The 283243-nt window shown below is 47.4% G+C and overlaps 8 protein-coding genes, 1 long non-coding RNA gene and 1 pseudogene across 19 annotated transcripts; 6 read left to right on the top strand and 4 right to left on the bottom strand.

Annotated features, from left to right (window-relative positions):
- The first annotated feature begins 1985 nt into the window (after positions 1–1985).
- LOC309328844 (uncharacterized protein) lies at positions 1986–12740 on the top strand. 2 transcript variants are annotated; one of them, XM_081839295.1, is made up of 5 exons: positions 1986–2117; positions 4976–5138; positions 6182–6291; positions 7781–7831; positions 11023–12740. In XM_081839295.1, exons 2-5 carry the CDS (start codon positions 5014–5016, stop codon positions 12660–12662), a joined length of 1926 nt encoding a protein of 641 aa, XP_081695421.1. In that variant the 5' UTR covers positions 1986–2117; positions 4976–5013; the 3' UTR covers positions 12663–12740. The 2 variants fall into 2 exon arrangements, with proteins under 2 accessions (XP_081695421.1, XP_081695422.1); XM_081839296.1 differs by lacking the exon at positions 7781–7831.
- Positions 12741–15818: 3078 nt separating this feature from the next.
- On the top strand, positions 15819–51346 carry LOC309331340 (uncharacterized protein). Its single transcript, XM_081843436.1, has 22 exons — positions 15819–15942; positions 17505–17597; positions 19040–19149; positions 19946–20005; positions 21974–22090; positions 24099–24203; positions 24536–24638; positions 25812–25882; positions 26458–26997; positions 30196–30383; positions 30494–30598; positions 32159–32224; positions 36806–36897; positions 38656–38765; positions 40430–40483; positions 41574–41690; positions 42626–42706; positions 43023–43128; positions 44258–44328; positions 45363–45599; positions 47427–47481; positions 50103–51346. The coding sequence occupies exons 2-21, from the start codon at positions 17533–17535 to the stop codon at positions 47453–47455; spliced, it is 2427 nt and encodes an 808-aa protein (XP_081699562.1). The 5' UTR covers positions 15819–15942; positions 17505–17532; the 3' UTR covers positions 47456–47481; positions 50103–51346.
- On the bottom strand, positions 35659–36568 carry LOC309328997 (large ribosomal subunit protein eL20 pseudogene; annotated as a pseudogene). The gene has a single exon. The product of its transcript is annotated as a large ribosomal subunit protein eL20 pseudogene (transcript).
- A 401-nt stretch (positions 51347–51747) lies between the features above and the next one.
- Positions 51748–85669, bottom strand: PTPRN (protein tyrosine phosphatase receptor type N). 2 transcript variants are annotated; one of them, XM_081839249.1, is made up of 23 exons: positions 85445–85669; positions 76253–76303; positions 75459–75572; positions 74408–74513; positions 73361–73544; positions 72450–72765; positions 72066–72182; positions 71558–71595; positions 70811–71136; positions 69853–69939; positions 68962–69041; positions 67983–68047; positions 66812–67024; positions 66381–66596; positions 65188–65335; positions 64525–64598; positions 63046–63123; positions 61619–61738; positions 59849–60015; positions 55073–55126; positions 54727–54791; positions 54382–54455; positions 51748–53009 (listed from the first exon to the last, which is right to left on the bottom strand). In XM_081839249.1, exons 1-23 carry the CDS (start codon positions 85551–85553, stop codon positions 52938–52940), a joined length of 2874 nt encoding a protein of 957 aa, XP_081695375.1. In that variant the 5' UTR covers positions 85554–85669; the 3' UTR covers positions 51748–52937. The 2 variants fall into 2 exon arrangements, with proteins under 2 accessions (XP_081695375.1, XP_081695376.1); XM_081839250.1 differs by having other exon boundaries at positions 72567–72765; positions 85445–85667.
- Positions 85670–89570: 3901 nt separating this feature from the next.
- Positions 89571–106996, bottom strand: DNPEP (aspartyl aminopeptidase). Its single transcript, XM_081843910.1, has 15 exons — positions 106859–106996; positions 106645–106711; positions 103705–103793; positions 103419–103532; positions 102563–102688; positions 99712–99842; positions 98359–98443; positions 98108–98212; positions 97567–97644; positions 95000–95083; positions 93769–93929; positions 92585–92624; positions 91405–91506; positions 90663–90830; positions 89571–89988 (listed from the first exon to the last, which is right to left on the bottom strand). Exons 1-15 carry the CDS (start codon positions 106862–106864, stop codon positions 89938–89940), a joined length of 1407 nt encoding a protein of 468 aa, XP_081700036.1. The 5' UTR covers positions 106865–106996; the 3' UTR covers positions 89571–89937.
- Positions 106997–126188: 19192 nt separating this feature from the next.
- DES (desmin) lies at positions 126189–138758 on the top strand. The gene is made up of 9 exons (XM_081839376.1): positions 126189–126854; positions 131083–131143; positions 132432–132527; positions 132782–132943; positions 133095–133220; positions 134012–134232; positions 134999–135042; positions 137148–137230; positions 137395–138758. The coding sequence occupies exons 1-9, from the start codon at positions 126304–126306 to the stop codon at positions 137434–137436; spliced, it is 1386 nt and encodes a 461-aa protein (XP_081695502.1). The 5' UTR covers positions 126189–126303; the 3' UTR covers positions 137437–138758.
- Positions 138759–139696: 938 nt separating this feature from the next.
- Positions 139697–148853, bottom strand: LOC309329028. The gene is made up of 2 exons (XR_014151031.1): positions 148689–148853; positions 139697–141153 (listed from the first exon to the last, which is right to left on the bottom strand). It is a non-coding gene; the product is annotated as an uncharacterized lncRNA (long non-coding RNA).
- Positions 145432–254652, top strand: SPEG (striated muscle enriched protein kinase). Of its 6 annotated transcripts, XM_081839087.1 has the most exons (43): positions 179164–179354; positions 182386–182425; positions 184206–184235; positions 186774–186863; positions 188801–188975; positions 192557–193950; positions 195618–195761; positions 196817–196999; positions 200727–200935; positions 201226–201314; positions 201972–202147; positions 208119–208379; positions 212641–212799; positions 213634–213823; positions 215932–216161; positions 217600–217719; positions 218743–218847; positions 220039–220245; positions 221217–221340; positions 223429–223601; positions 224007–224119; positions 224761–224929; positions 226185–226278; positions 229380–229580; positions 229768–229828; positions 230243–230320; positions 232822–232994; positions 234357–234383; positions 234738–234890; positions 236234–236276; positions 236571–236639; positions 237081–239304; positions 240114–240269; positions 241047–241163; positions 241717–241884; positions 242415–242537; positions 243480–243644; positions 244182–244953; positions 246078–246317; positions 249114–249337; positions 250553–250628; positions 250911–251060; positions 252638–254652. In XM_081839087.1, exons 1-43 carry the CDS (start codon positions 179322–179324, stop codon positions 252840–252842), a joined length of 9933 nt encoding a protein of 3310 aa, XP_081695213.1. In that variant the 5' UTR covers positions 179164–179321; the 3' UTR covers positions 252843–254652. The 6 variants fall into 6 exon arrangements, with proteins under 6 accessions (XP_081695210.1, XP_081695211.1, XP_081695215.1 ...); XM_081839088.1 differs by lacking the exon at positions 184206–184235; XM_081839084.1 differs by lacking the exons at positions 179164–179354; positions 182386–182425; positions 184206–184235 and adding an exon at positions 145432–147383 and having other exon boundaries at positions 188801–189143.
- A 1909-nt stretch (positions 254653–256561) lies between these two features.
- SPEGNB (SPEG neighbor) lies at positions 256562–268172 on the top strand. Of its 2 annotated transcripts, none has more exons than XM_081839416.1 (5): positions 256562–256702; positions 261729–261862; positions 265163–265470; positions 266463–266604; positions 267539–268172. In XM_081839416.1, exons 2-5 carry the CDS (start codon positions 261729–261731, stop codon positions 267675–267677), a joined length of 723 nt encoding a protein of 240 aa, XP_081695542.1. In that variant the 5' UTR covers positions 256562–256702; the 3' UTR covers positions 267678–268172. The 2 variants fall into 2 exon arrangements, with proteins under 2 accessions (XP_081695542.1, XP_081695541.1); XM_081839415.1 differs by lacking the exon at positions 256562–256702 and adding an exon at positions 260916–261027.
- Positions 268173–270497: 2325 nt separating this feature from the next.
- GMPPA (GDP-mannose pyrophosphorylase A) lies at positions 270498–281453 on the top strand. 2 transcript variants are annotated; one of them, XM_081839410.1, is made up of 12 exons: positions 270501–270660; positions 271446–271543; positions 272379–272482; positions 273180–273372; positions 274366–274425; positions 274755–274885; positions 275421–275555; positions 276465–276562; positions 278145–278191; positions 278380–278472; positions 280699–280867; positions 281016–281453. In XM_081839410.1, the coding sequence occupies exons 1-12, from the start codon at positions 270621–270623 to the stop codon at positions 281114–281116; spliced, it is 1269 nt and encodes a 422-aa protein (XP_081695536.1). In that variant the 5' UTR covers positions 270501–270620; the 3' UTR covers positions 281117–281453. The 2 variants fall into 2 exon arrangements, with proteins under 2 accessions (XP_081695537.1, XP_081695536.1); XM_081839411.1 differs by lacking the exon at positions 278380–278472 and having other exon boundaries at positions 270498–270660.
- The last annotated feature ends 1790 nt before the right edge of the window (positions 281454–283243 follow it).

The following is a 283243-nucleotide window of genomic DNA, read 5'->3' as shown; positions in this document are numbered from 1 at the left end:
TGTTTACTATGGTCCACAAAAATGTGTAGAGAAAGAGTGGCTAACCTGTGGGCTTCTATATGATATTGGACTCCAACAGCCCCAGCCAGCATGGCCCATGGGTCAAGGATAGGAATGGGAAGAAATTGGATTTAGTTCTCATTTAAAGCCAAATTTATCAATTTTACACTTTCTGAAACAATATCAGAAACAAAACACAACCACCCTTCAAAATTTGCTCATATCAAAATTGAGTGATTCACTTCTCCCACCAAACATTGTTTACAAAAATGCATATATTAGATAAAAAGTGTGCATGAAAAAGAATATATTAGGGAAAATAACATGCAGAAATGCATTGTACTGGGAGAAACTGCATACAAAAATGTGTTCATTGAAATTTAAAAATCCTGAATTTTTATGAGGATTTTCAAAAGTTAAAATTAAAGATTGCTGCAGAAATGTGCAAAACCAAATTTAAGATTGGAAAAAAGGAGAAACTGAAAAAAAAATTGACAGATCCATCCATCCATAATCAAGGATGATTGAGGTTGGAGTTCAAGAGTGTTTGGAGGGGCTGAGTTTGGTCCTTGTGGCTCCCTTCTGGAATTCCTGGTTTAGCAGGATCACCTGTATCTTAAGGAAATGGATTAGTATCAGAGCGGAAATAGCTCGTTTGTTAGGAACACTCCTGTCTTGAGTGTCAGTTGTTCAGTTTGGGGGGCTGCGCAGAAAGCGGGGTTTGCGGCACACCACTTTGATACCAGTGTAGAGTCTATAGGACGTGGTTGGGTTTTGGGGTGTCCTTGTGGCCCCCGGATTTTGGTACTGGTTTGGAGTTGATTGGACAAGGTTGGATTTTTTGGCATCCACTTGTGACCCCAATTTGCTTTGTCAGTTACGGTACTTGTTTGGGGGTGGCAGCACAAAATGTGGGGCTCGCAGAACAAAACAGCACAAAACTTTGGCATCAGTTTGAGGGCATCTGGAATTTTGGGGTCACATGTTAATGAAGCTCTCTCAAACCACTGTTGGAGGTTACGGTGAAATATGAGTCACCTCCTAGCTAGCAACTCCATTACAATCAGCAGAGCTACTGTGTTTTAAGGTCGTTGTGCAACTGTCATAGGTACCTATCAGCACCAGTGACATCATGGATTACAAGGGACACACTTCCCACCTCTGTGTCCAGGTAGTTTGAGGCATTTTTAGTGGGGGTTGTCTTTTTTTTTTTAAAGACTATTTTAGGCTAGATCAGAGTGGTCTAACCTCTCAGACTAAATGGGCTGCAAGAGTGATACAGAACCTGGGGGCCAAACAGTGAATTAAAATTCCATATCATAAAGTGTTCACAATATAGTTAATATTATCTTAATATGCACTATTAATGAATTTAATTAAATATATCTATTTAAATATAAACTTAATATATTTAATTAAATACACAATATTATTCACAACATGAATTTATTAAACAGATTTAATACACAAACACATGTATGCACTTTCACTAACAACGCAGACATCTGAGCTAGAGAATTCTTTGCAAATTGATTGATGTCTGCTGTGGTTGGTTTTTGACATCTGCAGGCACCTCTCAAGTGAATTGTCTGCCAAGTTGCTTTGAGTTTTGGAATTTAATGAAGTTTATGTTTGAAAATGCTTGAAGCTAAGCCCCATCACATTTCTGAATCACTATTTTGGTGAATCAACCAAATGAATCAACCAATGAATGCTGCTTCTCGCCATCTTTGCCATGGCATCTTGCTACTTGGAACTGGTCCATGGATAGACAGCAAACAGAGTTATTGACAAATTAATTACAGGCTTAAGTGTGGAGACTACACCATTTCATTTATGGGCTGTGGCATGTCTATTTGGGTTGTTACAGCTGGTGCGTATTTCTGAGGTTCTGCCTAAGAGCCAGGATGCCCTGGAGCTTACACCATACTTCCTACTGCCTGTTGCCAGCCAACCGCAAATCATGAGTGCAAGTTGCAGAGCCCCTGACATCACAATCAAGCTCCTCTTTTCTTACCCCGGGCAGCAGCTTTGAGTAACTAGGGCTCTGCCTACATGGAAAATGAATATACCAAAGGATGTGTCAATCATCAGGAAAAATCCATTGAGACTGTGAGGTAGGGCTTGGGTTTCAGCTATTCAGATACTTAGTGGAACTGCCCACCAAGCCTTCATCCTGGGTTGACTAGCTCATTTTATGCCACCTGAAAACAATTGCCTTTGATACACAAGGCCAGGGTCACTGCTATGCTAAGTATTGTTGGTTCAAGAGGAAAAATAGGTATAAAAGGATAATTTCTGGATGCCAAGCTCTACATTTGGGGCAAATACTCTTTGGTGATAGAACCACAGCAGAGATTTAAAATCACAAAATATGCAGCAAAGTGAAATGTGGATGTATAGCCTGTCAGACCTTTAAAATATGCCCTTGTGAGTTCCAAAACTTCCAAAGACCACATGTTTGGTAAGTTAAGATTGGTTTACTTACAAATTCTTCAAAGATCTGGTTCATGTACTTTTTTCCCTTTTTTTTTTATTAATTTTTTAGAAAAGTTTTTCTTTTACAAATTTAAATAACACATACTTTCCAATATAATACATAAATTCTTTTAGACTTCCCCCAGCTCCCTCCACAATCCTCATGATTTTAAAATTTAATTCACATTTCCTTTATAATTGTATTGCTAGTTAGTGAATCTTTACAGCTCTTTCCCCTCTTACAACACCCTTTCTCCTCACAAAGCCTCTTTAAAACCGACTAGCGTTGTCTGTTCATCACATATATTTTCCAGATGAATCGTAAACTTTCTCCAGTCCTGTATGAACTTGTGATCCTTTTGGTATCTGATTTTTCCTGTCAGTTTATCTAATTCAGCAAAATCCATCAATTTCCGTCTCCATTCTTCCAATGTTGGTAAATCTTCTTGTTTCCATTTTTGAGCCATTAAAATTCTTGCCGCAGTCACTGCATATTGAAAAAGTTTATAATCACTTCTATTGATCTCACTTCCTGTAATTCCTAACAAAAAGGCTTCTGGTTTCTTCACAAACGTATATTTAAACATCTTTTTCAACTCATTATATATCATTTCCCAGAAGCCTTTTACTTTCTTACACTCCCACCACATATGATAAAACGACCCTTCCTTCTCCTTACATTTCCAACATTTATTACATGTCTTATACATTTTTGCAAGTTTAACGGGAGTGATATACCATCTATATACCATTTTCATGATATTTTCCTTTATCGTCATACATGCAGTGAATTTCATATTTTCCTTCCATACCTTCTCCCAATCTGTCAGCTGTATATTATAACCAAAATCCTTGGCCCAATGTATCATAACCGATTTAACTTCTTCGTCTTTTGTTTGCCATTCCAATAGCATTTTATACATTTTTGACAAAACCTTATAATCATTATTTATTATCTCTTTCTGAAATCTAGACTCTCCTTCAATATATTTCCTCTCTTTACAATCCTTTTTAAACATTTCATTTGTTTGGAAGTAGTGCAACCAATCATATACATATTTTTTAACTTGTTCATATGGTTCATGTACTTTTTTCCATCCAGCATTCAGAAAAAAGTTGCACTGGCAGTAAAACTTGTCAGTTACAGAGGTGAAAGTTCCTAAATAATTGGTATAGGAACTCAAAGAGTGGCTTGTGAGAGCTATGCAGCTAAGCTGTAGCAACCAGGTTAGCCTTTTCACTCACTGAGCTTCTCAGAAACACTGAAGGGGAACAAAGGATTGATTACCTAGTCCCTCCCACAGTGAACTAAACTTGGCAGGACAGCTTACTCTATGGTCTTAACTCCTTCATGCATTAATTAGACTTATGTATGTTGGTTATAATAGGCTGGCTATCCCACAAGTAGATCATAGACTTGGGCTCTAATCATGTCAAAGGGTCGATTTAAGGCAGCCTTCCACCAGCTAGTGCTCTCCAGAGGTTGCTGGACTCTAGTATTTCCCATCCCTGACCACTCAGTTGGAACTCATCAGCATTTGGAGGGCATCAGCTAGAGAACTCTGTTTTAAAGCAACATTTCAGTTCAGTGAAGTGTAAGCATATTGTTGCTTGCTCTGCTGGCATAAAAGAAATATTCACTGCATATAAACGTGCGGCTACTTTGACAGTGAAGAAAACTATAGCACAGCACTTACCCTCTGAGGGACTATGTCATTTCTTAGGCCACATCCATACCATACATTTACAGAACTAATATACCACTTTAACATTATGGCTTCCCCCAAAGAATCCTGGGAACTGTAGTTTGTTAAGGGTGCTGAGAGTAATTAGGAGACCTCTATTGCCTTCCCTTTGGCCCCATATCTCCTGTATCAGAGTTTGGTCACATCTGCACTATAGTTTTAAGGCACTATGACCCAACTTTAAGTTATGACTTCCCCCAAAGAATCCTGGGAATTGTAGTTTGTTAAGGGTGCTGAGAGTAATTAGGAGACCTCTATTCCCTTCACAGAGCTTCAATTACTAGAGTGGTTTTACAACCAATTCTTCTTCCCCGGGAACTCTATGAATTGTAGCTATGAAGTGGTATGATACCGCTTGAAATGTATACTCTGTTTATACTCTGTTTCCTGTAGTGATGCATGTGGCCCTGAAAGGCAAAGACTAATTCTCAGATGCACCCAGTTGAGGTTTAAACCAATGGCTTTTTAATTTTTCATTTGTATACCGCTTTTCTACTTTGGTATACACAAAGCAGTTTAAAACCATAGATGTGAGAGTATACACAGCAAAGATCACACATCCTATAACAGTCCGATCTAATGCAAATAATTCTTACCGGTAATTAAAAACACAAGTATAAAAACAAACTTAAACCAATTAAAATAATTGGCATTGATCCAAGATCCAAGCTAGTTTTATAATTTATAGACTAATGTCAAGACAGCGAGCCCGCTCTTTCTGCTTAGTTCTCCTTCTGCTTTCTATTCTGCAGGGCCAGGTACTTACGGCATCTCCTTGTCTCTGCCCTGCATGGGTCAGCCAAGACACCCCAGTGTCCCTCCAAGTCTCTCAACAGGACAGACAAAAGATGAGAAGGACTATTATGAAGTCCTGGGCATTCCCCAGGGGGCAACGCATCACGACATTAAAATGGCGTAAGTCAGCCTTCAGAGCATTCAGTTCACCCGAGGAACCGCCAGCCTTGAGGCAGCTCTGTCTGGCTCACAGCCTCCATTCTTCCCTCCTCATCCCCAGCATCACATTTAAGCTTCAAAAGACTTTCCTACTGAAGCCAATAGGATTTGTTTCCAAGCCTAATTGATTTCTTTTCAAGCCAGAGTCTCAGCTAGGGAGGGAAAAGTTAACCTTCCCCCTTGCCAAAAATGCCTTTGCGCCATTACTTATTTAGGCTGGAGAAACTCTTCTGTTGGCTTCAGTAGGAAGGTTTTGTGAGGCCTAAATGCAGCTAGGGAAGGGGGAGGCTACATTGTGTGTATAGGACAGAGAGGAGGGGAGAATGATTGAATGAATGAATGGGTTGTGTGGATGAGATAACAAGAGAGTATGTGCTGTTTTCAAAAGAGAAGACAGCATTGAATCCTGAGTCACCTATTATGAAATGCACAAGTATACTTATATATACTTTTAATGGCTAGGAATGGGGATTTGTTATGTTGGGGCAATGAGGAAGCACTGAATTCTAATACCTTCAGAAGTCAATGAAGTAAGCATTTTCCTTCTTTAGGGTTGGCAAAGTGTTTGATTTTGAGTTGCAGAAATAGATTCAAAAATATATATATTTGCCCAGGTGGTTAACGGGTGGTCCCAAACAGACTAAGTTGTTTCCAGAGGGTCAGGAGGTTTGCACAGATCTCTCACCCATTCAGGTAGATGCCATCTTATGTCCTTTGTGCAATAAATAGCACCTACATAACCCACCTGTGAGGAAGGGGTACAGGGTGTTAAGAAGCAAGGAGCACTACAGTACTCTTGTACAACAAACCTGGTTCTATTTGTAGAATTTTGCGGTTAAAAAAAAGTGATGGGGAAAGCACTGGAAAGTGGGAGATAATTACCAATTGGCAGAGTGGTATAACCTCTGCACAAATTTTGTGCAAACAAATCAGGATGAATTGCTCAAAAAATAAACAGGCCACCTGGAACCTAATTCTTTACATCCTTTCCTTTAACTGAACAGGTACAGAGAGAAACTGAAGAAGTGGCATCCTGACAAAAACCCAGATAACAAAAAGGAAGCTGAAGAGAAGTCCAAGGAGATAATGGAAGCATACAAAGTGCTGTCAAACTGTAAGGGCTCAGACTCCTAGACCCTTCTGGGGCCTTGGTTTCCCAATGAGACACAAGTTGACCCTGGTTGCTGATCAGCAAGAGAGTGAGGGAGAGTGTCTTTTCAACCAGTGCTATGCACTGAAGCAATCCTGGTTAGAAATCCACACCAGTAATCTCCAATCTTTTCCCACCTGAGAAGCATCCTTAACCCCAACCTGCAGCATGGGACCCACATTTATTTTATTTTCTAACATACATATTCCCCTTCTCCTTCTCTCTCCAGATCTATTGACACTGCTTTAGGAGTCTACGGGCTTAACCGTCTTCTCCCTATGGAACGCTGGGAAATGCAGTTTGGGGTGGGAACCAGCCAGTGGTAGATCTCTCTTAGCACCTGTGCCAAACTGCAATTCCCAGGCTTGCAGGGGGAGAGGCTAACAAGTTATAACTAGTACAGAAATGACACCAATATTTAGAGTGGATATATATCCACACTTTTTTCTCTGCCTGCTCCCGAGCCCCTATCTTTCTACTTTTCTTTTTCTTTTAAAGTAAACGTTGTGATGCCATTGCTGCGACCCACCTTATGTCAGACTGGTCCAAACCCAATAGATAAAGAGCAGCAGTCTACACACATCTCCTGACTGCCTGGAGGCATCACCCTCTTTGTTTATATGCACAGGAGGCTGATGTCCCCTTCGTGCCTCAATGTTTCCATCTTCCTTTTGGGGAATTGCTTTGGGGTGCTCATCTGAAGTAGTAGAGCTGCGGGAAAACATGCAGTTTCGCCATCAGTCCACTTCCTATTAGTAGGTGCCTAGAGCTTCTCTCCTGCAATATGCCACCTTCTTTAGATGGCTGCCAGCATCTCTGCAGCTTTTCATGGCTCCCTATGCTGCTGCAATTGACTATAACTAGGGACAGGGACATAAATTTGCTTCAGCTTGCATTTTCATGCTACTCTACCTTATTTGCGCTTCCCAAACCAAAACACAAGCCAAAATGCAGCTATCCTTCAAAATTCACACTTACCTTAATTTTGCAAAGCAGTTCTTAATAAAAAACAAGAACCCCAAACACCTCTGTATACATTAGAGGAAAGTAAAAATGCATATAGCGAAAACAACACACAAAAATGATTCATGTTAGGAGAAAATAGCTTGCAAAAACTAGGCAAAATTGCAAACAGATATTAGAAGAAATGTTGATGAATTTTCACATGGACTTAAAAAAAATGCAAACTAGTGCAGGAATGTGGTGGATTGAATTTAAAGATGGAAAAACTAAAAAAAAGGGAGAGAAACTGAAACTGGCAGGTTTGTTTATCCCTAACTGTAAGCTTCTTAAAAAGCTGGTTTGTCACCGGGGGGAGGGGGAATACAATAAGTTTCAGTTTTATGGATGCCTTGTGCCTAGAGGGGTGGTAGTTTTCCAAATCCTGAGCCAAGTGCTTGCAGCTGGCTGCAGCAGGGCTGGAGAACTTTCAGGTATATCTTCTGCCTTTCAGCAAACAAGCGTAACCTGGATTGCTCCCTCCAGAACAGACAGAATGAAAAAGGTGAGTGATTTCACAATTCAGTCTCACGCTCCTAAGAGGAAATGGAGAAAGCCACAATTAGGAGTGTCTTTGTGAAGCTCTTCTTGATCCACAGAGCTGCAAGCATTGGCCAAATAACATGCGATGAGGAATGTGTGGCAGCCAGTGACCTGCCTTTCCTATCTTGCCCCGATAATATTTAGCTAAAGTAGAGCTCCAGTGCCATGTCATTGGGCGCTGCTTGCAGGGGTGAAGAAATTCAGAGTGTGATGATGCCACATGGCACTTCTTCTTTAATTACATGTTACCAGGGAGACCGAGATCAGCAACAGCCACTTGTTCTTTGTAACATGTGTTTGGGACTCAAGGCAGCGGAAGAGAAAGAGTGAAACATCTTTCTAATTGGATCCAGCTTTGACTTAATCCCACTGAGGTTGTCAGCTCAGCTGACCTGCACTGAATCCTGGGTCAGCCAGCCAGAGGCCACACAATTAATATAAGAATGCTGTTTGCCTCTGGTTGACCTGGCAGACAGAGATCAGATCGAGCATAATCAAAATCATTATCTGATGCATGACAGAAAGTGCTGTATTGACATGCTGGGTGTTAGCTGGCTAGCTCAGTTGTGGGTGCCTTATTCCTGCCCACCACTCTGTTACAGGTTTATAACCTATTTCAAAGCATGTCATGTACTTTTTAATTTTCATAGCTTTTCAGCTCTCAATAACCTGCACTGCACAGCCTTTTGCGCTTAGCTACTCCAAGTGGAACTTCCCTTGACGACTGTTCCAAAGCTGTAGCTTGTGCAGAATGTGTTGGCTGACTTTTTATAACCTTGGAGCCATGATTCAAGTGCTGGTTCGACCTATAGAAGAGCTAAAAAGCTGGTATCTGGCATATCTAATAAACAGTTTCCACCCCTTCCTTTGCATAGTTATTGTTGGCTGTCTTCCCAGCAGTGTCCTCCATCCAACAATAGGCCAGACGGACACAGCGCCATTTGTGGTTGCTGCTCCCCAGAATCTCTCCCTCTGGGATTTGAACATTTAAAGATGGGAAGCGCTATTTTGAGTGAAGCAGGCATCAGCAGCTAGGAGATGTTAATGAGTAGTGTCAGGTTTATCTGCATATATTAGTTAGAATTTAGTTTTAGTTTTAAAATATGTACAATGGATGTTTCCAAGCATGTTTGAAGTCTAAAATAAAAGGGGCAAAAACCCGTTGGCTAATGACACACTTTCTCAGTCAGCTCCTTATGCTTGAAATTTCAACTCCTTCATGGAGAACCAATTACTTAGCTGGCCAGAAGGTTGCTTAAGCAGGTGTTTGCCCAGCCGAGCCCAAGCTTGCTTTCCAATTAAGGGTATAACATGCTGTTGAGAACTAGCATTGCTGCAGCTCGTCTGCCTGCCCTGCAGCCTGACAGTCTGGCTGGCAGGTGAGTCAGGCAGAGCAAGGTAGCATCACTAAAGCTGTAGGGATGCCTGGACTGCCAGAGAATAAAGGCAGGACTGATGGTGCATCCGAAGCAGGTTAAAGAGACTGGAAGCTAGCAGAGGAGGATAATGGAGGCAACTCGGGAGCTAAAGTAGGAGGCAAGGGAGAGGAGGAAGATGAGGAAGACAGAGAAGGTGGAGAAAGCACAGGCAGTATAGAAATAGAGGAGAATGAAAGGGTCAAAGGGGGACAGGGCTCCCTTAGAGGAGCAGGATACAAGTGGGTAGAAGTGGGTGGAGTTATAGAGCAGAATGCCCCAGTAGGGAGTCAGAAAACAGGAGAAGGCAGTGTAGAGGTTGATAAGATCCCACCACTACAGATACCATTGGGATTAGTAGGAAAAGTTAACTATTAGAATAAAATTTAACCACCACGATATATTAATTGATGAGTCATCCATTGCTATTTAATCTTTCTTGTCTTCTGTTGCTTGTATTGTCATATATGTTAATTCAATGATCCATCTATCTATGAATGAACAGAGAACAACTTGGGTCTAATGATGCTAAGAGCCCTGACCACTTCAGAATAATGGGCTCACCAGGTGGTCTCTAAGAGGCACACTGGGGCTCTGAAGACCCTTGGGATCTTATAGGAAATATGGTGTTGTTCACACATGAGCTTTGCTGACTTTTGCCTTCAAGTAAGATGGAAGTGCTGAGCATCCCAGGCCACTAACTGAACTATCCTTTAAATAAACTGTGGCAAATAGTCCCACTTCCGAACTCATTTTTGCATCCATTTTGATTGGTCCTGGAAACACTAGAACAAGCCCTATAAGCTAATTTACCTTGCCCCAAAGCATCACAATTAAAGTTGTTAACATGGAAATCAAAGACATCTTCCTGATTTTGTAACATCCTTCAAAGGTAGCCCAGACCTGTATGTCAAACTAGCACATCACTATTCCCCATTTCCTATCTTGCAACAAAATGCTTTTGTCTCCTTTTAGGAGAAAATATTGAATTAGCCTGACTTAATCAAAACAGCTGTATAGATTATTTGAACAAGTTGTGTTCACAGCAATGCTATTTTTATAACTTATACTTTTATTATGCTCAGGTGTGAGCCAAACACATTTTTGTACGTTAGGTTTTTATAATACAATATATCTATGTAACTTCCATCCAGATACACTTAAAAAACCCGAAAGAAACTGTATTTGATGTAGTTCTATTAAATGTTGCTAAAATTATTTTGCTTTGATGATAGTAAGCTATGTTTAATCAAAATTTTTGCAGAAGTTGCATTGTATGTACTTCGGGCATATAATTATCAGATCCTTTCAAGAAGCATATTTTGTGGAATGCAGTCTTGTTTTTCTTTGATAATCGAGAAAGATTAGAAAAATGCATCTCCTTCAAAGGAAGTTGGGTATAAGTATCTTTCTGATATATTAAATTGTGACTTATGCTTTTAATTTCACTTATCTTCTTTTCTGAAATGCTTAAGTTCTACTAACTAAAGGAAATGTATTTGTTATGCGCCTGAAGATTCATCCTTGAACATTAAATTTTCTGTGTGCTTATAAGAAAGGGGACTTATCCCCCTGTTAACATGGCGGTTGTTGCAGAGGGAACCAAGGTGAAAAACCTGTCAGACTACAGTAGACTACAGACTGTAAACAACTGTTTCCACTGCATAGAAATCAGGTTTAGATTTGTCCTGTGAACAGAGCAAAATTGTCACAAGACTAAAAACTTGGTTTATTGCAGGTGTGATGCCTGCCTATGAGAAACACAAGAGTAATACGGTAGACAAGAAAGACCACACCAAGCCAGACAAACCAGGTTCTCAGGATGACGAGTTGAGTGTGGAGAATGACAAGAGCTCTTGTTCTGAGTATGATGACTCAACATTTGAGTCTGATGATGAGTCGTCGAGTTCAGAGCATTATTCCACCTTGAACTCTGATGAGTCTAATGAATCCAGTTCTGAGTCTGGTTCTGAGTGTAGCAGGTCAAGCTCCAAATCCAGTGAACCAAATTCAGAGTCAGATTCCGAGTCCAGCGATCCAAGTCAGAAGTCTAGCAAGCCCCTTCCTTTGCATCCACATAGAAAGCCTCACAAAAAACACCGGGCAAAGCATAACCAATTGTCTCCTGAGAAAAAGGATTTTCCATTCAGGAAGGGTAAGCAGACCCAGGATGGGAGAAAGAGATTGCAGACTAGGGAGAAAAACCTGCCTGTTGAGAACAGTGCATTGCACACTAGGAGCAGCAAGTCCGGTAAAGAACCTCTCGTGGAGAATAGTGAGAGCAACAATGGGAAGAGGAAAGCCCCAACTGAGAAGAATGGGGCCTATGCAGAAAAGGCCAGGCAACAGAGCAAAGATTGGGAGACCCATACGGCGAAGGCTAAGCTTCCCAAGCTAAAAACTGAGCTGCATGGTGAGAATAAGCTTCATACAGGGAAGACGAAACAGCGGCATGGGAAGTCAGAGTCAAGCACCAAGAACAAGCTTCGGAATGCGGAAGCTGATGCCGCCCCTGGAAAGCATGAGATGCAAACTGAGAAATTTTCAGCACAGAAACGTAGATCCCATCCAGGACGTGAACCTGATCATGGGACAGAGCAGTGTGCTGGGCAGAAGGAACGATCTGACAAGCAGGAGCCACGTATTGGACACCTGAGGTACACTAGGAGGAAAACCTCACCAATCAAAAGTAAGGAGATGTCAGGGAGGATGACTAAGTTGATATCGCCAAAGTTGAAAGATGGAAAAGCAATATGTTCCCAAAAGGGTGAGCTGCAGGCTGGGGAAAACAAGACGCACGCCGGGAAGAGCAAGGCAAATGTCCAAAAGAGGGCACTGAATGATGAGAAGAGTAGGATGAAAGTCCAGAAAAATGAGTTGCATCCTGTGAAGAACAACATGGCAGTCCAGAAGAAGCAGCTGAATGCTGGGAAGAGCAAGGTGCAGGTCCAAAACAGTGATGGGAGAGGTAACAAAGCAGATCCCCAGCACACTGAGAGCACTATGCCTGCTTATACATGGAAGGTGCCAGCTACCGTCTGGCTTGGTCCAGCAGAAAATACAGCAAGGTTTCTCTTTGGTGGGGCCCCCGAGTTCTCTGGTGCTGGCCAAGCACCACTTCCGGCTAAAAGAAAACCACGTGGAACGAATCAGGCCATGCAAGTAAACCAGTGGGAAAATATCCAAGCCTGGAATAGAATAAACCAGTTAAATCCAAGGAAGAGCATGCTTCTTCCACATATTGACACTCCAGCTCATAATGGAAAGACTTGGTCTCCATATTTAAGTAGCCAAGGGGAAATGTTTGACCCAAATGCCCCGTCTTCCTGTCTGCGATGCTCCCAATGCTGGTGCAAGCTCTTTCATGACAACCTGTGAGTGTGGATGAGTGCTGGGCACCTCCAGGAGTGAGTGTTTGAGAGTACAATAAAGGAAGGGTCAGGAACCCAAATTTTATTTGTTCATACTTGGTGCTTGCTCTTACTCAACAAGATACATGGGAATTATTATGAGGCTACCCAGATGCTGGACTCCCAGAATCCCTCAGCCCCAGCCAGCAAGGGATGATGGGGGTTGTAATCCAGTAACATCGAGAGAGTCACAGATTTTCCATCCCTGAACTACCCTAACAGATGCAGCAATGGGAACACTGAGTATCCAGGGGCTGATGTGGAGAGGAACAACGGTGCTTTGGCCCAGGGATCCTTTTGCTGAAATAGTTGTCTGTCCCCAATATCCATGACACTTAAGCCACTTGCTGCTTTGTCTGAATTTATCCCCACAGCATTTACTTTTCCTCCTCGACACTCTGATAATTTCTGCCCCGATTGCCCATGCCTACATAAGATGCCAACATATGAACATCCAAAGACCTCAGCTGGATGAAACCACTGGACAACCTAGTTCAGCACTTGGCTTTCCAAAGTGGCTAACCAGATGTCTTCAGTAAGTTCAAAAACAGGGTATGAAGGCAACAGGCCCAGTGCTATTTTTCAAGGAAAAGAGATGTTGGAACTCACCATGAACACCTTATATTGGCAATGGCGCCCACCTGAGAGGTGCCAGAACTGAGTTCTGGTGAGTTCCAGCTGGGGGAAAAGCCCTGAGAAGGCCTCTAATGGCATGCACCTCCCAGCCTCAATCAACTGGTATTCAGTTGAATATTGCTCTTGAACATGGAAGCTCTGCTCATCCAGAATTTGTCACAGTGAGTTCACTGGAACTTACTTCCCAAGTAAGTGTTTAGAACAACAGAAGTTTTGTTCCCTCCCTGCATATAAATAAAATGTCCATGACAGGAAGTGAACAATGTAACACCAATTTTTGAGATAGGGATCCAGTGGGGGCCCAGGAAATTATATGATGGTTAGCTTAACATCTATTCTGGGAAAACTAGTGGGAAGCATTATTAAAGACTTAATTACAAAGTATACAGGCGGGTGATTCCACTATCTCTGGCACCACATTAAGGGGCTATTATCCAGGTTTTATTCAGGTTTCATTATTGAAGAGATAGGGGATCAGCCATTAGGAATGCTTCTTTTTCCCCAGGATATCTTAGTGTAACCTGATACCTGACTAGTACATAACTAGCCTGTTTTGAATGTCTACTGCCACCTCCCCCACTCCATCTTGAGACTGTAATCAGATGCAGGTCACATGGCTTTTTCCTCCCCTTACTCTGCTTTCTGTCTGCCGTCTAGCCAGATGTAGTTCTGGAGAAGTCAAATGGTTGTACACTATTTTGGTTGACCTGCTAAAGGTATTTTCCCTAATATGGATTGTGACTGCCGTGAGTTGTAACTGAGTGCATGGACATATTTCAATAGGTTTGTTTTTGTTGTTGCATAATTCCCCCCCCCCATTTATCACTCTGAAAACAGGAGCAGAGCAGGACAAATCCCTTAGGAGATGTATGTCAATCATGATCATTACTGTTTTATGGCCTGTCTGAAGCTTCCTACCTCAGGAATCACTGAGACACTCTATGCACTATCTATCAGTTATATGCACCTATTCATTACATGACATGCATCACTTATTAACAACCATGCCGGCAGTTTGGCTTGAGAAAATTCATGGATTACAGTATTTCCCCTTTGGATGAGCCAGAATGAAAAACACAACAGGAGGGTACCAAGGCACTCATTGCAGTGTGAACTTTTATAAGCACAAATAGGAACAACTGGTTAGGTTGTTATCCAAAGCAACTTGTCCAACACTCACAGATTTAGCTTTCTATTGCATTGAAAAAAAATGAGATTGTGACAGACTGGGGGGGCACCTCTGTAATATCAGTTGCTGGCACCACCTCAGCTTTTCCCTAGCTTTGAAGCCCAAAGGCACCTCAAAACTATGGGCTTTCTCGTGATCAGGGAAATAACACTCCTCAGCCAACTGATCATCATAATTGGACCAACCTCTGATTCCCATACACCTAACTAAGCAGGCATTTACTGCAGACCCTCAAAGTGTCCCTATTTTCCAGGGTCATTCCTGGATTTACAGAAGCTGTCCCAGTTTCTGATTTGATCCTGGAATGTCCTGCTTTTCCTTAGGGCATCCTTATTTTCACTGGAAAAATGTTGGAGGATGTGGAGTTATGCGACCCTGAGCCAAGGAGACAAGTACAGTGGTACCTCTGGTTACGAACTTAATTTGTTCTGGAGGTCTGTTCTTAACCTGAAACCGTTCTTAACCTGAGGTACCACTTTAGCTAATGGGGCCTCCCACCTCCGCCGTGCAATTTCTGTTCTCATCCTGAGGTAAAGTTCTTAACCCGAGGTACTACTTCCGGGTTAGTGGAGTCTGTAACCCGAAGAGTTTGTAACCTGAGGTGTTTGTAACCTGAGGTACCACTGTAGCTGTAGTGTCTTAGAAGACACCTGAAGTCAGCCCTGTATCGGGAAGTTTTTCTAATGTTTTATGTTTTATCATGTTTTTATATATGTTGGAAGTCGTGCAGAGTGCCTGGGGTAACCACGTGTAAAGAAAAGGTTTCTTTCTAAATCCCCATGATGCAACTCAGACTAGCTTGGAAGCCATGTGCTCTGACACATTTATGCCCATTCATCCCAGACACATGGAGATTGATGGTAGTTCCTCGGGGTGAGCAAAAGAATACTTGACACACGCTCAGACGCACACTCTTCTTTATTATTCCTTTGCATGTTCTAGAACTGAGCCCTGTCATGTCTGGCTGCAGGTGGATCCTAGCCAATCCTACACACAATGGAAGCCAATGACAAAACAGTGTTATTCAGGGACCCACAGATATGCTGCATGACTTTGTGTTACAGAGATGTTATTTCACAGTTTCATGCGTTCATTTCGTACAACAGATCACACACAGTGCCATATATTCCTTACCATTTCCTCTCCATGTCTGTGATGAATCCCAGCCTCTAGTTGTCACATGGTGATGCCCTGGCTTGGAGTCCCCCTCCCTCAATTACTAACCCTTCCCAAGTACCATACACCTGGGCCATGACCAAGAGCTTGCAGCCTCACCCCCCTGACATCACAATCTGCAGAAGATTGTCATTGGTTGCAGTATATGCTCATCAAGAGAGGGTAGATGCAAAAGGATGATGGAGAGGTCCTGCTGTCCTTTCCTATGTCCAAGGCAGCCAGAGGCAGAAACAGAGGCTTTGGGCAGGTATGAAGAGCCAGAGGTAATGAGTTCATGATGCAGATAGCATGCACCTTCTCCCTCCCTCCTGAAACAATAAGATGAATTCAGAACTCCACAGCAAGAGGGTGGAAGAAGCCAAATAAGGTCTATGTCTCCAGGGATGCAGATGGAGAAGAGTAAAGTCTAGAGAGACCCTGGAATGCAGAGATCAGAATCGGGAGGTTAGACCCTTAAGCACAAAAATGGAAGATGAGCCTGCTGGATCAGGCCAATGGCTCACCTAGTCCAGCATCCTGTTCTCAAAGCGGCCTTCCTGCTATTTTATATCTGCATTCTTGAACTACAAGCCCAGATGGCAACTCAGTGGTGGGTGGCTGTGGGTAACCAGTCCAGATATCCGCAAAGCAATTGCACATATCCATAAAGCATATCCTTGGCATTGCTTAAAAATACATAAAAATATGTAGGTGGAAGGAAACTTAATGGAATTCCCTTCAGAATATAGATCAATTTATTAGTTTTCCTAATAATCTCTACCTGGCCTTGCAGGGATTTGAACCTGTCGCTATTATACCAAATGACCTTCTCAAAAGCAAAGCCCCCTTTTGGCCATCTCATGTCCTAGTGATCATGTGTGCATAACATGGATTAGTGCAGGGGTGCCCAAACTTTTTTCAAAGAGGGCCAGTTTTGATGCGTGAGGGCCGACCAAAGTTGTTGAGCTTCTTATAGGATTGAAGTTGCTGAGTGAATATGTGTTGCAGTGCAAATCTTGTAATATTGTCTGCAGTCTGCGCTAAATGAAGGAGAGATGTTGCCACTGTTTCCACTTGTAAAGATCCAGGGCAATTTACTGCAGGTTTATATACTTAATGATTTACATCTTGGTTATCAACACAGGCCAAAGACCTTTTTATTTTACTTAAGTGCAATAATTTGTGCCTTTGTGATGCTTAGCCAGGACCTAGGGCCACTTTTTCATTTATAATACTGTATAGTGCAGTGGCTGGCACTGTGGGTTAAACCACAGAGCCTAGAGCTTGCCAATCAGAAGGTCGGTGGTTTGAATCCCAGTCTCTGCTCCTGCCAACCTAGCAGTTCGAAAGCACATCAAAGTACAAATAGATAAATAGGTACCGCTCCGGCAGGAAGGTAAACGGTGTTTCCGTGCGCTGCTCTGGTTTGCCAGAAGTGGCTTAGTCATGCTAGCCACATGACCCAGAAGCTGTACACTGGCTCCCTCGGCCAATAAAGCGAGATGAGCACCACAACCCCAGAGTCATCCGAGACTGGACCTAATGGTCAGGGGTCCCTTTACCCTTTTATAGTGTAGAACAAGGGAGTTGGTCAGCAATGTCCTCCTGAGGTGGAAGCACATGCCACCTGCAACTTATGAGAGGATGGGATAGTGGTGGCTGCACATAAAGCTAAACTGTGTTTTGAACAGACATCTTGTATTAGGTACTTTCAGCAGAAGATGTTTTGCATCTGGCATCAGTTGAGTCTTCTGAGAGCTGGAGTGGGTGAGTGTGGAAGCCTGGCTGGAGGATGATCAATGTCCTACCATGTTCTCTCCTAATTTACAGCTGGCCTGTGCGCTAAACAAGCTGCATCATGGTTGATTACTACCAAACACTGGACATCCCTCAAACGGCCTCCTCAGATGACATTAAGAAGGCGTAAGTAGCACAGTGTGCACCAACCACAAGATGTTATATGAACCTGAATTTGGCACTTCATAAAATATCCCAGTTTGGCTCAGATCAGTTTGGAGCCTGCCCAGTTCAACTTGGGAAGGTCTATCTTACCTGCTTCCTTCTCCTCACCTTTATTCACTATTGGGATTTTTTAAAATGACTATGACTTTTTTCACCTTTGACAGAAGTGGATACATAGCAGCCCTTCCAGAGTAGATAAACTGCCAAATTGCAGGTATATAGGTCCAGGGGCTTTTGTGCTGGGCACATCTAAACTGTGATTCACCCCTACCCCTTTAGGAATATCTGTGCAATCTGCCCTTTAATTATGTTGTTTAGTGCATTCAATTTCTATCCTACCTTTTCCCAAGGATTCCAGGTAGATTATGGTATTGCACTTCAAAGCAATCATACGATAACATAGCTAAATAAATTAAAATCACCCCATGCTTTTAAAAAATATCATTTATTGAAAAATAAAAAGGACATAATTACAAGTGCACAGAGTAATATGACACACACAAACAAAAAGAAGATGAAATAGTAGTCATGTAGAAAGCAAAACAAAAAAAATCACCCCATGCGTGATTAACCCTGCCACAGAATGCCAGACAAAAGAAAAAAAAGTTCTGCAACCATTCTGGAGAGCTTACAGACCCAGACTTTGATTGAACAAAGGACTCTAGGACAAAGGAGTTGTTGAACTATAGGTCAGCCACCAAACTCACCTATCTACAGTACATGCCCTCACTATTTGAATTTGATGCATGGACAATGAATTCAAGGCGGCACTCAGTAATAATAATGGCCAAAGGGGCTTAAGAGGTCAGATTTAGCACCTTGCATTGTGAATGGAATGCAACAGGGCAGGGAGCCAATGCAGATGCTACATCACAGGTGTCATTAATCTTTTGAAGCATACCCCAGCATGGAAGCAGGATCCCACACTGTCTACTAGCTGAACGCACCAGTTAGTAACTGAATGCAACCAAACAGAGTGCATCATAGTAGCCTATCCTCGAGGTTACAAAGGTATTCCTACAAATTGGTTGTACGCTGGCTACATGGAGGTCCTTTCTGTAATATCTTGGGAATGCAGAAATTAAATAATTGCCAATACTAGGGTTGCCATATTAAAAAAGTAAAAACTAGGACACCCCAAATTTTGTTGAGCTTTTTTGGAACCCCCACCGCAGATGTCAATTCCGCCTTTGAAATCCCAAACACTGCAGCCCTAGTCAATATTGCTTCCTATGTGAAGACTTCTAGAAATCAACAGATTATGTAGTTTAGGCATGCACCACGGCATGTACTGCTGGTATTGGGGAAGAAATGACACCTCTCCTCTTGACATAATATTGAGATGTGACGGTTTCTCTTAATGGTAATCCTACAGTTCAGTCTCTCCTTTTGGACTGCTGTAGGTACAGGAAGAATGCACTGAAATGGCACCCAGACAAAAACCCAGGGAACAAGGAATATGCGGAGAAGAAATTCAAGGAGATAGCAGAAGCATATGAAGTGCTATCAGACAGTAAGACATTGGACCATTCTCGCCATTCCCCATCCCAGGGGTCTCCCATCTCTGAGCTGTTCCCTATGTGCTCCTATATGCCCCCTGCCTTGTTGTGATCTTTTAGAGACCTTCCCTATAATGCACACATGCCTCTTTCTGAGCTGCTGCTGGCTCCCAGTTCTCACTCCCTGCAGGCCACAGAGATGAGAGCTCAGCCCAATCACAGTCCACCCAGCATGAGTTTCCTGGCATCCCCTTTGGTTCATTGCTATACCTGCCAGCCAGCCTGCCTTCCATCCATCTCTTCAAAAGGAAGAACCAGGGGCACTTTTAGCAACTATATTTTCTGCTACTCAGTACTTTGCTGTTGTTTGGGGCCACAGTGCTTAGTGTTGGAGGAAGAGCTTGTGGTGTCTCAGGGCAGCGGTGGAGCAAGCCAATCGGGCACCTGGGGTGGCATGCGTGCCCTGCGTCCGGGAGTGGGGCCAGCTGGGGCAGGACGCTCCGCAGGGCCTCCAAGGAGTCTGCCTGCCTCCTCCCACTCAGCCGCCCTACAGCTGAGGTGTAGTGGGAGGTGGTGGGCAGACTGTTTGGGGAGAGACGTGTGGCACGGGTATGCTGCAGACCCCGCGGTGAGTGCCGCCTGGCATTTTGTCACCCCCCACTTAGTGGTGACACCCGGGATGGACTGCCACCACTTTGCTCTGCTGCTGTCTCAGCAGTCTTGTAGCTAAAGAATATGCACAGAATTGTAGCAAAAGTTGAATGGGCTTCAAGATGGGACTGGCCTCCTCTTGTTCCTTATTTCTGGCAGGTTATAAGCGGGACCTTTATGATCTCTACGGACTCGAGGGGCTGATAGGACTAAGCACAGGTGAGTGGAGGTCAGCGGCGTAGCGTGGGTTGTCAGCACCCGGGGCAAGGCAAGTAATTTGCGCCCCCTAACCCAGGGCAAGGGAAGTAATTTGCGCCCCCTAACCCGGGGCAAGGAAAGTAATTTGCGCCCCACGCCGTGGCGCCCTCCCCCTACCAAGCCTCTATATTCTGCGCTTGTCAGGCTTGGCTGCTGGCCCTCCGTGGCCTGGCAACGGACTCAAGAGACCGGCCGTGGCGGCGCTGGAGGGCTGGTCTGGGGCCCGAGAGAAGCCTCGGAGAGTTCTCACTGGGTTGACCTCGCAGCCTGGGCTACCCTGCGGGGCTGTTGTGAAAGGCGAAGGCGAGCGGCAGCGTGGCTCGCAGCGGAGCAAAGGGCACGACCACGGCGCCGGGACGTGCCCTTTGCTTGTGCCCCTTTGCTGGGGAGGCTGAGAAGGGCGCCCTTTGCTGCGCTCCCCCGGGAGGTCCCCCGGAAGCAGAGCCCGCTTCCTGCACTGGCAAGGAGGATGAGCCCAGCTGGCAGGCCGGCCAGAGAGGAGCCTCGCGGGCAGCGAGTGGCTGGCTCCTTGCGGGCGGCGGCGGCGGCAGCGGCAGCGCAACTCCCTCCCGCCACGAGAGGCGGGCAGCAGCCAGGCCTCGGACCTGCAGCCAGGAGCGCTGCCTCTTCCCGCGCCCCGAGGGCTCCCCGCGCCCAGCAACCCGGGGAAAGCACCGCACTTCCACCACTGGCCCTGCTTCCACCACTGGCCCCTGAACTCCAAGGCTGAGGCTCATGGCGCGCACCCCAGCTTGCAGCTCCTCCGCCGCCCTTCCAATGGGGCAGCGGCGCGCAGGGAAGAGCAGGCGCGCTCTCTGTCCCCAGCCGAAGCCGGGGGGGGGCTTCTGGTAGCCCCAGGGTGGGAGGCGGAGGGTGGTCGCTGGCTGCAGCCGCCTCCCCTCGCCTCTGTTCTCCTCTCAAATCAGACACAGACGGCTGCTGACAATGAGGAGAAGGGGCGGGGGCGGAGAAGTGCGGCGGGGGCAGCGGGAGGCGGCTGGGGGGGGGCTCGCAAGAGAAGCGCGCCCCGCGGGACTGAACCAGGTGCCTCTCCTCGGCTCCCGCAAAGCGACGTGCCCGTCTTGTGCTCTCCGCAAAAGGCGCCAGATCAAAGCGGCAAACGGTACAGATCCACGCCACGCCCCCTGCGGAACAGTCGTGCCCTCCACATCACAGGCAGCTCAGAGTTAAACTCTGTGCCCGAGGCTCTTCGGCAACTCTGGAGGTGGCGAGCGCCCCCCCCCCATGTTGCGCCCGGTGCGGCCGGCCCCCCTTGCACCCCCCACGCTACGCCACTGGTGGAGGTTGGTGTGTAGACATACAGGACATATTATCCATACGCACCTCTGTTCTGGGCTCAGTCCTCACCACAAGCACTTCCTGGTGCTCTCACCAACTGGTGCTCCTCCCTGCTACCCTGAAAGCATAGAGTTTGTTTAGTACCGGAGGGCAGGAACCTAACCTGTGCAGGCTGTCCCAGGCTTGCACTTGGAAATTTTCTTCCCTACTGGAAATCTCACAGGGAGAAAAAAATCCCGATGAAAATCTGGGTTGCTCAAAACACATTGTTGCTTCACTGTATCCTTTACCCCCTGCCCCCTATCTCTCTATCTTTCTGTGTTTTTATTTTGGGAGCTGTCTTCTTGCTTGACCACTGTTTGCAAAGGGGTGCATGCATGGAGACCCCTCTTGCATCAAGTGGGAATAATGAACCCTGAGAACTGAATTGTTTTCTTTTGTGGTTTGGGCTGCTTCCTGCTCTGCGTTTCTTCCTTTCTGGCTCTGCATCTTGCTTTGGGCCAAGATATCATGCCTAGATTTAGCTGTCCTCAGCATATCATCCCCTTTCCCTTCTTCCTCCACTCCCTGAAAGACATCCACGGTGTGCTGAGAAGTGATGGTGACAGGTATCTGGTTTGTTTTCTTAAGGTGCTGGGTTTTATCCAAGCGCCACTGAGACTCCGGACTTCATGTTCACCTTCCGTGATGCAGATGAGGTCTTCAGAGAGTTTTTCGAAGGACAAGATCCCTTCAGTGAACTCTGTGGTATGTGCTGGCATGAGGGAAACAAGGGGTAGGCAACATAAAGCTGCCTTATAATGGTGTCTCTGGCTCACAGCTGTCTCCTCTGGTGGGCAACAGCTCAGGCCTCAGGCAGAGGGGTCTTCATCAGCCTTTGCACCTGAGACTTCTCTTCATTTAACCTGGAGATGCCAGAGACTAAACTCAATGTGTTCTGCCAAGAGAGGTTTATTTTAAAACAGCAGTGCTACACCCCCGATTCCCCAGGCTGCATCCCTTACTGGCCCTCCCTTGCACCATCCTTCTTGAGTACTTTATTCTGGTGGGAAAGTGTCTTTGAACCTTGGTAGTCGCTTTGGCTTGCCGTGACAGAGAGATGTGGAAAGGAGGAGATGCAGAAGCTTCTGAGATTTGCATGGCTGGGCTGCCGCTTACTATACAAAGTTACAGATAGGTAGCCGTGTTGGTCTGCCATGGTCAAAACAAAATAAAAAAAATTCCTTCCAGTAGCACCTTAAAGACCAACTGAGTTAGTTCTAGGTATGAGCTTTCGTGTGCATGCACACTTCTTCAGATACACTGAAACAGAAGTCACCGGACCTTTCTATATAGTGAGAAGGTGGGGAGGGGTATTACTCAGAAGGGTGGTGGGAATGGGTGATTGGCAGATAGCTGCGATGAGCCTGTTGACGACTCTTAACGACTGCAATAGGTCTAACAGGAAAAAGCAAGGGGTGAGAAGGTGAAAAATGGTTTTGTCATGTATAATGAGATAAGAATCCAATGTCTTTGTTCAAACCAGGTCTCTCTATAGTTTTAAGTTTAGTGATCTTAGACTGGAAAGAGAAGCTGCTGAATTGCAACTTATCACCAAACTTAAAACTATAGAGAGAGTCGTCAACAGAGAGTCGTTAAGAGTCGTCAACAGGCTCATCGCAGCTATCTGCCAATCACCCATTCCCACCACCCTTCTGAGTAATACCCCTCCCCACCTTCTCACTATATAGAAAGGTCCGGTGACTTCTGTTTCAGTGTATCTGAAGAAGTGTGCATGCACACGGAAGCTCATACCTAGAACTAACTCAGTTGGTCTTTAAGGTGCTACTGGAAGGAATTTTTTTTATTTTGTTTTTACTATACAAAGGTGAGAGCCACATTTGTGTCCCTGCCCACTTTGCACCTGGTCCCACCCACCAGTAGCATGCAGCCGCTAGAAGTCTGCCTGGGAGGGAATGTGGTCCTTGGGCTGCAAAAGTTTCACCACCCTGCTTAAAAATGTCTATAACTTGCTTCTTCTGCTAAAAAATAAAGGCACTAACACCCTAGATGCAGGACCTTTCTCAGAGACAAAGGAGCTAGATGTTATTATAGCTTTCAGGACCAAGGTTACAAGACAACGGCCTCACTCACATTTTTCTTATTTGCATTCTTTTTCAACAGTGAAAACAACTAAAATGTTTCCTCCCCTCTCCAACGGTTCACCCCTGTGCAAGTTTGCTCAGATAGCGGTCGCACTGTCTTCAGAGGGTCTTGTGCCCAGATAAGTGTGTGTCGGATTGCTGTGTCACCAGGCTGCTGAAACAGAGCCATTTGGAGAGGAAGAGGAGTGGACTTTTGAGAGAGAGGATTGTATGAGCTCTGTCCTCCCAGCCTGAGCCTGAGCTCAGAGCAGTGTTCTGTTCACCCTAATGAATCAGCCACCACAGCAGTGGATTATATTCACTACCATGATCCACAGGGCTTTTCTTCTTTGTGCTTTGACAGAGACAAGGACAGGGGGAAGGTTCCAGGTCTAGCTTGGCTGCAATCTTTCTGCTCTGTCCTCGCCCTTACTGAAGGGGTGCATGTCACATAAGACATCCTCTCTGTGTCTTGGGGTATGATATAATCATGGATTTGTATTGCATTATATTACCTGATCTGCTTAGGCTCATTGCACCAAGCAACGAAACCGAACATGTCCCTGCATTATCTGGGTTCTAATGTGTAACTGGAAAGTCTTCCACTTATCAGCCTCTTCCTTCCTTTCCAGAGGAGTTGTCCCCATATACAGATCTTCAAGGAGGAATACCCCAGTGGGTCGTGCCAGGCTGTACTACCTACTCCTATTGCTCCTACAGCTCTCCATTCCAGACAGGTAAGGCAAGGATGCATCACCTTGCAGCCTTGAGCCGCTCAGTGGGCAATTGCAGGGCTTGCCCCTGTGCTTCTTCAATACACATTGCCTCTTCCATATCTGCTTCTCTACCTCATTCTGGCTCTGTCATCTCACAAGGACCCAATTCACCCCTGCTTTTAAATGTCCGAGGAACAATTCTCCTGTTAAGTGTTGGTGCCTCCTTTGTCCCACCCCTTCATTCCCACTGACATTTGCAGTATGGGAAGGCCTCTGCCATTTGGCTGGTATTGAGGCCTGCGCTAGCTGCCTCCCTCCCTCTCAGCAGTGATGTTGTCACTTTCCCCTCCTAGATTTCTTCACTACGTTTGGGCCTGGTGCTGAATTAGGAATAGGCTTCTGCTCTGTCTCCACATCCACTAAGTACATCAATGGCAAACGGATAACCACCAGGAGGTGAGGTGACAAGGAGGGGTCAGGTGCACGAGAGTTAACCTGCCTCCTAATCAGATGTAATGGCAAACTACCATTTTCTGCAAGAGCAGAAACAACTCACTATAGCAAATTGTGCAAAAGGAGAATGGAGAGCGAAGGGGGAAGAGGGAGTTTGGGACTTTGGGACTTTGCCAAACCATCATTTGGCATTTTGTTTGAACTTAGAATATATGTTCCTTTTCTATTACCTGTCCTCCATCAACCCAAATTCATGTGTTGTGCAAATAATACAATAGAAGAGACCTTCAAAAGCACTTCATGTGTGATGAAATGCTCTTACAAATGGGAAATTCTTCCTTATGTTTAAACTAAAGCTTCTTCCCTTCAATTACTTTTGCCCTGTCCACCAACCTTCTGAGATTTTTTTTAATACTATTAAAAACGACCAGTATCATTGTCCTTCCTTAATCTGTAGGCTGATCCTTTGCTCAGATTGTTTAACCTTTTATCTTCTTACAGTTCATTTATGAACTGGTGTGGGTTTAAAAACCTTTAGTGTCCAGGCCTCAACACAGTACTGCAAATAATGAATTATCCTTGCTGTAATGTTTCAGATTTGCCCTTGCTTAATTTCATTTTGTTCCTCTTGACCAGTTCTCGTTATTATTGAGATAATTTTGAATGTGTAGCTTGTCCTTTGGATTCCTTGAAATTCCACTCCATCCCCTGTACATCCTACTCTTCTGGCTCTTGCATAGCAATACCGGTAACTAATAACTCCCACCCCTGTGGAGTAGATCTTGACAATTGTTTCCTGCTTACTATCAGTGGTTTCCCAATTAATCAGTTTATTTGTTTAGATATATAACTAGCCTCCATGCTGTGCTTGTGTTAGTTAAAAACTGTTAAGGCAGAAAAAAATGAAGCGAAACATTCTCAGTGTTGACGATAAAAATAGCCACTCTGTATTAACTTTGTCCTAAGTCTTACAGTGCTTCTGAGCAATGCTCAGGTTTGGATTGTGCTGAGCTTCTAGAAGGGAGTTTTTAGGGAAGAAGTCACCGAGAATGCCTCTGTTGTGTGGCTGTTGGGGTGTGGGTGTGGGTGTGGGGTGCGGTGTGGCGGCAGCACACGCTTGACCAGAATGCAATGTGGCAAGTGCTGCAATGCAATGTGGCAAGGCCTCTTTTGCAGGATCCTTGAGAATGGGCAGGAGAGAATGGAGATTGACGCAGATGGGGAGCTCAAAGTGGCAGAAGTGAATGGTAAGAAATCAAACTCGGAGGGCACTAGAGTTGGGCACACATCTAGAAGGGAAGATGGGGGTCTTGGCCTGCATCTTGGTCGGTGGTGACTGGTGTTTACTGTGACTGCCAGAGCCAATGGGTGACACTGAGCCTAAGTTGAGGAGGAGCAGGAGCAGCTCTATGGCTCACTCTAGGCTGGGCAGTCCCTGGAATAATAAGGGCATCCACTGTATCTCATCGCCCATTAGCAACTGTGCAAGGATTAAGACTATTTGGGTCCAGGCTTGAATTGGTCCATGTTTCTCCCACATTAAAATAAGCAGAGAAATCCACTGAGGTCAGGATATTCTTTTCATGTTGGCAATGGGTCCTCCTTGTTTGAGGGCTGCTGAAGGGGCACTGGGAAGGCTTCCCATTCTATGTTGCTATCTCAGGTGCTAAAGAACCCTGCCCCTGCTCCCATTGTCTCTCATTCCTATCCAAATGACACTGCTGCATGCTGGGGCAGAACGCAAAGCCCCTTTGAGCCTCAGGGATGCTGGGCCCACAGAGTGAGCTGCTTCCCCTCCCCTTGCTTTGTTCACCTCCTCCAGACCTCACCAACGACGACTTGAAGGCCACAGTGGAGCTCATCCAGCCGGAGCAACACGAGATCCTGCGCTCATCTGCTACGGACATCCCGACTCCGCCACGCCCACAGAGCACAGGGTTTTCTTTCGCCCACCCTGAAGATGAAGACAAGGAGCTGCACCGGGCCACCCTGGCCTACAGCCTATCTGAGATGGAGACCGTGGGGCAGCAGCACCTGGCAGGCGCCCCCCGAGACAGCTCCAGGAAGAGGCGAGGCAGTGCTCGGAGGGCCCACAAAAGGATGCCTGGGCCCAGTGAGGAAGTGGCGGGTGCTCCCTTTCCCATTAGAGCCAGGAGCCCGGGCGCAGGAGACAACACAAAGGAGGACAAGCCAGCAGAAGACCCAAAGGGCAGAGGCTGCGCTGAAGAGCCGGAGAGGCAGCAGCTCGCCTTGCCGGCAGCCCCTGAGGAGAACGACTCGGTCCTCAGTGACATGCGGTATGTCTTCCCCGACATTATCCCTTCCCACAGGGAGAGGGAATCCATCATGTGCACTGTCCTCTGAGCCTCACCGACAAGCAAGAGAAGAACGCTCCCGTGTCCAATAAAGGTCACAGCCTGGCTGTTGGTCTCCACAGTGGCATTATTCCCCTGAGAGGGGGGCATGCAGGGTACCCCAGCCCAGGAACCGTCTGGCTCTGCCTGAACTGCCAAGCTCAGAGGTGTGCACTTATTTGTGCACTTATTTTATTTAAAACCGTTTATGTATCACATATTTTTTTTAAAAAAATCTCTTAAGAAAGTAATGTATCATGAAAACATTAATGATTTCACTATGTGCACATCATTTGCATAATTCAGGCATAGGGAATTAGTTCTAGCTGGTAGAATGGATCCTTACTTCCCCGACAGACCAGCTTTGAGCCCTGGGCTCCTTGGGAATGGGGTACAAATTCAATAAATAACTGAGTCAGTTATTATGATGTCAAGTGACCACTTTCAGGCATCCTACGAGCGCCAAATAATTTATTCTGATGTCGGAATTTGGTTTTTCTGGGTGCAGCCTAATTGAAAGTGTGTTGGTGAGAACCAGTCAAACCAGAAAAGAATGGAGAAGCTTCAAACAGCTGTGGTTGCCTGATAAATGGATCATCTCTAGGATTTGTCCTCTTCCCCTGCCACCATATTACTGGCTTGTAAAATTACGAAGAGCGAGAAGGGACCAAAATCCTGTCTTGTTGAAGAAAGGGCAGCCTTCAACCCTACAGCTCACTTACTATTAAGTGTTCTTAGTGAGGAAGGGAGATGTTCAAGTCTAGCTGAAAGCCGCACCCTCTAGTCCAGATGCACGGGAGCAGGTTACAAAGATTCAGTAGCAAGGCAGGTGCTTTGCACATGTAGAAATGCCAGTCACCTTTCCATCACTGCCTGCAGACACTGGGAAAGGCTGTCCCAGCAGATGCATACAAGATGGATGGTGCATCATGTCAGCAAAAGATCAACCTGTTGAACGAGTTGTGGTTAACACCTGCTCTGCATCATACCCTTGAGTGAAGTTAATGGCACCTGGAAAAGGTGTATGCTAACAGGGTGAGGAACCTGGAGGCAGTTCTTAGAAGCAGGACGCCCACACAGATTAATATCCCACTGCATAGGCCCTGATGGGGCGCAGCTTTTATAAATATATAAACTGTTAGGATCTCACCACAAAGTTAGAAACATGGCTCCAAGAGAAGACCCTGGTCTCTCCCATTGCACCTTAAGACACCCTGTCATCCCCTGCCCCCCATTTCATTTGTTTTAAAATAAGCAAGTTTCTACCCTTTGCAAAAACATATGCAGACTTGCCAGGTAATGACACTGTTACAGTCTCTCTACATTGACCACTATTCTCTCTCACATAGAGAAAGACAACAACCTATTAGCATATGCAAATTTTTAAAATATAAACCAATTAAGCATAAGCAATAAAAAAAACAGGTCAGAATGATTTAAGCCTCTACCCTGACACTGTCCTATTGATTTGATGCACAGCCTTACCAATTTTTCTGGATTACTGTAAGAACATGGAATTCCCCATGCATCCAGTAATTCCTTATGACTTTGGGTGTTCACCAGGAAAGCACTCCTTTTTGTGGCTTCCATCCACTGGGGGTGAGTAACACACACTGGGGAATTGGCATCAAGGCTTTCTGCCAGGGTGGTTTCTTCTTTGTGTGTTAACTAGCTGGCAAATGCCTGTCTGTGGTAACTGTTACTCATGTGATTTGTGTATCTAGCACCACCAGTTACAAACAGCGCACAGGACTAGCTGAGAAGCATATGGAATTGAGGGATAGTGTTATAAAAGGTCTCTTACTCATCATTCATAAGAGGTTTTCCATTCTCTCTCTCTCATCCCTCATTGCAAAACAAAGTGTTTCCTTATTCGCCTGCCCCCCTTTTTTTGATCTGTCACTTCTCTAGCTCCTTTGCTGCCAAATTCCACCCTTTCATTCTGGGGCCATGCACCCAGGCCCAAGCCAATTATCAGATTCTTATTGTTGTTTTTGAAGACTAGGTAACCCTGTGACATTACCAAGACCCACCTCTTGAGTCTCAGGCCTTAGGATCCTGGTGGAGACCTGGCTGACAAGTTTCTATATAGCAGCAATATTCCCCTAATGCTGAGTCACTGCAGCTGGCTTCTGCCATCCACCCTGCCTGTTCTAAATTGCTACATCATGTCTCAGTTGTGCTACCGCTCCCACCCACCAGTTTATAACAACAATCTATGTTCTGGTATTTTCTCAGCTGACCTGCTGCCTCCATGTTGTGCTCATGTTGGCAGAGCTTGCGGCCAACTACTCATCTCACCTCCCTCACACACCATTTCACACAAGTCCTTACTTTCTAAAACAAGAAATTTATAGTGTAAGACACATATGGAGATTATCATCCCCCCCATGGAACATCCATATAAGGGCAATTACCTTTACTAGGCTCTTTATGAGGCTGCCTTGTGGGACATCTTTGGGAGAAGAAAAGGCTAAGGGGTAAACCCTACACAAATCCGGAGTAGAGTCCCTAAGGCTGTTGGATGGTGTTTTGTACACCTCCTCCTGGCAACTCCTGCAGCCAAGCTGGTGCCAAACATATTGCTTTCCTCTCCTTTGGAAAAGGAAAACTTTGTGTTTGCAGGTGTCTGTAAACAGGCAAGACCCCCCCCCATTTCCTTTGTTGTGTGAGGTAACTTATGTTTTTATACATCATTTATAATTTTACAATTCTATAATTTCAGAACTGCACCCAGTTCATTTACTCATGAGTTGTTTTTAATCTTTTGACTTGATCATTGAAAGCTCCTTGTGTCGTATTTATATTATTTTGCTGTTAAATCCGTTTTTCCTTTTATGGGTATTTTTGTTGTTTAGAAAAATAAAATACTTAACAGTCTGATACCCTTTATGCAGAGAGGGATGGTAATGTGGCACTAGTACAGAAGGGTTTTAATAATATATTAATAATAATAATAATAATAATAATAATAATAATAATAATAATAACCGAACACTAGTGGGAATGAAATCCATGTAGCACTGAGCATCAGGTTCAGAGAGAAAAGCTGCAACCTGAGACCCAGGGCTTCCTGACAGTGTAACCCTAGACGTGTCTACTCTGAAGTCAGCCCCAGGGAGTTCGACGAGCCTTACTCCCAGGTAAGGGTGCGTCCTGCACGCGTGGCAGCCTGAGATGCTGCGAGATGTTTCCACTCACAAAAGGGGGGCGGCTTCCCCGGCTGCGCAAGGGGTTCCGCCGGCGTACCGGAGTCGTAGCGCACATCCGCGTGGGGCCGGGAGGGGGCTCCACGCGCCGCCCGTCGCAAGCGCGCTCCAGAGAATTCCACCGGAGCCCCGAGCAGCTGTCGGCCGCGGCCTGCTCGCCTTACCTCACCGGTTCAGAGTGCAGGGTTCGACGTCACAATGGAGGCGCGCGTTCCATTGGCCGGCGCCGGCGCCAGTCCCCGGGGCCGAGCTGGGGCTTGCAGGCCGGGGCCGCCCTCCGCTCTTCCCTTGACAGCCGCAGCAGGAGGCGAGAGCGGCGAAAAACTCGCGTCCCAAGCGAGCGGGGCTGCGGAGCTGCGGAGCATGGTGCAGTCCGGACGGAGCCTCCTCCAGCGCTGAGGTACGGTTGCTTGCTGGCTTGCCTGCTGCCCGCTTGTTTCTCGGAGCATCGGGTGCCATTGCAATAAAACAAAAGCGAGGCAGATGACGGCCAGGGGAGAGCGGCTGCATGAAGAGATCTGGAGATGCAGATCTCTTCTAGGATCCCCGGGATAGGAATGTGGAGCAGCTGGCAGATCCCCTGAGAGAGGCTGTCTGCCGACCCACCGACGAGGCTCTAGCAGCTCTGACAGGCAGAAGTGTTTAGAAGTTGCGCTTGCTGTCAATACGATTTAAAAACTGCTTTACCCCTATAGAGGGGAGGGAGGGTATTGTTTTTCCTATTTCGTGTCTTTGCACTGTAAACCGCACTTGTGATCGTCGGGCGAAGGGCGGTATATAAATTCAGCGAATAATAAATAAAAACAACAATTTCGGTCCTTTGCTATCGCCCTGTCGTCCCCGCATCTAGCAGGACTGAAGGGTCGAAGGGTGGCATCCACCCCTGGTCTCCCCGCTTCCAAGTCACGCTCTTGTGTCGGGTGGGCGTTGCGTGTGTGTGTACGTACGTTACGCGGAGAGAGCAGCTGAGTTGCGTTCCGCAGTAACTAACGCGCTGTCCAAAAATAGGGTTTAAGATCCGGGAGGCTGTGGGTAGTTTTAGGCATGCCCGTTTCTTCCCCACCCAAAATGCCATCAGAAAAAGAGGCGTTTGCAACCCGCCGGTGCTGCCCTGCACGGAATGCGTGTTGGTTGTTTTTTTCCTGCCGGCAGGAAAATGGGTGCTATGGGGAAAGGCGCTGTTAGAACAGTCGAGAAGCTGAAACGCGATCGGTCCCTCGCACCGGCCGGATGTTGTGCTTGTTGTTGATCCGGTGGCGCACCGCAAAACAAAGGGAGAGGCGAGGGCCCAGAGCCAGCCCCGAGAGGGACAAATAAGCATTTTCGCCGGGAAACGGCAACAAAAGCACTCACGCTTTCTAGGAGAACTCGGGAGAAGGCTTGCCCCTGATTGCAGGCTGCTGCAAACAAAATTGTAGGATTCTGCCAGCGGATTGAGATAAATGGGAAGGGGCGGTGGAAGCTCCTTAGAGGAAGAGTTGTTGTTTTAAAAGATCAGTTTGATGGGATGAGCAAAGGCAGGGAGTTGGTGACGATTTTATTCAGATTTAATTTGATTCAAACACAAATGTGCACTAGGCGAGGCGGGAAAGAGAATATTACGTTCGGGCAACTTTCGAAGAAGTGAGCTGGTGCCATAAAAAAGCCAAATGAAATGAAAGGTGTAGGAGGGTGCCCTTTTTTTCCCTGAGGAAGGGAACTTGATGAGGTTCTGAAGAGTGTCTCAAGTCAAATATTTTGACCTAGAAACCCATCTCCCTGATCTCGGAGTCCTTAATATTACTTAGTATTGGTTTGCATATTTTAGGGTGGTGTTGGAAAGTCATTCTTGACAGAGGGTGACCTCAAATGGAATGTCTCTGCATAACTTGGGGGAGGGGCAGAAGGGAAATATTTTTAATGTGGAAATGGGGTTAGTGTAACAATGTTAAGGTGGAGTCTTTCTGCTTCTTTCCCAGAGGAGGAGAAAAGAAAACCACCCTATTGCAAAAGCCTTCTCTGCCTCTTCTACTCCAGCAAAGTAGAGGTAAGGAAGGTACCCCTGTCAGAGAGTTTAGGCAGAACCCAGCTCAGAGGAGGATAGCAAGTGAAGGAGCACCCTGTCATCTCCACACCAGCTTCCAATTTTGTTTACATTTTGGAGGACACGTTGACAGAAGAGTGGATGATCCACAAAGGAAATGGCAACAGGAAGTGGTGTATCATGAATCTGATAAATTGAAAACCCGAGACTGAAGAGCTCAAAGGAGTCAGCGCTGATGAGTATCAGCATTAAAAAACAAACAACCCCACAGAGTCAACATCTTTGCATTGTAACTGCAAAGAGCATGGGGTTGTGATTTCATTTCTTATCATTCATATAGCAACTAGCCTGCAGGAGTTCTCCTTGTGAGTTAAATGCCCGAGCATCCATTTGTATGATCCAAGCAGGTAAGGAATGATCTGCAGGTCAGCAGGCAAAGCTGAGCTTCAGAACTGGGCTGCAACACTGAGACAGAAAACCATCCTTGGTCGTTTTCCTGCCTTAGTGTTGTCGCAGTAGCTATTCTTGCTCCTCCCGCAGCCTCCTAATCTCTTAAAAACTTAATGGCCACTAAACCGCTTAATGCATAAAGATACTTAATGAGGAAGGCAATGGGCCGGTCGTATCCTTTTGGGTGCACTGGGCCTGGGTCAGCTCAGGTGCTTGTTCAGTGTTGCCTTTGGGTAGGAGAGATTCCCCATGGATCCCGGATCCATAGGTTCCATAGCAAGGGATGGTCAGGGATGACAGACATTGGGGGTATCTGGAGGCTCACAGATTCCTCCCCCCCCACACACACTTTGCTTGATGATCCAAAACCATGGTGCAAGCAGCAGTGTGGTGTTGTGCATGCATCTCCACACCATGGGTCCTTTAGGTTGCAAAGCAGCTCTTTGCTGGCTGGAGGCAATTTCATCCACAGTCTGTGGTTGACATAACCCAAGCATCTTCCTATATGGAGACAAGCAACATTTCTTGTGTTTTAAGCAGTACTCTTCATATATGAATCTGGCCTAAGGCTCCAGCCAGCAGACAGTTTAGTAGCATGGGCTGCTAAACCTGTCTGGCTTCAGGAGGCATGGGCCAGGACTGCTATGAACTTGAAGTTTTGTAGGAGGAGTTTTGGAATTGGAACAGCTTCCCTTAAATCCTGATGCAACCAAGCAGGGGCCATTCAGAAGCTTTCTTTCAAGCACCACCCTATTCTACTTGCATGCGTGAATGGGTTTAGTAATAAGCATCCTAAGGTGATTCCTGATAACCATATGTCTTTCCGTCTATCCATCCTGGAAGAAGAGACTTTTCAGTGAGAGGGAGTGTCACCCATCTAACTAATGTTTATGCAGAGTAGTTGTTTCAAAAGCAGCAGCACCAGGTCATGGCAATTATAGATCCAAGCTGGGAAATGTGTGGAACCTGTCTGCTGAAGTCAGGCTTCTTTAGTCAGAGAACAGGAGGCTTGTACCTCCCACGTTATTCTCTGCCCCTTCATAAGGCCATCAGTCCCTGTTAGCAGCACCTTGGGACACTGTGATAAGCATAGAGGTGGCACCCCATACAGCTCAGATCTAGGCAGATAGTCTAGGAAGATGCATGAGATTGGGACCTGCCTGATTTATCCTTGTGGTGACTTAGAGTTTTCTGCAGATAGTTTCATAAGATATAAACTTGCAGCATAAGTTTCCATGGAAGTAAGATCTTCCGTGGTACTCTCATGTGAGCATATATATAAGATTGCAGCTGCAATCCATTTATTTTGGAGTAAGTTCCACTGAACTCAGTGCTTAACAGGCATGCGTAGGATTGCATATTCAAAGAGCAATCTTAAACCTGTTTCTCAGAACTGCCACTGTGTCAGGCAGGGATTACTCCCAGGGAAGTTGTGCATAGGATTGCAGTTGTAATCTCTTAACTGGGCACTGCTGAATACAGCCCATAATGTGTGCTCTGGTTATTTGAGCTATTTTATTTAAAAATAAATAAATAAATCCTTATGAAGAACTTCATGGGCTGGGAAAAAAGCTAACTGTATGCACATCTAAAGCTGTTCAGAGCTTTGAGTGGAAGTCATCGTAGTGCTACATCGCTCATTCTGTAAGTGCAAGGATTTCTCTTCACTTAGCAGATGTCCCCCATCTTCTCCCTGCCCCTACATGCCCTCTAAATCTCTTTTAGGGGTTCCCTCAATGCTCTGGAGCAGATTAAAAGAGGACACAGGGCAGGAGGAATCATGGTGCTGACAGGATCCACTGGTTGAATACCACCCCTAATCTAGTAAGATGATAAAAAAAAATTGCAGCTACAACCCTAAATGAACTTACTAAGAAGTAACCCTTATTGAACCCAGTGGGACTGACCTCTGAGTTCACACTGCATTTCAAACTACCCAGGTTGCAACTCTAAGCAACAAAGAGCAGTTTCCTTTGTGACCATTAAGCTTCTCTTACAGTTTTTGTTGGAAATGTGAAAGATAAAGAGAGGCATTTGGTATGAGAATAAGTCTTCCAGACAATCTAGTTTTTACTTCCACTTTCAGGGAAAATATGCAATACCTTCTCAAGCTGAAATGTGTTTTACTGCTTTTGCAACATAAAATACGTGATTTAATAACTTTGCATACAAAATTTCACTATTTGACATATTTATGAAATATACAGAGGAATCTTATGCATATTTCGTAATGCCTTCTCTAGTTTAGTCTAGTTTATTCCCACACTTAGGATTGCAGCTTCAGGCTGATTCCTGTTTGCATTTACCTGGAAGTAAGTCTCCTTAAACAATGGTACTTATGTCTGAGTAGATATGCAAAGGTTTGCATTGTTATATTTGTAGCTGGAAGTCTGTGGCACAGTTAGAAGATTGGGACCAGGTCAAAAGGACAGTACACATAGGCTAGTTGCTTCTAGTTTCTCCAAACTAGATCAGATGTCACCAAAAGATTAGCAGCAATTCACCAGCAGGGAAGGCCCTTTCATAAAAGATGACAGCACCCTCTAGGTGTGGAAATGCAGCTTGTATCTGAGTGTTGTATACATTCAAAGCATACACTTCATTCTCTAATGATGTAGATTATCCTACATAGATATCTTTGCAATACACATTTTGAGTGGGTAGAAACTTATGCATTTCACTCATTCAATAGGAGCTTCCCTGCCCACACCCCAGTGTTAGAGAGAGAGAGAGAGAGAGAGAGAGAGAGATGAGAAGGCATTCCCACCCTTCCTGGATGTTCACATCTCTATCTATTCACTTTTTAGATCTCTCTTCCTTCTCTTTAAATGACTGGACATTTATTTACAGTACAAACATAGCAAGCGCATAAGTGGATCTTTCACTATTACTATTTTCCTTAGAATGTGTGAATGCCACACCTGTTGCTTTTTATCATTTGTCTAGGCTGGGTGGTTGTTTTTTTGGGGGGGGGTTAATAAGCACTGATTTCTTATGGTGTGTATAGTCAAGGTGTGTGTAGGAGAATAAAGTATGGTTCTTGTGGCATTGGGAACATCACGGTTAGACATGATCAAAATTGCTATGAATCAACTAATGTCCATTGTGTGTGTAGCAGCTTGGAAAGGAGGAGGACACTGTTGGGATGTGGTGTTTTCTGGCAGCTCACAGAAGTCCCTTTTCCAGACATACCTGACTTTGCCAGAGCAGCTGATGGCCAATCCTTGGTTGGCTACGCCTGATGGATTTGGTTTTTCTCACATTAGAGTTGTGCACCCTTCCCTGCTGCAGCATTTTTTTTCCCTCTCAAAAAGAACTTTATTGAAACTCAGAGCAAATGAACCAAGTCTGCATTTAGAAGAATGTGTTTGGTCTCTTGGTGGTGAAGCGTGGCTTATGTTGATGACACAGAACTCTATGTAGCAGAGGGAACTTGATTTTGGAATCATGGAACTGCTTGATAGCTGGTCTGTGGCACTTGCTAGCAGCAATCACTTCCACCTTCACGATCTGAATTGAGTGAGCACAAGCTCTAGGACTGGCTCCCATATCGCGACAGCTCCAGCAGTTGTCAAAGCTCCAGCAGTTGTCAAATCCCTGTATTCCCTGTACATGTTATGAGTTCCACTACGAGAATCATAGCACAGCCAGATATCGAAATTTTTCACCTTCAACGGAAACTTCTCAAAAACCTGTCCACAGAACACAATTTCCCCAGAAGATTTATTCATCTTCTTCAGCTGAGAGACAAAGTACCAGAAATGGGACTTTGCAACAACATGATTAGGAGCAAAGATGCGCATACGATAGAGAGGTGGTGTTGGGCACTTAGGAGTGGGGGGCATCTCTCAACAACTTCCTCAGGGTGCCTGACGCCTTCATGGTGCTGCCTCTTTCCTTGCCTGCTGCAGTTGTACCAGTTGTTTTAAGGACTCAGGAACGGTAAAGATCTTGGTCTGGTTGTATCCATGAACCCTTTTCATGTGTTACTACAAGACTCTTGACACAACCATTCCATTGTGGTTTCTGACCGGCGATAAAGGGTGGGTGGGAGGGCTATTTTAATTCGAATGGTGTTAGCTTGGGTAATGCCCAACAGAGGTGTGCTATGCTAACCTTTCCCTCTTACTCTAGGTTTGCAGCATAGCACATTTGGGCACAATGGTGGATTACTATGAAGTGCTGGGGGTGCCCCATGGCGCCTCACCGGATGACATCAAAAAGGCGTAAGTTGCATTCTCTCCATTTCTGACTAAGGCTACTGACTGCTAGTCCTGGTGTGGTGGTTATGAGTGTGACTGTGAGATGTGGAAGTGGTGGCATAGTGTACCTGGCCACAGTTTAGTGGAGGGCAGCCTGTTTAAGTTTGTGACAAGAATAATGAACACTCAGAACACTGTGTTTCCCAGTGTTAGGGGACACAGGGTGGTTTTGTGGCTGCAAGTTTTATTGCCAACTTTGCCTTGGACTCTGATTAGCCTTGGACACTGCATTTCCCCAGTGCTTTGGGTTTTTTCCTTTCTGCTTCCATCTTTTGGTTCCACTCAAGTTCCTAGTTTTCCTGTGGAGAACCTGGTAGCTACTAGTTTCAGGTCTAATGTACTTGCTCTGAGAATCTGTTCTAGCTCTTGGGGCTGTTATGCAGGTACTTAGTTGCCAAATACTGAAAATTCACTTTTCTTGCTACTCCTCAATTGAGGGCTGACTTATATTATGTTTGTCTGATTTCCCTCCACTGCCTAATTAACGTTCACAAACTTTCTGCCTGCAGGAATACTATAGCATATAAAAAGGAGGCTTTAGATTGCCAGGAGAACAGATCAACATAAGTATTTAAATTCAGTTTCCAAACTACATTTTGTATATTTTCCAAAAACCAAAGCACATGCTGATTGGTTGCCATATCTGTTAAAGCGTGTTGATGTGCTATTAAATAGTGCCTTGGAGATTGATCCAAGGAGGCTGATTCAAAACCTTTGCTTGTGCAGCTTGTGTGAAGATTCAGATTTGATTTGATTTTTAAATGAGAAATCTACTAGAAGTAAAACTTTTAAAAAACCAGAATAGCCTTTTTCATGCAAAATTATTGTTTTTAACCCCCCTTACAGAAAGATAATTGAATAGGAGAAGGATGGGCTGTTTGTAGGGCTGCTTTTGTTTTTGGAAGGGGCACAGGGAGGTCTGCACTCCAGAGGTGGACAACTTGGGTTGCACAAGAACGAACAGAGGGAGAACGTGTTGACACTTAGTGCTGTGCCAGGAGATCTTTGTAGCACTGCAGTATAATGAGAGCTGTAGGATCCAAGAGCCTTTTGGCCCAAAATTTCCCCTTAGGGGAATGCCTCCACTCTGCTCCTTGTGTTAGCGCAGGCTGGAGCTGCCCTAAGGTAGCAGCACACCTGTAACAGGAGAGAGGTATTGTAGAAACCCTTGTTCCTCAGCCTCCCATGAAGCAAATTATCAGGTGAGCAAATCTCCAGGCTTGTTGTCTGCTCTTCCTGTGTGAAAAAAAACTCTGTGGATCCTGTTTTGGAAGTGCAGCAATCTACTTGCCTTTGAAAAGCCAAGGAACGGTAAATTGGCTTTCAGTTTTAATTTTGTGGGTTTTGTGCTACTGTGGGAGTGAAGTGCCCCCTCGTGGAGGACAGATGGCAGAACAATGACCGATGACCACTCTTGGTTGAGCTGGAGCTTCATCTGCTGTGGCCATCAGCTGCTATCAGCTCCTGTGGGAAGAGAGGAGTCTAGTTTCACCTGGAAGCAAACAAGGATCATTTAGTCCCACGTGTTGAAACTCCCTTCCCACAGAAGCAGAAAGGGGTGTGTGTAGGGTTGCTGCTAAAAGGGGGTGAATGTGTAGGCCAGTATGTGACCATAGTGGGGCAGGCAAGGGGAGAGAGAAGTTGTCTGTGGGCTTGGTTCTTGTCAGGGCCTATAAGAATATACACCAACCAAGCTATCATGGTTGTCTTGTTGTCAAACAGGTACAGGAAGAAAGCCTTGCAGTGGCATCCGGATAAAAACCCAGATAACAAGGAACATGCTGAACAGAAGTTCAAGGAGATAGCAGAAGCCTACGAAGTGCTATCGGACAGTAAGAATCGACTCTCTCCTCCCCCTTTCTTTTCCTCAGGCTGTTTCGGTTCATGTAGGGTCTTGGCCCTGGTTGTGGGGTGTTTCTGGAGACTGAGGAGATTTCCTGTTCCTTGTAAGAGAAGGGAAAAGAGTTTTATTCACAGGGTTAAGGTGCAGATGTGGGACCTGTGGCCATCAAGATATGGTTGGGCAACAGCTCCTGTAAGCCCAGACCATTGGCCATACTGGCTGGGGCTGGTGGGAGGTTCCTCCCTCCCCCCAGCCCCCATTTTTATTCACCAAAATAAAACGAAGCAGAGAAGGGAGAAAAAGAGGCATGTTTTTCAAGCAGAGGCAGAGCATGAGCAAGCGAAGGCATATAAAAGCACGTAGCAAAAGTGCCCTTTGGAGACGCCTTTAAATGAGTGGGTAGAGGCTGCTTCGAAGGGTGCGTTGCATGTCTCTTCATGTTCCTGTATCCTTGGAGCTTTTTAAGCAGAGGTTGGATGGCCATCTGTCATGGATGCTTCAGCTGAGATTCCTGCATTGCAGGGGGTTGGACTAGATGACCCTCGTGGTCCCTTCCAACACCTCAATTCTACGATTCCTCTTTTAAACCTCCCACATTGTGTTTAAAGGGGAAGTGCGTAATGACTTTCCCAAAGCTCTGGGAAGAATTTTGACAGGTGTCAGCCCCACCCTCCTGTCAGACATGTGATGCCATCATTATGTCATGTGATTGGCTGGCCAGTTGTTCTGTCCACCTGTCCAATTGGGCCCTGTGGCCAAACCTCCAGTGTCTGGCCTCTGGAGCCAAAAAGGTTTCCCATTCCTGCAATAGTGGAACTAGAAACCGAGAGGTAAAGTTGAGAGCACCCACCTAAGCCTTGTGGGACAATTGGCCATTGGGATAGGCTACTTGAGGAAGATTGGGCTTCCTTTGAAATGAGAGCTTTTTAAGCTAGACTAAATGGAAGATGCGTTTCATTAACTGTTCTCTCTCTCAGCCCCTAGCTGTAGTATGATTCCAATTTTGCTGGCTGACTTTTCACAGTTATTGCAAGTTTTTCTGAAATAATTCAATGTTTTCTGAGCATGCTATGCAAATTACTACTAATTAACCCAAGCAGAACTAGCTTTGGGTAGTCAAGGCAAAGGACTCAGTAACATTCCCTGCCCCGCAGTCCATGTGTGTGTGGGGGGGGGGGTAACTGTTTCCCAACTAAGTCAATGGCAGACACGTCTGCTTGAGCCTCACCTCTTTTTTGTGGGCAGCTATCTAACCCAGAGGGACGCGGGTGGCGCTGTGGGTTAAAGCCTCAGCACCTAGGGCTTGCCGATCGCATGGTCGGCGGTTCGAATCCCTGCGGTGGGGTGAGCTCCCGTCGTTCGGTCCCAGCGCCTGCCAACCTAGCAGTTCGAAAGCACCTTCGGGTGCAAGTAGATAAATAGGTACCGCTCCGGTGGGAAGGTAAACGGCGTTCCATGTGCTGCTCTGGTGCCGGTTCGCCGGAGCAGCTTCGTCACGCTGGCCACGTGACCTGGAAGTGTCTTCGGACAGCGCTGGCTCCTGGCCTCTAGAGTGAGATGAGGGCACAACCCTACAGTCTGGCAAGACTGGCCCGTACGGGCAGGGGTACCTTTACCTTTTTTTTATCTAACCCAGGTGCTTTCTGATTTCAGAGAGCAAGCGTGAAGTCTATGACCGATATGGCAAAGATGGGCTCATGGGTCAAGGTAAGGAGCTTGGTCAAGATCTGGGTTATCCTGACAAATATCATCAAAAACCAGGATCAGTTTCAAAGCAGATTTCTGCATTGCCAAGAGGGCGAGAACAAAGACAGCAACAGATAGCTTATGTGCAGCTCAGAAACATACAGGCCTTCTGCATTAGCTACTTTAGCTGTTATCATAGTAGTGTGATTGAGCAGCTTTCACAGGGAGCAATTTCCTGGGAGAAATTTGCACAGTTGGGTAACTTCTTTGGGAGCAGAATATTACTAAGGTCTTGGCTGCCTTGTCAGTTCCAAACCAAAGCAGCTGTGGCGCAGTTAGGCCTTTCACGGCCCAAACAGCCATTTTTTGTTATTCTTAACAGTTTTGTTTTTCTGTTCTGTAAAATGGGTTTGTCTAGCTCTGTAGCCCTTTTGTGGCTTTTGACCCATGAATCAGTGCTTGATTAAACTATTTCCAGGGGCTGCAGGCATAACAAGGCATGGCTGGCTGGCAGGCTGCAGGTTTGCTGGGCCTTGGATGTAAATGATTTTAGTTATCCAGTACCCCTAAGCCAGAGGTTTTTAACCTTTGTGAATCCACGGCTCCCTTGACCAGCTACATTCTTTCTGCGGCACCCCTGTGGGGCTCAGGAGCCCAGTTATGTCACCCCTTGCCAACAGAACTGACAGCTTCTCACCCCTTTTCAAACACCCTCCCTTGTGGAGTGTTCCCTCCTCTCCCTTCTCTTTGGGAGCCCTCTGGGCAGCTGCAGCTGCTGCCCCTGCCCCAAAGAGAGGTGCCTTCTCACATTGTCCCACAGGGGCCTGGGAAGCACCCCCTGGCCAGCCCCAGAGGCACCATTCGCCTTGGGAGCTTGTCACCAGGGCTGCTGCAAGGAACAGCTGTGCAGTCCTTTGGGAGGCAGAGACACAAGAGGGCATCAGAGGAGGGAAAGAAGAAAAGAGGGACAGAAACCAACGTTGTCCGCGGTACCCCTGTCCATCATTCAAGGCACTCCAGGGTGCCACAGCCTTAACCTTGGTAAACGGTAAGCCAGTGTCTTGGTGTGAGGAAAATAAAGGTTCACATTTGGTCTCTGCTTCCTCCACAGGTGGGCCCTCTGGGTCAAGACCACACCCAGGACCCGAATTCACCTTCACTTTCCGCAGCGCCCACGATGTCTTCCGGGATTTCTTTGGCGGGCACGATCCATTTGCTGACTTTTTTGGTGTGCATTGGGTTTGATCCTCATTTGTTTTGCAAGGGGATTTTACCATATAGGACACTTCTGTGGAGAGTGCAGTAGGGTTTTGTCACTCATTCCGCGCTCCACCCTGCCCCAATCCTACAGGAAATTCTGTGACCTACATGCTACTGTTGTGGTTTGGGTTATGCCAGGTCTGTTGGTGTTTTCTTGTGTGAACATGGTGTTACTTTATTCTACTTGCATCTAAGTTCCTTTGTGATGAAGCCCAGAGTGATTAAGCAGTGCAGTCTCCCATCCAAGATTCATGAGGCTGAGACCCGCTTAGCTTTGACAATGTAACCCTGTTGTTCTCTTGGCATTTCTGGACTGCAATTCCCATCATTCTTCCCTCACCATTGGACATGGTGCCTGGTGCTGATGGGAGTTGGAGTCCAACAGCATCTGGAAGACCCACAGCCTTAAAGCCACACCAGAACATTCTCCAGAACTCCTTATGCAGCTGAGGAGAGTAAATGGAGAGGAGGGGGTCTTAGACAGTGAACAGTCCCTCCTTTTTGGATCATTTCCAGATTACAAGAAACCAGATCCTTTCTGGGAAACCAGATCCCTCCTAGTTAGAGATGGGCCAAATGTTGGCACTGGCTTTAGTACAGACCTCGTTCTTACCCAGAACTTCTGTGTTAGGGAAGGGAAATGCTTCCCTCTGTGTGATGCAATTGGATCAGCTCAGTGGCTGTCCACACCTACTCCTGGCACTGGGTGGTTTCTTGCAGCTCAGGGAGGCTCTGACAAGGCAATAAAACTTTTGTGTGGAAGGAAGCAGCAGCAATGTGGTGTAAGATGCATGAATCAGAACTGTGGGCAGATAATAGGCCAGAAAACAAAGGGTATGGATCTGCATGCTTCTGAGTAGAGGAATGTAGTGGTTGACGATCTCTTTTTTGACCTCTCTCCAGACGATCCATTTGCAGACCTTCGACCTGGACCACGACACCCTGGGGGAGGGCCATTTTTCTCTCCCTTTGCAGCATCGCCAGGTAAGGAAGGAACAGTTGGAAGGACTTGCCTGCCCACCTGCTCCTCGCTGTGGCCTCCAGTTCCCCACCCTGGTTCCAACTGCACTTGGACCCTTGCTGTAGGGTTGATTTCTCCCTTGGACTGTGTGCTTTGCACACTGTGACCTGGTGTCCACTTTTGCAAGGCCACATTTTTTCTCCTATTTGCCCCTCCTTGGAAGCTCAAAGGAAAGTTTTCCTGCCTGGTATCTCTTTTCCTTTGCTGGTTCATCTCCCCTGGCCTTGGTGCCAGCTGCACCCTTCCTTCTCAGTTATTCTGGCGCACTCTCTCTTTCAGACTTCTTCTCCCCAGGGCTGGGTCCTGCTATGAATGCAGGAATGGGCTTCCGCTCTGTCTCCACCTCCACCAGATTCATCAATGGCAAGCGGATCACTACCAAGAGGTAAGCTTAGGAGGACGTTTTAATCCATTTGCCTCCTGTCTTCTGGCCTTGTCACGCAGATTTTGGGCCCTCTTGGGGAACGACCGAGCCCATTCTTTCTGTTCTCCCTGGCCCTCGTCCCCTTCTCATTTCTGCTATCTTGTATCTGTATGAGGCAGAGGATATCTAGAAGTTTTATATTTACTCAGGTCACTGGTCCATCTAAGTGAAAGGAGGGGAAAGGCACACAATCTGTACCAGATTGGGGATGCATTCCTTATTTACGTGTGTGTGTGTGTGAGAGAGAGAGAGAGAGAGAGAGAGAGAGAGAGAGAGAGAGAAGAGAGAGAGAGAGAGAGAGAGAGAGAGAGAAAGAGAGAGAGAGAGAGAGCGCACACACATTAGCTCTTTTTTGTTACTGGTCATCTTATCAGCAGCAAGTTGGGGAAATCCCATGGCCCCTGGTATTTTAGACCTTTTAGCAGCTTGCTCACATGTTGCTGTCCCAGAGAGTTAGAGGTTTCCTTGCCTTGTAGCCTTGTAACTTTTATAAACTGCAGTCCCTCTGGTGATCATGTCTTTGAGGTGGATTGTACAGGGTAACACCTCTCTCTCCCCCCCCCCCACTGTCCTACAGCATAACTGAAAAGGTTAAAGTGTACAGGAGAAGTCAAATTTGTGAACTGATGCTGACCTTTCTACACCCCAAACCTCAAATCTAGTGGAATGAGGCTGGCCTCATAAAAAATATGAAAGACATAATACATTAAAAAATGAGATTCTAAGTTGATGCTTTTGTGCAAAAACCCTCATCTGTAGAACAAAATATATTTATTGGTCTCTCTTCTTCAAAAATAAATTTTAAGAGCAGCTTCAAATAAATTTTTGGTGTTTGTCTTTGAAAAATATAATGAAGGCGAGCAGGTGCATAATTACAGGTATGGTAGTAACAGAACTGTGGTTGCTATTATGGGATTAATCATGCACCCAAAATGTAAGCAAAGGCTAAACAATAAATATGTTTGTAGCCATGCGACTTAATGTTTTCTCCAGTTCAACATTGCTGGCGGAGGGTTTTGCATGCTTTTATGTGTTCTTCACAAAGTTTCACTTTTCTATCCCCTCCCCCCTCCCCCCCCCCGTTCTCCAGGATCATCGAAAATGGGCAAGAGAGGGTAGAAGTGGAAGAAAACGGGGAGCTGAAATCCATCCAAATTAATGGTGAGGAACTAAAAGGGGAGAGGTATCCCGAGTTTCTTTTCTCTGTAGTCAGCTGTGCACAGCTCTCTCCAGCTGAGAGCAGAAATGTGAGCTTCTCTGGATGCCTGCTGCCTTCTGTGTGATCTCAACCTGTCTCCTGGGAGACGGAGAAAGTAATGGACCCTCATCCCCATGGAGTGCCTCTGACATTTAATCTACAACTTGTAAAAAGCTTTGTGAAAAATGTGCCCTCCCACCAAGCGGTAGGATGCCTGTGTGCCAACCTCTGAGACATTTGGGGGTTGGAAGGATCTCCCCAGCACTCCTGGCCTCTTTCAGAAACACAGGCAGAAGGAAGGAGGGGGGCTTTTCAGACTTGTGGTGGAACGGCTTAGAGAGGTAAAATAAGAGATGAATGTGATAATAGCATATGCCAGGCTGGTGGCTGAGGAACGGAAGAGAGCAGTGGGAGAGCTAGGAAAGTTTTCACCTGGGCCTTAAGACATCCATTACCCACAAAGTGTGGTGCATATACTGGAGAAGGGAAGCAGCCTAGGGTAGTCACCTTCAACTTTTTCAGACCCAGATCTTGCCTTTAATTTCAAAAATGTATTCAGGGATCAACAACTTCATTATTATTATTTTCTAACCATATATTTATTTGGTGGTAGTGTTGCTGTTGCAACTGTCTTTAGGCCAGGCTGCAAATCCTTACCCACCAGCTGAAGATCCTGGGGCAGGAGTCCTCAACCATTTTGGGTGGTTTTGGAAATCTCAAAAACCGTTGTGAGCACCACAACAACTGGCAGTACTCGAGCATAATAGCTGCATGCCCCCCCCAAGTCAATTAAAAATATTGTTTGGAAATAGCAGGCCTCTTGTTAGGTCCCAAGGAGGTGTCTGAGGATGCTGTTGTGTCAGCCGGCACCATGTTGGGGACCCCACATCTAGGGTGCTTGGCCTTTCTGGGCCAGGCCATAGCAATGACAGGAGGGGGAAAGTATACTTGGGGTGCCTTCTTTGGACCATTGTTGGCTCAACCCCTTCCCTTTCAGGTGTTCAAGACGACTTGGCCCTCGGCCTGGAGCTGAGCCGGCGGGACCAGCAAGCTGTGCAAAGCCGCAAGCCAGCGCCTTCCTCGCCGGCACCGCAGCATCCGCCCCCCAAGCGCCCCTCCCCCAGTTCGTCCCCTGTGATCTTGTACACCGACAGCGACGAGGACGATGAGGACCTGCAGCTGGCGATGGCCTACAGCCTGTCTGAAATGGAGGCCAAGGGCCAGCACAGAGCAGGTGCGAGAGGCCCCTCAAAAAAGCAGCCCCCTGGAAAAGCGCAGTTGCCACAGGGGAGCCACGCCACAAACAGCCAGGTGGACAGGCTGTCCAAGCCTCCCTCTGAATCCCCCTCGGGGGCCGTGGGAGGGAGCGGACGGGGAAAGGGCAGAGGCAAAGACTCCTCCCCTAAGAAGAAGAAAGATGCGCAGTGCAGCCTCCTCTGAGCCGGCCTGAGACGGGGCTTTCATTGGTTGGTGCGCTTGGGACCCTGGCCAATGGAGGAGCGGGGGGTTGTTCCATTAGGACCGGCTGCCGTGATGTGTCACTGGCAGAATCGCCCGAAGGCCCAACCGGTCAGAAGAGGAGGTGCTACTGCTGCTGCTGCTGCTACTGAGTAAAGGGCAGGAGCAAATTCTGTTAGCTCTGTGTGTGTGTGTAATTTGGCATGGAGAGGCATTGGCCCAGGCAGCTCCTGCACAGCAAAGCCCTGGTGCCTTCAGCAAGTTCAGGCTGTGCTGTCTGCCTTGCTGCTGTAGTGCATGGCTTGGCTGTATGTCCCTGTCGTTCTCCTGTACTGCATAGATCCACGGGGGGTGGGGGGTGGGGTGGGGTCTTGGCTGCCACTGCTTGCCCTGGGCACTAAAGGAAGCGAATGCATTGCTTCCACCCCCCAGGGTTTTGTATCAGCAATTTGGGGAAGCTGATATATTTATTATTATTATTATTATTATTATTATTATTATTATTATTATTAATTTTTATTATTGTTGCTTCCCAAATAACAGAATTTGATGGCCTATGTTGAGGGCCATCCTCTAAATTTGCTCTGGATCTGAGTGCCTTTTCTGCACTAACATCCCCTCCCGTCTCCATGAATGGTACCAAATCCTGTGCCTTTATCCCCCGACCACTGCTACTGGGGGGAGGGGGTGGGCAACGAAACAACCCCCATATGTGAAGGGCTAGTGAGAACTCAACCTGCGCTGAAGGTGGTGGCCGTCCTACAGTGGCTAGCAGCAGAGTGGTCTGTTGATGGGCTGAGGTGTCAGAGAAGCCACAGCTCTGAGAGAGGACTCTGCTCTCTTCCGCTTACTTGGCAGCGCTGCCCTTTTTCAGCCTTTGGGGGGGGCAGCCTAGGCATGGAGACACACGTAGGAACTGCCTTAGGCCCTAACGCTTAAGCACTCAATTTCCTTTGCAGAGGAAGAGAGGGGAGGCACCACAGGGGGGCAGGGAGGTCTGAACACGGACCAGGCTACATTAGTTGTGTCTGTCATGACAATGTAGTTGAAAGGCACTTCCTGCTTTTGGAACTTCCTGGGGACTGAGGAATATGTGAGACATAATGCATGTAGGTTTATACCTCTGTGGAGAACCTGTGGCTCCTCCAGATGGTGCTGGAACGCAACTCCCAGTATCCCTGACTTTTGGCTGAAGCTGATGGGAGCAACATCTGGATGGCCGCAGAGGTTCCCCTTGCCTGCCCTGTAGTTTGCAAGTGCATGCCATCTTCCCTTGCAGCTTTTGCCTGCCCCTAAACCAGCGGTTCTCAACCCTGCTTGCTGGCATCTTGCACCACTCCCTGCAGCTGTGACCTCCTCCTTTCCCCCTCCCCTGCTTCCCAGGGCCTTTGCACCCTCCTCTTTCTCTCCCTGATCCCTTTTGTGTCTAATGTAACCCCCAGTGGCAGGCCCTGGATAAGGCTTCGGTGGATGCTCGATGTAGGAATGTAACTTGTTGGTGCCCTTTCTCTCTCTCTCTGCTGTTGTTGCTGCTGCTGCCGCTGCCGCCACTGCTTGTCTCCTCACCTGCCCATCCCTCCCTCCTGTGCTTCCCATGCCACAGACCCTGATGGACAGGCATACTCTGTCTGATGCCCCTCCATGCTGCCTCTCTGCAGGTAACCCTCAAGTGTTCATTTTGTCCAGTTGGTTAAAATGGCAAAAGATCTGCAGGGTGGTTCTGTTGTTGGTGGTGGTTTAAAAAAATAATAATAATAGCAGAGCTGTGTATATTTCCTACACAGCCTGGCATTTTGCCATACAAGGCTGCCTATCTTTTAAAGTGAGTTTCTGGCTGTTGAGATGCAGCCACTTCCATGTGCTTTCCCTTCATCTCTTCTTATCTGTCACCTTTTCCTGGATTCCAAAATTCCAGAGGTTGGGGGTTTTTTGGGGGGGGGGGTAGGGGGTATTAATTGGCTTGTAGAGCCACGGGGCAAAATGCATTTTTGAAAATGCTTAAATATTTGTTGATAGGAAAGTGCAGTTTAAGTATATATTAGATTTGTTGGTTGCAGTGTTTTATTCTGGGTTTGGAGCAGAATGCATGAACCTCAGGCCCATTAGACCGCTTCCCCCCAAACCATGCTCCTATCAATCTGCTGACATCAGCTGATGAGCAGGGGATGATGTTTTGTTTTGTGTTGGCTGCACATGTCAGTTCCCCACAATGCAGCCAAAGTGCACCCAAAGCAGCAGGATGCAACTCCCTCCCCCAATCAGCTGATGAGAGAGAGGATAAATCTTGTTCAGAATTCTTCAGTCCCGCTGGGTGCTGCTTTGCCAGTCTATTTCCTGAGGCGAACATGTTGGCAAAGCAGACCACCCCCATGGGTCAACTTTGACAGGTGAGTGGAATCATCAGATGATTGACTGGTGGTCAAAGTTGGCTTGTGGGGTGTGAGGAGATAAAGACCTGGCTGATGGGGCCCAAAGGGTTGTCCACTCCTAGTTTGGCAGTACAGAATATACACAGCCCTAGTGATTTTGATTGTGGGAATTGATCTGCCCCAAATCTCTCTTGCCTTTGTGTGCACATCCCACACTACAAGATTCCTCATTAGTCCTTGCCCTGATACATCCCTGCACTGGGTATTGTTTGAGGGAGGGTGATAGATCCCCTCACAGCTATATCAGCTAGGGGCACCCGAGTTTCTTGGGCAGATTCACATAATTCAGTTGGCAAGGTGAGGACATGGTTTCAGCGTGTGGCTGTGGCCAAGTGGGGCCTAGAAACTGCTTCAATTCATATGCCTCAGCTGCAGTGCTCTCCCTAATTCATCACATCATTATAGAAGCACCGCATAGCTCAGTTGGTAGAGCAGGAGACTCATAGGTTTGAGCCCCATGTTGGGTAAAGGAGTCCTGCATTGCAGGGAGTTGGAGTAGATGACCCTTTGGTCCCTCCCAACTCTACATTTCTATTATTCTGTGTGAAGGTCTCTAAGAGCTCCACTGGTTAATATAGAATTGGGTCTTGAACATTGCCCATATGTGAGGCTACCAAGAGAACACATTTAATCTGCTCTGAGCTCCTTTTATAGGAAAGATTGCCTATAAATAACAAAAACAGGTGAGTTTGCCTTTCCTCTGTGTACAACCTGGGGCTCCACTTCTCCATAAGCACAGCTTGAACCTAGTGCTCTTCAGCTTTGGAGCCCAAGGTAATGTTGGACTACAACTCCCAACATGCCTGATCATTGGCTAAGCTGGCTGGGGATGATGGGAGTTGTAGTTCAACAACATCCAAGGCCCTAAAGTTGAACAACACTGTGTCTAACCCACGTTCTCCCTGTGCCTACTTAGATCCTCTCATAGACGAAAGCAGCAGCCTCTCACTCAGGAGGGGCTCACCTGTGGCCCTCCAGATGCTGCTGAATCACAACGCCACATCACCCCTGACCATCCTGGGTGTGAGGCTGATGAGAGTTGGAGTCCAGCAAGTTTTGGAGGGTCACAGCTTAGTCACCCACCTTCAGCCTCTTGCTCCAGAAGAGTTTTCTGGAACTGAGTGTTGCATATGACTGCAGTATCCACAGGAATGGTCATTCTCTGAAGCTCTAGGTCGTTTTACATTTAAAAAATCTTCCAACCACACATTTTGAGCAACTAAAATCAGGTCTTAAAAAAGAATTTCACTCTTTCCAAATATTTCATAGAAGGTACATGTGCACCTGCCGCACCCCCAAGTTCCCCCAATTTTGTACACTGGAAAAAATGTATTCCCTTGTCCCCCCCCCCTCCCCAGGACTTCATACCTCTGGTTCCCTTTTCCCTCCCTTAGGAGCAATTTGCAACCAAGCCTTTGCAGGATGAATATTTTCATGTAATGTTTAACACTTTAACTGGCAGGGGACCGTGGATGGGTGGGAAGGTGATGGTTCTGCAGAGCAACCGGCTACAGTTCCTTATTTTGCATGCTCGGATGCACCCTTTCACCCCCTGATTTGTTAAAAGGGCAGTGGCTCTTTCTTGACCTTATAGTCCACAGCAGCTGTGCCTTGATGCTAGAGCCCCTCACCAGCCCCTCCACAACACTCCCTCTTAGTACTGCAAGTCTTACTCCTGCTTGGTGAAGCCTGACCTTCTGGGGGGTGGGGGTGGGGAATGATGTAGTGCACAGCCCAGGCTCTGCTTGCTGTCACATCACTTTTCACTGCTGTCTGATTCACTCGGTGTCTGTTTTTCTCCCTCCTCTTCCCCCCTCCCTCCTGTCCTGTCTCCTTGCTTGTTTCCCCAGGTGTGTTCTGAGTCTGGAAGAGCCATGGGAGAATTGCCTCTCTAGCACTCTGTGCTCCCAGAAGGCTACTCAAGCCTGGACTTCGCTTTCTGTTCCCTCCCTGAGCCCTGCCTGGGGGAACGATTGATGGGCAGGTGCCAAGTGTGTGACTTCCTCCCCACTAGTTCTCTCTCTGCTGCGTGTCCTGTAGCACTCAGTAGCTCCAGAGGGTCGGGCTCGGCGCAGCCCATCTTTTTTTAACACAACAACAATGTACTTGTAGCTATGCTGCTGCTGCTCCTCCTGAGTTAACAGCACCTATTGGTGGGGTTGGGCGGAGGTATCCCCAAGCCCCCTGCTGCCTGTAGCTCCCTTTTCACCGGTGCCCTGTTCCCTTGCAAGAGAGGACCGTGGCTAAAGGAGTGCGATGGACTTTTTTCGCTGGACCATTTTATGAGTAAGTTATGAAGGAGACGGCGGTGCTGTGTGAACTGTGGTGGGCACAGGAAGTGATAAGCCTTTCCGATGCAGGTTGGCCTTCTGGTCCTCTTTAGCTCCTGCAAGGACTCTCTGGGCCGCAGCACAACAACACTCTTCCTGTTTATAGTGTTGACTGACTGCTTGGGTGTGGGTAAGTGTGGAGGTGTTGGGACAGAAACCGTGGGATAAGGGCTTCCGGTTTTAGCATAGAAGACTTAGTGCTCGACAGCAGCTGTGGGCAACTTTTGGCCCTCCAGATATTGCTGGACCACAGTTCTCCTCAGCCCTGGCCACTGGCCCTGATGGGAACTACTGTAGTTCAGCAGCACCTAGAGAGCCAAAGATTCCCCCTCACCTCCACAGCGGCATTTCTCAGCCTGGTAGTCCATCCACATATGGGGCGCAACGGGGGTTGGTCTCCCAGCAGCCACCTGCAGACACAAGGCTGGGGGAGGCTGCTCTAGGGTCAAAGGGCTATAAACCAAATTTTCCCTCAGAGCGGCAGGGATGTCACTTTTCCAGACCAGGCCTTGCAGAGAGAGTGGGCGTGTAGTATAGGCCTCTCATGCCAGGAAGGAGAGGGCTGGGGCTGTCTCTCTCTCTCTCCCCCTTTCCTTTCTCTCTGATCCCTTGGAGGAAATCCTCTCCCAGAAGGTAACAGGGCTGGAGTTAACTTGCTCAGTGTATCTCTTGACTCGGGAGTGAGATTGATCTGTTTTGTAATTCAAAGCACTGGCCTGGTATACAGAGTGGAAAACATTGTCAATAAATTTATTTGCAATGAATGCTGTGTCAGAATTTCATCGCTGGTATCAAGTACTTCAACTCACAAATACTGACACATGCCAGCTAGGAAAGGAGATAAATGGGCCCCCTAGGGGTGGGGCTGTTGTCTGCCTTGACTCAAGCCAGCCCCCAGATGCTGAGGATTGAACCTAGAACCTTGTTCATGCAATGCAAATGCTCTACCATGGACTTAAGGCCTCCCGTGTTCAGGCTGAGCAGCTGAAGGCAAGCAGTCCCTTTTGTATTCCTACCCTTTCAAGGAAGCGGCTCAGGGCAGTGGACGGGTTGTGTGCCTGGCATGCATTGGGACACTTGGCCACAGCTTTTGCAGCCCACAATGCGAATAGCGCAGCCCCACCCCCACCCCTTCTGGATGACACACAACATGAGTAGGCTGGGCTGCAGCTGCACAAACGCGACACAAAAACTTTATTCACATCAAATACAAAATTAGATTCTCTAGAAATGTCTCTTGGTGTACGTAACATCACAGAGAGAGAGTGGATGGGGCAACATAGTGGGGAGGAGCAGGCATAGGTCCATCTCTCCCAGAGCGACACCCCGCCCCCTTTTTTGGAAAAGGCTGCTAGGCTATAAGTAAAGGGGAGTAGACATAGGGCAGGCATGGCCAAACTTGGGCCTCCATTTGTTTTGGGACTACATTTCCCATCATCCCTGACCACTGGTCCTGTTAGCTAGGGATGATGGGAGTTGTAGTCCCAAAACAGCTGGAGGGCCAAGTTGCCTGACATAGGGGAAAGGAGCGATGGGGTTAGAAGCCTTGTTACGCTTTCCCCACTCTCACCTGTATAGACCTAGGGACCATTTGGGGGCTGCTCCAAATTGAAGGTGAGGAGATGATTGGAGGAGGAAGAAATGGAAGGGGCATGATGACCACATGGTTGAATTAGATAGACTTCCCTAGCAGTGCCTTGTCGTGGATATTACCCCCGATTATGGCACAGGGACAAAGCAGCATTCTGTATAGATGAGTAGCCCACATGCACCCACAAAGTCTACACCTCTCTCCTTTGTAGAAGCAGGCACATCTACAGTGGCTGGACACACAAAGGAGGCTCCTTGGAAAACTTGCCTTGAAAAGTGTCTTAACACAGTGTCTGAGCGCAGAGCCCCTTGTATTGCTCTGGCACATCTAGCCATGTTTATTAGGGCACAGACTAACCTCCAAGGTGTGTCAAAGTACCCACTTCCCACTAATTAAGGGCTGCGTCCAGAGCAAGGGCAGTCAACCTCCAGAAGTTGTTAGACGACAAACTGGCTATTTGCAATGCTAGCTAGGGCTCCTGGGAGTTGTAGATGCCCAGCAGCATGTGGAGGGCACAACACTGGCAACCCCTGTTCCAGGAGAACATGGGCAGGGTAGCACCCAACAGTATGAGGAGGGTTAGGGGCTGAGGAGTGGGGCAGGCAGGTGAGGGGCCACCACCCATAGCTTAAATTCAGTCATGGTCGATAACATGGAAATAGACTTTATGAAGGAAGAACATCCCAGGCAAGGACACGGCACAGCAGAGGCAAAAGGGATCGAGTTGGGGGGAGTCACAAAGCTGGGGTACGCCGAGTGGGGCATCACTGTGGCAGGGCCTTCAGGATGGCATTCACCTCCTCCGCCACGGCTGTCAGTGCAAACTCAAACTGGTCCTGGGGATACATAAAATCAGTCTGGGTTTCGGCATCCCCCACATCATGTTCTTAATCCCCCTCACCTCAAAATTAGAAAAAAAGGCAGCAAAGATGGGGAACCTGTTGACTCCAACTCCCATCAGCTGCTGCCAGTCCTGGATGCTGGGAGTTGGAGTCCAGCAACATCTTCTCAACAAAAGGGGGTGGGGAATGTGTGGCACTACGGCTGGTGCTGCACTCCCATCAGTCCTAGCCAGCATGGTCAATGGGCAGGGATTTGAGAAGTTGCAGATTGGCAACATCAGAGGGACCTCACTTTCCTACCACTGCAGGTGTAAAGAGCTTTAGGGACGGGGAATGGGGGGGTGTACCTGGCCCTGCTTCACAGAAGGGGCTTTTGCCTGTTCTTGTTTTGACAATGCTTCTTGCTTGCCCAGATGGAGAATAAAGAGGTAGAGGGTGTGTGTGTGTGTGTGTGTGTGTGTGTGTGTGTGTGTGTAGAAGCTATCCTACTGTACAAAGGTAGACTTGAGCATCCTCACTGCCCACTTTTGTAAGCTTGGCCAGGAAGGAACACAGTGTCAGCCTGCTCTAGATAGGGTTTGACAACCCAAAAGTCCTTAGTTTCGTCCTTTTTTCTTTTTTTTTACTTCAGTCCTCCTTATTCCAAACCTAGGCACTCTTATCTCCTGGGTAAAAACCCCCTGACCTTTAGTATGCTACCAAGCACCATGTCTGACCCCCCCCAAATAGGCAGGGACAGAGAGAACAATGGTTGCTTGACTTAGGCCTCATCTGCACTACACATACAAAGCCACATCAGACCACTTTAAACCACCACAACTTCCCTCACAGAATCCTGGGATCTGTAGCTTGTTAAGAATGCTGAGAGCTGTAAAGAAGAAAGAACCCCTATTCCCCTCAAAGAGCTATAATTCTCAAAGTGGTTGAACATTCAATCCCTCTTCAAAGGGGACTCTGAGAATTACAGCTCTGTGAGGGGAATAGTGATCTCCGAACAATTCTCGGCACCCTTAACAAACTACATCTCCCAGGATTCTTTGGGGGTTCGTGGCTGCTTGAAGTGATGTGATGCCACTTTAAATGCATAGTGCAGGTGGGGCCTACACTTCCTTTCCACCCTGTCACTGCCACAAGGACCCAATGCATTCTTATTCCATGCCCTCCAGGAACCAAGTTATGCCACCAGCGTCCACCCACAGCAGGTGTTTCAGGTTTTGTCCACAAGTAGTGGGCACAGGGCAGGGATAGCTCAGGTGATGCCTGCCAGATGTTGGCCTACGATTCCCATCATCCCTGACCATTGATGATGCTGGCTGGGGCTGCAGAGCATTACATTGGCTACCTGAAAGCAAGCATCCCAACATACCTTTGTCTGCACCATGCCAGGTCGCTGATCTCGCACGTGCTCCAGGGTGGCTGCTATGTCAATCTCCTTCACACCTAGCAGGCAGGAGGAGAGGTAAAGTCAGAATTGAGTGAAGGGGTAAGAAACAGTGAAGAGGGAAACTCCATACCCCCATGAACAAAATGGTGGCTGTGGAATCTGAAGATAATCAGGGGTAAATGCACAAGAGACAGGAGGAGGTGGTGGGTTGGAGGCCTTCAGACAGCAGGGGCCTGTCTTTGTGCAGTAGTTTGTGCACCTGGAGGCTTGGCCAAGACCAGGTTGTGTGCATGGAAAAGACCTGCCTTCCCTCCCATCCCTTCTCACCTTTGGCCATTCGGTTCAGAACCATGTCGATAAGGATATACGTCCCGGTCCTTCCTGCGCCATCACTGCAAAAAGATAAGAGGTTTGGCACTGCTGCTGAGAACAACACAACAAAAGAGGTGATCCAACTCTGCTGTTTCCCTTAGAAGGGGACCCTTTGACCTGACAGTACAATTTAGTTCTATGACATGAGATGCTTCTGATGGGCAAATCCCCCGCCCAGCCCGGCAAAATCCATCACACTTTGCTGTGTGCTTCTGAAAAGAACTGTTCTCTGTACCTCAGCAGGGTGGTGTTTCCACGGCAACACCACAACCAATTAGACTCAGCCTTCCCAGGGCATTACCTGCAGTGGATGACGATTGGGCATGAGCGGCCGCGGTAGCACTTGTTCACCTTCCTGCCGGAACAAGGAGAGGTTAGGATCAGAGAGCAGCCCTGCTTTGGGTTTCAACTGATTGCAGGGCAGCTGCACAGATTAAGGCAATACCCTCCCCACCTCACTTACCAAGCCAAGGAGAACTAGGAATGGGTGCAAGGATGGTTCTCAGCGAGCTCTTGACAGCAGGAGCTCAGCACCAAGTGGGACCAAAACACTTTACTCCCAACTATCAGCAGTATACAGGAAGGAGGACACTGTGTACAGATGGAACTTTGCAAAGTCAACTGGCAGAGATTCTCCTACGTGGCCCATGGGACATTTTCCAAAACGTCAAAAAAAGGTGAAAGTGCAGAAGCCTCCAAGAGGCATGGAGCCTAAAATGCTACTTTGCAGAACAAGTGTTCCTTTTCAAAGCCCGTTCCAAGTGTCTCCCAGTAATCCCCCAAATGGATTTTTAAAATTTGGTTCATCACATTGGATTTTCAATCCTCTTCACCCACCAAAAATGGTATTTTAAAAATCACATACTAACTGATCCACTGGAGAGCAAAATGTCATTCTATTTAATCCGCCCCCTGCAACACACCATTAAATAACCCAAGTATTACCTTCATGAGTGCATTAAACCAATGTGATTACTATAGTGCACATGGTAAAATGCAGTGAACAAGTGATTGAGATTGCTTGCACCAGTCCATATATTTTTCCTAACAAAAACATTTATTTCACATTTACATATCCAATATGAAATGCGTATCCTTCACATGACCAGTGTTCCACTGTAGCAACATGAGAGTCCTTTGTTTTGTTATTTGGGGTCCTTTTCACAGCTACACATCTGATCCCACAAAGTGAGTGATGCTGCTTTCATCACTTCACCTTGATTGCTCTTCTTGAGGTGAAGAGCCTTGCTTTCTTGCTAGTTACAGAATTTTTGCTGGCAAGGGGGAAATTTCTTTATTTTTGAGAGAGGAATTTCTTGTATCCACACCATGGGGTGTCACAGATCAGCTAGTCAAATTGTGTGAACAATGAGAAGGAATTATGTCAAAGGAATCTAATATATAAGAAAGATGATATTCTGGTTATTTGATTGCTGCACATGTTGAAGGGGCTGGATCTGGATCAAAAAGGACACATTACTCTGCAGAGCATCAGTCAGGCAGTCTGACATTTTGGAGCACTTTGATATATATAAGGTTCCAAAAAGCAGGTGCAGTATGCTAAAATATCTCAGAGGTGGGGAAGAAAGCATATTATTGAAGATGTCTGCAGGCTGATTTGCAAAACTTCTGCCTATAGCATTCAGCTGTGAAAAATACGATCTTATAGCAGGAAAAGGGAACCTGTGACCTTCCAGATGTTGTTGGACTCCAACTCTCATCAGCCCCACCCAGCAAAGCCAATGGCCAGGAATGATGAGAGCCAGAGGCACTGCATCCACTGCCTGCAAACTGCAGGTTTAACTGGCAGGCTATGAGCAAGGGACCTGCTCCGTATCAAAGTGCCATTTCCATTTCCATGTGCTCATGGTGGCGGAGAGTCATGGGCTCTTCACCCTCGTGGATCAAATCCCCTCTCTTGCCTTATGGCACAGACCCTCCATCCACTCACAACCGCCACGCACAGCTTCCTTGTTCTCCAATGGAAATCTGCACGTAAGAGACTGGATCTAGTTTTGGGCCTCTTTTGCTCTGGTGAACGAGGGCAGAGCAGGGAGGGAGGGCAGAAGGTGGAGCACAACAGCAGCTGAGGCCCTGTCTCGTTCCATGCAGCCAGCACGGCGGCCAATGATCACTTTTGTGACTATGCAACTGGGCCAGGATTACTAGCTGCAAATCACAAAAATGACACTGGCGGCTGTGAGAGAAAAAAGAGAGAGGAAAAAGGAAGGAAGGAAGGAAGAAGAAGAGGAGGAGGAGAGGTGGTGGTGGTGGTGGTGAAGGAGAGAGAGAGAGAGCGCACGCAGTGGTGTAATGCAGGCAGAGGAAAGAGCTAAGCGATTTCCATAGGGAACTAGAGAGGCAAAGAGCCTCATAAAGCAGCACCAACAGGACACAGATGGGAGAGAAAGGCAGAGCTGAGAGCAAGCTGGGATCCTCTTGTATTTCAGCTTGCTTAGGTTGCACATGTGCCCTGGGCCCCCAAATGCTGCCCATTGGTGGGGGAAGCTGAGAAGGCCACAGGAACCGTTGAACCCCAAGCCGTGACACCGGCATCCTTTCCTCTCTGTCATCTTCCAAGCCTGAAGCCACACAGAGAGTTTTCCTAATGGATCTGGAAATGCACAGAGATGCCTCTTTTTGCAATGGCTGCCGGGGAAGCTAAGCAACCCCATGTCCACGCCCACCGCCAGCACAGATGTCAAGGCAGCAGGAGTCCCCTTGCACAAGGAGGATGGGTGAATGCAGAGAGAGAGAGAGAGGCAGGCTTATTGGAGCACGCGGGAGGGACAAGACAGAGGGGATAAAACAGGTTAGAAATAATTTGGAAGCAGGTTGCGCAAGATGGGCCAATCGCTCCAGACACAAACTCACTATAAGGGGGGAAAGGACCCAATTTTGCAGTCTCCCTCTGCTCCTTTACAGTGTTTTCTCCACTTTTTTTGCCCCATGCAGTGTTTTTATCCATTGGATCTCATCTCATTGTGAGGCTGGGTGGTGGGGAGAACCCATACAACATAGACCATAGCTGAATTTGGGGCCCTCACAAATGTTGATCCTTGGCTGCTGTCAGAAAACATGCAGAATAATGACACATATTTGCATAGTTACCTTCATTAGACTAAGATAAGAGTGGGGACCCCTTTGGCCCTCCAGTTAATGCTGAACAAACAGTTCACATCAACCCCGGCCACTGGCCATGCTTGCTGGGACTGATGGGAGCTGTATTTCAGCAACATTTGGAGGGCCAAATGGTCCTCACAGCTGGCGTAAGACATCCCACTTGGTTTTCCCCATATGGAAACTGGACTGGGGAGGGAGGCAGCACAGGGGGGCATTTCCAGATCTTGGTAGGAGGTGGGGAGGAAGATGCCCAGCAAAGTCCAATAGCCCCATTCTTTCAACCCTGCTGTAACTAAAGCAAACATTCATTGCCTTTCAAAAATGCGTATCTCCATAACATTTCTTGTGATTCTGTGTTCATACTTCACAATAATCAGGGGAAATGGCCAGTCCTGAAGAATAAATTGTATCTGGTGTGAACTGTGTTTCATACTGCTCCTCAATGGCACCCTTTTGAGTGAGGTGTGTGGAATTCAAAGGGTCCAGCTGCGCACAACTCCCCTGTCTATATCTGAAGTGTGTTTTCCAGTCACGAAACTTTTCTCACTTAATTAGAGGCATTCGGAGTCAGCCCCCCCCCCATCCTTGCCTGTTTTGAAGTCCGCATCTCCCAAAACGCATTATTCCAGTTAAAGCATTCACAGGACTGCGGTGACGGTGCAGAGAGGCAATATCGCTACTACATGTAATTCCTGATTCATTCGTGACCTTGCAGGGCCTTCGTCATTTGCACTGCAAGTGTGGGCGCATGTGCGCGCACACCCGAAGTATCGAGCATCCTATACTAAATGCCAAATTATGCTTCCCCCACATCAGTACCTTCTGAGGTTACCTTTCTCTAAGGCTGATACTAAAGCTGAAAGGCAAAGGGTTCGTCATCTACTTTAAGCGTCACAACCAGCCCACACGCCACACTCTGACCCACACAAATAATGCAGCACAGTGAGTAATTATGTTACTTCCAGGTAGCCCCTCAGCACTGCAGCCTCTATAGTCAGAGCGGATGCTCCACAGAGCTAAAGCCCAGAGGCACACTATTTCCCAACCATTACAGGGACTCCCAGCATGACTCATGCGCCAGAACATTCCTTCCTGCACAAAGTTAACACCATCGGGCTAAACGACACAGTCGGCATCAATGCAATTTACTTTTGAGTGACACTTCCAGTTCCTAAGTCTGGAGTGATGCAGGTAATTGGTTCTGGAAATGGGGGGGTGGGGGGAAGGCTGCTGAAGAGGACTTTGATGGCTCCCTTAGAGCCTTTGGGATGCAAGAAAAATGGAGTGCCTCAACACACAAAAACCAGCCTTCTCATCGGTATTGCAAAGGGTGGGGAAGGAGATAGTACTGTAAGGCAGTGTTTCCCAACCTTGGGTCTCCAGCTGTTTTTGGACTACAACTCCCATCATCCCTAGATATCAAGACCAGTGGTCAGGGATGATGGGAAATGTAGTCCAAAAACAGCTGGAGACCCAAGGTTGGGAAACACTGCTGTAAGGGTCATCAGCACACATTATGAGGATCCAAAAGGGCACTTGACTCCATTTCCACCGATCCTAACTGTGACCTGCCTGTGACACCCATTCTGAGGGGATATCAAGCTCGTGAAAAAACCCCGCAGAGCTTTTGCCTTGGGTGCCTTCATATGGCTCCAAGGGGCACAAGTAATGTAGTAGGTTAACTTGTGCCTTCTTTCTATGGTACTCAAGTCTTCCTCCCTTTCCCCTGAAAGCTTCCTAACACTGGTCCTGAAGACCTTCCTCTGGACCAGAATAGCTAAGAAAGATTTGAAACATGGCCTAGCCCATTTCCAGGAACTCAGCTACATAAGCTCTGACTCCTAACCCTCCTCTTTGCTCAGTGCTATCACAGACACCATGTGCCAGAGACCCCCCCCCCCCGCAACATCTCATCCTAGTTGACCACTGAGGGGGGAGGCATGAAATCCCACACCTGCGGAAGTCAAGGAGAGGCCGTGTAGTGGTGGGGATGCCCTCTGCAGGCCAGCTCAGGAAGTGAAACTGTGTCAGAGTTCGTGTCTCCTGAGACTGGACGTTCTTCAGGTAGAAGCTGCGCACCAGGAAATCCTCACACCAGATGTGTTCAGAGACCAGGTTCACCTGTAAGGTGAGGACAGGGGGAGAGAGGGGAAAAAATAGCATATTAACTAAGAGGCCTTACCCTTCCCTAGCCAACTACACATAAGCCAACCATCCCCCAGTTTCCCCTGCTGCTATTCCCCAGCCCAGCCCAGCCCCAATGCTTTATTCTGCTCAGTCAATTGTAATTCCTTTCCTACCATTCCCCCAAGTGGCTAGAGCGGGAGTAGCTTGCGTGGTTCCTCTCCAGAAGTTGCAGGACTCCAACTCCCATCAGTCCCAGCCAGCGTGGCCAGCAGTCAGGGACCATGGGAGCTGAAGTCCAACAACATCTAGAGATTACCACATTGGCTCTCCCTGGACCAGGGGAAGTGGGACTCTGTTCACCCCTGCAGTTGTCAGGCCCACGTAGGACTTGTCTTGAGAGCCAGTGTGGTGTACTCGTTAAGAGCGGTAGTCTCATAATCCTGGGGAACCAGGTTCGCGTCTCCGCTCCTCCACATGCAGCTGCTGGGTGACCTTGGGCCAGTCACACTTCTTTGAAGTCTCTCAGCTCCACTCACCTCACAGAGTGTTTGTTGTGGGGGAGGAAGGGAAAGGAGAATGTTAGCCGCTTTGAGACTCCTTAAAGGGAGTGAAAGGCGGGATTACAAATCCAAACTCTTCTTCCCTCGTGAGCACTGTGTCCATACAGCCAGCTGACTTGGGGTTTGTCTGCACCATTTGGTTTTCACAGGCAGTTCCTCTCAGGGCTGCGGACCCAGTGAGTGTATCAACCAGGCAGCCCTTGCAGAAGTTACCTTGGGCCAATCACATCACTTCCTGGCCCTTTGCAGGGTTACAGAATTGTGCAAAGCAGTAAGAGTTTGGGTCAGGGATGGCCAACGGTGTTACCTTGCGAGGCCACAAAGCAGTTTAGCACTCCGTGATTCAAGGAGTTTGTTTCCTTATGCTCTTTGTACATAGAAGATGGCTTTTGCGTTGCCCAAGAGGGCTTAAGAACCAAGGATTTGGTGGGCGGTAGGCAGCTAGCTATCCAGGGTCAGGGAAGAGATTGTGGCAGGAGGAGGAGGAGGAGGAGGAGGAGGAGGAGGAGGAGGAGGAACTGGCTCCATAGCAGGTAGTTCTCTCTGACATGCTCCCAACTGGGGGAGGGGAGAGGTGCATGTAAATGGTGTGCCCATGTGGGTGGGGCAGATGTCACAAGCCTTTCCCACAGAGCCAGCATCTCTGTGCTTCTCAGTACGGCTGTGCTCAGCTCAGTCACACAGCAGGGAGCTGAATGAAAAGGATGTCACTGCCACTTTGTGAGACAAGAGGAAGCTAGGGAAGGGGCGCAGCTCAGTGGCAGAGCATCCACCTTGAATGCAGAAGGTCCCCAGTTCAGTTCCCAACATCTCCAGGTAGGACTAGGAGACAGCCACTGCCAGTCAGTGTAGTCAGTACTGAGCTAGATGGACGACTGTGCCAACTCAGTATGTTCCCTAGATGCTCATAAAAAGAGTGGCAACTTGGGATTCCTTTTCCTTGAATCACGTAAATAGGAGACTGGGACAAGTTCAGGGATGCTGATCACAAAATAACTGTGTCCACAAGCCCTTGGGCCACCGCTCACCAGACTCACCTCATAGATGTGGTACAGGGAGGAGCCCTCATCAGGCCAGTAGCGGTCACACTGCTTGACGCCGTCCTCCACTAGAGGGCTCAGCATGACAATGACAGTGCAGCCGTTCTCCCACACCATCTATGCACAAGCAACAGACACTTAATTCCCAGCCCTCAAAATGCAAACACCCTTCTTCTCTAGACCAGAAGAAGGCGGAGTCCACAGCAGGTACTAAGGGGCAGGTGTGGGTCGAGGGAATGGGCCCAGGTTGTATGTTCTCATAGGACAGAGTCACAGAGGATAAAGCTACTAATGGCTGCTAGTTACAAGGGCTTTGTTCCAAACACTGTTGGAGGCAGCGTGCCTCTGAATGCCAGACGCAAGCTGAGAGCTATTGTGCTTAGGTCCTGCTCACAGGCTTCCCAGAGGCATCTGGTAGGCCATTGTGAGAAGAGGATGCTAGACTAGGAGGGCCTTTGGCCTGACCCAGCAGTGCTTATATTCTTACAGGGCAAGTCAGAGACCAAAACCATCTAGCACACAGGAATGAAAAGCTTGTTCCTCTCCCTTCTGTCCAGGATGGGACCCACCTCTACTTCATTTCCAGGTAGGATGTGAACCAGAGTGGCCTGAAAGCTACCTCAGGGCTGTGGGTAGGGCCAGACATCCATAGCCACCCCATGAAACTTGGCACTGTGTCGGGCACAGAATTTAGTAAATCTTAGCTACAGTTTAAAAACAAAGCAAAAGGACAAGTTTCATTCCCTCATGACTGCAGAGGTAAGCTTGGAAACGTACAAGCCATGGTCTAGCCAAATTAAGAATTTAGAGGGGAGCCAAGGAGGACTGTTACAGACTGAGCTCCAATGCTTTGTGTACCTCCTTCTTCTGGCTAGCAAAAGTAACATAAAATCACACAAAGGGCAAAGCTAATCATGCAAAAACAAACCAATATTCAGGACCTTTGCCAATTCACAAAATGTATTCATGGCAGTGCCTCAGTGTGGAGCATGCAGAGCTTCATCCATGGCCAGGATTGAAGGTGCCTCTACAGCAGGGATGGGGAATCCATGAGCCCCTAGAGGAGGTGGCAACCATGAATAGCCTGAAGGGCAAGGACGTAGCTACTCCTGTTGTTGGACTACAACTCCCATCATCCCTGACCATTAGCCATGGTGGTTGGGGCTGATGGAGTCCCAACAACATCTGAAAGGCCACAGGTTCCCGATCTTTGCCTGCCCTTTCCTATTCATTGCCACCACCTCATCTAAGGGCGCCGTACAGCATATTAATGCAGACAGCGTGAATCTCTGCCAAACAAGGGCCAGCCAGCTTTCTCACACAGTGCAGGAGTAAGGGCCACATCCTAAATGCCTCTTTGCCCCCACACCACCCTTGAGGAAGATCTTCCCTGAATAGGCTACCATGAGCCATGCTTGCCTCACCTGCCAGAAGTCAGCGATAGTGTGGGACGGTGGCCCCTGTGTAGCAATGTATGCTGGCATCCGTGGATCATGGTCAATCTGCAGAGAAAATAATATGTGTTATACTCATCTTGGAGGGAAGGGGAAGAGTGGAACTAGGGGCAAAAGAGGTCAAGGGCCAGGACTGCCTGAACTTTGCTAACTGCGATAAATCTGGATGGAAATCTTGTGCCAAGACAGCAATCATGCTTAGCTGTACCCTAAACATTAGAAATTAATTCTTCTCCCATGACTTGTCATTGTCCAGGCTCACAAATCCATAAGAAGCAAACTACCCCACCCTCCCATATGAATTATTAGTTAGGAGGATAAGTCACCGTGCCTGGGTGGGTATCGGGGCAAGGGGGAGAAGAGAAAAATTAAACCCAATCTCAACTATATAGGGTTGTACTCAACTAGCTTTTGTTTAGAGCAGACCAGTCAAAATGAATGAACATTACTAACTTAGGTCCATTCATTCCAATGGGTCTACAGTGGTACCTCAGTTTACAGACACTTCAGGTTACAGACGCTTCAGGTTACAGACTCCACTAACCCAGAAATAGTACCTCAGGTTAAGAACTTTGCTTCAGGACGAGAACAGAAATCGTGTGGCAGCAGCGGGAGGCCCCATTAGCTAAAGTGGTACCTCAGGTTAAGAACAGTTTCAGATTAAGAACGGACCTTCAGAACGAATTAAGTTCTTAACCCGAGGTACCACTGTACTCTGAGTAAAAGTTAGTTGAATACAATTCATATTGTCCATTCTGCTGCACTTAAGTCATACACGTTGCTATTCAAGATAGATTTCCTTTAAGCATCCACGATAGAAGGTTGAATGGCTAAATGACTTTCTCTAAAGGGGTTATAGTCAGTAGAGCATGAGACCCTTAATTTCATGGTTAGTGGTTTGAGCCCCATGTTGGGCAAAAGTTTCCTGCATTGCAGGGAGTTGGACTAGATGATCCACATGGTCCCTTCCAACTCTACGATTCTATGAGTCCCCTATGATACACAGACAGTCTGAAAGGGGAGAGTTTAGGTTAGTGGAAGGGTATTTGCTTAGTTTCAACACTAGGAGGAGCAGGGCTGCATGACAAGAGAGCAAGAAAGTTTTCCTGATTCTGGAAGGCAGGTAAGATAGCACTTGGGAAAGCATCCAGCATTTCCCTCCAGTTTGGCAGCACTGGGAGGGCGCATTCAGAAAAACGAGTTTGTTGGACTCAGGGAAGAGCTTATGGCCAGGGAAGGGTGGGGGAGTCTGTGCTTTCATTTATGATGGGTCTGTCGCATTTTAGTGAAGGGACCTGGTGGCTTTGAGGACATCACTTAAAAATGAGCCACAGATGATAGACTTGACGGAGCAAAAGGTTGCCTCTTACATGAGGGCAGTGTGACAGATTCAGTGGAATCAAGGAGGCAGTTGAGTGGGGAGTGTGAATCTGAGTTTGTGGCACTCACAATAGGGCTGGCATTGATGAAGTCACTGCGGGAAGGATTGCTCTCTGCCTTCAGCTTGATGCGGGCATGATCGTCTGGAAACAGCAAAAAAGTGCAATGAGTCAATGTAACAGGACCCAACTGAGTAGCCAGGGACCCCTGGAGGGTTCTGGGCCTCAGTCCTAGAGTTCTCAGAGAACATGAGCTATCACTAAGGACGGATGAATCCTTCCATTCCAGTTTCTCTCAGTTTCTCATTTTTCCATTCTTAAGTTCAACTCTCCACATTGCCACATCAGTTTGCTTTTACAAAAAACAACAACAAACAAACAAACAAAAATCCTTCAAGTCACCAGCATTTTAGTGAAAATTTATCCTAATATACACATTCCCCCTAATACCATTTTAGTATCTTATTTTCAGAAATATATGCATAGAAACTCCCCCGGAAACTTTGGAGAAGTCCGAATTTCAAAGAATGGCTGTGCTTCCTTTTGCACATTGTTTTAGAAAGTGCAAACTAGACAAATTTGCTTTTAAATGCAAATTAAAACTGGAAAAAAGCAAGTCATTGGTCATGCAATCATTCAACAATCTCCTTGCAGAAGAGCCTCAGAACTGGCATGCCAGCAGTGGCCCTGGAAACAGGGATACCAGGAAGAAGCACCGTTCTGTGCTACTCACAGGGCACATAATCAGGGTTGCGGTTTTTCTTGATGTTTGCTTCACGCTGCGCAGCCTCACAGGCATTAGGCTCAGCCTGGTATGCACACAGCGCCTGCCACTCCTTGGCTAACCGGTCACGGTTGCGCAGGTGGTCCTCCATGTATGCCTACAGGTGACGGGGGGGACGGGGACGGACAGCATCATTACCATCTCCTAAACATGTCCACTTGCACAAGCACATCTGCACATACACTACCCCAGACAAGTAATTTTAAACATGCAATTTTATTACACAGATGTTGTTTGAAACTGCTGGTTTTATTTATATTATAAAAAAAATTATTTTTAATGTTCGCTCTTACCAGTGTTCTTTATTTATATTTTTGTTAATATTTATTTTATTAACTTTTCAAATTTTTCAAATTCTTTTAAACAACCATCAGAGCAAATCTCTCATTTCCATTGACTTTCTATCCACCTTCCCACAGCAGTTCTTTTCTGACCTTCTAAAGCTGCTATATTACTTATATTTTACCCATTATATATATTAAATTATTAAACTACAATTCTCATTTGCTGCTATACTTCAAATCCTGCATGCGTTTTAACATAACCATGGTATTTATTTTCCAAATGTTTCTTTATATTTCATATTGTTTTATGTAAACCACTTAAGAGGTTCTTGTTGATTAAGCAGAATATCAGTTCTGCCAAATAAAGAAATAAAAGGTCCAGGGGTAGCCAATATGGTGCTGCCCAGATGTTCTGGTCTGAAGCTGTGGCCCTAAACATTTAGACGACACTGTGTTGGCTGCCCCAGAAATAGCCAACCATCAAAAAGGAGACTGCTGATATCTATAGGCCAAGATCCATGGGGAGCAAAAGACAGCAGGAGCACTATCTGAAATCAGAAATCTTGTCATTTCATCTACTATCATTTTGCCCACACATAATAATTGCATGTCTAAAGATGGGAACCTGTGTTGCTTCAGATATGGTTGAACTCCACTGTCCCTTTGCCTCAGCCAGTGTGGCCAATGTCCGGGGATGATGGGAGTTGGGGTCCAATGTCACTTTTAAGACCACAGGTTCCCCGCCACTAGTCCATAGCACCTCTGGTTGTTGCAAAGCTGTTATCTGGCGACTTTGCACCTCAATAAAGCCTGTACCTCCACACACACACACACACACACGATGCAAACACGCCTCACCAGAATCATGTGCCCAGTAGAGATGTCCATGTTGGATTGCACAGGCTCCTCGCACCAGGATGGTGTGCTGCTATGGGAGCTGGGGCTGGCCTGGGGCGCATCGCTGAACTGTGAGGAGACACTGCTGACGCGGGAATTCTCCGCCGGAGCGGAGGGCGAGGGAGCTTCGGCACGGCCAAACAGTGATTTGGCAGCCATGTGCTGCCGACACAACTCCTGTGGGAAAGACACAGCTGCAGCTGCTAATGCACTAAAGATCTGCCACAGGCAGGGCGAACGACAGGTGGGAGCTTGCCAGAACGTCAGAGGCAACAAAGCAGTGTCCTTGCACACAAAGCCCCTCTTCCAGGGCAGAAGCTTTGTGGCTCCTCCCAAACTTTGGGGAAACAATTTGCAGCTCTTTGCAAAGGGCAAAATGGGCCACACCGTACCTGGTATTCAAAGGTGCTGTCAGCCGCTCCCTCAGGCCCCAGCCCTGCCAACCGCTCCTTCTCTCGCTGCTTGGCATGCTGGCGCAGACAGAAGACCACTGCGGCGGCTATCACAATGCCAGCCACACAGGCCAGCAAGACAAAGGTGAGCAGCACCGAGCGGAAGGTGTCGCCAAAGTGTGTGGGGTGCGGGTAGGTCGCAGCCTCGTTGCGCTGTGGGGAAGCAGACAGGAGTCAAGAGCAGCACAGTGGGATAGGAAGGAGCTCCTGGGACAAGCAAAGGCGGAAGAGAAAGTCAAAATTGGCATGTGGCAGTCGGTGGCTGCTGCCGCTCCCACGATCTTTGTATCATGGAAACCAACCAGGATTTCCTCTGGCTCCTTGAAGAGAAAAGTTCTCATTTCCTTGATCCACTGTGAAAACCCCAGCAGTCCATGGGAGTCCCTGCCAAACTCTTCTTCCCTACATTACGTAACCTGCAGCCAGTACATTTCCTTCCACTCTGAACCTGCATGCTGGAAGCCCCACCCTCGGTTGGTTTCTTGCTGCCAGGGCACTGCAGGGCTGGGGAGCTCCAGGAGCTGTTGGACTACAACTCCCAGCATCCCTGATTACTGGCCACACTGGCTGATGCAAGCTGCTGTCCAATAGCATCTGGAGGGCCCCTGCCCCACTCACTTTCAAATTTGACTTGGGCGATGCTGGGCTGGTGATCCAGGATTCTCCAAGCCCCACTTCTTGAGTAATCCCTGGCCGTATTCAGGTACTCGGCCTGCTCACATGTAGATAAACATGCTAGGAAGAGCAGGTCCATGTGGCTAAGCTCCACCCCATTATCTCTACACAGTTTAGAGCCTTCCATGAGTTTTGAAGGTAAATGTCAGAAGCAAGGAGCCTCTTCCACTCATACAGGCCTCTTGTAAGGATTTGAAGCCAAGCACATCCAGGGATTCAAACTGCACTGGGTGCTTCCATCAAGTTGGGGGCAGATCTCTGCTTTAGAGCTGTGAAGGGCTCTGAACTGTGTAGAGGTGGGTGTGCTTCAGAGGGCAGGTCTGAGCAGCACAACCAACCCTGCTTCTCCGTTATGTTGCTCAAACTCTTAAATAGGGCTATGGTCAAAACCCAAAGACCACTGCAAATCCCAAGGCCTATGACCCCCCAGCTTTACCTGCCCAACACCTGTCTGTAGGATCTTCACTCCCACCTCCGTCTCCAGCTGTGGCTTCACCAGTGCTAGATGGGAAAAGGGGACAAAAAAGGAGGGACAGCTGGCAAAAGGGCAAAGGCAGGCAGACAGTTGCTGGGGGAGTGAAGCCTTTTGAGTGGCCGAGGGAGTGGTGTGCTAATTGCTATCTCTGGATCACTGCCATGTTGCATGATAGCCTTCCTTACTTTGTTTACTAAAGGCAGCTGCCTTCACTGATGTTTGCCTATTGCATCTGAAGGAAGAAATGGATACTCTGCACATGGACATTAACTGGGCAGGTGGACAGCAGGATAAAGGGTGGCCAAGCACCAAGTCAGGAGGGAGTACAATGTTGTAGGGCAGGAGTGGGGAAGCTGTACTCCTCCCAGCCTTGCTGGTCTACCTCCTCCCTGACTACTGAATATGCTGGCTCCAACTAATGGGATTTGGAGTCCATCTGGAGTATTCTCCAGCCCTCCTGTTCCATATCTAATTGAGAAGAACCACTAGAGTCCTTCTAGATCCAGGATGGCGAAATGAGTCTGTAACCAGATGCATTATAGAATCATAGAATCATAGAATCATAGAATCATAGAGTTGGAAGAGACAACAAGAGCCATCGAGTCCAACCCCCTGCCAAGCAGGAAACACCATCAGAGCACTCCTGACATATGGTTGTCAAGCCTCTGCTTAAAGACCTCCAAAGAAGGAGACTCCACCCCACTCCTTGGCAGCAAATTCCACTGTCAAACAGCTCTTACTGTCAGGAAGTTCTTCCTAATGTTTAGGTGGAATCTTCTTTCTTGTAGTTTGGAACCATTGCTCCGTGTCCGCTTCTCTGGAGCAGCAGAAAACAACCTTTCTCCCTCCTCTATGTGACATCCTTTGATATATTTGAACATGGCTATCATATCACCCCTTAACCTCATGTGTTGCAACTATCGTTTCAGAGTCAACTTACCAGCCCTGTTGGCCACATCACCCAGAGACAGGTTTTGGTGGTTTTGACGGATGCGGAAGGTGAGAGCTGGGCCCACAACACTGCAAGGTGAAAGGTTTGAGGTTACAAGGTGTCCTGATTCCATCATAGCACAATATACACCCACAAAGCAGGTTGCCTCTGCTGCTTTGTGTATCACCATGTTCAACAATATCCAGTGCTATTTTTCTAGAAAAAGAGGTGCCAGGACTCAACCTTGTTCTCTTATATTAGCAATGGCACCCACCTGAGGTGCCGGAACTGAGTTTCACTGATTTCTGGCTTTAAAAAAAGCCCAGGCAATATCTAACCTTCTAATCTCATGACACCTCCTTTATTTACCAATTAGGAGCTTGGAGTCAGGCACTGTAAAGGCCACCTGTGTTTTGTCTCAGGCCAAGAAGCGATATCACAATCATAATGTTGGGTATGCAGAAGGGTTGGGGGCCTAGTTCCAATTTCAATGCAAGCATGCAACAATATGAGAAAGGGAAGGAAAGAGAGACTGTGGCCACAATGTCCTCCAGTTCCTTGCCCACTTTTAATAAAAGTTGTGTCTTCGGTATAAGCCAGCTGACGCAACAACTTCCAATGCCACTTCAGGTAACCGTATTTATATAAATAGGCAAGCGCCTTGTGACCATCCAGCAATGGGAACCTGCCAGGACAGGATACATTAGCTACTTGAAAAGCATTGCGGAGATCCCAAAAGACCCCTCAGTCTTGGGAAAGGCATCTTCCTCAGGATATGCTTCCAGAACCCTCTCCAGCCTGCCTCACCGGGCTCCTCCCCTTCCTGAGGTGTCAGAGGCAGCAACACACTCCTGTTCCTTATGGATCCCCACCTCTCAGTTAAGTCCCAGTAGCACTTGCCTGATGTTGATGAAACTGGCAGTGGACAAGTGCACGTGCTCAGCCAGGATCTCCAGGAGCCGGATGCCAGCAGCAAGACCCAGTGGCCTGCAGGTGGTGGAGACAGAGGAGAGGCCAGGAGCCAATGGGAAAAGCATGCATGGGAGAAACATTGGGAGGCAGAAAGCGGGAGGGCAACACTTTCCTTGTACTGGTATACAACAAGCGAATGCCAACAACCTCCTGCCACCCACTCTAAGGAAACACCTAAGCAATGTAGCCCATGAGAGCTGTCAAGACAACCCAACAATCTGAACAAGATGGCAAATATGTGTTGGGATTAAAGTCCAGCTTTGCCCAAGTGCAACAGCAAGAAGCCATAGGATTTGAGGGAACAGGTGTTGAGAGAAGAACATTCCTTGTTCTCCCTCACTGAAACTTCATTTCCCCACATGCCTGATGCCCTTCTTCATGTGCCCGCTCCTCCACAAGAGGTCCAGAGGGTGGCAACACAAGAAGAGGCCTTTTCTGTAGTGGCTGCCCACTTGTGGAATGCTCTCCCCAGGGAGGCTAGCCTAGCGCCTTCATTACGTATCTTCAGGTGCCATACGAAAACGTTTCTCTCTAACTAGGCCTTTGGCTGATTAATCATTCTATGGCTTTTTAAATGTGCTTATGGGAGCAGGGTTCTTTTTAAATATATTTTGTGTTATCATTTTGTGCTTTTAAGTTGTGAACTGCCCTGTAATCTTCAGCTGAAGGGCGGAATACAAATTTAATGAATAATAATAATAATAATAACAACAACAATAATAGTGTGTCTTGATCTCGTGCCTGTGTTAGACAAGCACATGCATTTTTACCTCTCAAATAGTACCCTATCTCCCAAATGTTAGAGAGCACACACCTCGCCCCCACTGGCCTAACTCCTATTTCCTTGGCCCTCCTCCTTCCCCCCATGTCCCGCCCCTTCCCTCACTTTTGGTCAGTGACAATGTAGCCATATTCCTCAGCAGCCAGCGCTGTCTCTGGCCGGTCCTCATCCTTGCCAGGTCCCCCTACTGATGTGTGGCTCTTCTTCATCACTGCCACCTGCCTCTTGAGGCCAGCTGCTTCTCCCTCACCAGCACGGAGGGGCTCAGGTTGTTCTGGGGAAGCTGTCGTCATGGTTATTTTGGCCTTAGTTGGGCTAAGCGTCTCCCTCTGTGCCTGCACCTGCCCCTCTGTGGGCACAGCACTGACGTAGCTCTCTTGAGAGGGGGGTGGCTCCAGCTCCTCTCCATGTTGCATTTCAGCTTCTGTCACCTGAGGAGAAAGAGGCACATCACTCACCAGCACCTCAACACTTCCAACCTGCAACAACCAGCGATTGGGTGATCCCTCCTGCCCTCTACTCCAACCAAAGCCCCTGAATCGTTAACTGTGCCTGTTCATTATCAGCCTCAGGCTGGCCAACTCTGCCTTCGGGTCTCAGAGGCACACACCAAATCTTCTCCACAGGCTGTCCATCTAGAAACTAGCTGTGGAGGATTGTACTATAGGGGCTGGAAGAGGTTAGGTACAGGCCAAGTCTACTCCTCAGGGTAAGACGTTGGTTCATCAACTCAGGCTTCCCATACCGTTTGCCCCCTGTAAACTGTGTGAAAGCGAATTCCAACAATCTTAAGAGGGCCTTAGGAACTCTGGGCTGGAGACTGCCCTTTGCCTCTAGAAGGAGCTGCCTTACCCGCTTAGATTCTGGAGTGTCTGGTCCAAGCTTACCAGCTGGGGAGAGAATTAGAAGAGTATTTAGTTTCTAAGGTATGAGATCTTAAATCCTCAAGCCAACCTGGAAATCAAACTACCCACTTTGGAACCTCTGCCCAGTGTTCCCAGATGTGCAGGAGGGGGTAGGGTTGGCGTTTTGATTACATAGCAGTAAAGGTATTCTGTACAGCAAGTACACGCTCCCTTTCATTACTACTTCATGGGCTCCACAGCTAAGCACCAACACAGAAAAACAGGTTCTGGATAGAGCTCCAACTCAGATTTATCCCCAGATTGTGAGGAGCAGGGCTAGATCAGCACAGTAATAGCACAGCTCGGCCCTTGTCAATGCAGACATAGTCCGGATATTGTTCTATGTTATCCCCAGACACACACAACCCTCTCTCCATCTCCTCTCCTTCAGCTATAGACATCCCAGCTGCCTCTTCTCCCAGATCCTCTTACATATACCATCTTGCCGATCTTACCTGGACTCCTGAGGAGCCGGAGAAGACCAGCAAGGGAGCTGAGATGCTGGGGAGTGAGATCCTGGGGCCTGATGCCATAGCTGGCAAGCACTGCTGCCAGCCTCTCTAGTGCTCTATCTGTGGAAGGGAAATTGGGGAAAGAGGGAAGGTGTTGCAACAGCAGCCCCACCAGCACCAAGGCTTCTAGGCTGAGATAACAAGCTACAACAGGGGTGGGGATCCTGCGGCCTCCATAGGCCTCCCATTAATCTTGACCGTTGGCCAAGACTGACTGGAGCAGATGGGAGGAGTCCAACAGCATCCACAAGAGCACAGATTCCTCACCCCTGAGCTACAAAGTGCTTGAGGAACCCCTTAGTGAAACACAGGTAGGAACAGTCTCACCTGGCTCTGCCAGGAGTGCCCGGGGCTCCCCTCTGTATTCAGAGCTGTCGCCATAGTCCGGAAAGGGGCCATCCATCCTGGAATCGTGCTTCTGCTGCGCCATAGTTCTCGATTTACCTGTCTGCTCCTGTGTTAGGTAAAGTGCTCCCAGGTCCTGGAAAAGTTGACCTCCATCCAGTCCCTGCTGCCCCCTATAGGAGGGAGCAGTGCTGGCACCAAACAGGGCCTTAGAAGCAGCAGCTCGGTCCAGCAGAACAGGGTGCTCAGCGCTGTGAGCATTGGGGTTGTCCCGGAAGGTACCATCTGGGTAGCTGAACTGAACACAGGGAAACAGAAAGGCAATCTTGAAGTGTTCACGGCAGAGGGCAGCAGAGTGTGTCCTAACATGCAGCTAGACCCATTTTGTGCAATGTAAAAAAAACAAAAGTACAGTGCAAAATAAGCTTTTGTGCAGTTAGGCATATGGGGTTTAATAAGGAGTTGGTGGGTTTCTAAAAAAGAAATAGATGATAAAAGGAACTTTTAGGTTGAAAGAATATAGTAAAAAATTAGCAACTGAAGTGACTGATTGGAACTTATGGGTTAAAATAAAACACTATAAGCATCCCACCCCCTCTAAATATCCTTCATCCTAGCCAGCAAGAAACTTTTTCCAAAGGCAAAGTGGTGCAGTTTAGTATTCAGTGGCCTGCAGTCCAAGATCTATCATCAGCAGTCACAGTTCTGCTCAGGCTTTGAAGTGACTCCTTCCTACTCAACGCTTCAGTAAAACTTAGGCCTCCTAAGCACATTCAGTTCTCTCCGTTTGAACAGGCCACCTTGCAAATCACAGGACAGGCCCCTGACTCTCCTTCCAGCTCTTCGTGAAGACTCCTTGCCCTTACTCTGTATGCAGCACTGCTGAGACACACCTGGTGATGTGGATATGAAGATAAGAAGGGCTCCTTGTAGCCTAGCTCAGGCTGAGAAGCCAACAGCAGCTCCAGGTACCGCTGCAAGAGGACTGGAGGGAGAGGAGGCTGATGAGCTGTCTGGAGGGAGGCAGGCTCTGGTGGCGAAGAGGATTTCCTTGGAGACAGGTGACTAGGTGGGAACCTGAAAAGAGAACAGTCATGGACAATATATTATGCTATCAATATGAAGCTTGGCATCTAGAAGCTCCCATTTCCCAGTCCAACAAGATGTGTTTTTTGCCTGCTACAGTATTATCAGGGGCAGCGCCTCTAACTCTCTGTAGGGAAGTTTTCCCATCCTGATACAGTTAAGTGTTCTTGCATCGATGGCCACTGCTTGGACATCTTGTGGACATCATCATGGGGAGTTTCCAAACCTCATAGTGGGCTGTCTCTGTTTATTTTTAAGTCCTGCCATTTCCAGTTCTCTTCCTGGCACTTTTTGAGTTTGTCTCCACAATGATTTGCTGCCTTATTTCTTGGGCTCTCAAGAGTCTTTGCCTTCAAAACAGTTGTGTACAGAAAGAGGGGGGAAAGTGCCATAAAGAAGCAAGAGAAAGAAATTTTATAGACGTGGAGAGAATAAAATGTTGCCTTAAGATTTGTTCAAAGGTGGTTCTTACGTTGAGAGCTTAAGAACAAGACATTTCTAAATGTCTTGCAAGCTTTACAAGCTCCTGGAAGAGGAGTGTTCTGCTCTGAAATTAGTGTTGTACTAGAGCACTGGAGTCGCATGTCAAACCACCTACAACAGCTTCCTTTGCCTTGAATGTGGATAAGAGACAACAGACTTCTCTGTGCTTGTTTTTGTGTTTGAGTTGTCCCTTCTTAAAAACTGTCATTCTGAGGCACAGACAGATGACTATCAGCTAGGAGACAAGGGAGTTCCCATTTATTCTCCAAGAGACATTTCCCTCTCTCAGTTGTGATAAGCAGATATTGGATGAAAATTAATGGCAGCAACTCAAGTAAAAGCTCACATTCCAAATGAACTGTTCCCCTTACCTGTTCTCAGCTACAGACTCCCAGGGAGGTGGAAGGTGAAGTCTGGGGATGCGTTCCATCTCCCGGGAGATCACGTGTTGGGTAAGGTCATCCTGCCACGATAAACCTGCCATGAAGATGGAGAGCTAAGTCAAAGCATGGCCACAATAGCTAAGCATTGAATCCAGCGCTGAAACTATGAATATCATCAAATCCTTGGGAAGCAGCTGTACTCCAAAGAATGACCAACTGCAGAAACTAAGACTAAAGATTTTAGCACAGCATCTCCAAAATATAGGGACAGGTATTTGCCAGTAAAATACAGGGCCCCATCCATTTTATTGTGAATTGTATTGTGGCTGTTATATATGCTTCTCCTTTCAATACTGTTTGCACTTGCAAATTTTTTGGGGAAGATACACTGCTTTGTTTCTAAGTCCCACAACTTCCTGCTGAAATGCTGCACCTATTTATACCATAAATGTTCCCATTTACTTTTTGTCCTGCTTTTGTTGTGCAATAATGCAGCAATCTTGGGGAAGCATCACAGAACAACTAATAACGTGGATTGAGGCGTGGTTGGTCCACTTCTAATGCACTATTATTGCCACAATATATTGCAAAATACACACACCAAAAACAACAACAACATCCAGCTTGGAGGGCCCCATAGTCTGAGCATATGTTAGATGTGCCTGATTATCGTATGCATTTATAGCATGATGTCATAGCTCACTGCTAAAGCATCTGATTTGCATGCAGAAGATCTCAAGTTCAATGCCCAGCATTTCCAGGTGGGGCTGGGAGAGAATTTCGTCTGAAACCCTGAGAGCTGCTGCCACTGCCAGTCAGTTCACACAATATTGCACTAAATGGACAATACTGCACTAAATGGTCTCACTTGGTAGAGGGTTCAGTGGTACTTGGGGGTTGGACAGACTCCCAAGTAATGTTGCCAGGACTAGAAGAAGGGGCATGGAGTGCTCTTAATTCCCTCTCCTGGTTTGTGCAGAGCTGGCTCATTTCCCTCATCTTACGTTAATTCTCCTCCTCCTCAAGCACGGACACTTACCTTGTGCCATGAGATGCCGTAGCACATCCTGCAAACGCTGGAGCACAGAGGCTGTAACCTGGAAGTACGGCTTATCTCGAAGGGAACCTTCCTGGCACTGACCAAACAATCCATCTGCAAAGATAACATGACTATGAGACAGTGGTCATGCAACTCAGGGTGGAAAGATCGGTGAAAGGAGGGGGAAGAAAAAAGTAGGGTGAGAGAATAACACAGCTAGGCAGATGAGATGGTGGTTAGTAGGCTGCTGCACAGCTTATGGGGAGCTTCAATATAGGGTGTGAATACAATATGTCTCCAATGAATTTCACGAAAGTCCATCCTAAGATCATTAGATATGCAAAAGCTTGAAGCTGAAATACACTTTCCTGGAAGTAAGCCTCATTGAATTCAGTGGGATTTAGCCCAAGGCAAACCTGGATAGGATTGCACTAAGAGACAGGGAAAGTGAAATAATTTTGTCTTGTGAGCTTAAGCATGCAATCACACCTTTTACCATTAGATGCCCAAATGGACCAATATCACAACAAGGCTATAATTCATATGAGAAGCATCAAGGAGTATCTCAAGGAAACATGCCAACATGGAAAAGAGGCAAGCACTTGTCCCATTCTTGGGGCAGAAAGGCTTCCAGATTCTGTTGCACATGTGGTCCTCTCCCCCCCCCCAACAAATGCAGAAAGTCTATTTTAACACAGCAGGGGAAATAAGTGTACATCACTCTGCAGTAACAGGTGCTTTTCCTCCCTATGGTCTTAATGCCCTTAATTCCAATCCATCCCAAGCTGATTTACCTTGCACACAGACTTCCTGTTGGGAGCAGAGTCTCCTGTCAAATAGGCAGCCTGGAAAGAGAGTGACAGAGACACACCAGAGTTTTCCAGAGAGACAGTATTATAATTCATATAAGAGATGCTCCAGCTTGACTGCTTCGCAGGGGTTCAAATCTACTTGGCTACTGCAAATAGTATGTATTTCGAGACCATTGTAATTATATTACAATGTTTCAAATGAATAGAACTCATTTCTTTCTACCTTCAGGATGTCCTTACGTACGTATGATCTTGTTGGACTCAATTGCCACAGTGCAGTCACTGATGCATGAGTCGTATCCACAAAGAGCAGTGTGCTCCATATTGCGGGCCCAATTTTATGGAATGCCCTTCCAGTAGAGGTCAGAACAGGCCTCCTCCCTGTTGGACTTCCAGCACCTACTGATGACTGTTTAAATTATTACTCCAGCAGGCACTTAAACTGAAGTCTGATTTTATACTTTTAATAAGTGTTTACTTTTTTATACAAGGTATTTCTTTTACCCTGCTTAGACGTGACTGTTGTCAAGTGGTAAACAATAATAACAAGTTAAATAATAATCTAATCACACAGATCTATAGCTAACCCAGCAATAACCATCACCTTCAAGGACAATTCAGGAATACCATAAGCAATAGTCACCATGACTGAATAAAGAAGCTAGTGATTAACCTTTTTTTTTAAAAAAAAAAAAAAAAGGAGGGTTGACAGAAAATACAGGAATCCAACCGTTTGATAATGACATCGCCTGGATTCCTTTCTAAACCCTGATTGAATGAAGGATGCAAAAACAACTTTTAAACTTGTCAACGGTGCTTTATTGCTGAGCAAAAAGTCTGACTCAAGCTGTCTGCAAGGAGCTAACCATGGTGCTGAAACTTATCAGCCCCAATCTTTGCCACAACTGAGGCAAGGAAATTAAGTCCACTTGAAGAACAGGCACATATTCCCTATTCCCCCAAATATTAGAATGGCTTTGCTACAGGGGGCAGTGGTGGAGCAGCTCTTACTCTCATTAGCTGGGCCTTATCACTTAAAATAGTAAATAAACAGAGGAAAAGAATCAGGCAAAGTATCTGTGCAGCAAAGTTTCAATTAAAAAATCTCAATTAAAAATATCTGGGAGAACTGTTTCAGGAATTACCAGATACTGTGTATGGGTGTTAGGATATACCTTTCTGGAGGCAAAACCAACACAAAAAGGGCATTGCTGTGTTTTTTCCTTTGTTAAGTTTTCAGTATTTCCCACTCTTCCCCAACCCGCCCGCCCCAAATGGTGGCACAGCTTTCAAACATTTAGAAAATGACATTTAATAGCAAACAAGAGGGAGATGTAGAATGAAGTATATAAACTAAGAACGTTCCCTAAGGGTAGATTCATATTTTATGGAGCAGATGCCTGACATGTGTGTGTTTGTGTCTTTCAGCGACTACCATGAAACATGAAGAGCAGACTCTCTCTAAAGGCACAGGGACACACAGTATGTGCAACAAGGCTTAAATTGGACATTGCTCCCTCCCAGATATCTATCACCTGTGTGTGTGTGCGCGCACACACACACACACACACACACACACTTCATTTTATGGCAATCATCAAGGCAAACACTGCTATATAAGCCGTAGACATGATTGCCGTGTAAAATGTGAAAATCCCCAGAAGCTTCCAGGTGTGGCACTGATTCTCTGGGAGGAGAAAATACTGTTATACAACGTAGCTCACCCATCCAATATGGATACAGATACTGCTAGACTATACCAATAGCCCTGAGCCTACAATATCTATCCAGCCAAGCTAGGCTTGGTATTGGCAACTGACTGAGAACCATCCTTCCTGCCCCTTTGCCCAAGTGTTTATTATCCTCCTTTTTGAACCAAAAGGACAGGGCTTTCCAGTTACTGCAGTCACAGTTCTGGAGCTCTCTTCCTTGGAAAGCTCACTTAGCTATTTGCTTTTGGTGACTTGTGAATATATCCTTATTTCAGAAGGCATTGAGGGGTGTGTTTTAAGCATAAACAACTGCTGCTTGCATTTCTTCTCTTTTCAGTTTTTGTACTGAAGATCTTACTGCTGTTTTTAGTTACAGTTTTATTGTTAGTTTTATGTACATGTGTCTTCTAAAAATTTAAGAGCTGCCTTCAGTGATTTGTTAAAGCAGAAAGGCATAATAAAAATGTATTTTTAAAATGAATAGAGAAGGTGGCTAACAAGGACAAAATCCAAAGTGGTAATAAATTTTTAAAAACACACCTCAACAATTAAAAGGTCATATACAAGATAATGAAAGAAGTGGCAGAACGAATCATTCCCTGGAAGGCTAGACAGTTATGTTGACCAGGTGCCTCACCAAAGACTCCTTAGTAAGGTTAGCAACAGGAAAAACTAAAAAGTGATGTTAATTGCATGAAGGCAGCCAATGTGTTTTTGCTATATAAAAAGCAGCAGAGAGGGAAATTGAGCTACTGGGGGACAGCGAAGGTGAGGAGGAAACTAGTATGGCTCATAAGCTCCCATTGGCAGCAGTGGATGTTCCCTTGAAATGCAGGTATAGCAGTTTGAGCAGCATCGAGACCTTGGCAGGGAGAGAAGAGAATTAACCCTCCCCAGGCCCTAAATGTTTACCCAGCAGCATAGGCTTCACTCAGCTATTGGTCTAACAAAACCCATGCACATTAACAGCACTCACACAATTAAGGTTGATTCTAGTTTGGCCCTAACAAGTTGGGGGCCTGATTCAGAATTCCCTCCCTCCCTTGAACTGTGTGCACCAATTATAATTTCTTATTGTAAGCATCCTTGTGTGGGCTTGCCCTAAAAGATGGGATACAAACAGCTAAAATAAAACAATAAAATTATTGTCCCAGGGGCCCACCTCACAAGTGGAAAACCCAGGGGTTAACCTATTCCTATTCTTACTAAAAGCTACCCAGAGCGGTTCTGAAAATGACGAGCAGTGGGAGGGGGGCACTACTCCCCCCCCCCGAGATCTTCTATCAGGAGATAATCAGAGAGGCTATGAATCACACAGAGAAGTCTCTGGAACTGTGACGGATCGTTTGGCATTCCTGGAGTTCCAGTGCATCAGAACTGCACGGATTAATGCTACAGGTATCAAGACTGGAGAGAAACCTATGGGGGTCATCTTATTCAAAAGTGTGTAATTATAGTTTACACAGATGGGGGACGTGGGCATACAATAACCAACTCTGGCAAATGCTGGGTGCAAGGGACAGCCCATGAAGGCAGGTTGCTAGAAGGCGGTTTCACATCCACAGGGAGAAACGGTCTCAAAAGTAGATACGTAGTTTGTGTCTCTCTCTCTCTTCTTCATTTATAATGCCATGAAATGTAGAAGAAAGCAGTATAGGCTGCAGAGCACCAAAGCACAAAAATAGTAGGTCTCTTTGCCCATCAGCCACATCCACAATGAATATCACAGCTGCCCAGCCAGTGAGTCAGAGCAGGCCGCGGAAACACACTTGCGTTGCACTACCACTGACGTCTTTGTCGGTGTGAGTCAGAGGCCTCTAGAGGAATGGGATTCTGCAGCCAAGCACAGCAAGGATGGCTCTGGCTCTGTCAGCACACCTGTCCTAGGCAAATTCTAGTTACATGTTCAGCAGAGTCCAATATGGACCTTTCAAAATGAGATTTGAGCAAAAATGTCAAAAGATGCTGGCTGGGAATAGGTCTCAATCTCTACAGACGGCAGGTGGCAGCTCCTTAGAATCTGTCTACACCACCACCAAGGTGCTAGGCAGCATTGTTCCCCACAAGGGGGAGGAGGAGCACACTCTTGGATGAGGCAGAGCTCCTAATTAGGAAAGGAAGTCCCTTCCACAATCCTCTCTCTGCACATCCTTTCCTATTTATCCCAGTAGAACATTATTTATATTAACCAAGGGAGTATGCTGCTCCTACGTAGCTAACAGGGCTCAAGATCAGGGTAGTCCAAAAAGACAATGACAGGTTCTGCAAGCCCCTACAATGAAGCAATTTCCAAGTTTCATGGTTTCACCTTAATACCCCTCATTGGTCCAAGGTACTTCCTTTTTTCCTTTTCATCTGCTACAGCACAACCCATTCTTCCTCCTCTTGAGATCCTACACACAAATAACATGCCAGGGGAAATCCCAGCATGTTTCTTGGCACCTCCAAATGTCCACAGAGAATATCTTTAATCAAGAAGGGCTGTGCACTGCAAACCCCAAATACAACCAGGCCGGGTTGTGGCAAGTTTTCAGCTAGTGGCTCTTCCATCATACCAATATTTTTTGGTTGTTTGTTAACATAACAATTGGCATCTTGGATTAATTTGTCCAGCCTTTGCAACTAACTGCCCCTTGATATTTCTGAAAGGAAGAAATGGGCTAATAGCTTTAGGAAATAGTCACTTGTCATGTTGGGTGGGGTGGGGAAGATGGACAGGAAGAACAGCCTGGTTTTAGGGAAGTTTTTAATATTTAATGCTGTATTGTTTTTAACACTCGACTGGGAGCCACCCAGAGTGGCTGGGGAAAACTCAGCCAGATGGGTGGGGTATAAATAATAATTTTTATTAATATTATTATTATTATTATTATTTCCAAGAATTAAGAAGGGGAGCCAAAAACTTTCCCCATCTGCATTGAGAGGGAGATCCCAGGATAGACTGCTTGATCATTCTTCCCCAGTTCTGAAATCCATAGACATGGAGAAGAACTCTCAAAATGGTTGAAGACAAGAAGTTCCATCTGTGTTGCAGCCAGAGTTGATGTGGTGCAAGCAGTTGTTTAAAATGCCCCTGGCCTTCCTCAGTGCTTGGAGCCTTCAGGAAGCTACAGACCAAAATATTTATACATTGCAAGGCTGTTCTCAAGCCATGAACTGCTGCCTCATTCCTGCACTGTAGCTCGAGTATTCCCTATGAATGTGTGCAAGCCAGGATGTGTGCAAGGCCTGCAGAAGTCTTTCAGTGGGTCTCCTGGTATCACAAAGCCAGATTTCTTACCCAACCCCACACACTCCAAACAGATTGAGAAGACTTTGAAGTATTTTTAAAGCCCAGCTTTTCCACTTGACAGACATAGAAGTAAAAGAACAACATGATGGGAGATAGGACACTCCAGAACCTGACTGAAAAACAAGTTTATAACAAAGCCACAATATACACATTGTGTACACCCAGTATGTATGCCCAACATGCAGAGCTATTTTTAAAATGTATTTCATTAAACCTTGATATATTTTTAATGCTACATTAAAAATACATTCTCTCTCTCTCATACACACACACACATGCATACACAGAGAGATTAATATCACTGCAGATGCTGTACTGGCAATAGGATTTGGCTTCTAGTCAAAATGTGGAAGGCCGTGAGAAACTTGCTGTTTACAAATGCTTGCTGAAGCTGCAATTGCCTTCCCCCTGTAAACAGTACTTGGTGTTCAATTCCTAGCAGCTAATAAAGAACAGGGAAACAATTCTGCCACATTAGGATTCTCAAAGGGCAAGAAATGGGTTTTAGAAAGTGAATGAGGGAGAAATAGGCTCATGTGCAATATTTTGATTTTTGACCAGGGAAGAGTTCTTTGTCTGCTGCAGGGTTTCTTTAGTGTGTAGATGGACACAAAATGTGCAGCTGGAAAGCTAAGGGGGAAACTAGACACACTAGGTGTTATGTGTTATTCAAGCACTTAAATAACAGGCAATGTCAGGGACACCATGTACACAAACAATGTACAGGCAGAATATGCTCAGATTCCATTTCTGAGCTGCCCAAACCTCATTAAAATACCTTCACATTTTGGTCACAACCTCTCGTACTTCAGATCCATTTTCAGGCAGGTAATGTTGCATAGGTTTTCCTTTTCCACAGACAGCCAGGTCTTTCTTTTACTTCTGAGCACAATGTTTGCGCTCAAAATCAACTGCCCATCAGAACTATGGAGTCTGGTAGAGAGTATGCTGGCAAGGATCAAAGAGACGTTCTTGCAAATTGGTGACCAAACAAATAATTTTACCTTTCCATATTTTGGTCTCACTCTTGTGCAGCCACAGCTCAGTGCCTCTACAATCCTTTTCTTCTCCTCAGTTACTGCACAATTTTGCAAGTAGGGCGACAGAATGTCAAATCTAACCTGGAAAGCACTGCCTCAAACTCTTTACCATATACGCCAGTGCTGAATGGAGTCTGAGTTACATAAATCCGGTGCTATTGTTTTGCTGAGTGAATGAACAAGGCTGACTAAGTTTACAAATAACAACTTGCCACTATATTTAGGAAGCTGGTTGTCTATTGACCTGTTATGTGACAAGAAGAACCTTTCCACTTCCCCTCCTCTTCCCTGGATTTCAGATGATGTGCAGAAGTGTGGAAAGATTTTCCTCAACAGTTGGCACAACAATATAGGTGGGTAGCTTGCCATGTGGTTACATGCACATCATGGTAGCTAACCACTGGGTAACTGGTTATCAGTAGCCACCCTTTTTTCTTTATTTCAGGAGTGAAGAATCTGTGGCCTTCCAGCTGTTAGACTCCAACTCCCATTAGCTCCAGCTAGCATGGTCAATGGTCAAGGGTGATGGGAGTTGTAGTCCAACAGCATCCAAAGGGCTACCCCTGCTATATGAGTTGTGCAAATAAGTTCAGAAGAATAGGAAATGCTTCTGCCATCTTCATCCACGGCAATATGAATGCTGACATGTGGATTTTGGGCAGGAAAGAAAGGTACATATCTACCATACTCTGACACATTATTGCAGGTTGCCAAAAAGCATCCTATTCATTGACACTGATCTAGACTTCTAACATGTCATAGGAGGTAGAAGGAGTGGGACTTTGGTTGAACAACAAACATCAAGCTCAATATTTTTGCCTTCAAGCCTTCTATGTCTATAAACACACCAGGCAGAATTTTCTAAATGTGGTGGAAATCTCTTAATTTTATTAACCAATATTACCCCATGCTCATTACTGTCTAGTCTCAGACAGCTTTACCAGCATCCCCACAGGTCAAGGGAAAGCACAGGTCAAGTTTTAGATACAAAAAGCCAGCAAAGTATCCACACAGAAATTACCAACATGCCCTGGGGCTAGTGATAAGACCTATCCAACCCTTCCCTTAAATGAGCCAGTTCAGCTCTTTGATTTTATACCATCTGGCCACAACTCAAGCCTCCATGCCACCACAAGTGTCCTTCATGGTTCCTGTGCATTAAAGGCCCATGGCCCAAGCAATGCACTCATATTCCATGGCCATCACTGGGTTCGGTGTGAGGGATTTATCTCTCTCCCCCCCCCCCCATTCCAGCATTCCCATCTCCCACCACACAGTCTCTAATGCACCCTTACTGCCAAGCAGGGCAGGAAACTGATCAGCAAAGGAGTCCATTCTCAGCACCTAACCTATAATAGGTGAAAAGCTTCCAGTAATCATTCTACGTCAAAATTCATCAACATGGCAGATCAATTCATTCACTTCCCTCCTTGAGCATGGAATAAAGAGTTGCAGCTCCCTACGTTAACAGTTTCTCTCAAAACTAACAAGCAACAACCTTGGCCTCTTGAATGCCCCCCACTCAAGAGAGGCATCTAATAAAAGACAGCCTGCGAAGGAGGGTGGTCCAAGAGCAAACATCCAAAAGGTTCATGAACCTTCACATTTGTTCAGTGCATGGCTGAGTAGTGGTTCTGGAAGGCGTTGCTGTACATCCAACCTATTCAGCCAAGTGCACTGAAGCACTGAACCAAGATGCAGATTTGCCCAAGTTTGAGAGCTGCAAGGAAAAAGGAACACTGACCTTCCTGCACCATTTCCTGATGCAACCTCATTAAAAAGAAAAAGTGACCTATGGATTCATTTTGCAAATAAGGAACTGCCAAGAAGGAAGCCGAAATCAATAACCAGGCCCAGAGAGGGTACCAAGCTAAGCTTATTCCTCTGCACTTTTATAGCACTTGATGGAGAGAGCTCTGCTGTTTCCTAGAAGGAATCCCTCTCAGCATCCCAGCTTTCTTCAGCCAGTGAGAGGAAGGGAGGAAGGAAGGAAGGAAGGAAGGAAGGAAGGAAGGAAGGAAATTTCTAAAGGGGCACAGTGGATGTTTGCAACAGGCAGCTGGGTCAGGCTGGAAAAGGGGAGGGGGTGAAGAGAAAGGCCCAGCGAGAGAGAATGACGTCAGTGACTGAATTGAGGAGGAAAACACGGTGAGGGGGTGGGGAGAGAAGCGGTCTACTCTGGAGCTGAACAGAGAAAGGGGAGGCAAAGCCAGCCAAGGCTAACAACGCTGTGACGTGCACATGACAGGCTGCCACGCAAAATGGTGACAATCTCCCTTTGGCGGGGGCTGAAGCCGCACCAGGGAAAAGGAGGAAAACATCCCATGGGAGAGTGGGGTGCGTGTGGGTAGAGAAATACATCGACAGCTGTGCAAGGAAAAGGGGGCAACGGGGGCCGGTGGGGGGAGGGGGTAACCAGCACCAACACCCAGCCAGGACCCTAAAGCCCGAGGGAAAATTCTGGAGGATTCAGTAGGAGAAGCAAAATAGGGAAAGGGGGTGGGGAGACAGCATGGGGGGGGGGAGACGCTCCACTCCATGTTTCCAGCGGAACTGATGCAGACGTGTTACATGGGCTGTTTAAAGAAAACAACAACAACCAAGGGATCCCCACTTCTCACCGCCTCCCACTGGAAAAGAGCAACCTGCGGGAAGGGTAAGAGCGAAGGGGCCGGCATCTCCCTTCGTTCCCCCCACCTTTCCGTCTCCAAGAGCGACCTCCCCCCCCAAAACCCCCACCATATTTAATAGTCGAAACCCAACCCTCCTCCAAGGATACTTTTCCAATCCTCAGGGCGGAAATAAATTCGGATTTATTCGGGGGCGGGGGGAGATCAAGACTAGGGAACTCCAGTGTGCACGAAAAATAGGAAGCGGAGCTCCAGGCTGCCATATGGAAGCGAAGGGGCTGCCCCTAATCTCTGCCAGCCGGGAAGCAAGGAGCTCCTTGGCTCCTCCAAGACCCCCCCCCCTCCGCTCACCCCGCCCACTCCAGTTTCGAGCATCCCAAGCGAAGAAGCCTTCCCCTTCCCTCTCCGGCGTCCAGAGTCCTACCCTTCTGGCCACCCTCCCTCATTCCCGCCCGCTTGCATCCTCCTCCTCCTCGCCACCCCCAGGTGATCCATCTCACCGTGCAGCACTTGCAGCGGGCGATCCGCGGCAGCGCCGGCCCCGAGGAGCGGCAGCAGCGAGAGGAGGAAGCAGCCGAGCGCCCGGAGCAGGTTCCGCCACCGCCCCATGCCGGCCGGTGCCCCCGCGCTCACAGCCCAGGCAGCCGCCGCCTCCACGGCCGCTGCACCATCCTTAACCCGGCAATCAGCGCCCCCTCCAGGCCGAGACCAGGACGCGCACCTCCAACCAGCCAATCTCAATGAGCATGCAAAGCACACTCTGGGGCCCCAGTGACCTATCGCAACGCAGGGAAAGGACACGCCTCCACAGGGAAAGCCAATAATAAAAAAGCCACGGCCACACCCTGCTTGGGGAAAAAAAGTTACGCCTCCCTATTACACGAGAGGCCACGCCCCTCTCGCCTCGTATTATACTCGCCGCATTCTCAAATCCATGTTCCGCCTCCGACCAGTCGCACCGACTTCGCCAGGCGAGGCTGGCACACACCCCTCGCTGCTGATGCATTAAGTTACACCAATCGTTCCGTTAGCGGAGGCTGTTGAATTACACCTCCTGCAGGCAGGCGCAGCCACAGTCTAGGGTTTGGCCACATTCCACTGAAATCTCCACCACGATCCCCCCAAAGAGCGCAGCAACCAGAAATAGCTCTGTGTGACGCGCTCGGTTATAAATCGGCAGTGCCTCTTTTTCTACCTGAATGGGGAAGGGAGGTTAAGCAAACTGAATCCATTGGGGGGGGGGTTCCCTATATGTCCTATTTTTCCTATAGGTCCAAAGCTCCCGCTCTTCGTTCAAAAGGAATGATACAGGGGACTCCGCAAGGCAGTATTATGTCATTCCACTCTCACGTGATCCACAGACTTCTGCATATATCCTTGAGGATTCCTGCCAGATGGATTGTGCAGAATCGACCCTCTCTCCGTTGGTAGGGTAAAGCAGAACTCTAGATGATTTGCAAGCCAGCAAGGTGGTCTGGCTCCCAACTACTTAATAGCAGCTCAGGGCAATGAGGGTGTGAGTCTCTCTCTCTCTCTCCCCCTCTCTCTCTCTCTCTCTGTGTGTGAGTGAGTGTGTGACAGACAGAGAGAGAGAGAGAGAGAGCGCGCGAGCGAGCGTGCGCAGGTGCATTCACGTTCTTCCAGCAAGACTCTTCTTAATATGCTCTCTGGCTTCTAGAGGCCTGCACAATCATAGTAAACACATTTCCCCTAAAAATGGCCAGTAGTAAAATGGCTTTTAATAGACCTATTTGCCACTTTCTGAAGGAATGCCACCAACAAAAGTGAGTGCCCCCTTGCCTTCCTGATGCAACCTCATTAAAAAGAAAAAGTGACCTATGGATTCATTTTGCAAATAAAAGACTGCACCAGAAACAAGAGCACTTCTCAAAAGCAGAGCACGTGCACTTGATTCAAGGCCAGTCATCGCACACTCTCCTCACCAGTTCCAATAAAACAGGAAAGGCCCAATACACTCACTAGAGGGGCTAAGCCAGAACAACAGCCATTGTATTGAAGAGCCAATGTTAAGTGCTCCCAGCGGCGTAGCGTGGGGGGTGCAGGGGGGGGCGGCCGCACCGGGCGCAACATCTGGGGGGGGCGCGCTCGCCGCCTCCGGAGTCTCCGAAGAGCCTCGGGCGCAGGCTGTAGCACGCCCCCATGTCTCGCGGAACCGACGAGCTGTGCGTGCGTCCGGGCTGAAGGCATCCGGCAGGCAGCGGCTCTCAGGCGCTCCCCGCGCGTCAGGGCCGCGGAGGGCGCACCAGGCAGCCCCTCCTCACAGCCCCCCCCCCCCCCCCGCCGCTGCAGCTGCTGGGCCATGTTGCATTTTCCTCGCCTCTCTGCCCTCCTCCTCCACCAGGCAAGTGGCGTCGTTTGGCCGGCAGCGCCAGCGGCAACTTGCCTCAGATCACCTGACATGGACCCGCCGCCGTGGCTACCTTACCGTAAATACCCCAGCCCAGGCAGCAGCAAGAAGAAGCTGGCAGCGGCGGCAGGTTAGGGGCGCAAATTACTTGCCTTGCCCCGGTTAGGGGGCGCAAATTACTTGCCTTGCCCCGGGTTAGGGGGCGCAAATTACTTGCCTTGCTCCGGGTGCTAACAACCCACGCTACGCCGCTGAGTGCTCCTGCCAATTTTCAATGCAGAGCAGCTCCAACCCAAAAGATGCAAGTTTAGGCTCTTGTGACAAAATACCCTTAAGCAAATTCCCACGGTTCTGCCATTTTTTTTTTGGCATTCCACAACAGCAACTTTCATAGGTTAATTTAGTGGTTAATTTAGTGGCAGGAAGAGGGAAATGCTATTTGCTCATTTCAGCTGGTACCTCCTCACACACTGTAGGAATAAAGCTGTTTACTTTTTCAAACTCCCTGTCTCTTTCTATAGAACTAGAAACTTATATAACTTGCTAGGGGGTCAGGGCAGCATACAACAAGGCTGCCTCTCTTTTTTTGTTTCCCTACAATTTTGTTATAGTTGGAAGAACATGTTTCACCATCAACTGGAGGACTATATAGCAGGCAAGAGATTGCTTGTGTGCCATCTAGAAAACAGGGATATGGAAACAGAAGTTAGGGGCACAACAATAAAGCATGAAGTTTTTGCAAATGGAAATATTTGATTTTGCCTTGGAAGACAGCGTGTCGACTGTTTGGGTCAAAGGATCAGACAAGAGACTCAGTTCTTGCCCAGGGGCTCCCATTGCTGGCTTTTGCCATTGGAAAAAGATGCCTTCCACATAGAGCAGTGATAGGTAGGAACCTCAGATCTGGGGGCTGAATGCAGCCCTCCAAGCTTCCTGATTATTCTCATGCCGCATCGCTCAATGGCTCTGCTCTTTCCTGGCAGCAATGTGTCCCTGACCTGTGACCATGCCCCTGGCTTGTCTGGATGAAGGATACAGATGCGGGATGGGTGGAAGGTGTATGTAAACACTTCCGATTTCACTGTACAAAGGTTAAAAATCACATCTGTTGCTCCCCACACTTTTGCCTCTGACGCCACCCATCACTGACACGCAGCATCCACAGGTGGCTGCCATTGAGCAAACAGAGGCCTCCAGCTGAAAAGGTTCCTCACTACACCATGCATGGTGACACTGCAGTCAGCTTCTTGTGTTATTCCCTTCCAACAGAATATCTGAAGGAGAAACTATGGGGGTATTAAGCAAATGGTATAAGACTGGAGGAAGGTGACCACGTTGACAAGGCTGTCTGTGTCTTTTCTGTCCACTTTTCATTAACACCACTTGCCCAGATTAGAGCTAAAACCAGAGGCTCTGCTAAAGATAGGCATGTATTGTCTGATGATGCTTTGACACTATTTTAGATTAGAACGGTCAATCCTCCGCCCTGATACGGAGAGCTGGGAAACCCATATTCCTACTTCCCAGGACCAGGCCTGCATAGGGGCTGAGGGCACTTTCAGACTATCAGTATTTTCAGATTGGATTCAACCACATAGTGGCAAACTCTGGCTGCACAATTACAGTGGACCAGGACATCCTGCGTCACAAACCTTCTCCTAAAGGCTATGCTCTTTGCAATAAGGAAAGTGATGGGAAAATGCACAGGAAAGTGTGGGATAACACTTGAATTGATGCAATGTCATCTAACCTCCTTGCCAACAATTCAGGAGGAATGCTCAGTAAACAAGTCTTCTGGAGCTCCCTGGGTAAGGAGATTCCATTCATTGGTATCTTAGGGCTGCCATACATCCAAAATTTCCTGGAAATTGCCAGAACTTGGCTGTCAAAAACAGTGTCCAGGTGAAATTATCTGGGAAAATCAGAACGTACGTCAACCCATTTTTTGTGTCTGGATTTTCACTTTTGAAATATGGCAACTCTATGGTATCTAGGCAGCCAAGTTTCTGGGGATCCCCCCCCCCCAGCTACTAGAATTATGGATAGAAAATGGTGCTGAACAGTGCATTCCCACAAACGTAATCTACCTGGTGTGATCTTGTGTACTTGCCTGTGTATATAATACCTTTCAGACATTGCTTGCTTGGCAGCCAGTATCTCTCATTGACATTTTGAGAGAGGCACTTCACACAGGGCGGTAGCTAATTTAGAACCCAACCAAGTGAATGAGCAAAGGATGTGGGAGTGGGATGATCCAATTAAAAGTATGCATCACTTGGCATTTATTCAATGCTAGAATTTCACCCATAATTTCAGTGCCCACTTAAAGCACCAAGATGACTGTAGATAGCCCTTTAACATGTCATTATCTTGAATAAAGTTTTCTATCAGCTATGAAGGAGCGAGGATGAGCTGTTCTATGGCACTGGCTCTCTGGATCAGGCCCTCCTGGCTGTATGCAAGCCTCAAATGCCCAGCCTCTTTTGGAAAATGACTGTAGAAAGGGGGGAAAAGATGCAACTCTCCAGAAGCAGTCGCTCCATGAGCCGCTGTACAACATGTGCCTTAATTGCTATCTGGCCAGGGAGAGGGGGCGTTAGCCGCTTCCTGTGCTTGAGATGCTCTTCAGTTGCTCAGCAGTCCCTGATCCAGCACTGGGAACAGCTCAAAGAAGGCCTGGGAAAGAAGAAAAGAAGGAAGGAAGGAAGGAAGGAAAGAAAGAAAGAGGAGGAAGAGTCAGGTTTGGTGGGGGAAGAACAACCCGGGGGGGGGGGGAACGGGGCAGCTGTCAAACACACACATATGATGGCGTCACCATGGCAGCAGGAGAATCGTGAGGCACCATGTTGCCACAGAAACCGATCACCGACTGGAGGGCACCATCGTTGCCATGGTAACATACAGACAAGATTACAAGGAAGAGATAGGGAGTGGGCGGCAGCAGGGCTCAACCTGCAACCCGGGGCGGGGAGGATGGTGACCTCGATACGTATGGAAACCTTGTTCCTGTCTGCCAAGCTCTTTTCACACTTTGTGCCCCCCTCCTCCCCAAACAATACATAGGGCCAGAGGGAAAGCTCTCTGTTTACATTGCCCTTCCCTCTTTCCTGGCCTGCTCCCAACCGTACAGCCAAGGCCCATGACAAGTGTGTTTCTTTGCGAACGGGATACTCCTCTCTCATGCCATTCAGGCTTCCTCAGTCTAGCCTAACTCACAGGGTTGTTGTGAGGACAACCTGGGAAAGGGTGGGTGGGAGACCTGGGCACACACCCACACCCTTGGAGGCAGCAGAAGACAGCTCCGCTCAAGGCAAACGCTTTCCCTCTGCCCCACCTGAGCTGCCACCCACCTTGAAGAGAGTGATGGACTGCAGGACGCTGGAAGTGCAGCACATCTCGCGGATGGAGTGCATGGCCAGCTGCGGGGAGCCCATGTCCAGGACGCGCAAGCCAAGGCGGGAGGCCAAGATGGGCCCAATGGTGCTGCCGCAGGGAGAGTCATTCCGAACCATGAATTCCTGCAATAGGCAAATGAATTGCTTTCTCTTAAGGCTCCTGAGCAGCTGATTTGGCCTTGACACTGCCCACGGGTTAGGGACTCCCTTTAGCTGTTGGACCAGGCCATTAAGAAAGGCGGCCAGATATGGATCTACTGAGCGTCGATGATGGGAGTGGAGGAGGTCTTTGGGGAGAAGGTTCTGGGCACCTATGTGCACAACCCCAGCATCAAGAGACAGCCATGGGGTGGAAATGCTGTCAACACTCCACAGACCTTAAAACCCAAGAAGGAACAGCCAAGGGTTGGAGAGAGAAGGAAGCGGGAAAAACCCATCTTCAGACAAGGGGTAAGGTCTTCTCCATAGCATTTCATCCTGAAGGCCCACCATTTCTGGTCCCATCTCCCGTCCCCCAACGGCAGATGGGGCATCTTGCCCCATTGGTCCCTGGCTGCAGAATCTACAGTACAGGGACATAGCACTTGTGTATTTCCCTACGCTGGCCGATCCAAACTCACCCTCTAGTGGCCGCAGTCATTAAGTGCAAGGGGAAAGCTTGGGAATAGCTCTTGAGGTAGAAAGGAACGATGCTTACTTGCAGGGGGACGTCCACACGGCTGGCAATTTCTCGGATCAGGGCCTCGGTGACAGCAGTAGAGGCATAGCGCTGGTTGCTGTTCACTTTTATTATAGGGCCCTGCACAAGAAACCAGAGGATTCAGAACAAAAAGATGAACTAAGAAAGGAGATGTGGTCTGCACACATCAAGAACATAAAGCTTTGCTTCCCGAAACATGAGCTGCAACAGAAGGAAGGCGGTGTGGAAGCCAAAAGGAACCACTGGAAAGCAGAGACCTACCCTATGGCAATCTTGCCCCAGAATAATGCAGTAGTTCTATGTATCCCACACAGAAAACAAGCATAGAAATGTGTCTTTCTTTGGGTTTTCAGACATTCTTCCCTCTGCTCTTCTAGCTTGTGGGATCAGGAGACGAGCAACCGCCTTGAGCCCCCCAGCCATGGGATGGGACCAATGCTTGCCACCAGACATCCAAAGTCCCAGAACAAGCCTCCTGCCCCACTAAATACAACAACAGAAAAATCCACTGGCATAATCATTCCTTCCATCTACTGTAGCTAGGTGTGTCATTGCTTATGTAGGCAAAACAGCACCACTACCCCAATACAAAATCTTAAGGGGCTTAGGCAAGCTCCTAAAGTTTGCAGAAGTGCTACAATATTTTTATTTTGGGGGAGGAATACCCAAAAGCCAAAGGAGGATTGAGCCTGCTCAGTGGGCACACAATACTGAATAATGGGCAAGGGGGAATGAAATGAAACACCCTATCAGAATGGCAGGGGCAGTTGGCTGAATCCAGAACAAGAGCACTGCACACTACAATATTCTGTTGCAGTTCCAGCCTGTAAGGTATACATCACAAATATTGAAAAGGACAGGACTGTAACTAACATGTTGTTTCCAGCAATTGAATAACCTTTGGCATACTTCCCAACATCTAGGCTACGGGAGCAAAAGCAAATCCCCCACACACCCCACCAGCATCTCCAAAAGCTCATTCTTACATTCAGAGGCAAAGTTTTGTGTATTAAAAACCAATGTTATCAGGTCTTAAAGAAGAATTAACTTCAGTTTCAGGAGTAAGTTTTGCTATCTCCCCCGTTCAACTTGCGCTGAGGACGACTCTGCTACTGCTTGCAGAGAGTCTGCCTTAGTTTTCCACATTTTATTGTTGCCTCGTGGCCCCGTCACCTACCTTGTGGAACTCTGGACGGTGGTTCTTATCGTGCTTGTCGCTGCAAAAGGGAGCATCAAATTAGACCCTGGCCAAGTAGATCCAAACTCTTAGAAACATGAGGCTGAATTTCGAAGAAGAGACAATGGAATTAAACTAAGAAGAGATGTGGTGTTATTTCAATGCCTGGGAGCAATTTCAAAAGAAGCAGGGTTTTTTTGCGGGGGGGGGGGGGGGGTAGAGTGGCACTCCTGATGTGTCAGTGAGAACACCTGTACACAGATTTATGCACAAAGGACTTTTATTAGAGCGGAGACAGGCATTCTGGGGAAGAGGAGCACTGCCATATGCCAGTGGCAGGATGAGAAAGACTCTCTTGACAGTGATGCCTAAGAGCTGCATCTAGCCCAAGGGCACCATTTGCCAGGGGGCAGATTCAGCGCTGGGTACATCATCTGGAACAAGTACAAGCCAAACTCGGAAGGCAGAAGAGCACCTCCATTTTCTGACTTTCAGCATATGCTGCCTTTGACACTGCCAAACTGTTTTCTAGGACCATGAGGCCTGGGAGAGAGAAAGTGCATTTGTCGGGGAAGGCTGAACATAACTACTGGTTCTGCCTCAATCCGTGTCCTTTGCCAAAACGCTACCCCTGAGGGTGGTTCCAAATGCTGCAGGACAACAACTCCCGTCATCCCTGACCACCAGCCATGCTGGCTGGGGCTAATGGGATTTGGAGTCCAACAATGTCTGCGGGGGGGGGGGGGCAGATTCCCCAGTTCTGCTCTGGAGGGGTCCAAGGCCCAGGACTTATGCTCAACAGTTTAGGGAGCCTTACTCCCTTGTTATAATGGAGGGAAGGGCCCTTAAATAGATGACTTGGATTTTGCAGATTAGCCTAAACTGATAAAGAGATGTTTCTGACCTCAGGATTTTCAAGTTTGAGAGTTGGTAAGTCAGACAGCTTGCATTTCTATCCTACAGTTTTAAGTATCAAACAATTTCGTTTATAAAACCATGGGACTAGATTTTGTTTTATTTTTTAATGAAAGCAGAGCCTCTTTGAAAGCCGAATTCCACAACAGATGCCAACTTTTCAGCTTGTACCGCAAGCCAGCAAATTCACAGCAGAATGCCTAATATTTAGTAAAATACTTGCTAAACCCTCGTGCATTTCTTCCTGCTGGGCACAGCAACATACTCACGCATAATTGGGGTGCACGGCATGGGCCATGTCAGCACTGATCATGCAGGACTTTGGCACGGCTTCCTCAAAGGCTGTCAAGTTCTGGGGCGAAGCAGAGATGCGCCGAAGGACAAGTTCAGTGAGGAGCGAGCCAGCCCCCTGTGCACTCTGGGAACCAACCTGCCAGATAAGTCAAGTCAAGTCAGTAAAGGAGCCAGCAAGAAGAGTCTTTTTAACCCAAAAATATTCCACCTCCCATCTCAGTATGATGCAGCAGTTAGGAATACTGGCTTATGATGGGTGTGGGGAACCTTTGCCCCTCTAGATGCTGCTGATATACAGCCCCCATCAAGCAGGGCCAATGGTCAAGGACAACAGGAGTCAGCAACATCTGGAGAAGCAAACATTTCCCACCCCTGGACTAGGACCTGGAAGACGAGGGCTCAAATCACCGCTCAACCAGCAAGGTTGATGGGTGAGCTTGGGCCAGTCCCTCTCAGCTGAGCCTACTTCACAGGGATGTTCTGAGGATAAAATGGAGACAGGGAGAAGCAGGAATGCCATCCTTGAGCTCCTTAGAAGAAAGGTGTTTCATAAATGAATTAATGTTTCAGAGAGCAGACGTGTTTCTGCCGCTTAATTTCTCATAACATTTCCCCCCATCATCTATCAAACCATCAGGTGGAGCCACTCTCCAAATAATAATATTCATCTAATGCTCAGAACGGCGGGGTGAGCTCCCGTCTTTCAGTCCCAGCTCCTGCCCACCTAGCAGTTCAAAAGCACCCCCGGGTGCAAGTAGATAAATAGGGAGCACTTACTGGCGGGAAGGTAAACGGCGTTTCCGTGTGCTGTGCTGGCTCACCAGAGCAGCTTCGTCACGCTGGCCACGTGACCCGAAAGTGTCTCTGGACAGCGCTGGCCCCCGGCCTCTTAAGTGAGATGGGCGCACAACCCTAGAGTCGGACACGACTGGCCCGTACGGGCAGGGGTACCTAATGCTCAGAACAGGATTTCACTTTCCACTTCTGCAGCAACATAGGAGGCTGCCTTATACCGAGTCAGACCACTGATCCATCTAGCTCAGTATTGTCTACACTGATTAGGAGCAGTTCTCCTACCTGGAGATGCCGGGGATTGAACCTGGGACCTTCTGCATGAAAAGCAGATGCTCTACCCCTGGGCTATGGTCCTTCCCTCTTTTCTACCCAGAATGTAGCCTTGCCCATCCACAACTGTCTCGTACTGACCTCTTCATTGTCATAAAGTGCAACCAGGCGCACATTTGGTTCTTTGGCAAGAGCTCCAGGCTCTTTGCTGGATTCAATCAGCGCCTGTAGAAAAACATAAGGGGAAAAGGTTAGGGAGTGCCTAATGGGGCAGGATAGGGAGTGCCCTGGGACAAAAATATTTGCTACTAGTCTATGCGTTGCTATCTTGTGAGCTGACTTCTTAAAGAAACCATGTCAGCGTCTCCCTTCATGTTCTCAGTACGTTAAATTCTGTACTTACAATTAAACTATTTTTCTTTAGTCTGTAGGTTAGACTGGCCTCCGTGGCCTGAACATTTGCAAAGGTTCTCTACTGAGCCGACTTCTTAAACAGTACCGGTTTCTCTGCAATGCTAGATCCCTTCTGGCACCACAGGAAAGACTACTTAAGGCCTTTTGGGAGACGATATACAATGAACTAAAAAAGGTACTCAAGTACACTTTTCCTAAGAAACCAGAGGCCTTTCTCCTGGGCATAGTCGGCCAATTGGTGTTAAAGAAGGATAGAATTTTTTTTTATGTACGCAACAACAGCAGCAAGAATACTCATTGCAAAGCATTGGAAGACACAAGATCTACCCACTCTGGAAGAATGGCAGATGCAAGTAATAGAATATATGGAGATGGCGGAAATGACTGGCAGAATCCGAGACCAGGGAGAAGAGTCGGTGGAAGAAGATTGGAAGAAATTTAAAATTTATTTACAGAAATATTGTAAAATTTTTGAAAGTTAATGGCATTGAAATGAACTGAAGGGATTCTAGCAACGAGGTTAAAAATAAGATTGGATGGATAATTAGACAAATAAATTGGATATGAATTTGCTGAATTAATTTTTAACAGGGATACAAAAAAGGGAGATGTGAGGAAGTCAAGAAAATAAGTGAATCAAAGATGAGAAGTAAAAGAGGGATTTTTGTGTTTTTTCTTCTTTTTTCTTAAAATGTGTTTTTTCTTTTCTTTTTTGAAACTATTTTTTCTTTTTTCTTATGTATTTTGTATTTTTGTGTATCTGTTCTTGTTTTTTTCTTATGTTTGTTGTTTTTTCTGAAACTTAATAAAATATTTATTAAAAAAAAAAAAGGAAAGACTACTTATGGTTTCTGACTAGATGTCTGTCCCCCCCCCCCACCTGTGCCCATCCTAGGTATCTGGGAAAGTATACAAGCTCAGGGACTGTGAGTTTTGTGCTTCCAGTTGTCTTGGGCCTCTAACTACAGCAAATGGAAGGACTCCCTTGGGCTCAACTCTTAAGCTGCAGTCCCATGTCAGAAAGCTGGTGTACTGGGGAGAAGAGTGTCACCAGGGTAGATAACTGGTGCCTTTAGTCATTTCACAAAAAGGAGAATTTAAAATCACATGCTGCTTCCGCTGTAGTGCAACAGTTCTGGAAAAAGCTGTACCTGGGCTTCTGGGAATTGATATATAATGAGTTGAAAAAGATGTTGAAATATACATTTGTTAAGAAACCAGAGGCTTTTCTTTTAGGAATAGTAGGAAATGATATAAATAGAAAGGACTGCAAACTTTTCCAATACGCAGTAACTGCAGCGAGAATACTACTGGCCCAAAGATGGAAACAGGAACAACTACCGACGTTAGAAGAATGGAGAATGAAACTGATGGACTATGCAGAACTAGATAAACTAACGGGGAAGATCAGATATCTACGAGACCAAAAGTTCATCGAAGATTGGGGAAAATTTTCAGATTATTTGAAATGTATTTGTGATGAGCAAATAACGCTAGTGGGATTTCAAGAAGTTCTGTGAATGTTTGAGTAATATTGTGTTGAAGAAAAATAAGAAAGTGAAGGTATATAAAATGCAATATAAAAAATAGGAAAGTGTAATTAAAAAATTGAATAATGGATGATTGTTAGAGAGGCTGAAGGAAGTCCAAAAGAGAAAATATGTGATATATTTAGGTTGGATATTATAAATGTATGTTGGAAAATTAATAAAAATTATTTATAAAAAAAGGAAAAAGCTGTACCTGTCAATGCCCTACCTTTTGACAAAACTTTACAAAAGACCCAAGGCCCATGCCTGATGCTACATAGATAAACATTGCACATGGCTGCTTCTGACTTTCTCCTCACCTCCCCCCCGCCCCCCGCTTGTCTGGTTTACTTCCATGTAAACCACAGTATTCCATTTCATCTGAGCTGGAACCCTTGTGGTTCTGCATAACCCCTCCATGATTTGAAATGTTTCTCTACCTGTTGCTACACACAGAGAGATATATTTCTGCACACAGCCATTCCCACAAACATAGGAATAGTTTCACCATGCAAAGTGGTTAAATGGGTCACCCCACCTTTTGACTGCAAGAGTAACAGGTGATTTTAGTACATGGGGTGGGGTGGGGATGAAATGTGAAACAATAGAGCAAGGGTTAGAAGTAGTTTCTAGGTGACTTCTGGGGGAAACACAAGTTATTAGAGCAGATTAGAGGATGGCTCCTTTCCATGGCACTGATGGATCACAGAAGAGGATTCATCTCTGACCCGACCCCCCCCCCCCACCACCACACAAAGTACTCACCTGCAGGGCACAGTAGCTGCTGTGGAGGTTGTCCAGGCGAGGGGAGAAAATGAACTCACTGAAGGCGCCACCTAGTGTCTGGAGGAGGATTCACCAGAAAGAAAAAATCCTGAGCTGGGACCAACCTTTCCCTGGTTCAGTCTGTCTGCCACACCACACATTCTCCCTGCAGGTTTTGCAAACGGGTTGGAGAGTAGCAGCTGGGATCTTTCCCCAGGAGATGAATGAGAATCTGGAATAAGCATCTCTCTCTACGCCTCCCTCTCTCAGACCAAAGGGTGGGGGACCTGTGGTTCTCCTGATGTTGCTAGACTACAACCCCCACCACTGACCATGCTGGCTGGTAGGAAGCTTGCAGGTTCCCCATTGCTGTGCTAAAAGAAAGTTGCATGGAGCTAGAAAATGTAATGAGTTCAACCATGTGAACCTTAGAAAGCTAGCTCTGTCCAAAACCAAAACCCCACTGCCAACCCCAATGCACTATCTGTCTATCTATCTGTCTGTCTGTCTGTCTATTTATTTAATAAAAAAGGGCACTCACAGGAGGCTGCGTATCCACCAGGCACAACTCCATCTCCACCACCTGCTCCGGTTTCACCTTCAGCTGGGAGCAGAGGAGGGCCAGCAGGGCTGGAGAGTGACGACTCTGTGAGAAAGAAAAGTTGTGAGAAGGTAAAAGAGACATACTCCACTCTGGAAAGCTGTCAATTCTCCCCTTTGTTTTGGACTTGCCTACTGCACCTCTCCAGCCAATTCAACAGCATCCTTGTGTCCCCCGCCTCCCGCCCTTACCTGGAGAGATGAGGTACAAGCTGTGTCTGTCTTGGACGTCTTCTTTTCCAGGGCCTCCTGGACTTCTGTGGCCAGAATCGGGACCCTGGGAACGGCAGGTGTGTTGGCTGTTTAACTGGCTTACTCATTATTGCTGCTTTCTGGGAAATTTGGCTCCAAGAAGCAACTGGAGCCCACGGAGCCACCAAGACCCAACAGCACAAAACACTTCCAAAGAAGCCACTTGGTGAAAGTCAGCCCCCCAGGCAGAGCAAGAAACTAACTACGCCTCACCTTTTTTTCTTAGGGAACATCCCCTCCCATTGCTATCACATCCCCTGCCATCATATTGGGAGCATGGTCCTGGTACCCAACAGCCAAGTGCTGGGGAACCTGTGGACCTCTAGACCAGGGGTGGAGAACTGGATCCAGCCAGCAGCCTGGATCCTTATCATCTCCATGGGCCAAGTTAGACATGCTGGCAGGGCTGCCCCATTGTCAACCACCTGGTGTCACAACCATGTCAGGTGGGCCACTTTCTTGCTTGTACAGTACATGAAGCTTTGAAGTCCTGAGAATCAGCTGAGTGTCAGGGTTCCAGCACACTATGCACAGCTCAGTGCAAGCACCACCTGATTGTTGGGGCTGGCACAGAGCCATGCAAGGAGCTATGCACAAGGCTTGGCAGGCGATGCAGATCACACAGGCCAGGTGTAGGGCAGGTGGGTATGGCTTGGTTTAAACTTAGACAGGCACGTGACAAAGACCATCATTTCAGCAGGCATTTTCCATTGGCTTTCTGCTTTTACAATGAATTTTAATTATTCTTTTTCTCTATAAGGTGTAGTTTTCTTTAAAAAATTATGTACGCTGCTTAGGAATTCTGAACGTTAAGTGGTCTATAAATATTGGAAGTAAAAAAACAAAACAAAATAAAGATGGGGTGCCAGTAAGCCCTCCAGTCCCAGCCAGTCTTATACGATTTATACACAGAATCCAGAGCAGGGCCTCTCTAGGCAATCCTAAAGCACAGAGTATTGTAGCAACATAGAAAGCTGTCATATATACCAAGTCAGGTCCACCTAGCTTCGTGCTGTTTAGACTTGCAGTGGCTCTCCAGGGCTTCAGACAGGGACCATTCCCAGCCCCCAGCCCTGGAGATGCTGGGGGGCTTGAGCCCGGAACCTTCTGCATGCCAAGCAGATGGTCTTCCTCTGAGCTAAGGTCATTCCCCATCACCCAAGGGGATCAAACTCTGCAGCTGACTCTCTTCCTGAAAGGCCAATGACAGGAGTGCCTGCCAGGCCTGCTGCCCCTCGCCCCAACCCACCATGGAATATATGAGCACAGAGGAACAGCAGTTTACACACTCACAGGTGCTGCTCTGTGTTTGGCCCAAAGCTCTCATTCACATTGCGCTGGAGGTGGATGGCCAGGTGTGGGATGCGGAGGATGGGCTGCTCCACCCTCACCAGCTGCTGCTCCAGGCGCCCTGTGGACAGGTCCTGAAATGGAAAACAGAAGGGGGACATCAGTGTAGGGTGTGGGTCATTCTGCCACTTTCACCCACTGGCATAATGTGGAGAAGGGAGGAACAGGAGAGCGGGATTAAGGCAGCAGCTGGGAGCTAAAGGCTCTCATTGAACCACTAGCACACCCAGCCTAGTGTTGTCTATAGCAGCAGCTCTTTGCGGTATCGGGCAGGCCTCCTTCGCTGCCCGACTTGCAGAATCCAGAGATCAGACCAGGGATCAAATTGCAAAGCAGGTGATCTTCCACCAAGATATGGCCCTTCTGGAAAATAGAGCTATCATGAACAATCTAAGAAAAGTGCCCATGTGGGGGGGGGGAGGCAGCTTAGCAGGGGGGAGAGACTGGAAAAGATTGGACCAATAGTTTAGTTTAACTTTGCTCATGGTTTCACCAATATTGACAATTAGCACTTTCAGAGGTAGTGGGGTGGGGGGGGAGAGAATACTTCCCACCCCCTATGCTGCTGGCTTGGATGAAAATGGGAGACCCTCCCTCCTTTAAAGTTGTTCAAAAACAACAACAAAAAGAAGAAGAGATCTGTTTCAGCCCTGAGCGTCTGTATTTAAGCAAATCAGAAAGAATGCAAAAAAGAGACCCTTGTTCTCAAAATATGCCAACTAAGAGCATTTATGACAGCTCAAGGCATTTTAGAACATGAGTTTGGAGGAAGGTTTAGAAAGTTTCACATTTCAATTTGGTAAGAGTGTCACCATAACTATGCACCCTTCCATTTCCACTTAATAAATCTTCTGGCCCACACAGACCATGCACTTATGCTTGCAGGAACCTCATCTCCACTTGGTTTAAATTAATGTTTAATTTTACTCTCAGGTAGGTGTGTGAACAGAATTGCAGAATGGAACAAAGCCCCAAACATCTTTTTGATCAGAACTTTCATCTCTTCATCGCTTTTGGTTTCAGTCATATTCAGACAAGTACTTTAAAGTATGCAAAGTATGGCACACTTTGAACTAGACTCCAGTCCTACTCAAGTGTAGCTAGGCAACCAGCTCCACTGAACACACTCATGTTTACCAGGGCAGAAAGCACTGATCGGGTAATTCATTAAACAGAAGATTAAAATTGCTGGTTTTTAATAACACTTTTATGGACTTTGTCTCCAGGGAAGGATATTCGCTGTTGGCACCTTTGTTGTATCTCAGTCTCAATCAAAACAATGCAATGCATGAAGCTTGATTATTCCACATGATAAACACTTCAGTTTCCTTCATCAAGCACCCTCAGAATATGTCAATTCATGTTAGCATTTAACAAACTACTTAAAAAAAACCCAAGACAACCAACTAAAATCTTCAGTTTAACAGCATATAATAGCAAGAACCCCAAACGAAAAAAGCAACAACTGGGCAATAGAGCTATCTGGAGTTTGAACTTGTGGAAACTGAGCTATTTCTCACACCTAACCCAGGGCAGTGGTGGAGAGGAAGTAGCCACATTCAAATTTCAGTCATGTGACCCCAAGGTTCTCACATTACTGGAGTGGCAATCGAAGACGTCATGCTGTAGGACAGAACAACATCTGGCCCTCAGATGTTTCTGGGAGTCTCCCAACTTCTGTCAGCCCCAACCAGTGTGGCCAATGATCAGGAATGATGCATGGTGGGAATCCAATGTCATCTAGAAGGCCAAGTTCACCAGTCCTACTGCAGCAGCTCCCAGGCTGCAAAGCAAATATAAGAATAGGCCTTGATGTGCAGGTGATGGAAACTTCAGGCCTGGATTTCAGGCCAATGCAGCCCACCAATGCTGCCATATGTCTGGATTTTCCCGGACATTATCTGGATTTCAAAGGGGGGAGATATTTCCGAAAGGTGGCGCTTTGTCCTGGATCTTAGGCAAGTTTTTTTGGCTCAACAATTTTGGAGGTGTCCTGGTTTTTGAAATATGGCAACCCTACCCACCAAGTCTCTCTATCTGGCCCTTGGTACTCTTCCCTCCTCAGCCATACCCTTTAGTAGGTCTACTTCCTGCCCTCCTTGAGTGTTTCTTCCTAACTGGAATATGTCCTTGTCCTTGTCAGTGTTTGTAAAAAAACAAAAAGAAAGGGTTCTGACCTCCCTTTGTTGCCTCAGCCTGATCCTCGGACCCTTGTCGGCATAAAAGAGTCCACGAGAAAAGTATCCTTGCAGAGCTTTATTCTTAAAAGTCTTTCTGCAAAAGCGACTGACCAACTGTACACACATCAACACTACCAGCTTTCACTAACCAACTAACCAACCAAGCCAACCAACTAACATTTCTCACTCTATATATACGGTGCAGGCCGCTGACTCATGCTGACCCAGCTTTTTAAGCATTAAAGAAACTGCGGCCAATTTTCAGCTGTGACAGTCCTCTGATAATACCTTGTGGGTGTCTGGATAGAAGATAGAGAGGACTGTGTGTGTGTGTAGAAATTACTCAGTTGCCCAAAGATAAAAACTGCATTAGCTTCTTTGTGCACTTTTTGTCTCTGGCCCTCCCCACCCCCACTGGCATGTGCCCCTGGAAGGCTGTCCAGAAATGAATTTGGCTCTTAGGCTGGCAAGTGTTCCTCACCCCTGCCCTAATGTGACATGGCTGCAATACGGAGGTAAAGTCAGGTCTCTTCCAGTTGGAAAAACCTAAGCATTGAAGAGCTCCTAAAGTCACATAGTATACACCACAGTGCAGGGCCCCAGCCAGGACTAACCTTGACGATGACTCTTCCTGCAACAGAGAGGTCACGGTCGAACCAGGTGCTCCAGATGCCCCCTCCATATGTCTCCACAGCCACCTGGACTGTGCCCTCCTGGCTACGTTTTGAGCAGCGTTTCACCTGGATGACACACAAGGACATTCATACGTATACGTATAACAGCACACACTGAATTAGCTCCTCAAATTGTAAGGAACTGACCCAACATCGAGAAATAGGGCCAGAGTTATTGTCATAAGAGTGGGTGGCAGCTTTGGATTTTTTGCAGTTACATTCATTGTATACATATATACCAAGTTATGCACTCAATTGGTTGGTATTCTGTATGCATTTATTTGGTCCATTGCTTTCTCTTTAGTGTTAAAAGATGCATTTCAGTAAGTCCAGTTAAAAAATCCTAACCAACAGTTGTTGTTTTTTAAAAAAAGGAGTGGAAGGTGGCAAATCCAAAGGGATGTTGTCCAGACTGCTGCCAGGAGGAGGAAGCAAGTTTATCACAATTCTGCAAACACTGGCAATCCAATAACATAGGCAAAAGGAACGGCCGAAAACAGTATTTGCAGGAATGGGGAACCTGTGGCCCTCCAGTTTTTGTTGGGAGTCCTACCTCTCACCACGACTACTGGGCATGCTGGTGGGAGTTGGAATTCAACAGCATCTGGGGGGGGGGCATAGGCTCCCCACACCATCCATATTGGGTATCGGGACAGGCCTGTTCACAGAAAGTCAATGCAAAGGGGGAGACGACAAATAACGCAGGACTGAGACAACAGAGGGCTGCAGGAAGGAAGGAATGCTAAAGAGTACCTAGGGGCATGCTAGGCAGTATGGGGGGGGGGTTGCTGCTTACCCGCAGACATGGACTGTCTGTGTGGGCTCCGATCAAGCTGAAGCCATTGCCTGGCTGGTACTGTCCCCCAACAGCAAAGGCGATCAATGTCGAGAGGTTTCTGGTCACAAAATACTAATATGGCGGAGGGAGAGGGGTTAAAGAAAGAGTTGGAGACATCAGTGTTTTACCCAGTTCCATAGATGGGGTGCCTGGGAGAGGCCTCATCTGGAGCACCCCACTCCTTCTCCCACCACCCCAATTCCCAAATGAGAAAGGGAAGGAAGAAGCCGCTCTATTTCCTCACCTTTCGGTCAGGCTGGATATCCCAGTGTTCAGTTTCTTTCAGCTCCTGGAAACCAGCCTGAAGCAGGCGGCTCCGACATTCGGCCACCACTGCAGAAGAGGAAAACACAAGCAGTCATGAAGGGGGCATGAAGACACTCACCCCCAGCTGGCCAAGCTGCATGCAGAAGCAGGCTTCAAAGAGCTATTTGGTTGCCCTGAATAAGGTGGAAGTTTGGGGGACTGCTTCCCCCTCCCTCAATTTTGGGACAACTGTAATGCTTTTCACTTGGGGATAGCCTAAAGCTTCAGCTGATGCAGAATTCTCCTCCCAGAAATTTAACTGGGGACAAGTGCTGGGATCCTGGGATCTCCTTTATCATACGAGCTGCATTGGCTGCTGGTCCATCCCCAAGTTCAATTCAAGGTGCTGGCTATTCTTCAAAGCCCTTTATGGCTTGGGAACATACACCTCCAGGTCTCGCCTCTTCCCAATACGTCTGAGTCCTAAGGTCAGCTGGTAGGTGGTCTTTCACTGGGTGCATTTGTCTTGGTTTTGGGGTTCACAAGGTCTTTCTCTGCGGCAGCCTCCCTACTTGGAATTCACTGTCCCACAAGTTTTGATGGCAGAGCTTTGAAAGGCTGGGGTATAGGTAGGTAATGAATGATACCCCACATCCCTGCCAAAAAACCAAAATCAGCATGATGCAGCTTAAATTGCACTCACAGGCCTATTTGTACTCTTGAACTCAAGTGTGAGAGTCATATTGTAATGTTATCATCCTGACTTGCTTACCCTACCCTAGCAGCAAGCATAGCCTCAGCTACAAAGCCTTTTGTGGCTTCCCAGCCTCTGCAGGCTAACATCCATGTTACCGCACCCTTCACAGAAACGATTAGGATTTGCTGCCGCCCCTACACACGGAAGGATAGGCAACTGCTCAGAACACCCTCTGGGTTCAGATGTCCACAGAGCAAACAAGAAATGTATTAAGGAAAGCAAGATAAACACGTGAGGAAAGGCGAGGCCAGACAGAGCCAAAGAGGGTGCAGAGAAAAAGCACTTGTGGTTCTCATCTGCACAGGGCTCAAGCATTTGCCCTTCTAAAGCTCCTTCCCTAGAAATGTTTCTTGTGACATCACCATGCAACAATAAAAATTAAGTGTGAAAATTAACAAAGAATGGTGGGTAACTTGGATTCATTTATTTCAGTGGGTTTACTCTGAGCAGAATTTAGCTGAATACAAGCCTGAGCTTGTACTTCTGCCCACTGAGCATCCAACACAGTGGAGAAGATAAACCACCCTCCTTGTATTTTAAAATGATCCAATGAACCACCTTGAATCAAGCAGAACCTGTTTGAGCCTCTACAAGGGAAATGAAACAGATGATTCAATGAATGGCACATTATGCTCACCAAGACTTGCAGATAAGGAACATGTTGCATGCATTAAAGTTCTGCAGAAAATTATGAAAGTGGAATGAAAAGCATCCCACAATATTCCAAAAGTTTAATTATTAAAAGCATTTAAATACCAACTTATCCAGAATTTCAGGTAGTGAACAACCAACTGTATCACAGTACAAATACAGTAAGATGGATGAAAATCCTTAAAAGCTACTCAAGTTACAAGGTAGAAATGACTGGACAAATAACATTTTTTTCCCTGCCTGGTGCCAAAAAGAGAGCCTAAGTACCAGGCAAGGCAATTTAGGAAGGTTGCTCCGAGGGGGACTATAGGCTGATAAAAGCCCTTTATTTTGTTGCTGGATGCCAAACATCTGACATAGTAGTCACCTGGAGAGGAGGTTACATCTACACCATACATTTAAAACATTCATACCACTTTTGTCATTGTAACTCCCCTAGGAATCCTGGGAACTGCAATTTGTTAAGGGTGCTGATCTCACAGAACTACAATTCCCAGCACCCATAAACTATAGTTTCCAGGATTCTCCATGAATGTTAAACTGCTATAAGAGTGCTTAATGGTGCAAGTGTGACCACAGTCTCAGCAGAAGATCTTAAAGGTGGGCGCCCTCAGGCTTAAGGGCTGAATGGAGCCCTTTACCCACTCCACAGCCCTAATGGCTCTGCTTTTTCCTGACTAGAATGCAGACACCTCACATTTATTTATTTCTAATATAATTTTATTTTTTATTTTGACAAAGTAATAAGAATAAATAAATAAGAATAAAAATGTGCACCCCATGCCCAAGACCATTCCATGGTAACTATCCAACCTCCCAAAATTTCAACACCTCTTTGTGATGGTTTGACCCCTTTCCGTTTTAACAGTACAAATTCTACAAACACCTTCCGTAGCTCCTCAAAATCACTTTTCTTGCATACAACCGGTCTTACCTTAATAGCACATATTAGTATATCATTAATAGCTATATCCCACCTGCACCACTTCATACCATTTTCCCATTTTATATCCACCATGCCCCTTTCCACTTCCTAGCCATAGCTGGCAACTTTCCCCCTTTTTTAAGGGAAATTCCCTTATTCCGAATAGGATTCCTCGCAAGAAAAGGGGAAAGTTGACAGCTATGTTCCTAGCTATAATAACTCGTGCAGCTGTCAATAAATTTGTGAGCAAGTCCTTCCCAGCCTATGAACCTTCCACACCATCATATATTGATAATAATAGTACCGCTGGACTTTCGGCCAGCTTTAACCCAGTGATTTCTGTTATCTCCTTAAGCACCCTCCGCCCCCCCCCCCAATTGTGCATATCTACACCCCTCACACCGCGCATTTAAAGCACACTGCTTACGCCGCCGCCCCACAGAATCCTGGGAACTGTAGTTTACTCCTTCGCAAGAGCTACAATTCCCAACACCCAGTTCCTGGGATTCTTCAGGGGGAAAACATATGCTTTAAATGCATGGCAGACCTCCTGTTGGAGAAGTGCTTCCCGGGCGTGAAGCCCCCGGTCCCGGGCTCCGTCTTACCGTGATAAGGGGAGGGGCTCCGGCTGATAAACTTGAGCAGCTCCTGCGCCGCCTGCTTGGAGCTCGCCTGGGGAAGGAAAGGGAGCGAGTCACGAGGGGGCACCGGAGCAACCCGGCTTCGCCTCTGCGCGGACGCCACGAGGCCTCCCGAGAGACCCTCCGCGCTCCTGCCACCCCCGTCCCTCTCAGCAAAGCCCCCTCAAGCTTACACTACCTGCATGGCTGCCCAGCTCCGGCCCGGCCAAAGAACGAAGCCCGCGCCGCTTCCCTCTCTAGCGAGAACCTGCCCCGCCCCGCCCGGCTGCGCTGGGCCTGCTGGGCCTCGGGAAGGGAAGTGGCGGGCGGAGCCCCCTCTGCAGGCAGCTCTCGGTAGGGCTTCAGAGGTCCGCCACCGGGCGTGGAGGGCTGGCCGTACGTTGCCAACGCGATGCTTGCCATAATAAGCCACCTTTTCATAGAATCGCTGAACTACAGTTGGAAGGGACCCGAGAGTCATCTAGTCCAACCCCCTGCAGTTGGCATAAGTGTGTTCCTGCTGTGTGCAACCAAAGTCCTACCAAGTGCTTTTTTCTAGGGAGACGCATAATCCTAAACATTTTGTGACTCAGTTTGGCCTCATTGAGGGGCAGTATTTCAATATCAGTAGGAAAATGAGAGCACCCCTAAACAATTAAAAAACCAAAAAACACTGGTCCTATCCATGACTTTTAAGGCTCCGTTTTCAGCGCATCGAGTGTTCCACCACTGTAACGTGTGTTGCCGTCGGCATGGCCAGAGTAAGAAGTCTTGCACCCAGCGGCGTAGCGTGGGTTGTCAGCACCCAAGGCAAGTAATTTGCGCCCCCTAACCCGGGGCAAGGCAAGTAATTTGCGCCCCTAACCTGCCGCCGCCACCAGCTTCTTCTTGCTGCTGCCTGGGCTGGGGTATTTACGGTAAGGTAGCCACGGCCGCCGCGGCGGGTCCGTGTCAGGTGATCTGAGGCGAGTTGCCACTGGCGCTGCCGCCCAAACGACGCCGCTTGCCCGGAGGAGGAGGAGGGCAGAGAGGCGAGGAAAATGCAACATGGCCCAGCAGCTGCAGCAGCGGCGGCGGCGGCGGCGGGGGGGGGCTGTGAGGAGGGGCTACCTGGCGTGCCCTCCGCGGCCCTGACGCGTGGGGACCGCGGCGAGCGCTGAGAGCCACTGCCTGCCGGACGCCTTCAGCCCGGACGCGCGCACAGCTCGTCGGTTCCGTGAGACATGGGGCTCTGCTACAGCCTGCGCCCGAGGCTCTTCGGCGACTCCGGAGGCGGCGAGCACGCCCCCCCCAGATGTTGCGCCCTGTGCGGCCGGCCCCCCCTGCACCCCCCACGCTACGCCACTGCTTGCACCATATCCTATGGCGCAGGGATGGGGAACCTGAAGCCTAGGGTTCATATCCAGCCCTCCAGGTCTCTCTGGCTGGACCCTTCTCACCAATGCCCTCAAGTGCTTTTGCCTTCCAGGAATGTGTCTTTGAATCGTGGTTGCCTAGAGGGAGGATGCAGAGAAAAAATTGGGGAGTGAGGAAACCTCTGGTTTTTGCATTACTGGAACGTACCCTCCTACACAAAGGTAAGAATCACATCTGTTGCCCCACATGTGGTCCCCAGAAAGTTGTCGATAAGAGAGTATGGCCCTCCAGCTGAAGATTTCCCATCCCTGCTGCAGCCCATCAGCCAGCACAGCTTCAGTGTAGGATTCTGCCCTAAAGCATAGGACGGAATAATCACATTTGCAGGTGAGATCTAACTCTGTGATTCTATATTCTCTGCATAATGAGGCGTTTGTGCCAGGGCAGGGAATTAGAAGGTCTGTTTTCACGAGCAGGCTGCAATCCTATGCCCACCTATTTGGGAGAAAGCTCTTTTGAACAAGATGGGGCTTACTTCTGAGTAAATATGCATTGGCTTGCTAGGTCAGATTCTCTCTTTGCAATTCTCGTGGTTGTAAGCAGACCTGAATCTGGTGTGGGAACTTGCTTCCTGACACAGTGTTTTTTGCTGTTTTTCTTTAAGGTTGAAATCAATTTTCCAGCTGTCACGGTTGCAGAAATAGTGCAGCACAGTATGTGCGAAAGGCTGGGGAAACCATACAGAGATGTTAGACATTGTGTACCTACATAATGGCAAGTGGCCTGCCTGACTTTTGTTCTAAACACGGCTCTCTGTTTAGTTTTGCCTTATCTTAATATCTGTTCCCTCTACTTCAGCACGTATTCCTCTGGCCTTTATAAGCTCATATGAACCTCTCTTTCCTTGTTTACTATCTCGGCATTTGTGAAAACATTGTGCACCCTGCTGTCAGAATAAAATTCATATGCTTTACCAATTAAGTCTATTTCTGACAAAATGATTCAGCGCCACAGGTTGAAGTGAAGATGAATACTGGATTGAAAATACATGCAAATTACTTCAGAGCCCTTATTTTATTATCACTGTTGCATATAGCAATTGAATCTAGATGTGATGTACAGTATATTGTTTTTACCCCCCTTGTTTCTCACAACATTCCTATGAGGTAGGTCCTTTTCAAAATCCCTATTTTGCAAATAAATAACTTGTTCTGAGCAAGTTGGTGCCTAGAGTAGAACTGAAATCCAGGTTTCTCCAAGGTTTTCATCTAGCTCATATCTGCCAGCTCTCCAGCTTTAATGAAGTCACAACACATGTAAGACACGCATGGGTTTCCTTCCCTAAGCAAATGTGCTGGATAGAGGGAGTACCCTTCCTTCAAAGAAGATTTTGACTGATATTGTGGGGCTGAATTCTTGGGACATTCTGCAGGTATTCCAGGGGACTTTTGCTATGATGTGCTTTAGTTTACAGTCCCTCTGAATTGTGTTCTAATGGATCTCTGAAGACCTGGCATAGCTCAGTCGGCAGAGCATGAGACTCTTATTCTCAAGGTTGTGGGTTCAAGCCTCACATTTGGTAAAAGATTCCTGCCTTGCAGGGGGTTGGATTAGATGACCCTCATCGTCCCTTCCAACTCTATGATTCTATGGTCACAAGTACATGTACCTGATTTAACTCTTTACAGCCATTGCATATTGTTTCCTCTATGGCTCTTGGTTCAGAGCCTCGGTCTGAGCAATTTTTTTTTTATATCCTGCCTTTCTTTCAAAGAGCTCAAAGCGGTGTACATGCAGCCTCACAAAAACCTTGTGAGGTAGATTAAGGTGTGCGAGAGAGAAAATAAACCACTGTTTGACTTTTAGAAGACACCTGAAGACAGCCCTGTTCAAGGAAGTTTTTAATGGTTGATGTTTTATTGTGGTTTCTAATATTTTGTTGGGAGCTGCCCAGAGTGGCTGGGACAAACAAACAAACAAACAAACAAACAAACAAATAAATAAAATGACTGGGTCCATGGTGACTCATTGAGCTTTGTGGCTGTGTGTGGATCTGAACCTGGCTCTCCAAGACCTAGGGATTCTTAGCCACTGGATTGTCTCTTGCAAGGGTTAAGTGAACTGCAAGCCATGGCGCTGCAGAGTGCTGCATACCCTCCTGCTGCATACAGGCTCCTGCTCTTCTGCAGCTTTGCTGCTGGTGCTGGTTGTTCTCCCACTTGGGGGAGCTCCTGCAGCAGGAATCTCTTGCTAATAAACTCCAGGGACACTACCCTCTTGCCTGCTCTCTAAATCAACCTAATTTTGATTTCAGATATGTTATTTGTCTAATGCATACACATACACACAAAACATATAGAAGAACACATCAATGACCAACTCGTGCAGACACAGCACTGTCAGTGGCCAGAGCAAAGGAAGGGAGCAGATTTCCACCAGTGGATCCTTCAAAAACAGAAACAAACAACAACAACAAAAGTAACAGCAAAGTGATTAAAAAGAAGATGAAAAACAGCCAGCAGGGTTCATACTTTTCATAGCATCATAGAATTGTAGAGTTGGAAGGGATCGTGCGGTCATCTAGTCCAACCCTCTGCAATGCAGGAATGTCAGCTGCTGTTCTCTTGTGAAACTGATGTTGCATATGAAGTCAAAACTTACTATGCTTGTGTCCAGTGCTTTGGTCAAAAGTGTGGCAAGCTCCAAAGGGGGGGCTGTACAGATGGAGATTAACAGCAGTTTCCATAGGGCTTGGGTTTTCTACACGGTGCAAGGCAATTCAGCCATTACTATAGGTACATTGGTTTCTCTTCAAAACCCTTTCTGATTCCTTCAGTATCTGTCCAGTTCCCTTTTTGCCAGGCCACTTCAACAGTGTCTATTTTACATTTCCTTAAAGTATCCTCATAAAACAGTGAAAATCTGGATGATGATGGACATAGGTGTAGCCAGGAGTTTTGTTAGGAGGGACAGAAACTTAGTTTGCTATGTATTTTTATTGATTTTTATTGATTTAGGGGGAGGGTAGCTGCCCCCCTACTCCTCCCACGGCTACGCCCATGATCATGGATGTTGCTGCCATGGCCTCCACCCCAGCATAAGATGATCAAAGTTACTACAGTGACCTTGTGCAAAGCCTTTATTGCTTTTGCAGTAGATCTCTGTTTTAAGATAATAATTAAATAATTAAATAAATAAATAGATGCACCCCCCTAAAAAAACCCACAACCCTCTGTTTTTCCTCATTTTAATGCAAGATAACTGTCGTGACTGCTGAAAGGAACAGAAAAACGCAGCCCAAATACAGTCTACCAAACTTCACCCACTGGTGTGTGACGGCCAGCGGCAAAATAACAATGAATATTATAAATGAAGAAGCTGGAATGTGACGAAGCTAACTTGTCAAATGGTCACACAGAAAAATCAGATCTGAATGACCCACCATTTGTGGAAGCCGCCTCTGTTCACTATGTCTTGCCCTATCTAAGTGGTTCTTTCTGTAGCTTACAGGAAAAAATATTTGCTCGGCCAACAGATCAGTGCTTCCCCCGCCCCCAGCCAACAAGATCAATGCTTTAAAAGCTCATGGTAACAGTTTTTTGCTACCAGCTAATTTTAAATGATATGCATGTACTCTCTGTAAAACAGTGTATAAAATGTGTTTTTCAGCTGATAAGACAAAGATATTATAAAGTAGGATCCTTGCAAATATATACAGAGTAGTTTTGTACCTTTGCCCAGTATCCTAATGCAGCCATATTAATCCTTTGCAGCCATACAAACTCTTTGTATCTCACTTATAGACAAAAAAGCCTTTTTCCCATATGAGGCTACATTTCGGGAAATTAGTAAATTTTGCCCTATTTCATATTCTCTGATTATGTGATGCCCATCTAATGTATCATTTGTATGGATATGTTGTATTTTTTATTTTTTTTAAGATTGCAAATATGACAGGAAAAGAAATATGTAACATCAGCTGACATTAGTGATAAGATTAACAAAAATTATATCTTAAAGGTATAGCTTAGTATAGGAACTCCATGTGTCCAAACAGGTATCTAAATGAGAAAGCAATGCATTTGAATGCATAAAAACCAGTGAGATCTTCAGACCACTTAGTAGGAGAAGGTGGGTGTTTATCCTTCAAGTCTTGTAGTAGAAGCATCTTTGGAACCATAACGGCTTGCTGGATTCACTTTTGTTGTTCATCAGTCCCCACACCACAAAAATATAATTAGAGAGTGTGTGGATATCTGCAAACACCAAGGATTTTGCAAAAGCAAAGTTAATTTCTGACCAGAAAGAAGACACCATAGGGCATGGCCACATCATATGCCTCAAAGTGGTGTTTTCAGCATTACATTTTATAATTATTTTGAACTACAATCTGTTCCCAAAATTATACAGTGGTACCTCTGATTGCAAATGGGATCCATTCGGGAGGCCCGTTCGCAACATGAGCAGAACGCAACCCACGTCTGTGCATGCACGGGTCGCAATTCACCGCTTCTTCACATGCATGTGACGTCATTTTGTACGTCTGCACATGCGCGAGCGGCGAAACCCTTTCCGGTACTTCCGGGTCGCTGCAGGACGCAACCTGAAAATGCTCAACCTGAAGCAAACGTAACATGAGGTATGACTGTATTGAGATGAACTATTCTTCTTTTATACAATTCTGTGGCTTCGTTGAATTCTTTTGCACTTGGTTACTGTTGTAGAATACGTGGGTTATGGCCTGATATATGTATGCCCTAAAAGCAAAAGCTAGGAATATTTTCAACAAGAAAACTGCCTATTTGGGAGAAAATATGATATAAATTCAGCCATAGGAATAAACAATCAACTATTGTGCTTCCATTTTAAGCACTTGAATTTTCGTCAACCTGAGCGGAAGGTGGCATTGAGTTTCCACTTGGAAATTAGTGTCACTGCTAAAAATAAACATTTATCGTAATTGTCCTTGATAACTTTGTTATTAGGTGGCCTAAAAATGCAGCAAAATGAATAGTTATTTCATCACTTTTCTGATCCCACTTAAGGCTGTGTATACATAACACAGCTAGGTTCTTCTTTTTCTCAATTCAGATTGAACCAGTTTGGGGAAAATGCATCAAAATGTAGACAGGGTAGATATGACTTATGACTAATGGTGTGTGTATGTCCCACATTACTTCCCAATCCAGTGGTGGGAGCACATTAGGTGCAGGGTAAATAGGCCTAAGAATCATGTGTTGGGTACATTAGACTACAAGGGGAGTAGTCACTTTACTAAGGCTACATCCTTTTGTGGTGGTACGGCCTATCCAATATGGTAGAACTGCACTATGAGGACACCCAATTCAATTATATGTGTGACTAGCTCAGAAAGGCTAAAACGCAATTGCCCACTTTGATCCTCTGTCGACAGTGAAAACTGCAATTTGGGATGGGTGCCAATGACAAAATACTAGAGAATATGGAGAACCTTTGTCCATTGGCATTATCTGGGAGCAGCTTACATGGAGCCAGCAATGCTTTTCTGTACCCAGTAGTAAAGGAAGGTTTCATGTGACATTATTCAAGGGCTTATCATCTGGCTTTACCTCCCAGTTCCCTGGCTAGGTTGAAGGAGGCAGTCTGCAGCAGGAAAGGACCAGCAGGACCCTGGACCTAGGAGCAATGCAAGGGGCAGATGAACTAGTTTCAGTTCATCTGCCCCTCTCCATCTCCAAGCGCCAGTGACATGTTGTGTGCTACACAGAGGGGAGCGATGCTCAAAAGTGCTTGAACACCCCATCAAGAATTCAGACTATCAGACCCACCCTGAAATCCAAGCCCTTTCAAGCGGAGAACTGTGAATTCTCACATCAAATGCTGGAGACAGCACCCCCACCAGTACCTCTCAATCTCTGGGACACCCCCTGCTGCCACTCAAAACATCAGTTCAGCTGCCAGATCTCCATGACAACCATAGACAGTCAGGGCAAACATCAAACACCGACAGGAATAGGTCAAGTTACTGTCATTACCCAAGCAACAACTGATATCTCCTCCCTTTCTAAGAAGTAGGGGTGACTGTGGCAGAAGCCAGAGCTCTTGATAGTAACGTGGTAAGCACTGAAGGGTAGAAAGGCACACCTTATTTCTTCCTCCCATCCTCTTTGAGCATTTTTGCAGGTGAAGCTAAGAACTGTTTTTAAGTCTTATACTACTTGTAATGAAGACTCATTTTAAATCTGAGGGCCCAGTTGTAAGGTGAATTTACACACAAAGTATAAATGTTCTCAACCACATGCCAAGCACACAGTGAAGAGTTCTGCTCAACTGTGAATGAATGGTACCTTGAAGAGATGTTTTAGCTTCAATACAGGAAGTGATGCACCTGGGGTTAAGAACTTAAGAAGAGTCCTGCTTGGCCAGACCAGTGGCCTACCTCACTGAGAATTTTGTTCCTATGGTGGCCAACCAGATGCCTAGAAGAAGCTCACAAGCAGAACATGTGGAGTCCACCAACTAGTATTCAGAGGCATAGTGACTCCAATATTGTATGTAATATACAGGGGTACCTCAGGTTAAGAACTTAATTAGTTCTGGACGTCCGTTCTTAACCTGAAACTGTTCTTAACCTGAGGTACCACTTTAGCTAATGGGGCCTCCCACTGCCGCCGCGCCACCATTGTGTGATTTCTGTTCTCATCCTAAAGCAAAGTTCTTAACCCGAGGTACTATTTCTGGGTTAGCAGAGTCTGTAACCTGAAGCGTCTGTAACCCGAGGTACCACTGTATAGCCATCATGACTAACAGCCATTGATTTCCACCCTTGATGGCATGGCCTCTTTTGAGTTATTAAAAAAGGCGAGAGGTAGCTGGGGGGATGGCCATGCCAGTTGAGGAAAATGGGAAACAGGCTCCCGGGTTCTCCCTCTGCTGAGAAGAATTGGGTTGTCATGCTAACTACCCCTCCTCTGCGGAGATGATAATCAGATGGTTTTCTTGTGCAGCTGGAATATTATTATTTTTTAAAATCTTTAAAAATCCATTTTGCATGCATTTTTCCTAAACTGCTTTGGAAACCCCAATGGGACGAATGGCAGATTTAAACAAAAAAAAAAAAAAGCAACTTTTAAAAATGTGTGTCTTTTCCCCATGCTTCAGTTCCAACCTTTGAGTGAGAGGTTAAATCCATTTGGGCTGTGTCAGTGGCAGCACCCATACTAGAAGCAGTTGTCATCTAAAATGTCCTTGAAACTGATCGCTCTGTGCGGGAGAGGATTGGAAGGGTGGGAGAGGCCTCCCGTGGACCTTCGAGAGAGAAAGGGGGACCGAGATCTCTCTAAAGGTCTATTCAGTGAAAAGATGGACTGATTCCCCAAGTGTAACAATCCCGATGGGAAATTCTATTTCCGGGACCATCTCCCATCACTGTAGGGTGATTGGTAGCAGCTGCTGCAGCCCCTCCCTAGACACCCACACGAGAAGGCCAGGGTGGTCACGGCAGCAGCTATTCTGAGCGCAGGCAACGACAGAGGGGCTGCCAAAAACAGATCATCCCACCCTCACTATCTACGGCTGTTTCCCATCTGTCACTGGTCCAGAATCAGCTACAGGCACTATCACCACCCCATGTTGCGATTGCCTGAAGAAACTAAGTTATCAAAAAAAGAAAAAAGGGAGTGTGTGCAGGGGGGGACACTTCAGCGCTTTAATATGCCCAAAATAAAATAAGCAGCCTCCATTCTAATCTATGGACTTGGTGAAACGAAGAGCACCCGCTACAGTCAATAGGAAGGCAATGTCCTGAAATAGGGGATGAGCCTGAAAAATCAAGTGGCAACTCCGACTGCTTATGTGACAATCCCACATAATATATTAAGCAACCCGCTTCCCCACGCCATTGACTCACAACTTTCCCCTGCTCCCACCACCCTCCATAGGCAATATGCTTCCAGGAGTTCTATACACCGTTCCCCTAAAATAAATATATCATTGTTTCGTTTTGCTAATGCGTCACTGCCTGCTGGCTGTGGCTGCTTTACCGCCTGATGTCTGTCAACATGAGGAGAGAAAATGTGGTTGACACCCCGCCTTCCCAGACATAATGTGGAATGAATGACAGATATGAAATCTGTATAATTTCTCCCCTCTTGCCAACTACTCACCCTGCCCATAGCCTGTCTCTTGTACTAACTGGGGCAGTGGGGGAACATTAAACTCACCTGCAATTGATTGCCTAGTACTCAATGGTACAGCTAGTTCATTTTAGACCTTCGGTATCATAATGGAATTACAGAAGGGGGGGGGGCTCCTTTAGAGGGCCATGTGTGTTACTTCAAATATGAAGCACACAATTAACATTTTCCCTCTCATCACCACCACTCCCTGCATTACTAATGCTTCCACATTCCCAGTGCGCTGGCACAAAAATGTTTTCCCAACCCTCTTCTATCTATCTATCAGTTCATAGCACCATAAACAGGAGCACAAGGGGAATTGCTTCTGTTGTCTTGGTGGTAAACACATTTACTTGGGAATAAGCCCCATTTTGTTGTAGAAAAGGATATTCCCTCCCATCCTTTCTGAATGAACAACATTTTTTAAAGTAAAAATAATGAAATTAACGCATATAGTTATGTAGAGGCCTGGGCAGCCAGTCCAGTTTATAAAATGTTATTAAGAAAAAAAATGATTATGCAGAGCATCATTCCTGGCAGGCCCCATCGTGCCTGTGCTGGTGTAGATGCTGATAGGAAGCCTGCTTGCCACTGTGCCCATCCTTTGCCACTCTCTGCCTGAACTTTGGCCTCAAGGTCCAGCTCTAACTGCCCCACTACTGGCACTAAAAGCCTCCATCTGTACTTGCAGCTTCTACATATCTGAGGGGCATACATCCTTCCCTTCTCATCTCAAATAGCATTGCTGAGCCCTGCAGATGCTTCTCTGCCTGCCGAAACCTTGACTCCCACCACACCTTGCAAATCTTCCATGGAATGAATGGTTTTTCTCTCAGACCAGACCCATCCAGGTTTCCCTGGAAGCAACATTCCTAAGACCTGTCAGAAATATTTAGGATTTATTGATATCTTGCAGGTCTTGGAGAAAGCAGATTAGAGCTTAAAGCACAGAGGAAGAGGGGTTTAATATATAAAGTAAAAGCAAATAGTTGCACTGAGGAAATACAAGCTGTAGATCACCACTGATCAGAGAATCTGGTCCAAATGGAGTAATTTCTGCTACTTCGATCAAGCCTGGCTGTGACAGCATAAGGCAGCAGGTAGAAAAGACAGTGTTGAGAGCATTTCTTCCGTAAAGGGCCACATTCCCTTAGGGGTAATCTTTTGAAGGCCAGCAAGGAGCAGGGCCAGAACCACACTATAATCCTCTCATGTGCAAACACCCACTCACTATTCACTCTCTCACACACCCAGGCAACAACTATTATGGAATTATATTTTTAAACAGCGTCCATCTGGGACCAAAAACGAAACCCAACCATTCCTCATCATGGGAGGTGGCTGTGGCTGATGGGAGTTGTAGTCCAAAACTTCTGGTGGGCATCAGTTTGGGGGAAGGCTGTGTCAAACCATGGGGACGTCACTCGCACAAGTGCCTCACTGTGTGGAGTTCCATGTTGCCTACTTGCACTGAAGGTCCCTGTTCCTATGGCTGCTTGCATGTAGAAAATGAACCTGTATGTCAGGTGGAAGACAGAATTAAAGATCTGTTTCTGCAGTGGAATTTCGGTGTGGATTCTCCCAAGGATCTTCACTGGGATTGGCGCTGTTTAGTTTGTTCATAAAAGATCTGGAGTCAAGAGGTGCTATTGGTGAGGTGACCCACTTTGTGGATGACATCCAATTCTCCAGGGTGCTGAAATCCTAAGCAGAATTCAAAGAGATTTAAATGTACCCCTCCAAGCAGTGTGATAAGGCAGCTAAACAACCCATGAGAGTCAATAATAAAGTGAGAATCCTGTTCCTTCTTGGCTTCTGACCACTTATTATTTTAAAACAATTAAACATGGATAGAATTATATACATGTGTCAGGGACGCAGCGAGAGCGCAGGGAGGGGAGGAGATGGAGAGCGAGGGGGAGCAATCCAAGGGCAGCGTAGGAGAAGATGACAATAGCCCGAGAGATTCCATGAGCCTCTCCAGCGAATCGGAAGATTCACAGAAGGGGGCGCCGGTGGCCAGGGCAAGGGGGGCCCCAAGGGGGACACCCCAGAAGCAAGGGGCCAGCGGGGACTCCCAGAGCAGCAGTTGGAAATCAGGACCAGCTTCCCCACCAGAGCATAGTGGGGGGGAGGAGTCCCAGGTATCAGGGCCAACGTATTCACCACCAGCGAGAGAAGATGAGTCAGGGTTGGCCACGCCTCCATTGGAGAGCGAGGGAACGGTCAAGAGGAAGGTTGCCGGCTGGGCGCGCGCGCCAAGTTCAAATGTACAGGCGAGCGGCACAGCAGGTAGCCCGGATAGGGAACCAGGTCCTAAAGCCCGCCGGAAGGAGGGGCAAGAATCAGGGGGGTCAGCGTCAGAAGAGTCCAGAAAGGATGAAACCCCAGTGGGCAGGAGGGCCCAGAGGAGGAAGGAGCTAAGGAAGAGGTGGAGCACGGCTAGAGTCTTAAACTGGTGTGGAAGGGGAGGAGATTCAGACGGAACTTCGCCGGTCTAGGCTTTAAGACGTAGAGTTGCACGCTGCGGCTTTGAAATGGAAACTGAACTTCAATAAAGGCTTTTGTACATAACTACAGCCGGGCGTTGGTCCTTTGTGAGCTGGGACCTAGGGGTGGCTCTGACAACATGTATTAAAGTTATATGCTTTGTTACTCCAAAAGAGGCTGCTGGTGTTACCCAAGGGCCTAGGCATTAGCCTGAAGAGCCAGAAAGTTTCAGTGTCCCATCCCTGGCCATATTCCCTGATGGGGCTTCCTCTTCCTCATTCAAGCTGCATGCATGAGGTCAGAGAGAAACACGGGGCATTACTTGCCTCCTTTTCAGCTTCTGACTCCCGCTCCTTTTACAGACATGAAACTCCAAAGAAAATTTCCCTAAGTTGGAAGTGTCTCTGCTGCCTTGCTCCCTTGCACTCATTGTCTAAATATGAGATTGTTTGGGGCTAGGCTAGGCCAAGCAGGCAACGTAGAACATGGCCTGGCCATTCTTCCCTGCTGGGATAGTCATAAAGGATAGCAACCCCACACAGAGCTAAGGGAATGAAAGCAGTAACCACCTTGGAGGAGCCAGTAAACACAGTCGCTGAGGAGTGACGTGGGAAAGGCATGCTATAGTCCTGGTTTAGAAAAGGATGGCGGCACCGAATATTGTACAGATTCTGAAGGCAGTTGTGTTCTTCCCTACCCAATAGTTTCTGCGATTGTAACCTTTTATGTTGTGCATTGCTTTGAACTATTTGGGAAATGAGTGCATTTTATACAAATCAGATTTATATTACTGTACTTGGTTTGATGCCAGACTGTCAGTATTTTGTTGGAGGGGAGCTAATGCATATTGGAGATTTAGCTTTTCACAACTGAAGTGAATTAAAGCACATCAAATACACTTAGGAAAGTGATAAGGTAATGCACTGAAAAGTATGGGGTGAACAGATGCGAACCAGGAAGACATATAACCACCACGGCACAAGCAAATCAGGACAAATGCTCATTTTCATATAACCTCCCTGCAAACGAATCAGAATGAATTCACAATGAAGATCAGTCTTCTTTGTATAAGCAAATCAGGATGAATGCTCAATAAACAGGTTATCTGGGGGAGCCCATTGCCACTTCTATATTCTTTGCACATTAAACAGTTCATACAAGTGGCTTAAATCACAGAAGATGTTGCAATGTGAAATACTGCAGCAGCAGGGTCTGTAGAAGGGTGTAGCAGCTGCTGCCAGAGACTGCAGCGGGACCCCCAAGTTCCCCTGCTTATGAGTGAGAGCTTGAGTAACCACTAGAGTGAACAGCTAGATGCACACACAAAATCAGAGAAATGTTTCATAAGAGACTCATTCTTATTCTCTGCCCTGCACAGATGAAACGGCACTTTAGATGGCTGCTGCCAGGGACTCCCTCTTCTTCTTGCTTGTATGTGAGTATTATCAGGAACTTGCCAAGGGGCAACTTGGTTGTCTAGGAAGTCCTTTTATATATTACTCACATCACATTTGTATCCTCCAATGAGCTCCTGGCAGGATGGGTTGTCCTATTTTATCCACAGGGGGAATATTTAGGATTGCCATATGCCCGGACTTTCCCAGACATATCCGGAACACCGCAGTCAGAAGCAGTGTCAGGGAAAATCCGGATGTATAGCAACCCATGTTGGCAGTGTAGTTTTTGGTGATTTACCATAAAATTAGCTCAAATAAATATGGAGAAGTATTTATTTTGCCCATGTACACACACACACACACACACACACACACACACGGGTTCAGATGTTTTAAGCATACTTTCTCTTACATTCATATGCTGGCTATGACTCCCTCCAGATGGCTCCCTTCCTGGTGCACCCATCCATCCACATTGGGGGAGCGCAGAGATGGAATGATGGGAGTCAGGAGAAGTGACATGAGTGTAATTAGGGCCCAATTTGGGTCTGTCTTAGGGGAGAAGTCAGTTCTCTCGAGTACATAGAATAGGTTTCTGTCTGGCAGGAAGATAGAGAAATCTTGCAGCAGTTAACACCACAATAGCCCGCCTCCCAACTTCCAAAAGACATCAAACCATCTTCCTGATGGAGGTGACTGACTTGTGACTGGCTGGCCACAGTCACCTGTCAGTCAAGGCACAGCTGAGTCAGATACTCTAAAAGATGGCTGTTGCCCAACAGTTCTATGTCCCTCAAATTCCCCCCACTCCAATTGAACATCTACACCGCTGCACATGAGGCAACCAGAAGCCTATTTGCAAGTAGCTGCATTAGACTTGAAACGAAACAATTTCTTTCTTTTTAAAGTACCATTCTGGTTTTACCTTTGTCTTTTTATTCTAAATAAACTTCATAACTATGGTGTTTGGGGGTCTTGGGTGCATTTCTGCCAGACTGATAGGCAATTTCCCCCTATATCAATTTGGTCCATGGTGTTGGTGTGTGTGTGTGTGTGTGTGTGTGTGTGTGTGTGTGTGTAAAATAGGTTTGACAGAGAAAAGAAAGCTACCTTGGTCTCTGGGGAGGGACAGGTAAGCAGGATGCTCTCTCTCCTTCCCATCCTAAGGATTTGCCACAGAAAGCACTCTTGAGGTGAGTGTGGAGGCAGTCTATTTGAGAGCCCCTAGTGTGACTGGCCTATCCAGCTGGCAAGACCTATTCCTTACAAGAAGGCTGAAATGAAGCCATGTAGGCTCTTAGGAGATGCTAGTGCTCCACACCCAGGCAGTATTGGCCACCTCTCATTTCATTCCCTTCCCCCCACCTGGCCACCCCCAAGATGAACATATGTGGTTTAATCCTTCTCCATAAATCACCCCCCACCCAAACTCCTGGCAGAAACCAGCTTGTCTGCCCCATGTCTCCTTGGCACTGGGATGTACTGCTTGGATGGGGTGTGGCTGACGCCAGCTCTAATTTCAATTCCCCCTTCCCTTCCCCCTGCTCATAACTTGCCCTTTGCCACATATTGAGGTCTCAGCTTTCCACAACCCAACAGACAAGAGGGTGGCCCATGGCTCCCAAGCCCCAGACCTTTTTGGAACTTAGAAGCTGCCTTTATACTGAATTAGACCATTGGGCTAGATGATACTGAACTATCATCTAGCCCAGTATAGATGATCAGACACTTTCAGATGGTAAAGTAGCAGCTTGTAAGTCTGCTGAAGTCCATACCGGACAATGAAATTAATTCCAAGAAACCAAGTCAAAGTCTCCATGTTCTCAGTACAGTGGTACCTCGGGTTACACACGCTTCAGTTTACATACACTTCAGGTTACAGACTCCACTAACCCAGAAATAGTACCTCGGGTTAAGAACTTTGCTTCAGGATGAGAACAGAAATCGTGCTCCAGCAGCGCGGCAGCAGTGGGAGGCCCCATTAGCTAAAGTGGTGCTTCAGGTTAAGAACAATTTCAGGTTAAGAATGGACCTCCGGAACGAATTAAGTACTTAACCCGAGGTACCACTGTATGTTAAATTTTGTACTTGCAATTAAACTATTTTTTCTTTAGTCCGTAGGTCAGATTGGCCTCCATGGCCTGAACATTTGCAAAGGTTCTCATATAATTAAACAAATACAAGAGTGTGCCATCATCCAGAAGCTTATGCATGCAGAGCAACGGCGCTCAGTAACATCACAGACAGTTCTTATTCTGCCACTCAATCACCAGCCAACACTGTCATGCATAAAACATAGTGAGAGCTGCAGCAGACGCAAATTGCCACCCATCAACAGTATCTCCCTTGCTTTAGTTACATCTCTTTTGCGTCTATGGGCTCCATTTATGAAAAACACAAGGGAACAAGATTGCTTGTAACTATATAAGGATGCATTTTATTCTAAAGCAAGCAATAAAAAACCCCATCCTTTCTTCCACGTCTTTAGCTAGAAGCCGAGCTGGCAGGTCTTCTGAAGGATCCATTTTGTTGTCAAAAGCCGTATTAAAAACAGTGTCAGTACACTATCTGGTCACTCAGCCCTATAATTCCTTATTAGGGGGCCTTGTGTTTTGGAGGCTAGAAGTGGGAAGGAAAGGAGAGGAAGGGTTAGGAAGGGAGTAAGAAGAGGTCAAGGCTGGAAGAAGGCTGTGGAGGAGGAGGCAGGCATCATGGATGAATGGGAAGGAGGAGGGGAGAGGGAGGGGGGAAAGGGTGGTTGCTTTGGAGCCTGTGCTTTGTTTTCTTCTCCATCCCCATTATTTCTACCTCCCGCACAGCATTGGGATGAGACAATCCCCATCTGGAAATACCTTCCCTTTTACAGTCAGGCAAGAAGGCGCAGGCTGCAGGAGTGGGATGAGCCCCAGACTTACCCTCTCCTTGGAGGTGCTCCATTTGTGAGGGAGTGGAGGAAGGGAGATCCAGGATGTGAGGAGGCACTGGCAGTTGCAGAGAGGGTCATTGCCTCCAGGGCCACAGCTCCAGGGATGGGGGAAGAATGTGAACCATGCTACCAAGGTCAGGCTGATGCACAGCAGCTTCACTCTAGACAGCTCTCCTCCTTGTGAAAACGGCAACTTGCAAGACAGAAATGATGGCTGCTCCACCATTGACTGTTCCACTATTGCAGTCTGTTCTCTTTCCCTCTCACTTGATTGTTGGTTTTATTGGGCAGGGCAGCATGCTTATCCACTTCCTCTGGTCCCGCTGCTTTCCCCTAGGGAAATCTGCTCTTTGGTGCTCAATTGGAGCAAATGGCAATTGTATCAGCTTGTGATTATTCCATAGTCAATGTGACAGAGATAATCGAGGTGCTTCCCCATGATTCATGGAGAACCTAGTGCCACTCCACATTCTGTTATTTACCATGGGCATTCACTTCTGTGCTTACAAAGCGAGAATGAATACTCAGCATCTCTTAACATTAGAGGCATAAGAAAGCTGTGTTGAGCAATCTGGTGTATGTACTCTTTCTTAAGAGCATGGGGGCCTTGATGGATCAAGCCAAAATGAACCTCATCTAATTTTCTTTCCAAGAATCCCAACAACCAGAAATCGAGCAGTGGACCAAGCTCTACCTTTTGCTTAACCCTGGTCCACCATACCTCTTGCACATAGGATGTGGACTGTGGCTGGCCTTCCTAATCTGTTTCCATCCACTCCCTAAACACATGCAAGGGGCTTCTCCATCCCAGGCATCCCCTCTCCAATTGCAAGTATTTGGATTCTCAAGAGCTTCCTGCTGTGCCAAGTACTGGTATGCACTGTGATGTCACTGAGGGGAGGAGGAGTGTAACACAAAGGTAGAACTGAGTTTGGAAAGACAATGAAATATTATGCTGTCACTTGGGTAAAGGAGGGTGATCACCCAGAAAGGAAATCAGGGCCCCTACAGTGGTTCAGAATACTGCAGGGGTAGCACTGCACTGTGTGGAAACCTGAACCACACAGTTGGATCCTTGTCCATTGATGTCAGATGATTGTAGGTCTTGTGGGTATGTAAGGAACTGCTTTTCAAGTGTGTGTGTGAAACACACACACACATGTTAGTGTTACAATGGTACCTCGGGGCTCCGGAATGAATCCCGTTTGCATCCCAAACAGAACGTAAGACGCGACAGCGCCGCTTCCGCACATGCGTGTGATGTCATTTTATATATTTCTCACGTGCGCCGTTACTTCTAGGTCACTGCGGAGCGCAACCCGAAAGCTAGTGGGGCTGGTGGCGGGGAACTGAAGCCCGGGGCGTGCTGTGCAGCGCGCCCCAGGCTTCGAGATGCAGGCTGCTATCCGCAAGCCTTGGGAGCCCGACGGGAACTCCTGCGGAGCTCCCAAGGCTTGCGGAGAGCTTCCTGAAGCACCGACCTTGCTAACAAGGCCTATAGGTCAGGGCCTTGTTAGCAAGGAAGGGGGGGGGACACATGATAGAGGTACATTAAATTATGCATAGTGTGAATAGGGAGAAGTTTCCCTATTCCTCAGGTCACTTTAAAAGGGGATTGGCCAAATTCATGGAGGATAAGGCTATCAATCACTGTTTCGCCATTCTGGCAATATTCTACCACCAAGATCAGAGGCATTGTGCCTCTAGATATGAGTCACATGGGAGAAGGCTATTGGGCTTATGTCCTGTTTGTGGATTTCCCATAAGCATCTGGTTAGCCATTGTAGGAAACAGAATGCTGGACTAGATTAGGGCTTTGGCCTGGCCCAGCAGGACTCTTCTAATACTCTTATGTCCGCAAGGGCAGAAAGGGTTAATTTCACTTTCACCAGCCCCCCCTCTTCCCCCCTGGCTCTGAATAGCACGCTGGCAGCATAGCAGCAGGGCTATTTAGGTTTAGTGGCTGCCACCTGGGGAATGCAAAGGGGGAGGAGATTCAGGGAGCATAGGCTCTGACATCACTGGCTGGCTCCATTCTGGGCACATGGACAAACAGGGTGATTCACTGCAGGCTGGTATTATCTTGCAAGGAGGTTGCCAGTGACTCAGCCCCCAAAGTGGGAGGCAAAGAAGTACGGGCCAGGATACCCCAGTCTTGTTGGGCATATAGCTTGTTTTTGGTTTCATAATCTAAGCCCAGGAGATTGCACTGCTCTTTGGGTTTTTAGTTTTGGTTTCAAAATCTAAGCCTAGGAGAGTGTAATTCCCTTTGGGTTTTGTATGAGGTGAGATGAAGGGCACTAGAAGCCTGTGGACGTTACAGGCAGTGCTTTTTTTTCTGGGCGTATGCATACCCCCCAAAATTCTGTGAATCTTTATACTTTTGTCCATTTACTATTTATTTTTCCTGATTTGAACTATAAAATGGTGATTTTCTTGAGTCAAAATGAGAGTATCGGTAAGCATTTTTAGGGAAAAAAGCAAACAGGCTTATTGACTCCCCTCACTCTCCCCAGCTTGGAACTTTCCTGAGGAAATATATAAAGACTAATCCCTGGCATGATAACTGGCTGCACTAAAACCCATAAGTAGGAAATGGTATCCAGAACCCATCTAGTCCATTAGCTAGGAATAAATATCAGGTTAAATATGCTTCAACTACTCTGGGAAAGATTCCTTTTTGCCTCTTTTTGCAAGTTATTTGGCTTCATTCCAAGAACTTGCTTCTCTGCCAAAACCTTTAGGGTTGTGTGTGTCTGTGTGTGGTTTTGTACTGAATGTTTGTTTTGCTATGTTTCTCATTGTGGTGGGATTTCAATGTCCTAATATAGAGTTTGCTTCTTTCCCCCTATTCCCAAACCATGCTCCTGGCATAGCTGTTTACATATCCGAAAGTTTTCCCCCGTCATCAAGCCTGACCTATTCTTTCAGTGATCTCACATCCCCTTTCACTTTCCAAAGCTGGTACTTTCCACTTCACCCCCTCCTTCACAGTATCCCTTGACCATCCTCAGGGCCCACGGGCATGATCTGGGCCCACTCCCAGATGAGGCCTAGCCGTTGCCTAGCAGAACGGAACTGTTGCATCCCATGACTGGCTTGTTCCCGCCCCACAAGAGATTTCTCACTGACAAGAGGAATCCACAGCTGTTCCAAAATGGGAGCTGGAGGAGGGCAAGGGGGAAACGGGGAGGGAACAGTGGGATGATGTCAACACTCAGGGATACAAATAGCCAGAGCTCAGTTCCCCTTCCCGACTCTGACTTGCTCACCCAGAGCAGCTGTTCTCTCTCTGCCTCCGTCCTGTCCAGCCGCCACCATGAGCCAATCCTACTCCTCCAGCCAGAGACTCTCCTCATACCGCCGCACCTTTGGTGCTGGCTCAGCCTCACCTTCCTTCCCGCGCGCCTCCTTCGGTAGCAAGGGCTCTTCTTCCAGCTCCGTCTCCTCGCGGGTCTACCAAGTGTCCCGCAGTGCCGCACCACCCAGCCTGTCCAGCTTCCGAGCCAGCTACTCGGCCCCACTGCGCTCAGCCTACCAGGGTGCCGGCGAGCTCCTCGACTTCTCCCTGGCCGATGCCATGAACCAGGAGTTCCTGCAGACGCGCACCAACGAGAAGGTGGAGCTGCAGGAGCTCAACGACCGCTTCGCCAACTACATTGAGAAGGTGCGTTACCTGGAGCAGCAGAATGCGCTCATGGTGGCCGAAGTCAACCGGCTCAAGGGAAAGGAACCCACGAGGGTGGCCGAGATCTACGAAGAGGAGCTGCGGGAGCTGCGGCGCCAGGTGGAGATGCTGACCAACCAGAGAGCACGTGTTGATGTGGAGAGGGACAATCTGCTGGATGACCTCCAGAAGCTGAAGCAGAGGTGAGATTAAGGTGCCAGCAGCCCTTGCTGCCATGGGCTGGTTGCTAAGCTCATCCCCTCCCCTCCCCATGCTTGCTTGAGTAGCTGGGGCTCTTTCCTTGTCCTGAGCAAGAGGCCTTCCTTGACCAGAAGCAGAGTGAACAGGGCAAGGCAGGGCATATTCACTTTGCGGTTGTCATCATCTCCCATCCCTGGCCTTTCAAAAAGAAATACAGAGGCTTGGCTACCTTTTGCCACCCTTGACCAGGGCCTTGGCTAGTGAGTGTCTTGCCTATGCACTGGGCATCCTTCACCCTGATGCTGTCCTTTTCTCCAAACTACCCTACTCTGGCCCAAACTGCCACCAGCACTCACTCCAGTCCTTGCCCAAGACTCCAATCCCTTTCATGGAAGGTGTTCTCCTTCTTTGTAGAAAGTTGATCTTAAAGGCCTTGACACCCAAGGGCTTCTAGATAACTGATGCCCTAGAACTGTGCTCTATCTCAGACAAGTGGGTCATTTTCCTAAGGCACAGCAAAAACAAGCATCTCTTCTCCATATAGGCTCCAAGACCCCATGCCAAGTTGCTTATTCTTAGAACAGGGTTTAGGGTGTGTCCAGTGATGGTCCAGACTTCTCTGCCGCACCAGCCCTGCCTCTCACTTTTAAGCTTCTTTTAAATCTTTATAAACACAAGAAGCCCAGATGGTTTGGTAAAACGTAGACATTTGTTGTAAAGAGGCACAATCAGGTTTAAGTGCAACTATTTCTGTCTAAGATGAAAGGGTCTTTAGAAATTTTTACACTCGTTTAGAGAGTTATATATTTTAAAGACACAGTGTGCTGATGAGACTGTGCCATCTGTTCCCAAGCCAAGAAACCCCACCACTGCTTTTATTGAGCTAAGGGGACTAAATTGTGTTCGTTAAACACTTGTTTTGATTTGGAAGATGTGGATAACTGAACACATGTATGCCTGTACCAGATGCACACACATGCAGGTAGTGTTTAATGCTTCAGTATTAGATACTGAGGTTTGTTCTCTCATGAGAATAAATCTTGCCTGAATTCCCAACCAAAAGTGACTGTTATGCCCTCACTATTTGAGACGAAAACTATTTGACACTTGGCCTGCAGATAGCTGCTTACACTTCTTATCAGATCACCTCTTGTCCTCTCTTTTGATAAGCTGAAGAGACTGAGCACCTTACTCCTAAGCTTATCTCTCATTCCTAAGGTCACTCTTAAGCCTTTTCTCTGTCTGTTACAAACTGTTCATTTACATCCCAGCTCCAGACAGGATCTACCAATCACAGGCCTATAAAATGGCCATAATAGTAGCCTACCTCAAACAATTGGTGTAAGGTCTAATTGAGATAAGAAAACATTGCAAGCTTTACCCTGGTCCCTAGGAATAGGGTAGGCTTTAAAAATAACCAACTCCAAGCTCCAAACATGTGCACAGATATTTGTGGGATGGTTATAAGATCTTGTTTCCAGATTTTGCTCTCGTCCTTCAATTATTATGCTGAAGAGCTGCAGCAGGTACAGTGGTGAGGATGCTAACTTACTCAGCACATCATTCATTGTCTAAGCCAGGGATGGAAAACCTGTAGCCCCCCAGATGAGTTTTTTCTTTCATAGAATTGTAGAGTTGGAAGGTACCACAAGGGTCATCTAGTCCAACCCCCTGCAAGACAGGGATCTTTTGCCCCACATGGGGCTTGAACCCACAACCCTGAGGTTAAGAGTCTCATGTTGTACACCCTGAGCTATATGGGCTGTTGGACTCCAGTTTCTCAGTCAGTATGGCCCATGATAAGGAGTGATGGGAGAATTTCAACAACATCCAGAGGACCATAGGTCTTCATCCGGTGCCAATCCTGATTTATTTCCTTCTCAGCAATCTCTCTCCTAGCTCTTCAGCGGCAAAGCATTCCTTGTTATTGGGAAGGGCACCATTCCCTGCAGCTCATCCTATTTATTCGGCCTAGTTCCCATCTGTACCAGCCCCCAATACCAAGGGTTGGCTATGCAAGTACAGGAGCAGCTGCCCCTGGTGGGACTTCCACCTTTTTCTCCTGAGGGAAGCTCCATGCCAGCATTCACCAACACCTTTCAGATGTTTGGACTACAATTCCCATCTGCCCCAGGGAGGGCAGTCATGCCGGCTGTGCCTGATAGGAGTTGTAGTTCAAAAATTCTAGTGAAGGTTGCAAGGTTTAATTCAAAAACTCCAGTGAAGGTTGCACTATATCTTTAGCAGCTACATAGGACACAAGAAATGCAGCTGTTTCCGTGCAGAGATGCAATCATTGAGAAAGCCAGACTTGCTCAGTTTCTGCCTGCCACTGTTGCAACCGCAAACCATAAATTCCAGGTCAGGGCAAGAAGAACCATGTAGATCACTAGGTACAGGACTTCTGAGCTTGAGTCAAAATGAAGAAGAATAAAGTCAACTTCAGGCCTGCAAGTGAGTCACAAGCAGCACCAAACAGTGAAACAAGGACTCCTTCAACACTGTCCCCCCTCCATTAAACCAGCCTTCTATGTAGCAATGGATTCTGGGTAATACTGGGTAATAATTCAGGGCCTGGGGTGAGAAAGTTTAAACAGCCTCTTAGAAATGTAGGCCCTTGAGGGGAAGCATCTTAGTATCTTCCTTTCATGAAGGATGAGGCCTATTCCCCCAAAACCATGGCCAGCTTGAGGGAATCGGACACTCTAGATTTTCTCCTCCTGATTTAGCTCCCTTATGACAGACAGGGCACAACTGGGCACAGCCGGAAACAGGGAATGCTGAGCCATCAAGACTGGGCACGTTGACAGGAAATCCTGGCATTTCAGAAGGATAAAGAAAGGAGAAATCATGATAGAGGGTCCCGGGAAGCAAAGACCTCTCCCAGGCCACACTGGGGGAAGTCTGCATGACAAAGCTACGCCCGCTGAACTGCCCTCTTCTGCGCAACTTTGCAAGTTGCAAGAGCCCTGCTCCTTTTGGTGCCCCAGTTGTGGTCACATCCACACATATTTAGAGCACACTTATACCACTTTTAACAGTCATGGCTTCCCCCAAGGAATCCTGGGAACTGTAGTCTGTGAAGGGTGCTGGGAACTGTATCTCTGTGAGGTGGTCTCTTAACAACCCTCAGCACCCTTAACAAACTACAGTTGGGGGAAGTCAGACCTGCTAAAGTAGTATGAGAGTGCTTTAAATGTATGTTGCAGGCGTGGCCTGTGATTGAACACTTTTGCAGTGAACTGTGAACTCCATGGCCCTTTGTAACCACAGGGAAGAAGCTGGTCCCTCTGCTTGAGGGTTAAATGCTCTAACAGAGCACCCACACTCGTTGGAAGTATAGTAAATCAGCCACATTAGGATAGTCTACCAAGAGTACTACACAAGAGTAGTAGTCTTAGGTAGCTTTTTCAAGTCTGGTCCTGGATGTCAGAAGCTTAGAACAGTCTGGGGCCAGGGCCTTGCAGCCGCCACTGTAGAGTATGTGGGGGCTTGATGTGTGGAGTTCAATAGTAAAGGGGTCAGTATTTGCCAGAAACTGGATCCCAGTGCTGTCTGTGATCAGAGTTTCAGATGCCCACAGCCTGCCCTTAGTGTCCAAATCTCCCCCTAGGTGATGTCACGCATCTTCCATGTCAAAATGCCTGGAAGATCATCCCTAGCATTCTGGCTGCTCAATGGCATTCCACCTGTCCCCATATCTTTATAGCTCGTGCCATGCCTTTGCCATTTCCCAGTACCCCAGGCTGGGGGTCCACATTATTCCCTGGAATCCCAGTCTGGAGACCCCTCCCCTCTCAGCACTTGTTCCATGATTCTTCTTTGTAGTCTCTGCCCTGTCCCATGCTCCAGGCCCGCCTCTGTGCAGCCAAGCACTGCTACCCTAAAAGGGAAGGGGGAGTGAGCATTATCCACAAGTGAGCTCATGCCTTTTGTGCCTGGGCCTTTGACTATAACAGGCAATGAGAGGACATGTTCCAGCTCCCATCCCTGCCTGGCTCCCAGCCAGATCCCACTCCACCCCCTGGAATGCAAGAGAATCGCTCATTCCAGACGCACACATTACTCCTGCTGCTTGGATGGAGTCACAGGTCACGGGCTCTGGGGGAGCCACACACAGGCTTTAGCCCCCTGGGATGTGTGTGTGCAATGCAGTGTTATATATCCAGGCCTTGGAGGGCCTGGTTCATCTGTCAGTCTGACACCCTCCTTTCTGCCTCACTCTCCCAGGCTGCAGGAGGAAATTCATCTCAAGGAAGAAGCGGAGAACAACTTGGCTGCTTTCCGAGCTGTAAGTCCAGACCTTACCTGGGTTGCCTCTGGTGTGGTCAGTTGGGGGGTGGGTAAGTGGGTGTGAAGGAGAAAAATGCTCATGAAATAACAGGGCGAGTCTTGCTCCATCGAAAGTCAATGGTCCCACTGTCTGACAGAGGCTGTTTGGGCACCATATTCCAAACAGCAAAGTTTTCCTTGTAGGAGCATTCACAAGGTCTGGGAAGAATGTATTGTTTCTCTCACCCCTTCTGCTCAGCTTCTTCCTAAAGTTTAGTGCCACCGTTAAATTAATGCAGCGCCCTCTACTGTTTTACATTCTCTCTCTCTCTCTCACTGTATAGTGCAACATCAGTTAACAATCCAACATGTATAACCTTTGGGTGTGAAGTTTTGTTCTGGACTGAAGTTTTCAGTCATTCTGGGGTACCTATAGCAAAATGGGTGTTGAGGTACAGATCATGGGTACAGATCTTCAGATTAAGGGAGGTATACTAATACTAATACTAATAATAATAATAATAATAATAATAATAATAATAATAATACATGTATCAGCTCCCTTTAAGTGGTGTTCAGCAGGGTCAGGCATGAGTGCCAGAAAATGAGTGTCCTGCTCCTAGTTCAGGGATTGTGGATTGGCCCTGAGGGACAGCTCGTCCCACGCATTTCCTAAACTTACGACTGGCTAAATTCCCAGATGTTGTTAGTTGGCGATCGGAGGGGCAGCTTCATGGTCTTTTCATAAGCAAATAGTTAAACATAAGCATCTTTTCTCCTTAACATATTTGTGCCACAGTAACAGTGAAAAATGACCATGAAACTGGGAAAGTATCACTGAGAGGAAGGAACCCCAAGTGCTTAAATAAAGATTTATTTCAAGCTCAACACATTTTGGAATAATCCTTTTGGAGATTTGCACTCCTGATCAAGTACATAAAGCACTTTAATAACTTGTATCGGAAAAAAAGCATCCAAAATGACATCTACACAAACTACTAGAACCAGTAGCCTTTGCAGTTGGGTGTTGCTTCTATGCAGGCACCTGACTGCACAGGCAACTGGTTCTAGTTTATAAAAAGATGCTTTTTGGAAGAGTTACTATGGTGGTTTGATGCACTTCATCGGATTTGCTATTCAGAATGTGCCTCCAAATAAGCATTATTCCAAAACATGTTAGGCCTGAAATAAATGTTTCTTCAAGGACCTGGAGTTCCTTCCTCTCCACCTCACCCCCTAAAATAGTGGCCAGCCTCTACTGCATTTATTACCCTTGAAACCAAGTCTCCTTTTTTCTGCCATCACAGGATGTTGATGCAGCCACTCTGGCCCGCATTGACTTGGAGAGACGTATTGAGTCACTGCAGGAAGAAATTGCATTCCTCAAAAAGGTGCACGAAGAGGTAAGTGTGTATCTTTGTAAGTGCCCTTGCAGCTCCTTCCTTAAAATGACGGCTGCCATAAGGGGAGTGGCAGATGGAAAGAGGGGGAGTCATTGAAGGGGATGGTGACTAAGTAGGAGTGGAGATGGAGGTTTAGCTATAGGGATGTGGGTGGAACATGGGGTTGTATGGGAACATGTTACTATGCTATAAGACTTATCAGTCTAGCCCTACTTGCACTGGTCCTGATCTTCTGCTGCCATTGGTTCCTCCAGGAAATCAGAGAGCTGCAATCACAGCTACAAGAGCAGCAAGTCCAGGTGGAGATGGATGTGTCCAAGCCAGACCTGACAGCAGCACTGCGTGATATCCGTGCCCAGTATGAGACCATTGCTGCAAAGAATATCTCTGAAGCTGAGGAATGGTACAAGTCCAAGGTATGGGACACCCACTCTCCTAGGAAACAAGTTGCATTGGCAGTGGGGTCAGGGGAGCTTTGTGCGGGCTGTTGCTTATGGTATGGTAAAGGTTTGTTTCTTATATTAATCTGCACACACACCTTATCTTATCCCTTCTCTCTGCATATAGGTGTCTGACCTGACCCAGGCAGCAAATAAGAACAATGATGCCCTGCGCCAAGCCAAGCAGGAGATGATGGAATATCGGCACCAGATACAGTCATACACCTGTGAGATTGACGCGCTCAAGGGCACGGTGAGGTGCCATGCCAAGTTGATGGCAGAGTCAGATCACGTATTCAAGTATTTCCCATTGAGCAACATTTGCCCCCACGTCAATTGATGTTAATCACTTTTTACTAATGTCACGAATTAGTGATAGTGAGGCGCAAGAGACCTGTGCAAGACACAAAAAGGACTCTTGATTTTACCAGGCCGCATTTCTGTGTTGATGGCTGATGTGATTGCCATTCGCAGCCCTTTTGAGAGGGCCTGTAGCTCAATGATCAAACACATATTATGCACAACTGAGGTCCCAGCTTCAATCTCGGGCATCTACAGCTAAAGGATCTCATGTGGAAGGACTAGTAAACACCTCTGCATGAGATACTAAAGTCCCTGCCAGTCAAAATAGAGATTGGGGTAGCCAATATGGTGCCCTCCAGATGTTGGAATCTACCTCCCATGTCCAATGGGATATGTCATCCCACAAAATCTGGAGGGTCTGTTTTGCACTTCCTTGAAATTCAGCATACTGGAGGTGGAACAGAGTTGTTCTTTTCTGGGCTTTTGTGGAAGCTCTGGCTTCTTGAGTCCTGCCTCCTTTCTTGATTGCCAGTCCTGTCCTCCCACTCTGCAATTTCCCCTCATTCATCAAGTTTAGTTCTTACTCCTCTAAAATGCTGTAACCCATCCTCATCCTGCTGCTATGATTTTCATCAGATAACTGCAGCTAGAGAACAAAGAATCTGAGACGTGACTATTGTTCTCCTACGCAGACACATACAGAGGTTCTGAAGTGCTTATTTCCCCATTTTTTGCTTCCAGAACGACTCCTTGATGAGACAGATGAGGGAGATGGAGGAACGTTTTGCTGGCGAGGCCGGCACTTATCAGGACACCATCCAGAGGCTTGAAGAGGAGATCCGACACTTGAAGGATGAGATGGCAAGGCACCTGCGCGAATACCAGGACCTGCTCAATGTCAAGATGGCCCTTGATGTTGAGATTGCCACTTACCGCAAGCTGCTGGAGGGTGAAGAAAGCAGGTGAGTGCTGCCCCCCACCTGCAATTTTTCAGGCCTGGGACATGCATTTGGGCACTGTCTGACAGTTTAATCCCAGATATATTTGCTCTGAGGAACTGCAAGCAGCAGATTTTGAGCAGCTGACCCTGCGGTCCTAGTGTGGTGGTGAGGCACAAAGGCCCATTATATTCCTTGTGTTTCTTAACAGCAAAGAGGGACTGTAGTTGGGAAGAAAATTTGCTCTTCTATGGTGACATATGATTTAATGCTCATCCAGACTTCTACTTGTCCCACCACGTCCCCTGGGAAAACTTGATCTTTACTGCTGAATCAAAGCAAACGTCAGTTGGGTTTTCCTCTGATTCAATGCCAAAGAGCAGGTGGGGCAAACAGAAAACCATTCAGACCCGTGTTTTCTAGGCATAGGGCAAGTGGACATGTCCACAAGCCATAAGTTAACCTTCAGCTGTGAAAGAAAGAGGCTAGCTAATATCTCAAAGGTCAAATTGCACCTTGTTTTCCCCCCTTTTGCTAAATATGTTGGTGTACTGACGACCATGTTTTAGAATGAAGCTGGATGATGTGAGAAGGAGCAGGTTTAGAAATCATGATGAGAGAACTGGAAACGATCTTCCAGTAAAGGAGCAAAAGGCACACAGTCTGTTCATAAAGAGAAGTGGAAGGTGGAGCATAGTGATTGTTGGTTCAGGGCTGTTAGACCAAAGGGAGTCTGAGTAGGAAGAAGTCCGTGGCTGAACTGACTCTCTTCCTCTCCTTTTCTGTGTAGAATTTCACTGCCCATTCAGACTTTTTCTGCAATCAACTTCCGAGGTAAGTTACATAATGCCTGTGCACATTATGCATTTGGTAAAAGAAAGAGGGGGACGGGGAATGTTAATGTGTTCACTTAAAAAGAAAAAAGAGAAGAGCAGCAGTTGAAGAGTCAGGCCCAATTTAGGGAGCATCAAATGGTGGTGAGTTACATGCTAAATATCCCTGCTAGCACCAGCATATGCAAGGGAATGGAGCCATTTGGAGGGCAAAGTGGGGAGGGAGGGGTGTTTTTCTGTTAAAAAGTGTGCCTCTCCCAACATGCCCCCCCCCCAAGTTCCAGACATGCATTTGCAAGGGTAAATGTGGCTGAAAGTACCCAGTAGATGGACTGAAAGTAGTACCTTGGTTAAGGCTAGGGGTTAAGTTTCAGTGGAAGAGAAGGAGGTGGAGGAAGGATGAAGCATTTCCTTCCACCCTCCACTTCTGGATTTCAAATCCACCTCCAAAACGGATTTGCCCTACAGCTGAAAATCCTACAACTAACACTTGGTGTTCTGTTACATGCATTTGTACACAACAAGTAGTTCTACCTGGAGATGTTCTGACTGCCTCCTGAGCTGAACAGACCCCATCTCTCCCTCTGAGCGCCCCCAGTGTCCTTCTGACGCATTTGTTCTGCACTGACATCATAAGCTGATGCCAGCAGAGATGACCACTGCTTTTCAAATAATATATCAAAGCAACAACAACTCCCCATGTATAAAACTAAATTATAAAGGCTGAAATTCAATGCAATACAATATTTACTCAATACCATGACATGTTATTTTAGCTATGTAACAAACCGTTGCAAGTCCATCACATATCATCATCCAATTCTGTGTTCTGAGACTTCTGCTCTTCACCCAAATGCATGTTCCCTTAGAAGATTATTCAATCAATAATAGGTTATTCAAACAGTTCATTTGGCAAAAGTTCAAAGCCAAATCAGTATCATTGTTGTTGTTTCCAATTCTGACTCCGACCTTGGCTTGGAGCTGCTGCTGTAGCTGAGCCAGCAGCTGGGTTTGGAGATGGCTTGCTTTGCCACAAGTGGGTAGTGCTATATTTGGTTGGGAAGGGAAAGAGGAGGTGCACGATGTGGGGGTGACTTACGTTCATGCCAGATTTTTGGACAGTCATGACTTACCCCTTGATTGGATGATGCCAGAGCCACTTTCCTCAACTTGTGGGCTGGACTACAACTCCCATCACCTCTGATCATACGCCATGCTAGCTGGAGTTTATGGGAGCTGCAGTCCCAGACTTCTGGAGAGGACATCCTTAGGGAAGACTGTGCTAGAGCAATGCCAAAGGTGGTCTGTGGTTAAATGAATAAATGCACGGTGTGCCAAGGTGGCAAAAGAGTGTTTGCATCAGTGTGTGTGCATCCATAAGATGAAGCTGGGAGAGAACAGGGAAGGAAAGGGACTCCTTTTTGTTCTGCAATTTCCATAATGTGACCATCTTCTAAGTTAATATACAGTGGTACCTTTGTTCTCGAACTTAATCCATTCCGGGAGACTGTTTGACTCCTGAAACCATTCAAAACCCGATGGCGCAACTTCCAATTGGATGCAAGAGCTTCCTGCACTCAAGCGGAAGCCGTGTCGGACATTCAGCTTCCACAAACGTTCGCAAACCAGAACACTTACTTCCGGGTTTGCAGCATTCGGGAGTCGATTTGTTCAGCAACCAAGCCATTTGGGAACCAAGGTTTGACTGTACGGGATGAGTGAAAACAAAGGCAGGGTTAAATGGGGGAACATGCACTTATGTACAGTGGTTGTGGGGTGCTCACAGCTGAATGTGCCTATGACTACAGAGGCATGCACCCATGTGGACCGGAGGAAGGTGTGCCTCTCTTAGTGACTTTTGAAACCACAGTGGGAGATGGAACTTGTAGAAAGTTGAGCTGGTCTAGGGATGGAAGCTGATACTACCGCCAGGAAGAGGAGGCTTGTGCAAGGACTGGCATGTTATGAAAGAGGGAAAGGTGTTCTAGGAGGAAGAGGCTCTCAGCCACAGCCTGACGCTTTTTACTGACCTTGCTCCATCTTCATACAGCAACCTGAGCACAGCCACCAGCAACTACTGATGTCTCTTTTCTCTCCTATGTACAGAAACCAGCCCAGAGCAGCGAGGCTCTGAGGTCCACACCAAAAAAACAGTGACCATCAAAACCATTGAGACACGCGATGGGGAGGTGAGTGGGCAGACCTGGAGAAGCCAGGAAGGTAGAATGGGGGAGACATGCAAACTGATGATCAGTTCTCAGGATTCCTTGGGGAAAGTCGCGTTGAATGTGCTTTAAAGATATGGTGTGCATCAGGACTGAATCCCTCTCTTTCTTTCTCTTCCTTTGTCTAGGTGGTGAGCGAAGCCCTCCAGCAGCAACACGAAATGCTGTAGATCTTTTCGTCCCCAGAGAGGCAACTGGCCCATCTCAAAACCCTCTCCCCTACCACGTGCAAAGGCCCGGGGTCGCTAGCTCCCACGCAGTCTCCCATTCACCCATTCTGTGACGGCACCACTTGGAAAACCTCACACACCCAGCCGCATACATACACGTGTGTGTGTGTGCGCGCGTGCGTGCGTGCGTGCGCATGGCTCTCCCTGCACCCCATTTCCCAACGCCTCTCTCTTTCTGCTCCCCTTCTGTTTTTCCTGTCCCAGAAGCTGCAGGTGGATGTGGCTAGGAACACTGAAAGAGAGGGGCAGCTGTGTATGTGTGTGTGTGTGCATCAGTGCGTATGTTCCTGTGCCCTTTCTGTGTTGGGGGTGGGGAGGTTTCCTGCTGCAATAGGGTCTGAAGCTCTGGCCGCCGACTGCAGTGTCGATCTCTCACCCATGCACCATGCAGGCACTGACTCTCCACCAACATGCCCTGATGACAGCCATGTGTGAAGCTTCACCCCCAGCCTGAGTGCCGCCACAGGCCCCCTGTCCCCTCAAGGCCCATCTGCTGCAGCAGAAATGTGCCTGGTCTGCAGGCTATGAGGGGACAGGGGAAGGAGGCAGGGGAAGCTGGCACAGCCCAGAGGACGGAGATGAGCCAATTGCCCAGCCTTGCCTCCGAGACCAAAGCCACAGTGCGCCTCTCCTCACCCCACCTCCTGCAGTGGAGCAGGACTCCTTGCCTGGAGGGTTGTGGGGAGGGGCTTGTTATCTCTAGCTTCAGTGAATGTCAGTCCCTCCAAGGAAGCAGCTCTCCTGATATTCTTAGCTTGCAGTTTTGGCTTCAGACAAGCGCTTACCCTCCCACCCATGCTGGGATTTCCTGCCAGGGCAGCGGGCAGAAGGTTGGGAGGGTTGGGCCCCCTTAAAGGAGGAAGTGAGTGGGACTGCTTAGGGTAAATGAACCCACACCTGCTGCAAAGCAAAGCTCCTAGACTTGGGGTGTGAGCTATGGGAAACACCAAGGAGGGAAGAACAGCACCGAAGGGTGCCAGCTAGAGGCATCCCTATCTTGAGTGTTATCCCCATCCTAGATCCCAATCTCTCTTGTAGGGGCTGCTGCATACAAGGGGCCATTTACAGGAGCTGTAGAAGATAAGAGAAGGAACTGGCAGGTGATGGATTTGGGGGGAGAGAGAGCGAGAGTGTGAAAAAAAATGGTGGGTGTGTGAGTGAAAGAGGAGGGAGGAGATGGAGAGATGCTGTGTGCCCCTGACCCTCCCACCCCAGCACGCCCCTGGCTCTGCCAAGTGATTAATAAACTATGGAGCACAAAATTGGTGGTCTGTGTCTTTTCCCGTCCCGTTGCATGCCTTTGGCTGGGCGAGTCTTATCCCATGTGATCACACACAATTCTTTATGAATAATGATGATAAAAGTCTTGTCTGGTCAATGTTCAATCAAAACCGGGCTTCTGTGCCTTCCGAGAACTGTGTGACACACAATGGCTTGATCAAACCGTCTCCTCCGTTGGTAGTGCTAGAGATGGGAGAAGCAGCACCCAGCTAGACTTCTCTCTGCCATGCAGCTGTTACAAGCACATGGATGTGCCTCAGAGTCAGACAGGAGCAACCGTACATGAACCTACACTCTGTACTGCAGCCCAAGGTCTCCTGGATACCCATGCCCAGGAAGAAAGGGGTCCACACTCCCATGAGCCCCACAATACTGGTTTACTTTACAGCAGGGATGGGGTGCCTGTGGTCCTCCAGGTGTTGTTGGACTCCAGCTCCCATCAGCCCCAGCCAGCAGGGCCAATGGTTAGGGGAGATGGGAGTTGTAGTCCAGGAACCTAGAGAGGGCCACAGTCTCCCTGTCCTTGCTTTATAAGGCTGTTGGAAGGATTGCTGCTAAGATAATGCATGGGAAGCACTTCCATTCTTCAAAGTGCTATGCAAATCTTAAGGACTGTTATTTATAACTTCAGGTTTGAGGATGCTTCATGGCATTCCTGAAATGGACTCTCCTGTGTGACAAAAGGAATACTTGGAATACTTCTGTGCATAAAAGATGAATCTAGATGTAACCCTTCCCCTCTTGAGTAATCTATTTGCTGATTTTAAAATACGAATGCAGCCCAAGCAGTGGGAGATTTGACTTATATCTGCAAACAAAAGAAAAGTGGGCTTCACCAAAAGCAGCAAAAACGCAACAGGCAAAGCCAATGGATGCAGTTACAATGTAATGAATAATAATTCCCAGGCTGCTTTGAACATCTTTGTAAGACATATGTATTGACAACCATATAATTAAAAAAACAACCTTCCAGCATTAATCATCAACAATAAAAGCACCAAATACTTATCATACTGTAGTATCGCTACTTTCCTGTAACAAACATGTTCGTTTCTGAAATTGGTCTTGCAATCAACAAGTTACCCTTTCACGACTAACACATAAATATACATCTGTGACAGAAGGCTGTCTCTGCAAAGAAATTACCTTCCTAAGTATTTAGGCAGTATCAAAATTCATTTTGACAGTTGAAATATTATCAGTTGCCACTGAAAATATTAATAACATGCAATGTTTGTTGATGCATAATATAGTTGCAAAAACTAATGTGACTTTACTTTTAGTAACACTATTCTGGAAATTCAAGAGCAAATTACAAACGTCCACTGGCCTATTGCAGGCCAGTGATTCACGGAAGGCCGTCACTGACCATGAGCTGAAAATATTCAACAAGTATATGTGCATGTATGTGTTTATGCATGTATACAGTATATGGAAATGTGTATGCATATGCTCTCTGTCACACACACACACACACACACACACCCCAGCATGGGGCCAGAAGAGCCACACTTTTAAAATCAATAGATCACCTGGATTTTGAATCAATAAGAGTTCTTGTATCCATAACTCTCATGTCTTGGATCAACATTAATTTGATTATATGAAATACTACAGATGTTGGGATGCTGCATGGCTGAGCAGGTAATGTTTAATAATCTGTCATATTCTTTATTAAAATGGGTGTATCTTTTGATGAAGCTTTCTTCCGTCCACTTAATAAGTACATTATATATCCGCTATGTACATGAACTAATATATGTACTGACAGCTGTGTTGTCTTCTGGACTGCTAAGCACAAAAAGTCCACTTTGTACCCAGGATTTCTACATCTCCCCTCCCAGTCCAATGTTGTGCACAAAGATGTACCACCGGCAACTGTCGGGTGAATTACAGAACCGCGTTGGTACCCAAAGAAGAATTCTGAGTTCACACACTTGATATTTGCCTTCCCTGCTCTCTTTTGTTCTCTAAGTATGCCAGCTTTCCATGAATGAACTGCCTCATGCTCTGAGGATTTTCACTAGCATCCGTTAAGATGGCAATGGCTCTCTAGGGGTTCAGGCAAGGAGTTTTTCCCAGCCCTACTTGAGATGGGTAGAGATTGAGCCAGGGATGCAAAGCAGAAGATCCACCGCTGAGCGATGACCCTTCTCCATACACCAATGGGCTTTGTCTGCAGTGAGAGAAGTGTTGGGGAAATGCACCAGAAGTATAAAATGATACTGCTTTGGTGCAAAGTCAGTTAACTTCCCCACAAACAAATCAGAGTGAATGCTAATTAAATAGCTAACATTTTCTAATATACCTGCAAGCAAATCAGAATGAATGCTCAATAAACAGCTTGTCGGGAAGGGCTGATGTTTTGTGGATTCCCTGTAAACAAAAGGAATGAACCACAGAGAAAGGCTATAAAAGGTCCATCTGGCGACACCCTTAGGCACATTGATCTTGCATGCTGCTGCTTTTCTGTAAGAGATTTGTCATTCTTCCCAGAATTGTTGGTTTATAAGATTAAACACACACACACCCATTTATACTTCTATACTTCCGCACACTGCCTGCATGGGAGAATACTGGGTAATGACACAAACTCTTGTGTGCCTCACACTATGCATAGGTGTCTTTATTACGAGCATGTGTGGAAGTGTGGCTTCCTTCCAGAGTAATTGTATCATGTGAACCAGCACGTGGTTCATTGCTCAGGGCTAAAAAAGAATATTTGGCAGTTTTTCGTCCATGATAGAATTGCACAGAAATAGAAAATTGTAGAGTTGGCAGGGTCCCTGAGAGTCATCAAGTCCACCCCCTGCAATCATTGGATCGCTTTATTAGCTAAGCTTCCTTCGCTGGTGCAATAACAGCCCCACCAAACACAAACTCTCATTAGCCCCGCATGTAAGCCCGTGATTTCTATCATCTTTATCTAATTTGCCAGAAGGCTCTTTTTCCTCATGTGGAATATCAGCTGCTCTCTGTTAAGAAAAAACAGGAGGGGCAGCTTTGCTCTTAGCATTTCTTGTGGGGGTGTTTAGCATTTTCTGAAGCACTGTTCAGTTTCACCAGAGTTCCCTGGGCCCCCCATAGAACTAGAGATGGAGAAATGCTGTTTTAACTTCTTTATTTGTTTATTTTTCTTGTTTTTTGTTTTTTGTATTTTTTCTTTTTTTATTATGTATTTTTGTATGCATGACTTTGTAAAATCTTAATAAATATTCTTTTAAAAAAAAAAGAGATGGAGAAATGCATTCATCATTATATTTTTCCTTGCTCTCTCTCTCTTTTCATTCGCTACACCATCTTCAAAGGCTTAAAGCCCGAGATGTGCTCATTTCGTTGACAAGGCTGAATAACAACTTTATTATATAGCACCTTTTGAGTGTTCAAAGCCCTTCACATACATTAGCTCAGAAATCCTTACAGCAAGTCTACAAGGTAGAGTCCTATTGCTGGCATCCGTCTGTCTCAAGAGACATTGGAAGAGTGAGCCATCAAGGGTAAAGTCAAACTGCTGGAGAGTTACAGTGCCTGCTGTGGAGACCAATATAGGAGAGACATGTTTTATTGCAGGTAGGGCAGATGAAGGCTTCTGGTTTCACTGCTACAGATGGACCAGTGCATTTCTTCTTTCTGTGCTCCTCCCCAGCAGTCCTTCCTCCTCTGGCCACTGCTGTGGACGCACAATCTGACTGTCTCAAGGCGCTGTGGTTGTCTGGAAGGGATGATGTCAGCCTTCATGCCATGTTTGCAGACATCTTTGTAGTGCAGAGTTGGTCTGCCAACTCAGCTCCCTGTAAAGCACCTCCTTGGGGATCCTGCCATCTTCCACTCTGTGGACATGACCAAGGCGGCATAAATGTCATTGAGACAGAAGTGCGAAAATGCTGGAAATGTGGGCTTGGGAGAGCACATCTTTGTTTGAGACTCTTGTCCTGCCTTAAAATTCCATTCTTACCATAGTTCTTGTTACATTACAAGTGTTGTTACGATCCTGCCAAAATTTTTAATTGTTTTCAGTGTTCTGCAAGGTAACTTATAAATTTTCCCCATTACAGTGGTACCTCAGGTTAAGTACTTAATTTGTTCCGGAGGTCCATTCTTAACCTGAAACTGTTCTTAACCTGAAGCACCACTTTAGCTAATGGGGCCTCCTGCTGCCGCCGCGCCGCCAGAGCACAATTTCTGTTCTCATCCTGAAGCAAAGTTCTTAATCTGAAGCACTATTTCTGGGTTAGCGGAGTCTGTAACCTGAAGCGTATGTAACCTGAAGCGTATGTAACCTGAGGTACCACTGTACTTGTAAAAGTTTTTGTTAGCCTACTGTACAAAAGTAAAATTCACCCTTTGCTTGTGGCCCTGCCCGCCACAGGCATGTGGCCCCCAGAAGGTTGCCCAGGTCAGAATGTGGCCCTCGGGCTGAGAAATATTCCTCGCTACTGCCCTAAATAGATTGCAGGAAGGGCTTTCACCAAGAACAGAGACGGGAAGTCATTCTGCCCCCACCCCCCCGCAAGTCTTTTTGGAAGAGACAAGGTTCTTTTTGGGCCCAAGAGAATAACTTTTAATGCAAAAGGAGTGCAATGTATTCAAAGGACCTGCCTGATCCAATACATGAGATCGACTAAACTACCGTACCTGGCGCTCTACTTTGCAGTGAAAAAGGCAACCGATATCCAGCAGGTGGCAGCATAGTGCAACCCTTCCCCGGTCCTGGCACCAGGCTATGCAATAGTTCTCCACAATGGATTGAATCCCAGAGCAGGAGGAGCCTTAATTTTGATCCTTTGCTTTCATTGCGTTTTATGATTGTTGATTATTGTTATCCATCAATTTCTCTCGGGCTGGTTTTTTACAATTATCCTACATAAGGCTGTGGGCTGCTCCTGGCTCCTCCACCTGTCAGAGCCTTCTGTAGCAAATCATGTAGCTGGAACCTACACTGATTTTACCACTCTGCCAATGTTCCTCCAGTGCAGAGTTTATCCTTCCTGTTTTCTTGGCCCTGGGCTCCCCAGATTTAGCAGATGTCCCCAAAACCTTGATCCAGCACTATCTGGCTCTGTGCCTCCCCTATTCTGTCTCTCTCCCTGCCTCCTTTTTCTTGCACTCTCAGGTCTCTGTTCTGGTTTCATCTGCCTGTGTGTCCATAACCTTCCTCTTCCTCCCTCCTTCTCCCCCCCCCTCTTCCCATCCATCTTTACCAGCTCTTGCCAGCCTCCCTCTCTTAATTCATTACGTTTATATCATGCCCTTCCTCCAAGGAGCTCATACTGATGTGCATTGTTTTGCCCCCTCCAATTTAATCTGAACAAAGACCCTGGGAGGTAAGCTAGGCTGAAAGATGACAGCTGCCCCAGGTGAGCATTATGGCCGAGTGGGGACTTGCACGTTCTCTCCATTCCTTCTCCAATGCCCTAATTCTTTTTTTATCTTCCCTGGCTGTGTTTCTTATTTCTCCTCTCCCCACCCACTCCACAAACACAAAACCAGTGCTATCTTCCTTTCTGCTTCCTGCTACAAACCAGATCATATTACCTCCCACTTTTGCTTCTGGCAGTGGTGTAATAGTAAATGCTGACGTGCAAGAGTCCTGAGTCATTTGTAAACCACCTTGCGATTTCTGGATGAACTGTGGTATAGAAGTTTAATAAATAATAACAATATCAGTAATGATGATGAGGATGATGATAATGATAATGACAGACCCCTCCATAGCCACCTACATCCTCAAGAAGAACCCCCAAATGCAGAGAGATGTGTTGATCAGTTATTATAGGTGTATATAATCACACTCACACACCCCCACAAAGAGCAGCAGCACACAGCATGATGCTCAATTTATTAAGATCAGCATGGTTGCACTCAAATGCATAGTTTCCTAGGAGTAAGGAACCCAATGGTACTTATTTCTGACGGCAAAGGTTTAACTCTTAAAACATACTGAGCTTTGACAAAAAATTGTCAGCCACGGCAAACTAAAATGCAATTTTGCAAGGACAATATGTGTTACTGTTTAAACTGCTAGTGTGAAGTAGGAACCCTATCTAAGAAAAGGAAGACCATAACTAGCATCTAATTTTGTTCTGCATTCACTTCCTTCTTCTGTGCTAATCTGTTACAAAACTCTAACACCCTGTGTCCACCCATCATCCAGGCACTCTTACATCATTGTTCTTGGATTTTGAATAACTTTACAGACAGCTTTTGGAATATTTCAGTGATATCCCTTACAATATCAAATAAGAGTTTAAAGACAATGTGAATGATAAATCGTACTGTTTATGTAGTATGTTTTTAGTGAGATAGTTCATTGGTATTTCAACTTAATTCACTGGGATGCTCATTGTAGATTGATAAAAACCATATTATTGAGCTTTTTTTTACAAAAGCGCCAATTTTTTGATTGACTTGCCTAAGATCCAGGACGTATGGCAAAATCCAGATGTATAGAAGCCCTACATTAGCCGAATTCCCCCCCCCATACCCAGTGTGGCTGGGGAAACCCAGTCAGATGGGCGGGGTATAAACAATAACAACAACAATAACAACAACAACAATAACAACAACAACAACAAGTATTGCAATGTATTTTAGAAATATTGGAAGCAGATTAAATGAATTTATATAAATTATTAAAGTGAGATTTTGGTGATTTTGGGGGTATATGACTATGTCTAAATAGTAGTGGGTTATATAGATTAAGAAGAGTGCTATGCATACACGGTTAAGTAAGTGTGAAGCGTTATTAAATGCAGATATGGATTCTGCAGAGGATGTGAAAAAACTGTTACCAAAGGTTTTCTGTTTTGGGGAGTGGGGGTGGATAATGTTTTAAAAGATCTGTACTTCAATATTCTTGTGGCCACTGGGCTACATGGGGAAAACACACTTCCAAACTGTCACTATTTTGAGGGTGAGATCCCACCATATAATCAAGTTGCACCATTAGAGTGAGTGGGGAGCTCTTGCACTACAAACCCATTTCTCCCAAAGATTGGATTTTTTTTTCAGCAGGGAAAGTGGCTGGGGGAAATGTACTGGAATACATGTGGGATCAAATGCCAGTGATAGCCATCAACCTAGATGGCTTTAAAATAAGAATAGACAAATTCAGGGAGGAAAGCGCTACTGAGGGCTGCCAGCCACAACGGCTATGTTGTTCCTCCACTAGTTTCCAAATGCTAGTTGCTGGAGACCACAGTGGCGGAGAGAGTGCTCCTGCGCTCGGATCCTGCTTGCACTTTCACCACAAGCATCTGGTCAGCCACTGTGAGAACAGGAAGTTGGACCAGGTGGGTCACTGGCCTGATCCAGCCGGGCTCTGCTTCTGTTCTTAAATCAGGATAACGCTCACAGAGCAGGCTGGGCCTGGAAGCTCCCATTGTCTCCCCAGCCAGTCTTCCAGGTGTCCCCAGCACAGTTTGCGTAGGGACAGGTAAGGGAGGGCTGGGCCTGAGAAGCCCCCAAGGCCTTAATATGGAAAGCCCCATCCTCCCATGTCTATCTTTGCGAGGAAAGCTAAGCCGCCCCAGTCATGCGCTCTGCTCTTCTCAGCTTGGGTCAAGGAATGTGACACATCAGATGGCAGCTGCTATTTGGGAGGAGGAGGAGCAGGGGGAGACGGGGGGGGGGCATGTTAGAAACTGCATAGGGGCTGGGGACTCATTGGTCCTGGGCTCCACAGAAAAGAAAAAATAGGGGGATCCTTTGGGATAAGGGAGGCACCAAGTTTGCTAAGAGGTAGGGAAAGTTTTAGGAGTTGTGGGTTGGGGAGAAGTGAGTGCTGGTGAGCAAACTCAGGAGGGCCGTCTCAGCCTGCACCAACCAGCCCGGCTCTCTTGAAGTGCTGGGATGGGCTGGCTGCAACCTGAGAGCATCCTAAAAATAACCCCCTGCCCGGCAGAGGAATGACCTTCTGGGACTTTGTCCGGCTGGGTGGGCAGGCACCTGGGGCTGCAGCGTCCATGCCCCCTGGCAGGTACCCAGCAGCCGGGGGTGGGAGGTCACACGCGCGCAGAGGGTGAACATCAAGCAAGGGGGACGGCTGCTTGGGGAGCGCTGCCAGGGCCCAGGTGGCCGGTGGGATTCCCAGCCTGCTAGAAGAGGGGCTTTTGTTATGGACTAGATCTGCAAGCCCAGGCAGTACTCGACGTGAGAGGCGTGCAGGCCCCACCGAGCCATGCAGAGATCTCAGGGGCAGAGCAACCTCCATCCGGCTGGGGGGACGGGACGGGGCTCAGGGAGAGCCCCCCCAAGCCCTGCCATCCCTCCCAAAAGAGCCAAAGTTGCGACGACTGAGCAGGGAAGCCCTGCTGCTGCTGCTGCGCCGGTCTTCCTGCAGGAGCTGACGGACACAACGGTCAGCATCGGCCACAGCATCCTGCTGAAGGTTGTGGTGGCAGGCAGCCCCCAGCCGCACCTGAGCTGGTACAAGGAGAAAGTGCCCATCGCATCCACCAAGGAGCAGGACGGCCAAGAGGAGGAGTATGGCAGCCTCCGGATCTGCAGCTGCAAAGCAGCCGACGCCGGGGTCTACAAATGCATGGCCAAGAATGAACATGGCGAAGCGGTCAGCAGTGCCACCGTGACTGTCGCAGATATGGAAGGTACGGGCAAAGTGAGAGGTGGCGGTGGCGGTGGGCAAAGGTGCTCTGCCTGGTCTCTGTACCAGCAGCAAGAAGGTTTGTGAAAGGATCCGTGATTGCTGCTCTTCTCAGAGATGGGTGGCTCCAGGTCTTCAGACCTGTTGAGGGTTAAACCACAGCTAGTGCTTCTCCCTCTTTCCAGCGCAGCCCTAGAAGTGGTGAAATTATGCCTCAGACCATTCACAGAGTGAGTCAACACAGCAGTTTCCAAGGAGTGCCTCTGGGATTAGTGGTGCAAGGGGTCCACTCTGGTTGTTGGCTCTTGGGCAGGCTTGAGCCCCTGCAGCTCTTTAGAAGTGTATCAGAGGCATGGAACAGCCCTCTGCCGCAGGTAGAGGCATTGCAGAAGAATGGGGGCTTCCTGCAGGCCGTGTTGAAGACTTGTCGCCCCGTAAACACTTGGGCCTTTTTCATTGGATAGAACTGGGCAAAGAAGTGCTGTAGCAGCAGCAGCTAGTAGATGATAGACAGACAGACAGACAGACAGACAGACAGACAGACAGACAGACAGACAGATATTAGGACTAAATTTGAAGCAGGAGCCCCAGAATCTGTGTACTCCTCATACTTTTTGTCATCGCTGGGGTGCAAATTAAACATAAGGAAGTAAGTGTCTCTGAGCACATACAGAGCGGCAATCCCTATTTACAGAAGGGCCATAGCTCAGAGGAACTGCACTTGCTTTGCTTGCATAAGGTATCTCTATGTAGGAAAGCCCAGCATGAAATCCCGAAGAGCTGCTGCCAATCAGTGTAGACAATACTGAGCAAGATAGACCACTGGCCTGACTTGTTATAAGGCAGCTCCATGTCGTTCCTAATAACCAGAGCTTTCTCTTACATGTCTGCGATAAGGCTTCCCAGCAGCTCTGAATCTGGCTGCTGATAGAATTTTGATGTTGAAATTAGGTAGCAGACCCCTGGAGGACCTATTAGGTTGCTTTGAAACCTTGCAGGAGAATTCAGCTTGTGGTGCAGATAGTATCAAAGGCTGTGTTTTTAACTGCAAAGCAAACCTGGCAAAGATAAGGGGCTCTAGACAGGCACATCCTTCCTACCCACTACGTGAGCACAGCAATCCGTAGCATCTGAAAGCTGAGTCCTTTCAGGAAATTAAAAATGCCTCACACTCTGCCGGCACCCTGCCACGTAGGTTGCTTCTGGCACCATCTTCTGAATCATCCTTCCCTCCCAGCATCCTCCATAAACTTAATATGATCTGTGGTTCTGCAGTGGTGCTGGGTGCGCAATAGAAGCTGAAGCTTACCAACTGAAGATTCCTTCATCGCGGCTTGCATCAGAGATAGGGGAAGGTGGTGGTTTGGGTTAAAGTGGGCCCACTGGGAAGGTGGCAGCAGTACATAGGCCAGGACTGGCGTGTACAGAGGCGATACACCCTGTTTTTGCATCGCAGTTCTGTAACCTCTGCTCAGATATATGTGGGAATGTTCTGGGGTGCAGGAGAGGATATATTGACTAATTATATCCTTATCCAACTTGTACTAACAAGTTCCCAAAATATCAGCAGAGTTTATAGACATTCCCCTTTAAGTACGCAACGGTAACGCTTGCACAGGTTCGCTAGAACCTCTATAATAATTACTCTGGTAATTTCCCCTTTGTTCCCTCTTAAAATACAAGACACGACACAGTCTTTATAAAAGTATAAAAGAGTTTACTCACGTTCTGTTCACAATATGATCCCAGAAGGTAGGCAGGCTTAAAAAGGTTACATGCACTTAGAAACATGCACTTATAGGAAGATAGTACTGTCCTCTCTTGGCTGAGAGCCAAGAGGGCATCCTTAGATGTTTCCTCATCGAAGGAAGATGGCAGAGAGAGAGGCAAGAGGCAAGAGGCAAGAGAGAGAGTGGCTGCCTGCCCTGTGCTTTTATCATTACCTGCACAGGTGAGGCCACACCCACCTCTGGTCACATGCGGAGGAAGTCCGTCCCCAGGAAGTTTACCTGCTTGCTGGACAGACATCCCTCCCCATGTTCTAACATGTACACTCTAGGAATGTTGTCATTGACTGCTCCTGTGTTTACATCCCACATACCCCTTCTCAGGCAATACAACATACACAAAACATAAACAACTTTATTCAACCACCCAGAGTCCCAGCTTGACACGTAGATTCTGGAAACTCTCTCTTGGTAGGGGTTTCGTCAGGATGTCAGCAGTCATCTCTTGGGTGCTGCAGTAGGATAGTTCCACAAGTCCATCCTGGATCATCTGGCGTATGTAGTGGTATTTAACCCCAATGTGTTTTGTTCTGGCCAGGAACTTCTCACTCTGTGTCAGCTTCAGGCAACTTTGATTGTCCTCTAGCAAGCTGACAGGCCCTTTTCTCACCAACCCAAAGTCCTTTATGAGTTGATCAAGCCAGGCGATCTCTCTGCAGGCTTCTGTTGCTGCAACGTATTCTGATTCTGTGGAAGATAATGCTACACAGCTCTGTTTATAACTGCCCCATGAAACAGGTCCATCACCAAACATGAAAACATGACCACTTGTTGATTTATAATCAGCATTATCCCCAGCCCAATCCGCATCAGTATACCCAACCAACTTAGGGTCTCTGACGGCTGGTAACCTTAATTTACAATTCATGGTACCCTTCAAATATCGCACCACCCTCTTTACACCTGCCCAATCATGCTCAGTGGGAGAATTCACTTTTCTGCTAAGAATCCCCACAGCATTTGCTAAGTCAGGTCTACATGTGGTAACTAAATACAAAAGTTTACCAATCGCCGACCTGTAGTCATTGTTGTCTGGCAACTGCTTCGAATCCTCCTGATTCTTCAGGAAGTCAGTAGCCATCGGTGTAGCGACTGGATGTGCGTCTTGCATCTGCATGTGCTCAATTAGCTCGTGGATCTTCTGTCTTTGGCTGAGAAGAAATGAGCCGTCCTCTTCTCTTTCCACCTGGATCCCGAGGTAGTACTGGACATCTCCTAGCTCCTTGACCTCCACCTCTTTGCTAAGGTGTTTTACTATCTGTGTATAGTCTTTCTCACTTGCTGTGGCAATAATCAGGTCATCAACAAATGCTAAGATATATGAGAATTGTCCATTATTTGACTTACTGTACAAGCACTTGTCAGCGTCGCCTTGCTTGTACCCAAGTTGCGTCAGCATTTTATGCAACTTCTGGTTCCAGGCTCTAGCAGCCTGTTTAAGTCCATAAAGTCCTTTCTGCAGTTTGCACACTAAATGTGCCTCATGTGGTTTCACAAAACCTTTGGGCTGTTTCATATAGATTTCTTCAGAAATCTGCCCGTGTAGAAAAGCGGTAGCAATGTCTATGTGTTTCACTCTCATTTTCTTGGAGGCTGCAATGCTTAAAAGCATTCTTACGCTGCTGTACCTCACGGTTGGTGCAAAAACTTCATCATAGTCTTCACCAAAACGCTGTGAAAATCCCTGTGCTACAAGTCTAGCTTTGTAGCGCTGCACTTCTCCTTCTGACCCCTTCTTAACCTTGAAAACCCATTTACTGCCAATGGCCTTCTTACCGGGAGGCAGCTCAGTGAGTGTCCAGGTCTTGTTCTGATGCAATGCATCCATCTCCTCCTGCGCGGCCTTCCTCCAGAGACTGGCTTCTGCAGCTGGCATCTCCTGTATCTCTTCCCAAGTGGAAGGTTCTTGTGGAAACGCCGACCCTGCAAAGTAGGACAACCGTAATGGTGGGACACCTTTGTTGGTTCTGGACGAGCGCCTGACCTCTGGTTCTGCGACCGCATCAGCTTCCTCATCCTCCTCCAACGCAGGCATGTCCCCATCTGAGTCCTCATCTTCGTCTCTGGTGCCGCCAGGGTTCTGGTCCTCTGCGTCTTCTGGTGCGTCGCCTGTAGGGGGCGCTGTAACACTCGAAGGCAGATTAGTACTTTGTGGGGTCTCAAAAGGGAAATATACAAACTCTTGAGTCCTTTCTGACTCATCTGAAGAATCCACAACAGTGTTCTTAGTGTCTACCTTTCCATATTCATCAACATAAACCGCATGGTATGCATTTGTCTTACCAGTTTGTAAGTCCATAATTCTATATCCTTTGCCTCCAGAGGCGTATCCCACAAGGATACCTGCTTTTGCCCTGGAGTCAAGCTTGTGTCTGTGTTCCTTGGGCACGTGGAAGTAACACGGACTTCCAAACACACGTATGTGCGACAGATTGGGAGCTTTCCCATGCCAAAGTTCAAATGGTGTGCGCTCTGCACCTTTAGTTGGCAGTCTATTCTGCAAATAGACCGACGTGTACACTCCTTCGGCCCACAGCTTCTGTGGCAAACATGCATCCTTTAGCATGCACCTTGTCATGTCCATAATGGACCTAAACTTTCTCTCAGCTATGGCATTCTGCTGTGGTGTGTAAGGAATTGTGGTTACATGTGCAATTCCTTCCTTGGCCAGGAGAGCCTGCATTTCATTTGAGCAGTACTCACCTCCATTGTCGCTCATTAGCACAGCTGGAGCTCTTTGGAATTTATTCTTGACCATGGCAATGTATTCCTGGAGCTTGTCCACTGTCTCACTCTTCTCTTTGAGGAAATACACAACACAAAATCTTGAAAAGTCATCCAGAAATATTAAAATATATCTATTCTTTCCCAGTGAGGGAACATTCATGGGTCCACATATGTCAGTGTGCACTATGTCAAGCACTTTGTTGCTTCTTTGTTCTGCACAACGTGGAAATGAAGGTTTTACAGCCTTCTCAGTAATACAGCTTATGCACTTTGCTGGAGCTTTGTTGCTCTGCTTTACCTGCAAACCTCTTACAAGATCTCTTTTCTGTAGATCCAGAATGACGTTGGTGTCTCTATGTCCAAGCCTTCTGTGCCACAGGTCCAGATCTGCTTCATCCTTCTGGCTGGAATGTGCCACTTTTGCAGACTGATTCTCTGAAAGATCAAGCTCATATACACCATTGATTAGCTCTGCTTGAGCAAACACTTTGCCATTTCTAGTCACTTTACATTCTCCATTTCCAAATGTGATCTGGAAACCTTTCTTGTCCAGTGTGGACACGCTGATTAAATTGCAGCTCAGCTCTGGTACATACAAAACTCTAGAGATTGTGTTCTCAATGCATTCATTGTTTATATTGCATTTCAGACTCATGGAACCTGCACCTTTTGCTTTAACAATGTTCCCATCTGCAATTTCAATTTCAGATCCTTCTTCATCATTTATCTCATTAAAATAGTCCTTTTTATATGAAAAATGCGAGCTGGCACCTGAATCAATTATCCATTTATTACGTCTATTCTCACGATTCTGGACAGTTAAATTCCTTTCTTGCAGTAGCCATGTGCATTCACATTTCCCCTTCTTTTCCCCTTTTGGCTGAAAGGGGTGGGGTTTCTTGGCTTTAGGAGCCTTGCAATTCTTTGCAATGTGTCCTTCTTTGTTACAATTGAAACAAATCACTTTCTTAGGCATCTCTTTGGACTTTGTACATTGCCTAGATGCATAACTGCTGTCCTTGCTTCTAGCATTTCTCACTGGAGATTCAGCTCTATCTCTGCATTCTTCTTTTAAATAACCAATCAAGTCTTTAAAAGTCAGACCTTGTCTATGATCCATCAAACTTACAAATGCGCTAAAGCGTGGTCCAAGTGATGATAACAAAAATGCTATCTTTGTGTCTTCATCAAAAGCTTTGGGAGTCAGATCAATTCTTTGAATAATCTCAGTAAACTTGTTGATGTGCTCTGTGAATTCCTCTTTTGAATTCATCCTCACTCTGGTTAATTTACACACCAAGTTTCTGAAGCAGTTTATGCTAGATTCTCCATACACGCGCTCTATATCTCTTAAGATTTGAGATGCATCATCTGTACTATTTATTAATGATAGCTGCTCATCGCGAAGTCCACTCAAAATTATGTGTCTAGCTTCGCTGTTCATGCGTTTCCAAGCACTTATCTTGGCTAAAGCTTCCTCAGACGATCCCGTAGGTTGAGGGTTTAAAGCTTCCAAAATGTGCTTATAATCTAAACATGCTATCAAGCGCTGCTTCCAGTGTATGAAATTGTGTTCATTCAGCACAGGCATTCCTAGCTTTGCATCACTATCAAAAGCTGCTCTAGCCATCTTAAAATCCAAAAATTTCAAAATTCTTCAAAATTTCAAAATTTCTCAAAATTTCAAAATCAAAATCTCAAAAATCTCAAAATTCAAAACAATTCTTCACTGCCTTGGGTCACTGTGAACTCTGAGGGAAGGGGGGGGGGTGCTTAATCCCCACTGCACAATGGAACAAAGGACCATGTGCTTACCAGGAAGTTAACTCAGAAAAATACTACTCAACTCAAAATCACAATCCAACGCAATCCTTCAAAAATACGCAGAAATATGCAATACTGGGGCCAATAACCCTTTGTGGGAATGTTCTGGGGTGCAGGAGAGGATATATTGACTAATTATATCCTTATCCAACTTGTACTAACAAGTTCCCAAAATATCAGCAGAGTTTATAGACATTCCCCTTTAAGTACGCAACGGTAACGCTTGCACAGGTTCGCTAGAACCTCTATAATAATTACTCTGGTAATTTCCCCTTTGTTCCCTCTTAAAATACAAGACACGACACAGTCTTTATAAAAGTATAAAAGAGTTTACTCACGTTCTGTTCACAATATGATCCCAGAAGGTAGGCAGGCTTAAAAAGGTTACATGCACTTAGAAACATGCACTTATAGGAAGATAGTACTGTCCTCTCTTGGCTGAGAGCCAAGAGGGCATCCTTAGATGTTTCCTCATCGAAGGAAGATGGCAGAGAGAGAGGCAAGAGGCAAGAGGCAAGAGAGAGAGTGGCTGCCTGCCCTGTGCTTTTATCATTACCTGCACAGGTGAGGCCACACCCACCTCTGGTCACATGCGGAGGAAGTCCGTCCCCAGGAAGTTTACCTGCTTGCTGGACAGACATCCCTCCCCATGTTCTAACATGTACACTCTAGGAATGTTGTCATTGACTGCTCCTGTGTTTACATCCCACAATATAGGGTTAAAGTTGGGGTTCCTGGGTTAGAAAACACAGAGAAAACACCCTTTCCCCTTTAACAGTATTAAGAGAGGCGTAGAAGAGAAAACACTGCTAGGTGTGGTTTATTTTTCTGAATCGGCGTCAAGAACAGGAGAGGCAGAGAACAACTCTTTCAGGCTTGGCAACTCTGATGTTGATGTGTTAGGGAGGCTCCTGCCATCTTTGCAGCCTTGGGGTCCCCACATTCCTGAAAAATCCCATATTTGTGTTACAAATGCATTTGGCGCCATCTCTGGGTTGTGTTCTCTGAGCATCATCCAAACCACCAGAGAATCACATGGCAGCTGTTCCTCTTGGGGAATTGTTGTCACTGTCACCCATTTTGTCAGGGAGGTGAAGGTCATAACCTGGATGGATACAGATACATCTGGGCCAGGGGAAAAACAACCCTGGCCCTAATATGGCCCAAAAGCTTCACGGGGAATGTGTGGACGGGAGCCTTGTAAATTTACCCCCCTCCCCACGTCCCTTACCCTGTTCCACATTCAGTGTCTGCAGAGGAAACATATTTATGTTCAAATCCTCCAGCTTTGTATAATTTAGACAGTCTGGGAGGCCTGCCTTCTTCCTGGGCCTTGTTTGTTAGACACAGGGCCAGAATGAGCATCTGGAACACTTGGGTAAATGCCAAGCTAAAAAGGCCATGGTAGGATCTGACCATGCTGAGGCAGATGCCCCTTCAGCCCACTTGCTTGCCTATTTCCTCCACTCTGAGCTTCCCTGAGTCTGGGAAGCCACCAACCGTGTTAAACTGCTCAAAATGCACCAGTCCACTCCAAGGCATTCTGGGAAATTCAGTATGGCAAAGGATTCCTCAGAGCCAGGTAAGCTGCAGCTTAAGGAGCCGACTGACCAGGGGTAGGGATGATGGCACTCAACTTCGCAGCTGGCCTGGATAGGTGAGTAGCAAATGTTTTGTAACAAGGCCTAACGGTTTCGGTTCCAGAGATACTGGTAACAGAGAAGAATCATAGAGGAGTTCAGGCTTACCTGGTTGAGGCAGCTATTTTTCTTATGCTGAAGGGTTCTCCACTCACCACCATATAATATGATGTGAAGCTAACCAAGCATAATGTTGCTTTCTTCCATGTAAGAGGGAAGGATCACATGGATTAGGCCTCGGGGTGAAAGGCCCATCTCTAATGTTACCTTATGTGCTTGGTGATGGAGGGTATGAAACCACTGTTTCTCTTAACACAATGTAGGTTTGCAATGCAGATTTAAGGCTGCTCTGCTGCCACTGGAGGAAGGAATTTACTTTGCTTACAGGACAGCTGGGCACACTGCAGACCCCGGGGCTGGTGAGATTCCGCCCACCCACCATCCACATCTGTACATACAATTTGGCATATAGGTGTTTGTTGTTGTTTGCAAATGTGTGTCATGGGCCTGTGCCCTGAGTCTTTTAAATACCACCTAGCGATGCCCCTGCTTTCAATGTTGCTTAGCAATTATCCCATTCAGGTGTTCTCTATGTATAGAGAACCTACAGACAGAGGAAGAGAGCAACAGGACTGCACTCTGGCCTCAGCCCCAACATATTGCGTGGCTCTGGCCATGCCCTCTGGATACTCGTGCAAGGGCTGTCTGCATGGGGAAAGTTCCACACCGTAAGAAACCCTGCGCAACCAGGGTCTCTGATCACGTGGGAGCCTATGTGTGAACAGCTGTTCGCACATAGGTTTTTTGTAGGCAGGTGTCTGGACTTCCAAGACACATAGAAGATGCCACATGGATGCTGGGCATGAGGCCAGCAATGTCATCATGCTCTGACCTCCACATATACGTTCCTGCATGCAGGCTTCCTATAGGCATCTGGTTGGCCACTGTGAGCCTTTGGCCTTTGGCCTGATCCGGCAGGGCTCTTCTTAAGCGCACACAATGTCTGAGTGGGGACAAGAAAAAGGAAAGTGTTGTTGTTGCTGTTAGTATGTGGGTCAATTCAATTACCACCTCATGCACAAACCTCCCAGGACTGGCCCTGGACATCCTGCCAGTTGCAAGTTGCATGAGGTGGAGGCAGTGCTGCCACTCAGCGGGACCAAGGTGGGGTGGGGTGAGGTGGATTGATGGTGGTGGCAGGCATAAATGTGCACACACCTGGACCCACAGCTGTCAACTTGGGACATGTCTACCCCTGCTGCTGCCCTGCCACATCCTGGTCCCAGCAAGCAGCATAGAATCATAGAATTGGAAGGGTCATCTTGTTCAATCCCCTGCAATGCAGGAAGATTTTGCCCAACATGGGGTTCAAACCCACAACCCTGAGCTTCTCATGTTCTACCAGTTGAGCTATTCCAGTGGCCCATTCCATTTCATTACCACACGCCAACGAGACTGGCAGCTTGATCTTACTTCAGTACTCACAGCACCCTCCCCTGCACCGCAGGGCACCAGGGTGGTTGCTGTCTATTGGGACTGGTAAGGTGTAATGCAGGAGGCCAGCAGTAGGTGGAGCTAGAGCCAATAACAGTCAGAGCCAGTTACGGTAATTCTGTTTTGGACTCCACCCACTGATTTCTACAAGGGGCAACCATAAGACCAAGGAATAAGATGGCGATAGCCAGACCCCTGGACTGGTTGCAAGTAAAAGCAGGCGAGTGTGAGCTCGATAAGGGCAGGCTGAGGTGGGGGGGGGGCAGTTGCCCATTTGACCTAATCATGGACCGGCTTCCACTGGCACCAGGCTAGCTTTTGGGTGCAGAGCAGGACGCAAGGTACACACAGCTCCAATACCTAACCTCTGCTCCCTGTCCTCAGCATCCACTTCTTGGGTAAACCACCCCACTTTGCCCACATCTGATCCTCAAGGTTAGAAGTTGCCCTTTCCTGCCTATTTTCCTTAAGAACAATCATTGTTCAGTGCAGAAGTAGTAATGTAGAACTAGGTGGTGTGGTGCAATGGGTCCGTGCATCTGGCTATTAACCAGAAAGCTGGCAGTTCAAGCCCACCCAGGGATGGCTGTGGGCTGGATTCCAGCATTGCAGGGGGCTGGACCAAATAATGACCCTGAGAATCCCTTCCATGATTCTATGATACTAATCCAGGGCTTCTCCTAAGAGTATCCCACGGTATGAGTTAGGGGTCTGGTTGGTACTGATAAAACAAGAGTCTTCTGGGGGTGGGGGGAATCCTACTGCTGGTGTCAATTAGACCACCTTTAACCAAAATGTACGAGTTACCTTTCTGGATCAGAACCTTTTTCGTTCCTAACCATGACCAGCCAGATGCTATGGATTGTAACAGTCTGAGGAAGAAGAGGATGGACATCTCATTTTGTTTATGCCACCAACCTCACCCCATTTTCAACCCAAAGGCAGGACCCAAGCATGAGGAGGAAAGAAGCACTTTATTGGGGATCAGAGATCCAGGGGACCCCAGCCCAGGAAGCTGAAGCTAAATTGTAGATAAGGCTTGGCAATGTTTGTGTAAGCTGATTTCCCTGTAGCTGTGCACCTACTGTCCAGATATTTTGGGCTTTTTTCTAGAGTCAATCAAAAGCAGTGCTAGAGCAAAACAAGTAATATTCTGAACAGCGAGTCATGGCCCCATCCCTTCTTTAGAACTGAGTATGTGCTTGTGCAGTTAAACTAGGAATTCTCATTTGAGAGACAGAGAGATCTGTGCCCTGTGTGAAATGCACTCCCAGGGACTCCCAGTCCCATAATTTCTTTTTTATCGGCAGAAGGAAGGGGCAGCAGAAAGGAAAGACCAACAGCTATCATGATCAGGGACTACATTGGTCACATTTGCACTGTACAGTTAAAGTACATTTAGGGACACTAATAATTCCACATTTGAAGTGATATAATTAAGCTTCTTCATCATTTGATTTGGGCTGGGTGGGAGATGAGTTTTCATCTAATCTGCCTGCTTGAAAACCTCCCACAAAATACTGAGAGTCTGGAGGCAGCCCCTGTTTTCCCGAAACACAATGCCTCCTCCCAATGCAATTGTTCTGCAGTACAGTAGGGTAGAAGAAAAAAATTATCTGATGGCCACCATGTGCTCTTTATCCAGAATGCCACAGAATGACAAAACACTTGGGGCATCGCGATTTGGGAAAATTGCTATGGTGGCTGCCACTGTAGGTGCAGAAACAATGGTACTCTTGGGCCTTGGCTGGCATTTGCTGTGATGTGGTGTCTCCAGGTGGAGAGAGATGATGGCTTAGGGAGACATAGGAAGCTGCCTTCGACCAGGGCAGGCTATTTGTCCACCCAGCCTGTCTATGTCTAATAATGACTCAGGGTCTCAGATGGAGGCCCTTCCACCACTACCTACCCCCTGATCCTTTCCGATGGTGATGTCAGGTCCTGGAACTAGGACCTTTTGCATGCAAACCAGGTGTCCTGCCATGGAGCTGTGAGGCCTCCTCTTGATTCAAGCCACATAAACAAGATCACTGCCTGCGTTGAAATTCAAGCCATGGCCTGCTTGGCTCCAGCTGACACTCCTCACCACACTGCTATGCCACCTCTATTCAATGTGGCCAATACCTTATTGGAGTTTTCAGCCAAAGTCCCTCTCTGGAGCCTGGTTTTAATTTTTATTTTAAGCCAGCCCATTGTGTCCTTGCTATGTGCACCCTTCTCCTTCGGCCCCTTCCCTTTGGCAGTCATCAACAGTGCTCTCATTCCATTGCCCTTCGCTCTCCTCCTCCTGCAGCCTTTCCGCACTAACTCCTCATTTGCCAAGGACTCACCTGGTCCTTTTCATCTCTCTCTCTCTCTTTCTGACTTTGTGCCCAGCCTTTTTGTATCCATGCTGCAGTGCCATCCTTGGGGACAAACCTTGCAAGAACACCTAGTCCTGTGCTCTGCTCTGCCTTGCCAACCTTCACAGGTGCTGACTTCAAGGCTGATTAGCTTAACAAGGGTGGCAGGGAGGGGTTGGCATGCTGGCACGACTGTCCCCTTCATAATTATGGGATTGAGGGCCCACTTCCAGTGCCCCCATACGTGGGACAAGACTGCATCATGGCTCTGCAGGAGCAGAGAAGAAAACGTAGCAGCGAGCAACATTGCTGGTGAGGCTCAGAGTTTCTGTGCCAGGTGATGATTGATCTCCTGGTAGCTTTGCCATTGTCCTACACAGTTATACTGGGTGGGTGGAGATCCCGCATCTGAGATAGTTACTCTTTTAAGGAGGGTGACATGGGGACCTGATTTTTTCAGGTGTCAGCACTGGGGCAGCATTTTTTGGGAGCACAGCATCATAGGCAGGTCATTTGCCTGCCTCAAGAGGCTCTACGGAAAGAAGAGGTTTGAAACTGGACAGCTGCCAGGCTGTGGACCACAGCCAGCACAATAAACTGTGCAGGTATTTGCCTGGAAGCAAAGGATCAAAACCACAATGCTTTAACAAACCCGTAGGCACGTTTGCAAATGCATACATATCTATGCACTTGTATTTTCTGGCTAGCCATCTTTATTTGTTCAAATGTACATGTGAAAACAGGGACAGAAGGGCAGAAAAGGGGCCTTAGGTTGCATTAGAACAGGTGCCAAGTTCTCATTTGGAAAAAAGTGCCTCTGCCTTTCAGTGTTCTGAGGCACCAAAACAGGATGCAGCTGCAGGGCCTTCTGCCCTTTTCCCTCCGCGACCCCCATTGCCTATGCCCTGCTTTTCCCTTTCTTGATGTGAGGTAGAATTAGGGTTGAAGCAAATGTGGAAGATCTGTGTGCTAGGTATTTCATGCTTTCCCTTTAAAGCAAATGTGTATGTACAGGGGTATGTACACATGCACACATGCATTAAAACTGGAGCAGTTTTAATGCTCCCCCTCCCACTGTTTCCCCAGCCTAATGACTCCTCAAAACCTGTAATTGACTCTACAGGGTGGGGGAGGCACCCAATCGACCAGGGATTGCTGTAGCAGCAGATTTTCCGCATTGGCTGGGGTTGGACCTTTGATGTCCCTGCCAACTCCATGATTCCATCATACAGGTACTTGCCTTGTTTCCTTCTGTAGCAAGGAAGGGGGTGAGGTACATATGGGAAATAAGACAAGGGAAGAGCTTAAAGATCCCCACCACTGCGCTGATTGAAAACAGTCCCCCACCTAGCTGTTTTAAAGAGGGTGTGCGTGGAGTGGGAGATCCAATTTCAGATCCTTCTCGCCACAGGTGAGAAGATGATCAGTAGGGGAATCCTGTGAGAGGTACCATGGTTGGCACCTGTCTCAAGCATCTTAAGGCAAGTTTTCTGGTCAAATGGAAGCTGGTTTGAGGGAAAAGTGCTTTGAGCTAGAGGATTCATAGGGCTTGTGGCTAAGGTCTTGTAAGTGCGGCTTCACAAACTAGCAGTCGGAGTACAATGGAGGCAGAGTAATATGAACATGCTCTCAGAAAGGAGGAGAAGGAGCTGGATCTTCAGAGAGTTGGGCCAAGACATTTGCTGAAAAGATGAGACAAGGGGCTCACTCACACATTTGCTTGACCCGTATTTTGACTGTATTGTGTATTGATCACTTCTCCCAGCTCAGAGTGCGTTTCTCATTGTTCTGAAGCTATGCTTTGCAAAAATCCAATCTTGCCCGCTGAAGTGGATCTTATCAGATGCACAGAAAATCTGAAGATTTTGCTTAACTGAGCTTCAGTTCAGCAGCTAAGGTAGGATTTTAACAAAGAACAGCTGTGGAAGAATGAGAAAAGCTTTTATACCTGGGAGAATTGATTAGTACACAAGATGGTCTATATATGAGTCAAGTGATAGTGTGAATAAGTCAGATCATAACAGGGGGGGGGGAGAGATAACAGTACCATATAGTGAATGTGAGGCTAGTATGGCTAAGGAGCGAAGTCTATAAGGTGCAAGAAGTCTGCACTCTGCTAAAGAATGGAAAGATTATTTAAAGACCAAAAGGGGAGTGACCAATGTCTAATCCACAATGGGTGGAGCAAGACTAAGTGCCAGTAAAACTACCTGGGCAGCCTATTTATGTTGTCCCCCTCCAGGAATGTGGTGAGTCCTCAGATCCTCGGCTTTGAGTTCTCCACACCTGCTTGTTCTGAGGCTTTGACATGAATCACTCACCCACTCTCTCTGCAACAAGAGAGCTGCTAATTGTGAGGAGAAAGTTGAGATTTGCAGGTTTCAGAAAAGGTAGGTCTATTCCATGGTAGGCATGGTGTGCTTTTCTAAGCAGAGACCCCCTCAATTGCTTGGGGACAATTAACACCAGAATAATGAAAACAATGGAATAATCCAGTCTAATTAGTGTTTCGGTCAAAAGTTAGGTGCTGATACAGATCATGATAAAAGTGTTGTAGGCGCCAGCACAAAATGACTGCCAGAAGCAGGGGGGCAGGGGAGTGGCAGCCTTCACAGAAAAGCATTGAGTTTAATCCAGTGTAGGTCATGCCTTCTCTAGGGCAAACTGAGACAGTGGGCCTCTCTCTTCGGAAGGTAATGTAGAATGACCATGTGAAAAAGAGAGCAGGACAGTGGCACTCTTTAACATTTAACTTGTCAATCCAGCTACACCTGTTGAAATTCCCTATTCCTATTTAAGGTGTAGGAGCCCCACCCTCTTTTGCATCTGGCCACTCTGGCATCATGTGATGTTGGAAAATCCAGTGCTTGCTTTTAAGTCTCCTGCTTCCTGATTTGCCCTTATGGATAAACCAACAAGAGTGATTGACAGGGCAATTCTATATATGCGTGTTTTCAGAAGTAAGTCCCTTTGAGTTCAGTGGTGCTTACTCTTGGTTGGGGAGGCATAGGATTGCAAAATATCTGTAATCGACCGATTTGAGCTCTGCTTTGTGGGTAATAGCACCAGCCACACCATCCATTAAGTTACATTCAGTGGACATTTAAAGCACATGAGTATTATTATTAATCTATTGTTTAGGCACCTTCTAAACAACTGTCCCAAGGTGAAATACACTGAAGATAATTCACAACACAAATAAAGGAAATACATTTAAAGCAAAACTAAAACTTCCTCCAAAGAATCCTGGGAACTGTAGTTTTGCCCTCAATGAGATACCATTCTTCACACCCTTAACAAACTACAGTTCCCAGGATTCTTTGGGGGAAAGCTATGTTCTTTAAACGTGTATTGAATGTGCTTTAAGTGTATGGTGTGGCTCTGCCTGAGTTTACCCTGTTCCCTTGCTGACAAATAACCCCCCACCAAACTGTCACTAGAGAATTAAAAGGTAAAATTGGAGGGGTACAAAGTGACAAACTTTCCTTTTTTACCAGAAGGGCCTATCTAACAGAACAGTAAAGGTAAAGGTAATGGGACCCTGACCATTAGGTCCAGTCGTGACTGACTCTGGAGTTGCAGCGCTCATCTCACTTTACAGGCCGAGGGAGCCGGCGTATAGCTTCCGGGTCATGTGGCCAGCATGACTAAGCCACTTCTGGCAAACCAGAGCAGTGCACGGAAACACTGTTTACCTTCCCGCCGGAGCGGTACCTATTTATCTACTTGCACTTTGGCGTGCTTTTGAACTGCTAGGTTGGCAGAACAGTAGAACTCAGTAAATGTGTACCCCAATGGGTGTGTGTTTGTGCATGACCAGGATGTAGGGATCGGGTGGGGGAAGAACATGTGTTTATGTTGTAGCCTTATTTGAGTTCACCGATTGGGTCTGCGTTGCTCCGGGACAGGAGAAAGGAGGTCAAATGACACCGAGGTTGATTCAAAGAAAGAGTTTATTCTGCTCTCTGGATAGCAGAAGGCATTCCTTCAATGTGTGGATATCCTGGCATATGTGCACTGTAATTTTGTGCAAGAGTGAGCAAGTTGTGTGTGCATGTGTTGAAGAAAGGATTAGGTATAATGAAAAAGAGGTGGTGGGTTTGTTGCCGTTTCTGTTACCAAATTTGAGTGTGTGAAGATTCCCAAATGTAACATCCTCTGCCCTTAGAGGCCATGTTTCCTAATCCTAAATGTGTATGGGCTTGTTATAATTATTTCATATATGAAAGATGCCATATATGCTATTTCACATCCCATTGCAGACTGTATTCCAGTGTTGACCCATGCCGGCAGTCTCTACATTCTTCTTGGTTAAACAATTTTAAAAAAAATTTTAGTACCTAGGACTAGCTGCCTAGACAGGAGATTAGGGTTAGCTCTTCTTTGATCTGCTTTTCCATGCTACAAACACAGATAGGCTTCCCACACGCCTTAGATTATCATTGATCCTCTCTGCACCTGCTGTGCTTAATCACTTTTCTTTGTTTCATATGGTTCGTACTGTTAAATGCCAACTCAGCCTCTGGGCAGTAAGAGACTCCAGGAGTTCCACCACTTATCCAGTGTTCAGTTTCCATGGAATGAAGGTCAACTGTGGTGTTTTTAGGCTATATGGTTTTATTTGCATGTAAGTGCAACCTGAGCATAAGATGGAGGAGCTCACAGCATTCACACTTGCTTCTCAATTAGTTACAGCTCTGAATCCAACACAGAGCAAAAACATGTCTCTCTCTGCCTCCAGCTCCCAGCTCAGCTCTCACACATTTCTCTGGCTTTTCTTCTTCTTTGTTTATGGCACATACCTTGACAAAGGAACTGCTTTGGCAAGCTTGCTCTTATACATTCCACCGAATCCCCACACCCAGATCCCAAGATTTGGAAGGAGCCCAGACTGATCCCCCAAACTCCTCATAATATGATTCATTATGTGTTCCCAGCATTGTCCCTACTGATATAATCAGCTCAATTTTGCTTTTGTTGACTAACCAGCATCAGGATGTTTTTCTAGACTGGATGCTCACAAGTGTCAAAACTCCCCTTGTGGAGACCTCTACTAATAACATGCTGACTTTGATCGAAGGTGGGCAGGAGTCTGTATGGGCAAACTACACTTACGCCCCTGCTGCAGATGTAGCCTCACTTCCAATGTCCCACAGGTGTTGCATGTCATGTTGTGTTGAAACAGTTCGCTTTCCTTCTTCCCCGAGAGAAAGGAAGCTCCAACCACAATTGGGTGGTATTTAACCTGCTTCACAGGTTTGATGTGAGGATAAAATTGGATAACTCCAAGGTTTCCTTTCTCTTTCTTTTAAAAAAAGAAATCAACTTATTACCAAGATGCACAAGGAAATGACATAACAAGAGGGATGCTAGATAGATGCTAGATGCTAGATAGATACAGTAGATAGATAGATAGATAGATGATAGATGTAGACACACACACACACACACACACACACACACCTACCTTCCCTTTGAGTGTTGTAGACTATAATAAAATCTGCTATTTCCCCCCCCCCCTTAGATATCCGCAAATTAAAAACAGCAATTTAAATCCTAAACACTTTGGGGAAAGAGTCTTGATTACAAGAGACTGAGCCCCAGCATTTTGCATTGTGCTCTGGATCGTCTGCCTCTTCCTCCTCTTTTAAAAAGCCAGTGATTCATGTTTTCACTTTGCTTACAGGGAAGCTGGGTGTACTGTAAAGCACAATGTTGGGGATGCCTGAGCAGACATATAAATTAGCACATGCAAGTGTTAATGCAAATTTGTGTCCTGGGCCTGTGTCCTAAATCCTGCTTAGGACTGCTGAAATACAAATGCAAAGATGTGGCTAATAAATAGTTCCAAAGTGATGCAAAGGTTTCGCATCCATCAAGATTCATAGTTCAAAAGGCACAACCTCTTTCCAAACAAGTCACTGACAGAACTTCTATTCTACAGATGTGCATGACTGCCAGGGAGCTGGGGAACAGAGTTTGAATAGCCTGCTTATTGCACCCTATTGGACACTGAACCCATCTGAGTTCCCACCGTATCAGTTAGGGATCTAATAGCATGGTTGCACCTCAAGACCAAGACAGTCAAAAAGCATGTGTTTTACATTATTGCTTTTTCTCTGCTTTTAAAACATCTTCATACCATAGTGCAACCCCCATTTCTCCTCCTCATCAGAAGCACAAGCGGATAAGTGGACTAAAATCTGGCATAAGTGGTAGTCAAAATGGTCGCCTTGCCTCCCAGATGTGTCAAGCTGAGTGACTTTGGCGCTGTCCAACTGGAAGCATCCCGGGGCCAAGAACAACCCTTCCACATGCTGCGGGGGGGAGGGGGCGGCACGTCCCAAATGCATTGCTAGTCCCAGTTTCTGTGTGATGGCTCTGTCTGTTGCAGCTGTCCAGTCAGTCAGCCTCTCGCTTGGGGTTTGGTGGCTATTTTTGTGACGGAATGTGCCAGCCCCTCAGATTCTAGTGGGGCTGCCAGAGCTTGTGTTACACACCAGGCAGAGGGCAAGTGCCAGGCCCACAAGGGGAGTAAATATAGTGCTTACACTAGAACATTGCACTGAACCCTCCTCAGGCATCTAGGCTTTTCTCTGAGTGTTGCCGTCTCATGCCTGAGAACATGGCCGGCTTCTTCTCTCTCCCCACTCCCACTGGCTCCTGACATGTTTCACCATCTTCAGGGCAAGGAGGGGGGGAAAGACGAGGAAGGGTGTCTCCACCAAACACACGCAGTGAAGCTGGCAATACTCACTCAGAGCCAGATATTATTATTATTATTATTATTATTATTAGTCAACTTTCACGCGAGTCTCAAGGCGTCTTACAAACATACAATAAAAACAATTCAGTGCAGTTTGAATGGGATTTCAATCACATGTTGGCAAATCCAGGTTGCACAATTCTAGTTGATTGAGAGGCCTTGACCCAGAAATCCGCTTGCCCTAAAGATAAGACTTTTTCCATCAGGAAAATTGTGGGGGGAAGCCCTGGAAAGTGTTGTGTATCCCTTGTTTTGATGCAGAGTTGCCTAACCTCCCTGTAAACAAATTTTAATGAATGTTTATTAAATGGCCAACATTGCCTAATATGCCTGCAAACAAATCAGGATGTATGCTCAATAAACAGGTTGTCTGAAAGTGCCTTTAAAATGGTTTTTAAAACTATGCAAAAAGCATAGATAAGTTTAAAAACAATGCAAAATGAACACCTTAGACCGAGAACTTTTCACAAAAACGCTGTGCAGTCAATTGACAGGGTAAAATAAAGTTACATCTCTTGAGTTTCTGAATAGGGGAATCTGGAGAGATTTTGAATAGCAGGCAGGGAAAGTGAGAGCTGAATGAGATTCTTGTTATAACTAATTATGCTCAGAGCATTTCAGAAGTGCAGCACAGCACTCTGGGGATAATCTTTCCCATTCTGCTCTCCAGCTCCAAGGTTAAAAAGGTTTTGGTGCTTTGCTTCCTGGGAGGGGAAAAAAAGGCTTCCTCTCTGGCTCAGAAAATAAAAATATTGGGGCTTGTAATTCTGCTTCACAAAGCATATAGAAGCAGAGCAACCAGATGTGGAAGAGGAAGGTGCTCTTGCACCTTTAGTAGTTGTGTAGAAGAGGAAAATTCAGCAGCACCAGTCAAGGTGCAGGAGCCCTGTCCTATTTTTCCATCCAGGGCCAGTCCAAGACATTTTGCTGCCTGAGGCAAAGGACAAGATGGTTCGAACTGCCCATTCACAGCTGACTCATAGCAGCCTGGCATTGAATTCTACCTCAGCACTGGTGATGAGAGACTGTCCTTCACTGCTCCTGAGAGCAACAGGCTAGTTTCTGGGCCGTGGGGTACACCACATGGTATACATACAGCTTAGCCCTCCAGCATCTTGCCATCATTCTCCCCACTCTCTCAGCATCCACTGCCTGAAATGGCTGCTTTTCTCAGCCTAATGGCCACTCTGCTCAGAGGTGGAACTTTCAAATAAGCCCCAGGACTTGAAAGGGAGGTGGGGATTGTCCAGAGGCCCTCTGAGTACCTCCAGGGAAGAGAACGACTGCTAGGAAAGGAAGCTGCAAATGGTCCCTTCATCTGAAATTACACTTCAGAAGGGCAGTATGATGTCAGGGGAGGAGGAACAAGGTTGCAGCCAGACATTTTGACTAGCTATCAAAGCAAGTCAAAATTTGCCCACTGGGGTTGCCCCTACAAAGGTAGCAGAAGTGAGTTGGGGGCATTGAAAATCTATTGACAGGAAAGCAAATATCACTTCATAAGCAACCATAAGCAACCAGTGCTGTGATTCTACATAAGTCCAAAAAAGAGAGGGAAAACTGCAGAATGTGGAATTGATCCAAAAGCATATTGAGGGCCACAGGTTCCCCTTCCCTTTACTAAGGAAAACCTTCCCTCAGCCTTAGGTCAGATGCAACAAAGAAGGACAGGGTCCCCCTTAATTGTGCAGAAGAGAGAATTCAGGAGATGTAAGCTTCCACGACAAACCATGGCCACTGAAATTTCGTCTTCTATACCACTATTAAAGGTGCAGGAACACTGTATTTCTTTTTTTGAACAGAGATTGCGGAAAAATGGTATGAGGGCAAGGCTCCTTTAAGAGATGGCCTCAAAGTAACAACTAGTAATATATAAGAAATGAAGGGGTGTGGCTAGCAGTAGAAAACAAGTTGAAAAGATAACTCAGGTGCAGTGGTCTTGCAGTACATCAAGGGTGGGGGACATTTTCAGTTTGAGGGCCACATTCCTTTCTGAAAGACCTTTCAAGGGGCCACATGTCACTGGTGGGCAGGGCCCGAGGCAAAAGTGGGTGAACCAATATATTATTTTTTTACCTTTGTATAGTAGGCTACTTTCAACACACACTTGCCTGCCCTGCTCTGCCCAGGCAATTAAGAGTATCTTCATTCTTCAAAGATGCATGACAGCCAGGCAAAAACACACACTAAGGATGTGGAGCAAGGCTGCTGAGGGGTGAGTCTTGTGGAAAGGGGGTGTGGCTGGAGAAGGGGTGTGGCCTGGGAGAGTCTCTGTGGCTAGATTGCAAGGCCTAGAGGAGTGAGTGCAATTAGACCTGAGCCTCCATCCCTGTGCTATTTATTTAAGCATTGGCAGGGTTTTGTTTTTTTCAGCCGGAACTCTTCAGAACCCAGTTCCGGCACCTCTCAGGTGCAGTGGCGTAGCGTGGGTTGTCAGCACCCAGGGCAAGGCAAGTAATTTGCGCCCCCTAACCCTACCCCTAACCCTAACCCCCAGATGTTGCGCCCGGTGCGGCCGGCCCCCCCTGCACCCCCCACGCTACGCCACTGCTCAGGTGGGCGCCATTGCCCTTATAAGAGAACAAGGGAGGTGCTCATGGTAAGTTCTGGCATCTCGCGTTGGTATTCTGCCTTTTAGGGCTAGCTCTGCCAAGGCCACTCACAGCATTTGAAGACAACGTTCATTGCAGCAAAAGCAGTGAAACAACAGGAAAGTGTTATAGCAGCAAGGGACAGTGCAAGCGCTAAAGGTCCCCTTCCCCACTGCACCACTTGCTGGGGGGGGTGCTGTATTGTACCATGATATGGAGCACCAACTCAAAGTAGCTTTGATCCTGAATGTATGGAACAGCCAGTACTGTGCTCTCAGGATGGGGGTGGATGGATGGCATGACCACCTTTTTGGGCTGGGCAGGTCCCACTTGACAGGAAAGGAGAGATGCCGCCTAGCTGCTCAGCTGTTCTTTTTGCAAGCCTCCGACATTTTGTGTATTGTGTTTCACTTATGTCGTCTTGGTGGTTAGTAATGGTTTGATGATGGTGTTTTTTTGTTTTATTGTTGATATTAACACAATATGCGAAATGGAGGACATTTCTGTGGTGGTTAAACTGCATTGAGCACAGTCAGCGTAGAAAATGGCCTGGATAGTTAAACGCTCCCTAACAAAGAAAAGGAAAAAAATGGCTCTGCACACAGGAAATATGTTTGTTTGTTTGGGAAGCAGGCTATAGGCTGAACACTTCTCTCCAGTATTTTCCTTCTCAATGTGCAAAAACTGAAGTATTTTAACAGGAGGTAGTGAGTTATTAAACATGTGATTTCTCCACTTGCACCCTGTATGTTCCTGGAAAAAGAGAGAAAAGATTTACCATTTGATTATGCCAAAATCAAATGTATAAATTGGCCCCAACACAAACCCCATGGCAGTAGTTTGTGGCAGAGGCTGGCTGAGTATGCTCAGGCAGCAATCGGCGCTCCTGCTGGTTTGATTGAGTGAGAGCACTTAGCTTCACATTCAAAATTAATGAATTTTTTAAAAGCCTTTAAAAGCCATTCAAAACTTTGTGTGTGTGGCCTCTGGTAGCTTGAACTGTTTTGTAAGTTGCAGGCTTGCAGCTAGCTGATGAAATTGGTCTTGGTTATGGAATAATAGATGTAGACCCTAATAGATGTAGGCTGGGCACACAGCAAAGAGAACAGGCTGCTTCACCTTTGTGCATAAAAATCTAGCTGAAATTCACTCTTCTGCACAGAAAATATCTTTTATATGCCTGTTGTCTTTGTCCATGGAGTTTTCTTGGCAGGGATACTGGAGTGGCTTGCCGGTTACTGCTCCAGATGGATCACGTTGGGTCAGAACTCTCCACTATGACCTGTTCATCTTGGGTGGCCCTGCACGGCATAGTTCATAGCTTCTCTGAGTTATTCACGCCCCTTCACCATGGCAAGGCAGTGATCCATGAAGGGGGCACAGTATTTAATGCTGGGGAAATCTTGCCCACTCTTTCACCTGGCCACCCTGTGAGATGTATTGGTCTTTAATGTGTTGAAAGACAATTTGTTTAGAATGTGTAGTCTTATGTGCACTGTGGCTAATCTTCTGGTTCTAGTGTTTTGTGACTGGTTTGCATATTAAACCATAGTCTAAAACAAACTATGGTTTTATGGGAATAAGGAGCATGATGGTGCATACTGTTCAGAAGCTCCCACAGAGCTCCTTCCCTGCTGTTACTGCTGCAAAGCCATGAATGAAACAGGTCAGAGTCTGCTTTTTTGTGTCGCCTGAACCCAGGCTCATGGTTTGTTTCTCTTCAAACAAACCATAAGTAGTAACCAAGGTTTGTTCTTCACTTACTGACAGTTGTTTGTTTGGGAGAAACAAACCATGAGCCCAGGTTTGGACGATGTGTTGAGCCATATTGTGACTTGTTTCATTCATGGTGTGGCAGCAGCTGGAGTGGGAGAGTAGCGCCATGGGAACTTCTGAGCATCATGTACCAGCATGCTGCTCATTCACATTAAAATTATGGTTCATTTTAAGGTTGCCTCTTGTGCAGGTGTTTGTGGCTGGAGATCTTTAGTAAATGATACATGCTAGTATCAGGGCTGTCCAATTTCCCCACCCCTTGTGATTTTTTAACTTCTGCATGACAGCCAGTAAACCAGCAGGTGAAACATTTTACCTGAAGGGACTGAGCTTTTACTAGCTGAATTTTCACCTACCTGCAGCTGCTAAAGCAGGGATGGGGAGTCCCCACAACAGCTGGAGGGCTCCAAGCTCCCACCCCCGTGTTAAAAGCTCAGGAGCTCTGCCAGAAAAAACACACACAGAGGTGAGCATTAGTTGGCACACTCCATCACCTTGTTCTCGTAAAAGCAGCAGGACAGCAGGCTGTTTCTTATAGGCTTGTCTGTTGAATGAAATCTGGTGCCTCCCGGTATTTTTTGTACTTCTACAGTGCTAATGGCGTTCACCTTTTGTTCAGCTTGCGCATATACATGTGTTATGCATGGAGCTTATGCCTTTCTGAGACTCTGGCTCACTCCTACGCTTCAGTGTTTGACAGATGCAAATATGTACACTTTCTTTTACATTACGCAAACCATGAATGAAGCAGCAAGCAAGTGGCATGAGCGAATACCTAGGTGGCTCTGGGGATGCTGCATGCGCTGCATGCTGAGGAATTTTGGGTACCTTTTCATAATAACATAACCTATTTTTGCATTTTCAAAGCAGCATTCAGACCTTAACACCATAGGCTGTGATTGGAGCAGGAGGTACATTTCAAGGCACACTGTTCATTGTAGGTACACATTTGGTAAATGTACACTAGGCATTATTTATATATAGTCTTAAAGTGCAGATAGGAAGTATGCAGACACTTTGCCACATGTGAGGCTTGGGACTCAAAAAGATTCTCCCTTAATGATTGTTGTTGTAATGTCATTTATTGATTTATATACTGCTTATATTCCAAAATGGCTTCTAAGTGGTTTACAGCTATAAACTCAATACATAATTAAAATGCACAATAGCAAAGCCATTGGGGGTATGAAAGCTTCCTCAGTTAAAATATAGAATAAAACAAACAACTGAAAAGCAAACAATTTAAAAAGAGTTAAAACAATAAAGTCAGGAGCTTGCTGCAGCTCCCCTTCCATGTTATTGTTAAACTGTGGCTGGGAAAATGCCAGGCCAGGCCCGTGTCCCTTGAAGGTCATGGCACTGCAGGGAGGAGAAGAGGCTGTGCTGTGAATGACACAGCCTATCTTAAGCAACTTAGCCTTGTGGACAGACACCCAGAGAGCTAAACAAGGGGGGTCAGGTTGCAGTTTGGTTGCTCCCTTCTCCCCTCAAGGCTTCCTAGGCACAAATAAAGCTGGTGATGTCATAGTCAGCACCCTGGCCGGATCTTTTTCCGCAAGGTGCAGGCCTGGGTACAAGGTGGGAGAGGCCACAGCCAGTCTGGGGTCCTTGCCATGATGATGATATCAAAGGAAATCTTGGTGAAGGGAGTGTTCTCCCTGACACTAGTACTCTCTGCATTAGGCCCTTTTAAAATTCCTGTCAGCTTAGAAAATGTCAGCTGCTTCCTTTTTTAGATGAAAAAACCATGTTCCCCAAAATGTGGAAGGGTGGAGGAAATGAATATCCGCATCCTGTGCACGAATGTGTGAAATATACAGCAAATGTTCCAACTGTTCTTATTTATCAAGAGCAATCTCTGTTTTCAAGTCCCTGGTAAATCGTTGTCACTATTTTGACTGTTTCAGGAGACTGAGGGATGTTCCCCCCCCCTTAAGAATTGAATAAAGGGGTTTGTGACTAACAGGTTTATTATGGCACCAGCCTTCATGGATCGGAGCCCACGTTTGACAGCTGTATAAAATATCTACGGGTATAGACGGGGGGGTGGGAGAGGTGTCTTGTGAACAGCACAATCAGCGGGGTAATAAAATACAAAAAGTACAATATATGTAAAGCTTAAGTTATGCAAAGTGACCACATTCACAACAGCTGTGACTGGTGGTAATTCCATCATCATAGCCGAAGAATAAAAATGTAGTCCATGTACGTTGGCCTGCTTTCCATTCTGTAGGGTTCAGCTCTCCTCAGGTCACTGAAGGTTAAGCTCTGGCTACATACAAACTCTACATTTAAAGCACATTACTTTCTCCAAAGAATCCTGCCCATGTACGTGGGGCTGCCCTGGAAGACGACTCAGAAACTTGAGTTGGTCCACAGTGCAGCAGCCAGATGCTGGCTGGGGTTCCTTCCAGATGCTGTGTTTTAAAACAGCTGCATTGGTTGCCGGTTCATTTCCAGGCCCGCTTCAAGGTGCTAATGTTGGTGTTGAAAGCCCAAAAATGACTCAGGCTCCAAATAATCTGATATTAACTGTTACAGCTTTTGTACCCATAGATCCTGGGGTTCGATTAAAAAACCCAAAGTGGTTCCAGAAAGTCTGGCATCTGCCCACTCCTACTCTAGGGGGAAGGAGTGCCATTGATGGGGTGCCACCACAGATAAGGCCCTTCCCCACATCACTACCCCATACGCTATGCTTGGTGATGGGATCATGAAGAGGGCTTCCTCTGCAGGCTGCAGCTAATAGAGAAGAGTTTTAAGTGTTTGGGACCAAAGTCATTCAGGGATTTGTAAGTGAGTGACAAAAACCTTGAACTGGTCCCAGTAGCATATTGGCAAACCAGTGCAGTTTGAACAGGACCACTCACAAAAGTGGCAGCCACCTTCCACGCTAGCTGCAGGTAGCCGTGCATGGAATGTGTTGCAGTCATCTAAATATGAGGTTACCAGAGCACAGGTAACTGTTGCTGAGCTATTCTAATCCAGGAATGCTGGAATGGTGCTGGAATGCTGACTGAGCATTGAGGGAGGAACAAAACTGGGGAGATGAGAAATGGAATGGCTGGAATGCCAAACAGGAAAATCTCCAAGCTGCACCATTTTGTTGTACTTGTTAACCCACAAAATGCCAGTGCGCTTATTTCTTTGCGCACCCAGCCTCCACAACTGTTTAGCAAATGTGTCCGGATGTGCTGCTGCTATTTTATAAATTCAACCAGACTTATTCTGAAACTTAATATTTCATTTCAACCTCTTTCAGTTTTCAAAACTATTTCTGGTTACGTACTACAGCATATAAAATCTTCTGGCTGTAGTCTCTGATTTTCTGTGGCTTCTCTTTACTGGATAACCTGGAATCTTTCTTTTTTCTTTGGTGTGCTATATAACGTTGCTCCATTTGGTGCTGCATTGTGGTTATTATTGTGGGAGGGGTTCTTTTGTCGAATTTGTGATGTTGCATAACCAGCAAGAAGAAAAGCGATCAAATGAAAATAAAATGAGAAACTATTTATAGTCAGTAAACTCTTACAATTGGGAAACTGTTGTGTTCAGTTTCTGAAGCTCATGCTCTGCTTCAAAAACCAGTACCAGGAAGTTGTTTTCAGGGTAAATGAGTCCAGCAAGTCAATGTGTAATGGGGGAGCACGGGGGGGGGGGGCTGTGAGAAGAGAGGTGTTAGTCGGTGCTCCTGCCTCCCTCTGTGAAAGACTGGGTAGTACAAAACAGGGCAAATGAGGGTTGCTTGGGTCTGACGCTGCGCCCATATTGATGTCTGTGTGGAATTGATGTGAGCAAGGAGTAGCACAGAGAGGAACTAATGGGGTCTAGACAAACATTGATCATTTGGCTTTATCCCCTTTCCAATTAGTCTGAAAGTGTTGCGTCTTCAGCCCCACTGAGCATTCTCTTGATGGTAGTTTCATCCAGCCCACATTTCTCTTGTGAACATATAAAAATGTCTTATGCAAATGGTTCCCTTAAAAGCTTTTCAGCCTGCACCGTTGCTTTCGCCTTCTCCAGTATACTAACTGCCCACAGTTAGGAAAAAACAATGACTGCGAAAAGGATTAGTTTTGCGGATGTTTTCTTTTTAACAAGTCCGTAGGGATTCCACTGTATGTTATGCTATCTCCTTCCACCCCCATTGCTCCTTAAGAATGCTTCTAGCATCAAGTCACTGGCCCAATAGCAACCCAACATGGAGATTTCTGAGACATTTACTGTTATCTTTAAAAGGCAGCAGCAACTGCAAATTTAGCTTCCCAGAAAAGAAAAATCACCCACAACCTAGCCTAACTAGAAGATCGGTGAGCATTACTGCCCCCGGCATTTCCTGGTTTCCTTTAGTTTGGAATGAACTTGAGTTGGGAATCCACTTGCTAGATTTGTGTGAGTGTGTGCCCCCCGTTTTTTGCAGTTCTTTTTATTTTTAATAAACCAAAATTGGCTCGGGCATCTGCTGTCATTGTGCAGATGACAGCTTCATTGAATAATAATTTGGGTGCATGGTAGTGGTGGGGGCAGATGGAGAAATAAACCAGGTCATGATGTGTACAGCAATTTAAAAATGCTACTTTGAACACAAAGGGTGGGAAGGGGGAACCAACTGCTGTGTTTTAAGCTGCTAATCTGCATATGCCTTGAGCCTAACGAGAAGGAAGCTGGCAGGCAGTGCCCCCACCCCCTGGTCTGGCTGTAGGTAAGGAGGCAAGCAGGTGGGGGCTGGCTGAGAGCAGACTGAGGTTGGTGGGGCAGTGCCCCATCTGCCCTAATAGAGCAGACACCACTGGGAATGCACTTGGATTTAGAGGCTTCATAAATGACCTCTTTTAAAAAGGGTCGCTTTCAGACCTCGGAGTGGATCCATTGTTAATGGACCAGTTATGAATTGGACCCAGGGGAGCCTATGCAGCCATTGGCTTTCCCCACCTCTGCTTATCCCCATTTCTAGCTTCAGAAATGCATGTTTTATATGAATTGCCTGCGTTCTTCCATGAAATATTTTTTTAAAAATGCATATCCATTTAAATTATAGTATTTTTTTCCTAGCTTTGCATCTCTCTCTATAAATGAGCATATGCAAAATGTATGCAAATCTGCCCCTCCTTTCTCTATTTTTTGTGATGCAGTTCCGCTCTTTTGGTGTTTGCAGAGCTGAAATTCCCTCTTCAGTGCAACTATTAAAGGTGCAGGAGTTCTGTCCTCTCTTTTTCTGGTGCTAGAAAGGCTCAGAAAGTATGTTTTTAGCTAGATCTTGGCCTATCTTATATCTTGCCAACATGACACTTTCAGATAGGGATCCCATGTGTCCAGGCTCTGGACTGATGTGAACTAACTATTCCTTCTTTTCTTTTTGAAAGTACAAATTCCTTTTCATTCCCTGTGAGGACTGCACAATCAGCTTATCAAAAGCTTGAAGCTGTCGCTGTCTGTCTGCACAAAAGTATCTGAAACGAGGAAGATATGTTTACCTCCCTGTGTGAAATGACGCAGTCAGCCCTCAGATTCTCATATCCCACAGAGTGAGGGCTTGTTTATATTTTCAAGTAGAATTTCCACCTTAAGTGTGCACCGTTTGATCCATTTCAAACTAATGTTCCTTTTCTTTATCTGCTAGTACCCAATTCACACTATTTTTTATTTTTTTACTGATGATAGGAACCATGTTGTGTGACTATGTGCAGCAGGCATATTGTTTCATGCAGACTGCCACTCGCTCCATGCAATTTCAACCCCCCACATCTAATTATGGCCTGCTTTGGTCCTGCAAATCTACAAGAATATTTATTTATATGAAGCTCCCAGAATGTCTTAGTAAGGCCACCTCCTGCCCTCAGGCTTATGAACCCAGTGCTGGACAAGGACCAGGGAGACCAGGGTTCAAATTCCCACTCAGCCATGAAGCCTAACTCACAGGGTTGTTGTGAAGATAAAATGGGGGGAGAATATGCACATCACCACCACCTCTCTTTAAAGCAAATACATCTAAGTGGATCCATTTTTGGAAGCAGCCTTTCACACACTTGCAACATGCTAAATATGTAACTGAGGGTACACATTAGATGTGTGTAAAAAATACATTTGAGGGTGGAAGCAGTCTATCCACATTACCTTGCCTTCAATAGTGCAAACAACAAAGATTCTTGAGGCATCTTAAAGACTATGGTAACTTTTGTAGGCTTCTTGTAGACCATTGTCCACTTCATCAGACGCAGGAATCTTTGCTGTTTTTGAAATGTTGAGAGAAAGAGAGAGTCATTTGAGGGAAAAGTAAGTTGGTTGGTAGGTAGGCTAGAGGGACAACCGAGGGAGAATGAGATGAAGGTGACACTTGAGTATACTTATAAGAGAGTTGATAGTGGTTAGATAAGCTAGAGTGGACACACTGGCCACATTTACACCATTCATTTAAAAGCACTAATATACTACTGCAAACATCCATGGTTCCCTCCCAAAGAACCCTATGAACTGTAATCTTTTAAGAGTGCTGAGTGATAAGGAACACCCCCCCACACACACTCCCACAATCCCCAGATTTCCATGGGAAGAAGGATTGATTGTTTAACCACTTTGGGATGACCCATAGCTCAGTGATCCATGCCTTGCACAGACAGATCACAGGTTCAGCATCTCCAGGGGGAGCTAGGAAAGAAACCTTGGAGAGCGACTGTTAGCCCATGCAAGCAATTCCAAGCTGGATTGACGAATGGTCTGATTCAGCACAAGGCATGACAACCAGAGATCCTCATTCAGGGGAGCTCACAGGTTGGGTATTGCCATTCTGTACTGCTTGTAAGCTTATAAACTTCTCATCTGGAGTCTGTCATTGCACAAGGCAAAATGCTGACCAAGGTGAACCAGCATGAAGTAGTCTGAGTCAGCATGGTGATCCTTCTGTAACAATCCTGAAGTGCTCCCATTTCTCGCTAAGTTTATGCATCTTATGCTGGAGTTAGAGTGTCCTGATTTGACCTTCTTTGCACTGCTTGAGCTGAGTGGCTGTGTTGGTAAAGCCTATCGCTGGAAAGAGGGCCAGGAGTGTCGGCAGAGTTCTGTGTGGTTCTGCTGGGCCCCCGAAGAAGTTGCACGAAGTACCCTCTATGGTGGGATCTTGGTCCGCTATGTTTGGTTCACCATTTCTGTTTGGAGGGATTGCTAGGAATGAATGGTTTAGTGGATATGAGGAGTACAATTGACTGAAAGTGGGGATTCAAGGTGTGGAAATTTTGAGCAGGAGACAGTGAGAGGAGGCATTATTTGTGAAGCTGGTAGCCTTATATTAGCTGCCATCTGATAGTTAGCCTCTAATCCACACGATGGCAAACTAAAGGCAAGGGGCTGTGTACAGCCCCCAGCCCCATTTTATGTGCTCCCCACCCCATGTCTTCTGAAACTGTTACTCTTCCACTCCATCACAGATGCAATCTTCCTATTCGTTTCCTTCTTATCTTTCCTGGATTGTTAAAGGGTCAGTATTTTATTTGATAAATGTACTTGCTTTCTCCCCTTGTTGCATACCTTGGAGCAAAGAAGGTTTCTCTTACCCCTTCCAGATGTCAAAGAACAAATATGTAGTCTTCTGTTCTATGTATCAAACCTTGTGGGGTTTACTTCTGCATAAATCTGCACAGGTCTGGGCATTTTAATTTGAGGTAGCCATTGTGAAAATTGAAAAGGGTGTTTTCTTGATTCTGGAGCAGATAATCCCAAACACCTTTGTCTCTGGCTCATGAGGGCTCCAACTGGTGACCCCTCCACCAAGGGAATGCAGCCCTTGCCCGCAACCTGCTTTAGCCCTTCTACCCATAAGTATTGTGTGTGTGCGCGCACACACGCACATTGCACACAAACACACCTTCCTGGTCTTTCCCACTTAACCTAAATTGAGCAGGAGTTTTGCTTTTTCTGTGTTGTTCTGTGCTGCACCTAGATCAAAACTCTTACTACACCCACCCACAAAATGGGGGAGCGTAGTCCTGCTCAGAGTAGTGGGCAGTGTAGTGTGTTTGCATGTGAATGTCACGCGGTGTACTGGCAGATTTTATCCATGGATGGGGAAGGGAGAGAGGGGATGTTGAACCTCACAACTTCAGACAGGAGGAAACAAGGACTGCCTTGTAGAACAGAGGAAAACTGCATCTGGTCCAGCATCCTGCTTTTAGCACTGGTTATCTGGATGTCTGTGGGAAGCTCTCGAGCAGGGCAGAACAAGGCAACAGCCTTTCCTTGTTACCTGTCCCTCGCCCCCCCCCCCCGCCACTTCCTCACTGGGGGTATGCTGCCTTTGAACGTGGAGGTTCTCTTCAGGTACCGTGGGAAACTCCTGTCGAGAGACGCCTCCCTCTGCAAGGGGCTTTCCTCAGGGCGCTCTTGGGGTGTAGCCGGGAAGCACCGGGGCAGTGCCGATGCCCACTAGACGGGACCCACGTCCCGATGCTGAGCCTTGGCTTTGCACCGCGTTGCCCTTTCGCCCGTCCCTGCCTCGATCCTTCCCACGAGGCCACCTCGCCATCTTCCAAGATGGGCAGAAACCCTCGCCTACCTCCAAGCCCTCCATGGCAACCGTGGATTGATGGGCGCTGTCGAGGGTGGCTCTGGGAGGGGTAAGCTCCCCACCCCGCCAGGCTTAGAGGGGAGGCAGCCCTTCTGCGGGGTGGGGGGCCACCCCCTCTCATTTCTCTCCCCCCCAGCTCCTCCCTCCAACCCCTCCCTCTGGCCCCTCCTTCCTCCCAGCCCCCCCCCCACCTCCCCGCCTGCGCTGTCATTGTCTCCGGCGGGCGGGCGGGCGGCGGGCGAGGCTCCGGGCTGGCTGGCAGCTCTGCCAGCGCAGGCGAGGCAAGGAGCGGAGAGAGGCCGGCGTCCGCTTCCCGCGGAGTGATGCTCCTTCTGCCCCAGCCGCCCCTGCGCTCCAAGCCCGGCCCCGCCGCATCGCGCTGACCGCCGGGGGGTGGGGTGGGGTGGAGGGCGCCCAGGGGGCGACGGAGGGGCGGACATGAAGAAGATCTGGGTGAAGAAGCGTCTCCAGGTAACGGGTCCGGGCGTGGGACGGGGGAGGGGAGGAACGGGGTGCCCAGGCGGGGTGCCCAGCAGGCATCATCAGGGCGTTGTGGGCGCCGGAGGGGAAAGTATGAACGCGCACCCCTCGCGGAGCCCCACCCGGCTTTCCCGGAGTAGGATTCCCCGCTGGTCTCGGGATGTGTGCCACCTTGTTGCCGGGGTGGGGTTGGCCACGCCAGGGTGGTGGTTGTAGATCGGTGGTCCTCTGCGCTCACCTTCCAAGCCCCTGGGCTCGAGGTGATGATGAGCAAGGTGCTGTCTGGGGCTTTTAAGAAATGCCCGGGAGGGGATGGGGGGCGATTAGAAGAGCCGTGCCTCTTCTTCCCCTAAGATGCCCGAGGCGATGGATCCTGGGGGTCGTGGCTCTTTTTACTCTCCATTCCCAAGCCCGGTGGCCACGGAGGCTGAGCGCCTCTGCGTCATGATCCGGCACTGCGCGTCAGCACCTGGCAGGAGCGCAGCTCCTCGTGGCCTGGACGTCACTCGGGGGCCTCCAAGCAGGGATGATCGAAAGGGGGGGGGGGAGGCTCCCCGGTTCAACTAATAGGGGGACGGGAATCATTCACAGCAGGCATAGCTAGGGCATGTCATCACCCCATCACTGCCAGTAATAACGTACCCCACCACTTTTCCACCCCACCCCACCCTACCCCTCCAGCGCTGATCTCCCAGCAGGGGCGAGACTGGGAAGCAAGGGCACCAGATGAAATAAGGAAGGGGGCGGGGGCGGGGGTTGTCATCCTTCCTGCTTGGTAGCTGTCCAGAAGCATCTGTCTGGGCATCCTTGGAAACAGGATGTTTTATCTTTGATCAGATGGCTCAAGGCTTTCCTCCTCTGTTTCTACAGAGGCCTGCGGCCTTGGCAGCCTGAGGGGAGATGAGCTTTCTAGACCTGAGGACAGGGATGCCAGTCTCTCACCTCTGCAGAGCAGAGAGCTGTTGCATCCCAAACCAGGCAGGCAGGAAACAGACTGACACACATGGTGGAGTGGGGAGCATACAGCCATCCAAAACATCTCTCCCTCTCCTCCTATATGCAGCTAAGAATGGAGAGCGGCAGAGAAAGAAGGACCCTGGCTGGTAAAGAAGGCTGGAGTCCGGTTAGGCCGTACACCCTAGTCAAGGCTATTGTATCCCCATTCATTGCCAAGGCAACAAATCCTCATTGCTAAGAAGGGATTTGCCTCCTGGCAGCCTCCAGCTGCAACACCATTCTTGCTTGGTACTTACCTCTTTGTCCAAATGCCATTTCCCCTTTTTCCTACCATCCTAGTGCAACTCATATTGAGCAGGATGTCCAGCAAGGTGGCCACCTTAAATTTTGGGCTGCTTGTGCTATTGGCCACGGAGCAGGGATGCACTTTGCCTGCCCAGATGCCTCTTTGCCCAACGTGCCACAGTAGGAAGCTGCTGGGTATGTGATCCTGGAGCCAGGGCTTGCCCATTGCCATGTGCCCGACAGGGGGGATGCCAGCCAGGTATCCATTACTGCCGTTTTATTGCATTTCCGTTTTCTTAATGGGGGAATTATCCACCAACAGCATAGCTAATCTATTCATACATCTTTCTGGCCTGGCACATGGGCTGCCCGCCAGCGCCAGTCTTGTTTGGGCAAGCTGGCTTGGCTGGAATACAAATCCACCTGGATCAGTTGCTGTTGGGAGCATTTGTTTCTTCTGGCTGGAGTTTATGCCTCTGATACCTCCCACCTCAATGATGTCCAGTACAAAACAGAAAAGGCCAAACTGGGTGGGGTGGGTGTGTACATCACCCTCTCTCTTGTGCCAGCACCCTGCATCACCACATCTCTTACTTATCACAGAATGATCCTGTCACCTCCATTTATTGCTGCACAAGGTGTTTCACCTCACTATTAGTATCGTGGAAATCTAGCTGGTAGAGCAAATTTTCTGGGAGATGGGACAGCAGGAAATCTGGGAGTGAGGGGTGGGCGACTTTGTGCATCAGATGCTGTGTGTGTGCGCGTGCACGTATCAACTTACACACACACACAAGTGCATCTGTTTCACTGGTCCTGAATTCAGAGAGCTGTCGTTCCCTGATGGATAGTATGATTGGCCTGTTCTTGGGCAACCTGTCACCTAGGAAGCCAGTTGTAGCTGGATGCATGTGCCAGGAATGATTTCCCACATGGATCCCATAAGTCTTGATAGCTGCTCAGAACCACATAGAAGAGCATGACGGAGACGAGAGAGTGAGCAGAGGGGAAAGCCATTGCCAGTGGCAGCACTTCAGCCTGTTACTGTTAGGTTGCTGCGCCAGCGTGTGCCTGCGCATTTGGGGCAACTGGACTGGATCTTCATCTGTGATGAAATGCACAAGATGTGCCTCTTCTGAGGGGACTCACCAAATGTTGCAGACTCCCAGCTGCCCAGGGCTCACCAGAGGGCGGCAAGATGAGAATTTAAACAGTGGAATGCTTATCTTTTTTTGGGGGGGGGGCAATTTCTCTGAGGATTTACTCCCAGGAAAGAGGCAGAAAGTCAGCCACTCAGGCTCCTGTCCTTCTGACTTTTCCTGACTTTCGGTGGAGCCAGCAGCACATGACCTTGGGTCACACCCACGCCATATGTTTAATGTTCATTGCTTCCTCCAGAGACTCCTGAAATCTGCAGTCTACCTCTCAGAGTGCTACAGTTCCCAGGACCCTGATCAAACTACAGTTCCCAGGAGCCATGCACACTAATTGTATGGTGTGGGTGTGACCATTGTGCTTGGCTCTGGTGGATCCCATGCCTTGCAAGGCTTGGTGTAGATGGTGCAGTAGGGGGCTGATACACTTTTTGCCCTGGTGGCAAATTCAGAAGTAGGTGGAATGCCTTTCCCCTGAAGCCTTTCCCCTGGCCTCCTGCTGGGGTTCTGGTCTCTGTGGTGATTGATGACTATATCCCGTGAGCACTGCCCCGTCACCATATTTCCACTATCTCCCCCTCTCCCAGTCGAAGGTAATGCTTTTTCCTTTTCTTTTTCCTTTGCAGAAAGGTGGCCACTCGCGGCGTTTTGGGCGCTTCACGCATGGTGCGTTGTATTACTTCTGCCCTTTCCTGCCAGAGGCTTTCCTGATATGTTGGGGGCTGGTGGGGGGGGAGAATAGGCAAATAGAAAAAGACTCTAGCTGGGGTTGCGGGGGGTATGACTAGCCTATTCCAGGTGTGGGGAACCTTTGGCCCTACAGATGTGCTGAAGTACAGCTCCCGTTATCAATGGCCTAGGGCTGATGGGAGTTGTAATTCAGCTGCATCTGGTGGGCCAAAGATTCCCTACGCCTGTCCATAGCAACCTCCTCCTGCACCCACTTTGGGAGGTAGATTGCGGGGGTGCGATGAGCTTAGCTGATAGAAGTTAGAGCTCAGTTTGTAGACCTTGGGAGCTGTACATATTCTACAAAGGCAAAGGTTTCTGTTCCGTTAACAAGTGACATTTTACATGTATAGTTTCTTCTACAAGGTTGCAATGATGGGAGAAACTACACCTTCGCAAAGTTGACCTGTCTCAGATCTCTACAAGGGATAGAAGCCCTGCCCTTTTTAGAATAAGGAGGCAACATTGCCAAAAGGGGGGATCCAAAGGGAAGCTGTGCACTATGATACGGTGGCGTGTTGTGTGTGTTTTATATAAAGAAGGACCAAAAGACAGATATTTCAGACAGGTTGAATTGCTTTGTGCAGAATCACATTTATGACATTTATGACATTTGGATTACCCTGTCTCAGCTGAATCCTATCTCTTGCTCACACACACAGCCTCTTGGCCCCTCCCTTTATGTTTGAGCAAACAAGCTTGCTACTTAAAGCATTGTTTCCTATTTTGTCCAAACCAGGAAACAATGGTTACCAGCTTTGGAACAAGTCAGGATATTAAACCATAGTTTGAAGTTGGTTTAATCGCCTGCACTGTTCTGAAGCTGGAAACTTGATGCCACCCATTGGTAATATATTTAGGACAGGCAAGATGATGTCCATATAGAATTCCCTAGGATGGTACATAGTGCTGGTCCATAGCTTAGGTGGCTTTAAGATGCATTCCATAAATTCAGAGAGGGTAGGCCTATCTGTTGCCATTAACTATAATAACTAAATATAAAATGTGCTTGTTCAGAGGCAATGTATCTTTTATTACCAGATGCTAGGGACAAAATACAGAGGTTGGCCCTCAAGTTAATGTCCTGATTGTGAGTTTGCTGGGGGTGGGTGGTGGAAGGGGGTGGGATTTGTGGTTAGCTACCATTTGGGAACCATAAATGCTGGAGTAGGTGGATCTTGATCTGATCCTGCAAGTTAAGCTCTATATAGTCACATAATAGGGGGCTTTTGTTGCCGCCCAGCAAGGTTTCCTTTCATCAGTTGGCACTTCAGTTGCTGTGACATAGGTGGAGGCTGCAGCTTGGGGGAAAGGGAATGAGAGGGTTGTGGCTTGGGGAAGTGGAGAAGATATTACTGGTGCTCGGCGTTTTGAACACGGGTCTTGAAACATGTGGGGATTATTAGAGAAATGGCTGTTGCAACCCCACCCACCCCAGCCCAAGTTTTTAATTTAGTTTCCTGCTAGATTTCACTCCCCAGGCAGGTCCTTATGAGTTTCAATGGCAGAGCGGCACCTTCTACCATTTAGGTTATGTCCGTATGCCTTGCCTTCTTGTCCACTTGCATTCTCCCAAATTTCAATGGGTTTCATGGGCCAGAGGCTATAAATCCCCTCTTCCATCACATGTTGGAATATTTGAGGGCCTGGGCTGATTTGGGCGGTAACGCTTTGTTGACGTGTGTCTCTCTTTCTTGCTGCCCCTATGGAAGCGAAGTTTTCCGCTCCTGCAGAAAGCAAAGTTACGGTAGGAAATTGTGCTGCCTCATGCTTTTCTCTTCCCAAGCTGCATCTCATCCCACACCCCCTCCCAGCCTACCCTCCTGGCTCTCTCCATGCCTCGTCTTCATCCTGCTGCTGCTGCTGCTCTCTTCCTTTGCGGGGCTCATCCTATTCTAGCAGAATTTGGTGGGCATCCTTTTGCTTCTCTGTATGACTGGCCTGATCATCTTCCCTTCCCACGCTGCCACCAGCCCTTCCCTGCGCTACTAGTACATGGCAGAAGGTTCTCTCTGTCTCTCCACGCGAATCTTGCTATTATGGGCTGACTCGATTTCCCATGGAGATGGACATGCAACGCTGTACATGGATCCCCTCCTGCCCCCAACATTCTCTCTTTTTAACCGAAAGCAGACTTTGAGGAGGTACAGTTGTGGGAGCAGCTTGACACATTCCCTTCCAGCTATTATTCTGCTAAAATAAAAATAAAATAAATCTCACACACGCACCAGCACTTCAAGTCCTCTCCCCAAAAGGAGCAGGGCTCTCAAAGGCCCAAATTTTTTTGTTTGACTTCCGTTCACCTGGCATGGCTGTGTTGTTGGCCTTTCTTCAACCTGCCAGTCGATTTGCTGCCACACTGATCTGTCAAGCGTCACTCACGACTCTCCCTGTGGTTTTCTTAGCTGTGGGGTAAAGGCTCCTACGGAGAGCTGCAGCTGCCAGAAAAATGAGCTTCTCTCTCTCTCTCTCTCTATCTCTCTCTCTCTCTGCCCCTCTCTCCCTCTCTCCCTCTCTCCCTTTCCTTTCCTTTTTTTATGGAGGAGCCACCATGCCCAAGAGGGGCAGACTCCTGGGCTCTCAGTATTTGACTCCAAAGACTTACTAATTTATGTATATTTTTATCCAGTCCTTCTTTGGGGATGTGCAATCCAGGCTGTACTTGGGAGCAATCTGTCATGCTTCCATGGAATCTCTCTGAGGTTGCTGTTGAACCAAGGGGGCAGAATGATAACCTACATGTCAATATGTAGTGGCATGTAACTTTTTCAGATATATATATATTTAAAAAGCAATTTCAGGAGGCTGTAATTGGGCGTAAAGGAATGGTGGCTTGGGAAGGCTTAAGGTATTCCCCACCAGCGTGTTTTCCCACTCAGATTAGTTCCCATTAAACTACTCTTTCCACCTGCAGGGAAGAAGATACAGCCCCCCTCCCGTATCTTTCTCCCTGTGGAGAGGAAAGCAGCAGGGGGAGGGGAAAGGCAATTATAAGCAGAAAAATGGCTGCCGGGGAAAAGCATCTCTTTCCCACCCACAGGTCTTCTGATCCAGATTGCAGCCTGACTTTCATTTTTTTAAAAGAGAAAATATGTCTATAATATGAAGTTTTGCCATGAAAGCCCATTTTCCCTTGCAAAGTGTGGCTTCTGAGGCAGTAATTTGCATCTAGGGAAATGCAAGAAGAAAGGGAGAGGTCACCCCCCCCCCCATTCCACTTGCCTCTTCCAATGTTCAGGGCCCTTGTTTACCTAGCAGGCAAAGTTCTGGAATTCCACAGAGGTAGAATCACAGAGATACAAATCACCTCCTCCCTTGGGCTCTTTTCAAGGGAGAAGGAATGGGCCTTCCAGGCTCCCTTACTTGCAGCTTTGGTATTTGTTTTCCTCTAGGCACTATGGCTGCCCTGAGTATCTAGATCCTGAGAGGGTGGCAAATTATTGTGAGTTGAAACCTGCACTGCAAGGATGCCACTGGTTGTGCAGGGCCCTGGATAGACTGCATATGTTCCTGCACATGACTGAGTCAACACAGTTTGCCATTTGATGCCTTTCCCTGAATATGGTAGACTCCAGGTCATTGCTGTTGGGCATATTGCAAATCAGGGAAGCCCTGAAAGAAAATGGAAACTCCACAAAGAGAATGCTTCTTAGAATCAGATTAATTTCATTGTATTTAGTGATCAGCCATCATGTCTTTCATTACATTCAGAGCATTCAAAATGATCCGTGATAAGCCTTAGCCCAAAATAAAACCATACTAATGTATAAAATGACCTAGAATGCCACAAATACAACCCTAAAACAAATATTGTTCAATGCTTTTCCAATGCTACAACAATATAACTGTGAGCATAACAGAGCCCTGCTCCAGGATATTCTAAAGCTGAGCATTGACGGTGGTTTAAGAGCATCTCTGCTGCAGCAGCACATCTGACACCATTTTGTATGTTTTTCCTCTGTGCCCCCCATACTTTAGTACACACTTATGAAAAAAGAATCACCAAAAATATAGACAATTATTTCCAATAATGAGTAATTATTTTATGCAATTCAATTTTTATATTGTACCTTCTTTTCATAACACCAATAAAGGAATCAATCCGGCCACCCCTTTACTGAGAGCTGAATTTTCAAGATCTTACTTGGGACTTCTGAGTCGCGCAGGATCTGTTTGTGACTCTGCCATACAGTTTTGATGGATGGGTACAAGCACCCAAGGCGAAGGTGTGGACTGACCTGTTGATCAAGGTCCTCCCCTCACCTTGTCCTTTCTCTTGCTTCAGACTCGGAGACGGGAGAAGATGATGCCAGCAGCACACAGGTGACCCAACGCAGCCAGCTCCAGGATGAGACCACCTATAGCTCCCCGACAGGTGAGGAGAAGAAGGCAGGTGAATGGAGAGGTTTGGCAAGCATTCTGAGCAGAATGGGCATGGAACTATATTTCAAACCAAAGATGTTGCTGCTGGTGCCCCAGCAATTCTGCCCCCAAATCCCCTCACAATCCTGAGACTGTAGCCTCCCTGCTGCCTGGCCCTTTCTGAGGCAAGAGTGGTATGTCACATATACCATGCCAACACAAATAGCCCCCCCCCCCCGATTTGTTCACCATGAATCCTATGAGCAGGGGCGTCTTCTGTCCCTGAGTGTCCAGCTTTTTTGGATCATTGGCCAAAGAGTTTAACTCTCCTTCAGGGTTCCTTTTCGCAGGCAGCTACCATTGGAGCATGAGAATTACTGCTCCCCGGAGACATAGCCAACCTGACGTCACCTTTTCCTGGAAGAAGGGGACATTAACCGACGCAGAACATTAATTTAATAAAGAGGGCAACTTTATATCAGAAGAGGACTCAGCAAAGCATAAAGGCCATTAGATTCCACAGAAATAAAACTGAAAAATCGCAGGCTTTAACTATAGCCTCCTCATACTAGGTTCATTCAGTACCCAGTCACTTCAGACGGTGTTCATGCACCTTCCACAGAATGACTAGGCAAATGGGGCAGGGGGAGATAGAGCCCTTGGTTGATCATGCATCCCACTTAGCAAATTGTGCTTAATGGGGGCTGTATTCTGAATTGCGCAACACTTGGAATCTTTAATGAGCAGGGTTTAAGTGTCGATGGGCATATATATATATATATATATATATATATATATATATATATATATATTGTTCTGCATAACATTATACTGTATAAAAAAGCCAGTCACACTCCCGGGTGACAAAGAAACAGAACTCAGGATGGAGCTGTGCACATGTTTATGCAGATAGGAGCAAGCTGGATTCTCAGAAGTCAGCAGTGTGGGGAGTCAGGTTTATTTCCCTGAGAGCACCCACCTAAGCAGGTGAATAGTTTCCATTCATTCTTTTGAGTAAATGTATGAGATTATTCCCCATGCACTTTTCACTGTTAGCAACCTTCTTTGGCTTTCCAACCTCAGTTTTTCATTGGGCAACTTTTAGCCACCTGTTTGCCTTTCCACAATCTCCTTTAGTTTAAATCGTTCTTTCCTCTCGAAGAGTCTCTTTAAAAAAAATGCAGTCCTATTCTCTCACATTCTTTTTACTGAACCAAAAAACAGGTCCCAGTTTTCCATCACAAAAGAGGTTTCCCATTGTTTTAATCATCCCGGTACCTCTTTTCAGGCGGTTCCGGGGACAACAACACAAGGCTTCAGCTCCCATTTTCAGTTTCATTTATCCCCAATGAAGTTGTCTTCAGTGCCTGGCACAGAGCACTGCGGTTCTGGCCTTCCATCTCTGCTCTTCTTTCAGTAGGTAGTCTTGGGTAAGCTAGTCTCTAAAAAGTTGGGGGAACAATGATCTACCTTGCAAAGCAGGATAAACAAGTCAATGATTGCAATGCACTGTGCATGTTAAAAGAGCTACATGAATATTCATTTATATCATTGCAATAAGAAATTGTCCGTCTCTCCTTCCTTCACTGCAAATGCCTGACCTTGTGCGTTGCATAATTGTGTTTCCCTTCACTCTGGCCGCATCATCTTGGTGGCTGAGTTGAGTTATTAAGTGACCAACCTGGCCTTGTCTTCTTTTCCTTCTTCGCCCCTCTTCTTTGTCCTTTCCAGCTGAGAGAAAAATGCTTATTCTTAGCCCTCAAGAACACGGCCTGACGCTAACCCATGATATATGCAGTGGCACTGCACGCTCCAAGAAACTGATACTTTACAGCCTCCTAAATTAAACAATATCGATAGAATCTCGGGTTACCAGGCCCCGATCTGATGCAAGGGAGATGGGGGGCTTCCCAGCCCCCTCAATCAGTCCATGTCTGTCTTTCCTTGCAGGGGAGTCGGACACGCTGGTGGATGCCTCCATGAAGACCACGCCGACCTCAGTGCCAGGCCTGTCCCAGACAGATGAGCACTCCAACTGGTCAGGGAGCCAGACCACGGTGTTGGAGAAGGACCCAGAGGCTGGCCCCACGGTGAGGGGACCCTACCTGCACCCCAGCATTCCAAGGCAAGCACCTGCCGAGGCCCGGCACCTGGGGGTGGAGCCGCTGGTGCGGGCATCACGGGCGGAGCTGATTGGCGTGGCCCCGGGGTCCGAGGACAGCCTGTCTCTGGGGAGCGACCCCTACGGCAGTGCCTTCAGCCTGTACCGGGGCCGTGCCCTCTCCTTGCACGTGTAAGTAGCCATGGGGCCGTGGAGTGGGGTGCAAGGGCCATTATGCTGGGACCATCTCTTCCCCCCTACTCTCCAGTCATAATCCCTCGCTGAACCCTCAACCTCTTAAGTCATTGATTCCGAGGCACCACCGAAACTTTCCCGAGCCCCATCATCACAGTCCCGATCCCTGATGTCATGGCACCCTCCATCCACAGCCCCCACTGCACTCTCTATACCCTCTGAAGCCACCCACACTATACTGCCATTGTCTCTCCTACTGCTTCCTCTGCTGCAGTATCTTCCCCTTCCCCATCACCTCCTGCCTTCGCTCTCCTAAAATGTTGCTATGAGGACAATGGGCTGCATAGGTAGGTATCCGCTGCTGTCCCAGGCTTCCCACTCCCCAATCAGCATAGAGAGCAGAGTCTCCATAGCTCCTCCCCTCCCCAGAGTTTGCTGTTTTCCTTTGGCCTGGAGCTGACCCTGTTTTGCATGAAGCCAATGGCATCAGTACTGGGCCCTCCAACACCAAACTCTGAGAGATGCCCATTTAATTGGGGCATCAATTGTGGCACTTAAAAAAACAACAATGCAAGCACAGTGGGCTGCACTCACTCTTCTGACACATGGCAATATTATTTAAACTGTTATTAAAATAATGCCTATATCACCTTTCATTTCAAAAGGAATACCAGTCGTGGTATGGGCTAGCGAAGAAATTGCCATGACCAAGCGAGTCATTTAAGCCCTCCGAATCCTGGATAACCCAAATCCAAATTTATAACTTATGGGTGCAACTGAGCTAATATTAAGCACTTCTGAGTTCCATTTACTTCAAGGGAAGATTAAGCACCTGCTTAAAATGAATCCTTTTGAGATTAGTGGGACATAAAAGTGCTCTACTGAGGCTTGATTGCGCTTTATGTAAATTAGCCAAACCGAGACAGGACCATTGGATGGGAAATTGCCGTTTCATCTGAATGTTTGATTTCACCCACACACAGAGGAGACCTACTTAGTGTAGGTAAAGGTGGAGACAGTCACGGGAGGTTGTGATTGTCATATAGACAGGGGCCTATATTGTTCCCACCAAGGCCTAGATTAATGGGGAGAAATAGCAGGGTTTCGATGCCACCATCCACGTTTGGGGATTTTAGTTTAGAAAAGTAAAGTAAAGGGAGTGCATCATCCAGGAATATATAATTATGTATGGTGTAGAGTAAATGGATACAAAGATTTTTTTTCTCTAGCTGGCTACTGTGGAGACAGAATGCTGGACTAGATAGGCCATTGGTCTGGCCCAGCTGGGGTCTTCATACGTTCTTATATCCACCTATTCCTGAGGTCAGTGCATCTGACTGTTAACCAGAAGATCGAGGGCTCAAGACCTCCCAGGGATGGCTGTGGGCAGGATTCCTGCATTGCAGGGGGCTGGACTAGATGACCCTCGGGATCCTTTCCAACTCTATGATTCTATGATTATTAAACAACTTTAGGCAGGCAAATCTGGAGAATCTATAGAATACAGAAGCACAATCAGAGGTAGGTAGTCATCCTCATCCATAAGGATGATGTGAAAGAGAGACTGGTTGCTGGTGATTAAGGGAATGGTAATTAAGAACCCAACAAATGATGTAATGATAGCGATGTGATTATCTCTTTGGTAGTGGTGCTTTTGGCTACACTAATGCGACTTTTGATAAATTCAACACACACACATATTTTAAAAACCCCCGTTAAGAACCCCTTTTATTCTAGAAATGTAGCGATGCAGGGAGGCAAACAGGGAGAGATGATAAGCCATGTCAAGTGCCAAATCTCTTCCTCATACCATATATAGATCCATTTCAGTTTCTGAGCCATTAGCAGGCACTGCCCACACATTTTTATTATTTCCCCCCTGTAATAATGGGAAACTGGATACCAGCAGTTTTTCTTAAAAGCGAAAGCTGAAACCCGTCATGCTGTGAAAATGGCAGCACACTCCAGCACACTGCAGAGGCAGTGAGTGTAGTAAGGATCTTTGAGAGGGCGGGTGCAGAGCTACATTAGGTCACTTGAGACTCCCTCGTCTTCCTCTTCTTTCCTCCTGAGTTTGCTTTCCCAACTTTATCCTCACGCTTATCATCCTCCGGCTATGGTACCTGACTAAGTATACACTTGCATAATTCTCACTGTGTGTGTGCGTGTGTGCATGCAGCTGGACACGCATGCCCATTTGTTGTAAGGAACTGAGTTGGCCTTAGAATGAATGTATGTGTGCCAAGTATGTATCTGTTTGTATATACACCTGAGTTAGTGTTTGTACCTGTGGGAAACAGCATGTGTGTGTACAGGATGCAGCTCTCTATTCTCCTACCCTCTGCCTTCTGTTGCATTTCTGGCTGCACCAGGGCCTCCCCTTGTCTTCCCCTGCTTCCTCAAACCAGGCCAGCCTATACTCATCTACCACTGATGCACAGCCTGATGAAGTCCCCCCAATCTCTTCCTTTGCCCTAGTGCAGCATCTGGCATGGCTCATTCAGCAGATAAGACCAAGAGTTGGATCTTGCCAGGAAGAGTGGGTATTTTCTCTGGACTTTTGGCGGAGAATCCCAGTTCACCCATCTGGCCAGTCTTGGAATCAAATATGATGTTGATTTATTTATATATATGCCACCCATCTGACTGGGTTGCCCTCAGCCACACTGGGCAGCTTCCAACAAATTAAAACACAAGTAAGACATCAAACATTTTAAAAATCCCCACGTTTTTATGAGGCAAGACCAATCGCAATGCAATCCAGACCACAGTATGCCACAGCACAGAGTAGGGGCACTGTAGAAAGGTCTCGGTGGGGCAAACAGCTCAAGGAGATTCAGATAGTAAGCCAAGCCACACACTGCTGGAGAAGGCAAAAACAAACACATACACCCTCCTCTGTACACATGCACACACATCTTCATCTAAGGACAGAAGTACACGACTGTTCCTCCTTCTCATTGCCTCACCTCTTTCTTCCATGGGTAATTTAAACCCCAGGTCTGCCATTAGGAGGGGTTGGCCATGTGCTTTTTAATCCAGGTGGTACTCAGGGGTACGCAGTACCGGCACCCCTTTGTTGTGAGGCACTTACTGTAACAACTTCATGGTGAGTACCGGCACCTATTTTTCTAGAAAAATAGCACTGGTTCTCCATATTTATTTATTTTTGAATGTATAATCCACACTTTCATAAAAACGTAGCAAGACGGAGTAGGAGGATAAAATCAACAAAAGGATAAAATCAGCAAATATAAGGATAAAAATCAACAAAAGTTCCGTAAAGCAGCATTCAAAACATGAATAAGACATCAGCATAGGCACCTGCTCCCTTGCCGCTCACCTTCTTTTGAGTTTTTCAGGCTGTCCTGCCTTAGCAAACTATGCCATGTCTTGCCTTCCAACTGCAGCAACCTCCCCCATGGTGGGTACCGGAGGGATGATGCCAACAGCAGCAGCAAAACCAGCACAGATACCCTCCACCCACCAGCACAGAAGCCTCCTCTCCAGCGCCCAGTGTCCCCCAGAGCAGGGCAGTGCCCCGTCCAGCCGCCTGGGGCTGGCCGTGGCCCCACCCCACCTGTGGCTCCCCGCAGGAAGCTGCTGATGCCCCCCGAGTTCCAAGATACGGCATCCGAGGAACTGGACGAGAAGCTGAAGCGCCCCAAGTCATCTGGCTACTCTCAGGCTTGCACTGGAGAGTCCCGGCCCCAGACGCCCCTGAGCGAGGCCTCCAGCCGCGTCTCCGTCCTCCGCCCATCCCCCAAGCTGCCGCGGACGGGCTCCAAGATCTTTGACAAGCTGAAGTTCTTTGAGGAGCGGCGCAAAAGCCTGGAGCAGAACGAGAACCCTTTTGCGGGGCACACGTGGCTGCCGCTACGCAAGACGCGCTCTTTTGACCAGCCCGGCTTTGACGATGCCAGCCCCTTCCTCTCGGCCGTCTCCCACGAGGACCTGCAAGAGGACACCCGCTCCGAGCTGGGTGGTGTGGCGTTCCGGCGCCGTGCCTTCCACCAGAAGGCGGCCTCCTTGGATGAGCGCGGCCGCTTCTCCAGCCGCGTGCACGACATGGAGCACAAGTTCACAGAGGAGCTGGGCCGCATCAAGCGCACCGTGTCTCAGCAGCAGCTGCGGCGGTCGCAAGAGCTCTTCAGGTCACCATCGCCACGTTCCTCCGCCGAGCCATCTGCTCCCAGGGTGCCGCCACCACGGAAACTCAAGCCCCTCAAGGCTTTGCCCCTGGCAGAGAATGCCCACGGCGTGCAGCAGCTGGTGTTGTCCAGCGTGGTCCTAGTGGGGCCCAGAGACGAGACCAAGAGGACGCAAAAGCCTCTGGCGAGGAGCATGGCCACAGCTGAGCAGGTGGCAGAGCCCAGCAGGGGTCAGAAGGAAAGCGAGCTGAATGGGCAGGATCTGCGGAGGAAGGTGGAGCAGTGCCCGCTGACTCTGGCGGCCCCCTTGGGAAGGAGAGACCTCCTGCAGGCTGGGCATTTAGAGAGCATTGACTGCATGGATGGAGGGTCTGTGAACGCGGCGAAAGGGAGCCATGAGCCCAAGGGTCCAAGTGCAGCCTCGCATGCCCGGAAACGAGAATCTGGCCAGAACGGACATTCCCTGCCCTGGGCCAAGACGGAGCCAGGAGTAGATAGAAGCAGGGCAGGGACCCACGGTGCAAACAAAGAGTTGGAAAGAAAGACTGGGAAAGTGGCAGAGAAAAAGGACAACGCATTGCAGCCTCAGGAAGGGAAGAGTACTCGGAGCAGAGGCAAAGGGCGCCGGACGCGGCGAACGTCGCCTGAATCAGGTATGGAATCAGGGCAAGTGTTGCTGTCTCCTTGGGGAGGAAGCTGGCAAGCTAGGCTGTGCTGTATGCCGTGGGGGAACTCCACCCAACTTCCCACAGAAATGGAGAGGCCTGTAATGTCATTTCCTCCACTGTAGGCAAGACCCTTAGGATTCAGGCCAGAGCATCATGCATGCCTGGGATTGTATGAGCTCCTCGAGAGGGTTGGTAAGTGCTCAGTCTTGGCTTGCCCTTATCTGTTCTGACTGCTTCTCACATTTCTGCCCATGTCATCAGCATCTGGGATGTAATCTCAGCCAGGCCTTGCCTAGAAGAGTCATTGGTGCATAAGCTTAGCATAGGGCAGGTGTGGGGATCCTTTGGACTCCAGATGTTGCTGAATTACAACTCCCATCAGCCCCAGCAAGCATGGGGAAGATGGGAATTGTAGTACAGAAACATCTGGAGGACCAAAGGGTCTCCACACCTGGCATAGGGTGTGGGGAAGAGCAGGTTTTTGCAGGGAAAGCTCTGGAGCAAATACAAACAAATGGTTGGACATGGAGCTTTTAAGCTCAGATCTGCGCCTGGAAAAAGTGGGGCAAAAGCTAAGTGTGGATAAGCCCCTCCTCACTATCCTTGGCCCTCTGTGCTTTTTGTGCCTTTCCATAAAACAAAGGGACAGCCTCTGATCAATGGAAGTTGGAAAGAGGAGCATGAACTTGAGATCCAGTTTTTGAGGTGGCCGAGTGAGTGTGGCAACTTCATCAGGGCCTTCAAGTAGCTGGCAGATACAAGACATGGTGCAACATTTACAACAGTTAATTAGTTCACAGTTCACTGTGGTTATGTGTATGTTACAGAGAACTGTAGTCTCCTAATGGCTAACACAGGTTTTGTGACAGGATTTTCAGTGCTTCTGAGTCAAGAATGGAAATACGTGCTCTTTAGTGCAGGTTTTGTTCATTTGCTTAGCATTTAGGTACATTCCTCATGCATTCTTGCTACTGCCTTGTAAGGTAAGCAGGCTGGCCTTAGTATCCCCATTTTACAGACTGGAAGTGAGGCTGAGAAATGCACACATCTTGAATGCACAGAAGTAGTGTGTGTACCAAGGGGCTGCTGTACTGGGTCTACCAAATTACTGACAGAAAAATAAGTCCTCCAACTTCCTTCCCAGGTAGCCTGACTCAATAAGTGATCATAAATTTAGACACATTTGTGACTAGTGTCAGCTTTGAATGCATTGAGCTGTAACAGTAGTTTTATGAGGGTTCTAAATTTCCCCCCTCTCTAAACAAGTGAAATGAAGCTCATCCTCTTTAGTTATTCTTAGAGACCTGTGAAGGTGGCTATCTGCGTCAAGGCAGAGTGAAGTGTGCCACTCAGGAGGCTCCTCTAATCCTTTGGACTCAGCTAGGTAGCAATAGATCAAGAATCCACACTGTGCTAGAGAGAGACTTGGGGAGATTAAGGATTTTGAGCAAACTGTAATCATCAGCACATAAAAGGGCTCTCACTCTCTCGGGGCATAACAGAACCAGTGCATGTGAAAAAGAGAGCTAAGATTTAAACACATTCCTTCCCAGAAGGCAGTGCAAAGTTTTATATCCATGCAAGTTGTGGACCTTTTCCCCTCCTCCACACCGCCTCTTTTGCAGCTGCTCTTTCTCCCTCTCTCTGCACAGAATCTTCTGATGACTCCTACATCTCGGCGGGTGAGGACCCACTGGAACGCCCCATCTTTGAGATCCCTATCCAGGATGTAACAGTCGTAGCTGGAACAGAAGTGTTGTTCAAATGCATCATCACAGGCAACCCTTCCCCAGAAGGCAAGTGCGTGGAGTACCAGGAAGAGTGTGGGATGAGCATGCATAGGCAAACCTGTGGGGTGCCCAGTGCAAGTCAGAGTGAGAGGGGCCAGGAGATGGATGGGGGCCATCTACTCTACCTTTGCTGTTGTCTCTTGGATCTCTAGGGATCTCTAGCTCACATCAGTAAGGATTCTGCTTTGAATATGGTCCAGAGCCATGTGGTCCTGGTGGCAACACTAGGAGGAAAAACACAAGGCTGGGGGAGAGAAATGGTTGCAATTCCAGCTGCCCAATAGTACCAAGTAATGTTACTGGCAAGTAATGTTGGAATCACTGTAACTAAAATGGGGAAAAAATGGCCTAACTAGGTTTTTTGCTTTTGTTGCAAGAAAAACAAAGGGCAATACTATTTTATTTTTAGCTGCAATCCTTTGATAGGCAGGCAACAATCCTGCTAGACTTTCCCTCCCTTCACCTACCAGGTGTTTGGGCTTCATCACCAGCTCTGCTTCCATGCAAATAATTCAACCCTTTACCCCTGCACCAGAATGTTCTATTTCAAAAGTTGATAACTTTTACTATGATGCACTTTTCCAGCAGTAACACCTGTGGTGCTGCCAAACTGTAGTCCTGTATTAGGGCTGGGAAATAACCCAGGGGAAATAACCACCATCCCAGGGCATTACCCTCAGCGGCCCTGCTGCATACCCTCTTCAGGTGTTTTTGCCTGGCTGAAATGTGTCCTTGAATTCTGATCATGCTTCTTATCTGGAATGGAGGCCAGAGAGGGGAGTGTGAATGTGTGTAGAAACTAGCCTACTGTACAAAGTGGGGGAGATGCATTTGTTTGGCTGTGGCCCTGCCCACCACTGCCATGTGGCCTCTGGAAGGTTGCTCAGAAGGGAATGTGACTCTCAGGTTGCAAAAGGTTCCTCACCCCTCCTCTCTGAAAAGGACACAGTTCCAGCAGTCAGTGGGTAAAGTGGGAAGTGCCATGTATGGGGGGAGGTGCTGTATGTACAGAAGTGTCCCCACATGCTCTGATCTCCTACCCACTTGCCCCTTCCCCACAGTGTCATGGCGAAAGGATGGCGTCCCCTTTCGGAGCAGCACCACTCGCCCTATCAAAGCAGAGGGAGAACGCCACACCCTGCTGGTCAGGAGTGCCCGTGCGACTGATGCCGGCCTCTACACAGTTTGTGCCACCAATGAAGTGGGCGAGGCCTGCTGCAGTGCCATGTTGACTGTGCGGCCAGGTAAGTGGCCGGGGAAAGCCAGCCAGATGGGTGGGGTACAAATGATAAATTATTATTATATGATTATAAGTGTGTGATGAACGCAGTGGAGGCAGCCCAGAGAGGACCAGCCGAATCCCTGAAGGCCAAGGGAGGGTTGTAGAGTCATATTCCTTCCCAGGCCAAGCTTGGGGAGAAGCAGTTTCGTGCCTTGGGGCTTAGTTAGCATCCTAGGCTAGGTCTTTTTCTGTCAACCTTGTGGTGCCTCAGGCTGCTGCCGCTGCTACTGCTGAAAGAGAGATGAGGCTGCCTTTACCCTACAAGGCTTGGTTTAGGCCAGCCTGGCTGACAAACAGCCAGCAGCAGTCTTGAATGCGGGCAAGAAGGGAGAGACGGCCTGGACTGCTGGGCTCTCAGCACCAACCCCACGAGGTGGCGGCGAGGGAGGTCGAGCTGGCTGGCGGACCGACTCCGATTCCTGATCCGTGTTCCGGACCACAAACTCCGCAGGGAAACCCGTGTCAGCGGCGCCTGCAGTTTGCAAGCGTTCCTGGGCACGTGCAAATGAATTATCCGAAAGGATGCAAATGAGGTCGCCCGTCTGTTGATCTGAAATGTGAGCCCTGGAGGGGCTGGGGTCGGCGTCTGTCTGGAGCCCCGATGCCTTCCTCGGCTGTGGCTCGAAGGGAAGGCGGTTCCGAAGAGGCTCCTGGATTCTGCCCGGCCTCTGGCGCCTCCGTTGAGGATCCGTTTGCCCACTCGTCTCCTCCGTTTCGGACGCTGCGTTTGAAAAGAATCGGGGATTGAGAGAGAGAGGGAGAGCGAGCGAGCGAGAGAGAGAGAGATCATCCTCGGGAAATGGCTGTAGGATCCTCTTTGGCGCGCCGATTGCAGGCTCGGGAGGGGCGCGCCGTTTGTTCCCTGCGTTCTTGCGCTGCAATCCTATGCATGTTTACTCGGAAGTAAGTCCCGCTGCGTTCAATGGAACTTAAATTCAGGTAAGTGTGCATAGGATTGCAGCTTTAGTGGGTTTGGAATTGGGAACTCAGCAGGGAGAGGGAACGCAACTTTTCAACTCCTAGGTGGGCGTTTTGAGGGGAACAGAGATGGGTGAAGCGGAGAAGGGAGCGTGTCTCTTGCTCCCATTAACCCTTTGTTTGTACAACTGAATGGTGTGAAGGGATGAGGACCCTCCAACTTCACCACATCTGCCCTATAGGTAGGAAGAAATGGGATTCTGCTTTGGGTGCCCCTCTGGGGACTGAGAATTTATTGGTCTGTAACCTCCCAAAGCAATGGGGCTGCAGAAAGGGAAGCCAGCCTCAAATTCTCTCTAGGCCTCTTACCTTGTTGTCCAGAAACTTGGAGGTGAGAGAGACTCTTATACTAAGGTGTTTTACCTTGTCTTTGGGGATAGGGGGAAGCAAGGAACTACAAGGCAGGCCATTCCCATCCACACAGGATAATCTTTCCCTGCCTGCAGCAGAGCATGATGGAGGCCTTTGAAAGACTCACCCTTTTGTCTGGATCGAACACACCTCTGCTTCTTCCTCCTATTTTGTGCAAAGGGCTAAGAAACCTATCCTGTCTCTGTAGATTTTCTTGTAAACACCCCACCCATTCTTACTCAGCTTGAAGGGCAGCATTGCCACAGAAATTGCCACAAGACTATTTCCACTAACTGGCCCCACAACAAGGCCTGCTCTTCTCACAATGCATACACTGCAAGTTGTAGTTGTCCCAGCTACTAATGTCACCTTGGACCCTTTCAGGGAGAGCAAGCGAGGAACAATGCTGCCAACAAGAAAAAAGAGTAGTGGCGCCCATGATTGGAGTTGCCTGATTCATGACTGTTTAAAGTCTTTCTTTTTACCAGACGGAGATGGCATAGATATATATCAGCAGTGGGCTTTTCTGTATGCCCATGGGACTTGGCAGGGTTACAGGCAGTGTTGGATTTGATAGCTTCTAAAGCAGTACTGGGAAAATGACTTGTTGTTTCTGTTTCTTCACTCTGCCTCTTTCTGGGTAAGAGGATTGGATATAGACCAACTGCAAGAAGGGTTTCACAACCCAGATGATCAAAATATTTACATTTATTTATTATAAACAATGCACTATGCAAATTACACACTAATAGAAATGTTGTTTGTGCAGATTCATATATGCATATTTGAGGTGCCAAACTTTTCACCTCATGACTTTGCCACAACAGATTTACACAAAGAGCTGTTTCTCTGAAACGGCCCCACTATACACACATGCATGAAAACCAGTCAAAGAATTGTAGGTCATTACTACGTTTATTTATTTGTTAATACACTTTAATCTCACCCCTCCTCCAAGGATTTCAGGAAAACATAATGGTCTCCCCTCACCCCCAATTTTATTTTGTTTTGTTTTGTCCTCACAATGGCCTTTTGGGTAGGTAAGACTTGAGAGATAATGACTTGCCCAAGGTGAGCTTCATGGCTGCTGAATATCTGAAAACTAACATTCTTTCTTGAACTGATAGTTGTCATATGGGGGTGAGTTTGGATACAAGCCTCTCCATAGAAAACTGAATTAATAAAATCCTTGCAGAAGGATATTACCATCTCAGTTATGAAGACAAACATAATTCAGAAATGTCACATGGTACAGTCCTACCTCTTCAGAATGCAGCAGGAGGGAAGTTCACATGTTTGTCATTAAAAGAAAAAACAAAACAACCTCCATGTCTGTGGAAAGCATGTCAGGAAGAAGGAGGGTTCTGACTTAGTCTCTCTTACTTTTCTACTTACAGAGATAGTTAATTTAATTAAACGGGTAGCATTCAAACATGTGATCCTTCAACTGCATTTTGAATGATACAGGCCTAGGAGGACTGTATACCATGTGATGTTTCTGATTGTGTGGTTCTGTTCTAAATCAGCCTCTAGGCTCCATTCCACAGAAGCAGCAAAGGTCTATTTGAGATAACAATGTTCATGCTAGGCTAAGTGCAGTGTCCTAATTGCAAAATAGGGCATAGTGGAACAGTCAAGAGGAAGGATGGAAAGAACTAATGGGGTGTTAGTTGGCTTAGGTAGGGGCAGGAAACTGGAAACTTGCATACATAAGAAGGAACAGGGGAAAGCAAAGAATGAAAACACTCTAACCATTGCACACCCTTAGGGCCAGTGTTTTTGTTTCAGGGCCAGGGCTACTGTTACATTATATGCTTGCCACTTCCCCAAGTTTCCATCTGGGGCTGCTCTAGTAACGTTTGAATGATGAAAATCAGGTAGGAAGAGTTGACAATGTGTTACATCCCCATCAGCAGAGTGGGATGGAGCCTGCTAGGAAGCTGGTAGCCATAATGCCCCAGTAAGAGTATCTAAAGATAGCATAAGCAACCAAACATTTCCTGCTGCAATGCATTTCTATTACTATTTTGAAGGAACCAATGTATTCCAATGGTCAATTTGTGTTAGTACTTTTTGTATGTGCCCCCTCTTCATGTGCTATTTTTTTTAAAAGCAAAGGCAAATGGAAACCTCATCCCTTAGAATACACTGTAGGTACAGTGGGCTATCATGCAGAAAGCTAGATTATATCATTTACTCTGTGCTTGTGGCTAAACCATCAACTAAAATCCCTGTATATGAGCCCTGGCTGCTAGGTGGGCGGCTATGTCCTGGTGCTGCTTTCCCCCTTGAGCTGGAGAGCTTTGCTGCTTCAATGTGCTGTTCTCAAGCCATGCCCTAACCGTCTTCTGCCTGTCTAGCTCCTGCAGAGTCCCACAGCCGATTGGTAGCCCATCACGAGCTCAGCAGCCCTGTCACATCAGATGAAGAATACCTGAGCCCCTTGGAAGAGTTCCCTGAGTCTGGCACCCCGCGGCACCACCCTGTCATGAAAGTGCAACCCCGATCTGAGATTGGCCCACCCCCGGTGCATGTGGGCATCAACTTCAAGGCTGCCCCATCCTTTGAGGTGAGCAGGTGGTGAGACTAGCGCAGGAGGGCATGACAGTGGAAAGTAAACTATGGCTTTTGCATTCAGGTTATAAGCCGGCACTCCCTTGGATTGGGGTTAGGGGCCCTGGGCTTTTGACATGCTCAGACATTTGAGGCAAAAAGTAAATTCCAGCTTTTACTCCACTGAAGGTATTGCACCTAGCAGAGCTTGCTCTGCACTCTGCTTATCCCTGCCCCCTGCCTTAAAGAGAACTTGCTTCCCATCTCCCTTTGCAGTTGGCATGATCCTGACACCCTCTCTTGCAGGTGACACTGAGTGACCAGGAAGTACTGGAGGGGCAGGATGTGGTCCTGCGCATTCGGGTACAGGGAGAGCCAAAGCCCATTGTGCACTGGTGAGTAGGTTTTATGATACAGCATAACTTCACAAGTAGCCATGTTGTCCTGGGATGAGATGGGTGGTGAAGCTTTCCCAGTTTTGCAATATAAGAATCTCTCTCAGGCAACCAGTCAGGGAACTTGTGTACATCAAGAAGAGTGTTGGGTTTATTTTATTTTTCCTGTCTGGCCTTCAGTACTCCCCAACTGACTAACAACAGTGTGATATGTAGACTGGCAAAATATTAAACAGACAAGGCTGGTCTTTGATTTCCAAAGGGCACAAGACCTATCCAACCTGAGAATGGTTTGTTTTGTATGTAAGCGGTGGGATGGCAAAAAGAAAGCAGGTCTTCGGCCTTCCAGAATGTATCAAGAATCAGACCTGAGACTGATAGGCCTGGATGTAATGGCAAAAATAATGGGATCTTTGATCTTATGGCTTAAACTGCCTTGACTATATTGTACCAAAAGCTATGTTTGTAGTAGCAACAAGGTTGGGGGAAGGCCAATGCAGAATTGACCGTCCAGATGAAGTATGTAGCCTCTTCCTGAGGCATGCCTCTTTGGAGGAGGGATGGTGAGATGAGATGACAGGACAGAAGAAGCATTTTGTGAAGTTGGATGGAGTTGCAAGCACTGCAGGCTCTGAGACCCTCTCCTCTGTCCTCTAGGTTGAAGAACAGGCATCCAATAAAGTATGGGCGGCGCATTTCTGCTGTGGAGGAGGACGATGGATCTTTCTGTCTACATATCCGCATGGTGGAGTGCACTGATGCTGGCTATTATGCCTGCAAGGCCATCAATGAGTATGGCACCAAGCAGTGTGAGGCCAAGCTTAATGTACAAGGTACCTTTGGAAGCCACAGAGCATGAAGATTAATGCTTGCCTGCCATGGGCTGTCCCCAGAATATCCTGCTTGCATGCCAATTTCCTTGGTTTACTCACTCATGTAAGCATGCTTCTGACTCCCCCCCACCCCCAACATCCTGTGACCTATATCAATCCTCTGCCCACAAGTAGCCTGTGGCTCCATGGCTGCTTGTTTCTGGTTGTATTATAATTCTGTCTCCTGGCCCTAGAATTCATGACAGACCTTGACTGAATTTTGCCCTTTTTTCATCATGAGTCTAAGAAATTTAGAGCTCCAGTTTAGAACTTCAGCCTAACACCAGATTATCGAGAGGCACAAGCAATCAGGTTTCTGTGGACTACTATGGTAAATGGGGCAAGGAGAGGAGAGAGGTTCAGCTGAAAGCAAGAAGGTATCATGAGTTCCTGAACATAAATACTACTTAGGATATCTTTAACACTTTTTGAATGTTGAAAGCATTTCTGAAATCCTTACAGCAGACTTGCATGGTAGTTATATTATACCCATGTTGCCAAGGTGGGCTTGAGGTTAAAAAGATAGTGGCTTGCTGAGGGCCTCCAGATTAGTGTAGCAAAAGGCAGATTGGAACTGGGGACTTGGCTATTTATTTATTTATTTATTTAGCAAACCTTACATACAGCTTTATAGTAATAAAACCACAAAGCTGTTTGACAAAAAAAAACATTAAAAGTATAAATAAAAGACAGTTAAACAGGTACTTAGAAAACATTCAGAACTAATTAAAATCAACAGTAAGCTAAACCATTATTCTATGCTACAAGCTTATATTGGTTTTTCTTTCATTTTAAGTGGCATGGACAAGGTGAGGTGTGCCACCTCTGGTAGCAGCTATTAAGTAATGTTAAAAAGCAGCAAATTAATTAATCAATAGATTTGGATTTCCTGCCTCAGGCACCAAAATGTTTTGGACTGTCACTATTCATGACTTTCATTAGAGAATCCTGGGAATTTTACTTGCCTCCTTAGAACTGGGGACCCCTGGAAGGAGAGAATGGGGCCAAGCTAGATGAGATACTTCGTTTTGGGATAGTGGATGCTTATGATGCTGGGATTGAGATCAGCCTTTGATGCTGGGATTAGGAGTGCTCCCAGTCTATTTTTGGGTGGGATTCAGTCACATACTGGGAAATTCAGGTTGCACAATTATAGTTGGTTGGGAGGTCTCTACACCCCCCCAAAGACAGGACTCTTTCCAATAAGGAAAGTGATGGGAAAACACACTGGATAGTATAGGGTAACTCTTGCTTAAATGATGCAACATCATTTAACCTCCCACAAACAAATCAGGATGAGTGTTCATTAAATAGCCAACATCCTCTAATCTTCCTGTAAACAAATGAGGGCGAATGCTAATTAGCACCAGTCATTTGACAGCACCCTAGTAAGAGCAGCAATGGGAAGGGGATGCTTCTTCATTCTTCTCCATTCCATTTATTTGTACACTCAAAATTTCACCCACCCATTGGTGGGAAAGCTGTGGGTGGGGACAGTGTGTGTGAATAAACAAAGAAGAAAGGACTAAGTGGGCCACCCACTTCACTACTCTTCAGCTCTCAAATGCAACCATTAGAAAGTTCAAGTTCACGGCTGTAGTGTGGGCATGCTCTGAGCCACTAGCCAGTAGGGCAGTCCAACACAAGGCCATTTTTTGGCAATCCTTAGCAACGTTTGACACCCTCTCACCCTTCCAGCCCTTGCACTGCCTTCCCAAAGGCTCTGGGCTTTGGGAAGGAGGTGTGAGGGCTCTGACAGGGTCAGAAAGTTAGCTCTTTCTCAGCTCTGAGAAGAAGCTGTAAGGGCCTTAGGAGACTGCCCAAATCATTGCACCTCCTTCCCAAAGCCCAAGCATGAGGTTGTCAAATTTTGTTCTCTCGCTCTCCCCCACCCTGGCGCAACAAGGCAGCGTGTGGCCCACGGGTTCCGTATTGAAGTAGGTAGGGAAAGTTGGACCGTCCCTGCACTAGGCTAGGCTCATTCTCCTCAGGAGCCCTCCATAGGTAGCTGCCTTCTCCTGAGCATGGCAAGCGCAACTGCCTTGAGACCCTATGGAGGCCTGTTCCAGATGGGAAGAAGAGCATTCAGCTGTTGCTTAGCAACCAAGCACCAACTGCCTGTGTTCTCCCAATACTCCCCCATCCCACCTTGAGCTGAAACAGTGGCAGCTGCTGTGGAATTTTGGAGAAAGGAACCGTGAGCCTCAGAAAGGAAAGAGATGTGAGAGAGAGCCCACTGAGAGGGCCTGATGGCTGTGTATACCAATGTACTGCTCCCACATTTCCATAAAGACAGCCTCTGTCTCTGCCAGTGGCTTCCACACTAACCATTGGGACAATGAGCAGCAGCAAGTTTTACCGCCAGCTCTCAGTACACTCCTCCCTGATCCCTCAATCCTACTATGCCTTTTTCTTCTTGGCTTGGTTCTGCCTTCCCCCCCACCCTGTGGTACCCAGAACTGGGTCCCAGCAGTGGCCTGCCACCTTCTTTCCAGTTCATTTCCAGCAGAAACTAGGGCCCATCTGCATTATACATTCAAAACACTTTAAACAGCCCTGGCTTCCCTCAGAGTATCCTGGGAACTGTAGTTTGTCAAGGTTGCTATGAGGTATTTGGAAACTCTTACTCTCCTCAAGAGAGCTATGATTCCCAGAGTTGGCCGGGAAGAGGCTCAATCGTTAAGCCACTCTGGGAACTGTTGCTTTGTGAGGGGAATAGAGGTAACAACCCTTAGCACCCTTAATAAATGACACTTCCTGGGATTTTGTTTAGGGAAGCTAAGGCTTAAGTGTTATGATACTGCTTTAAATGTATAGTGCAGATGGGGCATGCGCCAGGCATCGTCACTCCCACCAGGTGAAGGAGCAACCCCAGGCATTTTGCTGCCTGAGACAAAAGGCAGGATGTGCCTCCCCATTCCATGTACAGAATCTGACTACTTACAGTAAAATTACTTCTTCAGTACTGATGCTGGGGCATCATCCTCCACTGTACCTGAGGGCTGCAGGTTGCTTTACAGGGCGCAGAGCAGGCTAGTTGATAGGACTCAGGCAGAATGGTTGTAGTGGGGCTGTTGCCACCCAGCATTTCCTGCCTGATGTAGCTGCCTCGCTTTGCTTAATGGTAGGACTGGCACTGGAGCAACCAGCTCCTGTCCACATGGGCATCTCTTTCCAGTGCCTGTGAGCCTAAATGGGAAGCTATCCCCATGCTGGTTACATCTAGTAAAAGGAGAGGCTCACTTCTCAGCCTCTGTTACCTGACCCCATAATGCCTAATATGGGCCTGAGTGGATTTGTGTAGGGAGGAACTGGAGCAGGCCGAAAGGAACCAGCACTGTATTTTTCCCTGTCATTGATAGCTGAGGGGATATCCAATATTGGCTTACCTCAGTCTGGCGGGACTTTTGGTTCTTTCCCCTACACCCATTTAAAAGGTGCCCTTTCCACTTTGATCAGCCTCTCTTGCTGCCTCCTTGTGCTGAATGCAAATCCCTCTGATTGGCCCATTCCATCACCTTTTAGGGAAATAGAGGCAGGGCTGTTTTCAGGTCCTGAGTGAACAGGACTTTCAGGGTCTGTTCCTAGGATCATTGGATCTGCAGAATGTTCCCAGGTGGCATGTTTTACCTAGAAAGGGAGAAGAGTCTGACACTTCCTATAATGGGTTCTGCCTGGCTTCAGTGTTGGACTGGTTGGCTTGGGAAGAAGGGGACACTGTCAGGCAAATGGGAGTGTGTGTGTGTCTGTGTGTAAGTGCACTGTGCTTGCTCTTTTGCTTTGCCAGACAGTGTCTACATCTGTGTATCTGCCAGGCAAGCCCTTTGCTTTGGCCAGGCATGTGTGAATTTGTCTGTGCTTTGCCTCTGTGTCCACCATGCTACACTAACCCTTTGCTTGCTGACTGTGTTTTTGTCTGTACAGGGGGAGTGAGCTAAGGTACTGCTTGGCCCCTGGGCCGCTCTAGCCAGACAACTTGGGCAGTTGCCTCTGCTCCCAGCGTTGACTGAACAAACCAGACTGGCGAGGCTTGGCTCCTGCCCCCACCCACTGGATGGCCAGCGCCGAGACTCACCTGGACCCACAGGGCCTGGCTGCAGCTGGAGGAGTGAGCCACTGTGGGTGGGAGAGTAGTTCTGGGCTGCCCTTAGCTGCGTGAGCTGAACCAATCTGTGGCATCTCCTTAGTGCGTGGGCAGGAAGCCTCTCTGTACAATCGAGTCTCCATGTGATCCACTCTAGGGCATATAATCTCAGTGGTGGGCACTGTGCCTGTACCCAGGCGTTACACCTCTAGGTGCTGATGGTGTTTAATCCCTGTGCCAGCATCCATTTCTGTCTGGCCTGAACTGTGGCCAATGTGTGGTGCTCTCTGTTTCTTCCATGTGTCCATGTCTTCTTGCCCCTGTTTGCACACTCCTGTTTCCAGGGGCCTGGGGCAGAGCACTAACTTGTCTGCTCCCTGGCCAGCTTCTCTAGAGGCTTGTGCTGCTCACCCACGGACCACACACACTAAAATGAGGCAGCTTTGGAAGGAGGAGGCCCAATCTAGGCCTTGCTTTCCCTCAAATCCACGAAGGTGTCTTTGGCAGAAGTCTACATGCTCAGCTTTACGCAAGGCAGCGTCCTTATCTGCACGAAGTCTGGACAGCACAAGCTCACTGGGAAGGGACCTTTGCCCCTGAGTTGTGTGGGATGGAGGAGGGCTCAGGGAAATAATGGCACCCCACTAGACTTGAGCCTGCTGGGCTATGGAGCATCTTTAATGAAGGAGGCCAGGGATGCAGTCTCTTACTACCATTGTGCCCACCTCGCTCTGGGAAGGTCTCACAGGGGCTGGGCTACAGTGAACCCCTTTTTTGTAGAAGAAATAAAGTCTGTTTCGTTTGGTAAAAGTGCTGTGTGGTTTGTTCCTAGCGCAGACCCCTGTCTCCCTCTTCCCCACGTCCCCTTCTTACCCCAATATCCTGCTCTTGTGTTCTCCACACCCCATCATTCTTTCATTCACATTTAATTTGCTTCTGAATATGGCTGCCTTCCTCTCTCCTGCTACTCATTCCTGGTTGCAGTGGTTAACGGGTTGCCAGCCTCAAGTAGTATTTTGTTGAAGTATTAAACACAGTACACACAGAAGTATTTGCTCGGATTTGTCTTAACTTGGTAGTTTGAAGTGTGCAAAATTTACAGGCCATTGGTTCCCTGATGTGTGGAGGAAAGATGACCCTGGGCCGTGGGGGAAGCAACTTATTCCTTCCCCTTAGTTCTTAGTCTTGCATCCTGGTTTAGCACTAGAACTAGAGTTACTGCATCAGGTTTTTCCATTCAGCATTTATCGTGGCTTTGGGTGTTTGAGATGTAGGGGAGGAACAGGCAGTGCAAGATACATATGCTTCCTCCTCCTTTGCGTCTTGAGCAGCTTAAAGTTATTTGTCAAGGTGATGGTATTAGTTACCCCCAGTGAGTTGTGCTGCTCTTGTAGAAAGTTAGCCATGCCTCAGAGCTACTCTGGGAGAGTGCAGAAGCCCTAGGGTTTTTTTGTTCATTATACTTATACAATTGAAGAAACTAATAGGCATTGAACATAGCCAGAAATGGAATGAGTGAAGTTTCAGCATACTGAAGTCAGTCATTGCTAGTTTAATCTAGCTTAGCATTATTATCCTTATGAGAATATTGAACCAAAGGAATCGGAGTACTGCATGACACTTAACAGTAGGGATGGGGAAGGGATCGCACCCTTTACTCTTGCTGGCAATCAACAAGATGTTGGCCAGCTTGGCAATCTCACTTAGCCATGAATACTCACTACATGCTTCCCCCACCTTGTGCCCTGCATCTTTTCCTGTTTTTGTTCCATTGCTCAGAGACGCATCTTTCTTTCTCTCTCTTTTTTTCCGTTTCCTCCTCCCTCCCCCTCCCCTCCTTTTCCCCAGTGCACCCTGAGACCCAGTCCTTGGCAGTGCTGGCCCCCCTGCAGGACGTGGTGGTGGGGGCTGGGGATGCAGCTCTCTTCGAGTGCCTGGTGTCTGGCCCACCTGATGTGGATGTGGACTGGCTATGGCGGGGGCGCCTGCTCCAGCCTGCTCTGCTCCAGTGCAAGATGCATTTCGATGGGCGCAAGTGCAAGCTACTGCTTACCTCTGTGCATGAGGATGATAGTGGTATCTACACGTGCAAGCTTAGCACAGCTAAAGGTAAGGAAGGAGGAAATGCTGCACTGGGAGAAGTCAAGGTGGTCCAGGAGCAAGAAGGGGATGCTTGTAACTGGCTGCTCACCTTCAACCAACCATTGTAACAGTGCCTTTAATAGCAGTGTGATGAACATATATAAATAGGTGATGTTTATCTCCATCCCTTGAAACCCTTAACCTGCTTGTTCTTCCATATTCAGGTGCTCTTACAGGCACGAGAGCAGGTTGGGCTCAGTTTTTTTCTGGTCAGCTGGCAACCCTATTTGCAACAGGGTCATCGCTGCACTGATATAATTGGGTGGGGGGATGGTGTCTCTGTGATGCTGAAGTTTTAAGATTCCATTTTTGACCATTCAAAATAGGCACACATGTTTAAAGTGTTACAATTCATTCCTTATACTAAAGCAGGAAGCATGAATAGCCTGCTGCCATAGGCCCTGGGGGCTGGCATGCCTCATTAAACCAATGTAAGAACCGTCACTTCACCCTATCTGCTTCCCTGCCACCTAGAAAACGCATTGAGACTGCAATCCTAGGCGCACATTACTTGGGAGCACTTTCTATTGAACTTGATGGACTTTCTTCTGAGTAGATTTGTTCAGCTGGATAGCTCAGTTGGTTAGAGTGTGGTGCTGATAATACCAAGGTTGTAGTTTTGATTCCTGTAAGAGACAACTGCATATTCATGCATTGCAGGGGGTTGGACTAAATGACCCTCTGGGTCCCTTCCAACTCTATGAGTCTATGTACCCATTTGAGAGAAGGTCCTACACATTAAACTCTGTGGGACTTGTTTCTGAATAGATGTGTATAGTGTTGTATCCATCACAGATTTAGTAAATCAAATATATATATCAAGGCTGGGGAAGGGCAACTGGATTGGATAGGGGAAACTGCAGAACAAATTTAGTTTAGTTTACTTATGGACATCCTGAAGTGACTTAAAATACAATAACAAATTCAATAAAAAGAGTACAAATATAAGAATACGAAAAGTGTTCATGCAAAGTGGGTCGTGGGAGTGGAGAAATCGCCTAACAGCATGAAATATGTCACCACTCCAGTACAGGGTGAACAGCAGCAGCTACCAGAGTCCAGCCTGCTGTCCAAATGGCACAAGTTAGAGCCAATCCACACTTTTCTTTGTCCCATGATTTCTAGTCACAGGTCTGAGAGGTTTCTTTTTTGTACTTTCCCTGGGAAAACCCGCTGTTTCCTGCTTAATCAGAACAAACATCAATCAACAGAAAACCAAATAAACAGCACAAAAAATATAATGGCATGTTGTGGGAATTCCCTTGCCAGTCTTATTTCTATGCTACTAGTTCATTACAATTCTCCTGCAAAGAGACACCTGGTTGTTTTTAGGGTGTGGAGCAGAGAAGAGCTTCCCCATTTCCTTTCGTATGCAGAGCTATCTAGGGCTGAGTAGCCACCATACATTTAAAGCACATGTATTTCCCCCAAATAATTCTAGGAACTGTAGGTTACCCCCATAGAGCTATAACTCCCAGCACCTTTAACAAACTACAGTTCCCTGGATTCTTGGTGGGAGAGTGAAGTCATTTGCTTTAAATGTGCTTTCACTGTAGAGTGTGTGCTCAAACACAGTGCACTTGAGTTGGCGTTAGATAAAAAGACATTCCAGACTGGTGAGCTGAGATAAATTCCTGGGCAGTTTATGGGTTGGGGGACAGGGAGTCAAAGGGGCAAGAAGTATAGTAAAGGATGCAACTGTGTGGCCGTGCCAGTCCTCTCTGGGTTACAATCCTGGATTTGAGTCCCTAGCTGAGAGTTGCTTTCTGGACCTGTATTAAGGGACAAGAAGCTTCAGCAGAGAAGGAAAGAAATATATTAATATAGTAGGCCTTATACCTTAGGTATGTACCGAGCTTCTGAACTGGCAGGACAAATAATACAGCCAAGAATAACCTCCACAGACCTGCTTGCTTGCTTTTATGTGGCCAGGCTGAAAAGGTCATTTCGTGCGTGGAGAGGTTACATGCGGAGCGGCTAGCTTGCAAAAGTGGGCAAAGGGAAAGCCTCCACCCTAAGCTCATATGAGCACACAGTTCACATTCAGAAAAGAAGGCTGTGTACAAACCATACTTAAAGCACATTTCCTTCACCCAAAGAATCCTGAGAACTGTAGTTTGCTAAGGGTACTGGGAATGGTAGCTCTGTGAGGGTTCCCTGAATCCTTGGGATGTGCTTTGAATATGCTTTAAAGACACAGTGTGTATGTAGCAGAAGACATCCAAGCACCAGTTTTTTTTCCAGGGAAGGGGATAGCCATACCTCTTAAGAGTTTGCACCAAGCCTTGAACCTGTTTGTCGCTCAGATGCTATGTCATTGTGCCCTCTAGCACCCAAGGCCATGCACAGCTACTCCGCTATCAAACAGTTGCAATAAGGAACTCCACTGGTGCTTTTAGCTAGGCACCAGAGTTCTAGCCCCAGACCAGGAGTTCCATGAGAGAAAGGAGCTGAGCAGTCCTATTTCACTTGCCTCAGACACACCCCAAACCCCTTTGGAATCTGTTCAGTGGCTTGGAAGAATTCCCCAAGTGGTGTGGGATTGGTTAGGGCCTGCAATGGCATTGCTTGTTACCCATTTCTTGCCACAATCACCTCTCTTTCTTGCTTTGTGGCAGAAGCGGTGGGGCTGGCTTTAAAAACGGCACCTTGTTTGAGTGTAAGCAGCTTAGCAAGGCGAGACAAGTTATATTGGCACCTGAGGGAGAAAATCCCCATAAGCAGTGGAGGCTGGTCCAATAGGGTGAATGGAGCACTGGGCTGCCAGCCTCAGTCTGTTCTCAGCCAATCCCCACTGCTCACTGTCTTGCTTGTCCAGGGGGCAAAACGGTCTGTCGGCTTCCTCCTCCTTAGTCTCCTCCTCCTTAGTCTTAACAGGGTTTCCGTTGCAGAACGAAGCAGGGAGGATGATGGGGGATTTGCTGACTCTGCCTGTTATTGGCTCTGGCTCCACTGATTGCTGGGCCTCCTTCCCATATGCCCCACCAATTCCAATGGGAACCAGCCAACACTGCCCAGAAGTGCTTATCACTGGCAACAAAAAATACAATTTTACCTTTCCAGGTTGTACTTATCGCCAACAACCTGTTTGCAAATTAAACCCACTGGTAGTGCCCAGTGTCTTAGTAATGATGACACTACAGTGGCTGTCACTATTAGAGAGGCCTGTACAGTAGTAGTGGCAACCTGATTAGGGAGGCAAATGACTTTTATTTACATTCTCCCTCTCTCTCCTAGTCTCAGACATGCTCAAGTACATCCTCTGACGGCCCTGTCAGATGACAGATTCAAAGCCAATGAACAGATGTTGGAGGGAGTTGCAGAGGAGGGGAGGGAAACTGGCAAACCTGACGCCTACCCATACAAAAGGGCTTAGATTCTGTTACCTTAGTGATTTGAACAGAGGCTGGCAGCTTTTGCAGGAATGTTCTAAGGAGGGTTGTTGCCACTTTCTCCTCTTACCCACACCCTGGCCTGGATCCTGTGCCTATAACAGCAACCTGACATACAGAAATTTAGCAGCTGAGGATTTTTGTGGTTTGGAGATAAAGCAGTGTGTGTGTGTGTGTGTGTGTGTGTGAGAGAGAGAGAGAGAGAGAGAGAGAGAGAGAGAGAGAGAGAGAACGCAAGCACACACCTTTCCCTGTTTCATTTCTGTGCATCAGAAAGAGTGGCATTCAGTGCAGAAGAGCAGAACCATTTAAAAAGTTGGATAATTCATTCATTCGCCTGCTTATTTGTATGCTGCTTTCCCACAAGAAATTAGCCAAAGTGGCTCAAGGTGTTATCAAAAGATTAGCAAGAATTTTCACAAGGAAGAATAGCAAATAATTATATTGCATTAATAAGTAAATGAATCATAAAAATAACCTACCTCCAAGCATTAGGATCTAATGGTCACAAGGAGAATTGGAAGCCAGGGTCAGCTTTAAGACAGTGCCCAGAAAGAAGCAGGAGCAATTCGCTTATGAACTCTCCTCTTCCTTAATAACTCCAACCCTATGCCCAAAGAACTTCCTTCCTGCTCTTTTGCCCCCAACGTTTCCCTTGCTCACAACTTCGCACAAGTGCCCCATGCCCAAGGGTATAGCAGTCCAGTCACACAATCTGCTGCCAGCTGCTTCCCCTACTGTGCCTTCCATCCATGACACTGAGGCTGCTTTCAGAAGGGAAGGGAAGATTTATCCAGGGCCCTCCACTGTAGCTGACCCTTCGCTGTGCCTTGCAGATGAGCTGACATGCAGCGCCAAGCTGACGGTCTTGCCCTCGCAGCAGCCACTCTTCACCCGCAAGCTGGAGGCCGTGGCTGTGGTGGAGGGGCGGATGGCACGGTTCGACTGCAAGATCAGCGGCAAACCCACACCAGTTGTCACCTGGACACGCTTCGGTAATAGCCTCCATCTCCCAGTACAGGAGGCTCTGGGTAACAGGGAATTCAAAAATCAGCTTTTGGGGGGTTGGGAGGACAATAGAGTGTGGGATTGGTGCCCATCTATTCATGGTGGCCTTGATGTTGCAGAGAGATCAGGCCGCAGGGTCAAGCTGCTCCCCACTCCACGTTCCTTTTTGGAAACCATGACAACTGGGAGGAGGGGGCAGGGGCAGACCATCAATCAGCTTCTTGAATTGAAACCAGCACATCTGATTATGGTCAAATGTGTCCACCTAAGGACTGGGCACAGAGTCCCTACCTCTCAGTATCTATGGAGTTTGGCTGGGGTTGCACCCATGTACATGCCTCTGTAGTGTTCTCTTCACTGTCTTGTTGGAGTGTCTACAGTTCTCAAGTGCACAGCAGGCCTTTCTGCATACTCTGTTTCCAGCTACAAACTCAGCCGCTGCTCTGGATGACAAAGTTGATCTACAAGTTTTTATTCAGGATCCTGAGCTGTGCTGGATGCCGCCCTCTTCTTCAGACTGGGAGCCGGTTGCTGGCAAAAGAGCTCTCCCACATTTGTAGCAAAACTAGCATGTGTAGGGCAGTGTGGCCTACCTACCCCATGTCATAAATTTCAATATAGCTACTCTTCTGGGGTGGGGCTGGGCAAGGCCTCTCTGTCTTTATTTCCGTTCCCTATCGTGGCCCAAGGGATAGAGGGATGCCACCTCCCCGTTCCAGGCCCTAAACCAGTGGAAGGCTTGGTTTCGTTAAGGATAAAGCCTGCCTTGGTTCCTCCTGCTTTCGGACCAGGCCTCTCTGACTGAGATGTGTCTGATGCAGGCCAGCCTGTGCAAGAGGGGGAAACCATGCGCCTACAGCAGGACGGCGGGCTGTACTCGCTGCTGCTCCTGCACGTGAGCTCCGAGGACGAGGGCCAGTACGGAGTGAGCGCCAGCAACAAACATGGCCGAGCCGAGTGCACCGCTGAGCTGTATGTGGAGGAGCCGAGACCAGCAACCAGCTCTCAGATGTGAGTATGAGGAGAAAGGAAGGGCTGAGGATGGGGCCTAGGATATCCCATTAAATCAGGGGCAGGGAACCTTTTTTCCAACTCAAGGACCACATTAGCACATGGATAACCTTTCAAGGGGTGAAAGGTTCCATGGGTGGTAGGTAACCTTTCTACAGTAGGCTTTGTTTCAGCCACAGAAAAGTCAGAGAGTGTTCTCTCTCTTTCTCTCTGCATCCCCAAACACACACCTTTCTCCATCCTCTCTCCAGGCAAGCAAGGGACATTTCTACAGTTCAGGAACTTATTCCAGTCAGAGGGGAAAAGCACTTGGGGCCTGAGGAGTGGGGTGGTAGTAGTCTGGGGAGAGACCCAAGGGCCAGGTAGAGAACCTGGAGGGCCACATTTGGACCCTGGGCCTGAAGTTCCCTACCACTTGCCTTAGGTGTTGGGTCACAGTCAGTTGTGGGCATTTTAATATTTCTTACAGCCAATGTTCTGACACCAGCTATCTTCCTGTGCTAATTTGCTTATGCGAATGTACCCATGGCCTCCTAATTCGGCTTGCACTGTACCCTGGCACTGCATCTTTTTTTGTGGGGAGGGCACATTTAAGGCCTGGGCCATTTTTAAACAGTCCTGACCCATGGAATAAATGCTGTTTGTTTTGTTTGGCTTTTGACTACACAGTGTGGCTTCTCTCCACCCCCAAGTTCCATATTAATGTCAGGCAATAAACAGCTAGAAGTTGTTTGTCTGTGATATTAACTTCTGTGTTTCAAATGCATTGCCTTACTGACATTTGTATATGAGTGGTGATAGCTGCTCCCCACCGCGGCCCGGCAATCCTAATATGAGGGGGAAACTCCTCAACCTGGGAGTAATTCTGTATTCATGAGAACCAGACCCGGCCTCTGTTCTCACTGACCCAAGCTCACAGGAAGCTCCCTGGAATGCAGGCCCCGTCACAGCCTGGCTCGTTGCCCAAACCAGAGTGGCCCTCAAACACAGTCGCTCTCAGAGGGCTCTTGCCGTCTTCTTGTGAGAATCAGCTTTGCCTGTGGCCTTACCAGTCTTTCCCAACATACTCCGCTCTTGTATTCCTGTTCCAGGTCTTATAAGTGCACATGCTCTTTCAGAGCACAAATCCTTCAATGCATCAGCAACTATAATTAGCATGCTTAAAACGATGGACATTAGCCAGACAAAATAGAGGCATTTTATATTAAGGCCAATTGAACCGATTACATGTAATATAAAAAAGGACCGGGAGAGTCAATCTGTTGTAGCAGAATAGCAGATATCCCTGGCACTGCATGCAAACAGGCAGTTATCTGGTTATTCCAGGGCAATGAAAAGCATTATCCCTCCCCAGAGCCAAACTGTTGGGTTGATTGCAAAGACATCTCAACTTTAGTTAAAGGCAAATGTTTTTCCATTCCTCTTTAAGCGTGGACAAAACCCTGAAGCGATTGAACTGGGTTGGGTTCGGTACTGTATATTATTACCCAGTTTATTACCCAATATATTACCTATTTCATACAACCAGCAGATTTTCCTATGGCTATCAAAAACTGCTCCAAGAAAGTATGGCATTTCCTGCCTTATACACCTACAGTTTTCTGTTTGTGAAGCAGGAGGAAATATATTCGCCAGCTGCTTTTGCCTGGTTGATTTCTCTTGGCATGGTTCCTTATCTCTGTATAGTCACTATCAAACTCAAGTAGTTAGGGATCCTCATTTCCCAGCCACACACTGGATGATATTGATCTGTTATTTCCCCCTGCAATCACTCCATAATCCACATTTGTTTCATACTTCCGCAGCTCCTTTGGGATCACTTGATCTCCCTTCTGTAACAATGGAAGCACTTCCCAACCCTCATTTGTCTGCTGCTTGTTTTCCCTGGGGAATGTTTGCAAGAAAATCCCCTATGGCTTTTCTCCACCATGTCTGCATCTGTGAAACCTGATCATGGCTTGCCTGCAGAGATGGTTTTTCCTGTTCCAATAGGATGCCTCCAACTTATCATATCTGTGGCTGTGGAGTCCCATGAGCAGGGCAGCCCTGTGGCTGGGCTGGCTGCTTTGATTGAGACCTCTCTTTCCTCTCCCTTTTTGGCCTTGCAGCTCCAAGCTGGAGAAGATGCCCTCTATCCCCGAGGAGCCAGAACAAGGGGAGAGCGAAGTGGAGCGCTTCACCATGCCTGACTTTCTGCGGCCGCTGCATGACCTGGACGTGGTGGAATCCAAGGAGGCTGTGCTTGAGTGCCAAGTGGCTGGGCTGCCCTACCCAGCCATCACCTGGTTCCACAAGGGCCGGCGCATTGAGAGCACTGATGATCGCAGGATGATGCAGTGTAGGCTTCTCCCCTTGCATTTCACCCATGCGCATAAGGGAGCTGCCTCATGAAACAGGGCCAGATCCAGAGCAGGGAGGCCTTGGACCAGGCAGCCTCTGTGCACTGCCATCACTTGTTTATTCCTCCTCCTCGTTGTTTTGGTGATTGTAATTTATCTCATCTGTGAGCTGCTTTGCACAGGAAACAGGGCCCCTCCAGACTTTTTTTTGGGAGGGGGGGATGTACTTCCCCAGTATGAGGAACGGCTAAGGGAGCTGGGCATGTTTAGCCTGGAGAAGAGGAGGTTAAGGGGTGATATGATAGCCATGTTCAAATATATAAAAGGATGTCACATAGAGGAGGGAGAAAGGTTGTTTTCTGCTGCTCCAGAGAAGCGGACACGGAGCAATGGATCCAAACTACAAGAAAGAAGATTCCACCTAAACATTAGGAAGAACTTCCTGACAGTAAGAGCTGTTTGACAGTGGAATTTGCTGCCAAGGAGTGTGGTGGAGTCTCCTTCTTTGGAGGTCTTTAAGCAGAGGCTTGACAACCATATGTCAGGAGTGCTCTGATGGTGTTTCCTGCTTGGCAGGGGGTTGGACTCGATGGCCCTTGTGGTCTCTCCCAACTCTATGATTCTATGATTCTATGATTCTAGTAAAGAGCTGCAGGATAGGTGGCTATGTGAGCAGCTTCTTTTTTTCTTTCTTGCCACCATTGTCCCCTTGCTCAGCTCACCCCCCTCTGGGCCAGAGGAAGGTGGCTGTGGCAAGGAGGCAAAGGGGAAGGGGCCCGAGTCTCTTGGCAGTGGGGCCTCTGCAGAGCCATAGGTCGCAGCGGATGCCCGACTGTGCCAACCTCTGACACTGGCCTTGATATAGAAGCACCAGCTGGAGCTGGGGGGCAATTTGCTGAGCCCTTCCCAGTGAAAATAAGGCAGGGTTGAGCCAAAACATATTGGTGCTTGAAGTGGAAAATTGGATGATCCCCCCTCTCTTAACAAATTAACATGAGGACCATCTGCCGGGAAGTTCCCCATCTCAGACCTCACAGGAGCTGTGCTGTGACTTGCACAGTTTCCCGTGATTTCCAAAGGAGCATATGCAGAACTGTGTCCAGGTTAACTCAGATCTCTTTGTCTCCCATTCTCCTCCTCTTAATGGCGAAAGGTGGCTGGGATGACAATAGGTGGCTGTCATTGCCCCTGCGTTACACTGCCTCTGGCCCATCCTGCCTGTGCCCATCACACCTGTAAGGCAGCACATCCTTACCCCAGCAGCACCTGCAGGATTCTACCCCCCCCCCACATTGCTACACCTTCCCTCCCCATGTCCCTAATATCATTTCCCTAGCAAACATGTCAGTACCTGTATGCTTTGGCTCTCACTGGTTGTTCCTTTGTACAAAGATTGTAACATGTTCTCTGTTCCCTCCCTTCCACCATCCATTGCAGACAAGGATGTGCATCGCTTGGTCTTCATCTCTGTCAGTCACGCCCACGCCGGGGTTTATAAAAGTGTCATTGCCAACAAACTGGGCAAGGCCACCTGCTATGCTCACCTCTATGTCACAGGTAAGGATGGGGAAACGGTGGGAGGAGCAGCTGTTCAGCATCAGCACCCCATGAGGTGCTTTGCCTGGGCCCAGGGATGGCGAACCTTGGGCCTGAGGGCTGACTATGACCCTTTAGACCTCTCCGTCCAACCCTTGGGGCACTTCCCAGGCCACAACCCTCACTTGTCCTGCTCCACACCCTCAAGTGCCTTTGCATGGCTGGAATGTGTCTTTGAACTAGAATATAGTCCTTGAACTATAACAATGCCTGTCACTTGCCTGGAGTTGTGAGGGTGGGTTGGTGTAGAAAGTTCCGACTTTCGCATGGCTGGAACGCAGCCTATTTGACAAAGGTAAGAGCCACATCTGTTGATCTGTCACTTTTGACTCTGGTCCTGTTCTCCTTCTGCCTCTGGTCATGCCCATTGCAGGCATGCAGCGCCACACATCTTCTCAGTGCTGGTGTTGAATGCCCCTCTGTAATATTTTGGATCATTCTCTCCCAGGATGGCAAATGTGAAGTCTAAGGGCCTGATTCCAGTCTTAATTGCTCATGGAGCTATCTTCTGGTGGAGCAAGCAAGTCATCTATATAGAGGGCTTCAGATGTCTTCCAGCTCTCTGCTGTTTAAACCTTTAACACATTGGAGACCACATAATATCACTGAGTCCTGGAACTCTAGAAAGAGTGACTTAAGCACCCACTAATTAAAAACATAGACTAGTACGCAAGCCTCAGAATCCCCTAGGGAGGGGGCAAAGGTGATCCTGATCAGAAAGCAGAACATACTGTCTGTGCACATGCAATATATTTAAAGCACATTTGAAGGACATTTCCCTGCTCCTTAAAGAATTATGGGTATACAGTTTACCCCTCACTTTGTTACAGTTCTCAGCAACCCTTCACAAACTACAGGGCTCAGAACTCTTGGAGGGAAATAACATGCTTCAAATGTGCTTTACAGGAATAATGTGTACATATACCCCTGTCTCCTCATCTTTCTTGATGGGTCCTCACCCACCTCCATGCTTGTCTTTTACAGATGTGGTGCCCACACCCCCTGATGGCCCGCCGGCCATAGCTGCTGTCACTGGCCGAGCAGTCACACTGAAATGGAACAAGCCCAAGTGGCTGGATTCAGCTATTGGTAAGCAGGGCCAGGAAGGCAAGTGGCAGTGTAGTGGCAGCCGGGTGGAGAAGGAGCTGGGCTGTGAAGAAATAGCTGCTTGAGGTGTCAATTGGGAGAATTTGGTGTCAGGTGCAGGAGCTGGTGCCCCAGTCTCTCCTGCTGTAGGGCAAATGCATCTTAGAGGGCAGGCCATTCCACATAACTGGATTCCTCTGCTGGGCAGCCTGGCAGTTGTCACTGGGCAGGTGGGCGCACAATCTGGTGCTGCGATTGCAAGTGAGGCCCCCGCTCTCACTGACAGCTGCCATTGATGTGTTGTACAGCCCACTCTCTCTGTGTGCTACTGGCAGGCAAAGGGGGCATTACACATTTGCATACACTGACTGGAAAATGTGTTTGCATTAGCACTGGTGGGTTGTTGTTAGGGGTGTATCTGCTTCTCTCTCTCTCTCTCTCTCTCTCACACACACACACACACACACACATCCCACACATACAAAGCTGCGCCTCAGAAAAGCTGCATTTTGCAAATTAAGCCAATTTGCACAATTGCTGTTATTTTGTATGCAGTGGTACCTCTGGTTACGTACTTAATTCGTTCCGGAGGTCCGTTCTTAACCTGAAGCACCACTTTAGCTAATGGGGCCTCCCGCTGCTGCCGCACGATTTCTGTTCTCATCCTGAAACAAAGTTCTTAACCCGAGGTACTGTTTCAGGGATAGCGGAGTCTGTAACCTGAAGCGTATGTAATCTGAAGCGTATGTAACCCAAGGTACCACTGTACTTTATGGTATACAAAATATGTGCAGGCCGGTAAAACAGTTTACCACAAATCTTATTCAGCTACCTGAAAATTTCAGATGGTGTTACTCACACACTTCCAAGTACTGTATATCCTTCTTAGCCTATAAGGACTAGAAACTTACTTTGTTGTTTTACTTCTGTTGTTGCTGACCAAAAGCTGTTTTTCATGCAAACCTAAAGGGCATCAATTAGCTTTAAGGGGGAGAAATCATCCAGAGGGTGAGTATTATCCAGTTTTCCCAACAGCCTGCCATATCCTTGTGACTCACAGACAGGCCCTTGCCTCCCCACTACTGTAGTATTGAGTGGGGGTGGCATACAAGCATAGCATAAAGTCCTAACTCTGGACAAATGATGCATAGCCTCACTAGCTCTCTGCTGGAAATTCTCTTCTTCTGTTCTCAGACCCTGCAGCTGTGACTTACACCATCCAGCAGCAGGTCCTGGGTAGCAGCCACTGGACTGTGATTGCCACGGGGGTACATGATACCAGCTACACCGTCCTGGCTCTGAAGAAGGGCATCCGCTACATGTTCCGTGTACTCACAGCTACAGCCAAGGCTAATAGCAAGCCCTCACCACCCACTGAGGCTGTGCAGCTCCTTGATCGTGGTAAGGCAGCGTCAAAGCAGGGAAAGGGGAAGAGGACAGGTGGTGGGGGGTGGGGAAGTAGGAGGAGGGAAATGGAAAAGAAGCTGACACTATGGTAGTCTCCTCGCACACACATACCCCAAGCTGGAGTGATGATGCCTCAGGGCAAATGAGATTTTCCCAGTCTCAGTCTGATGCTCTGGTGGTTAAACAAGAAACATATTTAGATAGACTCAGACAGAAGCAAATAGCCAAAGGCCCATAACAAAACAGAAGGAAAGGTTGCACTTCTAGCTTTCTGCTCCTTTCTGGTCTCATAATTAGGCAGCAGGGTTTACTCAGGTTCTAATCCTAAATATAAAGATTCTGATATAATTAATGTCATGGTTTCTCCAGAGCCCATGGCAGAAAGCCATAAATGCTTTCTCCCTTGGCGGAACTGCTTGCCACCTCCAGCATCTTTGAAGTAGCTTCTCTGTTGAAGTAGAGTTGCTGAATCCTTTGCTTGGCATCTTCTCTATACACATTGAAAATCCCACGAAAGAACTGCTAGAAGTGGGTTTCCCCCTTGCGGCCAAGAGCCCATATTAGAGCACTTTTGGCATAATGCTTATTCTGGGCTAGTGGAGATTCGGCTCCGGGCTCAGTGTCTGGGTACAATAAATCAGGAATTATTCAGGAATGGCCTCTGGAATGTGAACCCCCAAAGTAAGGGTTCCTGTTTGATGTGTCAAAACAGGATTCTAACCTAGCTAGCTGAGAACTTGGATATCTGTCCACTCCCCTACATACTGATGGTCCAGGGTGGGGAACCTGTGTCCCCTCCAGAAGTTGGCCTCCAAGTCCCAATAGTCCCAGCCAGCATTGCCAATGGTGAGAGATTATGGGAGTTGTGGTCTAGCAACCTCTGGAGGACCACAGGTTCCATATTCCCGATCTAGAACAGCAAACTGACCTCCTTGTGTTGCCTGCTATGGTGGCTGTGCTTGCAGGGCCTTACCTAGCAGAGGCCCCCATGATCCTGGACAAGCCGGATGTGGTGTATGCAGTGGAGGGGCAGCCGGCCAGCATCACCGTAACCCTCAACCACGTAGAGGTTGCTGTCACCTGGAGAAGGTAGGGAAGCTCCCAAGTCACACTTCTATAGAATCCAGCTCACAGACTTCTTGGTAGGCTGTTGAGTCAACTGCATGTGCCATGATGATGTTAAGATCTGGGATGAGAACAGCTGCCTTGTATCTTTGGGAAAGGGAGGAGGAGGGTCAAAGGGAAAGAAAAAATAAACGACGGAGGGACTTTTTCTAAGGGTGGCCTGCAAGGAAGGTACCGTATTTTTCGCCCTATAGGACGCACCGTCCCATAAGGCGCACCTAGTTTTTTGGGGGGGAAATAAAGGGGGGGAAATTATTTCCCCCACAGGCGCGGGGCTGGGGCGGGGGAAGCCCGAGCTTCCCCTGACCCCAGCCCCCAGAACAGGCAACTCTCCGCAAGCAGCGGGAGCCCAGCGCAGGGCTCCCGCTGCTTGCGGAGAGGTGCGTGAAGTCTGGGTGTGCTGAGCTCAGCGCGCCCAGCCTTCGGCATGCAGGCAACTCTCCGCGGCTTGCGGAGATCTGCGCGAAGCCTGGAGAGCGAGAGGGGTCGGTGCGCACCGACGCCTCTTGCTCTCCAGGCTTCAGCGAAAGCCTGCATTTGCCCCATAGGACGCACACACATTTCCCCTTCATTTTTGGAGGGGAAAAAGTGCGTCCTATGGGGCGAAAAATACGGTATTTGGCTTTTGCTGTGTTTTATTTCATTGCTTGTTTATAGCCTGCCCTAGTCTCCAGGCTCAAGGTGAGGTAGAATAATTTCACCAGAAAATCTGATGTCACTGAAGGACTCACAATTTAAAGGCCATTTTGTCCTTAGCTTGGAGCGCAAGCCTGGGTTTGCCATCAAATGTTGAACTCAGCAATGGCAAACCATGACCCCTTTGGTAAGTCCACCTGTCTGATACAGGTCTTTGCAGTGGAGGCTGGTCCATTAGGAGAATGGGATGCTGCCCCACAATCCCAGATCGTCCTCAACCCCAGCCCCTACTTGCCTGCCTTTGTAGTTACAAACAGTCCAGGAGACGGTACTGGCTCTCAGCTTCTTCTTCCTTAGTCTTTTTAACAGGAAGGATGGGTACCAAACTGGGATTAGTTAGCGCTGTCTGTCATTGCCTCTGGCTCCACCCACAGTTTTGCTTCCCTGCTTTCTCCCCTAACAGTACCCTAATGGGTCTCTGCAAACACCTGTGCGTCTCATGTTCCCACTTTCAGATATACGGCTGAAATATCTTAGGTGGACGCCAAGGATGAAATTGTCACAATTTAAGCAACCTACGGCACTGAGTGGGTTATACAGTGTTTGGCTGAACATTCATTCTCACCATCTTTTAATTTATTGGAATATGCATGAAAAGGAATTATAACACATTTTTTATATTGTATAACTTTAGTTTCAGGTGTGACTCAACAGCTCCTCATGCTGCTAATGTTTATGTTTCAAATTAATCAAAAGAGCTGTGTTATGAGTCACCCCATGAAATATGTCGTGCTTCTCATCAGGAGCTCAGTGTTAAGATTCTGAACAGAAGCAAGAGCTGTGCTCTTAATTGCTGAGGAACCTGGATTTGGTATGAGGCCACAGAGGCAGTTGGCGAGGCAAGGTGACAAGGAACTGCTAGTGGCAAAGGGGGGCTCCCTTATGCTGAGTCAGACCGGCAATCCATCTGGTTCAGTGCCTGGTTGTGGATCTCTGACAGGGAACATTCCCAGCCCTACCTGGAGACACCAGGGAATGAACCTGGGACCTTCTGCATGCCAAGCAGATGCTCTACCACGGAACTATGTCTCTTCTCCAAAGTAGTGGGATTTATAAGGTGGTCTTCTACTAACTCCCATTGTGCAAGTGGAAATCCTTGAGCTCTTAGCAGAATACCACCCTATGGGTCCCACCACTTTGGGGAAGAGACATAGTTCAGTGGCAGAACACCTGTTTGGCATGCAGAAGGTGCCAGCCTGGGAGAACCCCTAGAACAGATAAAGGGTGAGTGTGCAGGGGGAAAGTCCTTTTGTACTAGCAGTAATCCTTGTGCTGCTGGCAGGTGCCTGACTTAGCGCTATGTTGAATACAACCCTGAGCCTCCCATCCCATGCTCTTCTGCCTTGTCCCTGCCAGGTCCGGTGTGGTGCTGAAGGACAGCGATGCCAGCTGGGAGATGAGCATGCCCGATGATGACCAGCACGCCTTGCGATTCTTCCGGGTGGGCAGGGGGGATGTGGGGGAAATGACCTGCGAGGTGAGCAACCAGCATGGATATGACCACTGCTTCATCAGCTTGGAGTTGGCAGGTATGGGATGCCCAGAACCCCTGACATGCTCCAACTTCATCCCCAGTTTTGGCTCTCGGCCATGTCTCCGCTGACGACCATGCCCCACATCCTTATATATGGAGTCACAGCCTCGCCCATTGGGATAGAACTTGCATTTAAGCTCTTCCCAGAATCTGGAAGCAGACTTAGGGCCCACCCAAGCCACAGCCAGGTATCACAAGAGGCAGCAGTCTGCTCTCAGTCCTAGGCTTTCACATAAGCTGGATATCACAAGGCCAGAGGAGAAGGTCTTCACCAGAGGGAGGGAGCAAGATAGGCAGCTTCTTTAGTGAACTAAGCTGGGAAATTTATTTATTTTGGGGTCACTTAGGGAGGGGAGGGGATCTTCCCTTGCTTCAACAGATTGTGTGTTTCTGTCCCCAGAGGCACCCCGCTTTGAATCGATCATGGAAGACATTGACATTGGGGTGGGCGAGACGCCACAGTTTTCTGTGGTGGTGGAGGGCAAACCCCTCCCGGACATCATGTGGTACAAGGTGAGTGTGGGTCTTGGTCTTGGGGAGGCTGCCTGTGACTGAAGGATGTTCCTAAGTTTCAGTCTATGCATCTACTGTGTCCACCCTGTCAGTGGCTCTCAGTTTGGACTCCTAGGGCCCATGATATCTCAGCCATGGCCTTCTCCTCAGCAGAGCAGATTCTCCCCAATCCTAACCAACTCAAGGGCTTCTTGGCCCGACATGAGATAGTCAGGAGTCTCTGAGTGGCTAGGTGCTTGGAAGCAGGGCATGTGCCTTCTGTCCTTTCATGTGAATAGCCAAGGCCCAATGGTATGGAATTAAGGCCTGCCTAATATTCTCTTCCCCTGCATCTTGAGTAGTACAGCTAAGTAGAGACACTTGGGTTTGTTCAGAAAGAGAATCAGTTGAGGAAAGGGCCTTGGACAATGAGTCTCAAAGAGAAGCTCGATCCTCTTACAGTTTCCTGAAGAAAACTGGGCCTGCAACAGCACAGTAAGAGAAAACCATAAAGGAGATTTCCTCAACCTGTGCTTAGGGATGATGGGAGTTGTAGTCCAAAAACATCCGGAGGGCAACAGGTTGGGGAAGCCTGCCACATGAAATGGTTCCGCCTACCTGATGTTTGCAAGTGGCTTGTCTTGATGAAACATCCCCAATAGGATGAGGTGCTCCTGACGGAAAGCAACCACCTGAGCTTTGTGTACGAGGAGAGCGAATGCTCGCTAGTTGTGCTGAACACTACGGAGCAGGACAGTGGGGTCTACACGTGCATCGCTCGCAACCTGGCTGGAGAAGTGTCTTGCAAGGCCGAGCTGGTTGTCCATGCAGGTACGTAATATCGTGCTAGTCATAAGAGCTGATGGGCTTTAGTTGGGTGCCAGGACTGCAAAAGCAGTGTTGGCTGTGGGTCTCCTACTGGACCATGGTGAGTGTGAAGGCAAGGTTAGAATTGCAGCTGGCAATGTTCAAATCTAGAGATGGTGTGTGTGCTATCCAACCCAGCATCCCTGAGGTCAGTTGGTGGAGCTAGAGGCTTTAGTACAACAGGCAGAAGATTCCATTGACTTGACTAGGCAAGGGCAGAAGGCCAGGCTCCTGTCATACTGAGAGTGGTCCTGACCAAACCAGAGACTGCCTGCCCATCACAGGAGCTATATTGACTATCTCTGCTCTGTTCCAGCCTAAGAACCCTACATGGAACATTGGTAACTGGTTTATACAGTCAGACCAGTTTATAAAATCCAGCACAGTATTGTCTACAGAGTTCTAAGCAGGTGTCTTCCCCTGATCTATCTGGGGATGCCAGGAACTGAACCTTGGACCTTTTGCATGTGGAGCACGTACTCTACTGCTGAGCTACAGTGCCCAGTTGGCCACTGTGAGAACAGAGTCCTACCCCAGATGGTCCTTTAGCCTGATCAAGCAGGAGCCTTGTCATGTTCTTACATTCTCAAATGTGCATTTGGAAACACACCCAGAGTGTGAATGAGGATGCTCATCCCTTCCCCAATGATGTTTAAGCCAGGGATTCACCCATTCAGGTGATCTGCGGTGTGTCCGTGGATTTGAGGTTGAAGATGGGGAATGGCGCACCCAGTGCATTAAATAGTGATTCTGATTTTTAATTGTATTTGTACTGCTTTTTTTATTTCTCATCTTGTATTTTATTGTATTAAAGTTTGAATTATATGGAATAACAATATATAAGAAAGACATCATAATTGCTACACGAGGCAGAAAAATGATTAAGTGGTCCAACAAGATGCTCTGAAATTTTCAAGTGGTCCATGGTAAAAAGATTTGGGAGCCACTAATTTAAACCCAATTCCATAAGGGAGTCCCTCATAATGGACTTCCTGTTAAAGATTTGCACAACCCATAAAGATTTGCACAACCCTTATTCCTCTCATAATAATGTACCAGTGTGGGCCAATGGGATAAGAGTCAGCTCTACATGAGGATGATGAAACTTCCCAGGTGAATGGCAAAGGGGGCCAGGAGGAGTCATGGTCTTGTGCTGCTTATGCTCCCCCCCCCAATACCCCTGATCTATCACTGCTGCTCCCACTGTTGTTCTCTCTAGCTGTGCCAGATGCTGACGCCGCACGGGCAGAAGAAGCCACACACACAGCTCGTCGCCTGGCTGAATATTATGATGTCCACGAGGAGATTGGCAGGTGAGGGAGTCCTCAGTTAGAGAAGAGGAGGAAGATAAGGCAGGTTGTACTGGGCCTTCCTCTTGGTGTGAGGTGGCTGAGGCTTGAAGGCTCCTTAAAAAGGAATGGGAAACCTGTGACCGTGGAGATGTTGTTGGGCTCCATCAGTCCCAGCCAGCATGGTCAGTGATAGAAACTGGAGTCAAACAACGTCTGCAGGGCCACAGGTCAGTCACCCTGACATGTAAAGGAACAGATGCACTACTTGGCCACAAGAGTTTTGTTGGACTTACAAACACAGGTCCACCCATGGGTTGACCAGGTCTGTCCCCCTGGTGTACAGTTTGCTGATCCCTGAGGCTCAGTGAAGTTGCCAGAAGCTCACAAAGTAAGGCAGTGGCAGTATCTTGCTGCTTTTCCACCTTTACTCACATATGGGGATTTAATCTGAATTGATTCTTCCGGGGGAGTGGGGGCAATTACCTCTCACTCCCAGGCACGTAGAAGGATGCAGCACACACCTGCCTGTACTACCACCTTGTCCCTGAACTGTGGCGAAGCCTCCCGCTTCCAGAAGACTCTGCTGATGATAGTGGCACAGCCTCAACCCTGGAAGTTTGCTCTGGGATTAGAGCCTTTCACCGAGGCTTCTCATGTTGCTTTGGTAAAAGCCTGTGCTTTACCAGCATTTAATTGATATATTAATTGGAGGCCTCTCCCTTCAGGTTAAGAACAAGTTTTCTAGAGGGACTTCCGGGTTGACGCGATCGGTTAATGGCGGATTCCCTCCGAGCTCCGGAGGGAATCGGCTCCGCTGAAGATGGGTCTTGCCGTGCCGGCGACGCGGGGACCCTTAGAAACCACAGGTGCTGATACCTGTGGACTTGGTGACTCAGTGGGCACCTTAAGCGCTCTCCTCGACAATCGAAGAGCCTTTTTAAAGGCTACGGAGAGGGTACGAGGAGCGGCGTGGTGCTGGGAGTAGATCGCTACTTCAGTGGAGTGAAGCCGCAAGCCATTGCCGGAGAGCGTCAACTTTCTTCCCGAAATTCGGACTGGAAACAAATACCCCGTGAGTAGAAGGAAATTCGGATTCTAAAAAATTTATACCTTTAATTTGGAACGACCGGGGGGGATGTGCTAAAGGGAAGTCCGCACCCCCCCTACATACAGATAATTTGAAGCAAGGAGTGAAGAACTAAGATCGAAAAAACTTTGTGTCTTTTGAGATTGACAAGATATTCCATGAATTTGAAAGAATAAGTTTTCTTTTTATGCCGGAGGGAAGAGAGGAATTTGAAATTTTTGTGTACCCCCCCCCCGGACCCGGGAGTGTCCCGCGTATGAACCTAGCGCAAAAGAACAGGAGTTTGACAGCTGTCAAATGAGCTGTCAAACGGATGGATAAAGATAAGAATTGAATTACTTTATATCTCTCTGGACTAAAGGTGTTACATTTAACTAGAAGTGGTTGGAAACAAAGTAAATAACAAAGTAAAAGACTGTTGGTAAAGAACTTTGAGTAACTGGAACCCCCCTAGGGGGAATCAGTGACATTACAATGGCTGCAGAAGGAAAATTACTGGCAGAAATAGAAAGAGCCTTTTTTCTCGTGGGAACCTTACAAGAGCAGGCTATGGCTATGGACAAACAACTTACGACCTTGATTTCCAAAACAAGCAATCCTGCTGATGGAACAAAGGATGTGACTGTGAAAGATTCTGCAGTTGAATCAGGAAAGATATCTTTGGAGCTGGTGGAAGAGGAGGAAGGAGGGGAAAAAGTACAGACAGAAAATATCAAGCAGAAATCTACGTGGTCAGGAAACAAAGAAGAAGTCTTTTGGATTACAAATTATGGAAAGATGAGAAAGATGAGAAAAGCAAAGGAGGAAGTCTCTGGATATTATGGAACATTGGAAATTAAAAGAGCAAAGAAACACAACTGGGACTTCCTCCTTCTTACTGACTTTTATGACTTTGAATATGGGGGATCTTTGGCAGAATTTTGGCAGCAAGTTTTTTTAATTAGGTTGGGAGTGAGAGAAGATGATGTGACTGTGACAGATATCCCTCGAGACCTGAAGACCAACAAAAAGGACCACCAACAAAATAGTCAGAGAGAGACTGACAGAGACTTGAAGGCCTCTGATGTGAGGAATCCGAGCTAGGAGTTGTATGGGTGGACATTTATCTGGGAAGGGACAGAAACCGGGGCAGGGAGGGAGGGGGAGAGCAGAATCTAAAAAAATTATGACTTTTGCGTTTTGTTATTTTGATTTATATTTTAACACAAAAAAGGGGAAATTTATGGTATAAGAACCTAGGTCGATCTTAGAAAAAGGATCTAATGTATATAAGAGAATGGGACAAATAAAATTTGGCTTAACAAAAAGAATTAAGTTTAAACATAATAAGAATAGGGGAAGGAGAGGGGTAAGAACTTGCTGAATTAAATATGGAAATTGGGATGTATGGGGGTGGGTGGGGGGAAGTCAGGGAAAGAGGGTTAGGAAAGTAAGGATATGAAACCTTATATGTGTGTCTTTTGTATTGTTTTGTGTGTGTGTTTATATAGAATGTGAAAATTCAATAAAAAAATTATATATAAAAAAAGAACAAGTTTTCTAGAGAGGACTAGAAAACAGCAGGGGCTGGGCCTGTTCTCTCAAGAACGCCCTCTGCTTCTCCATCACTCCTCCATCCTCACAGGAGAAGTCACTCTGCCATGCCCTCTGACCTCTTTCCTTGACCAGCTGGGCCACGGTCAAAACAGAATGACCATAACTCAGCAAAACAAGGGGAAGAGCAAGGAATGGGTCTGGGTTGTGCCTCATGATGACCTGTGTGGTGTAGTGGTTAAGAGCGGTAGACTCATAATCTGGTGAACCGGGTTCGCGTCTCCGCTCCTCCACATGCAGCTGCTGGGTGACCCTGGGCTAGTCACACTTCTCTGAAGTCTCTCAGCCCCACTCACCTCACAGAGTGTTTGTTGTGGGGGAAGAAGGGAAAGGAGAATGTTAGCCGCTTTGAGACTCCTTTGGGTAGTGATAAAGCAGGATATCAAATCCAAACTCCTCCTCTTCTTCTTCTTCTTCTTCTTCTTCTTCTTCTTCTTCTCAGGGGAGCCTTCTCGTACGTGCGGCGAGTGACCCAGAAGAGTTCCGGTTTGGCCTTTGCCGCCAAGTTCATCCCGTGCCGCGCCAAAGCTAAGAAATCAGCACGCCGTGAGCTTGGCATCATAGCTCAGCTGGACCATGAACGCATTGTCTACTTCCATGATGCCTTTGAGAAGAGGAATGCCATCATCATTGTCATGGAGTTGTATCCTCTATTTGGGAGATCTGGTGGTGGCTGGGAGACCCAGTATCCAGGGCAGTAGGCCATTTAAAAAATATATATATTATTTTTTGGTAATGGTTATGAGGGACTCCTAGGTGGACACTGCTTTTGAGAAGCTGGCAGGGTGGGGCCTCTACTTACATGACATTTCCCTTGACGGACTATACAGCTGCACAGGAGAAGAACTGCTAGAGCGGATTGCGAGGAAGACCTCTGTGAGCGAATCTGAAGTAAGAGCAGGCTGCTGTCATGGGAACAGGCCCTCAAGGCCATCTTATCTTCATTGTCCTGGAAGGGCTTCATTTCTTAGAAAATGTATTAACGCCCCTTTTTCAGCCTGTATGGCTTTCCTATTAGTTTTCATGCAATAATAAAAAAAAAAACACAGCAAAAGAAAACAACTGTATAGGCAGTGAAGCAGCAGGTAAAGTAAAATCATAGTTTGAAAATGATTGAAAAGCAATAGATCTTAAAAATAAAAATAAAAACCTAGCTAAACAAGTACCAGGGACAAGGACGAGCAAATTTCCATAGCAATGACAAGTTGGTGGTTTGGGCTCCAATCCCGCCTTCTGTGTGTGTCTAATTGGATCTCTCTTTTTTTGACTGTACCTTATGACTGTTGCTGGGTTACTCCCCTGCAGATACGTTGCTACATGCGGCAGGTCCTGGAGGGTGTCAGCTACCTCCACCATCATGGCATCTTGCACCTTGACATTAAGGTGAGTGCACCCTGGCATGTCCTGCTGTGGTCAGCCTTAGCCCTCATCTATATTCCCTGAGCATTTGGCCCAGCCCGGCTGGGATTCAACTCTTCCTTTGTACGGACTGAAATCATAGGCCCCGTCATACATTTAAAGTACTATGATACCACTTTAAACAGTCATGGCTTCCTTCCCGCAAAGAATCCTGGGGAATGTAGTTTGCTAAGGCTGCTCCCCTCACAGAACTACAATTCCTAGAGTAGTTTAACAACCAATCCTTCCCAAGGAACCTAGTGTGGTGCAGCAAAACTATTATTCCTTATTATTCTTTATTAAATTTATATACCACCCTTGATCCGCAGGTCTCAGGGGAGTTCACAAGATAAAATTACAAGATAAAAAACACAAAATACATAATCAAAATATCAACAGAAACAGCCGAATAACACCCCAACATATAAAAACAGTTTAAATTATTTATTTTTTTTAAAATTAAAAATACAATTAAAAAGCAGTTTTAAAGAACGTAAACAGTACTCTCTGTTGGGCAGCAACAGTCCTTTTTTCAGGCCCCGCCCTAGGCCTGGTGGAGAGAGGCAGGAGCAGGACCCTCAGACTCTCAGCAAGTGTTCCTTCTTTGATGCTGTGGAATTAGACTTTGCTCTAGAAATGTGTTGGTGAGAGCTGCTATCCTGTATTGCAGAAACAATTGAAAGGCCCCAGGCTTGTCTCCCTTGCTTTTCAATTCCCTAACATCCTTGGCTTTCCACCAGATCTCCACTGGGCTAATGAATGGGCTGCAAGGAGGTTCTGGGGAGCTTATGGAGTAAGAACCAACTTGGGTAGCCAAAGGTGTCACACTGCCTTGTGAGAACAAAAATTCCAAACAACCTGAGGTTGATGGCAGAATCCCCGTTATAATATATGCTTGTTAAATAGAGAGTGATGTTCTCAAGGTACCTGTAATCTATAGTATGTTGTTGTTGTTTTATACCCTGCCTTTTCCCCTGATGGGACTCAAGGCACCTTACAGATTAAAAATAAAAAATAGGGAAAAAAACCTTTAAAAACAACTAAACATTGATAGATTTTATATATGTGTATAGTTTTAATTCTATTAAAACTACAGGAAGGGTGAGCAGAAAGGGGACTTTGATCTACTAGTAGATTTCTGGGTGACTTGATGTAGATTGGCAAGGATTTCTGACTCCCCAATTGTTCAACAATGACAGCAACAAAATTAATATTGCCATCATTGATTTATCAATTGCCTTCTGAACAGCTGTCTCAAGACGATGTGCACTAAAGATAATTAGAAACAGTTAAAAACACAAAAAAGCAAACACATCTAAAACAAAACTAAAACTGTAAAATGTAGACACTTGTGGTAAAGACCCATTTATCCAGCTGGGAAAGCCTGTCTGAACAAAAATGTCTTCAGTTGTTTCCGGAAAGTGCAGATAATGGGTGCCTGTCGCATCCCTCCCTTAATTATACTGCTGAAATGAAGGAAAAAAAACATTTTTAGAGTGGGAGGATAACCAGGAGTGGATTTTTGTGTGAAAGGATTGTGAGCTCTGTTTTGTTCTCTTACTCAAAACAAATTATTGGGTCTGGTTCTTTTATTTTGAGAAACACATTTGAGATTTTTCAAGAACCATACAATAAAACCAAACCAACATGTAAACCAGCACACATAGTACTTAAATGTACAGAATAGTATACAGAGAACCCCAAACAAGGGAGAAAAGGAAAGAACGATCCCCTCCATCCCCTGTCCAGAATGGGAATAACACCAGGAAGACCACACACCTTGTACACAATCTCACCATTAGGACACATATATAACATAACAATGAAAGAAAATGGGGGCAGGAGGTATGCACATTCTATGGGACACGATGAGAAATGATGCTGCCCCACCTACGATATCACACTTTACCAAAAGAATTGATGGCAGAGAGGTGACCTGGGCTCTCCGACACTGGAATTATTATGAGGAAAAAAGGAACCTGCCACTTTTTATTTCACCTCTGGCTGGGTGCGTTTTTCAGATAAAGCTTCCTGCCATACCTGGTTGTGGCACCTCTGGAGGGTAGGTTGTGGTTCACTTTTTCGATCTCCATCCATGCAACCTGGAGGAGATGGATGGTGTTGAAAATTTTAATGTGACATGCTGGTACAGTTCTCTGGATTTGTGCAAATCTAAGGGATCAATAAACACACACGCTCTGCCATTCAGGAGATTGCTGGAAATAGTTACAAGCATGCATGGCATTGAGGAAGTAGTGGACATGAAAAGGGGCTAGACACCTTTCTGAAGACCACAGCATAGCTCACTGGTGTGAATAATGCAATGTTGGCTGTAGGGAATCCCCTAGAGAAGGGAATGATTTCTGTAATCTGTGCCTATTGTGGGTGAGAATCTGTCACGTTTCACAGTTGTGAATTATTTTGCTTACCTAGCAGCTTTTTCTCGGGGCACCTCCTTAATACCTCTCCACTTTCCTTTCCCACAGCCTGAAAACTTGCTGCTGGCTGAACCCGGCAGCGATCAGGTGCGGATCTGTGACTTTGGCAATGCACAAGAGCTGATTCCGGATGAGCTGCAGTACTGCAAGTATGGCACCCCCGAATTTGTGGGCCCCGAGATTGTCAGCCAGAGTCCAGTCTCCGGTGTCACCGATGTTTGGTAAACAGATGCACCTGCACAATATGATGTATGTCTGTGCACACACATCCCTGAAATGAGCACCAGAAAGGAGAAATTAAAAGCTAAAGGGGAATTCCTGAGTTTGAGTATTGGGCAATTTCAGAGAGGAGGAATTACTGGGATAGGCCCTTGCTTAACCTGTAGTCCAGAAGATTTTTCTGGGACTGTGGGATGCCTATCGGAAGAACAAACTCAATTGGATCTGGGCTTGCAATTGCTGGTTTGCATGGGGCAGAGTCAACACAAGAGAGGCATCAAGGTTGCTCCCTGTCATGGACTGTGCAGCTTGTTTTGCCTTGACTCTTGCAGATCAGCCCATGCTGTTTCCTCTTAAGGACAGTGCAAAACACTTTTTTTTAGAAGTCTTACTTGGGGAGTGTGAGCATGATGCACTGGCTCATTATTGCCCATTCTACTGTAGTGCATTTGTTTCAACCTTAAGTTGGATCCCGACCTCTTGAAGACCCCTTACAAATCCAAACACTGCAGACCCTAGAATGGCCTGGTGCTCTGGACTCCCTGATCATGGAGCCATACCATATGCTAGCTAGGGGCTAATCTAATCTATCTATCGTTACATGCACCCCAAGGCTCGAAGCAGTAAGAACTCCAGGGGTCTGTCATAAACTTGATTTCTGAAGGCTTGCTTTCGTTTTGTGATATATGGTTTATTTTCACATGCATACAGTACACGTTGAACATAGGTGGAGTTTCACAGCATTAAACATACTCCAGCAGATGCTTCTCCCTCATCAGATTAGGGGGGCCACCAGCAACATAGTATTCTTGCAGAGAGCAAAAACAGGCATATGAGTTAGCACATTCCACAACTGGGAGAGGGAAGGTAAGCCCCCTTCCCAAAAGGCTCTCTTCTGGCAGAGGGGTCTCTAGACTTTAGCTCCTGTAGAAACAGATCACTTCTACTTGACCATCTATTTTGCAGAACAAAGCCACCACACCTTATCTGACAACTGAAACAGCCCTTCTATTGTCCAGACCCTAACCTTACAATCACAGAATCATTGAGTTGGAAAGAACCTCAACCAGCTCAAGAAGAAGTGTATCTGAAGAAGTGTGCATACACACGAAAGCTCATACCTAGAACTAACTTAGTTGGTCTTTAAGGTGCTACTGGAAGGAATTTTTTTATTTTGTTTTGACTATGGCAGACCAACACGGCTACCTATCTGTAACTGCAGCTCAACCCCTGATACCATCATCCCATTTAATCTATCTGTCCTTAAGATCACTAAGTATAGGTACCACCTGGATCATATAACTTAACTCCTCCTAGAGGTGTCCTGTCCAAGCACTGAAATTTTGTCTGTTCTTTTTTTACAGGCCAGTGGGAGTAATCACATATCTATGGTAAGCCTCAGGTTGGAGGACTATGCTAGGACTGTTCAGGTTCCTCCCATCTCCCTTGCAGCTCTACCCTATTATGGTAAAGAGAAGGCACAATGAGAAATACCAGGGCTCTTCCTTGTCCTGGAAGCAGATAATTCCACCACTATGCTTTGACATAGTGTTCCCATTCAGCTCTCCAGAGAGCCATGCTCTACTGTCTCCAAGGTGTGAATTATGGCTTGGGGAACCTTGAAAAGCTACCCTGGTAAATTTCCTCACCCTATCACTACATCCTTGCATGCAAGGGCATGGGAAACCCAGAAAGCTTGTCTCAAGCCTGCAAGCCAATGATTTTCTGACTATTCCCTCTCTCAGTCTCACAGGGATCTCCCCGTTCGTGGGTGAGAACGACAAGACCACACTCATGAACATCCGCAACTACAACGTGGCTTTTGAGGAGAGTATGTTCACAGGACTGACGAGAGAGGCTAAAGGCTTTGTTATCAAAGTACTGGTCAATGATCGCCTGTAAGTAATAGGGTATATTAAGGGTCTCCCTGAGGATTAGATAGAGGCATTTACCTGTGTGGGGTGCAAAGAGGACTCCCCACACACAAACTCCCCGCCCCCATGGCAGAGAGAGGGAAAAAACAACTATAATTATTCCTTCTCTGAGAAAGGGAAAGCTATGTGTCCAGAGGCACAGAAAGAAAAGCCACCTTAGAGTTGGGGCCAAAGAGAGTTCCAGGCCTCCCCTACCTGGGTAAGTCACCAGCAGGCTGCCAGGGCTTTGCAGCGAGAAATATGCTCTAGGGCCCCTCCAGACATCCTTTTTATTGTGTATTGATGATGAATTGTGCTCAGGATGCTCTCAGGGTGGTCACACATGATCCTGTGGCTTCCTGCTGAAATCCTGCAACTTTTTATACCACAAGGATTCTGGTATACTTTTGTTCAGCTTTTGTAGCTGTATAGCCTCTAAAGGTGGCAATAATGTGATAGCATTGAGGAAGCATTACAGAAGCCAAGGAAACCAAAATAAATCTCTAGCAGACTGCTATTGTGCCAAGAACATATTGCAGAACACACACACAATAAAACAACTGCCCAAAGGGGCCAACACACACTACATCCACTTTAACACACATTTTGCACTTAGGAAAATTACAGAGAAATGGACTGGAAAGTGTGGGATGAATGAATGGTTAAGGAGATATAAGAACACCAAACTAGCAAATGAGGGTGAACGATCATTGTTGTATAACCTCCCCACAAACAAATTGGAACGAATGCTCAATGAAGACCAGACATGGCATAACCTCTGTCTGTGTAAGCTTTGTGTAAGCAAATCAGAATGACAGCTCAGTAAACAGGTTGTCTGAAGGAGCCCAAAGAGACACAATGCTTGGGGACAACCCCCACCCCGCCAAAAAGCTTTGATTACCCATGTGATCCTCTCACCCTGACTTCCATGTCTACTATAGTAGCAAGCAAGAATAGTGTATTATTTATTGATGTAATGTATTTTAACCCTACCTCTTGGGGAAAAAGCAAGGTGATTGTGCAAGAGTGATCTCACTCTTTTTAAGCTGTGAGGTTTGTTAGCCGTTCTAGAAAGCAAGGAGAGGCTCTCACAGTCCTTTGATTCAAGCCTGGAAAGAAGGAGCATTGGAAGGCAAGTAATCAGAGGAAGCCATTCTGCTTTTGGTGGGAGAGAGGAGAGTGATTGGAGGTGGGCTGGAGGAAGCAGAAGGAAAGGAAAAGGACATGCTGAGGAGCAGTGTGTGGAAGTGTGGACTTTAGCTGCAGCTTTCCTCTACGCTAGCGAATGCTGTATCTACATATTGACTCGTTCTTGTTTTCCTTCCCAGGAGACCCAATGCAGATCAGACCCTGGAACACCCCTGGTTCAAGGTAAGTCCATTTGCTGATGCGTCTTTAGAAAGAGAAGTGGGGCCCATGTTGGGTGGTGATGCCTTTCTCTAGGCAGGAGAAAATCTTGGTAGCTCAAAGTGGGAGAGGTTCCTTCAAGCAAAGGCTTCTGCCACACATGCAGGGAGCAAAAGCAACTCTTTCCAGCTGCCTGAGCCAGAGGCATCTGTTTGGCCACTGTGGGAAACAGGCTGGACTAGATAGGCCTTTGTTTTGACCCAGCTACAGAGCTGTGCTTGTTCTTCTGACCCTGCCTGCTTCCACCCTTCCTTTCAGACATTAGCCAAGGGCAAGAGCATCAGTACAGATCATCTCAAGCTCTTCATATCTCGCCGGAAATGGCAGGTAAACTTGGTATCGGAGACAGGAAACACCTTGGCAGCTGTCAGCGTGCTGGCAATTTATTGATTGGTTGATTTGCAGTTGTGAATTCCCTCCAGCAGCAAAATTAAGAAGGGGGTGGATGGGAAGGTGGACACCATTCTGCAGAAAATGCTGCCGTGAAGCACAAGTGGTGTGTGTGTGTAATTGTTAGTGTCTGTGTGCGACTGTGTGGGCATATGACCCTGCCAGTTGCTAGATGTGGTCCCTGACAGTTTTCCATCGTGCTCTTCAGATGTTGTTGGTCAACCAACATGTCCAATGGTCAGGGATGATGGGAGCTACAGTCTGACCTCATCAAGAGGGTGGGCAGCCAAGCCTGTGAAATGAGGTGTGGGTGGAACAGAGGCACTCTGGGTCTTTGTTTGAGCTCCATCCCATTCAGCATGTGCTTTGTTTCCCCAGCGCTCCCAGATCAGCTACAAGTGCAACATGGTGCCACGGCCGATTCCTGAGCTCCTAGAGGACACATCCAGCCACTTGTCTATTGCTGTGCCTCGCCTCCTCAAGGAGACCTCGGTGTTGTCCTCCTCTTCGGATTCTGATGACCCAGAGGAGTTGCCCTACATTCCCATGCCCCATCAGCCCGAATTTTCCGGCTCCCGCATGTCCCTCACTGAGATCCCAACAGAAGATGAGCCTCCCGGCCCTGAGGGGGCTCCAGCAGATGAAGAGGGCACATTGATGGAGTGGCAGGATGATGAGGGGCAGGGAGCTGTGGTGGATCCCAAGAGAAAGGAAGAAGCAGAGCTCTCTTTCAGGAGGCAGAAGGGCACGTTGCCACGGAAGCGCTCCACAGAGGCTGAGGAGCCTGGCTCTTCCGACGAGGAGACTCACGAGGCCCAGAAAAGGCCAGAGTACCCCAGGAAGGCCCTGAAGAAAGGCTCCAGCCTGGATTCCCCAGAAGCATCTGACAAAGCTTCGCGTAAGGGGGAGCTGCGCCGCGGCAGCTCTGCCGACAGCGCCCTGTTGCTTAGTCTTCCCTCGGATGAAGCGGAGCCCCACTCCCGCAAACGCCTGACCAAAGCAGCCTCCATGGAGCTGCCCCGTCGGAGCCCCAGCCCTGGCACGTTGTACCGCAGGAAGGGCGGGCTGCCAGAGGAAGAATACACCCAGCGTCTAGAGGTCATGCGGCAGCGCCTGCTGCACGGCAGCCCCGTGGACGGCAAGATGAGCGGCTTGCGGGGGCCGCTGCTGGAGACCCTTGGCCTTGAGAAAAAGGGCTTGAGGCCTCCCAGGCTGGAGAAGCAGCTGTCCCCCGGGCACAAGATGGTGCGCGCAGCCTCCATCGAGACGGCTCCGCAGCACATGCCCCCTGAGGGGCGCCTCCTCCAAAAGAGCAGCTCCTTCAGCCAAGGCGACGGGGAGCCTGTCACCCTGCACCGCCGCTCCGGAGCACCGCTGGAAATCCCCTTAGCCCAGGCCGAAGTCCAGAGGCTGAAAGAGACGCCGTCCCTCTCCGCTCTGAATGAATCCAGGCCCCACACGCCACACGAGGTTCCCTCCAAGCCGCCTACCCCTGAGGCAGAGGCGGGAACAAAGCCCATCGGCAGGGCTAGCTTGAGGAGACCAACTGCCAGGGGACCTGAGGAAAAGGCGTTGGCGAGATTGTCTAAACCTGACGCTCCAGAAGCTGTGAAAGCCATAGGCTCTCCAAGGGAGTCAACAACTCGCACACCCATCTCACCCACCCCAGGCAGCTCGGCCCCCAAGCGTTCGGCCTACGCTGATGTCATGCAAACCCTGGCTGGCGAGTCATCCCAGGTCCCTCACAGGGAGGCCGCAGAACCTTCTGTGGCTGCCTCAGAAGGTATACCTCAAACCTTTCCAGCTGCAACACAGTCCCACCCCACTGCTGCCTTTGCCAAGAAGGCTGCGCAGACCCCCAGCAAGGAACCCTCCCCCCAAGTTCGCTCCTCCAGTGCTGAGCACATCCTGGACATTGACTCTGAAGAGGTCTTTGAGGCCAAATTCAAGAGAGGCAGGGAAGGCTCCCTCAGCAGGGGCCGCAAGCTGCTCTCCAGGTCTGAGGAGCGGCAGCTGGCCGGGCCGCGGGAAGAGGGCATCTACCGGCCAGGCCCTGTGGGTGCCCCATTGGAGCTGTCCAAGTCTGGGGTCTCTCGACACCTGGGCGAGCGCTCTCGTTCTGTGCAGGACCTGCATGAAGTGGAGAAGGAGGGCGGCTTCATCCGCAGGATGTCAATGCGACTCCGACGCACGCCTCCTGTCGAGAGGAGGAAGGCCAAGGAGGAGGAAGGAGGGGGGGCGAGGCTGTCTGGGAGCCTGGCTTCCAAGGACAAAAAGGACTCGGGCAGCCAGCAGTCGGAGCCTGGCTCCAGTGAGTCGCCCGTCATGGCTGTGCGCAGGAAGATTGGGACCACCATGGGGCGCCTCTCCACGCATCTGCGCAGCCACTCACAACGTGGCGAAGAAGACCAGGCAGCTGCTGCTGGTAGCGACCGTATCAGGCAGCCTGAGAAGAAAGCTCCTTTCCTCTCTCACCTGCGCCGTGCAACTTCAGAGGGGGAAAACCTGCGTCAAGTGGGTATCCCGCAGAACCAGCTGGCAGCCCAGTCTGCAAGTGTCCCTTCCACAGAGTCCTTCCAGTCTGACACATCCACAGGCAGCGGTGAGCAATGGTCTACAACTATTTCCCACCTGGGAAAGCGGGTGTGTGTGTTATGGTTGATGTTTCTCCATTGAGGGAGCATGGCTCCCCTGTGCATGTTTAAAGGCATCCTTTATAAGTGCTGTATGACTTTTAATGTGGGGGAGGGAGGGAGGCTTACAAATTGTAGTTCCACCAACTTGTTGGCCACTTTTTTGGTTGTGGTACAAGTTCCAGGAAAATGCTGGAGGAACTAGGGATCAAGGAAGAGAGAAAAAAGGGAGAAGAATAAGTTGGATATTTTAGAGGATGCTAACACAGCTGAGGTGGAAGAGTATGTGTGATCTGAGAGTGACTAATCCTGCTCTGAGCACACCACACATCCAGTAGAAGCTTCTTCTTCTTTGGCGATCACTCATAGCCGAGTAAGATTGTCTTCCATAAACACAGTTTTAACAATGAGTCTGTAAGTGACTGTGGAGGCCAATTCTGGACCCACACATCCTTTCACAGTGAGGACATTGGTTTCCAGGTGGGAGTTGATCACGGTGTGGATTTGCCAAGCGTGCCTTCCTCCTAGCATGTTTCTCCCTTGCGTCCTGAGTTTGAGTGTCTACAAAGCCCGTGACACCTTTGGTAAAGGCTGTTCTCCAACTGGAGCGCTCGCAAGCCAGTGTTTCCCAGTTGCCAGTGTTTATACTACATTTTTAAAGATTTGCCTTGAGACAGTCTTTAAAGCAAGCACTGCGTCAATCAGGCCCCCCAACAATTTCCCAGGATTCTCTTGGCTTGCGCAAGAAAGAGCCCACCCATATCTGTCATTTTCACAGGTCCTGGTGAAAGCCAGCGGCGCGGTTCTCGCTGGGAACGCTGGAGCTTGTCCAGATCCAAGAAAGACAAGGTTGCTTCACAGCCCAACATTCCTGCCAGCCTGAGAGGGGACGGTGTTGTCATTATGAGCCAACCCTATGTGCTCAGCGAGTCAGGTATGCCCATGAAGAAGTGTGGGGCTGCTATTGAGATAAATTCAGCCTGGTGTGGCTGGCCAGTTGCTCTCACCTATTCAGTTGCTCTCACCTATTCAGCTGTGCTAGAAAGTTGCTCTCACCTATTCAGCTGTGCTAGAAAGTTCCAGCCGCTGGGGCAATTAGAGCGGGCCGTTCTAGGGAAACGTGATGGCGAAGGTCTGAACTTGTATCTTCTCCACTCCACTCTATAGGGCAGGGGGGGGGAAAACCTTTTTCAGTCGGAGGGCCACATTCCCACGTGGGCTGCTTGTCAGTGGTGGGCACAGCCAGGGGCAAAACGGAGTGGAAGTGGTGGGACTCCTTAGAGCAGGCCAAATTCCAGTCATGCAAAAGTCAGAGGTTACTCCTCACACCTCTAAATGACCAGGCAAGCAAGAGGCATTATTACCATTCAGGGACACATTCTAGCTAGGCAAAAACACTCAAGGAAACCATGGAGCAGGACCAGTGAGGGGTGGAGCATGGGAAAAGGGGGTGGGGCCTATGGAGAGAGGCATTGGCTGTGTAGAATTCTGAGGGCCAGGCAGAGAGTCCTGGGGAGCTGCAATTGGCCCCCAGACCTGGGGTTTCCCCAACCCTGTTACAGGGGATCATTTCTATGCTGGGGATGCAATTCCTGCCAAGCCTCTTAGCACCATCTATGTGGTACTTGGAAGCAGCCTCGGATTTACCCCTTTTATTCTTTGTCCTGGAAGCAGCCTCGGATTTACCCCTTTTATTCTTTGTCCAATGCAGACTTCCCTCCAGTTTTCCACATAAAATTGAAGGACCAGGTACTGCTGGAGGGAGAGGCAGTGCAGCTCTGCTGCCTTCCTGCAGCCAGCCCTGCCCCTCGCATACTTTGGATGAAAGGTAAGCATTGTGTCACAAGGAGCGTGTGTGTCTGCATGTTGGGGCTGGAAGAAGCAATATAGCTTCTTGACTCTCAAGATCAGAAAGGTGGAGCCTGATACCTGCCGAGTTGTTTCCCAGTGTGTGATTCCTAACAGTTATCTTACCAGACAGCCATGATGCAATGCCACCCAAGGCAGGTCCAGCCACAGAGCCAGGAGAGGTCAAACCCAGAACTGAGCTGCCATTTGGGCATCCATGCAGACAGACCTAGCTGTATACCCCTGCATCAACATGATGCAAATTGCGTATCCTTGCACTGGTTGCCATCCAAATGGTTACATTCTCTTGGAACTCAGAAGTGCCGAACTCTGTTGGGATAGGGACCCCTTGGGTTCAGCCAGGCAAAGAGGTGCTCCGACTTCTGATGGAGCTCACATGTTTGAGTAACTGAGTATGAACTCTGTGGCAAAGATGCATTAGAGCACAAGCTACAGGAGGAGGATGTAAGGCAGTGTGCAATATTGATATACCTAAGAGTGGTTGTACGGATCGGTTTTCTTGTCCTCTGCAGATAAGAACACCCTGGTATCAGAGGGTGTTCTCAACATTGTGGCATGTAAAGATGGCCGCCAGCTGCTCACCATCTCCAAAGTCTCCAAGAAGGATGCAGGCTTGTATGAATGCAACGCTACCAATGCGCTGGGCACTGCCACCAGTTCCTGCACCCTGGCTGTAGCAAGTAAGGATAGAAAAAGAGTGCGCTGTGGTTCCCCACCACCCCAACCAAACATCTGTGAGCTTGTTGCGGCAATATATCTCATGTAGCAATGGAAGAGAAATATGATTCAGTGTGCATTGACAACCGAATCTATAAAATTCACCTATTCTGAAACAGCTCTCCCTTTACATTCACACTCATCTGAATTCTGAAGTGCAGTTCTCCAACCAAATAATCTTTACAAAAATGCATGTATTATAGGAATATATGCATAAAAATGAAGATATTTGTGTAAATACGTCTACCTTAGTTTTTTAAAAAATGCATGCAGAAATTTATCGAGAAATTTGTACTGAAATGATGGTACATGAGTTTTTGTTTTTGTTTTTTAATCCACAAATTCCTGCAAAATGTGGAGAACTGAATTTAAGACTGGAAAAAAATAGAAACTGTGAGAAACGAAATCAACAGATCCTTCCATCCCATATCTCATAGGTTACTATCTCATGCTCTTCCATTTATTTCTCTTTTCTCAAACCTGTTCCTAACAGAGATTCCTGGGAGACCAGGCACCCCAGAAATCCCCCAGAAGTACAGGAACACAGTCCTGGTGCTATGGAGGCCAGCGGATACTCAGGCACCCTGCACATACACGCTGGAACGGAAGATGGATGGTATGAACTGGTGGGATGTGGAAAATATTGCCAGCTGCTTTCTGCCCTTTCCTTTGCAGAGGCTCTAGTCGTCACGTGCATTCCCCTGGTTCTTTGTGGACCTTCTGGGGCTCCATATCCACCACCTCCATGTTCGCATGTGCAGAATTTTTTATTCTTCTAATAAGGTTACAGTGCAACTCGCAGTCATCTTCTCATTCCTACTCCTTTAGTTGCTTGCCCATTCCCAAACAGCTGGAGGTACAAGAAGTATTGCTTCCTAGTAGTTTCCCTTCCCCATCCTCTTGCATTATATGCAGTTCAGTTACAGATTCAGCCCAAATCTGAGGACAAGATACGGAGTTCATCACCTTTCTGTACAGATGGGTGTTTTCAAGACTAGGTTCAATCTTCATGCAAGGCAAGGCACAGCCTCTTCCAGTGAGCCCCCCCCTCCCCGAGGCAATATCCAGCCACTGTCACACATGTTTTGGTAACATGATCCAGATTAGGCAGATATGGTACACACCCTACGTGGAGCTGATTCCAGAAAAGGTTCAGAAACCTCAGCTGGTGCAGAATTCAGTAGCTAGGATGGTGCTTATCAGAGCATATGACTCCGATATTGTTCATTGGCTAACTGTTCCTAATTCAAAATCCTGGTTATGACTACAAAGCCCCAAAACAGTTTGGGACCAAGCTATCAACAGTCCTGTCTCATTTGCATTCTTCCCCATGCTTTGTGGAGCTCCCTGCCCTGCCCTAATCAACCCTCTCTTTACCTGCGTTTCAGTCTGATGCCAAATCTTTTTTTCTTGCACCATGTTTTCATTTTGATTTTTCCCCTGCATTCTGTGGTTGGTTTTTTTTGTTTGTTTCTGGTTTTCAGCATTGGTTTTGTTTGGTCTTTAATGTGTTATATTTACTGCAGATAGCTTTGATGTTTTCCTTCCCCCATCCCAGGAGAACATGAGTGGAAGTTGGTCAGCTCAGGCATCGCTGACTGCTACTTCAACGTGACAGATCTCCCCGTTGCGAGCATGGTCAAGTTTCGTGTTGCCTGTGCTAACAAGGCCGGACAAGGCCCCTACAGCAACCCCTCGGGGAAGGTCTTCATTGAGGGTGCAGGTGAGGACAAGGGAGGTGCTCTTAGTCCTGACAGTCTGAACCAACCAATAGGTTGCCGTGGCTGTGTACACACCATACATTGAAAATACATTCCCACCACTACCAGGAAACCTAGGAGCTGTTGTTTACCCCTCCAGGTCCTTTAACAAATTACAGTTCCCAAGATTATTGAGGGGGGGATTTGTTTCAGATATATGGTATGCTTCAAAAACTGAATGGTGTGTATGCAGCCATTGTGCTTGCAAGTACTCCACAAGCCATGTCCTAAATTCTGGCTGCAAGCCCACCTCATGGTGTCAAGGTGCAGCTGCCCTCGGTAGGCAGGATATTTCTTTTATTGAGCTGGCTCTGCTATAGTTGGGATTCCCACTGTTTGGTAGCTGAGAGGGGTTCCCTCTATAGATTTGGTAGCTGAGAGGGGTTCCCTCTATAGATTTGGTAGCTGAGAGGGGTTCCCTCTATAGATTTTCCCTTGCCTTTTGAAAAGAGGCAGGCCCTCCCCTTTTGAGCCTAAATCAGCCTCTTCTCCTCTCCCAGAACCCAAGACTGCCTTCTCAGCTCTCACTGCCAAAAAGAGTACAACTGCCCCGGAGAAAGCCGCTTTCACCAGATCCACCCAGACCCTCACTGACCAGTCTCCCCAACCCATGCGCAGAAATACAGGTCCCCTGCCGTCCTCCCCTCCCAGGAAGCACAAGGGGGCAGTGCCGGCGCAAGGGGGCAAGGCTCCTGCTGCCCCCAAAGTGACTCAACCTGAGGAAAAGCCTCTGGCCACGGTGAAGGCCAAGCTCCCGATTGCGGCCCTGATTCCATCCTCCAAGGAGGCCTCGTCTTCCGAACCTCCAGCTGTTGCGCCGTCCACCTCTCCAGAGCCAGACTCGAAGCCTTCCAGAACAGCATCTTCTCTCAGCACCCACAGTGCCTCAGTGCCCACCAGGGTCTCGCCTGCTGCGGCATCCTCCCCTGGGTCTTCCGTCTCCAAGTTTTTGCCCATCTCTCCTGCCTTACCAACCCCCGCGGCAGACTCGCCAGTGACCGTCTCACCAAAAGCTGTTCCCTACATGGCCACCTCTTTCATCTCCATCCCACCAAGGGCGCCCAGCACAACGGAAGGTGCACACAGCCAGCCAGTTACCCCCAGCCCAGAAGAGGGGCCTTCTCACACTCGCTTCCTGAGCCGCAGCAGTACCCCTGGCCGGGACGCTGGGAGTGGGGCTCAGGGCAGGCTCACTTCAACTTCCAAGGATGAGTCGTCGTTGCGCCAAGTGGTCCCTCAAAAACCCTACACCTTCTTGGATGAGAAAGCAAGGTAAGAGATCTTTCATAGGGACATAGGAAGCTGAAAGCCCGGTGCAGGAAGTGGTCATTCTGGTCCACTATTATCTGGCTGTTGGTGCTCCAGGTTCAAAGGAGAAAACCTTGTTCCCTGCCCTGCACCTGGATATGTCAGGGTCTGAACCTGAGACCTTCTCCTAGATAGCATGCAAAGCAGCACAGAATGATGCCTCCCTCTAGTCTATTTCTGGACCAGGAATTTCTCAGCATTGGGTGCAGCAACCAACCTTCTCTCATCCTGGATGTAACCAAGGCCTCTCATGTTGTGACCATAGCATTAGCAGCCTCCCTTGCCCCCGTCCACTGCCTCCTATGTATCTTCAGAGATTTAGACCCCACGCCAGAAGCCCTCCTTCTCCTCTGTGCCCAAGCAATGCTAAACCCCCTTCCATTCCATTATGGTACATTTCAGTCATGTACTTGACTCTCTGACTCTCATCTCCACAGGCCCAATCACACAACCATGTTTATTGCATGAAAATGGCAGGAATCATATGGCAGGTGTTTCATTTCAGCTAAGCCGACGGAGATTAAACTTGTCACACAAATTCAAGAGCTCTTTCTATGCATTATGCAGTTTAAAGTAGTAAACCAAAGTGGTAGAATTCTGGATTGCGCTACTTCGTACTGCTGTGCCTGGGAAACACATACCTTTGAATGTTCCCTCCAGTGCTTTTAAAAAACCTTATATGTACTAAACTAGCTTGTCAGAAACATTTAGTTATAAACCCTCTTCTTAATGTGCTTGCTTACTACATGCAATGAACTTGTTACAAGATGGAGCATTCAAAAATGTGACCCCTTCGCAGCTGTGATCTGGAGTGGTACTGTCCAAAACTGTACTATCACAGTCTTATAGTCTCACTCTGTAAAGCAGATGGGGAACCTCCAGCCCACAAGTGCATCTTGGCCCACTCTGTCTCAGCCAATCCTGGGTGATTTAACTATATGAAAACTGTTGTCATATCCATTGAACTCTGTGGTTGCATGTGCAGTGCTGTGTAACAGAAGCTATGTACACTGTGCCTTAGCTTTTGTTAGGCAGGCCTAGCAAGCGTCCAGACATGCACTTAGCATGCTCCATGTATATATGCGCAGGGGCCGGTTTGGAGTGATTCGGGAATGTAAGGAGAATGCCACGGGCAAGCGATTCATGGCTAAGATTGTGCCCTATGAAACGGAAGGCAAGCAGAGCGTCCTGCAGGAATATGAGATCCTAAAGGGCCTACACCACGATCGCATCATGACTCTGCACGAGGCCTACATCACCCCCCGCTATCTGGTGCTGATAGCTGAACACTGCCCTGGGAAGGAGATCCTCTACCACTTTGTTGACAGGTTTGTTGTGGGGTAGGTTGGGAGGCAGGAGGGGGTTAGGGGTGGGACTCCAGGATGTTAAGAGGAGAAGCTCTGTGTCTGAGAGGGCCAAGCATTGGGCCACAGAGGGGTTTGGCTAACTAGCAAGGTAACAGAGAGTTGCAAACATAAAAACCAGGATGAGACAGTAGTGTTGGTCTAGTCACATGCAATGGGGGCATGAATCAGTTTGTGGGCCTGAATCAGTTTTAGTTGACCAGAAAATCCATGGCAGAGGTGATAACTGGACCTATTCACAACAGGGCAATTGAAGAGGGCAAACTGTGCCACTGAGTCAGAATAGTAGAGCTGAAGGGAAATAAAAGTAACACAGTGCAGATACCTCCACTCGACCCAAACATTTGAACCTATTCCTTGTCATCTTCTGCTTTATAATCTGGAACAGCAAGAGGCAAGTAAATTATGCTATGCTTTAAGACACTGCAGGACACCTTTAGTAAAATTCATCTAGATGGTTCAAGGAAGGGCCTGGCTTGAATGAAGAGTACTTAGTGACTGAGGACCATATTATACACATTATAGTTAGTGACTGAGGACCACATTATACAGAGGAATTTTTTTCTGCAATCTTACTTCTGTGAATATGTTAAAGATAAATGGATATAAACCTTTCCTGCGCTTTGATGTTCATGAGATTGACATGAGCGGATTCCTGTGAATGTGCAACTTGATGGGCTTACAGTCATTAGTTGTTAACCCTTGCCTCTCCTATTCCTCTTGTGGCTGAAATGCATAGTATATGTTCCTTGAGGCAAAGACCTTTTTTGTTGTTGCTTTGCATAAGAAAAGGGGTGAGGGATTCATGGTCCTCCAGATGCTGTTGAATTCTGCCTCTCATCAGCACAGCCAATGGCTGAGTTGGTGAGAGTTGGGAGTCCCAAAAACATCTAGAGGGCCACTGATTCCCCACCCCTGCTACAAAGCACCATGTCAATTGATGGCACTGCCAACACGATCATATACTGGCAGCAACTTCAGATCTCTGAGTGCCAGTCCTCATGTAGCCAAAACAGTGCCACTCATGAACAAAAGGCTCAGGGAAGCCCCAAGGTTTGCAAAAGTACAAAACATTTGTGGGGGTGGGGAGACCTAACAGCCCAATAAGAACTGAACGTGCTCAGTGGGCATAGAATGCAGACCGATGGGTAGAAATGGAATGTAGTATCCTGACAGGAGATACTGTATTTTGTCACGTCCCACATGTATAAATAATAGTATACTAATTAGTAGTATATCATGATAATAATGATAATAACAAATTATTATTATTATTATTATTATTATTATTATTATTATTATTACGTCATTGGATCATAAATGGCTTTCTGTTGTGCAACTGATACTCCTTGCAACACTTTTAAGTGGAATTTCTTTTTTCAGATGAGTCTGTATAGAGCACAGGTTTCCAGAGCCTCTTATTTTAATTTTAATGCATTTGGCAGCCAAAATGTCTATGTCTCTGTCCTGGATCTAGCACTGTTCAATATTATGATTAATGACTTCAGTAAAACATTAGATTTTGCTGATGATACAGAACCAGAGTAGGTGGGGGAAGGAACTGCAAAATGTTTAGGCTATGATTCAAATCAGAAAGATCACAATCAGTTGGAGCACTGGGTGGGCTGGGGGTAAAACAACCAAACCCAACAAATGGATAAAAGACAGGACAGAAAACCCCAAGTGGACACAAGACAACTAGAGGTAACTGCTGCCTACTTCCCTAAAGGGTTGAGGGGCTGCCTTGCCCCTATGTTTCAGACTCCATGTGATTCTTCAAACCCTCCTGTGGTTCCAGCAACCTGATAGCCCTCTCCTTCCCCATGAATTTGTCTCATCCTCTTTTCAAGCCATCCAACTTGGTGGCCTTCACTGCCTCCTGTGAGAGCAAGCACCATAGCTTGGCTGGTGCTGCGTGAAGAAGTACTTGGTTTTGTCTGTCCTGAATGTTCCAACATTCAGCTTCAGCAGATGTTGACGGTCTCTAGCATTATAAGAAAAGGAATATGGTGGTGGTATTTAGTTACGAAAAGTGGAATCTACAGCAACATGTTGCAGTGTGGAGTGCTTCTGTTCAGTCAGCCCCTCGTGCCTTTGTTCCATTTTCCATTCCACCCATTTCTCTGATGTTCCTCCAGCCGTCAAAATTCCATGGCTGCTAAGTCTGCTTAATCCTCATTGGGATGTCCTTTGGGGCACCCTGTCCTGTCCCTGTCCTCCTTCCTGTGTGGAGCAGTGCTATTTTGATTGCACGTGCAAAGCTTAAGCAGCAGGAACAAAGGAAATTGCAAAGTAATGTAGAACAGAAACAGGGTGGTGGTGAAGTGACTGAAAGTAAAAATGAAAGTAAGAAAATAACATATTGATCAGCCCTTGATCATTTAATGTCCCCCGTTGTCACACAGCAACACACAAGGATGAGGTTGGGGTGGGGTTAAAATTTTAACTTCTGACCACTGTCAGCAAAAAACATCATAGGTGGGCCTTGAATGGGGTTGTACAGACAGGGGAAAGTTTTAAAAGAAAAGATCAGTTCAACAAATGCATGAAACCAAAACAAAAATAGATGTATAACTTGTTTAAAAAAATAGAAAATATAATCATGGGTCTTCATTGTGTATAACTTAAAGTCACCAGTGTGCTTATTTAGGAGTAATGGTACCATATTGTTGTTTAATTGCACCAGTACCAGTACAAGTGCAAGGGAAGGGTTCTTGTGTCCTTCGCTCTATCCTCTCGGTGACATGCTTTACTCTACAGGTTCCGTTACTCAGAGGATGATGTGGTGGGGTATGTAACACAAATCCTCCAAGGACTAGAATATCTGCATGGACGGCGCATCATTCATCTCGACCTGAAGCCTGATAACATCATTGTCAGCCCCACAAACACATTAAAAATTATTGACTTCGGCAGTGCCCAGACCTACAACCCACTGGTGTTGCGCCAGCTGGGGCGTCGTGTTGGCACACTGGAGTACATGGGTGAGTATCTTTATGGAATTGGCATACCAGAAGATTGGGTAGGGGAGGATGTGCGTGAGATTTTGTGGGCAAGGCAAACTGCTTGTGGAGTAAGTATGCCATGGAATGAATATACATGGTACCTATAGGCTGAGCTACGCATGTGGCTAATGGGTTGGAGTTGCATACTATTTAATTGACAAAGGGACTAGCACCAAAGAGTGGAGATGGCAGAAATGGGGGAATTCCTCCCTTCCCAGAATGTTAAGTTCTTGGTTTCGTAGGCTACTCTTTTGCAGGACTCACACTAGGAGATGAGGACAGAACTTTAAATCATAGAGTTGGAAGGAACCCTAAGTATCATCTGGTCCAACCCCCTGCAATGCAGGAATATGTAGCTCTCCTATACAGGAATTGCACCTGCAACCTTGGTATTATCAGCACCATGCTCTAAGCAACTGAGCTTTCCCCAGACACTTTACTGCTAGGGTTGTTTTTCTGTGTGTGTGTGTGTGTGTGTGTGTGTGTGAGAGAGAGAGAGAGAGAGAGAGAGAGAGAGAGAGAGAGAGATTTGCTGCTCCAGGCTTAGAGCTGTTTACTTTACACAGTTTTGTTCACCTCCCAGGCTAGACCACAGATGATTCACTTGCATCTTAACCATAGAGGGGCAGAGGATCAATCAGCTTAATCCAGTGGGTCTCACTAGCACAACAAACAGAAGCCCCTCTGGGCTCATTATGGCAATTTATTTCTTTATTTTTGTATAAGATTTATTGCCCACCATTCACCACAAGGACCCAGGAAAGCTTATAAAAATATAATCATACAATTATAAAAGTAAGTAAGGCAGTTTATACGACTATTAAAAAAACACAAGTAAAACCAGCAGTGAGGTGGCATGGAGGGGCAGACACCTACCTGACTTTCTGGTATGTGATCCACTGTCGTTTACCAGGAGAGAAAAGGGGGATGGGAGGGACACTGGCGTGGTGCAAACACACCAACTCCCAAATTTGCAGCCAGCTCACCTCTCCAAATAAGCAGTAGTTACTGACCTATCAAGAGGTCAGGTAAACACTTCTCCCCACCCTACTGTCCACCCCTGAGTAAAAGAGTTCCAAATAAAAGCAGCACAGTATAGGTTAAACAAAAAAACCTTTAACTGTCAAAGGCCAGGGTAAAGTGGTGCAGCTTCTGTGCAGGGAAAGAGATGATCCTTCACTGTTTCCTTTGCAGCTCCAGAAATGGTGAAGGGGGATCCCATTGGTTCGGCAGCTGACATCTGGGGCTTGGGGGTCCTCATATACATCATGTAAGTATGGCTGAAGAGGGCGAATGTGGGAATCTGACAAGCAGGAGAGAAGAGGTGGAATTAGAAATGGATGTCCAGAGCCTTCTTTTCTGACTCACCTGACCAGATTCACTTAAAGGACAGGATGCACCATAAAAACTTCTCCATAAAAACTTCAGATCGGTACCTCTGTTCCCCGTGGAGGTGCTGTTCCTCCCTTGAAGCTGGGAGTGCTGGTTTGACGGACGAGTGATATTGTGCATGTGTGTGCCCTGAACTTTTATCTTCTATTTTGCTTGTCAGGCTCAGCGGACGCTCCCCATTCTTTGAGACGGATCCCTTGGAAGTAGAGAGCAGGATCCTGGCAGGGCGTTATGATGCCTTCAAGTTGTACCCCAACGTCTCCCAGAGTGCTGCACTCTTCATCCGCAAGGTTCTCTCTGCCCATCCATGGTGAGTGAAAGAAGGGTGAAAGGCCTTGGAGGCAACGCCATGGGGTGGGTGGCGAGGAAAAGTTGCCTTCGTAAAGAGCAGTGGAACAGACAGACCTAGAATCTGGGGGAGCGTCAAGGCAAGACTCAGATTACGGAGGTTTCTCTCTCTGGTGGCATTTGAGCCATGGGAATGGTGCTATGGCCATAGCCCCTGTGTCAAAAAAGCAGGTACTGCTTAGTCTTGGATTAGTCTGGAGTTCAGAAATAAAGTCCTGAGAGCTCAATGAGCTGCTGAGGTTGAGAAATTCCAGAGTAGATCTTTTCAGCAGTAGCAGAATGCAGTCTGAGTCCAGCATCCCTGAGATCACCATCACCCTTGATGTTTAAAGCGTTTGTACCAGGGATGGGGAACATCTGGCCTTATAAATGTCCTTTGACTTCAACTCCCATCAGCCCTAGCCTAAATGGCCAGTGGTCAGGGATGGTGGGAGTTGCAGTCCCTCTGGACTAACAATACTAGGACCTGTAATTCCAAACCAGAGGAAGCTAGATAGGACTGTGCTCAGTCTCTAAAGCAAACTGACCATGCAACCCTAGGCTTGTGTGCCTGGAAGTAAATTCCACTGTGCTCAACATGGCATACTCCCAAGTATGCAGGACTCCTGGGGAGTGAGAATGGGCTGTTCTAGGAGATGAGAGTCCTGAGCTATGTCCTCAGTCCCCAACTTTTCTGCTACAAAGTCTGGGTGTGGCCATGTTTGGGGAAGGACTGTTGCCCAGTGATGGAGCTCGTGCTTATGTTCTGCATGCAAAAACCATTGGCTTAAGGAAATATAGGTACAAAAGGGAGAATTCCTGGTTGTCAAGATCCAGGTTTGAGGCAAGTAAGAGAACCCCAGCAGAGATTTAAATTCACAAAACACGCAGCAAATTAAGGCGTGCCAAGATAGGCTGTTAGACCTTTAAAATGTGCATCCTTTAAAGAGAGTTCCAAAGTTTCCCTCTTCCCCTAACATAGAAAAAGACCACATTTGGTATGTTAAAAATGGTTTACATATAAACTCTTCAATGGTCAGATTCATGTGCTTCAGAAAACTGCACAGGCAGTAAAACTTGGCTTCATTATAGTGGTGATGGTTCCTAAATTATTGGTATAGGTAGAAGTCAAGAGTGGCTTGTGCGAGCGATTCAGCTAAGCTGGAGCAACCAGGTTAGCCTCTTCTCAGGTGGACTGAAGGAGAACAAAGGCTTGAATGCCCAGTTCCTCCCAAGGTGAGCTAAACCTGGCAGAACAGCTTACTCTATGATCTTAACCCCTTAAGGCATTAATTAGACCTAAGCACATTGCCTATATGAGGCTGGTTAGCCCGCAAAAACTCCCAGGTTCAGTCACCTGAGTGTCCAGGTAGGGCTGGGAAGGGCTGCTGCTCCTGAGCTAGATGAAGCAATGGCCCAGCTCAGGATAAGGCAGCTTCCTATATGTTGTCCACAGCTCATTCCTCCAGTCATGTTCCTACTTCCTCCTTGTTCTTCTGGGTCTGGGGAGGGCTGGGGAGGGAAAAGGCAGCCTCATCCTAATATCCCTTGGCCTTGCAGGAGCCGCCCAGCTCTCAAGGACTGCTTTGCCAACCCTTGGCTCCAGGACGCCTACCTGATGAAGCTGCGTCGGCAGACCCTCACCTTCACCACCAGCCGCCTGAAAGAGTTCTTGGTGGAGCACCAGCGGCAGCGCAACGAGGTGGCCACCAAGCACAAGGTCTTACTGCGCTCCTACCATGGCGCCAGCAGCCACATGCCCTAGCCGCCTGCCCTGCCGGAGGAGCCACAGAACATTCCAGCAGGGGGCGTGATGGGCCAAGCACCCACCCAGCCAGCCAGGGTGGGACTTGTTGATATACCTCATGGATCAAGAAGAGTCGTCAGCACTGGCCGCTGTTCTTCGCTCTACCTACCAGCCCTGGAGGTAGCCTGGCCCAGAGAGAGGGAGTCTGGGGGCCGAAAATGGCAGATTGACAAGATTCGCTGCCATGGGGTTGGGTTCAGGGAGGTATGAAGCGCAGTGGGCCATGAAGCCATGCTGTTCCCAGGCCAAGGTCAAGGGGGGAGGAGAAAGCCTTGACGTTTCCTTGTCTAAATAAACTCCTCCTCCCCGTGGGGATGCAAAGGGCCCTTCCTGTATTGTGCCTCAAGGGCTGCGTCTGTACCCTGCGTAGGTCAGGCGCAACCAAGTGCTCCCATTGACTTAACAGCAGATGCAAAACATGCCGGCTGCAGCCACTGAGCAATGGGGCATCTCTTCCTTACATGCCAAGCTGAGCTGGGAAGAAGACAAAGAAGGATCAACCCCGAAGTATTGCAGAGAAGGCATTTCAGCAATGGAAAACTCCAATCCCCCACCTGTATAGCCAACATATCCCGCATAGGGAGTATAATGGATGTTTCTGGTCCCAAGGCAGGGGCTGGGAGTGGAGGTGTTGATGGTACTTTCCCTGGGGTTCCTCTCCACTCACCTCTGCTTGGGTATCCAGAAGAATCCAATCATGTGAGGCACCCACCAGTTTTTCCCTGTTTACATACCTACCATCCCACAATGCCTCTTCTTTGCTGCTGCCTTCCTTGTGTTTTTCTGACACGGATACATGCAGCCCAGTCCTACCTTAAGCTTCAGAACGAGTGCAGAAGATAGATGCCTTCTCTCCCTGCATGCCTTTCTGAATCAAGGATATGCTTCAGATACACCACCCCCTCATACATTTGCCTACATGAACCCTCCTCTCTTTCAGTGCTTTTTGCCATAGCCCCTTCTGGCACCTACAGATCACTCACGATGGCACAGAGACAAGCAGAGGTCCTCCAAACATAGGCACCTTCTCCTTTTGCAGTCAGGCACATGTGACCTTACATGGCCTCTGGTGGTGGGTGGGTTGAAGAGGACAACAGGGTGGGTTCTAAGTCTTGGGGTGGGGGTAGTGGCCGTTTGTTTCTCTGCTCTTGACCTGTGTAGTGTCCATAGCAAACCAGACCTGACATACCCCACTGAGAAGGGTGGAGGCCATTTTGAAACTGAGAGTCTACAAGTTTTCACAGCTGCTCCTTAGGGCAACCCAGGAAGGACAAACCTGGATTTCGTATGCGTAGGGAATGAAGAGAATGTACCACTGGCGCAGAGTTGAAAGCAGACCTACCAAATGAAGCAGACCTACCTAACCACCCCCACCTTGGCTGTATGAATCCATGACCATGGTTCCCCATCTCAGTCTTTTCACCCCATGCCCCAGTGTGTTTTGATTGTGAAGATGCTCGTTTCCCTGTGGCATGGAGGAAGCAAAGCAAACCAGGACTGCTTCCAGATGGGTGGCTTCCTAGCGCTAATAAATCATTGCTCTTCCACTGTAAGGTACAAGAGGAATTGCAGTTGAACTTTGCACACTATCAGGGATATTGCACTTTTCTGTATGTTCATCCTGCTATGTTCCATCCACACCAGTGGGTGTGACAGAGCTGCTGGGTGGGGGAGGGGGAGGAAAGATCTAATTCACCTAAGTGGCCATTTGAAGAAGAAACCTGAGTGATTCTTAAAAAAATAAAAATAAAAATCAGTTATTTATTTAGCGCTAAGCACTTCTTCATTAAAGTGTGATCGCCCATGATTGCTATGAAAGTGTTTCATGTTTGTTTTAGACCAGAAGTGAAGATTGGAAGTGTATAATTAGGGGGGAAAGCACATTGCTAAAATGGAGGTGACTAGAAATATTTCCCCCCTTTTATTTTTAAAATTAGTTTTATAGCACTGTAGCACTCTTTAAGAAGCATGCCAATATTCACATCCCTATCCTAATACCCCAACAAATCAATAATGTTGTTAACAATACTGACAACATTGTTTAAAAACCATATGCCCACCACAAGCGCCACAAAGGCACTTGACACTGTCTCACTGACCCACCCCTATTGCAAACGAAAGGGAAGACGGCCTGTTTTCAAAGAAGGACCTCCATGCCAGCTGAGACGCAGGACCAACTGGCTGGGAGCCAAATGGTCCAAGCAACCCCAAACACCTATATAGCTGCATGTAGGCTACTTTCTATAACCTACCCCCCAGTCTTCAGCCCACCCCTAACTCTAACCCCACCCACCACACTATATGTCACCACAACACACTAGGCTTGATAGACAATATAAGGTGAGAGACACAGGACAACCCAGACGGGTTGGCAGGAAACCATCCTAAAAAATAAACATACCAAATGGCTAGCTTAAAAGCAATTGCACTAAATGTGAGGGGATTGGGAAACCCTCTTAAAAGAAAATGCATCACCTCGTATGTAAACACCATGAAACCACGCAATACCTTCCTACAGGAAATACACAACCCCCACCCAAAGGAAGCAAACTCCTGAGCAAATCCCACTTCAGTCATGGGTGGCACCTCGCTCAGGAAAGGCCAGCAGAATAGCCATAATACTTAGTAGAGACCTAAATTTCCAAGACACAACAGTGCTAAAAGACAAAAAAGGCAGATTCATTTTTGCTAAAGGGGTACTAGATGGCAAAACTAAACTGACAATTGGCTCCATATATGCCCCAAACACAAAACAACTGGAGTTCAAACAGAAAACACTAAACAAATTCCTCTCCTTCTCCGAAGGGGAAGCAATCTGAGGAGGTGACCTCAACCTAAATATGAGAGGCACCTTCCTAAAAGACATCCATCCTACAACCCCCTGGGCAGTCTTGTCTCACTGCCAGTCACATCTTTCACTCAAAGTGAGAGGCAACCTTGCGGCCACTAAGGTTGTGGGAGGGTGTACACATCCTAAGACATGCCTTGTTCCACGTTACAATTTATATTTTAATGTCTGGCGCTGAGCAGACAAGCTTCAAGCCTGCCACACAAAACACACACTTTGCATCTGATCTAGTACTTACCAGAAGCCATATTTTAAAATAAACAAGGAGTGAAGGGATATCAATCATCCGAGATGAAGCATCAGCAAAGCACTGCTTAACCTTAACGCCCTCCTCCCCAGCATGGGCAGCAAAAGAAGCATTGACAATTCTCTCCTGAAGCACTTCAGCAGTGCTCAGCTTTGTAAGGGGCTTTTCCAAAGCCTTCCTTCTTAGCTGTTCACAAGGGAGTGGGAGTAGATAAAGAGCCCCTTCTCCTTTTCTTTGGAGAAAGGAGTGTGTGTGTGTAAATATATAAAAAACCTCAACCCTCATCCAGTTAATTAGCTCCACTCCTTTCTCTAAAGAAAAGGAGAAGTCCCTCTCTCTCTCTCTCTCTCTCTCTCTCTCTCTCTCTCCCTCCCCCTCCCTCCCTCCCTCCCTCCCTCCCTCCCAGATATTGCTGGACTACAACTCCCATCACTCCTGACCAATTGGTCTCCAGCTCCCACATCCAACAACAACAATATGAGGGGCGCCATTTTCCCCACCTATCCCTGATACATCTGTCTGCAGCTTCTACTCTTCCTGAATAGGCACTGCCCTAAAAGATAGATAAAGTCCCCTCCCTGGCAAAGGGGGAGGGGGATCGAAGCCTTCAGTTTTCACTGACTCACTCACCAGTGCTAGAGTCAGGGATGGCTGTACTAGTAGGCCGAGCGAAACTTCCTCTCAGGCAGCTGATTCAGAGTTTGCTGAAAGGGCAGCACATTTGTAAGTTCTTTAATTCATTATTGCATTTATTTATTTTTTACTGCCAGGGAAGCAGGGAGGTATAGGGCTGGAAAAGACTCCTGCCTGAAACCCTGGAGAGCCATAACCGCTGCTGGTCAGCACAGAGAATCCTGAGTTACATAGGCTGACCAGTGGTCTGACTCTGTTTAAGGCAGCTTCCTGGGTTCTGTTGTAATTTATGTTGCAGTACTGAGGTCAGAACTGCTTGTTCGTTTCCTCGCAACAACGTGTGTGTGTGTGTGTGTGTGTGTGTGTGTGAGAGAGAGAGAGAGAGAGAGAGAGAGAGAGAGACCCCAAACTACTGGGATAAGAAATTGGAGATACTTCTCCCAAGCCCAGGTTGCTGCTGTTAGAACGTTCTCTCACATTCCAGGATGGATGCCATTCTGGAAACTGTAGTGCACTTGACACCTCACTAACTCCTCAGGGACGCTTGAGCTACTACTGTACGTCCTTCAGGTTTCTCTTTTAAACCAGACATCATACTAGTGAGTACCAAAGAAGCTATGCAGAAGCTGTGAGGCTAGAATACAAGTCCTAAAGCATAATCCAAATTCTTTTATCAGGTTAAACATGAAGGAAAATGCATAATCAATCAGATATTGTAGCCAATCGGCAGTCCAAAGACGTGGCCATGCGAGTCTGTTGCAGTCTTGTGGCACCTTAAAGACTATCACTTTCTTTATGGCATTGGCCAGCTGTGGAGAACCTCGTATCTGGGGATTGAATGCAATCCTTCAGGTCTCCCTATCTGCTCCTCCTCAGGCCACTCCCCTTAGGCCACTCACCTCATCTTTCTTGTCTGGCTGGAATGTGTCCTTAAACTCTGACCATGCCTCTTGACAATGGATGGTCTTTCCCTGGTTACTCATCCTCCATTTTATCATTTTACTGATAAGAAATACATTGGAAAGCAAAAAGAAACAACTCCTAGCAGTGCTTGAGTTATGCACAGATCATAGTTGGGGCCCTGACCTGGACTCTGTACCCCACTTATTGATGGCGCTACGTAAATAAGAAATGTGGCAACATCAACAACAACAATAATAGTAATAATAACAGCAGAATATTTGGGTTTATACAACTGTGCTCCTGCTCTGGAGAATCCACATTCAACCTACTTTCCCTATCAGGACAACTGGGCTGTAGGGACAACTAGGCTGTGGTTCAAAGCACATCCGCCTTTGGCAGCCAATTGTACAATTGAAATAAACAGAAGTAGCTGCACAGAAGTGGTATGGAAGAAGCTCTCCCAGGCTTGAAACCAGGCACAGAGGAGATCTGCTATTGCTGCAGCTCTATAGCAGAAGTTAAATAAATCCTAAACTCCAAAGCAAGGCAGCAGTGTTCAGAAAAAGGCAATGTGGAAAACATGCTATGATGATGGAACCCTTTATAAGAATCTTGAAATAAACAGGGTTTTGTGGTTTTTTTAAAAAACAACATTTAATTAAAGATCAGATCTAATCAGGACATAATATAACCCATGTTAAAAGGAAATTAAACATTTTAAAAAGAAGCTACAGGGAGGATCAATATCTACAACAAGGGAAACAGATTTCCTGTCTTGCACGTCAAACTTGTATTTTAATAAACTAAAATTTTAATAAACTAACATTTTAATAGCATTGAGACTTTCCGTGGTGTAGTGATAAATTCTGAACTACAGGAGCTCTTCATGATAACCACCATAGCCACATCTCTTCAAGATTATACAACAAAAATGAATAATTGGCCAAAGCAGACATAGAATCATAGAGTTGGAAGGGACCATGAGGGTCATCTAGTTCACCCCCCTGCAATGCAGGAATCTTTTGCCCAACGTGGGGCTTAAACACGCGACCCTGAGATTAAGAGTCTCATGCTCTACCAACTGATTATGGTTGCAATACCAAGTCTGCCTTTTCTCCTCCTATTCCCCCCCCCCCCACAAAAAAAAACTTTTGCTCAGCGTCTAGCTTGAAGATGAGTTCTTCCGGTGGACTCAAAAGCTAGCTCACTATTTTGTGTCCTTTTGATAGCATAATAAAGGGAATCTATTCCCCCCCCCCCCAAATTGAAATGGCCTTTTAACCCTCAGTCATGTATGCTAATCAGTGTGACCCACCTCTTTCTCCGCTCAGCTCATTTGGTGGGTTTTTCTCGGAATGGGAAAAGCTTATTTATTTGGCACACAGAGGATTGGCAAATAGAGCCTGGGTATGGATTAGAGCCCCAGGAGATGCCATCATTGTCCCTGCTGCAAAACAAGTGGGCAGCAATTTCTGGGGACGTTATTATTTTATTGGTTGAAAAAATAATAACCAGTGCCACCTTTTAATTTAAATTAATAGCATATCCTACCTTTCCATTCAGAAATGAAACAAAGATGGATAACAAGGCTAATCAGCATTCTCTCTACTCCTGAGCATGTCAGTGCAGTTAAACTGCTTCAGGACCTCATGGTCAAATGGGTCTATTTGGAATGTGGATTGAATAAATCCATAAAGATTTCTGTACAGTAGAGTCGGCCGGCATTCTGGGGCCTGTGGACACATTTGCAAGCTGGAGAAGGTGAATGGTATGTTTAAATTGAAATGTACTATGTAAAACTTAATTTAAAAATATTTATATAAAAGAAGAAAAGGAAGTGTCTTGGGCACCACACGCACACACACCACCACCAAGACAATGGAAAGCTTCTTCCTAACCTACGGTAATTTCAGTGGGGAGGAGGATCCTGCAGTGCCACGGAAGGCCTCTGTGGGCACCTGTGCATTGGCAAGCACCACACTGGAATCTCCTGCTGTACTGTAGTCACATAACTGCTTCAGCACAACCAGGGCTTCCAAGTTGTCCTTGGCCTTGATCCTATGCCAGTAACTACCACCGGAAATGGAGAAATCAAGCAGGTGACTTCCCCCCGTTATTCTCTTTTCACTGGCCCCCTTTTCTTCTCTTTAAAAAAGTGCTAAATATCTTCCATACTATGTAGGACAACTGTGTGTCAGAGGTATACATAAATAGGTACATCCATCTCAGCAAAAAGCAACCGAATCCAGGGGCATTTTAAGGATTAAGAGCTTTATTTTGGCATAAGTATTCATGGACTATAGTCCATTGCATCAAAAAGTGATAGTCATGCCTGAGGTAAAATGTTTTGCTGGAGAATTCCACAGGAGATATTGGGGAGTGTGTTCACCAACAACGGACATAACTGCTTTTGGTGGAAACTCCTACTTTTCTGTGTGAATCCATATGTAGTCTGCTTAATTTCACTCCTTATTATATGATTAGGAGATGTGTGCAGCATTAGGTGAACTACTGGCTGGTGTCATAGGGATAGGGGAGAATTTTGCTTCTGTTTGCATTTTAAGACAAACCTATTTAATTTGCATTTCCTGTTACAACGTACAAAACAAAACACAGCCATCTTTCCCTGAGCTTTGTGGTGAGGTTCTCCACCCAAAAGTGATGTACAAAAATGCCACCAATTAGGAGAAAGTATAAATATGCATATACTCAGGGATAGTGTAAAGAAAAATGCACATATTAGTGAAAAATGACATATAAAACACAATAGCGAAAAATTGTATGTTAGCCAAAATTGGAAATGAATCAGGCGTTAAAATGCCGTTGGATTTTTTTGCGAGGGCAAATTCACGAACTGATACAGAAAACGTGGCAAACTGAATTTAAGATGGTGGAAATGAGGAACTGAGGAAATTAAAACGGATAGATTTGTTCCTCCCTGGATGAGGGTATTTTGAGTATACCAAAGGGGTTCATTGTGACGACTGTGGATGATCCACTGGAGCGGCTTGTCCTGACAATACAATATCCGCTCATCCGAGCAAAGCTCCAGCTCTTCCCAACTCTTGGGATATCCTCTGATCCTGTTGCTTGCTACTCCAAACTGTTCTCATCCCTTCCAGTCCTCCTAAGGCAGCGTGTGCATTGGGAACAGCCCAGACAGCGGAGCCTCGCCCTGCCACTCTGTCTCTCAGCCAGAGGGCAGGAATGGTTGCAGCTGCTCCATCTGGGTCCCTCTGGGCTGGTCAATATGATTACACAGCACTGGGCTGCAATCAGTGCAGCCCCAATTCTCACAGGTAGCTGGCAACAGGCTATATAAGGGAGCGCCCAGGATTCCCGTCTGGGCAGGGGGGACGCGCCCCCCCAGCCAAAGAAGGAGACGTCAGGGCAGGAATGCAGCTGTGGGCATGGGCAGACCTGGCTTCTCCCCTGCAGAGATATAAATTTGGGTGGGATGAGGGGCCTGTGGCCTTTTCCAACACAGCGGAGCTGCATTGGTGCTGTCTACGGTAAGAGAGCTCAACCTCATCAGCAGAGAAGGGGGCCCCTGAGAACTCATGCCCTGTCCCAGCCCTACCACATGCTCCAAGAACACCCTACCTCGGGACATGCCTTGGGGAATGGGAGAGCTGCCTCTTAACTCTCCTTATCTGAGGTGCCTCAGCCTTCCATGAAAGACATGGATCAAAACAGAACGGCTCAGCTGCTCACCAACTGGACAACCTCTTCCATGGCTCAGTTGGTAGAGCATGGGACTCTTAATCTCAGGGTCATGGGTTTGAGCCCTACATTGGGCAAAAGATCCCTTCATTGCAGGGGGTTGGACTAAATGACTGTCATGGTCTCTTCCAACTCTACAGCTCTGTGATGCTATGACCCTCACCAGGGTGTGTCTAAAACTGGAGATATAATAATGAGGGTGTGGGCAAAAGCACAACTTTATTCTCATCCCACTTCAGTGGGTGTGGACTGATTTGCCCCAGAAGAGTGAAGATGACACTCACTGAGGTGTCTTTGCAGTTGTATACATGGAGCAAGACAGCATGGGTCCTCTTGAGATGGTTGATGTGAGCCTCATGGCGTTCCACCCATGGCGTTGGGTGGAAGCAGGAAGGAAGAGGGTTGGACTCTGTGCTATGTAGGAGCCTGTTTCTCTCCCTCTCTCCCCCACCCCCAATATTGAACCTGCTACTCCTCCATCTCCCCACAGATGTCAAAAGCTGCACCCAAGAAACCAGCAGCAGGTGCTGCAGCCCCTCCCCCTGCAGGATTTTCCCTGGACATAAATGACCCTCAGGTGCAGAATGCTGCCATCCGCATCCAGGCTTCCTATCGTGGGCACAGGTGAGGGGGATGGCAGGTGGGAGGATGGGACTGTTATCAGGGCTGGGCTGAAAATGCAACTCTTTTGTCCCTGCTTTTGACACCCAAGAATGGGTCCACCCTGCTCTTCTGGTGGTAAATCGTTTTAACTGGTTTTCATCTTGCATGTTCATATTGTTGCAACCCACCCTATGGTAAAGGATGGGTAAAAATCCAAGTATTATTAGTAGTAGTTGTAGTAGTAGTGGTGGTGATGGTGTCCAGTAGTGTTGAGAGCAGGAGAGCTTGTAGAACTGAACATCAAGACTGATTATGTCTCCAGTAGTATGGGGTATGGCTGTGCAGAGGGGCTCAGACCCATAATATCTCCACCCCATCTGCATACACTATTCACACTTCCTCTGTTCTGCTGCTCGCCCCGCCCCCCGCCCCCCCCCCGCTGCTGGGTTTCCCCCAGATTGCCATGTGTCCCAATATATCACTTAAGAGCAGCTTTTCCCTCAAAAAGGAGCAAGGCAAGCAGAAAACTTGGCACAGCACAAGTGGAAGGGTAAAAGAGCCCTGACCTTGTTTGGTGGTAAAATCATCAGAGGGAGCTCCCTTGGTTGTTCCACTGTCCTCAGAAGTTCAAGGGGTGGTAGCCTGGAAGAGGACACTTTCTATGTGGGGCATCCTTAAATTTTGGGGTTCCCTCTCTGCAGAGGTGTGCCCCGCATAATTTTATACTTCCCATCGCATTCTGAAAATACACCTCTTTACCTTGACCTTTGAATATTTATCTGTCTCTCTGTGCTTCTGACTACCCACCCTATTTTTGTGACTCTAACTTGTTTTAAACTGCTTTCAATATTGATTTTTTTGTGGCTCCTCCCTGGGCGCTGGGTAATAAAGCAAATAAATAAGGGTTAGAGTGTGCTCATGAAGACAAAGGGCAACCTGAGCAGTATTTTGAGAAGCTGTGGTGGTTCCAGAATATAGTTGTGCAGTGGAAGAGGGTGCAAGAGACGGCAGTCATGAAATGGATGAGCGAGAAGGGCGAAAACCAAGGAGGAGGTGAGAGAAGCAGCCAGGGACTTTGGGGAGGCAGCAGGTGATCTGGAAGACAAGGCAACAGAGGACTGGCTTTAGGCATGTAGCAAAGAGGGGGGAAACAAAACTCCAGCACATGTGAGAACTGCAGGTTTGGACTCTGCCATTCTTATTACAGCCCAAAATGTTGTCTGGAATTGGGAAGTTTGGCTGCATAAAGATTCCAAAACTTTCATGGGAAATGTGAACTTTGGAGATGGAAAGAAGGTGGACGGATGCCTTGCTTCACTGGGATAGTTTCTCCTTTGCTCCATTTAACTAAAATACTTAAAATGTAACACTCCTGGCAGCACACTTAAGGCTCATCCACACTTATCTTTTGCCCTCGGCTTTCTAGGCAAATGTCCACATTTTAAAACTCCGCATGCGAGAGTTGTTGTGGGGTCCCACCCCCTGCTTTCACCTGCTTTCACTCTTTAATGCTGAATCGGAACAAACAGCAATTCAGAGTTTCTGTGGATTGCTGTTTGCTCCAATTTAGTGCTAAAGAGCAGGTTTTCACAGGGGAAGAACCACAGCAAAAAAGGGGGGGGGGCTCAGATATGGAGGTTGAAAGCACATACATGTGACTAGAAACATAGCACAAAAGGAAGTCTGGATGAGCCCTGACTCAGGTGGCCTCAGGACAGTCAGCATCTTGCAGGAAGGACTGAGGCACATACAGAAGTTTGTACAGTGACAGTGCTATGTTGCTGTAGCACAACATATCCACTTTTTAAAATAACTCTTTTTTGGTTAGGAAGTACACTGTAAAGTGTGGGCTTAATGTATTGTTAACAGAAAGATGCACACACCCCTTCAAAGTAAATCAGGATGAATGCCCATTGCCATATAGCTACCGCCACAAACAAGTCACCTCAATAAAGATCAGGCATAAGCATTAGCACCTTCAAATGCAGTGAAGTCATTTCCCCTTGCTGCGTTTCAAGCCACTTTGGCACATTGCTGTACACACCAGAGAGTGTGCAGGGATGCCTTCACCTGATGTGCATTACCTCTTTGGTTTTCCTGCATCTGCAACACACCCATCCTTCACCACCAAACTCCAATTCAACAAAACAGTCGTCTGTGCATGCCAATATGTGTCTCGCATGTTGGTACCTCATCTTAACCTTGGCTTATGCTTGCAAATCGGATGGAAAATGGTTTGAGGGAAAATGCATCCAACAGCAGAATTTCTCCAGAAACTACAGGATAGACATGAATTGTGGCTAACATCATGTGCTGAGGGCTTCAAACACCAGCAGTGGGAGCGCACTGGAGCCAGAGTAAATGGTAATGAGTACACAGCCATAGTCTAACCACCAGGTGAACTTTGTGCAAGAAAATCAGGTTCACACCTCAGCTCCTCCATTCAATCCAGTTTCTGAACTACTAGCAACCTCTTCATTGAGGATTCATTCGGATTTGGTTGCACAAAGTTTGTGAGCAGCTTATATGGCATTGGTTATTTAGCATTCATTTTGAGTTGTTTGCAGGGAGGTTACATGATGCCATGTCAAGGAATTGTTATCCCATGCTTTCTAGTACGTTTTCTTGTCACTTCCCTAACAATAATAATAATAACCTGGTTTTATTTTATTGGAAGCGGGTTTGTTGCACCAGAGAGCTAAATCCACATCAATTGCACAATCTGAATTTTCTGGAACGCAGTTGACTCTTGTATGCAAAATAGTGACAGCCTTGGAAGCACCCAAAACTCCCACCACTCTTGCTCATCACTCTCATTTGCCTTGGAACTATTGGCACACAAAAAAGGGTGCAGCAGCTATTCAGTTTAAGGAGGTAACTCCAGCATCAAAATATAAGCCAATGACTATGTTTTCATCCCTGATTTTACTTGTTTTTATCAATTCTGTGGAGCTGAGGAGAAGAGGGATTGAGTAAGAAGAATTCTGCAGAATGTCCCGTTTCCCCAGTCAATCAGATTCTACCCATTTAGCCACAGAGCATTTACTATCATAATATTGTTGATTAATTAGCTGCAGCTTGATAACGTGGTTCTGAGTGGTTGGCAGGCTGGTCGGGGGTTGGCTGCTCCTTCCAGGCTGCCCAGTTGTGTCACAGCTGGCTGCTGCTGCTGCTATCTCCTGCTGTTCTTCTGATCTCTGTCTGTTTTGGCCCTGGGTACCATTAGAGGCAGAGCACTTTGCCACCCTCATTCATGGGGGAGAGGAGCTCCAAGAGGAGCCTTAAAGGCCTGCTGCTTAACCCCCTCCTCTCCACTACAAGGTCCCGCAAGGAAATGAAGGAGAAGGGGCCCCCACGGGTGCTGAAGAACCTCACCGACGTGATGCTGATCGAGGGGAGCGCAGCCAAGCTGGAGTGTCGCATCAGTGCCTTTCCCGACCCCTTCATCCGCTGGTCCAAAGATGGTGCGGAACTCAAGGACGGGCCCAAGTACCGCTATGTCTTTGAGGACCCAGACATTGTCGCCTTGGTGGTCCGTGATGCTGGCCTTCCTGACCTGGGCAAGTACACCATCTCCGTGAAGAACCCCTTCGGAGAGTGCTTTGACTCGGCACGTCTCCTCGTGGAAGGTAATATGGCCTGCCTACCTTCCTTACATAGCCACACACCCCTTCTAAACTTAGCCACGCACATCCCCTGGGAAGCCAAGCCATTCTTGCAAAGTTCCTCATTACGGGGAGATCTCAATTTGGCACATCTCAGGAGGGGAAGGTAATAGCACTCTCTGCTCTGCTCCTTCAAGTCATCGCCCCCCCCCCCATTCCCTGCCCATTTCTATTCATAGCCTTGTATCTTGCGTAGAGAAAGCCAAGCCCCTTCTAACTTTAGCCATGCCTCTGCCAAGACGTAGCCTTCTTCCTCCCTTCTAGATCTCATCGTGGCCCTACCTAGCTATGATGCCAGACCTGAAGGAAGAGAAGAAAGGCAGGGGGAACCCTCTGATGGGAACTCAGGATAGTTTAGTCAGTCATCAGGAAAGGAGGCTAATCCCTGAGACTTGGGCCCAAGAGGGCAGTCTCCTTTCACAACACCTACCGCCTCTAGGCATGGGTTGGAAGAAGATGCGTTAGTCAGAAATAGGGGTTGCTTTTTGTGTGTGATTATTCAATTAATCTAATCCCTGCAAACAAACGTGTACTGTCCCCCCCCCCCCCCGCAATCCCTAAACCCCTACGCAGCAGCTGGGGAAACTGCAAAGTCTATATCCCTGCACAGTATACAAAAACCTGCATAACAAGAAATTGTTCTGACTCTCAAATTCTGTTCTACAGTGAACCTGGTACCTGGAGAGCTCCTTTGTAGGAATTTATTTATTTACCTCGTTTGCCAAAGTATACCTATGGTGCAACAGGGTTTACCAAGTAAATAACTGGAAGATATTCCGTGGTCATCAGACAGAAATTCTAGAACACCTGGAACAGGACACAGCACCATAACAAAACTCGTAGCCCCAGCATTAGGTCCTCATGCCCTAGCAGAGGATTCTGCTGCCCGTCCCCTTGGCAAAAGATGGCTAAGCAAGGGCCCTTGTTCTGATCTCACCTGCTCTCTCCCTCTGCAGTGCCTGCCAAGATTCAAAAGGGCCCAGACAGCACAAAAGCCAAGAAAGGCAGCACAGTCAACCTGACAGCCCACATCAGTGGGGAGCCCGCACCTGATGTTGGCTGGGCCAAGGATGGCGAGGATATTGAAGAGGACGATCGGTGAGTGAAATTCACCACTGGTGTAATGAGCTTCATAGCACCAACACTGCTTGGGCATGTGGGCAGCAAGGGGAGCCCGAGAACCAGGTCCCCCACCCCTTTCTTTCCTGATTCCATAAGCACTACTAGTTCATGTTCAAATCAACAGGGCTGATGCAATAGCTTGAATTCTCGCATGGGGAACGCGATAACATAAGCTTTCCTTTTTGAAAGAAAGAAGAAGGAAGCACATAGTTCTTCTGGTTATTACAGAGGACCTTAATGTGTAAGAATCAAAGGACACGTGTGTTGAGTCAGGATAAGTGTGATTTCTTCTTTTAACACAAGTCCTGTTGATTCCTGTGTTCTCATTTGTATTGGACCAGGATGGAACTGACCTGGCAGAGCTAAAAGCATCAAGATCAGGGGCTTCCTTGCCTAGTAGTTAATGGGGAGGAAGTGAGAGAAAGATCAGCATCTGTAATTGCAGTCATTCTGAAATTCTTCAGTTTTGCAGCCCCTCAGCAACTCCCCCCCCCTCCCCCTGCAGCATTGGTACCATTCTCAAAGCCAGCACTGCATTTTAAAAACAGACTTTAGGTCAGGCCATCAAGAAAGGTGCTTTTAATTAGTATTTTGTTATGGGGACGGAATTAGTAGACTGTTGCAGTGCCATAATATAAAAATCATGGGCCCTGGGCCAGAGTCTTCTTTTTGATAATTCCAGCCCAAGTTAAAACAGCCTTGACCTCCATTGTCAAAAATAAAATAAAATAAATCAAGTGCAAGGCCGTATGTTTGCTGGTTCTGCAGCTCAGTTAGTCAGCCTCACCCAAATGGAACTGATGGACTGCCAGCGTTCCATGGGTCAGTCTAGCAGCTTCTGCTTTGTGTCCCAACACCAGCTGTCTCTAAGGGCCCTGACTTGAGATTTCCACCTTTCCCTTCCCTGCAGCGTATACTATAACATCGGCAGTGACTCAACAACTCTCACCATCAAAAAGGTGTCGCCGGCGGATGCTGGGAAGTACGAGGTCTTTGTGGAGAACAGCCTGGGCATGGACCAGTCTTTTGCACGCCTTGATGTGATCTGAGCTCCTGCCTCCCCCCTGCCTCCTGTACAGTTCCCCCCAAAAAGAAACTCTCTGTCATTGCAAAGTATGGTCCAGGGCCATTGTCCTGGAGAGAAGGCTGGGGAAAGCAAATTAAGCCCTGCAAATGCGCTGTAGGGATATCCTGTCCTGTCCCCCCTAAGATGCAATAGGGAGTCCTTCTCTCATTGCCCCTTTGGCTCTCACCAATGTCATTCTGCCATACCTTTCCTGGCAAGAGTTCCCCACTGTGCCCCAGGGCTGAATCCATTTCTTGGGCAGGTGGGTCCCATCTCCTTGCAGGCTAATCACTTTGTGCAGCCATCGCTGAAATACCTCCACTCCAAGGACGCAGAAGGGCCTGTGCAGTCCTCCCATCGGCAGCACCCGCTTTCCCCCAGCACTTCAGAGATTGTGAACCATCCCAGAAGCCTCCAGATTCTTCCTGACCTGTTTTCTTGCTATTTGAACTAAATAAAACCAGCTGGTTGTACAGAGGACTTGTGTGTGCTACATGCAATTTATCAGCAGGAAATTAAAATCCTGGAAATCTCATTTGTGTGCTGCAAAGGTGGAGTGTGGGAAGAGTTTCTAGCTTTTTTTCTTTCTCAGATAAAACCTAAAGTCAACAAGAGGGTTCTGTTGGTTCAGAGAATAGGGGCTCATACAAACTTTCGTCTGTCCCACGTTATCTAGGCACTGGTTTGTAATTTCTAGGTCTGGGTCTGAAAGGGGTTTTAGTTTGTCCCGCCACTTTCCCCAGGAAAACCATGTTTACTGCTAAATCCGAACAAACAGCAATCCATGCAGTTTGTTCCAGTTCAGTGGTAAACAGAGGGGCCAGACAAAAAACCCCTGCTCCGACACAGGCCTAGAAATCACAGGCCTATGCTTTAGCACAAATGGAAGTGCAGATGATTCCTAGGATTGCTGCAGACTAGAAGGCCCCGTGAGTCTATCTGGTCCCCTAATGGGTCCTGCTAAAAAAAGAAATAATAATCTTATCCCACAAAGTCCTTCCTCTCTCCCAGGACCATGTAATCACCCAGCTTCAGGTACAAAAGACTATTTGTGTTCCTGTTCCATATTTGTATCGGTACTCGGATGGCATCCAGCAATCTTTTCAACCTTTCCCTGCAGAGAACATTAGCTCAGGCGTCTTCATTCTGGGTACCTGGCTGAACTGAACACAGTTTGGTCTCTTCTCCTCTCACATTGTGTTTCCTGAAATGTAGTTCTTCTCAGTAAGTTCTGGAACCAGGATTTTACCCTTATTCCCTTGGCAATGCTGCCTCCTGCAGGGACTAAACAGCACTGCAGGACCCCTTTCCCCTGCCCCACAAGCAAGCTGTTCTGGAGATATAAATAGTCCTTCCTGACCATATCAGGGATTGTTTGGGCTGCACAGCTGCTCATCTTATTCACATTACAACAGCACACAACGCTGTATGTCTGTCTCTCACAAATGATGCCATGCCTGGAAGGACTCAACACTAAAGCATGTACTAGGGAATAGTAATGAAGAGTGCTTCTGGGTATGTGCAGAGTGCTTTCTACAAATGAGCATCTTGTAGTGGATCACAGTCCAGCAAGTGTATGGTAAATTTTGAAGTACATCAGCTCATCACAACAGCCCCGATAGCAAGACATCCCAGGAAGAGTCAAAAAATGGCAGACAAATGTGTTGGTCTTGATGGATTATCGTAACACAAACAAACACCAATATAGAACATAATGCAAAAAGTTATTAGGATTAGGATGCAATTCGATGCAGTTTCCTGGGACTAAGCGTCATTGGATTCAGTAGTGCTTGCTTGTAACTGCACAGGTTCAGCTTGTAAAACCACAGAAAGCTTTAAGAAAAGATCCTCAATCAGCAGCCCTTCTTTTAATTAGAAGTGCAAATCATCCTGCAAGTAAGAAGCCACACTCACCTGCCCCACACCCACAGTGTATGCCAGACCTGGCTTAAAATGTGCTTGTACTTTGCAAGCAAGGCAGGAATTTACACACGCTCCAATAGGGTTGGCTGCCATTAGAGCTCCCAAGTGGAGCCGCTCTCTTCCGAAAAGGGGTTTTTGCAGGCTCTGCCGATTGGTGGCTAATCCTTGCACTACATTAATGGTGAGGGCTGACTGCACTTACTCAAATGGAGAGAGGAAGCCGTCTGCACATGCTCAGTAATCTGCATTCTCTCTAGAATCACTTCGCATGGTTCAAGCCTGCAATCTGAGAAATGATTCTTGGTTCCGCCCTCGAAGCGCCATCCCTTTTAGCCTGGGCAGGCAGAGCAGCAATTCCTGCCCTGCTTTGCAAAAACAGGCTTGGGGCAGGCTGGCGCATAGCTGTGAACCTTCCCTTTTTTGCGGGAAATTCCCTTATTTCAGCGCCGTTTCCCGCTGCTATCCCGGATTATTAGATAACCCGTAGACTGTCCCCGGGACAGGTGAGGCTGCTGATCCCTTATTTTCGAGGCTGCCGATCCCTTATTTTCAAATCTGAAAGTTGACAGCTATGGGCAGTGAAGCAGCGTACGAGTCCTGTTGGAGCAGCCCAGTGGCCCATCTGCTCTCAACCTGTGGGAAGAAGCCCGAAAGCAGGACTACTCTTAGGGCAGCGAGGAAGGGACCAAAACCGCCCCACGGCTTGCAACTTCCTCCCCACCCCAAACGCCCTAGCCGTCCCGGACAGCGAAAACAGCCAATCCGGGAGGATCCGCGTCAGCGCGGCCGGCCGGCTTCTGTCGCGGCGACGCGCCGCCTGGATCGCTCAAGGCCCGCCCTGCGCGGACCCGGCCAGCGGTGACGTGGCATTCTCACGTGCTCGGAAGCAGAACTCGTCGAGGAGGGGGCCAGGATCGGCGCTGCGCACGGCTGCCTCTCTCGCCCGGATCCTTCGCGGCACGCCCTGCCTTCCTGTCCGCGCGCCCCCCAGACGAAGAGGGCGATGCTGAAAGCCGTGGTCCTCATCGGCGGCCCCCAAAAAGGTGAGGGCCGCCAGCAACCCTAAAGCGGCCGGCCGAGCTTTGCTTCCTTCCCGCCCGGTGCACCTGCCCATCAGAGCAGACCCGCCGCCCCTCGCTTGCCCCACTTGCGGCGCCCATGGGGCTTGCGGGGTCAGACGGAGGGACGTGGCCTGAGCCTCTGTCTCGAGGGGCGGAGGAGCTGAGTCTAAGGTCCTAAGGTCAGGGAGAGGAGAAGCGGGGGGGGGGCAGGCTTTCCTCCTGGAAGCCGGTTCCCCACATGCTGTGGGTGTGCGAGAGGGAGTTGACTATGTCGTCAGGCCTGGGAGACCTGTTTTCGAATTTCCATGCAGCTCACTGGGTGACCTTGGTCCAGTCACTTGCTAACCTACCCCACAGGGTTGTTGTGAGGACAAAATGGAGAGGGAGGGAACCATGTATGCCGCCTTGATTTCCCTGGAGGAAAGGTGGGGTAGTAACTTGGTGAGGGACTGACGCCCTGTGTGTGTTCAGAAGCCTGCTTGTTCCTTATCCCTTTCTGTATGTGAAGGGTGAATTCTGCCCTGCTCTCACATGAATATGCCTTCTCTGCCCCTCCTCTGGCCCACCTGGTGTCCCTCCCATTCCTCAGCCTTGGCTTCAGTCGTCTGCTGCTCTTCAGGAGCCTCAGAGTGACAGTGGCTTCCCTTGTTCCTCTTCTGGTGGCAGCCATTCCTCTCAAGGCAGCCCATGATTTGTGTGTCTCCTGTCTCGTTTGTGAATTTGGTGAGCGACAGCCTGCAATTCTGTGGTAACCTTTTCTCTTGCAGGGACCCGCTTCCGGCCGTTGTCCTTTGAGGTGCCCAAGCCCTTGTTCCCTGTGGCAGGAGTGCCTATGATACAGCACCACATTGAGGCGTGCACTAAGGTATGGAAGGGGAATTAAGCTGACACCATGAGGGGAGTTCATAAAAACACCAGAGGAGCCCGCTGGATCAGGCCAGTGGCCCATCTGGGCCTCTGTCCTCTTCTCCCAGTGGCTGACCAGATGCCTGTGACAAGCCTGCAAGATGGACATGAGCACAACAGCACTCTGCCCACCTGTGGTTCCCAGAAACTGGTATTCAGAGGCATAATGTCTCTTGACAGGAGAGGCAGAACACAGCAGCCATTGTGGCTGGGAGTCCTTGATGTCTTTTCCATGAATTTGACTAATCCTGCCTTAAAGTTGGTGGCTATTACTGCTTCCTGTGGGAGCGAGCACCGTTGTTTTAACTTTGTGATGCATGAAGGACTTTTGTCTGTCTTGAATCTTCCAGTCTACAAGTTTTAGTGTTAAGATACGTTACAAAATGTTTCTCTGTCCACTTTCTCCATGCTGTGCAAAATTTTCTAAACTTATTTCAATTCACCTCTTATTCGCCTTTCCTCTAAAAGAAAAAAAAAAGGTCCGTAATGCTGCAACCGTTCTTCATAGGGGAGTTGTTCCACCCCCTTGGTAATTTGGGTCGTCCTTTTCTGAACCTTTTCTCACTTTAAAATATTGCTTTTGAGGTGAGCTGACCAGAACTGTACACAGCATTCCAACTGTGCTTGCACCAATAGATTTGTATAGTGGCAATGTGAAACTGACAGGGTTATTTTCAGTCCAGCATGTTGCCTTGTGCTCTTACATGCAATAAATTGAGCAAGTAAGAGCTCTCCTGCTCTTGGCTTCATATGCCAGCCAGTGGTTGCTCCATCTTCCTTTCCCTTCTCTGCAGGTGCCCAACATGAAGGAGATTCTCCTGATTGGGTTCTATCAGCCCAATGAGGCCCTCAGCCGATTCCTGGTGTCAGCCCAGCAAGAGTTCAAAATACCCATCAGGTGGGTGGTCACAGTGCTGGCTCAACCGCTGGACATAATGAGGCGGCCACTTCAGGCAGCTGATGTTGGGTTGCATGAAAGGGCAGCAAATTGTTTGGGTATTTAAATGCATTCATTACTTTTTTCATAATAAATGCAGTGATGGAGAGGCTTTTGTTGAGGAGGGGTGGTGCTTGTGGGGGTTTTCTGCCTCAGGTACCAAAATAATTTGCTCATCCTTGGCTGCTGTGCAACAGGACTGAGGAAGAGGAAGTGAGATAGAGCCATTCGGTCCTCCGTCTTAGACAGCAAGATGCCTTGGGCTGGTCCTGGGTAGTCAGTCAGCACTGCTAAAGAGAGAGGAAAGGGCTCCATCTTTACAATCTGCCATTCAGGTCCTGATTCTGCAGAGACTTTGGAAAAGGGGGGTGTAACTCTGGTAGAGCATCTGCTTTGCATGTGGAAGATCCCAGGTTCAGTCTCTGGTACCTCTAGATAGGGCGGGGAGAAACTCTTGTCTGAAACCCTGGGCACTTGCTGCCAGCCAGTGTAGGCAGTATTACGATTGATGGACTAATGGCCTGACTCTGCCTAAGCCAACTTCCTGGGTCCCTATGCACCTGTTGAAACAGCCAAGCACATTTGGCCTAGTAGACCTTGGCACAAGCAATTCTTCCCCCTGCAGTGAAGGGCCTTAGCAGCCTCCCATTTTGTGTAGGTATCTGCAGGAATATGCTGCGCTTGGCACAGGTGGCGGCATCTACCACTTCCGGGACCAGATCCTCTCGGGTAACCCTGAAGCCTTCTTTGTGCTGAACGCTGACGTCTGCTCCGAATTCCCTCTGGGCGAGATGCTCAGCTTCCACCGGCAGCTTGGCAATCCAGACAGCTTCCTCATGCTGGGCACCACGGTAATGGTGTGGGAATGTTCAGGGATGCAGGAGAGGATATATTGTCTGATTATATCCTTATCCAACTTGTGTTAACAGGTTCCACAATTTCAGCAGAGTAACATTCCCTTCTTTTAAATTTGCAGCGGCTGCGTTTGCTCAGGCTCGCTAAAGCCTCTATAATAACTGTTCTGGTATTTTCCCCTTATTCCCTCATAAAATAGAAGAGACGACACAGTCTTTTACAAAAGTATAAAAAGAGTTTACTCACATTCTGTTCACAATCAGATCCCAGAAGGCAGACTTAGCTTAATGAAGTAACATACACTTTGAATCTATCTCTTAAGAAGACAGTCCCTTTGTCCTCTCTTGGCTGGAAGCCAAGAGGGCATATTTCGCTCAGTAGATGTTGTGTCTTCAATGCATGTGGTAAAAGAGAGAGAGATGGCTGCCCTGCCCTGTGCTTTTGTCATTACCTTCACAGATGAGGCTACACCCACCTCTAGTCACATGCAGAGGAAGTCTGTCCCAGCCCAGAAGGAAACAGGAAGTTTACCTGCTGGCTGGACAAACATCCTTCCCCATGTGTAAACATGTTCACTCTAGGAATGTTGTACTTGACTGCTCTTGTGTTTCACATCCTACAAATGGCATAGCCCTGGCCTCTCATGCTGACAGCGCTGTGGGCTTGGAAGGAGGGCGCTGCTTGGCACAGGATTGTGGGACCTTTGGCTCTCTTGATACTTGCTGGGCTACCATTCGTATCATCCCTGACCACACTGATTTTGCTGGTGGGAGCTGGAGTTTGGTCGCTGATGGAGAGGTCCCCCCTCCCCAGCTTTGGGAACGCAGTTTGAGGGCTAGCTGCAGGTTCCTAGCCTTTGTGGGGCAAAATGGTTGCCTTGCTAGGATCCCAGTCCCAGTGCTCCTGGCAACCCTGTCCTGCAAATTCTTCTCTAATCCCTCTCACCCCCTGGTAATGTTCCTGTGACCACTTTTCTTTTTTGTCCCTAGGCCAACAGAAAGCAGTCTCTGAACTATGGCTGCATTGTGGCGAACACTGAGACGCATGAGGTATGTGGAAGACTGGAGGGAAGACTGAGTAGCAGGCATGCCCCAGTAGAGAGCTGCTCCACCTGGGTTGAGGAACCTGTGCCTTCCAGAGGCTGTCCGACTACAACTCCCATCAGCCTTGAGTGTTGGCCATGCTGGCTGAGGCTGATGGGAGTTGAAGAGCCAAGACTGTCCACAGTCTCCCCTATCCCTGTACCCCGTCCAGCACAACCTTCCTGCCTGCTGTTCTCTGGAGCCTGGCTCAAGCAGAGCAATCCCCAGCACTGGATGGTGCAATTCCCAAGACTCTTCCTTCTCTGCCCCACCTACATGTCCCCTTCCTTCTCCAGGTCCTGCACTACGTGGAGAAGCCCAGCACTTTCGTCAGCGAGCTCATCAACTGTGGCATCTACTTGTTCACGCCAGCCATCTTCCATCACATTGGCACTGTCTTCCAACGGAACCAGCAGGAGCTGCTTCTGTGAGTCTCTTTCTTAGCTGTTCCTTCCTGCTTCCTGGGAGCAACATCTGGTCACTTATCATCTCTCTTTCTGTTTCTCTTCCCTCTCTCTCTGTCTCTTCCATCTCCTCCTCATGCCACCCCTTGCCCACATTTAGGGGCACATGCCTTGGGTAAGTGTCCATCTCCTCCTTCCTCCTGCATTCCTCGTCTCCCGAGTGCTTTTGTGCTTCTCTGCTCCATGGGACTTGGGCACTTAGGCTTAGAACTGGCTTTTTGGCTTCCCAGGGATGGGCAAACCTCTGTGGCCCTCAGGATGTTGTTGGATGGACTCCAATTCCCAACAGGTCCAATCAGCATGGCCAAGGGCCAGAGATGATGGGAGCTGTAGTCCAGCCACCTCCAGAGTGCTTCAGGTTCCTCATCCTCAGTAGCTGTTGCTGTACTTGAGTGGTTATTTTCCCTGACCTAGAGAAATCCCTTTTCTTTCTGGCCACACATCATCTTTCCAGTGAGTCATGTGGCCCCTAACCCTTTGTATGCCTTGTTCGCACAGGGAGGAGAGCACCAATGGCTGGCAACGAGCTGAAGCCATCAGGCTGGAGCAGGATGTCTTCACAGCCCTTGCCGGGCAAGGACGCCTCTTTGCCTACAAGACGGAGGGGTTCTGGAGCCAGATCAAATCCGCTGGGTAAGGGGAAGTAGAGGGAGGTACAAGCCTGGGAAGTGGTTGTAAGCCTGCCTATGAGATAACCAAACACTGAATCAAATTTTTCTCTGTGGATCTGAGCTTTTCTTACCTTAAGCAGATACCTGCATGCTTTTTTTGGAGGCGGGGGACCGTAAGAATAGCCAAAGCCAAAGAGAAACTCCTGAGAGTTATTTCTTATATTGGGAAATGGATGGGTTGGGGGGGGGGCTGACCATGGACCCTGATCACACCCTCTTTCTTCCTCCATGACTGTTGTTCTGTAGCCCCGAGCCCAGGCATGAGGAATTTGTGGCCTTCCAGAGGTTGCTGGATTCCAGCTCCCATCATCCCTGAGCATTGGCCATGCTGGCTGAGGCTGATGGGCGTTTGAATCAAACAACATTGGGTCGGGAGCACAAGTCCTCCACCCTTGCTCTTGTATGTGTGGATCCAGACTCTATATTTCTCCCTCTTTCTCTTTTCTCAAGTGTTGTCCCAAAATTGGCAGGGGGCAGGGATCCAAACTAATAAATATGTAGATCCCTGAAGCAGAACAAGTGCAATTCTAATTTCCCACAATTTAGCTTTTGAGCTTAGAATTTGTGTTTCTGTCGCATGGGTGGCCAGAGTCCAATTTTTCAAAAGAAAGGCAAGAAAATTTGAACTCCCTGGGAAGTTGCAGAATTGGGTTTACAGGAGATACTGCCAGCTGAATGAGGCAGGATAAAAATGTCCTGTGCTCCATCCCAGGAAGAAAGGATTCTTCTTCTTTTGATCATAGGCTTTATTTTTTTGGTGAGGCACTCAGTCATTTTCCTTTGTCCTCAAGAGGACAAAGGCATTCACAGGCTTGATGCTACATTTGGAGGCAGGTGCCAGGTGTAATTTCTGGCTTGTTCTCTTTGCCAGGTCTGCAATCTATGCCAGTCGCCTGTATCTGAGTTGCTACAGCCAGTGCCACCCAGAAAGACTTGCCCAGAACCAACCTGGTGGACCCACCATCCGAGGTACTGGCTCCCTCTTTCCACATATGGGAGACGAAAACCACAAATGCATGATGTTGGTAGGATGAGATAATTCTGCTTTTGTTCCACAACATAAAGGGGCCGTAGCATCTGAAAACAGGTTTGCTGGGTGGGGGCCATATCGGTGGTACAGTTTCCAAGGGGCTTGGGTCATGCCTGCGCATTGCTGGACTCCAGCTACCATCAGCCACAGCCAGCATGGCTACTGGTCAGAAATGATGGAAGTTGTAATCCAACAGCTTCTAGATGGCACCAGGTTCAGGAAGGCTGCTCCAAAGTGTGTGATGTGCCTCCTTTCAGTGTTTATCCTTTTTGCATTGCTTTTGAAAAGGTTTACTAAATTGGGAAACGTTTGCCTGTTTTCTATGTACTTCATGCAACCGTCTTCAGCCATCATCTTCTGGTGGCTGACTTGGAGCTCTTAAACCTGGTTTCAGAGCCTGCCAGAATTATACTTGATAAAACAATGTCACATCATTCACATTGAAGGCTGTGACAAATACAAAGAACAGCAAATCAGTGCAGTAATACAAAGCTAAAATTCCAAATCCTGCATCAATACATAGAAAGATAGATAGATAGATAGAGAGACATATAAGTACTCCTCCAATGACTCACCCCCCCCCATTGGGTTATATAGACCCATCTAAAAAAAGTTGCTATGTAGAACCACATCTCAAATTTTATGTTGTTGTTTTTGTACTAAATGTGCTATGTGTATGGTTATTTTATTGTTCATATAGTTATATGTTATGACAAATCAGTAAAAATTAGTAAGAAAAGAGGAGATTGCAAGAGTACAAAGGAAGGGGCTTGAATACAAATTAAACATCTGTATCTCCACAGCAATTTTATCTATCTCGCTCCTTTGTGCTTTACACTGGAATTATTAGAAAACCATCAGTTTTAGCAAGAACATTCCTTCTCTCCCCATAATTGTGCTTGGTGAGAGTCTTCTTTAGTTTTCAAGCTGCGCAGCTTGCAGACTTAACATATAGAATAAGAGAACAAGAAGAACATACATTTAGAGAAAACTGGAAAACGTTCATTGAATATATGGGGAAATTGTGTACACTTGAAAACGTTGGCAGCATTAAGATAAATTCAACTGTGTAAATAAGTTTTGATGGATGTAATAATGGAATACTGAATGGTTTAGTTTTTGTAAAATATGCAGGGATTTATTATATGCAAAATGAACCTTGGAAAGAGAAGAAGGGAAGTCAATGATATTTTAAGGATGTTTAAATGAGTATTCTAAATTGTAAAACAGAAAATTATATACATTATATGCTCTCTCTTTAGTTTGTCCCGAGCTACTATGGCAAGGCAGCTATCTGTCTTTGAAAGGAGTCTCTACCCATCTAGGCAGCAGTGTGTGTTTGGGTTATTTGCTTTACAGAGTCTGATGTGCACAGAGGTATTCAGCATTGCTGTTGGAAACCCGCATTGTTGTAGAAAAGCAGAATCTCTGCAGTGATGCTTTCAGAGGGGTGGCAATGAATCTTCTCCATTGTGGAGTAAGGAGAAGAACTAACTCTGTTGCTGCTTATTTTCTATGCAGGGAATGTTTATATCCATCCTGCAGCCTCGGTGGATGCCAGCGCTGTGGTAAGTGTAATGGGCAAGGTGTACTCTGTACCTGGCTCCAGCATGTGTGGGATAGATTTTAAAGAGCTGTGCACTTTTGGTTTAATCTCTGGGCTCCTGAACATACCCTGAACATAAGAGAGCATACAGATGAAGAGGGCTATTGGCATGCGTTGGGCCACTGACCACCCTGTGCCTTTTCCCTGTAGCTAGGTCCCAATGTGTCCATCGGGAAGGGGGTGACGATTGGCGCTGGTGTGCGTGTTCGTGAGTCTATTATTCTGCATGGGGCTTCTCTCCAGGTAGGTATTGCTCCCAAGAGCCAATGGGTCAAGTTCTAATGTCTTGCATCACCTTAGGGGACTACACAGACTATTGTTCTTAGTATAACAAATGTGTGCTTTTATTGCTCATTTGTTGCTTGGGATCGAGACACCTTTTCCACAAAGCAGAAATCAAACAGTGGTGTTTCATCACTGCCTGTTGCACCCATGACTGTAGTTGTATGACTTTTGCAGCCAACCCATTGGATGTTGTCTGTGACATCACTTTGATAGGGCTTCCTCCCCATTGTCCAGTTGTGCCATTTTGATTTGATTCCTCCCTCCCCAATTTTAGAGACCCACTATCCCTCCACTAAATGTAGGAGTCTGCATGAAACCATTTAAAATGCTTGCTTAAAAGTGACAGCCAGCAACAAGGTCCCTGCAGCGATGCCTAGCAATTTTAGAAACATTTTCATTATTTTCTCCCCACCCCTCGGCAAACTGCACTTTTTACTTAATTATTTTGGCACTGCGTGTAGGCTCAGCCCACCATCACCCATGTTTTACACAATGGTAGGATCATTGTACTACTGCTGCCGGATTGGGGTTGGCACTTTGTAGCTCTAATCCAGGGATGTGGAATCTGTGGCCATCATGGTCAGTGGTCAGGGATGGTGGGAGTTGTCATCAGAGAACATCTGGAGGGCCTCAGAAGTTACATCTCTGATCAGAGGCAGGAGGCTGTTTTTGGCTTAGGACAGCTCTTGCTTTGCTTCTCGTTGTTTTGCTAATGCCCTGCAGGTGGCACTAGTGCACTGCAAAGTCTGGTATTCCCCTGCCCGGTCTGGCCCCCACTTACGGAGGTAATTATTTTATGTATTATCAACGAAGACATACAAATGCAGCTGAAGCTGTGGATTCACAAGAAATGTAAAAGATTTGTAAAAATCTGTGGTTCTGCATCATTTATAAAAAAATTTAGCGGGGCTATTAAGAATTTAGGAGGGGGAATTATTGATGCCCTATATCCTCCCCCTTTATTTTCTTGGTATGTCCCATCTCTAAAAGCACCCAGCATCTTGAGGGCTGCAGAAGTCCTGACTGAAATTCTGAAGAGGGGTTGCTAGTCAGACAATAGCTGGATCAGTGGCCTGATGTGGTACAAGGCAGCTTCTTCCATACATTTTCCATTAAATGTGCAGTACAATCCTAAGCATGAAATAGGTCCTGCTGAATTGAATTGGATTTACTCCTTCGTTAAGGGCCAGAGTAGATGAGAAGTTAAGTGTGTGTTTGCATTTATCATGTGCTTAAAAAAAAGGAAATGAAAATATCCATGGGAAGGGGGTGTAATAATGGTTATTGGCATTGTGGCAGGCAGGGAAGTGGAGATATTTCCCCCCCTGCTGTGGCCATGATGAAAAAACCCACTCTTCCACAGCTGCTCTTTGCACTGGGAGGGAAAGCAGGGCAGTTTGGGAGGTGCCATTTCCATCATGACCACAGCAGGGGATGGAGAAGGTCAAACTCTCCCTTCTGTCTCAATAAACTCCGTTTTAAAAAAGTGCACATTAAATGCAGAGATGCATTTAACACCGCTTCTAATTTGGCCTTGTGTTTCGGAGGGCAGTTTTGATATTTTTATGGTACGGCTTTTAAACGCTGAAAGTGCTCCTCCACACATGCCTCTAGTAATCCTTGTTTAACAGCTCTACAAAGTTCCTGAATAAATAGAGGAGTTGTTTGTTCCTGTAGAAAATCAATTGAGTCAGTAGTTGGGGTTGTTAAAAGCGGAAAAGAAAGTTTGATGAGTGTCTGGGAAAAGCTACACTTTAGATTTCCCCACAGTGATCTCCACTTCCATTTTAAGTCTTTTATAAGCACCATTTACGTCCTGGCCTGTCTGAAGGATTAACACCAGTCTTAGTAGCATCCATGGCAAGATTGCTGAATCCCAGGGTGATGCCACCTGCAGTATACGAGGAATGCAGGAACTGTATTAGAGCAGCTGGCTTCTCCTTTAAGTAGGAAATGGTGGGGGAGAGGAAGAAAAAGCCAGAATTGTACAGGCTCCTTTGTCCTCTCACTTAAAGGAGAAGGTCCTGCCCTCCTTCATCTGACATCACGGGTGGGTGTGGTTTGGAGGACAATGGCCTTGTGGGCCAAATGGGAACCCTTGGCAGGCCAGGATTGGCCCAAGGGCTGGTGGTTCCTCCCCCCAATGTTAGTGCCTGTTTTTTCTTTCCTGTCCCCTTTTCCCAGGACCATACATGTGTGCTCAACAGCATTGTGGGCTGGGATAGCACCATTGGACGCTGGGCTCGCGTAGAGGGTACTCCCAGCGACCCCAACCCTAATGATCCCTACGCAAAGATTGACAGCGAGACTCTCTTTCGGGATGGCCGCCTCACCCCATCCATCACCATTCTGGGTAAGCGTCTGCCCACTTTAAACTCTCTTTCCCCTGTACCTCCCAGCAAAAGAAGAATACTCTCCTTCGCTTCTCTCTTTTGTGTTGGCTGCATTTTCCCTCTCACCCACCCACTTGCTGATGCCTCTTGCTGCTCCCTCCTCGACAGGCTGCAACGTGACCATCCCTGCCGAAGTTGTCATCCTCAACTCCATCGTTCTGCCCCACAAGGAACTGAGCCGCAGCTTCAAGAATCAAATCATTCTCTGAAGGGGCAGGCAGGAGGGGAACCTCCAGTTGCCCCCAGGTGGCGGAACAGAAGGAAGCCCCGGACGTTGCCCCCACCCTCAAGCCATGGCCTCTTTGGACCTAGCATGGGTCACTACAGACTTCCCTCCAGGTCTGTTCATGGAAGCGGCAGGATGGGGGATGCGAGCTTCCCTCTTGGGCTGCTGCTATGTCAGGTGGCTTGCCTACTCCTTCTTCAGCTGCCGCAGAACCTTTCCTGGAAGCAGGAGGCCGCCTCATCCCGAGGCCGCAGTGCTGCCTTGCTACCAGCCAAAGGCACGTGGCAAGGAAAGGATGTGTGGATATGCTGGGGAGCCTTTATTAAACCCAAGGGCTGCATTCTCTCATGCGCAGTCTTACGGAGGCCGTATGCCAATGGGTGGGGTGCTGGAGCCCAAAGTGGGTGGGGCAACAGAGTCTTGCCTTTTGTAATCCAGCCACGCAGTAAGAGGTTTTCATATACAGCACACACACCTGCCTTTATCTAGGCAAAGGACCAATCCAGCTGGGGAAATGTGCTGGTGGAGAGAGCAGAGCAGGGCTGGTGTGCTGTGGGAAGAGCCCCAAGGGATAGAGATACCTGGAGGGTTCCCGACCCCTGGCCTAGGCCACTGAAGGACCCAGGGGTACATCTGCATGCCATTTGGGCCTCGGATGCATTCGTTCAGCACCCCACATTTCCACCAGCTGCAGTGCATTTTTCCTGATTCCCCTTAGTACAGTGGTACCTTGAGTTACATACACTTCAGGTTATATACACTTGAGGTTACAGACTCTGCTAACCCAGAAATAGGGCTTCAGGTTAAGAACTTTGCTTCAGGATGAGAACAGAAATTGTGCTCTGGCGGCAGCAGGAGGCCCCATTAACTAAAGTGGTGCTTCAGGTTAAGAACAGTTTCAGGTTAAGTACGGACCTCCGGAATGAATTAAGTACTTAACCTGAGGTACCACTGTATGGCAGTGTGTGTCTGTGTGTATCATTTTCCTGCTTGTGCACAAAGGCACCAAACTGGGATTGTGGGGATCTGCCACGGAGACATGCTCTAATCTATTTGCCAAGCAGCTGCCCCATAGTATGTGCACGCAGCCTCATGTTTCTTCCAGAAACTGGGTGGTGGAGCCTAGAAGCAATTTGAGTGGGCAGCAGCGTGGTGGGGGCGGGGGGCCGGGAGGACAAACTTACTGCATAGCTTAACCTCTGTTGCAAACTGGAGCTTTGATTTTAAAGCTCCAAGACGAATGAGTAGATATTGGTTGAGGGATCAACTGCAGCTTGTTAGAGTGAGTGCATGTTGAGGAAAGTGCTTGAGTCTGTTAGTTTTTAAGCTAATGGGAACAGCTTTCCACAAGGGCTGGAACAGGAGCCTGCATTGAGCAAGGAGCTCTGGAGATGAGATGCAACAGGGACTCTGGCACATGCAAACTCCCACACTGCTGTTGCGGTTCATTTGCCCTCAGGCTTTACCTTTCCATGTACAAGGGCTGAGGTTGCAAGGAGAGGGGTTGTCTCTTGCAGAGGTGAAGAACTGGCAGCCCTCTGGGTGATGCTGGACTTGATCTCTCATCACCTCTGACCCTGGGTCTTGCTTGCTAGGAGTAATGGAAGCTGGAATCCAACAACAGTTGGAGGGTCAAATGTTCCTCTATTGATACAAAGTGCCCTGATCTGATTAGGTTCTGCTAACCTGTTTTCCTTGCCTTAATGGCAGGATTCCAACTCGGGGCCTGGGTGTTGGGGGATGCACTAAGCTGCACCTAAGGGAGGTGAAATCCCTGCTCCTGGTATAATTCAGCACCAGAGAGGAGGGTTATGTGTTTACATTCTTGCTGTTTGTGAAGCACTTTGAGAACATGTTGGAACATGGACGTATCAATGTAAACAGCTATAGAGGATGTTCAGTTTCCAAAGCAACTCACAGCAAGTTTCCTTTCCAAGGTCTAAAGACTGGCTAAGGTCTGCTGCCACTCTCCCTTGCCAAGTTCAGGAATTAGGACCCTACAGTGAACTGGTAAAAGCATCAGAGGAAACAGCTGACCCAACTCCAGCAGGTAGTGGGGTAGGGGTGAGGGTTATTTGAAACAGGATCTATTGCCTCTCTGCATCTTAAC

This window comes from Podarcis erhardii, assembly GCF_964252035.2.
Source record: "Podarcis erhardii genome assembly, chromosome: 1".
NCBI lineage: Eukaryota > Metazoa > Chordata > Lepidosauria > Squamata > Lacertidae > Podarcis > Podarcis erhardii.
The sequence above is the reverse complement of the archived record's forward strand: the minus strand, read 5'-3'. Positions and strand labels throughout refer to the sequence as shown.

What these genes read in the sequence shown, in the direction of transcription:
- LOC309328844 (XM_081839295.1), top strand. Translation starts at nt 5,014, where the DNA reads ATGGGTCAGCCAAGACACCCCAGTGTCCCTCCAAGTCTCTCAACAGGA. An exon ending in ATACAAAGTGCTGTCAAACT is followed by an intron (nt 6,292 to 7,780) that starts GTAAGGGCTCAG and finishes TCTGCCTTTCAG; the next exon opens with CAAACAAGCGTAACCTGGAT. An exon ending in GAACAGACAGAATGAAAAAG is followed by an intron (nt 7,832 to 11,022) that starts GTGAGTGATTTC and finishes GGTTTATTGCAG; the next exon opens with GTGTGATGCCTGCCTATGAG.
- LOC309331340 (XM_081843436.1), top strand. Translation starts at nt 17,533, where the DNA reads ATGGTTGATTACTACCAAACACTGGACATCCCTCAAACGGCCTCCTCA. An exon ending in GAAATCCATCCAAATTAATG is followed by an intron (nt 44,329 to 45,362) that starts GTGAGGAACTAA and finishes CTTCCCTTTCAG; the next exon opens with GTGTTCAAGACGACTTGGCC. An exon ending in CAAGGGCCAGCACAGAGCAG is followed by an intron (nt 45,600 to 47,426) that starts GTGCGAGAGGCC and finishes CCCATGCCACAG; the next exon opens with ACCCTGATGGACAGGCATAC.
- PTPRN (XM_081839249.1), bottom strand. Translation starts at nt 85,553, where the DNA reads ATGGGGCGGTGGCGGAACCTGCTCCGGGCGCTCGGCTGCTTCCTCCTC. An exon ending in GCCAGTTTCATCAACATCAG is followed by an intron (nt 69,042 to 69,852) that starts GCAAGTGCTACT and finishes TTCACCTTGCAG; the next exon opens with TGTTGTGGGCCCAGCTCTCA. An exon ending in CAACCCTGATTATGTGCCCT is followed by an intron (nt 64,599 to 65,187) that starts GTGAGTAGCACA and finishes TGCTGTTTCCAG; the next exon opens with ACGATCATGCCCGCATCAAG.
- DNPEP (XM_081843910.1), bottom strand. An exon ending in GAGCCCCTCCCCTTATCACG is followed by an intron (nt 103,794 to 106,644) that starts GTAAGACGGAGC and finishes CCTCTTCTGCAG; the next exon opens with TGGTGGCCGAATGTCGGAGC. An exon ending in CCAAACACAGAGCAGCACCT is followed by an intron (nt 98,444 to 99,711) that starts GTGAGTGTGTAA and finishes TGCCGTTCCCAG; the next exon opens with GGTCCCGATTCTGGCCACAG.
- DES (XM_081839376.1), top strand. Translation starts at nt 126,304, where the DNA reads ATGAGCCAATCCTACTCCTCCAGCCAGAGACTCTCCTCATACCGCCGC. An exon ending in CTCCAGAAGCTGAAGCAGAG is followed by an intron (nt 126,855 to 131,082) that starts GTGAGATTAAGG and finishes TCACTCTCCCAG; the next exon opens with GCTGCAGGAGGAAATTCATC. An exon ending in AGGAATGGTACAAGTCCAAG is followed by an intron (nt 132,944 to 133,094) that starts GTATGGGACACC and finishes CTCTGCATATAG; the next exon opens with GTGTCTGACCTGACCCAGGC.
- SPEG (XM_081839084.1), top strand. Translation starts at nt 146,957, where the DNA reads ATGCAGAGATCTCAGGGGCAGAGCAACCTCCATCCGGCTGGGGGGACG. An exon ending in GGCCAAGCTTAATGTACAAG is followed by an intron (nt 202,148 to 208,118) that starts GTACCTTTGGAA and finishes CCTTTTCCCCAG; the next exon opens with TGCACCCTGAGACCCAGTCC. An exon ending in TATCTCGCCGGAAATGGCAG is followed by an intron (nt 236,640 to 237,080) that starts GTAAACTTGGTA and finishes TTGTTTCCCCAG; the next exon opens with CGCTCCCAGATCAGCTACAA.
- SPEGNB (XM_081839416.1), top strand. Translation starts at nt 261,729, where the DNA reads ATGTCAAAAGCTGCACCCAAGAAACCAGCAGCAGGTGCTGCAGCCCCT. An exon ending in GGCACGTCTCCTCGTGGAAG is followed by an intron (nt 265,471 to 266,462) that starts GTAATATGGCCT and finishes CTCCCTCTGCAG; the next exon opens with TGCCTGCCAAGATTCAAAAG. An exon ending in GATATTGAAGAGGACGATCG is followed by an intron (nt 266,605 to 267,538) that starts GTGAGTGAAATT and finishes CCTTCCCTGCAG; the next exon opens with CGTATACTATAACATCGGCA.
- GMPPA (XM_081839410.1), top strand. Translation starts at nt 270,621, where the DNA reads ATGCTGAAAGCCGTGGTCCTCATCGGCGGCCCCCAAAAAG. An exon ending in CATCGGCGGCCCCCAAAAAG is followed by an intron (nt 270,661 to 271,445) that starts GTGAGGGCCGCC and finishes TTTCTCTTGCAG; the next exon opens with GGACCCGCTTCCGGCCGTTG. An exon ending in AACCAGCAGGAGCTGCTTCT is followed by an intron (nt 274,886 to 275,420) that starts GTGAGTCTCTTT and finishes TTGTTCGCACAG; the next exon opens with GGAGGAGAGCACCAATGGCT.